General features: G+C 55.3%; 8 protein-coding genes and 1 long non-coding RNA gene across 31 annotated transcripts in view; 3 read left to right on the forward strand and 6 right to left on the reverse strand.

Annotated features, from left to right (window-relative positions):
- Window positions 1-12,380, reverse strand: part of RNF157 (ring finger protein 157) — a 22,374-nt gene extending 9,994 nt beyond the window's left edge. For 4 of the 5 annotated variants that reach the window (XM_068913576.1, XM_068913580.1, XM_068913579.1 and 1 more), the window contains exons 1-13: window positions 12,216-12,380; window positions 6,659-6,777; window positions 5,268-5,356; window positions 4,449-4,595; window positions 3,905-4,022; window positions 3,406-3,472; window positions 3,065-3,108; window positions 2,519-2,566; window positions 2,090-2,161; window positions 1,619-1,778; window positions 1,228-1,340; window positions 607-845; window positions 370-478 (exon numbers count right to left, since the gene is read on the reverse strand). In XM_068913576.1, the coding sequence (XP_068769677.1) occupies window positions 370-478; window positions 607-845; window positions 1,228-1,340; window positions 1,619-1,778; window positions 2,090-2,161; window positions 2,519-2,566; window positions 3,065-3,108; window positions 3,406-3,472; window positions 3,905-4,022; window positions 4,449-4,595; window positions 5,268-5,356; window positions 6,659-6,777; window positions 12,216-12,303 (1,413 nt within the window). In that variant the 5' untranslated portion in view covers window positions 12,304-12,380. The remainder of the gene's footprint in view (window positions 1-369; window positions 479-606; window positions 846-1,227; window positions 1,341-1,618; window positions 1,779-2,089; window positions 2,162-2,518; window positions 2,567-3,064; window positions 3,109-3,405; window positions 3,473-3,904; window positions 4,023-4,448; window positions 4,596-5,267; window positions 5,357-6,658; window positions 6,778-12,215) is intronic. The other variant, XM_068913577.1, reaches the window with a different exon arrangement.
- A 5,818-nt stretch (window positions 12,381-18,198) lies between these two features.
- UBALD2 (UBA like domain containing 2) lies at window positions 18,199-26,283 on the forward strand. Its single transcript, XM_068913792.1, has 3 exons — window positions 18,199-18,356; window positions 19,154-19,216; window positions 24,992-26,283. Exons 1-3 carry the CDS (start codon window positions 18,237-18,239, stop codon window positions 25,310-25,312), a joined length of 504 nt encoding a protein of 167 aa, XP_068769893.1. The 5' UTR covers window positions 18,199-18,236; the 3' UTR covers window positions 25,313-26,283.
- Window positions 26,284-28,763: 2,480 nt separating this feature from the next.
- Window positions 28,764-49,810, reverse strand: QRICH2 (glutamine rich 2). Of its 2 annotated transcripts, XM_068913287.1 has the most exons (21): window positions 48,896-49,810; window positions 47,994-48,385; window positions 46,987-47,493; window positions 44,344-44,448; window positions 43,602-43,673; window positions 40,638-42,561; window positions 40,068-40,162; window positions 39,556-39,656; window positions 39,173-39,287; window positions 38,764-39,015; window positions 37,533-37,655; window positions 37,353-37,427; window positions 36,761-36,925; window positions 35,928-36,049; window positions 33,006-33,071; window positions 32,239-32,340; window positions 31,488-31,691; window positions 31,269-31,407; window positions 30,109-30,196; window positions 29,724-29,840; window positions 28,764-29,638 (listed from the first exon to the last, which is right to left on the reverse strand). In XM_068913287.1, exons 3-21 carry the CDS (start codon window positions 47,437-47,439, stop codon window positions 29,451-29,453), a joined length of 4,506 nt encoding a protein of 1,501 aa, XP_068769388.1. In that variant the 5' UTR covers window positions 47,440-47,493; window positions 47,994-48,385; window positions 48,896-49,810; the 3' UTR covers window positions 28,764-29,450. The 2 variants fall into 2 exon arrangements, with proteins under 2 accessions (XP_068769388.1, XP_068769387.1); XM_068913286.1 differs by lacking the exon at window positions 47,994-48,385 and having other exon boundaries at window positions 28,764-29,840.
- A 2,340-nt stretch (window positions 49,811-52,150) lies between these two features.
- On the reverse strand, window positions 52,151-84,726 carry PRPSAP1 (phosphoribosyl pyrophosphate synthetase associated protein 1). 4 transcript variants are annotated; one of them, XM_068913289.1, is made up of 11 exons: window positions 84,561-84,726; window positions 83,333-83,444; window positions 72,246-72,298; window positions 70,219-70,285; window positions 64,987-65,159; window positions 64,443-64,558; window positions 63,279-63,334; window positions 62,591-62,736; window positions 56,938-57,008; window positions 56,120-56,266; window positions 52,151-55,437 (listed from the first exon to the last, which is right to left on the reverse strand). In XM_068913289.1, exons 2-11 carry the CDS (start codon window positions 83,413-83,415, stop codon window positions 55,279-55,281), a joined length of 1,071 nt encoding a protein of 356 aa, XP_068769390.1. In that variant the 5' UTR covers window positions 83,416-83,444; window positions 84,561-84,726; the 3' UTR covers window positions 52,151-55,278. The 4 variants fall into 4 exon arrangements, with proteins under 4 accessions (XP_068769390.1, XP_068769389.1, XP_068769391.1 ...); XM_068913288.1 differs by having other exon boundaries at window positions 84,545-84,715; XM_068913290.1 differs by having other exon boundaries at window positions 84,537-84,696.
- Window positions 84,727-85,290: 564 nt separating this feature from the next.
- LOC104139974 (uncharacterized) lies at window positions 85,291-95,401 on the reverse strand. 6 transcript variants are annotated; one of them, XR_011135510.1, is made up of 5 exons: window positions 95,145-95,387; window positions 94,478-94,826; window positions 91,527-93,004; window positions 89,959-91,064; window positions 85,291-88,002 (listed from the first exon to the last, which is right to left on the reverse strand). It is a non-coding gene; the product is annotated as an uncharacterized lncRNA (long non-coding RNA). The 6 variants fall into 6 exon arrangements; XR_011135513.1 differs by having other exon boundaries at window positions 87,804-88,002; window positions 90,334-91,064; window positions 95,145-95,380; XR_011135515.1 differs by lacking the exon at window positions 85,291-88,002 and having other exon boundaries at window positions 90,306-91,064; window positions 94,478-94,655; window positions 94,746-94,826; window positions 95,145-95,388.
- A 235-nt stretch (window positions 95,402-95,636) lies between these two features.
- On the forward strand, window positions 95,637-102,601 carry SPHK1 (sphingosine kinase 1). 2 transcript variants are annotated; one of them, XM_068913831.1, is made up of 5 exons: window positions 95,637-96,048; window positions 99,986-100,135; window positions 100,359-100,453; window positions 100,619-100,734; window positions 101,251-102,601. In XM_068913831.1, exons 1-5 carry the CDS (start codon window positions 95,637-95,639, stop codon window positions 102,035-102,037), a joined length of 1,560 nt encoding a protein of 519 aa, XP_068769932.1. In that variant the 3' UTR covers window positions 102,038-102,601. The 2 variants fall into 2 exon arrangements, with proteins under 2 accessions (XP_068769932.1, XP_068769933.1); XM_068913832.1 differs by lacking the exon at window positions 95,637-96,048 and adding an exon at window positions 96,600-96,875.
- Window positions 102,602-104,444: 1,843 nt separating this feature from the next.
- Window positions 104,445-174,909, reverse strand: UBE2O (ubiquitin conjugating enzyme E2 O). Of its 2 annotated transcripts, none has more exons than XM_068913398.1 (18): window positions 174,535-174,909; window positions 137,509-137,568; window positions 131,362-131,472; window positions 130,347-130,444; window positions 128,707-128,770; window positions 126,723-126,866; window positions 125,967-126,076; window positions 124,763-124,913; window positions 123,429-123,931; window positions 120,498-120,652; window positions 118,866-118,978; window positions 117,592-117,717; window positions 116,182-116,271; window positions 113,101-113,758; window positions 111,907-112,043; window positions 111,147-111,350; window positions 110,293-110,350; window positions 104,445-108,657 (listed from the first exon to the last, which is right to left on the reverse strand). In XM_068913398.1, the coding sequence occupies exons 1-18, from the start codon at window positions 174,907-174,909 to the stop codon at window positions 107,894-107,896; spliced, it is 3,921 nt and encodes a 1,306-aa protein (XP_068769499.1). In that variant the 3' UTR covers window positions 104,445-107,893. The 2 variants fall into 2 exon arrangements, with proteins under 2 accessions (XP_068769499.1, XP_068769500.1); XM_068913399.1 differs by lacking the exon at window positions 174,535-174,909 and adding an exon at window positions 143,247-144,147.
- A 6,757-nt stretch (window positions 174,910-181,666) lies between these two features.
- AANAT (aralkylamine N-acetyltransferase) lies at window positions 181,667-189,033 on the forward strand. Its single transcript, XM_068913542.1, has 6 exons — window positions 181,667-182,122; window positions 183,022-183,109; window positions 183,247-183,317; window positions 186,226-186,517; window positions 187,250-187,404; window positions 188,565-189,033. The coding sequence occupies exons 4-6, from the start codon at window positions 186,361-186,363 to the stop codon at window positions 188,868-188,870; spliced, it is 618 nt and encodes a 205-aa protein (XP_068769643.1). The 5' UTR covers window positions 181,667-182,122; window positions 183,022-183,109; window positions 183,247-183,317; window positions 186,226-186,360; the 3' UTR covers window positions 188,871-189,033.
- Window positions 189,034-189,586: 553 nt separating this feature from the next.
- On the reverse strand, window positions 189,587-216,670 carry RHBDF2 (rhomboid 5 homolog 2). 8 transcript variants are annotated; one of them, XM_068913536.1, is made up of 19 exons: window positions 216,613-216,662; window positions 201,966-202,125; window positions 200,751-200,900; window positions 200,262-200,389; window positions 199,407-199,599; window positions 199,114-199,326; window positions 198,362-198,490; window positions 197,508-197,641; window positions 197,028-197,240; window positions 196,602-196,713; window positions 196,206-196,280; window positions 195,538-195,699; window positions 195,241-195,341; window positions 194,616-194,679; window positions 194,328-194,422; window positions 193,990-194,065; window positions 193,372-193,472; window positions 192,921-193,074; window positions 189,587-192,107 (listed from the first exon to the last, which is right to left on the reverse strand). In XM_068913536.1, exons 3-19 carry the CDS (start codon window positions 200,874-200,876, stop codon window positions 191,688-191,690), a joined length of 2,496 nt encoding a protein of 831 aa, XP_068769637.1. In that variant the 5' UTR covers window positions 200,877-200,900; window positions 201,966-202,125; window positions 216,613-216,662; the 3' UTR covers window positions 189,587-191,687. The 8 variants fall into 8 exon arrangements, with proteins under 8 accessions (XP_068769637.1, XP_068769638.1, XP_068769634.1 ...); XM_068913537.1 differs by lacking the exon at window positions 201,966-202,125 and adding an exon at window positions 204,594-204,727 and having other exon boundaries at window positions 216,613-216,636; XM_068913533.1 differs by lacking the exon at window positions 201,966-202,125 and having other exon boundaries at window positions 216,613-216,670.
- Between the last annotated feature and the right edge of the window lie 2,261 nt (window positions 216,671-218,931).

Raw genomic sequence — 218,931 nt, forward strand, 5'->3', positions numbered from 1 at the left:
TGGAAGAAGAGCCCACGTGTCGGAGAGGGAAGACCGTTGCGAGGAGGAGGGGATGGGGTATATTAGTAGGGATGGAGGAAGGCAGAGACCTTGGGGCTGCACCCACCAGACACGTGGCCGTGGGGGCTCCGTGTCCGTCTCCCCTTCCCCATCCACACTCAGGTGAGGATGCCCAGGAGGGGAAAATCCAGCTAAATCCACAGGGAGACCGCAGGGCTGAGAAAAACCTTCCCAAACCAGCACCCCAACTCGACTCATCACCAGCTCATTTTGGAGGAGGAACTCCCTCTCCAGCAGCGCAACGAGGGCTTTTCACTGCCTAACAGCCTGGCCCAGGGAGAGCTGGGGCAGGAGCCAGCGGGCGCTCACCTCCTCGTGCCGAGCTGGCGATTTCCTCGGGACAACCCTGATCTCCGACTCGCTGCAGGACTTCTCATCATCCTCTTCGGCCAGGATGGAGGAGGTCTGGGAGATGGACCTAGCCGGGAGGCAAAGCACAGGGCTTTGCCAGATGCCACCAGGCACCAGTGACCCCCCAGGACACCTGGGAGCAGCCTGCACCTTCCTGACCTCCCCAACCCTGGGGATGCCGGCACTGGTACTCACTTGGACAGGCTCTTCTTCAGCTTGAGCCCCTGGCTGCCACAGTCGGAGAGGCGCTCGAGGGGCGAGAGGGCCCGCAGGGGAGGCAGGTGGCTCTCGCTGCCGTAGGAGGGCAGCGTCCCCGCGCCGTGGCCGTCCCCCAGGACGCGGAGCGGCAGGGCGGCTGGCGAGGGCGTCAGCGGCCCGTTGAGGGCCTCCAGCAAGGACACCACCTCGTAGCCCGGGGGGATGTTCTCCGAGGACTGGCGAGAGCAGGAGATGGGGGTGAGCGTCCCCCCCACGCCGCTTCGCTGCCACCCCTGCCCTGCTCCCAGCAGCACCAGCACGTGCCCTTGAAAAACACCCCCGGGAAAAGCCAAAACCAGAGGGTAGACAACCTCCCTGCACACACGAGAGCCCCAAGCCAGGTCTTCCATGGTCTTTGCTGGCCACAGCCTCGCCAAATTCCCACTTTCTCTCTGCCCAGGGCGCATTTTTCCTTTTTTTGCTATATTGAACTTGTGTAACATCCGCCACGTGGCTGCCAGTGGGGTGGAAGGTGGCCCCAGGTCCTGCGCAAGCCCTGAAGCCACCTGCAGCCAGGTCACCTGGGGTGGGGCGGGACAAGCTCCGCGCGGCACTGACCGAGTGCTCCTCCGAGTCGGAGGTCTGCGAGGCAATGATGGGGTTGAAGCTGGTGGGAGACAGGGGGCCCAGTTTTTTCCTCATGGCTCGGATCTGAAGCAAGGCTCGGAAAGCTGCAAGGCAGGGAGCAACGAAGGAAGGCAGGAGTGAAAACCCTGACTCGTGCATCCAAATGCAGATTTAAACACCCCCAAAAACGCCACCTGATTTCTTAGGACAGTCGCTCCCCGCCCCGTACGCCGGCCTCGTGCATCACTGCACCTGGGGTTGGAGGATTAGGCTCTTCCCAAAGTGGGATGCTGCGCCGTACCGATCCCAAATCCCGACCGAGGGGGATGTCAGCCCCCCCAGACAGCAGCCGTCCCCCCGCCGCAGCGCCCCCGGGCCTTACGCAGTCGGCAGATGGGGCAGTTGTTGGCCTGGTACCGCAGGGTGTCCGCGCACGTGTTGCAGAGGCAGAGGTGGCGGCAGGGCAGGATAAGGGTGTCGCGGACGTCCGAGAGGCAGACGACGCACTCGGCGCTGTTGTCGCTCACCTCGTCCTCGGCGACCTGCCCGGTGCGGCGGGGAGAGACGAGGATGGGCTCAGCGCAGAGGCTCGCCGTGCTGTGACGCGGTCGGTCCCCTCGGGGTCCCCAGCCCCCGGGGGCACGAGGGACGGACAGCCCTGAAATACCATCCCTGGTGCCCTGAGACTTTTCTGCAGGGTGCTGTTTGCGTTCCTGGTTTTTGCTCTCTGCCGAAGCGCAGCCCTGGGATGTTGTCCCTCCCCTGGCAGAGGCCAGGGGACGGCGGACATCCCGCACAGGGATGCGCCACCACCCCTGCCCAAAAGCCCAGTGCTGCAGGAAGCAGCCGGTACCTTGGAGTCCTGCGTGTTGTATTTGTTCTCTATGCCGTAGATCTCCTGGAGGAGGTAGCTCACGCCGTCCACCTGAAAGCACCAGCAGGGAGAGGTGAGCGGCGGGGAAACGGCCCCCGAGCTGCTGTGCACAGCTTGCTCAGCATCACCGGCCCGGACGGGGGGACGCCGAGGGAGAGGCAGGAGCGAAGCAGGTAGCTGCCTCCAGGGAGGCTGCGGGGGCTCGATGCGGAGTGAGCGACGGGCACCTGCGGCTCCAGCGGCCCTAAAGCCCCTCTGCACCTTCCCCTGCGGGAACGCACCAGGCGGTAGCCGTCGCCTGCCCTTGCACCTTCTTCCCTTGCCACCCCGGAGCCAGGGCCGGCCCTGCCGCCCCCCGCGAGGAGCGGGCCGGTGCGCGCTCGCCCGGGGCCGGCAGGACGCACTCACCACTTGTTTTTGCTTGAGGGGCTTCACGCAGAAGGTGCCGTCGGCGTGCTGGAGGGAGGAAAGCACACAAGTGAGTGCCCGCCGCCGGGGCTGGCCCGGCTCCCGGGGCGTTGGGGGCTGAGCATCCCGATCTGGGGTCTGCACGGAGCCAGGGCAACCCTGGGGACCACCACGCTGTGCGCTGGCACCAGCCCGTCCTGTAGCAATTGCAACCCCCATCTTGCCATCCAAGCGATCAACCAGCCGATTCCCCAGCGATGCCCAGCTTTTCCCAGCGCCCCGTCGCCCAGGGAGGGGCTGGGATGTCGCCCTGCCAGAGCGTGTGCAGGGAATCTCTTGCTTGGTTGAACACTTCTTAGACCAGCAAAAAAAAGTGTTCAGACCAAAAGCCTCGAAACTGGGTGCCTAAAAATCAAGGACTTTGGGGATATTCCCAAAAGGCAGCAGAGCGTCAGGAACTGCCCAAAACGGCCCAAGCCAAGTAGTGCCTTCCTGAGCCTGGAAGGGAAACCAGCAGCACCGGGGACACCCTGGGCCAGCGCTTACCTTCTCGAAGGTCGCCAGCAGCACGTGACAGTGGCCAATATGCTCTGCAAGACACGAAGAGGTAGGCAGGGCTCAGAGGAAGGGCAGTTATGGTGCCCTGGGGGCTGGATCCTGGCCCCGCACGGGCAGCGAGCTGCACTGGGGCTGGGGGGAAGCAGTCCCTGCTCGGCACCCGAGCAGAAGCAGCAGGTCCTGCCCCAGCATCTGCCAGCTCAGGGCCCTACGGCAGGCTGGCGCGAGGGCAGGTGCCTGCAGGAGCGTGAAGCCAGGCAAGGCAGTGCCGGAAAAGGCCAGCCCAGCAAGGAAGAGAGACCTCCCGTCTTTCCCAGCATTATCCTTACCATCTCCTTCATCCACCACAGCATGCACCACCATGGGATACACCTCCCGGTCCAGGTCAAAGCCCAGCTAGAGAGAGACAGAAGGAAGCGGTCGTTTGGAAGAAGCAACAAAAGAGGACTTACCCCACGTTCAAAACCAGCTAGCTGTCATCTGCCGAGCTGCTGGGCCTAACCCCAGAAGCACTGCCGGGCTGCTGGACACGCCAGGCAGAGCACGTCCCCGTGGGGCTGTCCCGTGGCGAGGAGCTTCCGCTACCCACCTCCGAGCTTGCAGCCGGCCGGGTTGCCCACCGGCTCCACCTTTTAGGAGCATTTCCACCACCGTTTCGAACCTCTGACAGGTTCTTTCCACCTCATCCCATGCTGAGGGACAGGGCTCTCATACTGGGTCACCACCACCGATGAACTCCGACACCTTCTCCGGGCTGGCGGCAGAGCCCGTGCCCGCGACGGGGAGGGCTCGTGCACGGGGACCCCGCGCCGGCGCGGCCGGGCGTACCTCCTCCTCCGCCCACTCCGAGGGGTCCACGGTGTGCGAGGGCAGGCAGAACTGCTGGCACACCCCCCGCTTGTAGTGCACCGTCTCCGACTGCAGGCTGTTGTCCTTGGGGATGTAGCTGCCCGTCGGAGAGAAGAGAAGGTTAGCGGCTCCCGGACCACCTCTCCGCTGTTTCGGACCTGCTCTCCGTCTCCAGCTCGCGGAGACGCCGGGAAGAGGGGAGCAACCTGAGTCGCTTCCCTTCCGGCTGCCTTTCGGGGGCGACCGAGGCGAGAGGCCCTATGAAGGACTGAATCAGTCCACGGCTCTCCCGAGGCACCCGACGCGGGACCGAAGGGCACAAGGGCAACCTTGCCCCAACCTGACGGCGAAAGGGATGGGGGGAATGATTTCACCTGACCCCAGCTCCGACGCGGGGATGGGAACGGGAAAGAGGCAGCTTCCGACGCGGAGGGACCGCGGCCGCCCTTCAGCGACAGACACAGCCCAAAGCGTGGGAGATGCCCCCCGCCAGCGGCATCGCGCGCGGGCCGGGGGTCCTCACCTCGCCACCCCGTTCTGGAACTCCTCGCTCGCCTGGTAGTAGATGGTTACGGCCACGCGGGCATCCGTGTCGAAGGTGAACTCCACGTTGTAGCGCACCTTCGCCTTGCTGACCTCTTCCCCCGGGGTCTTCACCTCCTCCGAACACCTGGGGAGCAGCGAGGGTCGGCGGGGAGCAGCTCTCGGGGCCGCCGCGCCGCGGGGAGCCCCACGCACCCGCGTCAAGGCCCGGTGCCACCGGAGCGGCCTGTCCGCGGAGTGCTGCGGTCCCCGGCGAGGAGCGGCCCGGGCGAGACACGAGCTCTGACCCGCGCCCCTCCGCAGACACCCCGAGGCCAGCGCCATCATTGCTCTCGCAGCAAGTAAAAGCCAACAGCCACCGCCGTGCTGGTGGAAAGACGTTTTACAAAACGCCTCCCAGCACCCCTGGGGCTCGCCGCCGCCACGGACCCCCGTCCAGCAGGGGAAACCGAGGCACGCCACGAGGGACTGGCTCGCTCAAGGTCAAGCCTGCAGCGCGGCGGGCAGGTTTCAGCCGCAATCCCTCATCCGCCCTCTAATAAAGCCCTTGGAAAGGGCTGAGGGAGGACGAAAAAGTAAATCACTTCAAAGGCAGCGTTAAGCTCCATTTAATCCTGCCGGCCGGGAGAGCGTGACGGAGAGCGTGCAGGAACGGCTGCCTTTGTCCGCCGGCAGGTCCCAGCCCGCGCGGGAAACGCTCCCGCGCCGCGGCAGGGAAAGGACCGCGCACGGGAGGAGACGGCGTGGAAGGAGCGACCCCGGCGGCACCCGGCCCTCCCCGCTGGGGCGCCGGACTTACCTAACGAGGCGCAGGGTGTCTTTGCGGATGTTGATTAAGCTCCTGAGGGTCTTCACGGGCTCCTGAGGAGGTGGAGCAGCGTAAGGGAACTAGGACGAGAGAGGGAGAGAGGCCGCTGAAGAGGGCGGCCGGCGCCTGGAACAGCCTGACAAAAGGCTGCAGGAGCCGGGCACGTCCCCGCTCCGAGGGCAGGCCGCTCCGGAGCGGAGGAAAGGGGGGCACCAAACGCCGCCGCTCGCGGCCGGCCGCTCACGCCGGGTGTTTCCAGGCTGCGGGAGAGGCGGCGGACGAGGCCGGGCAGGGAGAGGGCTGAAGCCTCCACCGGCCCCCGGGCCGTTCCCCCGCAGGCGGGCAGGCAGCGCGGCCGGCAGCGCCCACGCCAGGGGAAGGACGGCGGTTTCGTTCCCAGGTGACCGCGTCCCGGCGCCTGCTGCTCCTTGGCGCAGCGGCCCGAGGACGCGTGCCAGCCCTGGCCGGCGGGAGGGCACGCACGGGGCGCCTCTCTCCCCTTTCTGCACCTTCCCGACGCGCCCCAGGGAGGGCAAAGAGCCGAGAGCTGGGGGCTGCAGGCGGCCTGCCGTGCCCAGACCCAGCACCCCCGGCACAGCTGAGCACCGCCAAACTCAGCACACCGTTGGTGGAAGGCAACCTGGTCTCTCACCAGGCAAAAAGGTGCCCGGGACGAGGCAGCCGCTGGCAGTAAGACAACAGCACAGAGATGCTGCTGTACAAGCCAGAGGAGAAAAGACCCTGTTTGCTCCTATCAGGGCTGCATACCCCCTCCCGAGACCCCCCTCGACGGGCCTTTGCCGAAATTCGGGGCAGCCATCGTCCGCAGGAAGGTGGCGGCAATCGGGCCGGGCAAAATGAGGAACTTCCGCAGGCAAATGTCTTCTCGCAGCAACCGTTTTGCCACCACCGTTGTCACCAACTGTCACTGCTGGGCTCTTTCACACCCACGTGCGGACTGTTTTCATTTGGTTTTGTGCCCTTTTTCTTTTTCTTTTTTTTTTTTTAATGACATTTTTTGCAAGCCAGATTTGCACATCGAAAAGGGGCTATTTAGAGAACTTTTTCCATCCGCCCAATTTAAATGAAGCCGAGAAACAATAGAAAAAAAAACCAAAAAACAAAAAACCCCCCCAACCCCGCTCATTGCAGCCGTCCAGCCGGCCGCCCAGACCCCATGCGGGTCACAGCTCGGCAGCCGCGCCGGAGCCCGTGGGGCCGGCAGGGCGAGGGGGACGGGCGGACCCCCTCTCCTCACCATCCCCTCGGCCAGCCGACGTATTAGACATCAGAGAATCCACTCCCCCCGCCTGCCCCCCAGTTTAGGGGGAGCAGCCCTCGCTGCAGGCCGCGCTCAGCCCCGTCCCCGCGCCGGTCCCTACCACGACGGGCCGGTTGCCCAGGAAGTTGAGGTCGCTGTTCTCGCCAAAGAGGTACCCCTCGGGGTGCGTCGAGTCGAACTTCTCGCCTCCCATGATGAAGTGGTTGGCAAAATAGCTCCCTAGAAGCGAACACAGCGAGCTCCCGTGAGCGGAGGGAGGCTGGGGAGAGCGGAGGAGGGAGCAGAGGGCAGGAGCCGGCGGCTAGTCCAAAAACAAGCGGCACGAAGCCACGGCGGGCAACTCCTTGCCAGCACGGACCGCTGCGGGGACGGGGACGTCAGGCAGCCGGGGCGGCCCGGGACGGCCCTCCTGGCCCTGCGCCAGCGCCGAGGTCGCCCTGACCTCGGACCGTCACCGCGCTTGGCAGGGTGGCCAAACCCCGGCCGGCGAGCGGGAAGGCAGCGGGCTCCAGGGAGCCGGGCAAAGCACAACTGAACTAAGTTCTGTCCGTTCTCAGCCCGGTTCAGGATGGAGCCCAGAGCTGCCACCTCCTACCGAAGGGAGAGGTGTTCTGACCGCCCAGCCAGGAGGTGACTCTTTCCCGCTCCTTCTCCGCGAGATCCGGCCTTGGGGAAACACACCTCCACACGCGATCCAGACGGGGCGCGCGCGTTGGGACTTTTCCTTACAGGTGAGGAAAGGAAGGGAAAGGGGGAGGCCAAACCGGATCGGGGCAGCAGGGAGGGTAAACTGAGGCACGAGAGGTCGGGAAAGGCAAAGGGTGAGGGCGGGACGCTGCCCTGGGCTCGGCAGGCCGCGAGGACCGGGGATGCGCCCGGCAAAGCCCCAAAGCTCGCTCGTGCTGCCGGGGGGGCCGCGAAGCGAGGCTGCTCTCGGAGGCGAGAGCGGCCGGCACCGGTTCCCGTACAACGCCGCAAAACGCCGCTGGGGGCGGGTGGGGGGAACAAAAAAACAAAAAAATCTGCAAACCAGCAACGCTGGGGGCTGCAGCCCGAAGGAGCTCGCGCCGCTGAGCGGCCCCGAGCGGCGCCCGTTCCCCTTGGGACCGTCCGCCCCGAAGGCGGAGAGCGAGGGCGGCCACCTTCGCCGGCCCGTCCGCACCAGCCCGTGTTGCGGCTGCCTGTCCGGACCGAAGCCCGAGGCTGCAGGCGGCTCCCGGCGGAGGCAACGGCCGCCTGGGGCTGAATCGGGGTCTTTATCACTGCGCTTCAAAACCGAAACGAGCCCAAAGCCCAGAGATGAGCTAGAGGCAGGAGGAGGAGGAGGAGGATCCCGGTGGCGGGCGCGAGCGGCGCTGGGCGCCTTAACCCGGAGCCGCCACGCGCGGCCCTTCCCCGGCACGGACGCTGGGCACCGTTTCGGAAAACTCGACTGTCAATTATTGATGCCTGCTGCTTTCCGGTACCCATTTTCCACGTACATAATTTATAGGCAGCTCCCCGGGGAAGGAGGCAGCCACAGGAAAAAGGCCGACAGCGAACTGCTTTCAGAGCTGCCCCGAGCGGCCCGGCCGCGGCCCCGGCAAGCCGGGGGGTCCACAGCTCTGCCTGGGACGGACCTGGGGCGAGGGGAGGAGATCGGAAAAGCAAGCGGTATAATCCTTGAAGGAAACCTTCCCAGGCCCCGGGGAAAAGGGGAGCGCAGGCTCGCCGCGATGGCCCCAGCCCGCCGCAAGGGCTCCGGCGCCTGCTGGCTGCGCTCAGGACCCCTCCGCGGAGCAGCATCGCGGCCGGGGCGATGCAGGCACCCCTGGGTGCTGCCGGCTCCCGGGCACCGGGTCTGGGAGATGCCGCCCGGGGAAAGCCGGCTCCCGGCGATGCGCCGGCTGCCCCCAGCGCTCTCCCCTCGTCCCTGCCCTGCGAGGGCGAAACCCCCGCCGCACGGAGCCCACCGGCAACGCTACGCACGTCGCACGGGCTGAGCGCCGCAGGCGGCAGCAGGTATCAAGGAGGCAGGAGGCGATTTTGGAGAGGAAGGGAACGGGCTGCGCCTGCCCAGCGCATCCGGCTCCGCAGCGCTGGCTTCGGAGGGCGCGAGCCGAGTGGCGAGGGCACCGCGGCCGGGGGGCGAGGGGAAAACCCCTCTCCGGCCACGGGCTTCCTCTTCCAGGCTCACTGTAATCCCTGAACCAACCCCCGGCCCGGAGGACTGCAAGCCTGTCAAGGACGGTTAAATCACCAAGGCAAAGCCAGGCCTTAATGAGACCTGAAACTTCAGAGGCCCGAAAAGCGTGCGGGAAACGCTGCGAACGAGGCCAACGGAGCCCTCCTGCGCCAAAGAAGGAGCAGACCCGACCCCGCCTGGCGCCTCCTGCCCGCCGACGCGAGCAAAGGACGAGGTCGGGGGCGGCCGGGGTCTCCGGCGAGGACACCCGCTTCGGTCCGGCGCGCCGCCGGCCTCGCCACCCGCCAGCCTCCAAGCCATCGCTCGCCTCCGGCTCCGAGGCGTCAGAGCCCGGACGAGGCTTTCGGGGCCGACGGCGGTCGCAGCCTCCCTCTTCAGAGCCGCTGCTTTGCGGCCCGTGTGCCAGCTTGCGCCTGAATCGCTCCCAGCTCCTCACAGCCTGCGAGGGGAGCCCGTGGCTTGGTGCACGCGCAAGCAGCGCTTGCCCCGAGCCGGTGGCCCCGGCGCTGGGACACCCGGCGGCAGCAGGGCCTGCGACGGGCAGAGCCCCCCACCGGTCCTCCCCTGCCCGTCCCCCCTCTGCCGGGCCGCTCAGGCTGCCCAAATCGCTCCTCCTAAAGGGAGGCCACTGGCACGTTTAAAAGGCGACGGGGCGCTCCTCCGGCCCGAGGCTTCGGCCCTTCCGCTGCCGAGCGGCCCAAAGCCGCCCAGCAAGCCAGCGCGCTGCGGCTTATTTAATTTAGTGCTATAAAGCAGGCGGAAGCGGGGAGGTGGGAGCTGGTGACAGCAAAGCCCTGCACGTCATCTCCCCAAGACCCGTCTTTTCTATTGCAAGACGCAGCCAGACGCGAAGCCAAACCCCGGGCGAGGAGCTGCTGCGTCAGCCCTCGCCCGCCCGTGCCGCGGTGCCGGAGGGACCGCGCTTGTACGGCGGCAAAGGGGGCCTGGGCGGGAGATGCCACCGGCAGGCTGTGTCCCTGGGGGGTGACGGGGACAGAACGTGTCGTCCCCCCCCCACGCTCAAGGTCCGCCTGGTTAACCCCTTCTGCTCCTGCTCCCAGGCCGCCCGGGTGCTCGCCCCCCTCGTGCGCCCCGAGGGGTCCCCGCGGGCAGGAGAAGCATCGCCATTGCCCAAGTCTCAGCTCAACTGCCCAGCGCATCCTCCCCCCTCCTGCCTCTCGGCTGCTGGCAGCACCGAAAGCAAATCCTCTATAAGATTAAAAGCAGAAGAGCCATAATCTCTCGTGGTCACCGGTTTGCACTCGTTTCAGGACAGATGGCCGCGTGGCTCCTAAGGCAAGGGGCTCCCTGCAGCGCCCTGGGACCTGCTGCCCTCTCCCCAAGGCTGCAGCACCAAGGAGCCCGGGAACCCAGACAGCGGCCGGACCGACCTCCCCCAGCTCTGCCCAGACCCCTCACCCAGGACGAGCCCGGCTGAACACACCCCAAAGCCTCACTTTCTCCCCTGAAAGCTGGAGTTAACCAACAGGCTGGTGTCCTCCACCAGCTGAGATGAATTTGGAAGCGCTCCGCTGAGCAAACTCACTATCCCAAACAATTCATCTGAAGGTGATGGAGTAGGTCAGAGCTTGGCAGCCTCTGCCTCTTGGTGCTTGGATATTTCAAGAAAGTCCAAAAAAACCCGTACACCCTCTCCCCACCTTCCACCCGGGAGCAGGGTGAGCCTTTCCAGGGGGATTTCCACCTCTGCCTGCCTGCGCAGTGGGTGGCAGAAGTGCAGCCTCTCTGCTTCACGGGCAGGAAAGGTTGGGGAGACTCGAGTCCCGGACTCACCTCCCGGGTGCAGACGTCCCCAGGGCACGTGCCCACTGCAAGGGAACCCGGGCTCCTGCCTACGAGCCAATTCCCCGTCTCCATTACAGCCGCGCTAGCCTTTCCTGGGCAAGGCCAGCATTTCTGCAGGCTCTGGAGACAAAAACGTCTAATGCATGCAAACCTGCCCACCAAAGCACCCGGGCGCCGAGCCGGCAAATCTCGGCTCCAGCAAAGACCAAAGCCCGCAGATGGGTTCGGCCAGGTTCGCCGGGCATCAAGGTGACAAAGGCCTTGAAGCCCCCTAAGACCAGGAGCAGCCACGTCAGAGCCGCGAAGGGCTGCGGGAGTGGAGCGACGTGGCCAGGCCCTGCGGGCGGACGGGCAGCCGAGCAGAGCTGCGGCCGGAGGGGGCGCGCGGTGGCGGCTGCTCCGCGTGACCTACCGTCCCCGCCGGGCATCCCCGGAGCTCGAGCGCCAGCACGGCCCTCGCCCCGGCGCTCGCCGTTTCGGCGAGCCCCGCGACCCCCCGGCCCCGCTTGGAGGGAAGTGGACAGACCCCACTGCCGAGGCAGATGTTTTGGCAGACGTTTTGGCAGACCAGCTCCAGCTGTGCTTCCCAATTTCAGAGGGAGCAAGAAAAAAAGCACCTAGCACATCTTTTCAGGACAAGAGTACAGTTTGTGTTTGCAGTAATTCTTCCTAAGGAGATCTTTATTCATAATTAGCAAGTAATTTGTCACAGCACTAACGAGCCCAGTGTTTACCTTATCCTATTAACTACCAAAATAGTTACCTATTAATATTATTCAACGCCGCAAGGATCCTGTGGCGCTCCCTGTGCATACACAGCGTGCTCTCAGGCATCATCCACAGATATTAATGTTTTTGCAGCTCTGAAGCACTATCCACCCAAGGATCCCAACGCAATTACCTCTCCCCAGTGCGACCCCCTCGGATACCCGATCGACCTGGCCCTTTGCAGGGAAAACCGAGGCACAGAGGGGAGGGAGCGATTTTCCAAGGTCATGCACAAGGTTTGAAACAGGGCCGGATCCGGAGCTGGAAAGACATCGCTGCCGCCTCTCAAGGCAGAGCTGTGTCAGCGACGGGAGCTGGGTCAGGGGAAATCTCCCCATCAAGCAGAGGTGCTGCTGCAGCAGCCCTGGGGAGGACGGATCGATCCCCTCTGCTCATCTCCCTCATCCTCCTGGGGCTTTAAACCAGAGCTTTCCCAAACATCAAGCACCCCAGCGCCTAGCCGGGAAGAGAGTGCCAGCCTTGAGCGAGGCGCAGCTCGGCGAGGCACCGCGCTCTGCAGAAAACATAGTTACGGATAATAACATAATTAAAGTCGCAAACAACCCGGCTAAGTTGAGGAGCCGGGGGCTCGCAGCGCAGCGGCAAAGGGGTCCCAGGAGGGCGAGCGCTGCCTGCACCCGGGGGGACGCAGCCGGGCTGGGCGGGCGGGGGGCGCCCAGGGCCGGACCCGCGCTTCGAGCGTCCCTCGCCGCCGCTCTCCGCGGCCCAGGGCTCGCTTTGGGCAGCGGACGCGCCCGACCCCCCGCGCAGGGCACGGACCCCCCGACCCCAGGCCGAGCCGGGCCGGGGGGGGCCGAGCGGGCCCAGCTGCGGCCCCCCAACGGGAGCCCCGCCGCCGCCGCATCCCGGGGCCGCCCGGCCCGCCGCCGCCGCGTACCGGATTTCGGGGGGTATCTGTAGACGGAATTCGCGGGGATATCCACTTCCTCCACGCCTGCGTTTTGCCGGCTGGTCAGCGCCCCCATGGCCGGGCTGGGCTCAGCGGGCGGGCTGCGGCGGGGCGCCCTCCCGGCCGGCACCGGCACCGGCACCGGGGCTGGCGGCGGCGGCCCCCGCCCGCAGCATCCTCCGCTCTGCGCCGCGCCGGGCGCCGCCTCCGCGCTAGCGCCGGGGCTGCGCCAATGCGGGGCCGGGGCCGGGGCCGGGGCCGGGCCGGGCCGGGGCCGCCCCCTCCCTCCCCGCCCCGCCCCGCCCCGCCCGCCGCGGCCCGGGAGCGCGGGGCTGCCGCCGGACCGGGGGCCGAGGGCGAGGCGCTGCCCTGTCCCCACCAGCAGCCTCCTGCCCCCAGCACCACCCACCTGCCCCCCCGTGTCACCTGCCTGCCCCCCAGCATCACCCACCTGCCCCCCCGTGTCACCTGCCTGCCCCTAGAGCCACCCACCTGCCCCCCGTGTCACCTGCCTGCCCCTAGAGCCACCCACCTGCCCCCCGTGTCACCTGCCTGCCCCTAGAGCCACCCATCTGCCCCTCAATGTCACCTGCCTGCCCCCCAGCATCACCCACCTGCCCCCCTGTGTCACCTGCCTGCCCCTAGAGCCACCCATCTGCTCCCCAATGTCACCTGCCTGCCCCCAGCACCACCCACCTGCCCCCCCGTGTCACCTACCTGCCCCCCAGCATCACCCACCTGCCCCCCTGTGTCACCTGCCTGCCCCTAGAGCCACCCATCTGCTCCCCAATGTCACCTGCCTGCCCCCAGCACCACCCACCTGCCCCCCCGTGTCACCTACCTGCCCCCCAGCATCACCCACCTGCCCCCTATGTTACCTGCCTGCCCTCAGCATCACCCACCTGCCCCCAGTGTCACCTGCCTGCCCCCATGTCACCTGCCTGCCCCCATGTCACCCGCCCGCCCCCAGCTTCCACCCACCTATCTGCCCAATGCCACCCACCTGCCCCCTCACCTACCTGCCCCTAGCGCCACCTATCTACCCCCCCAATGTCACCTACCTGCCCCGATACCGCTTACCAGTGCCCCTGCCGTCACCTACCTGCCCCTTGGCCACCTACCCATCCTGATAACACCCACCTGCCCCCACGGTCACCCACCTGCCCTGGTACCATCCGCCTGCCCCTGACTGGGACCTTCTCTGCCCCAGGACCGCTCTGGGGGGCTCTGAGCGAGGCCTGAGCCCCCCCTCCCCAGCGTGGCCCCCGGCAGGCGAAAGGGCCGCGGGCCAGCCGAGCCCCAGGGAGGCCCAGAGCACCCTCAGGGCAAGTCTCCATCCCGTCTCTCCTCCGTGGGACGTTTGCCAGGCTCTGGCTCCGGAGGCGGGGGAGCCTCCAGGATGAGACGCACCGGGGACGTCCGGGGCTGCTGATCCGCTCCAGGGCGCCCCAGCGCCCCCGGCATCCTCCACGCGGTTTCCCCAGGTCGCATCTCCCCCGATCCCCAGCATTAGACCACCAGGAAGCATTGGGCACCTTTGAAATGTCTCCTTGTAGGTGAAGGCGAGGGATGGACACTTCCACCGCTCACTTAAAAACACTGGCGATTAATTAATCCTGCAGTGCAAGTTAGTGGAGCGTCACATGATTTTGATTTGAGTTGATAAGACGGAGGCTATAAATACCAAAGCAGGGATGTGCAGAGAGGCAGATTAGCTGCCCAGATGTCCCCGGCTGCGTGCTGGCAATGAGCAAAGGCCATCGCCCGGGCCCTTTCCCTTCGTGCCCTCCTGCAGAGCTCCAGGGCGTCACAACCATCTCCAGTCTGCTCCATTTTTTAATAGCGCCAGCCCCCCTGGGAAAAGCCAGCTAAAAAAAACCCCGTCGCCGCAGGCCCTGGAGGCTGGCTGAGGCCGTGCTCGGGCACGGCGGCTGCCGGCAGCTCTGCAGCGCGGAGGTCTCCACGGCTCTTTCCAGCAGCTTGCCGCCGTTGCGCGGATGATCGTGGCCCCGGAGCAGCAGCGGCTCACAAACTCAGCACTGCCCCGAATCGGTGCCATTGGGGAGAGGAGCCGGGGCCGACTGTCTGCAACGGTGCCCGCCGGGAGCACACAGCCGGCCCGAGACACCGGGGCCGAACCACTCGCTTCCCCAGGACACTTTTCGGGGGGTCTATGTTGCAGATGGACAATTCATGGATCTCAGCAGCTCTTGGAGGTGGCAGCTCACCTGGGCTGTCGGCGTTCTGCAAATCCGAGTGCCCACGGGGTGTCACAGCCAGAGGTGCGGCAAGCAGCGCTTCGGGGGAAGCTGCTGCTCTGGGTTGAGGGACTTTGGCTGCAGATAAAGCCAGATGCAGCCGGTGGTCCCGATGGGGAGGCAGCTGGGAGCAGAGCCCCGGAGCCTGGCGCTTTGCCATCCCCTCCCTGCTGCAGCAGCCCCCAACTAGGAGAACGTGCTGGCGAAGACGGCAGCTTGGTCCAGACTTTCCCAAGACTCGGGAAAGAGAGTCAGGTCTTGGCTCAGCTTGCAGCAGAACCGAGCAGCTGCCTGGACCCAGACCCTGCCGAGCCTTGGCATGGTCAGAGACCCCCTCCCTGCCGCCCCGCGCCGTCCCCTTCCCGTGCTCGCAGCAGTCCGCGACGGGAGCCAGCACATTTCATTAGCAGCAAGGCACAGACTGCAGGATTTTAGTGCCGATAATAATTCAGAGTTATACCCGTGCAGAACCATAAACCAGCAGTCATTATACACAGAGCTGCTGTGTGCATGCACGGCTTGTGGGTTTTTTTTTTTTTCCAACGGTGTATTACTGCAGCAGAGTGTTTTATAGGACAGTGCCGCAGTGGAGCGAGGGAGCGTGCAGAAGAGCCGGTTGACAATGCAGCTCGCGGAGGAGCTGTGCTGGGGTCATTTCCCTTTCAGTCGCAGCTCGCTATTTCAATACCGGCCCTCGTCAGGGAGAAAACCCACGGGGAACACACCGCGAGACCCGGCACGGCAAACCTGGCGGGGCTCAGTAGCGCGGAAAGGGGGGAATCGAAACGCCGGGGCCTTCATCAGATGGGGAAGGGACCCTGCCCCTGCCTGAGCACCGAAACGCTGGGGTTGGGCAGGAGATTTTGGGAGGGATGGGGACAGGCAAGAAGCGCCTGCAGTGACGAAAGGCCCCTCTCGGTGGCTGGGGGCTGAGGCCGGGGGCAGCTGCGGATGAGGATTTACCTCTTTTCAGCCCTCGATCCCGTAACGCTTCCTCGAGGAAGGCAAGTCCCGTTCCCCATGTGCAGAGAGGGAAACTGAGGCACAGGAGCCCCAGCTGGCTCATCCCTCCCACATCCTTTTTGCCTTCTCTCTCCCCAAAAGCTGCCCCAGCCCTCCCCACGCAGCTTTACCGAGACCCCCTCAGCCCAGCCAGGCAGCGGCAGCCGGGAGGGGACGGGCCCTCAGCTGCCCCTGCCAGGGGCTGCCCTCCGAGGCCGCTCTTCCCAAACTGCCTTACGGCCTTCCCCTTCCAGCCCTCCTCTGGCAGAGTCCCTGGGAGAGCTGTGACTCAGGCAGGGAACGGACTCAGCTCAAAAATATCCCGAGGGGAGGGGGGAAAAAAAAAATCTCTGTTTAAGCCAGATCAGCATCCCCTGCCTGGTCCACGGAGCGACTGCTCGGCGGCAGGACGGGAGCGAGCCGGGGCGAGGGGTTTTCCCAGGCCGGGAAAGCGCAGCCCAAAGGGGCAGGGAAATCCCAAGCCCTGGGAGCGGCCTGGGCCCCGGCCCTAGCCGGAGCGCGGCGGGGAAAGGCGCCCGCGCGAGGCACGCGTTTTACAGCCGCTGGGCGCGCGCCTCCGGCGTGACAAGGCCAGCCGAGCCGAGGGCGAGAGTCGACCCTGCCCTTTCCCAAGGAGCCTCGACTGGACCCACCCGGAAGGGGATTTTTCACCAGCTCGTTTGCACCGTGGGAAAAGAAAGAGAGCAGGAAGCAGTTTTTCACTCTAAACGCAGCCTAGACACAACGTTTCACTTGGAACCAACCAGCGTACTGGCTGCTCCTGCAACAAATTTCACCGCTGATGTGTTTTACCACGTCCTTGGATGCTGCTCGCCTGCTTAAGACGCACTGGCTTGTGAATAAGAGGCATAAGCAGCGTTTCGATGAGATCTGCAGGCGCACGCTACCCAGAGGCCAGTTAAATGCAAATTCAGCTAGAAACCACATCGTATACAACAGCGCATTTTCCTTCGGCAAGCGGGAGGTCCGGAGCAGCCCCCGGAGCGCTCGGCCGGGACCCGCCGTGCTCTCCATCGCCTCGCCGCAGCTGCCTCCTTCGGAGAGGCGGCTCCGAAACTGGCCTCTCCCTGTTCACAGCGTCGGGAGCGACTGAGGCTTTCGCTGAGGCTGTCGGAGCCGAGCTTCTTCCTAAAGCACCGGCGGGAGCTTCTGCACGAGCGAACCGCGCCACGGAGCAAAGGGACCAAGGCCAAGGCCGCGCGCGAGCTCGACGCTGCGCTCCCGGCCAAGTCTCTCCCTCGAGAGCCGGGGCGCCAAGGAGGTAACCGGCCCCCGAGGTTACTTCCAAACACCGCTATCCATCCACCCATTGATTTCCTCGTCCTCGGCTCCCTCGTCGTCGCCGTCGCTCCCGGACCTCCAAAGGCTCTTTTCGGCTCAGTCTATTTTTAGGCCATCCATTTGCAAAATCCCTCGTTTATTCATTTGGGGTTTTAATGCCACTTTCCTCTTGTTAATTAAATGCTTCCGAGTGAGGGTTGCACCAAATAACGGTAAATCCTGTTAAGCAGCTCTCGCGGGGTGAGCAAACGTGGCAGCGGGGAACGGCACGAGGGAAGAGAGCTCTGCTTCGGGGCTCTAAGCAGTCAGTAAAAACAGTGACTCATAAGTATTTTAAACATTATATTTAAAAAAAATAATAAACATATCCGTTCTGACCGAGTCCTTTAAACCCCTCCGGTCTTTCCGAGGCCTTCCTCTGAGACGGGGAAGATTCTGGTAACTTCAGGCTGCTTCTCCCCTCCTGGATGCGGCGGTGCGATCGCACGGCCGGGAGCCGGCACCGCTCACAGCGGGCAGGGGGGAAACTGAGGCAGGACAAGGCCGAGCAGCCGCCTGGGGCCTCCCGGCCCGCTCAGCTTCACAGCCCGGGGGGTGGCGGCAGCGGGGAGCCCCCCCGGGCGGCGACCGGGCAAGGGGCTGAGGCGGCACGGCCAGCGCAGGCCCCCCCCGCACCGCCCCGGCAGCCAGGGGTGCCTGGCCCCCTCCACGGGGAGGGCTGCCAACCGCCCCGTGCCGGCCGCAAAGGGGGCCAAAAGGAAAGGCTGGAGGAGCCCAAACCCCAGGAATCCCACCCAAAAGGCTCCCCGGGGCCAGGCGGGTCGGGGGGGAGGGACGGCAGCCGCCACCGCCCCCCTCCCCCCCCCAGCCCGCGCCTCTCAATGAAGCTCCTCAATGAACGTGACGTCACAAACGCCGTCTTTTCTCTTTTGAGACAAGTAGCAAAACAGCAGGCGCCAGCAGCCAATCCGCGAGCGGGACGGCCCTTCCGCCGGGCTGCGACCCCCACCGCACGGCGCCCCGCCCCTCGCAGGGCGGCCGGCCAATGGCGGCGCCCCCTCCAGCCAAAACACAGGCGGCGGCCAATGGGGAAGGGGCGGCGGCGGCGGCGGTGTCAGCAGCAGCGGGGGGGGGAGGGGGAGGGGGAGGTGGCGGGGCGCGGGCGGAACAGCCGGGGCAGCTGGAAGATTCGAACCGACGGGCCGGGGCGCGCGGGGCGCGCGGCGGCGGCCAATCAGGGCGCGCGGGGCGCGGGGGCCGGCCCCGCGGCCCCGCCCCCCCGGCCCCGCCCCCGGCCCGCGGGACCGTCGGCGGCGCGGCGCGGCGCGGGGCGCTCCGGGGCCACCCACGGCGGGGCCGCGCCGAGCGGCAGCGTGCGCCGGGCCCCCCCCCCCCCCCCCCGCCGCCGCCGCGCTGCCCCCCCGCCGCCACCACCCCCCCCCCCGCCATGTCGGTGAACATGGAGGAGCTGCGGCACCAGGTCATGATCAACCAGTTCGTGCTGGCGGCCGGCTGCGCCGCCGACCAGGCCAAGCAGCTCCTGCAGGCGGCCCACTGGCAGTTCGAGGTGCGTGGGCGAAGGGAGCGGGGGGGCACCCACGGGGGACCGGCGCCCGCGGGGAGCCCCCTCCCTACCCCCCCCACCGCTCCTCCCGTGGTGCGGCGGGGCTGGACGGGGGGAGGGGAAGGGAGGAGGCGCGGCCCGGCCCGCGGACACGCGTGGGCGCCCCACGGACCGGCGCTGGGGCCCGCCGGGGCGCTGCCCGCCGCGGGGGGTGAGGATCGGTGCGCGGCGTGGGTGCTCTACCCCCCCCCACCCCCGCACCACCACCTCGAACCTGGAAGAGAGGCAGAACCGGCTCAGAAATCTCCGGTGGCTATTTATACCCGGGCTGTAACCGGAGCTGCCGGCCCGGGAGCACAAAACACGGGGGGAGCCGCCTCGAGGCCCTGCACCCCCCCGGGGAGGGGCCAGGAGCTGCCCGGGGTGGGGGGGGCTGGGGCAGGTTTGGGGGCACAACCCCCGCCATGCGTGGGGGGACCGCAGCCTGCCCCGCCGGGGGCTTCACCCCCTTTCCCCCGGTACGTGCGTGGCAGCCCCCGGCCCCGGGGGCCAAAACCAGCCCCTGCGGCCGAAAGACCCCTTCGCGCTCTGCCTTGGAGGCACCGGCCCGGGTTTGGGGGAAGAAAGCGGCGTTTTGGGGCCGGCGGCGGGGGGGCCCCGCATTGTTTGCTCGCGCTCGCGGGAGGAAAACACGGCGGCGTTTCCCCCCGCCGCCCGCCCGGCTGCCGGCCCCTCCGTGTTTTTCTTCCGCCTTTGTCTCCTCGCTGGGTTTAACTAGTTGCTCATTGTTATTTTTGCAGACTGCTTTGAGTGCGTTTTTTCAAGAAACCAACATTCCCAACAGCCACCACCACCATCAGATGGTAAGTGAGACAAACTTCAGGCGCCGCCGTCCCTCGCTTTTCCGCCGGCCGGACCCGAATTTCCACGGGGGCCCTTCCGAGCGGCGCCCCTTTATTCCTCGCTCCCTCCAGCAAACCCAAGCCCGAGGCGGAAAACGCGTTTTAAAACCCTGGTCCTCTCCGAAGCGGCGGCTAAGAGCCCCGCGATCCCCCCCGCGCCGGCCCCGGCGCCGCCTCCCCGAGCCCCCCGGGGCCGGGCCGGGCTGACGGGGGCGGCGGGCGCCCCCGGGGCCGCGGCGGGCGCCGAGCTGTCAGCTCCTCTGACAGCCATATTGCTCTGCAACCGGAGAAATACACAGCCGGCAAATGTAAACACGAGCTAAAATGTCTGCCAGGAAATAGTTTGTCTCCACGAGCATCTCGCTGGAAGTTGGGCGCGAGGGGCCGGGGGGCCGCGGCGGCGCCGAGCCCGGCTTCGCCCAGCGCCGCTTGACCTTGGCTGAGGGCAAGTCCCTTTGGCAAAACAGAGGAAGTTTTCTCCTCTGGGTGGGTTGTTTGTTTGTTTTCTTTCTTCCCTGTTGAGGAAACTAAACCCTTCCGCGCGTGGGGGTAAAGAGCAGATCTAGGCTAAGCCGATTTTTCCTTTTCTTACGCCTGCCGTCGGGAAATCTGCCGCTGGCCCGAAATCTCTAGCAGCGAGGGGGGCGTCTCTCGCAGAAACCTAGTTTTGCCGGGCTGGTTCCTGCTTTGCCAGCTTTACCCTGCTCCGAACCTTTTTATTTATTTATTTTCCTGATGCAAAATTTCTCCCGTGTTGCAACAAGGCTTATTGCATAGGGAGGTTATCTGTGTGCTCCGGCAAAATGCACCAGTTCCCCTGGTACTGGCCATGGTGAAGAACAGGTCTCAGCTCCCCAAAAACGTGGTCAGCGCTAGGCAGGGAGCAGCTGCGGAGGAGCCCGAGGTCCTGCACGCTGGCAGCGGGGCCAGAAGTTTGGAGCTAGCCCAGCCTCCCCAACCCAACATCGCCGTGTTTGGGGAGGGGTGGGTGGGAGGGAGGGGGAAGAAGCCTGGCTGCAATACAATGGCTCTCTGAGAGGAACTAGATTTTTATCTCTTCACTGTAGGATAAATCTGCTCCTAGAGCTTTTATTTGTAAATTAGCTGGAAAATTCCCACGAGCAGGCTTTAGGGTGGCTAGAGGACAGGCTTTCAGAGTTTGCAGTTGTCAAGCCCTGTTCGAACTAGCGCTTCGGAAACCTTGTGAGATGTTAATCTCCTCCCCCCCCCCCCCCCCCCACAAAAAAAATTTCCCAGTTGGAGAGGGGCAAGGGGACGAGCCAGGAGCTGCAGGCCTGACTGAGGGCTGGAAGCGTTCAGAAAAGGCTCGGCGGGGTGATTCCTTCCCAGTTTGAATCGGTTAGCGCTTGGTTGCTACAGGAAGTTTGATGCAAAACAGGCCGTGATGAAACACATTGATTCTTGGTATTTGCACTCCTCGTGAACAGTGAATCGAGATCCACCTCTGGCCTGTTTCGTTTCCTTTAAATAAAAGGCGACCGCAACGTTAGCCCTGAATCATTCCGATTCAGCCCCGAAACGCTCACATCCGAAGCATTTTTGACTCCCGTTTCTCAAAGAGGAGAAACGGCCGGGCAGAGCTGGCTCCGTCGCTCGGGAAGGAGGCTCCTGCCCTGGGTGGAAGCCGAGTTTCGGTGAGGGGATCGCCGGCGAGGGGCGCGCTCCTTCGGCAGCGGCGCCCCGTCCTGCCCGCTCCTCGCCGCTGCCTCCTGCTCCGGCTCCGACCCGCCTCGTGCCGGCTTTCTGGGCCTGAAAGCTCAAACTTTTCTCCCCCCCCCCGCCCCGGCTCCCGCCCCGGTTTATTTTCATTACGGCCAGATAGGCGCTAATCAGGGAGTTTGCAGAACAAGCTGTGCTCCGCGTGGTGACAGGCGGCGTTTAACCGTCTTCTCCCAGGCGCTCGTCTGATTCCCCTGTTGCATTTTTGGCATTTTTGCTGCTGTTTCCCCCCCCCATCCCCGAAGCGTCTTGGTCTCACTCCAGCTTAAAACGCCCGGAGCAGCGCTGTCCGTGGCAGGGACGGAGGTTAAGAAGAGGGGCTTTACAACCTTAGTTTCCATTTCTTTTTAAAGCCGGAGAGAAGAAAGCTCTGAGTAAACCGGTGACACGTTGCGCCCCTGAGAAGCGCCTTCGCCCCCGCGCCGCCTCTCAGGCCTCGCGCGCCCGCAGAGCTGCTGCCCCGCGCGCAGCAGACGCTCCCTGCGGCGGGCGACGTTTCGTGCGTGTCGGTAATCTTAGAAAGATCCTCACCGAAGCCGTTGGGCTGGGACAGACCCTTTTGACACGCAATTGCGAGCGGCTCCTTAAAAAAAGAAAAAAAAAAAAAAAAAAAGGGGAAAACGTGCCGGAGGAAGAAGGCCGTAGTTAGACAGCAACTTTATTTTTTTGTAAATTAATCCTGCAAACAGCACCCCAGAAACTGAGCGGCGTGTCCCCTCCGGCAGTGTCTGACCTCAGTCCAGGACTGGTATTTGAGTTGTGTGTGTGTTTGTTTATTTATTTATTTTTTTGAACGCAGTTGCTTGAAGTCAGAGCCTTTTTGGAACAAGTATCTCTTCAGATACTGCCAAAAGCCCAGGCTATTTTAAATAAAAGCTGGCTTCCCGCGAGTTCGAGGTGAGCTCTGAAATTAGGTCTCCAAAAATCTGGGGTGGGGGAGAGGGAGAACCGTCCCCGGCTGCCCGCTGCGGCGGCCCTCGGCGGAGCTGCGCGGCTGCGGCGCCGGGTTAGCGGCAGAGCCCCCGCCGCCCCGGCCCGCCACTTATCTCCTCCGCTTGTTTGTTTTTTAATTGCTTGGCTTGAAAAAACAAACTTCGACGCAGGCTGGCATCTGCCCTGGGGGCGAAGGTTCAGCTCTAGACGTGCCCGAGCTGCCCGCGCCGCGGCCCGGCCCCGGCGGCATCGAGGACGCGCGGGGCCGGGCGTTTTTCCGGGTGCTCCAACCCCACGTACCCAGCGGCTCACCGCCGTCCTGCTCCAGGCAGGCGCGGGCGGGCTGAGGAAGGGACGCGTCCCGAGCAAAAGGGATGGACCAGGTTGTTGGGGACGTTTGGGGACAGGAGCTGCTTTTTCTGTGCTCGCAGACGGAGTGCTGTTAGGGCTGGGAACGTCGGGTGTAGCTCCACCAAAAATCAGTTTGGCATCGACCCGCTTCCCCGTTGCCGTAAGGAGTCGCTACGGATGTATAGCGGAGCGGGAGATCCGTCTGGCACGGCGGGGCCGCGTCCCCTTGAAGGTCAAACGCGCTCGGCCCGGCTGCACGGCGCTGCCAGGGGCGGAGGTTTCTCCGGCGGGCTGGGAGAGGCCGCGGGGACATCTCACGTGATGCCCCAGGTCGCCGATCGCTCTCCCCGCTCCCGGAGCGGCTCTGCTGCCCTCGCCTTAGCGCGATGCTCCGCGCGCCCTGCCGCGTTGTCCGGCTCCGTTCTGCCAACCAGGCGCTCGCCGGCAGGACAGCGCGCGCGCGCAAAACACGGCGGGGTTGGCACCCTGCGCCCTGAGATTTAGGGGAGAGCCTGCCCAAACCGGGTTTGGCTGCACGTTTTAGGAACAGAAAACACCTGCTTCCCAGCAGCCTTGCTGGAGTTTTATCTAAACCTCAACGTTTACCAGAAACAGCCTGGGAAAAGGATAAAAAGCTTTTAAGAACAAAGGTGCATCCTGAAACACGAATGCAGGCACTTGCTGCGTAGGAAGTGCTCTAGGCCCGCGTTTCGCCTGCTGCCAGGCCCGGCTCTCTCAACGGATGGGCTAAAACCCCCCGGGAAGGAGGAGATGCAGGAGCTCTTCCTTCTCAGAAGTGTTTTCCTAATCTCGAGTTGCTAAAAAGGCATCTTAAACCTGGAAGCCGCTTCCAAAATCCCTTAGCATGGCGACTCGAGCGCGACCATCTCCTGCTGCCGCGGCTCACGCGTTAGCTGCTCCCCTGGGTCGTTTTGGGCTGTTACAGCTGTCCGGCGGGGGCGAGCGGCCTGGCTGAAGGAGGGGGACGGGGACGCGCACCGCCGGACCCGCCGCACCGGGGTCGGCGGCGGGACGAGCTGGCAGGGAACCGAGCCGCTCTCGCCCCCGCCGCGCTGTTAAGGCAGGTTGTGGCCGTTTGGCCTCACCCCAGCACGCTTTTACTTGCGGGAAGTGACGCAAGAGAGCGCTGGGATCCGCGACGGGTTGAGGCGCTTCTGTCCCTCGCCCCCAGCCCCCTCCCCAAAACGGCTGCCGCAAGGGATGCTCGCGCCTGAGCGGGGCCTTGCGTCCGGCCGGAGCTCCCTTTGCACCGGGCGGGCTCCCGGGGCGCCGGAGCCCTCCGCTGCTCGCCCCGGCTTAGCTCGAGGTGCGGGCAGGGGCGGCGCGGCGCGGACGGGCCCCTCCGCTGCCCGTTTTGCGGGAAGCGGCGAGGCAGCTCTTCCTGCAGGTGGTTCCTCCCCTAGGCCAACGGCAGCTATCTGTGACCCCGGCGCGGGCGGGCGGGCGCAGCCGCGCGGGGGGCTCTCGCGGCACGAAGGCCGAGCCGCGGCGCGCGTGCACGCGCGGCCCCCTCCGCCAGCGCGCTCCCGCCTGCGCCGGGGCAAGGAGGCGGCAGCCAGCCCGGCTGCGCGGGGCGGGGGGGGGGGGTTATTCCTCCCCCTCCCTTCTCCTTTCGGCTGCATCGCTTTTGCAGGAGGAACCGAGCACCCGCTTTGCCGAATCGGGGCCGCGCCGGCGCCTCCCCGGAGGGCCCAGCCCGGATTTTCCTCCGCCCGGCGAGTAGGCGGCGAGCTGCATGGTGGAAAGGGCCAGCTCTGCCAGCGGCCGGGCCGGGCTGAGCCGCGGGGGGAGGCCGGGCGGCGAGGAGGGAGGTGGAGACGCCGTGCTAAATTTAGCCGGGCGCGCAGAAGCCGCCGGCCTTACCAGGAACCGCACGGGGCGGCCGCTCCCCTTGGGCCCCGCGGAAGTCCCGGCGCTGTTTTCTTCTTGCTGCCTTTCCTAATCGGAGGCAAATCGGCCTCCTGGGTGCAGGGCAGGCGCCGGCACAAGGGCACCGGCCCGGCTCGCGGGGCTCGGTGCCGCAGCCGGGACCCCCGGCCGAGGAGCGGGGCCTCCCCGGCCCGAGCGCAGCGGATCCGGCCTGGGTCCCTTGCAAAGAAGGGAACCGAGCGGCCGGGCCGTTTTGGTCGGCCCGCGAGCCGCGGGGCCGAGCGCGGTAGACGCCGGCTGCGCGGAGCGGAGCAGAGCGGCGAGGGTGCTGGCAAGGGCCGCCTGCAGCGAGCCCAGGGCCCCTTTCCCCCAAGCCTGGTTGCGTTTTGGATACCCAATTTCCATGCTGGAGCTGGGCGGGGGGGGGTCGAGAGCGGCTGTGGCATCGCCGCTGCCCCGCCGTGCCCGGCGGCCGCTCGGAGCCACGCAGCGACGGCGCCCGAACCCCCTGCCGGCGCTGCCGCGGCTCGACGACGGGCACGGCGCGAGCCCCGCGCCGGAGGCGACCCCCCCGCTCAGCCCCTCTTCGTTGCCGAGCCGGGGCCAGGGTGGAGCCCTGGGAATTTCAGGACAAAATCATCTACGGAGGTGCTGGCCGCCCTCCCGGCTCCGTGCGTGCCCCGGGGCCGGTGCCGCCCGGTCCGCGGCGCGCCGGGGGCTGCATCCCCCTACCCGTCCCGACCGTCGCGATGGGAGCGGGTGACGGCGAGGTCTCCGCGCTCCTCGCCCGCCCCGACGCGCGCCCTCTCCTCTCCCTCGCAGATGTGCACCCCCAGCAACACCCCGGCCACTCCGCCCAACTTCCCGGACGCGCTCGCCATGTTCTCCAAGCTGCGGACCTCCGAAAACCTCCAGAGCAGCAACAGCCCCATCACCTCCATGGCCTGCTCGCCGCCGGGCAGCTTCAGCCCCTTCTGGGCCTCGTCGCCCCCCAGCCACCAGCCCGCCTGGCTGCCGCCCTCGTCGCCCACGGCCCACGGCCTCCACCACCACCTGCACCACCCGGCGCCCGCCTGGCCCCCGGGGCCGCAGCCCGCCGCCCCCCCGCAGAAAGCCGTGGCCACAATGGACGGGCAGAGATAAGACTCGGCCGCCGGCGGGGGGTGGTGGGGGGATGAGGGTTTTTTTTGTGGCGGGGGGGAGCGGGGGGTGCAGAGAAAAGGTTTGGGAGATCAGGCCAGGGCGTTCGGAGCAGGGGGTTCCTGAGAAACGCACTGGAATCGTTTTTCTAGGTTTTATTCTTATTTTTCTGGGGGTGGGAGGGGAGGTCGCTGGCCCACAACAGCCTCCTTGCGAGAGTCGCTAACTGGTCTTTTCTCCTTTTTTTTTTTTGTTTTTTTTTAATATATAACTATAATATATAAATATATCTAATGTATATAAATCCGGAGAGAATGAGCAGCGGCCGGGTTGCTGACGGGCTGGGAGGCGGCGCTGCTCCGCCACGTGCGGAGGGGCCGAGCGCCCCGCGGGAGAGGGGGCACCGCGCGGTCCCCCCCGCACGGCTCCAGCGCGCCGCGTCCCAGCGCCCCACGGTCGCCGGGATGCAAGACAGGGCGGGGGGGGGGAAACGGGAAAGAAAGAAAACCCACCCAAATCAGTGGCTTCTCAGCACCCCCAGCTGCAACGGTGCTGCGCCAGCCGCGACCCCTTCCCGCGCCCCGGCAGCTCTGGATTTTCCCAGGCGCTAGTTGCCGTGACTAAAACCAAGCGACCCTCCTTCGGCTTCCGAAATTCATCCCGGCTCGTCGCACAGACACCCCCGGCGGCCCGGATCCCGCTCGCCACGTCCTCCCCGCTGCCCGGCCGTGCCCTGCAGATGCTGTTTGGGAAGCTGAGCTGGGGGCTGTGATTTAACAAGGTGACCCCCCCCCCCCAACCGTCCCTGCGGTCCCCTTCCCGGAGGGGGGGGGGAGGGAAAGGGGGAGCCAGGGGGGTTTTTTTAGTTTTCAAATCAATCTTGCTTAAAAAAAACAAAACAAAAACACAACAAAAACAGATTGAAGGTTTTTTATTAATTTAAAAATAATAAAAAAAAAAAATCACTTTTTTAACAGCAGCAGTCCCTGCCTTTTCTCTTTCCTGGGAGGACAGCTCGCCGTGGGGGAAGCGGCTCGGCGCAGGGCTTCAGGGGAGGGAGACCTTCGCTCTCCCCGGGCCCGCGGGGAGGACGGCGGCGCCGACGGACCCCTCGCGCGGGGGCTGCCCCGGCCCGGCCCCAGCTGAGGGCGACGGGCGGCCCGGCCCGAGGGGGGACCCGCCGCGGCCCCCGCGGGGACGGCAGCGGCCGCCAGCCCCCCTGCTGCCTGCCGGGGAAGAGGTGCTTCCCTTCCCCGCTGTCCCCTCATCCCCAAGCCGTCCCCGTCCGCCTGCCCCGTGTCCCTACCCGGCTTGAAATGAAGACGCCAGCCGAGAACAGCTGTCCAGCGTCGCGCCGGGTCCCTTTGCAAAGGGGTCGAGGAAAACCCCCGGGGGGCACGCGGAGCCGGGACCTGCCCGGCCGGCCCCGCTCGACCTCCCCTCCCGGCTGCTCTCCCTCCCACTTCGTAAAACCTGCCGGCCTCGCACCCTGCCGAACTCGCCTCTCCCAGGCCGGGCAGGCACGTTCCTATTTATTTCCAGCAGCTCCAAGACGCACGTTTGCCAGAGACGGGAAGGGGCTTTTTGCAGGGCTCCGCGCAGGCAGGGCGGGCGCAGGGGTACGGGCCCACCGGGTTTCCCACCCGAAGCGACCCCAGACGGCACCGCGGGCAGCCCCAGCCTCGTCCTTCATTTGCCATCAGCGAAAGAAAAGCCACAAACCCACCCGTGGAAACGCGCGGGCAGTGCCGGGCTGTGATTGCAGCGAGGCGTCCGCCCCCCCCGCGGCGGGAGCGGCCTCGTCCTGCTCCGCACCTTGCGCGGCCAAAGCGCCTGATTTAGTCCTCAAATACTGGAATTAAATGAAAACACGGCCCCCCTCTGGTCCCATGCACCTGCTGCCCGGCTCACGCAGCACCCAGCCCCGGTGCGACAAGCAATCGGGGTAAAAACCCCCCCAAAACGGGAAGGCGGCGCCGCTGGAGGCACCACCGAGGAAGGAGGCGCCAGCCCGGCGCACGCAGCCCCGGCCCCAGGCGCAGCGCGTCCCCGAGACGGGGGGGGGGGTGGAGGGGGGGGGGAATCCCCAGGTTGGGGCTACTCACCCGCTGCCGAGGGAGCTGCCACGGGGGCCGCCGCGGGCGCTCGCCCTTGTAGGGCGCAGCCCAGCCGGGCCCGACCTGGCCCAAACCGCCCGCAGCTGGGGAAAGCAGGCGGCGAGAGAGGCCGGGGGCTGGCGGGGGGGGGCCGAAAGCAGCCGGCCCCGCGGCCGGGACGGGCGCAGCGGGCAGGGGACGGGCGCTGGCGCCGCGGGGGGCTTTGGGGACTGCCGTCGGGGTGGAGAGGCTGAGCATCCCCCCCCCCCCGGAGGCTCCCCGGACGCCTGGGCTCCCGGAGGGCGGCGCGTCCTTCCTCGCAGCCGCTGCGCTTGCCCTCGTGGTTGCTCGCCCCCAGAGGGGTCACTGGCCTCGTCCCCCCTGTGCCCAGCCGCTGTCCCCAGCCTCCGCCTGGGGACCTGCCACCGCCTTTAATCCCTGTCCTTGGGTCCCCCCCGAGCGGGGCTTTGCTGGGATTAAGCCGTTTCCCAGCCCGGCACGGAGCGGGAGCAAGGGGCGCAGGGCACCGGATGGCCACCGGACCCCCCCCCGCCCCCCCGAGTTTGCTCGCGCAGAGTAAAAGGACAGCGGGGAAACGGGGTCGGTACCCGGCTAGGGGAACGCGTGGCCGTTGCCACCTTGCCGTAGCCCCCCCCCACGCCGCGCTGCGTTTCGGAGAAAGGGGAAGCGGCACGGGGCCGCCCGCGGGGCGCCGGGGGAGCCCCGTGCCGGGGTACGGCCCCCCGCCTCCCCCGGGGCCCGAGTGCTGCTCCCACCGCTGCTGCCAGGCCCTGCGGTCGCCCTCCAGGCACCTAACCACTAATGACACGACACGCGCTAGGTCTCAGCGCGCGGCGCGGCTCCTTCAGCTCCAGCAGGGCACTGCGGCTGGGCAGAAGGGGCCGGGGGGAAGAGCCCCGCCGAGCAAGCAGGAGACTGGAGCAGCGACGGGACGGAGGGAAGCGGGTTCCCCTTCCCGGGAGCGCAGCAGCGCGGAGCCCGGCGGGAGAAGGGCTTCCGGCTCTTTCTTCTGGAGCCAGGAAACCGTGTCGCAACAGGGCCCGGCAGCGACGGTGCATGAGCTCCCCTGAGCCGGGATGCCACCACGCAGCAGTGAGCGCAGCGCCTTCCCTTTTCCGTCGGCGGCGGCGCAGGAGGGGCGCAAGGGCAGCGGAAGGGGGTTCTGCCGCTTGCAGATGGGAACATCCGCTTGGCGGCCCTCGTCCTTCGGGCTGCGCCCTGGCAAAGCAGCGGGCTGGGGCGGCCGCTGGGGGGGGGGGGGGGTGCACTTTTGCCAAGTCGAGCTGGCCCAAAAGCGAACCGCCGGGGCGCTGGCGCCCGGCACCGCCTTCGCGGGTTGCTCCCGCCGGGGCTGAGCGACCCGGCTCGCCCGGCAGGGACAGGCGGCGCCCGCGGGGCCGGGGGGCCGCGGGGGCACGTCCGCGCCCCAGGCGCCCGGGTCGGACCGGGGCCGTTTCGGGGAGAGCCCCGCTGTACGCCGGGCTGCCTTGGCGCTCCGGTTCCCCTGCCCCCAAGGACAACAAAACACTCCCCAAGTCTTTCCGAACAAACAGATCAAGGGCAGGTCGGCCCCGACCGAAGCAGCTGCGGTTCCCGGCGGCAATAAATCAGGCCCCATAAAACGCCGTTTAGGTAAAGAAACCGGCAGCTTCTGACGTGGCCAGCGATGAATAAGAGGTCGCGGTTCCTGCTGCCGAAAGCTGGGGAAAGGTGGAGGGCGGAGGCCGGCGCTGCTCCCGGCCGGCTCCTCCGCCAGGGCTGCGGGGCGGGGGGACCCCGGGTGTTTCGGGGGGGGTGGTGCCCAGCGCCCCGGGGCAGCGAGGCGGGGACGCGTGATGAGCTCGGCTGGGTCTCTGCAAAGTGCTGCCAAGCCGCTCACGGATCCCCGGTGCTGGGTGTGGGGGGGGGGGGCAAGACCCCCCCCCTCCTGCCCATGCCCGGGGGAGGGATGCTGTGAAGGAGACGGCAGGACCCAGCTCACGCTCCGCTCCCAGCCGCGCCGGCCCGCGGCTTCCCGGTGCCCTTTATTGCTCGGCTTCGGGGCCGGCTGCTCGCCCGCTCGGCGCCTCGGCGGGGATTTCGGCCGGCGGCCCGCCGTCCCTCTCTCCTGCAGGGGCGTCCCTCGCCTCCTCCTGCGGCTGGGGGGTGCCGGGCGCGTGGCGGGGGGGACCGCGCGACGACGCTGGCCTGCACTCGGCTGACCTGGCGGTGCCTGGGGCGAGAGCGGAGAGGTGACCGCGCTGGCGGGACGCCCGGGGCCCGCTCCAGCCCGTCCCGTCGGCCCCGGGCGGCCGTACCCGGGGGGCTGCGCGGCGACGAGGCGCTCTGGGGCCGAGAGGGCAAGGGGCCGGCGTCCGGGGCGGCCCAGGGCCTGCGGGACGAGGCGCCGGAGAGCTTGGTCTTCTTCGGCGAGCCTGGGAGGGGAGAGGCGGGTGAGACGGGGCCGGGAGGGAGGGTTTCCCCGCTCGGGGCAGGGGAAGGGGGTCACCGAGCGCCGCGGCCGTGCAAAAGCACCGGGCAGCATCTCCCGCAGGCGGGTGCGCACGTCTTCCCTGCCCTGAAGCGCCTCCGGGCAGCACACGGAGACGCGGGAAGGGTTACCCGTCCCGGCGAGCCCCGGGGGGCTGCGGGCGCGCTGCCCGCCCCGCCGGATCCCTCCCCAAAACCTGCCCCCGGCCTCACCGTCCTTCCCAGCGATGGCAGGCAGCCGCGTGGCCCTCCGGCCCTTGTAGATGTGGCCGTCCTGGCCCAAGAGCTCCATCTCGTCGTGCTGGCAAGGGAGACGCAGAGCGGCGCCAGCTCCGGCTGCGCCAACCCGGCTCAAAGCGCCCGGCTGGCTTCTCAGGGCGCCGAGGAGCCGAGAGCGGCGGCGCCGGCGCGAGCGGGGCTTCCCCCGCGCCCTCCCTCAAACGGGCCCGTTTCGGCCGGGGCCGCCGAGCGCTGCCGGCCGCGACGCGGGCCGGCGGGAGGGCGCGGGGCAGGCAGGGTCCCCCCCCCCCCCCGGCCTGGTTGGTGGGACAGGTCGGAGGAGGCTCATTTTAGGACACCCCATCTCAGGGCTTTCCCTCTGCACGTCCCCGGGGTGACCCAGCGGAGGAGACGCGGCCAAGCTGCACGGTCCCCTGGGCAGCGGGAAGCCAAAAATAGCCTCCAGCTCATGCAGGCGGACAGCAGCGCCGTGCCGTTTCGGCAGATCTGGCAGCGGCTCCGGCCCGAGGAGCGAGGAAGCCGGGCTTCGCCGTGCCGCGGTTACTGATCCAGGCGGAGCTGCTGTCGAGAAATGCTCCCTCTGCTCCCAGGCCTCGGAAAGGCGACAGAAACTCCTGGGACCCCCTAACAAGTCGTAATCTCTGCAGTGCTAATGACCCGGCCTGTGCAACGAGCGGGGCGCAGGAATCGGAGCGGCAGAGCAGGTGCTGCCTTAGGGAAAGCGCCCGGCTGGTCGTGCACCGAGAGCTGGGATGCGGCTCCCCGCCGGCCCTTCCCCGGCTCAGCACCGCACGCCCAGCCGGGCTCCTCGGCATCCCGTCCGAGAGGGCATGGGCTGCTTTCGTGTGGATGTTTGGCTGAGACCAGACTCAACTCATCACACGTTTGTGGCTTTGGCGCCCTGGCTGGGCCTTGAACAGGGAGCATCCACCTGGCCCCAAAAGCGGCGCGGACTCAGCACAGCTGAGCCCGACGTAGACCAGCTTTCAAGGATGGAGGCGAAATAACTGGTGTTTCGGGTACTCTGCAAGAGCTGGATCCGTCGCAGAGTCTCTCCCCCAGCACGACGCCGCCTCCTCGCGCAGCGGGAACGCACCGACCCCCCGCCCCGGCCCCCGGTCGCCGGTCCCTACCTTCATCAGCGTGAGCACGGCGCTGGGCTCGAGCTGGCCCGGGACGCAGCGCGCGAGGCGCTGGAGCGGGTGGGTGAGGGTGTGCCGGCCCCCGCAGTGCCGTGGCACGGTCAGGTACCCGCACTCGGCCGCCCGCTCCCTGTGGGACGGGGCACGGGGGGCTCAGCGGGCAGGGAAGGGGCCGCGGGGGTTACGTCCCTCTCGCGGCTCCCTTCCTACCGTCGGTGCGCGGGGCCGAGGCACGGCAGCTGCAGGAGGTCCCTGATCATTTGGCTGCTGGCTCTCGTGCTGCCGCCGTAGTGGAGCTGCACTTTCTCGATGTCCCTGGCCATCTGGTCGTGGGCGCAGCGCAGGCTCTGCGCGCCCCGGTCCAGCAGCAGAGCGTCCAGCGGCGAGTGAGGCCCGGCCGGGCCCGAGCGCAGGCTGCGGGAAAGGAGAAGCCGTGACAGCGTGACCGGGGGGGTGATGGGGACACAGCTGTGGGGGAGGCGCAGCGGGACCCCGAAGAGCAGGGGGCACGAGGCCGGGGGAGCGGAGCTGTCTCTGCTGCCTGGGGTAGCGCCCAGCTTCTTAATTTGGGGGACTTGTTTCACAAGAGGCACGGCCCAGGCTGGGGCAGCTGTATGACGCCAGCCTGAGGCCGGACACAACTCATCACACATGGCTTCGGCACCCTTGAGCCGGAGAAGTGGGCCAGACGGCGTGCAGCAGAGCACGTGGGAGTGGGGCTGTAACAGCACCCTGGTCCCGATGTCCCCGCTGGGGACGACCCGGGCAGTGGCCCACAGGGGTTAGCGCAGGGGCGGGAGAGCTCGCTGCCCCTGTGAATCTCGGCCAGAAAACACCGCAGTCCAAGGAGAGGGGCTGCCCTGCACCCAGGCTGGCAGCACCCAGGGGACAGGGATGGGGACGGGGACGGGTCCCTTTTCCCCATGTCCCCCCCCCCCCAACCCGGTGCCCCTGCCCCTACCTGCGGCCGTGCTGCCGTATCTGCTCCAGCTCGAAGACGGTGTGGGGCCGCACCGAGTGGCGCGAGGGTAACGCCGGCATGGATGGGATGGCCAGGATGTGCCTGCGGAGGGCAGGAGCGGAGTGGCCGGGCCGCCGGAGGAATGACCCACCCTGGGGCTCGGCACCGGCACCGAGACAGCCGGGCCCCCTCCTCGGAGCCGCCCCATGGCTCGGGGCTGCCGCTGGGTTCATTCCCGTGGTTTGAGCCGCGCTGGGCTCGTGCCGTTGGCGAACGCAGAGCAGAAAAGGGGCTTAACGCGATGTGGGCTCTGTCCCACGCTCCCTCCTTCGTGCACACAGAGGCCCCGGCTGGAAAGGACCCAGTTTCCAGGCCACAGCAAGACCCGTCCACCCGGGCTCTCCCACCCAGCGTGGGCACCGCTGGCTGCTGCCTCCCCGGTGGAAGTCACTGGTGACCGCTCTGGCCTCCAAGGAGCTGAGCGAGCCCTGTGCCTGGCACGGAAGGGGGTGGCTGGAAGCTCGCAGGCTTGCAACCTGCCTCGTAGCACCTCCCCGTCCGTCCTGCCGTCCAGCGACGCTCCTGTCTGTGCAGCCTCCCCAGCCTGGCCCAGGCGCCTTATGCCAGCAAGTCCAGCAAGGCCAAGCAGGAGGGACATAGCAGGAGATGCCCTAACCCACGTGCCCCGTACCCATCTATGCCCATCTCACACGTAAAAGACCTCTACCCATCAGTCGCCAGGTCCTTGTGCTCGCAAGGGTACTTACGGGCCAGGCACCAGCATGTTGAGGGACCTGTCGCAGGACACGCAGTGGAAGTGAGCCAGCAGCTGCCTGTGGAGGAAAAAACAGCTCAGTGAGCTCCTGGCAAGCGAGATAAAGTCCAGCCAGCATGGAGACAGCATAGAAAGAGGTTCAGAGGCAGGAGCAAAGTGCTGGACGCCTGTTTCTAGAGAGTTATGGCCTTTGCTAGGGTAACCGTTGTTGGGTTTTGAGCCTGGCTTCCCATGGAAACACAGCCCACAGGTCTCTCCCTCCCTTCGTCCCCTGGCCCAGCCAGCTGAGTTCAGCCCCATTTGACTGAGGGGAGATGTCTGTAAGGCATCGAGGTGCTACGAGCTTCACCAATCAAGGCGGCTGGATGGGGGAGAGACCTCCTGGGGTCACAGCTGGGAAAAGCTCAACCTTGTATTAGGCACAGGAGAATCCACAGGGTGAGGAGAACACCCTTAAAAACCCCACCACCATGGGAAATAGCTCCTGCTGGCACCCGCAGTACCCCATCCCTCTGAACCCGGCAGGTGTTGGGCCTGCCGTGGACAAAAGGAGCAATTTGCTGCATCTCTTGCTGGGCCCAGTTGTGCTGCCGCGGGTCCCTTGCCTGGGAGCAAACGCTGGGGCGGACGGATCCCCGACTGCAGTAAAAGCACAGCTCCGGCGTGGGATTTACACCGCACGGACGATTCCCTTTCCCTCTTACAGCATCTTGCGTTTGAGGCTGGCACTGCCGGGGCAGGAGGGGCTCCCACGGTGCGCAGCATCCCCCAGCCCGCACAGCACCCCAGCCCCGGCCCCGGCGGCTCGTGGCCGCCGAGCGGCCAGCCCCGGCTCCTCCTGCCTATTCTGAGCCCGGGGCAGGTGACACTTCCCTCGCAGCCCCGTCCCTATTAATCCCCCCATGCAACATTTGCATGCGGGTGCCTGGGAACCTGGCTCTGCTCCTGCTCCTAACGTGCCTGGGAACAGGGCCAGGGTTAACGTGGCGCAGGCTGCGATACTCCTTGCCTGGAGGACAGCAGGGGACAAGTGTGTCCCCTGTGCCCAGAGGCTTGGAACAGCTTTTGCCACCTCAAGCACTGATGAAATTTGAGGGGGGAAGGGGTGCAAAAACAGCTGGCATCTCCACTGAAAGCCAAGGAGGAGCGGAGCCGGGCTGGCGGGGAGCGAGTGAGCGGCGCCTCTCCCGCTGCCCCCAGCATTTCAAGACACGGATGCTGCTGCCGTTTGGTTGCTGCTGCCGCAGGAGACATGCCTGCTCTTGGGGCTGTTTGCTTAAATTCCTGCCCTGTCTTCTCGAGGAGGCTCGGCGGCCGCCGGCGAGCCAGCGCGCATGCACGCGCCCGTGCGTGGGCTGGGAAGAGGGTGCTCGGGGCGGTCGGATGCTATCTGCGCCTTGCCTAACCCCTGCACCCCGCCAGGCTGCTGGGCTGGATCCAGCAAGCAGGGCTCGGCAGGACCGGCCGGTTCGTGTCTCTGCGCCGTCCGTGCGTGGACATGCCCCACGGCCTCCACTTCCCACCTCGCACTGGGGGAACGGCGCGGTGTTGCTGGCAGAGGCAAATCCCAACTGAACCCCCCGCGCGTTGCCTTGAGCTGCAGAGCTCTTGTCCTCAGGTCTCAAAGCACCCGCCAGCGCCAGCACGTCTCTTGAAGTGACTTGGGTTGCAACTGACGGGGTAAACTGAGGCAGCAAGGAGGTTTAAGGGCTGCTTTACTGCAGCATGCAACAAAACTGGGCAAGAAAGGCACAGATCTCGAGTCCATCTTCCCCGCTGTGGTTGCACCACGCCGCCTCTCTCTTGCTCTCAAGCAGCAGCAAAGCCCCGGCCTCTCTCAGTCCGATGCCGCAGCGTCCGGGATCTCTCCCCTCCCAAGCGGACTTCCTGCCGCTCAGGGTTTCATTCCTACACTTTTACGATGAGTTTTCCCACGGCTGCCCTGGGGGCTCGGCCACCTGCTCTCCTCTGCGCCTTCAGCAGCGCTGCGAACCGCGGCCGCCTCTGCATGCCCGTGCTGGGAGCGCGGCCGCGGCGGGGAGCCCCCGGCAGAGGCACGGCGCGCAACACACACGTGTTCACACCTGCTCTCCGCACCGGGCCTCACACTGATTCCTACACCCCAGCGGCATTAATTACACCCCTGCACATTTCCAGGAGGGCACGTCAAAACCGAGCTCTGTACCTCCTGTATTGCATCCCCACCGGGGGGAACGAGCCGCTTCCCCCCACAACCCTTGCCTAAGAAAGCCGTTGCATCAATACCACAATTTTGGGAGAGGACTGCCCTGCAGGGTGCCGGAGGTACTCCTCGCCTCAACGTGCCTGGTGCCGGGCAGCAAAATAGTCCCCTTTTTAACGTCCTTGCTTCAACAGCAGCCACACCAATGCACACCACCTCCGCAGGAGGTAGTAATGCCTCTGCTGCAACACTGTAATAGCTGCAGGCTTTTCCCTTAAAACCGAGGGCGTGAGCATTATCCTAAAACAGCTAGGAACCTGTTGCTCACTACTGGTTTGAGAAGATGAGCTGGAGCGGTGAAGGCCCAGCCATTACATCAGCATCATTATTGCATGACAAAGTTACACTCGTTAAATTGGTTCAGCTTCAGGGTGGAACGAACCCCTGGGGACACGGTCCAAGGCAGGGACGAAACGCACGTAGGCGTAAGTGAGCTTGCTTTAATCTAGCGAGTTCAAGGCTGAGGAGCAGTGAGCCCGCAGGGTTTCAGCCTGCCCAGGATCCTGCCCCGGCAGCTCAGCCCCTGCCCACGCCGAGCTGGGTCTGGGGGCAGCTGTGCCTCCGACCGCGGCGTGGCCACTGCAGGAGCTGACGGCGAGCGCTGGAGGGAACGGGGCTCCCCTTGCCCTCACTGCTGCAAGTATCCCCCAGCCCTGCTCCCAGTGAACGTACTTCCTAATTCCAGCCGCGTCATCAGCCTCCATCCGCGGTGCCTTCTCCTGGAGCTGCTTCAGGAGGCTTTTCCAGCGCTCCTCCAGCCGCTGGCGGAACGGCGTCAGCTCCAGGCGGTCCAGCTGCGGACAGGACAGGCCCTCAGTGACCCATGTCGCTGGCTACACCACCGCGGCCCCCGAGGCTTTGGAGGGACCAGGAAGGGAGCCACAACCATGTGCTTGCCGCAGTCCCCTGGTGGGTACTCTGTTCTGGTGGCAGAGGCTGCAAGACCCTGGAGGACCTCATTTCATGCGGCTGGGATTAGCTGATGAACTGAGATATCCCCCCGGGCTTGCTTGGTGTTGACCCTACCGACACAGTTGGGTGCAACCAATGTGGTGGAAGCAGGGACCTGTGTGAGTGGCACACCAGGATGTCCCCTGGGCAATTTGCAGTGGGGTCTGCAGGGGACAAAACACAACCAAGCGAGCAGCGTAGCCTGCTGGTGCTCTTCCCACCATGGGAAGCCCTTCTCCTACCCCCTCCCTCACTGACGAGGTTAACAGCTTTTTGGGGCAGAGCAGACAACTCCAAAAAGCTGTCAGGAAGGGAGGGCATGTATCAGGAAAAAGCCTTCCGGATCAGCACAGTGCAAATCCAAAAGCAAAGGGATGCGGGAGAGGAGGAGGAAAGGCAGTCCCTCTGCCTAGGAGGGGCAGGAAAACGTCATGCATGTCATGCTTGAAGCATCAGCACTTCTGGCAGAAGCAGCATCCAGCCCCGGTACAAACCTGGCAGAGGTTTTTCCTCCACGAGAGCTGGCAGGAGGCTGCTGCTAAGATATACTTTACCTTGGAGTCCATCTCTTCAATGAGCTTTTGTTGGATTTGGTGCCAGTCCTGCTCCTGACCCGTGATCCTGTCCAGCATGTCCTGAATCATTTTATTCAGGTGCTCCATGGTTGCATCGAACTGGATGCGACTGACTTTGCCAGCCAGGGCAGCTTTATCTGCTTTCTAGCAAAGAGGAAAGAAAGGAGAGTGATGGACTGAGGTAAAAAGGGAAAGGCAGAATTGCAGCGTCTGGCAGAGAATGGCGTGTCCTGGCCTTTCTCTCCTCGGCCTTTTCCTGGCAGGGCTGGCCCTGCCCTAGGGCACTGCGAAGTGCTGCGGATGAGTGAGTCTGAACGCGCTACGGGCACACAGCCCGTCTCACCGCTCGCCCTCTGCAGGCTTAGTGCCACCGCTGCCTGCCCAAGGGATGCGCGGGGAGGTGGAGCGACTTAGCCAGGAACCTGCAGCAGGTCCGGAAATCCTCTCTCCTCTGCCTCCTCCCCACGTACCTGCCACACTGCTTCTGTCATCAAGCACCCAAAGGGTAACGTGCATTTGTCATGGTGCCTATGACCACCTTGGCTGATGCTGGGTTGCTTTGACATCTTACCACGTTGATTTCTGTCACCAGATCCTCCTTGTCTGCTTTCTCCTTTTCCAACTTCTCCAGGGATTGGAACAGAGCCTTTAAACACACAAGACACCCAAAGATAAAGCTCAGCCATAGCATTAGAGGGCCTAGGGTCTGCCTGAAAGACGCTTCTGTCTGGAGGGGGCTGAAACCACCCACCTCAATATCCTTCTGCTTCTGGCGATGGTCATCCACAAGATCGCCCGTGACGGAGTTGAGCTTCTCGCAGTCTTCTTGCACCTGCAGGATGGTGGCCTGGATGTGCTTCAGAAGTTCCTCGTCCTGTTTTGTGGAGGAAGACAACAACATAACGTTGTGCAACAGGTCGCTCACTGCCCATTGTGCCAGGCAGCACAGCGCGGGGAAGAAGGTCAGATCCCTGCAGATCACCCAATACCTAGTACAGGCACCAGCTGCCCCACGGTCTCCAACCTGAGTACCGCTGGGTCAGGTGCTACCCTGCCTGCCTGGAGTGGGGGACACAGATCACGCTGAGGCACAGAGTGAGCTGCCAGTGCCACCTCCATGGCAAAGACCACGGCAGCCTGAATGGAAGCGTTGTTCCCCCATCCCCTGCAGCGTCCCCTGCCACTCAAGCACAAACAACTCTGGAAAATGTCTCCTGAGAAACCAGCTCAAGTGAGGACTTTTGTCTCTGGGTCACAAAGTGGGGATCCAAGGCACTGAAATCTGTAAGCTACTGTGGAGGAAAAGGACGCCGGCATCCAGCCTGGCGCAGGCAGCATCCAAACTAGCCTGAGACTGGGATGCCCAGCACAGCACTGGCGTGTCCTCGCAGCGCGCTGGGTGGCACCACAGCAGCCTGACACTCCCTGAGGAGCAGTTTTCCTCACCTCGATCATGGGCTGTTCTTTAGGACCTGTCAGAGCAGGCCAGAGCCTGCTCATCCTTTGCGCCAAAGGATGGATACTGATACTGTCCCTCTAAACATCTGCATGGAGAGTTGTCACGAGCTGCTCGGATCTACCACCACACAGGGCGACATCCTTACACCTCAGATGGGTATAACCACCCCTAACTAGAGCCCCTTTCAGTGCCATCGAAACTCTGTGTCTTGCTCTCCTCCTGCCCCGAGAAGCCATCTTCAACTCTAGCCAAGCAGCCCGCTGGGTTAGAGACAACCCTGCTGCGGGCAGAGGGAGGACCAGACCCACATTTCTCAGCCCATGACCATGAGCTATTGGTGATACCAGGACAACATTTGCCCTAAGGCTTTTGTTCCTTCGATGCTGTTGGCTTTGACAAACACCCAGATGTGAAGCGGTTTGGGGAGCAGTGTGGGGCTCCCCTGTGGTAAAGCAAAAAGAGCTCAGCACTGACCGGCAGCCCCTTCCAAGCCCTCCACTACTCCATGCTGGCGTCTCCCTACCTGGCTCCTCGCTGGCAGCTGCCTCACCGCCTTGATCTCTGCCTGCCGCGCCACAAAGGAGTTAACCAAGTGCTGGAGCTGCTCGTAGCGCTGGAAGAGCTGCTTGACCTGCTCGCTGACGTCCAGGCTGCAGGCCGGACACGTGGCCTGCGCCTCTGCTTGCCTCAGCTCCGGGCTCGCTGGCATGCTCATTGACAGCAAGGCTGAAGATGAAGCCATCATGTTCTCCATGACAGACCTCAGCTTGTCCAGCTGGAGCAAAGGCAGAGGGAATTGGGTTTGAGATGGGACAGCGGAGGCCAACGAGCCCGGAGATGGAGCAGCCCAGCAGGTCAAAGCCAGGATGTGGGAGGACACTGAGACAACCCTGATGGGAATGTAGCCCCCTGCATCCCTCTGGTCCCCCAACCTGCTCCTGCAGGTGGTCAGCCACGTCGGTCACCGACTGCTCCAGTTTGGCTTTGGCCCCGTCCTGCTTCTCTCTCAGCTCCTTCAGCTCCTTCTCTATCTCCTGCACCATGGACCTGCCCAGCGACACAGGGGAGTGATGGGCAGGGTCACGTCAGAGAGGGGTGCACCGATACCCACCCTGAGCCCAGCGCAACTCAGCCCCACCAGCCCGGCCACAACCTGTGCCTCTGGCACCCCTGAGCACCCAGAGGCAGCCAGCACCCAGCCAGCAGCCGCCTGGGGGACCAGCTCACTCGCACCCCCTTGTGCCCAGGGCTCCCTTCCAGCCCTGAGGGCAAGTCCCCAGAGCAGGGTATAGGAAACCTTCTGGCTTTCTTTTACCTGAGGTAACCTAACTGCAGGTTTATCTGGTTGGTGCTTTCCGCTTTCTGGTCAGCTCCTGCCACCGCCATCCTTTCGATGACGTTCTGCAGCTGTTTGATCTGGGAACGATGTCAGGGTGCAGAGCCAGGGTACCGGCCCTGTGCTGTTCCCCATGATGGTGGCATGGCCATCTCCTCCCTGCCCACCCCCCCCCCCCCCAAGGCCTAAAGCAGCCCTGGCAGCAATGGACATCTGCTTGGCCCTCTTTGGGCCTGACTGCCACCTTCTCCTGTGTGTGGCTCTGCCAGACTGGGGTCCCTTCTGTGCCCAGCTCTAAGGGCCATGGGGCAAAAGGACCACTGCCAGCCCCACAGAAACCACCTGGAGCGGTTTCCACCCCACGGAAACCTCCACTCTCTGCCCAGCTCCCCCACCACAGCCAGGCCTTTCACCCATGCTTGGCGTCCCTGCTCGGGGGAGCGCTTGCAGCCGAGCAGACGGGGTTGGCAGTGGCATCCCTGTCCCCTCACCTTCGCCTTTTCCCCTTGCAGGTCATTGGCCACGGTCTGCAGGGAGGCCACCTGGTCCAGGAGGTCACCTAGGATGCTGGGGCTGCTCTTCTGGTCTAAAAAGAAGTAGCCCAAGGGAAGGCACCACTGGCGAGTGGGTTTCACTTGGACTCAGCCTCTGGGTGCGACTAACCCCTGACTGCACGACACATTCAGGCTTTCCCAAGCCGCCGGGGGAGACATTCCCCTGCCAGCTCCTCACTTTGTCCCATCCATCCCAGCAAGTCCAGACGTTTGCAAAGCTGGGGGATTGCTTTGAGGGGAGGAGTTGGAGGTGCCACGTGCTGGAGCAATCCCAATGAGAGCAAAGGCCCAGCGGTGGGACCAGCGCCCTGGGCAGAGCCCGGGAGATGGGCACCCGCCACCCACTGCTGGCAGAGTGCTGCCCTGAGCCTCCGCGGCTGCGAAGAGCCCTGCTCCTCCTCAGGATCACAGCCGAATGGGATGCCCCAGCACCAGGGCACAGGCCCCCTGTCACATCCGACCTGCCCTGGGTGCCCCTCACTGCCTGGCCCCAGGAGGGCTCCCTACCTGCTTCCAGAAAGAGCGGACGCAGCTTCTCGAGCTCGGCTCGGTCACACTTGGTCAGCTCCAGCTGGGCCACCTGCTCCTTCAAGGCTGCGTACAGGCTGCTGAGCTGCCCGACCTGATGGAGAGCCTCACCCAGCTCTGCATGGTGGCTGGAGGCGCTAGGTGAGCCCGAAGACTCCCAGGGCATGGCTGGTGTGGTCCTCTCTTGCAAAGAGGATGTGGGCCTGGTGTCTGTGCCAGAGGGGATCTCAGGCTGGTGGGCTGTTGCAGTGGAGTCTGCTGTCAAGGGGCCACGCTGGACTGCAGGGGAGCCTGCTGGGGCACCCTGTCTGCTGGACAAAGCCTCACGGCCACCCTCAAGGCTTGGAGCATCGGTCCGTGCCCCTGGAGCACTGAGTCTGGCTTCAGGGGGGGCCATCTGAGTGTCAGAAAGGCTGGGTCTGCTGCCAAGGGGTCTTGGCTGAACCCTTGCACCTCCTGCTTGGACCCCTGGAGGTGCAGGCTGTGTCCCTGTGACGGTGGCCCCAGTGCCAGGGGACCCTGGCTGTGTCCCTGAGACTGTGGCCCCAGTGCCCAGGGACCCTGGCTGTGCCCCTGCAGTGGTGGTGGCCCCAGTGCCAGGGGACCCTGGCTGTGCCCCCGTGATGGTGGTCCCAGTACCAGGAGATCCTGGCTGTGTCCCCGTGACGGTGGTCCCAGCACCAGGGGACCCTGGCTGTGTCCCTGAGACTGTGGCCCCAGTGCCCAGGGACCCTGGCTGTGCCCCCGTGACGGTGGTCCCAGTACCAGGAGATCCTGGCTGTGCCCCTGCAGTGATGGTGGTCCCAGTGCCAGGGGACCCTGGCTGTGCCCCCGTGACGGTGGTCCCAGTACCAGGAGATCCTGGCTGTGCCCCTGCAGTGGTGGTGGTCCCAGTGCCAGGGGACCCTGGCTGTGCCCCCGTGATGGTGGTCCCAGTGCCAGGGGACCCTGGCTGTGCCCCTGCAGTGGTGGTGGCCCCAGTGCCAGGGGACCCTGGCTGTGCCCCCGTGACGGTGGTCCCAGTGCCAGGGGACCCTGGCTGTGCCCCTGCAGTGGTGGTGGCCCCAGTGCCAGGGGACCCTGGCTGTGCCCCCGTGATGGTGGTCCCAGTGCCAGGGGACCCTGGCTGTGCCCCTGCAGTGGTGGTGGTCCCAGTGCCAGGGGACCCTGGCTGTGCCCCCGTGATGGTGGTCCCAGTGCCAGGGGACCCTGGCTGTGCCCCTGCAGTGGTGGTGGCCCCAGTGCCAGGGGACCCTGGCTGTGCCCCTGCAGTGGTGGTGGTCCCAGTGCCAGGGGACCCTGGCTGTGCCCCTGCAGTGGTGGTGGCCCCAGTGCCAGGGGACCCTGGCTGTGCCCCTGTGACGGTGGTCCCAGTGCCAGGGGACCCTGGCTGTGCCCCCGTGACGGTGGTCCCAGCACCAGGGGACCCTGGCTGTGTCCCTGAGACTGTGGCCCCAGTGCCAGGGGACCGTGGCTGTGCCCCCGTGACGGTGGTCCCAGTGCCAGGGGACCCTGGCTGTGCCCCTGCAGTGGTGGTGGCCCCAGTGCCAGGGGACCCTGGCTGTGCCCCCGTGACGGTGGTCCCAGTACCAGGAGATCCTGGCTGTGCCCCCGTGATGGTGGCCCCAGGGCCAGGGGACCCTGGCTGTGCCCCTGCAGTGATGGCCCCAGTGCCCAAGGACCCTGGCTGTGCCCCCAGGCTGCTGGCACTGGTGTCAGAAGCCCTTGTCCTAGCCACAGGAGGCCCTGTCCGGGTGGCTGGCGCTCCTGGCATCCCTGCTCGTGTCCCCAGGGAGTCAGGCTGTGTCCCCAGAGTCCCCTCTCTGGGGCTGGGCTGGATCCCCGAGGCCTCAGCAGCTGCACTGGGGGGCTTGCCAGGGAAGGACCGGCCCGTTTTGGCCTCCTGAAAACAAAAGGAAAAGGGAAGCAAGGTTATGGGCAACCCCCACCTCCAGCTCGGCCGGGCCCTGCCAGTAGTGCCCCTAGCCCCAGCCCAAAACCACCTCTCAAGGAGCCAAACTCAGCAGTGTGCAAGTATTTCACGAGAGCCCAAGGCCCAGAGTCATTTCAGGAGGTGATCTGGGGGAATCAGAAAAAACCCTAGTGAATCCATCTTAAATAATGTCAGACTACTTTTTCTCTAGCGATGGGCTCGGTTGTCCAGGTCTGCTGGACCAGACCCATCTCCCTGCCCACGGGAGCAGCAGCCCAAGCGGGATTTGACAAACACCGAGTTCCTTGTGGTGCCAAATGCCTGATCTGCCCCTGCATCGCTCTCGACGGGAGGGTGGTGAGCGAGTGTCCTGCCCGGTGCCGAGCAAGGACACGAGCATTACATGGTCACCCCCAGGGGTTTCTGCTGCTTACTTGCCCATGAGTGGGCTGTCACAGGTTGTCCATGCAGCTAGGCCTTCAGGGAGATAACAGTGCCCTCTGCTCTAAATGTGGCCTTTTCTGAGCAGAAAACACACTGAAACTGTAAATTAGGAACAGAAGAGCTGCCCTGCACCCACCTGTGCCTGCATCCCATCTCTGACTGCGATGTGCAGGGAAGAGCAGGGCAAGTGCCTACCAAAGCCTCCACCAAAACCCTCCAAAGATGCATATATCACAGCCCCAGATGGATTTGTCTCCTGCGAATGTGTCCAGGTGCTTTTTGGCGCATGTAAACATTTAGTACATGCACCAGCCTGTGGCGAGGAGCTCCACTACCATGTGGTGGACGCAAACCACCTCCAGCTGCTGCTCTATACCTCCCAATAAAGTTGCTCAGCTCCATTCAGGATCATGCCCTGACACAGGTGAGCTGGGGTGTAGCTCTCTCAGAGGAGCCGGGGAGGGGAGAAGTGGAAGAGGGGAAGCTACAGGCACCAGCGAAGCTCCGGTTTGCAAAGCTGTTGCACGGGGACGTGTGCCACTGCGCAGCCGCGCTCACTGACGTACCATGTCCCTGTCCGGCCTTGCCTGGTCGCGGAGGAGGCCCGGTGGCTGGCTGGCAGCATCCCGGGGTGTCACCTGGACAGGGGCAAGGAGAGAGAGGCCTGTCAGGACGTGTGAGCGGAGGGAGGTGGATTTCAAGGGGGCACCTGCAAATTAACTTAGGCACAAAACAGAGAGACACTGTATAGCAACGTGCCTGGGGGAACGGGGCGGTGTTACACTGAGGAGATCCTTATCTCCCCTCCTTCCCAGCATCCACATGTTGTTTTAATTAAAAAAATACATTAGCGTCGCTTTGGTCAATACATGCAGGAAGGGCTCTGTGAACGGGACACGGTAACCCCCAGCAGCGGTCCCGTCTCTGCCCTCCGACAGTGCCAGGTCCCACGGGGTAAGTCAGCACTGGCGGACGGAGGGACGCGGGCTCCAGCCCTGGGCCAGGCGGGCTGCGCTCTGCCCTGGGCCTGGCAGGGGTGTCCTGGATGAGCTTGCGCTGACACCAGCTTGAGTCCCCACTTGGCAGCACGTGGGGCGGCTTCTCCCCCCAGCCACGTCCTCCAATGCTGGCAGGGAGAGGAGATGCTGGCTCCCACCACGACGCCCTCGCACAGGGGGACACCCCTTCCCCTTCCCGAAATGCTCCCGTGGGGCTGGGCTGAGCGCAGCGGTGGCGGAGCTACGTGAAGAGGCACAGCGATGAAGAAGCCGGCTCAGCCCCATCCCATGGGCTCCGGCGCAGGCTCACCAAGCCAAGCAGCTCCTTGATCCTTTGGATGTCCTCCTCCATGTGGAGCTGGATTGCCTTCACCCTGCTCATCTCGGTGAGGAGGTCCTGGAAGAGAGCCATGGCCTGGAAGGGAGAGGAGGTGCTGTGAGCCCAGCGAGGCCGCTCGGGAGGCAGCCAGGCTGAGTGAGGATGGCGATGGCTCTGCTCTCTCCTGATACCGGCCCCTTTACTCCCTCCTTCCGTTTGCAGAGAGCAAGGAGGTAACAGGGGGATCCGACCGGCCGTGCCAAGAGGCAGACCTGGCTAGGCTGGCCGACCCTGTATAGGGGGATTTACCCCACCGTCGAGAGCTGAGGACAGGGAGAAGGGAGAGCAGCTCCCCAGTGACCCCAGAACCCTCCCTGGGGGAACCAGGCACCAGCAGGGACCATTGCACAAGCCACGTCAGCAGGGACAAATCCAGACCTGCCTGCCTCTTGCCTGCCTGTGCCAGGCTTAACACAAGGCTGCTGAAGCTAATCCAAAGGGCAGAGAGACGCTGCCTCCCCCTCAAACGCAACCTGCCAGGGGACGACTGACTACCAGCAACCGCATCTACCGAAGCAAGAAGATCAAGCACAGACATGCTCCAAGGCCAGGTGAGTGCAGGAGCTGCCTGCTCCATGCCAGGGTCTCCCTAAGGTCCCACCACCCTTCTCCCTTTGAGGGCAACCTCCACACAGATGTGGCACTGGCATTTTCCTCCAGACACGCCAGCCCGTGGCTTGTTGGCTTGCATGGGTCTTGCTCTGCCCTCATTGCTGAAGGGTCAGGGCCACCACTGCCACCCCAGAGCCTTTCCTGAGGACTGGCTCTCTTCCTCTGTCAGATCCCCATCCTGTGGCCACTGGCTCACTCAATGGCACCTTCTACCTCCCGTGGCAGCATTCGAAGTCATGCTTAAATGGAGGAGATCATCTTCCTACTGTACCACCAGCAGCAGGGGTGAGTGAGCATGCTCTGGCTGGAGAAATGGCACTCATGGCCTCACTTGTCACCTCCTAACACTCGTGTCATGTCCTACACAGCCCAACGAGGAAAGGGTTTGGCTACGAGCCTCTTGGGAAGGGAGGATACTACCAGCTCCGGGCTAAATACAGCACCGGATACCAACTTGGTGGGGGAACGGTGTGGTGATGGCACTGGAAAACCACCACAGAGGGCAACCTTGGGGGAAAGTCCACCTTGGACATCAGAGGTGACCGTCCAGCAACACATGGGGATTTGCTATTGGAGATGGGGACCATCAAGTGCTCACTGAGCCTCTCAATAACCCCCAAAGTAGACAAGGTACATTGCCTGCAGGTCATGGGGGAAATGGAGGGAAGGAGATTGTAGCCAGACTGAATCTTCAGAGGCGCTGAGAAACCCGTCCGTGGGAGTGAACGGGACCTACCCGCACTTGGCGCTTTTAAGAAGAACCGGATCAGACCCGTTAGGACTCTCTAAAGATAACACAGGAAGGACATGGTGCAACTGGAAGCAGCATTTCATTCCCATCTCTTCCTCCCTGAAACTCCAACCCATTCCCTCAGTAAAGCCCAACGCAACTCACAACACAGGGCCAGCTTGGATTTCACCGCTGCCACAAAGATCACAGAGATTATTTACCAAGGAGCATAATAGCTCCAAGGTCAAGGCAGGCTCGACCATCGCTAGGCAGAAGAGGAGGGATGAACACAAGAGCTCTTTATCAAAACCATGACAGACATCGAGCAGGGATGAGTCCTTCTCTGGCCCCCACTCTAATTCAGTAGCAGCAATCAAGGTCTTCCTTTACTGCTGCCAGGGAAATAATTGGCATAGAGAAGCTTTTATAACATTCCTGCAGCCAGGCAGAGACGTAACCAGAACCACATAACAGGCTTTTCTGTTGCTGTCTGTACTTTTCCCCTGGGTCATGCCTGGAAAATGAGTTAACTCACAACCCCAAGGTAAACCTCAGCACGTGAGATGTGTTGAGAGGCGACGAACAGGGGTCCTGGTGTTCAAAACAGTATTTCCCCTTCTCGTTGTTCAATTTAGTAACCTAAAATTGCTCACTATCAAAATGCCCCATTTCCCTCCAGCTACATGTGCTGACTTAATCTCCTAGAGGCTTTTGCTTAAGACTTGGAAAAAATGTTAGAGGGCTCTCGAGTTTTGCGAAATAACACGGGCTATTATTGATTTTCTGGGCAATCGAGTGGCAATCTCCCCCGGCCTCCCCAACACAGCCGAGTACAACTCATCGACATGGAACAGATCTTCAGGAAAAACCTGGTCTGTCTGTGTTATTGCCCAGCACTTCCGACATGAGCATCCCAAACCTTCGGTCAAATGAGGACGCCGAGTTCAGCGCTACACGGTGGGAGAGCCGGAGGGGGGAGGTGGCTCACCCCAAGCCTTGGAGATAAGTCAGCAACAGAGCTGTTGCTCTGGTGAGGTCTGGATTAGGCGAGGTTTTAAGGACAGTTAAACTGCAGCGTAGACCGCAGAGAAAGGAGAAGTGTCTTGTTGGGGGCAGATAAAGCATGAACTGGGGAGGATCGAGTGCCCTCACCCTGGTGCTTCCTGGACAGCCTTGCTGCCCAGGTCGCCTTAGCAGGGGTTTCTGGAGCTCTGTTTTGAGCAAGCTTTTACCTTGGAGACGCCGCTTTCATTAGCTTCAATCTTTTTCTTCATCTGCATCATCTGCCACATGTCGGCCACCACAGAGGTGGTCTGCGAGCTGCTCTTGGTCCTCTCCAGCAGGTCCATCCCGGAAGGCAACGTCTCCAGGGTGGCCATCTGCTTCTCCAGTTCCTGGAGCTGCTGGCCCATGCCCTGCAGCTGGACCTCCACCCCGTTCACTTTCTTCTCCAAGGTGGCGCAGAGCGCCTTCTCCCTCTCCAAGAGCTGGGCCCTCTGCAGCGGAGGCGCGGGCGCTGGGGGCGGTTCCAGGCTCTCCTCCCGCACCTCCGTCTTGACGTCCTGCAGGTTGAGGTGCTGCAGGATGGCGTGCAGCAGGCTGTGGAGGGCGTTGAAGTTGACGGCTCCGACCTCGGGCGTCCCGATGGCAAGGTCCGCCAGCTCGTACAGGCTGATCGGCGCCATGGCAGCCTCCCGCCTCCAGCGGCACCTTCTTCTATCGAAAATGCAGAGCGCGACCTTTGGGGAGGGGGGGAAATAAAGCGCTTCAGCTCGGAGCGGGTCAGGATGGACCGAAGGGCTTGCAGCCTTCCTCCTCCTCCTCCTCCTCCTCCTTGCTGCTAATCCGAGGGAAATTGGTTAAACTGTCCAAAATGATGGGGGTACCCCCTGGGAGGACAAAGCTTCCCGACTGCGCGTCTCCGTCCCACCTCCCCCGGCCGGCACGGTCCGGGCCCCCCCGGGCCCCCAACCCGCCCCCCGGGGCCCCCCCCGGCCCCGCACCCCGCACCAGCGACCCCGCAGCACGCCCCGCCCCGCGCTCTGAGCCCGCCCCCTCCCTCTCCCCATTGGCCGCCCCGGCCGCTCCCCGCCGCCCCATTGGCCGCGGCCGCTGCCCACGTGCCGTTGTTTACACGCCTGCCTCGCGGTGATACAATGTAGCGTTCCCGGTTGCTACGCGAGGACCCCCCCCCCCCTTTCCCGGCAAATACCGTAATTATCCGCACACGGACAAATACCGTAATTATCCGTATACGGATAGATATCGGAATTTTAATATTTTCCTTCTCCCTCCTCCGTGAAGACGGCCCCTTGCCCCTTTCCCAGCCCAGGCTCCGTCCCCCAGCAGGCAGGCTGAGAGAAGTCAGCACGAACACAAAGCTGCAAAGACAAAAGCTCCCTTCCCCTGGACGTGGCACTGCAGGGAACGTCCCCAGCTTCCCTTAAATCAGGGCACCATCCTGCCTGGCAGACGGGATCCAGTGCATCACAATTCCCCATCTCCTCTTCCAACTTATTTTTGACTCAGGGCAGCTCGTGGCTGATACAAATCCAAGCTGGTTCAGGAGTCGGAAAGAGGAGAGCGCACTCGGCGAGCTGTCTTCCTGGGGGGGGGGGGGGGATGCTTTTCCTAGGAGAGGTTTTGCCTAGTCTCAGACCCCTGCAGGCTCCCTCAAATGCCCAAACGCACGATTTTCAATAAGGCTTATTTCAACTTCCTTGTTTGCCTGCAGGCCTTCAGCCGCGCCGCGCCACGCAGCCTCGGCCGAAGCGAGCCCCCGGGGCGGAGGCGGCGAGCGGGACGGGCGCTTCGGCCGCTCCCTTTACCCAGGCACCAGGAGCAGCTGGCAGCGGCCCCGCCACCGGGTGCGTCCCCCGCCACCCCCCCGCTCGCTCCCCTGCCACCCCCCCGCTCGCTCCCCTGCCGGCCGGCAGCTTCTGGCAGGGCCTCGGTCTGCCGTCGTCCCGCGGCGCCTTCAGGCCAGGGTCTGAGCGCTGCTGGGCCGCGGCGCCCCGGCCCTCGCGGACCCGGCGAGCATCGCACTGCGCTTTTCGCAGCCCAGCCCGAGCGCGGCCAGGCGCCGCAGAGCAGCTCCCCCCTGTCCCCAGGGTGACCGCGGCCTCGCATGGCGGAAACCACCTGAGGAAAAACGCCTTCAGCCTGTTCCGGTCCCGTTAGTCAGTTCAACGTGGGACCATGAGTCACCCCGGCGGTTGCTGGAGGGCAGCGGGGCCCGGCTCCCGGCGGGGTGGAAGGGGGAGGTCTCAGCAACGTCTACCCAGCGGCCGCCGTGGCCAAGCCGGGCCGCGCAGTGGCACAGGCGTCGCCCGAAGGCAGGAGAGGCAGGTCCACCTTCCCCGCTGCTCTGAGGATACAAGGGGTCAGGTTCAAGGACCAACCGAGATGCGCAGAAGCAGTCGGCACCCCGAGCACGGAAACACCTGCAAACCCGCGCGCTTGGGCCCTGCAGCGCAAGCGGGAACCGCTTTTTAGCCTTCAAAACTGGCCAAGGGCTTTTCACCTTTCAGAGAGGAGCTGTGACCCTCAGGCCAGGGCCTGCCAGGGTTTGAAACCAAGCGGCAAAGAGTCGAGAAATTGCATCCTTTTCAGCTGATCCCAAGTTGTGCTCAGCAGAGCGGGTGAAGCCTGGTGTCCTGGGGTCTTGAGCTTCGGGGCTGAATGCCGCGGGCTGGCAGGAGCGGGGCAGCGTGGCCCGCGCGCCTCTGCAGCTCACCCGCTTTCCCTTGCTTGGTGACTAGCCAGTGGGAGCAAGCGAGAAAACTGATCACCCTCCTCTGCCTCATCTCCTCCACGCACGACCTGCCAAGGACACTTAGGGAACTGACCTTCTTCGGTCCTTCCTGGAGAAACGTCTGGACTCAGACATCTCAAGCCAGGCCTGAGCAGTGGCGAGAAGCGCAGGAGCGGGTAGGTATCATGCCATCCTAAACCTCGCAGCAGCTTTGCACAGGCCAAATCCAGACCCCTGAGTTAGGCATCTTCTCTCCTCTCCTCCACTTCTGCTGGGTCAAATATTTCGTCTGTGTTGCAGAGCTTGTGGCGATCTCTAATCTCACAGTGAACAAATGGTGCCAGGCACTGACTAAACATTGGAATGACTCATCAGCATCAAGGGAGAGGATCCTCACTGCAGCTGCACATTAGACGACTTTTCCTATTTCTCCTAAAAGATGAAACAAATTACCCAAAGATGGCACAGGAGGACTTCAGCATTCAAGAACAGAAGCAGAATCTCCCAAATCCTAGCAGATAGCTTTCAAGCACTATTGCATTTTGTTTCTTCCTACCTGCTTTACAAGCAGCAAAATCCTCTGGGCCCCGGACCACAACACACCTCCTTCGAACACCTTCCTCGGCCAACAAATCTGAATTGCTGCTCGGGGCGCCTTCTCCAACAAAGCTGTCACGGCGGAGACAGAAACCAATCGCCTGCAAACGCTTCCATCTCTGTATAACCACTTTTAAAGCTCCTGCTAGAAGGACTGTGCACGGGGGCACAACCTGGGCAAGCCAGCCCTGGCAGGCCCCTCTTCTCCCTGCTGCCAGCGCTGGCTCCTGCTGCCACCTCGTGTCAGACAAGCACCCAGCCCGCACTCATTCCTAAAGCAGCCTGCCAGCATCCTCTGCTCCTTGCCTCTGTTGCACACCCAAAGTCGTGAACCCTGAGGCAGCGTCATTCTGCAGAGAGGCTCCCTGCAAAGCCATTCACCTCCCCAACCCTAGGGACCTGCTGTCCCACCAGCGTCCCCACTCGTAGGCTGTTACTTGTCCCAACTGGATCCCAACTCGGGCAGCATCACCCCAGCACATCGTCTGAGCAAGAAGGGCAGAGGGGAGCTCACAGGCTCTGCTCCAGCAAACCCACTTCTCTTCCTGCCCAGTAACGTCCCTCGGAGGTACGGTGACAAGAGCAATGGCCAAGCAACAAACCCACCTGCACAGGCTCCTGCTCCGGGCTCCTCCACAGCCACCCTCGCCCCCCGCAAAGCCTCTTTTATGGGGGAAGCGACGACAGGGAGATTCTTCTGCTCCCCGTTTGCTTAGTCACAGACCTGGAAGCCCAAAGTCAATCATTAGGAGAAGGCACTTGCCAAGTGCCTTGAACAAGAGAAAGCAGTGATTCTTCCCCCCTTCCCGCACCTTTAAAACCAAATAGGCTTAACATACACTGAAAGGTGCCTTAATAAATCTCAGAGCAGGCTGACGCATCACAGCCCCCAGGCAGAGGCTCTCTGCAGACACCCCAGGGTCTCACAACCAGGTAAGGTTCATTACCAACCCCTGGTCAGACCCTGAATGGTTTTTTCCTGCACAAATTGATGGAAGTCACTCAAAGCCACCTTCTTCCCCTTCCTGAACATTGCACAGTCAGACAAAGCTGGAGGTGCATGGACTGACTGATCAAACACGAGAGTGAAGCTCAAGCTGGTGCAGGAAGCCCATTGGCACCGCTCACCACTTGGAGGAACAAGGGGGAGAACCAGTCCCCAGGGTAACTAACTTCTTTAAATAACGACGTACAAACAGGAAGGTTACCTTCCAAGAGCATAGCCCCCGCTCCCTAATGCGTTAGCTGGATTTCAGCCCTGAGAGGATGAGGATAGCCAAGACTGCGACATGCTGCAGAGGAGACAAGTCCAGATCCCCTGACACTTGCTCACACTGGGGCATTGTGGAAAGTTTAGGAGTAGCTCCTTGTTGGGTAATTTGGTGTTCCTGTCACAGGACTGCAGCCACACCAAACTTCAATGGTATTTCAGTGTCACCACTTCCAAAAGCGTTATGGCAGTTTTCAAACTTCTTGCACTTAGAAGCTAGAGGCCCCAAAAGCACGCAAACTCACCCAAATAGCAGGGCTACGCACGTACGTGTTGTTGCAATAAATGAGACGCGTTCAACTGAGAATTCAGAGTTTATTTGCATCCACGCTTGGAGTTTCTCTGCAGGTTTCTAACACACATTCACAAGCATTCCTGTCGCTTTCCCCAGAGAAAATGGTTAAACAGCATATTCTAGGTCAAACAGGTTTTATGAAGGCGAGGTGCTCATACCAACCATACGACTGTCCTCACACACTGCACTGGACAGAAAAAGGCATGAACTTATGCACGGAAGATGTGCCAGGGCTTCCCTGCATTCTTTTCCACTTTAATACTTAAAATGTAATCGGTAACTAAAGTAGCTTAATGCAGCCCATGCTTAGAGAGATTCAACTTGAAAGACTCAGCTCCCTTACAGGGCGATCTGCCTCTGCAAAGAAGAACTAAGCCATCTGCAGAAAGAAGATAGCTGTAAGTCACACAGCGTGGTCCAATCTGGGACTTTCCATGAGGAGACGAGTCCTAGAGAGGAAGCACTTTTTTTTGGGGGGGCGGGGAGGGGGGAAGTATCAAAAGGATGACAAGGTTTCCCCTCTCCCCCAGCTTTAAAGGTGACAACGGTGGAAGGCTGTTGCTAACTGCATCGGTACACAGATTTCTTGGTAACTCAATCTCCCTCTGCAGCAAAAAGCCACATAAGCAGAGAAAAAGAAATGCAGATAAACACATGCTTCCAGATAATCCTTGGAAGTAAAATATTCAAACACTGGGAAGACCTTTGAACCTGAGTGATCCATCAAACAAGTATTTACAAAAATAATCAACGAGAACTTCTTTTCCCTTATAAACCACAAAGTCAGACCATCACACAGTTATTTAGAGCGTTAACATCTCTCTCCTGCAGCGAGGCACTCAAAGACAATTTGCAAGGAAGGATGAGGGTGGACAGGCAGAAAACAGAATAGACCAACTTGCTCCTTTAAAAGATAGAAGGTGTCGGTTTTCAGGCATTAAAAACAAAGCATATAGATCTGTTGTGTGTGTGGATTTTTTTTTTTCCCCAAAGCAGAGAGGACCGAATTCAAAGAGGGAGTAGAGAGATTAAGAGATGGGAACAACATGCACTGAGACAAGAAGCTAACCCTCTTACGAGGGATCCTAAGCCTTTCCTCTGATAACGGGCAAAACTGCCAGTTCAAAAGGTTTAAGTCTACGTACAGGGACCACTCAAGCTTTCTAGAAAGCAAACAGGACCGGCAGGAAAAGGCGTAAGACCTCCTAAGATGGCAGAGGGCTAGATCACTTCAGAAAGAGCACATCAGCACACTGTTACAGCAACAGCAAGGGCTAGATTTCAGGGCAGAAGGAAAAATGAGAGACTAGGTTCAATGCTGACAAAGTGGCAATCTAGACCCGAGTCAGGTTAAATCAGGCAGGTGCTAGGTCCTTCTAACTAATGTACACCTGTCCCAATCCACCAGCTCCCTAGCTTTCGGGATCCAGTGAGTACAGGTTATCAGTTTTCCTAAAAAGCAGTTAAGGATTTTCGAGACATAAACATCTGGCTTCAGTACTGCCAATTGCTTTTGGCTTACAACCAGGACGGGGTTTGAAGTGAGATCAGACGATAACTCAGCTAGGAGCTCCTGAGCATAGCTCAGGGGACACCTGAACAACCCTGTGCCCACTGGTGCTGCGGTTCAACAGTTACCAGCAAAATACAATCCCGTAAAAGCAAGTGTGAACACAGCAACAACATTCAAAAAGCCCTGATGTAGCTCCTGGCAGGTCTGACGAAGCAGTTTGAAGGGGACAGAAGAGCAATGCTTTTTGTATTTTTAACACTGGATCCCAGTATGAACAGCATGGTCCAGTCCTGGCTCAGAACAAGGTGGCACATAGGCATTTTTGCAAGGACTTCACATGCTTCGGTCAAGCTGTTCAATAATGCTTAAAAATACAGTAACACGTTACCACCCCAGGCCTAGGAGCCACATTGTGATCACAGAGCACAGCTGTGACTTGTTTGTGGTACTTTGAAAATGCAGTAAAACTATCAATAGCCAAAAGAGCAGTTCTAGCCCATGTGTATTGCTCATGGGATTTAGCTTAAAGGTTTAATTAGTGCTGGATACCAGAGAAGACCCAACCGCTCTCAGGTTTGGGCTTTCATGCACCCTCACTGGCTAAGAGACAGGACATTAGTTTTGCAAGACAAACTCCCCTGCTGCCAAGGAACATTTGTTTGCCTAGTGTTCAAGGCTCTTCTCGCTCTCACAGCATCGCTACTTGCCCCTGGGCACTGTTTGGATTTTAGATGCTGGAGTGGGAGAGAAGGATGTAGGCAGAAGTCGAAGGAAGACTGAAACCAAACAAACGCCTGCTAGAGAGAGCCATCCATCAGCACTGTTCTCTCCAGCAATTGCCTCTGGCAGGATTTGTTCCTTATACCAGCAGGCTGGAAAATATGATAGGATTTTACTGCCTCATCAGGGGCGAAGATCACAGTTCGGGAATTTATCCTTATATCTTCCTGGAGACAACAAAGCCTGCCTCAATTCACAAGCACTTTCTGCTGCTTTCTCAAGTGTCCCCTCCAGCCAAGATTAGTGTCACTTGAGAAAAGAGCAAGCAGTGAGTCCTGCTTCCCTGCAGAAGGAGGCCACAAGCTGCCAAGCGAGCCTACTTACAGCAACAGCCCCATGGTACAGACACAGCAGCTGCTCAGAGGGCAAAGGTTTCACAGGAAGCACCAAAAATGAAAAATCCTATGCTTTTTATTGCAGGTTCAGTGTGAGTTTTGGAAAGCACAGTCGTGTTAGAGGCAGATATTGTTCCAACTTCCCTTCCTCACGAGAGACTGCCACAATTTATCAACTCCAGAAAGTGTGCCTAGCTTCGCAGTGCAGACAAGCGTTCAAGTGAGGACCTAGATCCTCATGTGACTTGCCATTGAAGCACGATAATGATCCAAGGCTCACAAAATGAAAAGGCCAGCACATTAACTAGAATCTCTTGCCCTGCTGAGAGCTACATAAGAACTTGTTGCCGACCCCTAGAAACGAGGATACGACCAGCCCTTTGAACGGGTTGCCCTGAGCTGCCCTTTCTGGATGTTCCGCTAACCTGGTTTTGATGAAAGCACTTGCTATGCCGTATAAGGGATTCGAGGCCTCTAAATTGGCAAGGGTCTGAGCCGCTGATTAGCTCTGCCAGCAGCAAGCAGTCTAGCTTAGCTGCCTAAATGAAGCATTCCCTTCTGGGCTCTCTCAGGCAAGTCATAGACAGAAACAGAAACCCAAATGCTGTTTCCTCCCGCTGTTCACATACAGTGATGAACATTCCCCACTCCTCTCTTATAAGCTGACAGTTATTTTCCTTTGCGTTTTTTTGTTTGTTTTTTAGAGGGCAAGAGAAAATACTACAAAAAAAATTAAAGGAACTTAAAAATTCAAAGCTTCCTCATGTCTTTATCCTCCCCATTGCCAGTGGCCTCTTCTGTTCACCTATAAAGTGCTGGTCAGGTTGTTTTCTTTCTGTTGGATCTAATGGCTCAAGTCCCTGAAACACTTCACTCTCCCTACAAGGATAAACAATTGTGTTATGTCTATTATTTATGGTATTGCCTTTTCATGCATATTTCCTTCTCTCATGGAAGCCAGGACAGGGGCAGCGTCAGAACTAGTCATCAACAGTGATGTTGCGAAAGAGATAGGCCATGGACTCCCCGTTGTGGATTCGTCGGATGGCTTCAGAGAGGATCAAACTGATATCCACAGTCTTTATCTTGGGGCACTGCAGCTTCTGTACCTCATGAGGAACTGTGTTGGTTACCACCACCTACAGATTGCCAGAAAGAAAAGAGCATTAGTTGTGTTTCGTCCTCATTTAATAGCTGCCCAAGATTAATTCCACAGACGATGTGTATCTGGTGTTTTGCAGTTCAGGGCGAGGGTGAGAAATCCTTTTGTGTTAGAAGAAAGATTAAACACAAAGGGTCTCCCCAGTGGCTTTAAATCCGTTCAAAGGACTGACAGAACCAACACCCTACAAGAGCTACCTCCACATGGGCTGACGGGTCCGTTTAGGTCACAGGATCCGACATGTTTGTTAGTAAAGTTTGTTACTAAGGACGAGGTTTGGAATCTAATTCTAATAAGGTACCAAACAGTCCATCATCAGATGGGGGAGAGAGACAGGTAGAAGACCTGTATTGTGAGAAAGCAGTCACATGCACTCAGCTGTGGCAAGGGAAGCATCCAGGCAGGGATGACTAATATCTGTGTGCATCAGGGAGAAAACGTACAGAGGAGCAGATCCAATCTGAACAAGTATTAATCACACCCTGGTTTTATGAAGAACCAGCTAACTGAAAGCGGTGGATGAAACCAGTCATTTCACAGAGATGAGCTACGAGTAGAGCAGGGGGGAAACCTCAGTTTCCAGCCAGAACAGCTCATGCCTTAAACCAAGCCAGCCATCAGAGCCAGCCCTTCCTCCTCTCTCCAAAAAGCAGACGCACCTCATCGATGGAGGATTCCTCTATTAGGCGGGGGGCATCTGCAGACAGGAGCCCATGAGTAGCCATCACAAATATCTTATAGGCTCCTCGCTCTTTCAGGATCTCTGCAGCAGCTACAAAGCTCTCCACATCATCGATGATGTCATCCTGAGAAGAGACAGGAATAGCATCAGAACTAGCAATACACCATGCCTGCAGGGCAGGAGTGCATCTGCGAGGGATTGTGGTTGTGGCCATGCAGGCAACAGGAAAAAGAAAAAAAAAAAAAAAAAAGGACCTGGCTACCTCAGGTGCTGTTGAGATGCAAGAAACAGTGGCATGCACAAGCTAAGTCTGCGAATGCCTTTTCACTTATTTACAGACCTTTCTCTAGCGCACAACACAAAGATATTGTCTCTTGGAAGCTACTTAGTCCCAGCACATACACACACACAAACGGAGCTTATCTTCAGCAAGGCACTTCTTTGGTGATAATAGCTGCACGTCGACCACTTACACTGCAGCATGCCAGAGTATAAGAACCTCAGCAAAATTTTTACACTCAGGGTATTTCTCTGCATGTCCTGGATTTGCTGAATATTTGTAGATTCAAGGGGGCAAGGAGATTTTGGGATTTACAGGGACAAAGCGTGAAGAGTTTTCAACAGGAAGTTGAAATATTCCGCCAGAGTCACCAGCAAAAGTGGCGAAAACAGAGACAACAATCATGTTCCCACCCCACCCCAGCAGTCCTAACTACCCTTTGGAATAAAGCAATTACAAGGAAAGATGCTCGGAGAAAGCCCCCCCCCACCCACTCCTCTCCGTCACACTCATACCACAATGATGGCAATTCTTCCTCCAACGTCTCCAACCACAGTTATTGGAGGTTTCTCCTTGGCCATCATCACTAAAGCAAAAAAGAAAAAGCAGGTCAGTTAGCCTTCACTCAAACCGGGACAACTCCACTGTACAAGAGGCCAGCCCTTTCCTAACTGAGCCTTCTACTGATGCACAGACAAAGATGCGTGCACTGCACTATCCTGACATGCACCCAAGTGGGTAAATGCTGTCTTAACCATCATTTTCCTTCTTAAATGAGCAGCACTGCAGCTTTAAAATGTAGCTCTCTGTTTCTCCAGTACTGACCCCAGAGGCAGCAAGCAGACCCAACACCTAGGAGCCCCCTATGCAAGAGGTGCTACAACGCAGCACCTAATCTAAGTGAAACGTCAGTGGCTCTTTCCCTTTGTCGTTGGGCTCCAAAACTGGACTTGAAACAAGGGGTGTCCCATCGTTGGGAACAATAAATAGGCTTCTCTCTGCAACACCTCTCAAAGGGCTTGTGCTTTACAAGATGCAGTTTTTTCCACTGCACCTGAGTGCTGGCCTCACTAAATCACGTGAATGATTTGAGACTCGGACTACAGCTTGCTCGCTTTCTCTCATATCAGGAAACGCACAAGGATCTTTCAGAGCACGTAAGACCCTTACTAGTGTCTGCGCAGACAACTAACACTTCAGGGAGATTGCAGAAGCAAAGTTTGCTGGGATATTTTGAAGTGCATTAGTGCAAAGGAGCAAGAAAAAATCCACTTTAAACTCAGTGCTACAAGCTCAACACGACTAGCAATTAGAGGCAGAAGTACACGGCAATGAACTGTGCTAGCTGACACACAGTAAAGAGATCTACTGGGAATTCCACTCCCAACTGTATTTTTGCACTGACGTGGGTCATGCAAAAACTACATGTGTAACAAGCTTCATTTATACTATGGGAAAACAGCAGCGGTATGGAAAAAATGGAGACCAATGAGGATGTACTGAGAGTGTTCGGATGTGATGGCGTTCAGACCCCTGCCAAACAGCAGTCAGTCTGTGATACCGGACAGGGGATGGCTGTCAATAAGCCAAGCCTCTCACTTGCCAGAGCGTGCTAGCTCATAAAGTGAACACGGTACAAAATCTCCCAGCAAGGAAAAGATAGAGTGGTGGGTATATGCATTTCATCAGGTGATAATCTGGGCTGCACTTACCACTGAACTGAAGGGAAACAGCTAACATTTTGTAATGCTTGCCGGGTACACCTGCATCCCCCGACTTTTACGGTGTCTACAGAGAGTGTAGCAAAGTGTCCCACTGCAGCACTTTGCACCTCTCCTCCTCCTAAGTTCAGGGCCTGCCAGGATTCTGGACACAAACGCTTCCCAAACGCTGAGGAATTCTGGATGTGCAGGGTAGTAAGATTTTTCTCCCTATAATACTCGAGCAGCATGAAATTACATGCCATTGCCCAGCAAAAAGCATGTCTGAACGTTGATTTCAGCCCTCCTGGGTCACCAGAGTCCGGCATGAAACTCCCCATCCTGCACAGCAGGCTGGTCCAGTACTACTCCTGCAACTCATCGGTGGCTGGGAATGCCTATAGTCCAAGCACAGCTGGGTAAGTGAGTCACACTGAGGGATACGATGAGCGCGATTACAAGGACCACAGCTCCAAGGATTCATGTACAGTGCTGTTCTTCATATCCAAGGCATGCCCCACACACTGCTTTTCCTTAAGCCTACCAACATTTTATTAAAGGCATTCAATAGTTCTGTTTGGAACAAAATTAAGTTCCAGAGTGCTAGATTTTGTGGTTAAAACTACAGCAATAGTGTACAGATCTTAAGGAGTAGAAATTCAACGCTATTTTACTGACAAACACATGAATTTTCACTGCATGGATATCCTTATATTCCATAAAGGACAGAGACACATTCCTTACTATGCTCAAAGGCTAACACACCAGCTACCACCATTAGCAGTGCTTTGCATCTTTTCTCTGCTTTTAAACGCTGTATTTCAAGGTTCCTTTATATTTAAAGTATGGTAGGCAACACTTCGACCTACCCGGATCCTAAAGAGATGTTCTCCCTTTTTCGTGTTCAATTTTCTCTGTAAAGAAAAGAAAAAAAAACTGCAAGCCAAAAATCTACCCAAAACCACATCAAAACGCAAGAGAACTTTGATCACTCCAATGTGATGAAAGCTTATGCAAGCGTTACTGAGGCCGGCTTCTCTTCCTTCAGAATCTTTGGTCATATTGATATGTGCAAGTCAGAACAGCTAGCAGAAGGTGGCTTGAAAAATGACTCAAAATAATAAAACAGCATTTTCCTCCCAGACACACACCCTCTATTTACATGTAGGCAAGAGGGCAACAAAAATAAGCCACAGCTGAATTTCTGCCTGGCATAACCCCTTGGATTATGAAAGAGCTTAGGTCAAAAGAGTTGCCTGTTTTTCGGAGAGTCAGAAAATATGCTCATGGTATTTGCAGCTTAAAACACAAAAGAATAACCATCATTTTCACAAAACAAGAACATCACAGAACACTGTGGAGAAAAAAAATAAGCTTATCAGCAAAACACCCTAAACTGTGCTTTCACTCTGGTGCAAGTGATGCACACCAGGTATCGTGCATTAAAGGTTAGAAGACCACTGGCATGAAGAAACAGCATTCCCAAGTGCTTTACTTGTTGCTTTAATTAAGTGGTCAAAATGGGTTAAGGAATGCTTAAATAACTTAAGGGCTGACAGTTACCACTGTGTGCATTAAAATTAAAGTCACCAAGTAAAATAACGCTGCATTTACAACAGAGCCTATGAGCAACAAAACACTCAAGGACTAACTTTTATGCAAAGAGATAGCTCAAGAAGGACAGATAATGCCTGTAAGCCCCGGCCTAAACACAGAAAAAGAGATGAGGGCAGGGAAGTAGAAACAGACCTAAGGTCATTTCCAGTTTTCAGCTCCCTTCCTTTATGGCAGTTTGCTGTGCCCGGGTTTAAAGGGGACCATTACCTATCTGTATAAAGTACTGAATGTTAAAGCTACCAAAATGATTTAGCAGATGGTGCTCCAGGAAAAGGAGGCACGCAAAGGGTCCACACACGTTTGTTAAGGCACAGCCCAAAGCCAGCTGCAAGCTTGGAGACACAAAACAGCATACAATGAAAGAAAATAGCCTTGGAGCGAATCCTGTCTCAAAGGCTCCGATTTCTGATTGTTGAGTGATGTGAAGTGTTGCTGCCTTTTCAGCACAGCACTTTAAGAGGAGCAATCAGAAGCACCTTTGGCATTTTTCTGTGCCACTAAATCAGAGCATCATATAGACCACGTTACCAGGACAATAAGCAAGCCAATACACTGCATAACACTCATTAGTTAAAGGCACATGATCCTTGCTAGAATAGTGAGAAAAGGTGCATGCCAGCACACAGGGGCCCTGCCAACACACTAGGAAGCCCCTGAAGAATTGCATAAACCAGAAGAAGTCATTGCTGCAGGGCTCCGGTTCTGCTCCCAGGCATGTCTTTCGCCTCCCTTCTGACTGTAACCCTACCACTGGGGACCCCAAAACTGCTGCTTCTTAGACAGGGAGGATGCTCCAAACCAATCCGTACAAAGCCCAGAAGTAAGGAAGCGCACAGCTTGGGGTTAGCAGCGTGTGCTCCGCTCTTCACAAACAACGACGTGGTGGCTTTGCCGGATCCTGCGTTACTCTGTCATCAAACCTTATAAAATGGAGACTGCTGGCGATGGCGCACAGGCAGAAAGAGCTGATCAAGGGTTTCGTTTGAAGTGCCACTGGGGGTAGGAAACGTCTCTACTTGTCAAATGATTGAATCAGAGAGAAAGGGAGGAATAACAGAAAGGACAAGCGCAGGCATTCACAACACTGCCATCCTTAAGCCTAGTGGCATTTTTACCTCTGTCTGATGGAGAGCACATCCGCGACAGTCTGCAATACAACCACAATTCTCTAGATGTTTACAGACTGCTTTTAAATAGGTATTGCTCTGGTATTCTGTAGCTCCAGTAACAGCCCAGCACCCATGCAAAACAAGCTACCTATTAAGGTTAGAAAACTGGAGAGAGAAGCAAGTTTCTACAGAGAATTTTTGGACAATCTCACCCCATAATCCACCCCACATCTCCTCCCTGATAGACAGCCACCAAGCAACAGTTTGATTGTTTTACATTTGAGTCTTAAGTATGCAAAAATGCAAGGTCAAATGTTGAGCTTCTGCAGGAGATAAAGAAAGAAAGTGATGATACACAGCAAATTAGTTTGTGTCTGGGTAGCTGAGGACTGAAAACATTTTTCCACCAAAATCCTAACTAAATCAGAAAGGGCAGACTCCGCTATGAGCTTCCATTTACGGGGCTCTCCAGCAGCACAAGCTCCCCCAACTGAGCTTCCTTGAAGTGACATGCCTGGAAATAAAGCCACAGTCATGTCAATGCCCTGATACCAGATAAGTCTCAGCTAATGATACTTTGGAGGACAAGATTCTCTTCAGACTGAAGTGACAAGGAAAGGACAAGAATAACCTGGTAAATTCCTGTTTTGTTGGAAGTACATAAAGAAAACCCCTTGTGAGAAGGAGGGTAATAACAGTAAGCCCCCAACTCGTTGCCAAACTCCACCCGCCCCCCAAGGCCCAAGATAAATTTGACCAGCCGTGAAAGCACTGTTTAAACGATTTAATTATAGTGAGCAATAACTTGGGTAATGTAAAATGACTGCAGTCTTACTTGCCTTCCCCATAACTTGCCCACAAGCTGGTTGGATGTTCTCTCTGAACTTCGAAATACAAGAGAAGCTGTTTCTAGGTAGCCCTAGCCACAGCCAGTATAATTAAATTTAGCTGCATGATGGATAGCTCCTTATCATGTGCAGCAGCATGCTACATTTCCCACAGTCAGGTCTCAGCCATGCTCACTGCACCCATAATCCACTTTTGTCCTACCACCATTTACCTAGAAAGCTAAAGATTTCCCAAGGGGGAGGGTGGATTTTGACTGTACTGTTGCTGTTTGACTGCTGCTGTTGCAAGAACACAAGCGATTCTAAGAGGGTGGCGTTTCCCAGAATACAGGTTTCCTCCATTTTAATTTGCTCCGTGCTCCCCCATCAGCAGTTTATCTACTGATGGCAAGAGTACAAAAGTGCAACAGCGCCCTCAGAGACCCTATTCACGCTAGCCACACAAACCTTTCAAATACCCACAATGACTGCGGCACGAGGGGAAAACAAGGGCCAGCTCTGCCCTCCAAGCTGGGGACAGCATCCTGACTCAGTGGTTGTTCCCTTGCTAGTTAACACTTCTACATTTCCTTGCCGTTTCATTAGCTCAATGAGTTTTAGTACTGAGCACTTTAAAAGCACTGCCTCTAGCAGCGGTTTGTCAGAGTCCTACACTGTTGAGCAGGCACAGCAAGGGGAACAACACTGATGCTCCATGTTGCCAAAAGGAGTTAAATAAAAATCACTCTTCATACCTTCCCCTACAACTCACTAACATTGGCTTTGCCCAAGGGAAAAACTGCACCGGTCCAACTGCTATCAGGTTGCTTATACATCTGTATAGCTAAACCAATGGCAAATTCACATCAAACTTCTCCTGATAGCCCAAAGATAAGCAGAGAAACTTAATCTTACATGGCAACTCCAGACCAGGATGCACAGTTGCGTTTTTGACCATCGGGGGGGAGTGACGACCATCATCCATGTCCTGTTCTGTACACTGAGCCTCTCCGTGTATCACTGCTAGTCCCAGCCGCAATCTCTCAGCGTAAGACTGAGCCCTGCAGGACAACCACAGCATGTCAGGAAGATGTTGGGCAAAAGCAACTTTACAGTCTGGTGGAGCAGTCCTCTCAAATCCAGCAGGGTAATCAAAAACTGCCCCTCTGTGGCTGTACAGGGGTTTCTCCCTGCGTAAGAAGTTCACCAAAAAGGGCTTTTATTCCTCTCTATATCCCAAAGCTCACTCTACCTCTCGGCTCCATCGCAGAGGTCTCCTGGTGTTCCTCTCTATGCTAAATGGTTTCTAATATGGTCAGGTACTACTGGAACTCAGGCAACAAGCCTGACCCTAACAGTCAGGTGAATCACCCTACTCTGCAGCAGCAGGGAACTGCAGTTTACTCCCACAGGGTTGGGACTGCAAAATTCAGCCACCCACCTGCAGGACTAGGGATGCCATTCCACTTTACAGCCACAAACGACTTATGGACCTGATTCCTGATCCATCTGGGACCCCCTCCGCATTTTTGCTGGCATACACACCACCAACCCAGACCTTTCCCAAGTTATACTTAACCAGCTGGTAAAGGAATCTATTTACCTTTTAGCTGCATCAGGAGATTTGGCTACAATAACTGCATTCCTGTAATCTGGAATCTAGATTCAATAAAAAAGTTACTTAAGTAATGAGCTTCTTGCTAGTCAGTAAGTGACACATGGCTGAAGAACTGCATCCCCATTTCCCCTTCCCCCCCACCCAACTCTTAATTCTATGGTAAGAAATTGGCAGACAATAGCACTCCTGTGCTGAACCAGCATTTATAGATTCTGCCTCAAATGCCAATACAAATAAGCTTAATACTGACAATACTGCCTATGACGTAATCGTTTCAGAGGTCCTGCTTTGCACACGATTACAGTTCTGTGCCTCCTTTCACTACTGGCATCCACATGCTATGGCCCAGCGTACAATGCTAAATGTAGCTGTTTCTGAGATACAGGGCACTGGACATACTGTAGGAAAGGAAGGGAAAGGTTTAGCGAATCACCCTGAAAGCCAAAGACTCCTAGTATCAACCCTGACTCTTATGGCGATGCTGAGCCCCCAGGGCCCACACAGAGCAGGCATTAGCCTTACGCTCAAGAAGCTCAAAGGTGAGAAAATTCACTGTATTTCATCTGCCCTATGTGGACAGGCCACAGTTAGTGCTACCAGTATGGGAAGGTACTAGTCCAGAGCCAGGGCATATTCCTCAGGATATAAATCATAATCATTTGGACTTGGAAAACACAACCTCCATTCCCCCAACCCTTCTGTGCTCCACATTCCTAAGTGCAGCCCAGGACAAAGTCTCTGCCCATTATTCAGATCAGTCAGACATCCACCACACAACACGGAGTGAAGGGAGACAGTTTAACAGGATTTAAAAGGTGATTAGAGGTAGAAGCATAAATAGCATCTCAAATGGCACTAACACTACAGAGAACAATGAATTTCAATTGAGGGCTCGAGCTCATCTTCTGCTTATGAGCAAGAATTCAACTTCTACCCAAGCACACCATCTTACAATCTGATTTAATATAACATATTCCCACTTCCTTGAGAAATATACACAGATGCTCTGGAAGAAACAATTCACGGACTGAACAATTGATCTAGCCTCGCAGTGCAATTTTTGTTTAAGCGCAGGTCCAACACCACTATCGTATTAAGTCAGGTACACGTTAGGACAAGCCAATATATACAGAACTAGAGTAACCTCACTTCTTCCTGTATATATTGAAGCAGGAAAGGGGAGGCTCTCAGGTTGTCTACTGGAAAGCTGAAGAAGCCTTGGATTTCCTTTTGATGAAGGTCCATTGTGATAATGTGCGTTAAACCTAAGCAAAAAAAGATACCAATTCATTAAGGAGCCCACCACGTGGCTGGATTTCCTTGAACGTCTCAATTTTCCAGATTATTTTATCTATTAGCCAGACTACTACATCATGCATTAGCCACAAGCATAGAGAGGTAGACTAAAAAGAATTAAAGACATTAGAAAAAACAGGCATGCAATAGGAGTCGCACACTAGACTGACAGCATGTTTCAACGTGACACTTCCAGGCCACTACATCAGGTAAGAGTTACAAAGAAATAAAAACTAGGTGAAGAAAATCAGTTCCCTCAAAGTGGCTCAGGTGCTTGGCAGTAAGTCCCCACATCTAACAGGAGAAGAACCAAAGGACAGACACCTTCTGGGATGCAAGGCAGCTGGATGCCTTGTGGAAACCAAGCTTGCCGTCCTGCTCCCTGTATGACGCTTACCTGCCTTGGCTAGCATCGAAGCCAGCAGTTTGCAGACAATAGAGCCCCTCTTCCTCATTTTGCTCTGTTTGCTGTAGGGGAAGTAAGGGATGACCCCAATGATGTTCCTGGCACAGGAAGTCTTCAGTGCATAAGCCATTATCAGCAGCTCCATTACAGCAGTATTCACATCTCTACAAGATTCAAAAACCATTCCAAATATTAGTAAAGAGTTTTTCAATATGACGCCTATACTCATTCACCATATATATACACCATTCACCATATATATATTCCATATATACCATTCTCACCAAACTTCCAGGCCAAAGAACACATACATTAGCATAAGCTACTGCAAAACCTGGATTGTAACCCTACAGCTCCTTCTGCTATGCCACAACACATTACAATCAACTATTATTTGCACAGGACGTGACCCCAGCACTCAAGAGCTGTGGATCAAAATTTGATTTTGTATTCTAGCATGAGGATTACGATGATTTCCCCCCTTAACCACAAAAAAGGCATTTTTTGTTATGTCGGAACAAATATCACTTCTTACAGTATATTTTAAAATAAAACAATCTTTTAATGAAGAAGCGTCACACATACAACCAACATGACTTCATCCACGTTAGATTTACTGGGATATTTCTAACAACTCAAGGCAAATTTTCCTGGTTTAAGAAGTACTGTATTCTGGAGCTGTAAAGTATAGGCACATCATTTTGGTGGAGTTCAGCATTTTCATGCTACCTACCTTATCCAGAGATGGAAGGAACAACAGCACACTAAACTCCAAACAACTTTTACTTGGAAGGGAGGGTGAAGGGGAGGGGAAAAAAAGCAACATAGGAGGAAACACATATACAGATCACAGCAAGGAATACGTGTAAACCAACTGAAGATGGAGTTTATTACAGTATGATGACTGGTATGCCTCACTAGAAATGTATTAATCTGCATTTGTATTCATTTTGGGAAGGGAAGAGAGGCCAAACTTTTAGTTTCTTAAAACCAACATCAAAGGGAGGCCTGAATTCCACACGTAATCTGTGCTATCAACAAACTGACTCAAGGCCATTTTGAACCTTAAGAGCACGCACTCCAGAGAGGACAGAAGAATGTGCAACACTCCCAGAACGACGACGTCTTTGCTTGGGTTATTTCAGCAAAGACCATCTCAAACAACACATCAGTTCCCCAGACTGGTACACAGGTGGGGATATTATGCCGAGGATGGCTCAGCGGCACAGTCACAAGGTGACAGGGCAGAACAGGCCATCTTTCCACGTGGCAGCAGAGAACAACACACCGAGCAGCTTGAAGCTCTGCAGAGCTTTTTGGAAGTTACTCAGGCATCACCCTGGGACCCGTTTTCCTCCTGACCACCTGGCCTGGCTTCCCTGAGAACGCAGAGATAGAGTTTCCCAAGCCTTTTTGTACAATACATGACAAGCTCCGACCATTGCCATTTCTCCATCGCTCCCCCTTCCTTTGGGAATTAACCTCCATTTGTGTCTCTTCATTTGTGAATGCTCCGAGCCTCTTTATTCGCCGGCTGGCTCCATCGGCCCTCGTGCACAATGCCGTTCGTACACAAGAAAGCTTTGTTTGTTCTGAAGCACCCAGCCAAGAATTACATAAAACATATAACCCCCCGCCACGTAGGACAACAAGCTAACAAAGACCCATTTCTTCCCTTTGGTGTTTTAGCCGTGCCAGTGTGGCTGGGAGAAAAGAAAAAGATGCTAGTAGTGGTATTGTATGAAAACAAAGCAGCCAATTTTGAGCCCATTTAAAGGTCATCCTAGAAGTTCAATGTTTAATGTCATCGCTTCTCAAATTACTTAAAACAAAAATTCACAGGTAAAACAGATACAGAATATGACTGCTCCTGGAAGAAGGGGTTACCACTGATTTCAAAAGATACCGACAGGCTTGATGCTGCTGTGGGATTCTGGGAGCCCCATCCCCACGCACCACAGCAATGGAGAGGCTACACGAGGAGGAGTCATCCCTCTCACAATATTCAAACAGGACGCCACACCGGACGCAGGAAAACTCCTGAAAACCAGCTGGCACAGACACTAAATAGAGCCTGCCCCTGCAGCAGCACCCACGACGCTCACCAGGGCTGCACAAGGGCAGGTCGGCTGGAGTTGGGCAGATCTGGACCCTCCTGGATGCTTTGCATGGGGCCAGCTGGCATGCTGATCTGATCCTCAGGCCTCTGCAAGGGGCACTGACCCAAATCCAGGGCCAGGCTCAGAGTGGGGACTAATTGGGGAAAATAATGTCTGCGGCAGAACCCCAGCCATGGCACCTCCTAAGATGAATACCCAGGACAGCAGCTCTGTCTCCTTACTGCTCTCTCCTCCTCCTTTCTTGCAGCAGTGCTCACAAGCTGCTTCTGGAAGGCCTGAGTCAAAAGTGCACATGGGCACTGTCAGCTCATTACCACGGCCTTTAGAGCCAGCTCAGCTATCCTCCATCCCCCATTTACCATCCTTCTCCAGCAGGCTGAAGCCCTCCCTCGCTGCTCCCCACCTTTGCCTAATTCATCCCTGCACAACTGTATCCTCATGGCTGAGCAACTGGCTCAGTGAAGCCACCAATCCACTGCGCAACAACTACCAACAGGTCTAGCACCAAAAGTCTTTTAACTTCTAGTGTCGCACTAAACCATCAACTCCTCCATTTTTCTACTTTACAGAATAGTCCAATAACTGCGTTAATACCAAGCTGTGTGTTTAACACATGCAGGAACATTAAAATGGTTGTGGTCAGCCTGATCCTGCATCCTGTGCTTTTGACAGTGACCAAAAAGCTGCCTAGCAAAGAGCACAGAGTGAGGATACAGCAACGCCTCTCCCAAACACTCTCCCAGCTTCCTGCAGTTTGCCGCTCAGGGACCTCTTGAGACAGCAATGCTCTTTTTGTACTTAACACTCCTTGATCTATTCCCCCCGCCAAGAATTTGCCTAAGGCTTTTTGATCCTCCATAAACTCTTAGCAAAGTTAGTGCCCTGCAGCAAGGAGTTCCTGAGGTCAAAGATGCATGGGAAGATGTACCTCCTTTTGCTTCTTTTGGACCTGACACCTGCTAGTTTTGTTTAGCATATCGCTGTTCTCACAGACCATTACCTCTACGACTGCTTCTCCCAAAGACACTCATGATTCTGAAGACCTCTAGCATACCATCCCCTAGCCTCTCTTTCCCAGTTTAAACAGCACAAAACTACTCAGTTTTTCCTCATACAAATGCTATTCTATACAGCAGCAGTGCAGGATGATACCTGTCACTGTAACTGTTTCAGTTTTGCTATGTACCCTTTGGACTTCAAGCTTGTAGCATGTATTCAGGTCTTTCTGCTTCCTCCCTGTGCATTTAAGATGCAGACTGTGGATCTGCACTGCAGCGTAACAAGGTTGTTTTATTCTCTATTCCTTTCCTAATAAGTCCTAATATTCTACTGGCTTTTTGAACTGCTACTGAGTGCAGAAATCGTATTTTCAGAGGACCCTGGCTTGACAAACAAATAATCCAAAACAGTTCCTCTTTTTACTCTCCTGCAAGGTCCCTGAAACCCAATGCAAAAAAATGGAGATGTCCTTGAACCTGTCTTCTCTAAGCAATGCAGCAAGGCGCAGCTGCAGCTGAAGAATAAAAGATTACTTGCCTACACAACAGTAGCTGCTCATCTGGAGGGCTCAAACCCTTAAACATTTTTGCTAAAGGATTGCCTGCAACATTTGGTTCAGTTTGTGGAAAACCAAGGAGATCAAGAAGTCGAGAGCAGAGGAGGTTTTCCCCTTCCAAAACTATCGCCGGTCCCTAATATTCCAAGTTACTGCTCTTTGAAATATCTTATCTGTTACATGTAACCAGGAAGTTACGAGTTATTTCAGAGAACTCTCACAAGGGACAACAGGATGGCACCATTCACCTGAAACACAATCCTGCAATACAGGGTTTTCACCTGGCAGAGATTTACTAGCTTCCTGTGGGAAGCGACACTTGAAGCCTCTCCCCGGAGAGAGATGAGTTCTAGGAAAATGTCTCAGCTTTCAAGAGGAACTCTAGAAGTGAGCAAGCTGATCTTGAAGCCTTATTGATTTCCTTATCAACAGGCCAAGCATTACAAAGAGCAACTGAACTTACAATTCTCATTGGGCTGTATTTCTCGGGCAAGCCAAGAAAATTTCTGTCTCCAGTATATTTTTCTACCTGCTCGGGCTCTGATGCATATTAACTAGTTTTTGTGACCTCCACAATTTGAGTAGAATTTGCTAACTTGGAAAAGGCTGTCAGGGCATAAATATCTTTGTTTAGCTAACTGAACAAACTGCACCCCATCACTCCCTCATCTTTGAAAACCAAATCTCCCCTACTTGCAGTTTGAAAACCAAATCTCCCCTACTTGCAGTTGGTGATTTTGCAGTACTATTTGTATATAGGCTTCCCCTGCACTTCCCACTGACTTGCACGGACCACTTGGCCAGAACTCAAGAAAAAAAAAAAATGTCTTCATGCTCCGAACTCAGCTCTCCAATTCTAACACAATCCCTCTAAGCTGGCCCTCAGCCAGCGATAAGCAAAGCTCCCAGGGGCTGGCAGGTGGGCCAGCCCTCTGGTTACTTGCAGCACTTCTTTTCTGCCTTACTCCAGGGCTAAAACAGCTGAAACCAAAAACAAACAGGCCCACATAAGAAAAGGCACAACATTATTAAGAATTATAAGAGTATGGGAAGGAAGCTAAGGGCTTCCTCATGACTTCAGTTTCACATTGCTACAATCAAGGGGAGAGTAATCCAACCTGCAATGAAAGCAACAGCTGCTGGTTGCTGCTGGCTCTACTGCTCGATAATTGGAAAGCAGAGAAATTACACGTCCTGAGATGGAAGTGCCAGTCAAAAATCACCAAGCAACTGAACCTGCAAGGACATCAACACACAGACCAGGGACATTTCACTTAAAGCCATTGGTCATACTTGTGCTTGTCTGCGGTGACACGCTTGAGCTATTTGATGGGTAGCTTCTCAGCTTGCTGTGGTGCAAAGCAACCTTCTGGGAATTTTAACAACTGAACACTACGCCATATCTTAAGAGTAAGTCAAAGCAACGACAACTATGGAGAGAGACACACTATCATGGTGGCTAACAGGGAACAAACCTATCAGAACAACCTGCTGAACCAGAAATTCAAAGCATACCATAACTGTAAAATTAAGCCACGGGTCACTTACCTGGGGATCGTCTGTATAATGAAGATATCTTGCCCCCGGACAGATTCCTTTATTTCAACTCTTGTTTCTGAAGGGTAGAAAACAATTAGTTTTATTCCCAAATGTCAGATTTAAATTGATAACGCACCATATTTTAACAACAACTTTGCCCACCAGTCAGGGAAGAACGCAAGACTTGTCCTTCACCCTATGTGTACACCCATCCACTACGCATCAAACGAGACAAACAGATTTTCTAGAAGGCGGGCCCTGTGAAGCAAGGAGCTGGCATTACGTATCAGTGAGTGAGTTGTATTTACAATGCAGAATGGGGCTGAATAGCTGTTGTCTTACATGCAGAAGACAATTACTTCACTTTCAGTAAGGGTAAATCCACGCCAAGATCTTTTTCATTTCTCTGTGCTGGGTGCTGAAAGCTGTTGATACCACATTCATTAGTGAACAATGAACCACTGGAAGCAGAACAGCCTCTAGTACCTACTGAGAAGGGAAGCTGGCTCCTTTGTACCTTACCATGCAGTCAGCTCCATACACGTCCAATAGCCCAACACAGTATCAGCAGTACAGAGTTCAAAGAGAGAACTCCTCCACTTTGCTACCACGGTCAAGATATTTCATCACTGACATGGCTGGAAATCTAAGTCTCCAATGAACATGCCTCACACTGCCTCTTACTCAAACCTAAAAGCCAGGAGCAGCTCTGCAATGCCAAGGTTTCCCGGGCTGCCTTTCTAGCCGCTCATTTCCCATGCCGTCATATACGATGGGCAGGGATAAGTGGAAGGAGAAAAAGATCTACTAGGCTACAGAATTCAATGTCTAATTGTCTAGGCATTCACAATAACCTCAAGGGACTCTGCTGAAAGGAGACTGATTTGCTGTGCAGTGATGAAGAATGACTTCAGACCTCGAAGCAAGTGACCTGATTTAAAACTAACCCCAAAGGGCACAAAGCTAGCACGAATGCAGCAGCCAGTCCAGTCATAACCATAAGCTCCCACGGCAGCATACACAGAGCATGGCCCACTGTGACTTTAATAGCAACAGCATTATCAAAATCCCTCACGATGAACCCAGCACTGTAATGAGACCCCCCCCCCCATAGCCCATACATGCCCAGCAAGAGGAACAGAAAAGCCACGTGCACGACCCAGAGTCTTGCTGCTGATATACAAAACACTCAATATCTCAAGGTTGAAGTACTTATAGATTGTCTACTCGTCTTGCATCGAGGAGGCGAGGCCAACTCAGTGCTCTTGTCTGATCAGCAAGGCGCATTTGGTGGCAACAGGATCTCAGCGGAAGAATAACCAGTCCAGCATGTCCCTCTCCATTATCAAAAGGTTCCTGTTTCTATCACTTACTCTAACCTGTACCAGTTGTCTCTGCTTCTCATCTCTTTTGCAAATATGGTAATAGAGATCTTGAAATGGTAGATGACATTTAGCCACTGGACTCTGTTAGCCAATAACCTTGCGTTTTACATCTGAAAACAGGCACTTGCTACTTTTAAAGAGATGAAATGAACCTCCAAGAGGCACTCTCTCCAGTACATCCTTGAATTTGCACTCTTTAAAACAATAGCATTGTTAGGGAAACCGTAAAACTGCCTGTGGTGAGGGGACGTCTGGGAGAAGGGGATGATTTCCAGTTTGCAGGGCAAACATTTATAAAGCAGGCTGTTAGTTTTAAACCTAGAAGATCTTTCGCTAAGCACAACAGCATGTAAGACTTCGTAGCAGCTACTATTCGAGGTAGGAGTCTTTGTTTTAGATGAGAGTCAGCTGAGAGGCACGCAAACAAGATAACAGGGGAAAAGGAGGAACACATTTAATTGGTTTGTCCAAGGTCAGATGCAAAAGTCCAGCACTGCCAGAAGCAGCAGCAACATCACAGCTGAAGGCATAAAAATCCGTCTTGGTTTCTGTTAGCTCGTAACACATACTAGACAGGTTTGGCCAATGGAGCTACCCAGTATTTATAAAATTACCTCAGACAGGCCTGCAAGTAGTAAAGATTCATCTTACCTCCATTGGTTTCCTGGTATACCACAGATTTTCCCAACTCAGCACCAAGACGCCTGGAGAAAACAAAAGAAGTTGAAAATTGAAGTGAGCAGTTCACAATCCAAAGTAGAGACTGGACCAATTCTTATAGACTGGCAAAATACAAGCACTGCCTAACGGAGAGCTGAGTGCAGTAAACTGAGCTGCTGAGCTACAAGTCTCCTCCTTTCACAATAACCCTTTTCTCTCCAAGGTCCTTTGGGACACTTCAGCTGGACTGAGAGCAGTTTGCTTGCGTGCCCTCTGGCCAGTCACTACGCTCACGCTTTCTGCTCGACTACCTGGTCACACGCAACAGGTAACTCTCGCGTCCTGCCTGCTTTTTCATCTCTAAGAGGCATTAACCTGTGCTCATCCCCTGTAACCTACCACCAGTCCCACGAATCAGGATGAACCCTGCAAAGCTTGGAGGAATAAGTTATCCCAAAGGCTCTTCTCCCTATCTGGCTGAGACCAGCAAAGGAAACCACATTTTATTAGAAAGGCAGCACAGTCAAGCATAGCAAGCCTGATTTTCTTCGGAAAAGAGGCTTAAAACATTCCAGTTATAATGGGCAAACAAAAACTGTTCGGAAGTCAAAGGCATTTGAGTACAACTCCTAATACCTAATTTCCAAGCTTTCCCAAACAAGCAAGTAGCTTACACGAATCATCAAGCATCCCTTCACAAACGCTGCCATCGTTCCCTTGCTACACTATTTGTTGATGTTACGGTTACACAGTGTGGCAGGCTGCTGAAGCGCTCCTAGGGCACGCTGTTCTGCGGCAGATTAATGACATACTAAAAATAGTCAGTTCTTTTATGATTTATCACAGGCCACATCTCTGGAGTTATGGCAAAGGACATCTTTTCTGGCCAAGATTATGCTCTAAGCAGCAACAGGACCGGAATTGAGCGGATACCTTTCAGCGCAAGCTGCGCACGCACGCCCTGTGACGGAGCCAGCGTGCCCGATCCAACTTGGGCAATGCTTTGCTGCAGTCCAAGTCAAGGCTATGCAATTGCACCCGAGGCAGATCTGTTGTACCGTGGAACTAAACATTAACGATCTACTAAGACCTGATTAACGGCAACTGAGTCACGTGTTTACTCCCCTCTCCCCTTTTTTAAATCCTTCTCCTAAGATAGCTGATTTAAGAGTTTAACTTTGAATTTTCTGATTTTTCATGTTACTCCTTCCTCTTCTCAAATGTCAACCAAGGACATTCATCACAAAGACTGCAGCCCTTCTCCCCCCCCCCCTTTTTTTTTTTTTTAAGTTCTTCATTATGTAATAAAGATTAATTTTGAAAAGCATTTTAAAAGGCTCCACAAGGCAGATCGCTTCCACAGGTGACATTTCTGTATCTAACTGTTCTGACAAGTAACCCGTTACTAAATATTTAGAGGCAAGTGTGCTTTAACCAGAAGCCTCAGTTGAGAGACATTGCATGGATGAGACATAGGTGATAAGCGCGTTGCTGCAACTCAGCTGCCCAGAGCACAAGGCAAGTCCCTTCCTGGCTTCTGGGGTCTTTTCAGTGAACATGCCTACACACTGAATTATTCTACATGTCAATTATGGCAGTCATTTCTTGTCTGCACATATACTGTATTTACTTGGACACATGCAGAACTGTTGCGAATCAGGACTAACCCTAAATAAGGCCTATTTTGGCAAGAAGAGAATTACCCTTGTGTTTGTATCACACGCCTGCTCAGAATCATCTTTGGAAAGACCAGCGATCTTAAACCTAGAGGACACGTCACAGCTGACATCATCCCAAATTACCTTATCCTTACACTGCTGAAAGAGCTGCATTCCGCCTGCCTCCAGTCCAAACGTACCTGCCAGAGCTCTACAGAAAACAGACATGAATTTGAGGCCCCTTCATAAGCAATAATAAAACCTTCTGGCCAGACATATTCATAGATGCAACACAAACATGTAACTGTTTTAAAGTCAACTTTACCCTCAAAATCTCCTGGTTTAAAACTTCATAGGGCAGGAACAGTAGTGGCATGTATACTTAGCTTGACGTCCTTATGCTTTCTGAAAGTATACTGACACTGCTAGGTCAGAAACAGCCCCTGGGCATTTTCAAAGGGGACCAGAGACTAAGGCACAGCTCCTCTACTCTTCTGCAAAGAGCAGCTTTGATTTTGAGCTGTCCCTGCACCAGGCACTCTCGGGAGTCCTCCTTGTTGTGCCCTTTGAAGGAGAACATCAAGCAACAAAAGTTGCTGCACTGTAGCAACTGTAGACAGATACACAACACCAATATCTGCTCGGGTTTTGCCACCCCCCACACTCAGCATCCCAGGGAGACAGCTACTGCAGTATATATATGCTCAGAGTACCTTACAGGCAGGTCTGACAGACTCATCCCATTTGGCAAGTGGGGAAGCTGAGGCAAAAACAGGTTAAACACCCCACCCTGGTATTCTTGCAAGGTACCTCCCTGCAGGGGGACCGGGAGGGGCGTTGAGATCTGAGCTGCAGGCCTGGGCCCCAGCCCATCGACCTGTTTTCTCATCATCAGGGCAAAAAGATGAAACACAGGTCCTTTTCCTAACTCCTTCCGCAAGAGACGCGGAAGTCTGTGGCAGGCTTTCCCCACAGCCTGCCTCTTTCAGCAGTCAGTATCTCTCCACCTCCTTAGCCACAAACTCAGCCTCACACCTAAACTGTCACAAAGATTTGCTTTTTCAGGAGCAATGAACAGGTCAACGAGCAAGATGGCTCAACACTGGCATGCTGCTGGTCAGACACTAACTCCTGGACTTGGCTATCTAGAAGTTGGCCTGCAAAGCGTGCCTAGAATAACCGTGACAATGAATACTTGAATGCAACGATATATTTGCTTAACTGCTAAAAAGCACTTTATTGGCCCACACGCATTCTCTCAGCACTACCCCGATCGTGTACCTCAGCACGTGGCAAGCACATTGCGCCACAACTAGAGCTACTCCAGCTACTCTCCAGAGCTTGTGAGTAAACTTCTGAACCAAGAATCACGTGTGTGTTGCTGTCTGCATGCTCAGCTTGTGCCAGCCGAACTGCAGGCCCCTTGTTTTCACCAGGCTTCCTCAGCACTAACCAGCGTTACTTTGCTTGGCAGGTATCTGTTGCAATAGCTGTGTTTCCCTGCTAGCTGTCAGGCATCGTTCTGCTGAACAGTTCAACTGTCACTTAGATAAGGTTGTCACCTATGAACAAGCCACAGCGGCTGTAGAGGGACTTGCGGATGGGCAGGCTATGCTACGGCTTGCACGGAGCAGTAATCAGCCTGGCTCGGCCACTAACTGCAGCATCACCCAGATACTGTGCAGTCCAGCGTGCCACCCAAACTCTTAGTTCAGCATCTCTCACCAGTCCCGCTAAATTAGAACAGGTAACTGCAACACAAAGGCATCCTTAGTACCACCATTTCAAAAAGGAGCAGGCCGCTGGTCAAGCAAAACCAAGCTCCATGAACCCCAGGGACCAACTCACAGGCTGCATCATAGCAAAGGTGAGTTCTTCAGATGAGACCTGCAAAGTCCTCACTTCATCCCATGGCTCAGTGGGATCACACTGTCTTTCTCATGACAGAGCCAGGCACTCAGACTCACTGATGTTTGGCCTAATTCCTGCCAAGGCATCCAACTCAAAAAGCTTGAGAATTTCATGCACAAAAAACGAAAAAGCGGGGAAGAAACGGTTAATGACTCAAACTTGTTCTTCCACGACTGCATGGCAACTCTTGCGAACTCACTTTGGAGGAACACGCATTCTGGCTTCACCGCAGGCAACATGCCCCGACTTCACCATTTGAAAAAAAAAACTCCCCGTGAACGAGAGCGTACAGCTGCCCTTAGCCAGTCCTGGATCTCATGGCAGGACAGTGGCTATGGCAGGAGGGAAAGCTTCAAAACCAGTCCAGCTGGACACATCTCAGCAAAACGCCCCTTGGAAGGTGGCACATTCAATGCTAAGTGGTGGAAGACAAACACAGCGGAGGTTTGAGATGCCTTGTGAGGACGTGACTGACAAGGTCCCAGCTATGCACAAGAAGAAACAGGAGCCCGATACGCTGCTGTCAGACAGCGCAGCAGCAACACGGTTTCTGTGCTACTGAAACAAGAAGCTGGAAAGGCAAGTTCGCTCCCTGACGGAAAGAGGGACACTAAACAGCTCAGCTTGTGGAACCTGGATACAGATAACAGCAGTAGAGATGCTAAGAAGCTGACAACTTAAAGAAATGAGTGGAGAACAGATTGCTCCGGTCAGGCAATAAATCCCAGGTCTGCACCGACTGTTGACTGCAAGTAAACAAGAGAGGCCGCAACGGGAAAGATATGAGATAAAAATTCCCATGTATGTCATACACCAATCCTGCCAGCAACGCTTTACAATCTTCCAAGCTGCAGGCAGGGCAGATAGAGCAACAGGCAGTTTCACCAAAGCGCTCTAAATCAGGTTAGGTATGTTTACCCAAGGAGCACACTCTCCACCAAATCCATTTCTGAAGGCTTTGTATAAGCCAAGACTTCAGCCTTTGCGGGATTCTGATAAAATCTTGATTTAGTCACGGCTATTAAAGAAGGGGGACTGTTTGTGCAACTCCTGTTCTAAAGTCCCGAATTCCACAGCACTTGTGTCAAAAAGAAGATTTGCATAGAAGTCAAGGGTAGAGCACAGCCTTAGCCATGAAACGGACTCTGAGCAACCATTTGTAACCAAGTACAGAGATAAATTCCTGCTTCCCATTGCCTCTCCCTTGCTTCCCTCCATCCCCAGCTCTTTTCTCTCTAAATTCTCCCCCTGCAAAAGCTCCCAGTTGCTCATCGCTTTAGGCATAGAGGAATTAAATTGATAGCAAGAACTATGTTTGCATTTGGCTTCAAAACTAAGAGCATAACAATATGAGAATCAGAATTACTGGATCAAATTGTCTGCAGACATGGGCAGATCTACACTAGAAATGGAAGAAAAAAAAAAAAAAAAGGCTGCTAGTACAGGCAATTCAGAGCATGAACCCCAGTAGAGAGATATAGCTCGTTCTGGCAAAAAGAATACTTTAGTTACTACAGCTAAATCACGTCTCCAAGCAAAATAAGCTTCATTGACAAAAGTCCTATTATGTGGTACAGTATTTGCTACAGCGGGGCTTCTGCCGATCTTGAAACATTTAAGACAGGAGAACGGTCAGGCTGATTGTACAGTACTTGCAAAATCTCACTTGTTGACCAACCCCATGGGGACATCAGAGCACAAGTTCACATCTGGAAGCTCCTCTCTCCAAGCAAAGGAGACAGAAACTCAGTTTGGGGGTGGTTTTGTTTTTGTTTTTAAAGGCAACAGTCTCCAGAACCGGGACCTGTTCCAAAAGCTATGCACATACTGTCCCATCAGGCCCAGTGCAGAGGGCTGGGTGCAGCAGGGAGTGTGGGTGCTATTACTCTGCACGGCTCCCAGCTTTAAAAGAGTTGTTAATGCCAACTCAGCACCTGGTTTCACTGTGTAACTGCTCGCCGCTGCCGAAAGGAAAAGTCCTGCTCCCCACTCTCCTCTGCCAGCCATCCTTGCATGAGTTTTGTCACTGACCAGCTAATAACACATAAGAGAGAAATTCTGCATATGGCTTTACAAGACTACTCCGAGAGCAACGACCAGTGAAAATTTATATTGATTTGCAGTATCCCACCCTGTAAGCATTGCCCGGGAAAGATGATCTAAGTTGCTGCAGTTTTAACACGTGCCAGGAGCACAGCTTAATAGAAGATCTATCTTAAATTCACTGCCTAAACGCAAACAGCCCAGAAGTCATCTATAGTTTAATGAGCGAGGAAGAAAAGACTGCAGTATTTTAGGAAATGCAGCTAAGTTATATTAAGACCTTACTTCAAAATGTTCCTCCGAAGACTATCAAAAATTCACTATACTAGGCTCCTGAGACAAAGGACAGTCAGTTAAAAGAGATTTTACGTTTAGCTGAATCAAAATTCAAGAGGCAAATCTAACTTGCAGTATTTCACACCATTAAAGCATGTTCCAATACCACGGGGAAGCGGTGTGTCTCTCAGCCTGTGCTGCATTGCCCTCTCCTACTCTCTGACCTTAAAAACATTCGTAAAATTATCTCTGAATGAAACTTACAGCCAGATCACAGCGCACACGTTCAATACGAACAGAGAATGCTGTATCCAGATGAAGCCCTCAGCTATGATATGATTCTGTTCTGGCATTAACCCCTTCATTACAAACACTTGCACCAGTCTCGGCTTTGCAAACAGCCTAGTCCCCCCACACCTACGGACTTGCTGGATCACTGCGGACTCTAGACGGTGCTGGAGCTAACGCAACAGGATCTGCTCTGTGCTTGGCCTCGGCCGGCAGAGGGCAAAGAAAGCTACAGCCTGAGTCTGCGTTGCTTTCCTCACACTCAAGTAAGCCTTTAAATAAAGGCCGCAGCCAGCATTGTGGCAACTCTACAGCGTACTTCCTAATCGCCCAATTCAGGAACAGATCCGGAAAGGAAAAGGAAACAGAAGGCTTTCGGCATACAAGGCAATCCGGTCAGATATCGTTATAATCATTTCAGACCCACTAAAATTTTAGCTTCACTCCTTCTCCCCGACACGACTGGATACTTGAAGAATGGTCCTTGCTTCTCATCTGTGACTTCCCTCCAGAGCCATTTAGCACTTGCATCACTTGTTCCAGTCATTACAAAAGCTATGCAGCCAAATCCCTGGCAAGCACTGCACAGATTTTCCTCTACTCTTACCAGTCTGCTGCTCATGAAGGAACTTACCCTAAATCTGACAATGGCCAGCATAAAACCTATCACGCAAAACAAATTTGCTCAGTCACATTAGCTGCTCCATCTAAGCTGCACAGAGAAACTCGCAGCATATTTCAAAGTCCAACTGCTCCACGTTCTCCAGTGCCTCTCCTCCAGCATTGTGCTCCTTCTGTACCCTTCTCCAACTCTACTATTTTGTAGTTGGTTGCTCATTTCCTTCTGCCAAAAAACTTGAGGCAGTTTCACCCTGTAAAATCTGTTAGCTTCTTGCCACAGCGCTTCATGTTCTGTGATGGAAATCAGTTGTTGCTATCTCCTGTCCTTCCAGGACAGCTAGCGCTCCTTTCCGAAGGCAGAACAGGATGTGCAGACAGGAGAGAACAGTAAGACCAGGTTACTCTCTTGTGCTCCGTTGCTTGCCGAGATGACCTAACAAGGACGGCTGACATTGCTTTTCCTGCATCCCATCAGAAATGCTCCTTCCTTCAGCTAGAGAAAGTTGCTATGAGTCCTCCTAAAATACTATCTCCTCCAAAAGCGGAACTCACCTTCAGCTCAGACACAGAAAGCACTGCCTCAGTTTTACAGCATTGTTTACAGGGCTCTATATGATCAAAGATCAGAATAGGAAATCTCCATCTTTTCCTTATTACTCCACATTGCTTAGGCTCACAGCATTCCTTTCATCTTAAGATCACCACCATTTTCCATGCTGCAAATCAAAAGAACGTTTAGAACACTCACATCCACGCTTTGCAATGAGTTCAGGGTAACGTCACGTTCCAGATAACGCAGACCTGCAGGAGCACTGGGGAGGCATGAGCACGCTTCAATCAACAAACCCCTCCAACCCAGAACACAAGCAGAGAGCGGAATGTAACATTTGTACCCTCTGTGTCAAACACTGCGTTCAGAGGGAGGAGATCTAAACGCATCTGTCCAACTCGGGAGATTAGAAAGCCTTGCTAGACTTCCTTCCTCCCCCCACCAGCACACAGGGCCCATTAGGGATCACCTCTGGTCACAGAAATTATCTTTCTCCCTTGCAAAAGCAGCTTGTAACCAGGTGCCAAGTGTCCTAATTACAGTGGAGGTTTTCTTTCCATCTGGGAAAGACTTATTAAAAAAAAAAAAATCCCACTCAATTTACAAGTGAACATAGGGTTTTATTTATTTTTCAATGTTCCTGAATCTAAGCATCTTTATTATTTAGGAGTTTCAACATATTTGGTTCTCATAAATGAGAACTATCTCCTCTCCCTGGCAGAAGCTAACATAAACAAAAGCTCTGAAAATTTAAAATAAAAGTTGGATCGACCATTTAGTCACTCATCCTATAACCAGAGAAGTATGCATAATAGGAAACTGTAAGGATCGGAAGTGGGCCAGAATGCCGTGTTCAGAGGCTGAATCAAAAGCAAATCTGGAAGTTCTGCATTAAATGAAGCAAGGAGATTGACATAAAGCAGACATCTGAAAGCTGTTCAGATTGCTCCTCCCCAGCGTCGAGATTTATCTTTTTCTTTTTCTTTTTTTTTTTTTAAATAAACAGGAGGACTCAAGTACTGATTTTAACTCAAAAAAGGGGATCTTCAGAGCATTCCCAAATGGATTATTTCTGGGGTATTTCTGGGGTTCGCTTACCTTTCTTATAATGGTTGCAGCACACAGACTCTGCACTTTCCCCACTCTGTCCCGGACCCCTTTGCACCACTGCCACTAAAATAAGCCACCTTCAACCCTTGACTTCCTGTTAATATAGCACTTCAGCAGGACAGCCAGCTCCACTAGCCTCATACCTACAGGCAAACAGTAACAGAGCCTGGACGGAGGCAGCGTCTCAAAGGGCCCTACTCCTAATATTGCGTGTTGTTTTAAAGTTCTTTTACTGCTTACGCTAAAGGTCATAAAAAAACTTTAAAAAAAACGCACAATATTAGACGACAGACTCACCCTTGTAAAACTGCTCCACCTCTATTTTAAGGTGTAACTGACCTCCCCAGCAAAGTACATGCTGGGATGTGACACAGTGGGATAGCCAGCAGTCACGCATCTTTTGCCTGAAAAAACAAGGGATGTATTACAGACGTGTTGTAACAGCCCCTGAGCTCTGAGGGGAAGTCACTACAAAACCATAACACAAGAAGCCTTTGGGACTTTTTCACTTCGGAGAAATCTGTATTATCAATAGTTCCAGATCTTGCACCCCGCTCCCACAGAACCCCATCTGCATATAACGCTCTACAACTTCCCATTTCAAAGTGGTCACTATTCCCATTTTACAGACGGGGAAGCTATGCGCGTTTAAGTTTTACTTTAAGTAGTAGGTATGAATTACATTACTGTGCTAAGAGCACTACTCAAGCACCCAACTTCCCTACAGATGTTACAGCCAAGGCAAAAAGACTAAATCGCCTCTTTTAAAAGTTTATTTTGCGAAGGACAGCCAGGACGTCACTCTCACAGTTCTGCTGTCATTTCTCCTCAGAGCATCACTGGAAACCCCAGACCAGCTTATAGCCCTTTATCACGTTTGGGGATACCTGTGCTCCCCTATGCAGGAAAAAAATTACAAACATTTTTAAAACCTCACATCTATCACCACTCCATGGAGAAAAGCGAACATAAACAGAGCATGTTACATAGCCCAGCTGCGTGCCACAACCTCTGGAAGCCTGCTCCATGTCTCTCCTCACTACGTCTTTAAAAGACGGTCAATTATTTTTTTAAGACAAAGGGCAGAGAATAAAGAATGGCTGTTTACTCTTCCAGTCCTGAGAACTTGGAACTTGTCCCCTCATTCCCAGGAGGGTTCTGCTATATTCCATGTTGACGCAACAGGACAAGCCTTAGGGAAAGCACACCCCATCTGTTGCAGTAGAACTTTTTTTTTTCTTTTAAGTAGAGTTTATTTTCAGAGTTGCACCAGTGAAGGCGAAGTGATATGGAATTGACTAAATAGAGCAAAAAACTCCACAAAGTAGCCCTTTCCACTCTCAAATACAAAGACTTCCCTCCCCACCTCTCATCCAAAGGAGGCTCAGCTCATCACTGTTATCCTGCATCTGTCCCATCAACACCAGTGATCCCAGACAAACAGCACAGTCAGCTTCAGGGAGATTATCTGTGCGAAGGCGTGAACGCACTGTTTATTAAGCTAGTCAGATGAATATCAAAACATTCTTGCAGTTTAAGAATGCAGTACACCTATTTTTGGTTCCCGTTTGTTTCCAATTTAAACGTTCCCTTGGCGACGAGACTGGGTGGACAGCTGCCTCTAGGCGGTACCAAGGATGCTACTAGCCATGGCAGACAACCAGGCTCCGAGGACCCCTGATTTTGGGAGCAGCTTCCTAGGCACTGTAGCCGAGAGGAAGCAGAAAGGAAACCCAAAGCCAGCCTCAGGATGACAGCTTCCCTGGCTCAACAGTAAACAGATGCCTGTTTCTTTAAAAAGCCCCTTCAGCTGTGAGCGCCCACTTGCTGTTTGCCCTGATTTGAACTAAACTAATGCAAAACAAAGGATCAAGGGGGAGGAAAAACCCATCATTGCTCTGTGCACTAAAAAACGGGAGCCACGTTTTGGAGCCAACTGTTACATACCTCATTCAACAGGACCTAACGTGTCCATCCCTGCCGAGTCAAGGTCACATTCTGCCCAAATTGATGAGCTGACAAAAGGGGGACGCTTTTGTTCCTAAATTAAACTGTCTTTTGTTAGCATAGGCTGCCCACCTGTTCTACCACACCTAAACAAAGATTAGGTAATCCACTTTTGCACCCAGGTTTGAACGTGCAACGCTCCCCATGCTCCAAGCAATGAGGCTGTCAGACAAACAAAGTTACAAATACTTTGCCACAAAAAGCAGCAGAGAAAGTTTTGAGCATCTCCCAAACCAAGTAAACGCTCTCTGAATGTTTAGACAAGTTTCACCTTCCAAGCGGCAACAGCCTTCAGCGGCAATCCAGCCTTTCCAGCACAGAAATTGGTGTAAAAGACACAAGACAAGAGAAAACAGCTGGTTCATTTTTATCACTAAATCCTAAGGAGCTAGCAGGAGAGGTCAGCCGGCACCGAGTAGCAGAAAGACAGAGCTGCTAAATGCTCCCAGTTTAAAACCTCCACAGCAAAGGCGTTTGCAGCAGTTACATCCGTCGGATGCCTTTGGCGCGGGGACACGGGAGGAGGTTAAAATCCTTGTGAGCCACTTTGAAACCAGCGTCCCTACAAAGAGGGGTACTCACGGAAAAAGAAACTTGGGAGAGGAGGAACTTACTCCGTGATCCTCTTTGCCAGTTCGGTGCAGGCCGCCGTGGAGTTTGCCGAGAAGACCCGGTAGCCACTTCTGGCTGCGTTCATTGCCGAGGAATCATGCAAACCCCTCGGAGCTCGAAAGTGAGAAAAAACAGATTTATAAGGCAACAACAGCTTCCGTGGCATCCTTTTCTTCCTCTCCACCACTATCACCGCCCCTTAAGGGGTGGGAAGGAGGAGGAGGAGGAGGAGGGTAACCCTTCTGCTACCTAGGATCTTTCTGCTTTACTCTTATAGCAAAGCACAAAAGAAGGGGACAGGGCTGGGGGCGGAGGGGGGGATATGCCTATTAAAAAGCCGCAGCCCGCTCGGCGGGACGCCCGGCTGCTCCACAAGCGGTTCAGAAAGGGACGAGCCAGGCCTGGGCGAGCCCCCTCTCCGCTCCCAGGCGCTCTGCTGCCTTCGCGCCGGGGCTTGGCGGTGGCGGGCCGGGCTGGGCCGGGCGCAGGCCGCGGGCGCCGAGGGGGCGCGGGAGAGGCCCGCCAGGCCGAGAAGCCGCTCGCGGGCAGGAGGCTGGAGGCGGAGGCCGAAGCGGGCGCAGCTCGGCAGCGGGACGGGGCAGGGAGGGGGCACGACGGCAGGAAAGGAGTTTACACACGAGGGAGAGAAAGGGGGGGGAAGAGAGCGGGCAAGTGAGGAGACGCCTCCCCCCAGCACACTCAGGGGCCCTCACAGCAGGGGGGGTGAGGGTAGAAAGAGGGGATTTGGGCAGGGGCAGGTGGGAAAGGGGGGGAATTTGGGCTGGGGGGGGGGTTAGCAGGAGGGGGGCGGCCTGAGGGGAGCCCTTGGGGCTAGGGGATCCCTGCGGAGCCGGGAGGAGCCCCCTGAGAGGGGGGTCTCTGTTGGGGGGGGGTCCCTGTGCGTGTGGGAGGGCTCCTGTGTGCCTGTGGGGTCCCTGCGGGGCACCGGGGGTCGTGGCGGGCCGGGGCTGCGGGGGCGGCGCGGGCTCTGCCGCTGCCCTCCCCCCTCAAGAGCGAGGCGAGTTCCGCCACGCAGCGCCGCCCACAGAGACGCGCGGCTAGAGCGCTGCTCCCCTCGGCCGCCATTTTCTCCGCGGGGAAAGACCGCCCCCCAGCGCCCGCAGCCATCTTAAGTGAGGGCACGAGCCCACCGCCCCCCCCCACACACACTTAACGGCGGGAGGGGAGTGAAGAGTGGGATAGTACCTATTTACCGAATAGCGCCGGTACCTGCAGTGAGGGCATAAGAACGGGGCAAACTCCCCCTCCTTCGGAGCAGCCTCTGCGTCCGCAGGGCAGGGTGCAACGGGCCGCCACCGGCTCCCCCTCTGCCGGGCGGTGCGAGGCGCTTCCTTAGCTCAGTGGCGACGGCTTCACTTCCAGAGCCCAAGATGGCTGCCGCAGGGGCGGCCCAACGGAAGCGCCGTAGCGGGCGCTCTGGTAGCGCTCTATGGCAGGCAGGGGGCGCGGCCCGCCGGCGGCGGCCGTTGGCGCTGGGGGCGGCCGGGCGCCATGGCCGCGCTGCCGAGGGGACGGGCCGGGGGTGGCGGAGGGGCCTGTCCGCCGCGGCCGAGGGGCGGGAGGGGTTCCCCTGCGGGTTGGGGGAAGCACTTGAAGGCTCCCAGATGAAAAAGCACCTGCCGGCACGGTGGCATCAGCGCAAGCAGCCAGGGCCATGCCCAGCGCTGCGGGCCAGCCTGAAGGCCTCCAGCCAGGGCCCGCCCTCGCCCTGCGGTAGCCCCGGTTGTTTTGTCGTGGAGTAATTCAGGCTGGAAGAGCTCTCGAGGGGTCACCCAGCCCACGGCACCACCTTACGCTGGCTGCCCCTGAGGGCAGACGGAGTGCAGGCTGGCCCCCACGGCTGGCCGCAGGGGTTGGGGGCGAGGAGAGTCTGGTCACCTCCTGCGGCAGCGGGAGAGCTGCTGGAGAGCGCCAGGCTGGGCTTCGGGAGAGATGGCCCTCCTTTGGCTTGCTCTGGGGCAGAGCAGGGTGAGTCCTGGAGACGTTTGGAGAGGCTAGTACTGTTGCACACGGTACCTGCCTGGAGTCTCCCCGGGGAGCTCACTGCCATTTCAGCTCTTGGTGGCTCTCAGGGAAGAAGTGGGGTTAAGAATAGGTGGGATGAGTTTAAAGGACTTGGAGAGGGAGAGCAGGGAGGGGACAGCTTCTGCTGACGAGCGCCTGGGGGTCATGCACTGTCCCAGCATCCCAGGCCACCAGGGGCAGGGGCACAGGTGCAGCAGACACCCCAGCCGTGGTGCAGATGGGAGGCTGTAGATGGTGCCACGTGTGTGGCCAGGCTGCCAAAGGGTACTCCATGCAACCACAGGCTTTGTTTTCCTTTAGGCTTGCTCGCTCACTCTCCTCAGCACCAATATCCCAGGGAAAGACGTCACTTAGCATCTTTTACAAAAGCAACCAAGCAGAACAGCCTCGATCGTTGGCTTTCCTCTCTTAATCCTAGCACATCTCTCTTGTGTCTGCATGTCACCATCAATCCCCGTCTTGCTTTTGGATCTCAGAGAGGCTGCCAGAGAGATACGAGCCCTTGCTGAGCCAGACCCAGTTTCTGTATCCATCCTCAGGTGAATATGCAAAATCAAGTCCTTCCAGATCCTCTGGGCTGACTTGGAGACAAAGTCTCTCTTAAGGAACAAGCACCAAATGACTTATCTAACCAGAAAATAAATTTTCTGCCCCAAACCCCATCTCACACATTTTTTTTGGCCTAGAAAGGTCAGCACTAAGTGCACTTTATATTGGGGAAGGCAAACAGTATTAATTCCTTCATCAGGATCGCCCCGCATCATTTTCTTTGCCCTGCAGGGAGAGGTTTCCCTGACAGTTTTCTAAGAAAGCCATTATGTAAGGGCACTGCAAGATGAAGCGTATCAGCTGCTGGCCTATTTTCTTCTGGCTATCATGCCAAGAATTGCAGCACAGCCCTGAAACAAGGGGAGAAGAGGAGGGAGATCACAGTGGGTTTTCTCCAGCGCTCCTTGGAGGATGTACGTCTCTTATTCAGTAGCATCCTTCTCCGCTTCCAGCTGCTGGAACGCTCTGGTATGTGCCAGCCGCCCGGTGTTCGGATGCACAGCAGCACTGTTAGGGCAGTTGTCTCTGTGAGGATACCTCCTTTTAGAAACTTGTGACGTTTAGCTAGGAGCTGCAGTGTCTCCAGGCTCCTTCCGTTCAAGTAGGGCACGTGTTGGTGTTCATTACGTTTCTCTCCAAGCCTCATTAAGACGCCACATCTTTAATGCAGAGGAGATACAAATGCACCATTGCCCCCTCCATACGTTGCCATTGCACCTCCCAAGCACGAGGTGGAAAGTTTTGTCTCCCTTCGCCATATCTGGTGGGTTTTTTTGTGTCACTGCAGCATCTGAGCCATCCCCACCTCTTCTTTGAGGATCACTCAAGGCCAGCCAAGCAGTTATTCTGCTGGCATTCAAGTCACGAGAGTACCCGAGTACTTGGGTGTACTCTCACAGCAGGATGAGGCCCCCTGTGCTCAGCATGGATCACTCATCACAGCCATCAGCCCTGTCCTGACAGGCTGCCAAGCTCAGCAGAACAGGCAGCAGGAAGGAAATCACATGCCAGCACTCAAACTAGGTCAAGATTTATGCCACTGCCTTTCCTGGTACCTGTGCCTGCGGGGTTAAGGTGAGCCACTACATGGCTATCATCTCCTCTCTTTGCTGCAGAGGCACATCCAGGGTTATTCTTCCAGCTAGAGAGACCAAAGGGATTTGACCAAGAGCACCCAGGGAGTCAGTGGCAGAGCTGGGAACCAAGATCTCCTCTTTTTTTTCTCCAAAGGCTAAATCCCCTACAGTGCTGAGAAGATCCCCAGCTCACTTGTGACCACAGTGATCTGGACACACAGGGAGGGCGGAGGGGCAGAGCAGGAAGACATCCCCAGTCGCTTCCATGGATGTACTGATGCTTTGGACATTGTTCAGTTCACTGGAGGAGCGGACACTTAGATCAAATCCGAGGTTAAGTGCTTTGACCAAGCAGAAGGAGGCATCAGCAACTGCACAGCGAAGCTCCTGACTCGACATCCCTGCCGGCAGTTCCAGACATCTCTCCTACGCTGCAGGCAGCAGGTTTGCTGTTGGCCATAGGCTGCACAAGCCAAGTGTGATCCTTCCTGGGCCACCTGGTGCCTCTTAGAGTCCCCTCTGTCCCATGCAGGTCCTTCATCTGCACTATGTCCCCACAAGGGTTATTCTAGCCTTGCCTCAAGGAGAACCCAACTCCTATGACCCCTCTTGTTTCCAGATCTCAGTGTAAGACAAGGCAAGAGCTAACAGGATCAGCTGCCTGGATGCAGTCCATGCCTCAAAGATGACAGCTTTTGAAATCGCTCACTCCAGCGTAGCCAGACGTGCTGCGCTAATCCGACCTCCAGGCTAGCGGTAACCCTGCAGCCTGAGATGGATCGGCAGCACTATTCACCAGGCCACCAAAATCCCCCATCTCTGGCATCCCCCGGCTCCTGCGCTACCTGGCCTTGGGCCTGCCTGTCCCTCGACGTCGTGCAGCGATGCACATTTAGCAGCAGCCGTGCAGGAACCTGCTGCCCTGCAAGTGACAGTCAGCTGACAGCAGTCACAGGATCCACGTTGCAGCAATTCAGTTGCCATAAGTTGCTGGCTTCAGCCTTCAAAAGGAAGCAAATGTTAAAAAAAAAAAAAAAAAGGAGAGGTGAGGGACAGACTATTTTTGTGGTTTAGGAAGTTGGCTGCCTCCCAAGGTCCCTCCTGCACCCAGCAGGGAAACAGCAGCTCCCAGGGGAGTGAGGACACCCCAGGGGAGGGTGACAGCAAGGGAAAGCTCCTACAGGGACACCCTAGAGAGGGCAGCAGCAGGGACAAACCCCAACACAGCACCTGGGCAGGGGAGGGCAAGGGGTACGTGCCCCAAGGGCAGGGAGCGAGACCCCAACGCAGCAGGGTCCCAGCAAGGGTTAGGCCTGAAGGCAGGGACACCTGCAGGCCACAGCACCACCACGGGGTGCTCAGCACCTCTCCAGCCTCGCAGACCCCCTGGGACAGGGGCTTTCCTCCACAGCTCACCGCAACTCCTCACGCCCACCTCCTGCACCCAGCCCACCCTTCTGCCCTCCTCTATTAAGACCCTTCCCTCCTTGCTTGCCCTGCAGTTCAGGGGTGCTGGGGCAGGGCTGGTTAACCCCTTCCCACCTGGAGCCAGCTGTGCACCTTCCCCCACGGCCCGCTGGGGCCCGCGGGAGCCTTGCTCAGCACCAGGCCGGCTCTTCGCTCGGCAGCTCAGCCAGCCCAGCCTGGGACGGGTGCTGTGGGAGCCGAGCGGGCACGGGCAGAGCTGTAGACTGACTCGCTCCTTCCAGGCCGTTTTTAGCAGGGCCCCATGCAGTGACCTGCTGCAGCGCCTGTTCAGCTGCCTCCGGCGGCAGGCCGGGCTGCCCGCGCTGTTTCCCCTGGTGCGGTGCTGTGATTTGCAGCTGTAATGCGAGGGCTGGCAGATGGCCGGGCCGGGGTGGAAGGGCAGTGGAGGGGGTGGGATGTGCAGACACCCGTGCTGTGCTGACCCCTCTTTTATGGCCAGCTGCTCTGAAGGGGACGGACCCTGCCCAGGTTGTCACCTCCCTTGGGTTTCACAGCTGCTGGGGCTGAGCTGTGACGAGTTTGTGGGTTCCGTTGTGGGGGAAGCCACCAGCATAACAGCCCCAAGGTGGCACCCCTCTGTGCGGCTCAGAGGGACCACAAATGGCTTGATAACGTGCCCTGCCATAAACTGCCTCTGCTCTTGTGTTTCTTTCCTAAGATTTCTCTCCGGTGCTGGCACCTTCACCCCTGCTGGGGAGAGGCCCAACAGGCCAGCAGGGTCACTCCCGAACGGAGGCACCGGGACACCCCGTCCCTGGCTTTGCTACTGGTTTTTAGGCCAAACGAGGGCTGCACGATGGAGGGCTGCGTGATGGAGGAAAGCCCCTGGCTCCCTGGGGAGACGGAGCCTGCCTCAGCGTCCCGGGAAAGGCGAAGCTCCCCGCTGGGCTCCGCCGGCGCCCCGGCTCCCGCGCGGCACCGCCGGGGAAAGGTGGGGACCTTCTGCACCCCAGCGGCCCCCGGGGCGCCTGGCCGGCCTCCGAGGTGCAGCGGGCAGAGATCGCGGCTGTTATCAGCGCCGCAACCTTTCTCCTGGAAAGGGGAGCGATTGCGCTGTAGCTGCTTGGCAGGCTGAAGGTTACACCTGGTTTTACAGCCGGGCAAAAGGAGAAGAAAGAAGCAATTGTGTTTACTTACGGGGTAATGAATATACATGCTCCTAGCACATAGGAAGGCATGAAACCTCCCCCACAGCGCGGCGCGGAGAGCACAGCTCCGCAGCCCTTCATTATTTCATTATCAGCCAGGCGGGATTAGGAGGGTGGGTCGGGGAACAGCCCTGGCTTTAAGCAGGTTTAGCTCCTTTGAAAAGGCTTATCTGGGCTTAGTCTCACTCGCTGCCCAGGGATGCGGAGTTATTTGCTGAGCAGAGGGGTTCAAGTTGCATGGGGGTGGCAGGGGAGAGGAGGTTATACATTTTTATAACACGGGGCAGAGCCCAGAAGCGAAAATCCGGGAGGTTTCTTTACCAGGAAACAGCCTTATTTAATCTCAACGAGCTGGGAAGGCAGTTCTGCAACTCTGCCAAATCCTGCGTCACTCGTCCACGTTACTCCCCGGAGAAAGCCCAGGCTGGGGGCCGCGGTCCTGCTCCGTGCATACCGGGGTGCGTTCGCACGACGGACAAGGAGCCGGGCTTTCGGCACTGCCCTTCGCAGGCAGGCGAGGGGCAGGACAGACGTCCCAGCTGCTTTCTGCAGGGCCAGGCACAGTTTTGCCCTTTCTGCTTTACAAGTTTTTCCCCCTGGCGTCGGGGTGGGGGTGGCTGCAGTATGCGAGTCCCAGCCCAGCAAAGAAAGAGAAGAGCCGTGAGAACTACAGCAGCAAATCCCTCTTTATCTTACCCGGGCCAGAAACCGCGTGCTGTGGTGGGACGCTGTGTCCCTTGTAGGTAGTTTTGCCCCAGAGACGCTGCCCGCAGACGCCAAGCGTTACAGCTGAGGCCCCGTTGGCCCTGGGAACACTCCTCCAGCCCAGCCGGCAAGAGCACGGCCAGGTGGTTCTTATTGCAGGACTCTGACTCAGCTCCCAAATATGCGTATGTCCATGCCATTGCAGGAAACCGCTACGGGGAAGTGGAGAGAACCCTGCAACAGCCTGAAATTTGGCTTCCCCGGAGAAAACAGTGAGATCAAACAGCAGCACGTTGGCCCCGCTCGCTCTGACGCCGGGGTTAGTCATCGGGGTGACTTTTAGGCTGAGCGAGCGGAGCATGCGGTTCCTCGAGACGCAGCAGCTTCTCGCTGGGTGTTCGGCAGCATTTTTCTGATGGAGAACTGACCTCAGAAACATTTCTGAGTAAATCATCAACTGGGAAGAATGAGCTCAGCTTGCTGGAGTTGCCAAGAGTTTTGTGGTCCTGGCATGCATCGTCGAGGCCGGGGAAGGCTGCGCCGGCGACGGGTCGGGTCCGGGTCGGGGTCCTCTGTGGTGGCAGAGTCCTGCTGTGTTTTAGGAGCTGCCGTAATCCCCGGCTCCTCAGAGACGGAGAAACCTCTTGGGTCAAGCCCTAGCCCCATGTGAAGCCAGGATCAGCTTGCTGCCCACGGGTCGCTTGGGTGTGTAGATGCCGTTGCTGTAAAGAGGCAGAGACTGGAGATTAAGTGACTTGCCAGGGCCCTGCAGCAGATTGGGGCAGACCCAAACCCAGCAGCCCCCTGTCCGGGCTTTTGTGCCTTAGGTGGGAAGTGATGCCCTTTGCTCTCCCCCAGGAGACCCCTCCGCCACGGCCGTCCCCTGGCTGCCCCGTGCTGCTGCCCTGCGTCACACCAGCGTCTCGCTGGGGAGCCGCGCTGGGGGCTGCTCCCGCGTCAGCCCCGCAGCTGGGGGCCCGAGCGGGGCCCAACAGCAGCCGCGGGGCCGGGTCTGCCCCGCAAAGGGTTCGTCTCTGCATCGGCCGCTCCTGAAGGCGCTGGCTGGAAAGTTCCCATTGCTGCGGTTGGCGCCTGTCCCCCTGCCAAGCCCTGCAGCCCTCCCCAGCCCCAGTGCAGTGCAGCACAGAGCAGCGCTATTTCTGGCTCCACCTTGAGACGCGTACCTTGAGCAAGGAGAGCGAGGCTGGGAGACACTGATCCGGGGCGAACGCGCCCCCTCCTTCCCCCGGCCCCGGCTGGCTCGTGGCAGACGCGGCAGAGCAGTGAGCGCGCAGGCATCGGGCCGAGCGAAATGCTGCAGTTCAGCATGCAGCAGAGCCGTGTGCGCTGCGCGGCTCCCGCGGAGCGGCACGGCCCGGCTCCCCGGCGCTGCTGTGCAAGCGGCGGCAGCCTGAAAGCCGGATCTCCCCCGGCGCAGCCTCTCAGGCCCGGCTGGAGCCAGGATTCATCAGTGGGGAGAGCCCGCAGGGTCACGGCAGGCTCGCTGGCTGTGCAGAGCCCCCGGGGAAGCCAGGCCCCCCTCTGCTTTCTTCCGGCAGAGAGCGGCGGGCGAGACCCTGCGCATAACCCCGAGCCCAGGACACGCTCCCTCGGGGAGGTCCAGCTCACTCTAGCAGCTGGATCCGGGGGCAGGAAGGAGAGGAGGGGGCATTTAATTGCCCCCGTATTTAACCCTTGGCTTCTTGCATGACTCAGTGCGAGTGGTGTCTGCTGATGCTGCCTCAGTTTCCGCACACAGAGAGCATCTTTTGTCTTCTCCAGAGAGCCTGCAGCCTGGAGGTCACGGCACCAGGTCCAAGAGCAGAGCGGTGGGTGTACGAGCCTTCTCCCAAGCAAGGTGGAGAGAAGGAGCCTCGCTTCCCTCTGCCTCCATCCGCATCACGGCCACATCCAGTCCCCTAGGCCATCATGGCCTGGCAAAGGGTGCTCAGCAGTGGGGATAAAACCGCTCTCCTCGAGCCCACCTTGGCCTGGGCCCCGGCCCCGGCTGTGCTCTCACCCAGTCGTCGCACTGCTCGTGGGACGGAGCAGGCGCTGGGAGATGAGTCCTGGGTGAGGACCGGCGCCCCTTCCCGAGGATGCTGGCCAGCATCCTTCCCACTGCGGGTCGCTAGGAGAAAACTCGTTAAATACTCAGCTGTGAGAGAAGCAATCCCACTTCTGCATTAAACATTGTATCTCAGCGCTAACCAGAAGCATCCATGCAGGACCGGGTTCAACCAACCTGGTGGCCACAGAGTGCGAAGGGGCAAAGTGCTGGCCAGGAGCTCCACTGCTCCACAGGCTTCCTCAAAGATCCTCGGATCCAACACGGAGTGGAGCATCAGAGGCTTTGCAGGAGCAAAGGGAGCTGACGGCGGGCCCTGGGCTGGTCACGGTGCAAAGCAGGCACCCGCCATGGGCGGCACGGCATCGGGACGGGTGACGCAACTGGCAGAGACCATCCAGGCTTTTGACTTCTATCTACGGCATTGCTGCCAGGCCAGGCAGGGCAAAGGGGATCCCTGCAGCACGGGGACATGGACGGATGTAGCAGCATCGAGGACGGAGACCAAAACAGCTTACCCCGTCACTCTGTGGCACCTGCCACAAAGCAGTTTGACAGCTGAAATCATTTCCTGTCCGCGCGTCTCGTGCCTTCCTGAGCGGAAATAGAGAGCTGGTGAGTCACTTTGAAGGGGCAGGTCAGTGGATGCGCGCTCCCAAGCCTGCAGCTATTTCCACCCACAGACACCTTGCTGAGGACCCCGGGGCTGTTTGCAAACGCTGGAACGTGGCACGGCAGCGCTGGCCCTTCATTAGCAGCCGGCCGGGGAAGTGGCATACCCAAGTCTCACCAAAAATCAGTGGGGAAACCAGAACTGGTCCGCACTGCCGACTGCGGGTGCTTGGCTTCTCAGCAGAAAGCAACAGCCAGCAAGTTACTCCGGGTGGGTTTTCCCCCCTCTCCATCTTTGACCATCCCTTTGAAGCAGCAGCGCCCAGGGAAGTCTTTTTTGGACGTGTACTGCTCCAAACTGTGACACCATTTTTAGCCTGGTTATCCTAGGAAAAGACGACTTTCACCCTGGCATTGTCTATCCAGCTGGTAGTCACGTTCCCTCCCGGAAATTTCTGGCCAGTTTCCCTTGGTTTACGAAGAGACAGAGGGCTTAAAGTAATTAAGCTCCTCTAAGTGTGAAAACTGATGTCTTCCCTGGGGCGTAAGCTCAAGGTTATCGCCAGCTGGCCCATTGGCACACGTTGTACAAAACCAGCACAACAAGCGTTGCAACGAAGAGTCATTTGAGGGAGCTGAGGGGGGGAGGAAGGCTCTGCTGAGGCGAAGGGAGGGACTGGGGCACAGGCCTTGCAATAGGGGTGCTGGAGAGGCTCTAGGAGTAATGCAAGGTGGCGATTTAAGGATGCTGGCATCACATCTATAGGAAAGCCAACTTCCTTCGGCCATTCGTGGGTCCTCCGCAGCAGGCCTGGCCCAGGAGACCTTTAACCCTCCAGCTTTAACAAGGAAACCGCTCCTGAGCCTTGCTTGCTGCCGGGCAGCCCGGTGGGACACCCCATGGAGGCCCACGGACTGGTACGGGGGAGCAGGAGCAGGTCCCATGGAGTCGCCCATGCTCTGTGGGGACCTTCTGCAGGCTGGGGCTGCAGCGGGGCTATGGGGCTGAGCGCGCCGTGCCAAAACATCTCCCTGCCCGCTTTGCCATGTCTGTGAGCCCACAGTGCTTGCCCAATATGAACATAAAACTCTCGGGACGAGAGCGGGACCAGCCAGAGCGAATGGAGAGGAGTTATGCTCAGGGGGATTTGGTTGGCAAAAAGATCATCCCTGGGCTGGGCCAGAGCCCTTGGAGACCAGCAGCCCCTCGGGAGTGTAACGTCAGTCCTGGTGCAGTTAAAAACCGGTGTCAGCGACGAGCGCCTGGGCACGGGCAGCCGTAGAGTGGCGCCGCCGTCAGCAGCTACGGCCCCGCAGCATTTCCAGCCTCACTGGTGACCTCCTGCTGTCCAGCGTGCTGTGCCCAGCGCTGGGCCCACAACGACGCCCATCCTCTCCTCCGGGCTCACTCCATGCCCCCGGTAACCTCGAACCCTCTCCGACCCTCACGGATACCTGATGAAGAGCCACCAAAGATGGGATGGATGTGGACCCCTCTCCTAGAAATCTCCCCTGCCGGCGGTACGAGTGGGGTGAGCTCTGCTGCATGATGTGGGTGCCATCCAGGACACACCAAGGTCAGCTGTGGGGCAGGGGGCAGCATCTCCCCTCTCCTCCGGGGCTAATGACAGGCCTGGATGAGGGAGATGCATTGGGAAGGGCCGGTGCTTGTCCCCTGCCCGGGGCAGGCTGCAGCACAGCCGCACGCTCCCTGTTGCTCGACCTTCCCCGCTGCCCGTGGTCTTCCTCAGCCCTTGCTCCGTCTTGATTTCTCCAGGCAACCGCTCCACTCCCCTCGCCCTGTCTGGGTTGGAGAGATGGAGAAATGGGGCTAAATGCTGTTCAGCCTCACGTGGGGGCTCGAGGGACTCTAGCAGGCCGAGTGCCTCCTGCCAGTACGCATCTCTGCGTTACTGGACGCGACGCACAAGAGCTGGGCCGGGCACGGCTGCGCGGCGCTTTGCTGCTGGCTTCCCAGCGTGAGCGAGAGTTTCGGTGCCGTGCCAGCCCCAGGACCGCAGCCAGCACCTCAGCCAGCGTGAAGCCGCCCGGCCAGCGCGCCCGGGCAGCCCGGCCAGGCGAAACCGGGGCACCCCAGGCAAGCCCGGGCTATTTCTCTGACCTCCTCAGGCATTTGCAGCGCCTCCGGGTGCAGCAGGGCAGGTTCCCGTGTCTCCCGGGCACCAGCGCCGGCCCCTTGCCCGCGTCCCGCTCGCGGTGCCGGCCGCCTTTCCCGGCGGGGCCTGCAGCGCGGCCGGAGCGGGCAGCCCGCCGGCCCCGCTTCCTGCGCGGCCCTCGCCGTCGGGGCCCCCGGCCGCGCGCGGCCGCCGCCTGGGGAAACTGAGGCAGGCGGGAGCCGCCTCCCCGCACCGCTCTCGCCGCTGCCAAAGGGGCTGAAGGCGGGCGCCGAGGGAGCGGGCCGGCAGGGGAGGGGAGGGGAGAGGACAGGAGGGGAGGGGAGGTTAAATTTTTATGAATGGGGCAGCCCCGCCTGTCATTGCCGGGCGGCGCGGCGGGTGTCAGCAGCGAGCAGCGGCGCAGCGCGGCGGCGCTCCCCGGCGCGTCCCGTGCCCGGTGCCCGGTGCCCGGTGCCGGTCCGCCGCCGCCGCCGCTCATGTCCGTCCGGCGCCGCGGGGCCCCCGGCCCCGAGCCCGGTGCCGGCGCCGAGCCGGTGCTGCTGCGCGGCGCCTTCACGGCGGGGCCGGGGCCCGGCGGGGCCGCCTGCTCCCTGGCGCTGACGCCGCGGGAGCTGCAGGTGCGCGGCCCCGGCGGCCCCGACGCCGCGCTCCGCCTGGCCGACTGCGTGGGCTGCGCCGCCGCGCCCGCCGCCGCCGCCGCCGCCGCCTTCTGCCTCGTCTGCTACCCCTTCGGCGGCGGCCGCTGGCGCTCGCCGCCCGCCCGCCACCGCCTCGAGAGGACCTTCCGCGTCGCCCTGGCCCCCGACGCCGAGGGCAACCTCCGCATCGCCCAGACGTGGAGCGAGAAGATCCGCGAGCTCGCCGCGCCCCCCGTGCCCCGGCGGGACGGTGAGTGCCGGGCTCGGCCCCTTCCCCGCGCCCCGACCCCGTGGCCCCGTTCCGCCGCCCCGGGCGCTCTCCGCACCCGGGGGCAGAAGTCGCTCCCCGGCGGCAGCCGCCTCGCCTGGCGGCCCGGGGGCTCGGCCGGAGCTCGAGGGGGCTGACCGGCCCCCCCCCCCCGGCTCTCGCGGCGCCGGGGCGGCTGCGAGCGGGGCCGCCGGCGCGGCGCGATGAGCTGGCGGAGAGGCATTTTCGGGGCCGAGCCTGCCCGCCCCGCCTGCCCGTCCCAGCCCCGGCTGCGAGCTGCCCGCCCCGCTTCCCGTGCGCGCACGGCGGGTGCGGAGCGCGCTGGGCACCGGCCGGCTCCTGCACCCCCGGCCCCCACCGGCGGCCCCGGTGCTGCCCCTGCACCCTCGGGCGCCGTCTGCATGTGCGAACAGCCGCAGCCCGCCGCCGTGCCCCAGCAGCCCGTCCGGGTCCGGGTCCTGCGTGGTGGGACAGCTCGACCTGCAGCCGGCCGAAGGCTGCAGGGGGCCCGGGAAGGGGAGAGGGTCTCTGCCTCGGCGCCGTGCCCCGCTGCGCTGCGCGTCCAGGCTCTGGGAGCCTGGCGGGCCGTGGGGGCCCGCGTCCAGGGGACGGGGTGCTCCGGCTTGGGGACGCTGGGAGTGGCGCTGGCAGGTCCCTGATGGCACCCCAACAGACACGCCAGCCTGGCCCGGGGTGCCGAGGACAGGCAGGACCTGGCCTACCCCCAAACCCCAGCAGACCCCTCTGCGGGGCTGCACGGGGGCCATTCAGGCCCCCAAGCAACGGACTGAAGTGGCAGGAGGAGGAAGGTGAGCGATTTGCACCCCCAGAGGGTCCCCGTGGCTGCCCCGAGCCTGGGGAGGGGATGGGGCACGTCTGCCCTGAGCCTGCGCACGGTTTTTTCCCCTCCTTGCCCTTAAATCAAAGCGGCAGCAGGGCCGTGGTCACGCCAGCCCACTGGGGGCCCTTTGCATGGTTCCCTGCTCCCCTTCAAACCCTTCAGCTTAATAAGTAGCAAAGCTTTGAAAAACAGCATGAACAGCAAAAAAAAAAAAAAAAAAAAAAAAAAAAAGGGTTCCTTGCTGACGCAAGGAGGACGGGGAGCCGGGCACCGTCCCCAGCCAGCACCCGGCGAGCAGGGACTGCCCCGGGCCTGGGGGACGACCGGGAGCCCCCGGGGCCGAGCGGGGGGACGGGACGGGACGGGACGGCCGCAGCTTCGCCCCGCGGGCCGGGCTGTCCGTGCCCTGGCGCAGCCCGCGTGCTGCCTGCCGGAGGGGATCCCGTCCGGCAGGCCGAGCGCGCGGGCGAAGCTGGCGGTGCGGACGCGGTGCCCCGGCCTCCGCAGCGAGGGCAGGGCAGGCCGGCGTATGTTCGAGCATCTGAGCGCAGATTCAATTATATGCACTACTTCGTTTATTTAGCTGTCCAGTCACACTGATCAGACTTGGAAATTAAGAGGCATGCGGTTAGGGGGATCCTGTCAGATCACATTTAGCCCAGCTCTTGCTGCTTGGATTTTAAAATGCAGCTTTTTTACATGACCTGCAGCTACAAAACAACTTTCTTCTACTCTTAGTTTATTTAAAAAAAAAAAAAAAAAGCAAAAATGAGTGAGAGCGAAACCAGTTCCCCAGCTCTGTCTGCAGCACGAGCTCTGCAGCGGCACGGCCCCCAGCGCCTCAACATCCTCGCCCTTTTGCCAGGCGGAGCGATGGCGATCGGGCCCGAGGAGCTCGTTGCCCGACCGGGGCCGCCGGGGAGCCCCAGGAAGGAGGACGGCCGAAGGCCGCGAGGATTTTGCAGTTATTTCGTAGATGAGGGCCAGCAGGATTTGCAAACCTCCTCCCCCGGGTCGGAACAGAGATAAAAGCGCCTCCAGCCGCACCCTGCGCTCACATCCGCCGTCATGTGCCGGCGCGGTCGCCTATCTCGGGGCGCGCACCCCCGTCCGTGCGCGGGGCAGATAAGGCCGGGCCGGCGCGTGCGGGTCCGTGCGAAGCCGTCCTGCCCCGCTCTCGCCCGCGGCGTCCCGGGACGGGCCGCGGGGTCGGAGCCGGAGGCTGGGCACCAAACTGCGGGCCCTCGCCTGTGTTAGCTAAAGCATCCTCAGGAGTAAAACGTCTGCGGCGCCCTGCAGCGGGGGGAGGCGGTTCCCCCTTTACTTCTCTTTAAGGGAAAAAAAATCCCCGAGCTGTTAATAACCGCAAACCCTGCGGGCAGGGGGGGAGCTGTGCAACAGGGAAGCGAACCTCGTCCCACCCTGCAGCTGGCCGGGCGAGGAGCAAACCTCCCCGGGGCCCTGATGCAGCAATCGGCCCGCGGCCGCGGCAGGAAGCCGCCCGCAGCGCTCCGGCAGGCTGCTGCAAGCCGTGGTGGCGGGGGAGCCTGCGCCCACGCCGCGTCCTGGCATCCAGGGAAAGGGCTGCAGCAGGGCCCGGCCGGCGGCTCCGGGACCCTCGCGGCTGCTGGCCGGAAACGCTGTGCCGGGGCTCCGGCTGCGCTTACCCGGCTTTGCTGAAGGGCCCCAGCTCTTAACCGCAGCCCTGGCCGGGAGCTTCGCTTCGGCACGCGCGCGGCTGCCGCAGGGAGGGCAGCGGGCACGGCCTGGGGCGCAGCGAGCATGCGGGGACTCAGCGGGTCTGCACACGGAGGGCTGCGCGCGCCCCTCCGGGGAGACACAGCGGGATTTGTGCCTCACAGGCTCGCCGAGCCCCCTTCCTCCTGCCGACTGTGGTTGCGAGCCGAGCTCAGATCGTCCTTCCGGGAGGCGTCTGACCCTCGCCACGGGGATGCCGGGGGCCGGCAAGGCCAAGGGACGCGCCGAAACCTCTCCCGCCCCACAGCCGGGCTCGGCGGGGGCTCCGAGCCGGGGCTGGAGTCGGAGCGCCCCGCCAAGCCCCGAGCGGGACCCCCTTCCCCAGCCGAGCAGCGGGTCCTGGGCGCCAGCCGGGCCGCAGCGACGGGGCAGCAGCTCCGCGGGGCTGCTTAGGAACGCTGTGGGTTAAAAAAGCCGTATTTAGGCTCCTTAAGGGTTTCCCTGCAGCCCCTTGGGCTCTCCCTCTGCATCCTCCAGGGTGGGACGCCTCCTCCATCGCCCACCGGGGATTTGAGACCGATGGCGGCTCCTGGCAGCTGCGGTCGCCCGGAGGGGAGGGATTTCGTGCTCACCGGGGCCAGCTGGGGCCAGAGATAAGGAGCAGCGCGGGGCGCAGGGCGGCTGGCCGCGGGGCGAGCGGAGCAGGGAGCCGGAGCCCGGGAGCGGGTCCCGAGCAGCAGGCGCCGCGGGGCGACGACGGCGCGTGAGGGCTCACCGGCTCCGGCGGGCAGAAACTCGACCCGCTGGCACCGAGGTCGGGGATGCTCCAGGCACGGCCGCCACCGCGGGGCCGCCTGGCCGGGAAGCCCCTGGCGAGGCCGGGGCCAGGGCCGGCGCGGCGCCAGCCCGGACATCTCTGCCGCGGGGGTTTTAGCTGGAAAAAACGGCTGCTTGTGTGTTTAAACTCGACGCAGCTGCAAGGACCCAAGCGCGTAGACGGGAGAGGAGCAGCTGGCGGTCGGCCGCCCCCCCGCGCTGCATTCCCGCTCCCTGCTTATAAACCCGGTTTTTCCCTGCCGCTCCGGCGTGCAAAGCCCGGACGGCTCCTGGGGGGTCCCGGCCGTACCGGGAAACGCTCTTTGCTTCGGTGACTCAGAGCTCACAACGGAGCAGATTTTTTTTTTTTTTGGGGGGGGGGCCGTCCCCGGAGGCAGAACCCGAGCTGAGTCACGCCAAGCCCGAGCGCCGCGTGGCAGCGCGCGGCGAGGGCGTCTGGGCACCTTGAGGAAGAGGGGGGTATCGAACCTGCGCGTTGCTCGCTTGCCCGGCCCGCCGGCGAGCCCCGCTGAGCGGAGCGCTCTCGTCTCGCCCCCGCGCCAGGCCTCAGCTACGGGCTCCTGCCCCGGCCCTGCCGCGCGCTGGTGCTGCTGAACCCGCGGAGCGGCCCCGGCCTCGCGCTCAAGGACTTCCAGGCCCTGGTGCAGCCCATGCTGGCCGAGGCCGACGTCGCGCCCACCGTCTTCGTCACCGGTGAGTGCCGAGAGCGGCTCCCGCCGGCCGCGCAGGGCTCCCTCCCTTCCTCCCCGGCGCCGGCCGGCCGGCACCCTCCCCGCTGCGGGGCCGGGCCGGGGCGAGCGCGGCGGGTGCCGAGCCCGGGGACCGGCCGGCGGCGCGGTGCTGCCTGGTGGCCGGGGCCGGCTGCCGCTGCGCCCGTCTGCTCTTCCCGGGGACCCACCAGGAACCTCCGCCCTAGAGAGACCCCACCACGCTCACGAGAAGGTGCGGGATGAGGACCTGGCGCAGTGGGACGCCTTGGTGGTCATGGCTGGAGACGGCCTCCTGCACGAGGTGAGTTGGGGAGGCGGACGGCCTCGCCGCCGCGCGCTGCTCCCCGCTCGGGCGCTTTGGGACGAGGAGACGGGCAGGGAAAGGCCTCGGGGCAGCCGCGGTCCTGGCCGGGGGACGCCGCCGGCACGCCGGGGCGCCCGCCAGCTCCCTCCCTCCGTCCCGCAGGTGGTGAACGGGCTCATGGAGCGGCGGGACTGGGAGGCCGCCGTGACGAAGCCGCTGTGCATCCTGCCGGGGGGCTCCGGCAACGCCCTGGCCGCCTCCATCAACCACTACGCGGGGTGAGCCCGGCGCGCGCGGGGGCTGCGCTCGCACCGCGGGAGACGCAGCGAGGCCGGGGGCTGCCCACGCTCCTCCCCAGCTGCTCCCTGCGATCCAGCTCCCCCCTTTCTCCTCTCTAGGCTCCGGATCTGGCCCGTTTTTACCCCAAAATGGCCAGAGGCCGAGCCGAGCGGCCCAGGGCGCAGCTGGTCCTGGGGTTGGTGACCCACGCCTGCCCCGGTTTAGCAGCCCCCAAACCGGTTCCCTCTTTCGAGGGCTGGTTTATCCCTCCCTCCCGCTGCAGAAGCTCCCGCCGCGGCAGGCAGCGGCCCCCGGGGGAGGCTGCGCCCAGCTGGGACGCGCCCCAACCGCAGCACCCCCGGGGGCTGCACGCGGGTGCTGAGCAAAGCGCGGCAACCCCAGTGCCCCGCTCGCTGCCCCGGGGCCGCAGGAGAGACCCCCCCCCCCCGGCGGCTGTCGCGGGGGCTGGGGAGGGGGGGGTCCCGGCCCCAACTCACCCTCTGCGTCCTTCGCAGCAACGAGCGCGCCGTCAAGCGGGAGCTGCTCACCAACTGCACCTTCATCCTCTGCAAGGGGCTGCACACGCAGATGGACCTCGTCTCGCTGAGCACGGCCTCCGGCAAGCGCCTCTTCTCCTTCCTCAGCTTCGGCTGGGGCTTCATCGCCGACGTGGACATCGCCAGCGAGAAGTACCGCAAGCTGGGCAACGCCCGCTTCACCGTGGGCACCATCCAGCGCCTGGCCCGGCTCCAGGTGTACCACGGCCGCCTCTCCTACCTGCCCGCGGACGCTGCCCCCGGCCGGCATGACCCGCCGGCGCCCGTCCCCAACGGCCACGCGGGCTGCCTCCTGCCGCCGGCCGAGACGGAGGGGCCGGGCGCCCGGGGCGAGGGGGCTCTGCCCGAGGACTCGCTCCTGGTGCCGCTGCACCAGCCGGTGCCCGCGCACTGGACCGTGGTCCCCGAGGAGGACTTCGTCTCCGTCTACGCCATCTACCAGTCCCACCTGGGCTCCGACCTGCTCATGGCGCCGGCGGCCCGGCTCCACGACGGCCTCATCCACCTCTTCTTCCTGAAGGCCGGCGTCACCCGCGTGATGCTGCTCAAGCTCTTCCTGGCCATGGAGAAGGGGACCCACTTGGACTTGGACTGTCCCCACCTGCGCTACGTGCCCGTGCGGGCTTTCCGCCTGGAGCCGCGGGCCAGCGCGGGGGTCATGACGGTGGACGGCGAGGCGCTGGCCTGCGAGCCCGTGCAGGGCCAGATCCACGGCCGCCTCTGCCGCGTCGTCTGCGGCTCCTGAGCGCCGCGGCGGGCCGGGCGCGCTCCCCACGTGCAGCGCTGAGCCGCGGGCACGGCCCGCCGTGAGGGCGCCACAGCCTTCTTCCCACTCAGGAACACCTTCCTCCTCCTCCTCCTCCCGTAGCAATAGCCCTCGGGGCCGTGGCCAGCCGCAGCCCCTCGCCAGGCACTTTGCCCCTCTCTGCACTTTACGGAGCCCGATAGCTTTACCGCCGCGGGGCAGGCGCCGCGACCGGGCCGGCCCTGCCCCCAGAACGGGCCGCAAGCCCCATCAGGTACTCGGTGCCGGCACGCCGGCCGGCCCGTTTTTAATCGCGGTCAGCGGTACGACGTCCTGCGGCCCGGCCGGCCGGCCGCGCCGCCCCCCCAGCGCCGACGCACACGGCGGCCCCGCCGGGTCCCCCCGCCGCGGAGCCCGGCCGCTCGCCAGGGATGCTCAGGACCAACATCTATCCCAGGAAATCAACTGTTTTTTAAACAAGAGAACGTTTCTACCCGCCGCTTCCCGTAGAAGCAGAGTTTATTCTGGTGAGACAGCCAATAAAGATCTAGCATTTGCAAAAAACGCCCCCGGGTTTTAAATCCAGCCTCAACCCTCTCTCCACGGAAAGGGCTCCCGCGCAGCCGTCAGGACGGATTTAGCTCAGCGCCGCGGCCCTTCCCTGCCCGCACGAGCGCCTCTCCGCACCCCTTCCCGCTCCGAGCGGCGTTTCCCACCGGGGCCAGACTGCCAGCGAGGCGCCGCTGGCGCATCCCTCCAGCCGGCGAAGGGCGCCGCGACCTTGCCCGCCCCTGGGGCCAGCTGGAGCCCTGCAGCAGGTGGCTGCTGCAGGGGTTACTCAGCCTTTTTGGTATAAAATTGCAGTAATTAAACCTCATTTGCAGCGCTCGAGTACAAAGTGGAAGGGTAAACAGCAGTCGCTGTTTGCATTTATTCATCTGCGAACTATGCAATTAGGATGGAAAGCCGGGGAAGAAGGGCCCGTTTGTTCTCCCCCGAGCCCTGCTGGCAGGGAGACAAGTTGGCGTTTTCAGGCCAGCGAGGCAGGCAGCAGACAGGAACCGCGGCCCAAAATAAAGTTATTTCCCCAAGGCCATTGAGTCAGGTGTAAAAATGGACTCAGCGATGCTTTGCTAAGCTCTTTAAGCATGCCTAACATCGGGGAAGAGCCCAGAGCAGGGGACGCGCTCAGACCTTTCAGGCTGCCCGGGGAGCCAAGCGGCTCTGGGGCGCAGTGGCCAGAAGGCTCTCCGAAGTCTCCTCCACGCTCCTCTCCGGGGACAGCTGTCCCGTCCAAGGCAGGAGCTTGTCTGGGGTCTCTTTTCCTTGATTTCCCAGACTTTGCTGCACAAATATCTTTCTTTACCTGATTGCCTCCAAAAAACCTGCCCGGCCCCGAGCTCCTCAGCATGTTGCCCAGGCAGCTGAGGGCTCTTCCAGAGGAGCCACCCCACCACTGTCCTGGTGGTTTGCCAGGCTGCGGCTCCTCCCGCGCAGCCTCTCGCTCCTGCTACCCGAAGGAAGGAGCAGCACCGCCACACAACCCCCATGAGGCAGCGGCTCAGCGGTTTTAGAGCAGGCCCCCAGCAAAGCCGCAAGTCTCAAGCCATTAACGTCGCTGCACGTGCTCCTTGGCTTACGCCGGCCGAGCCACCCCCGGCAGGCGGAGGGAGGGCAGGGAAGGCCTGCCGCGGCCACGGGCTCACGCTGCAGCGAGTTTAATGCGCCACGAGCCCACGCGGGATGTGCCGGTGCTGCTGCCTTGGAGCCCCAGGGGACGGACACGCACCGGGTTGCGGCTACCTCTGCAGGCGCGGGGTAGCTCAGTGAGCCCCCACTTACCTCTGCGTCGCAGTAAGGGCTGGAAACGGCGCGGGCACCAAGCTCGCCTGCTGCTGGGCTTCCCGCAGCTGGAGAAGGCTTTGCTGCACCCGGGGTCTGGCCCATCTGCCAGGCGTGCTGCGATGCACGGTGAGCCGCTGGCCACCGAGCAGGCGGTGCATTTGCCGTGGGCAAAGGGCTGACTCCAGTCGCCGCACGCCGCAGACTCGAGCAAAGCTTCCGTGCAAAAAGGGAACAGCTCCTCCAGGGCCAGCAAACCCTGCTAAGCTGTACTAGGAGAGCGCTCAGCTCCAGCCACGTTGTCCCACTGGATAGCAGGCCGCGCAGCTGACCTGGGTAAAAAGCCTAACTGCGACGTCCCATCAATAAGGGTAGTTTGGGTCTACTTCTCGCGGCATACAGGGGAAAGCGGCAGCTCCTTGCAGCCACATCCACCCGGCTCCCTGGTGCTCCCTGCCCCGTCCAGCCCAGAGCTGGTGCAGCCGCGCACGCTGGAGGCAAGGCAATTGCCAAACAAGGCAGGAAGGGGGAGGGGGGGGAGAAAAAAAGAGACAACAATCAGAACTACTCACAGAGGCAAAATTTAATGGCAAGTCATCTTCCCTCCTTTATTACACCTTGGTTAGCCAAACAAAAAAAAATTCTGCAGGTAAAAAAAGTTTTAATGGTCACACAGCACTTTATACATATATCGTAAGCAACCAAGCATCCACATCTGCACGTGAACAACACACCTCTAAGCATGGCCTCAATAGTCAGGTCTTTTTTTTTTTTTTTCCTCATTTAAATACTGTACAGAATCAAGGCTACAAACTGATTTTGTAATGCTTCTTCCCCAACCCCAGCACTTAAAACAGTTACAGGCTGTTCTTATTTATACATCACACAGTCGTGTAGCCAGTTTTAAGGCTAACAATACGCATCATGCTTTGGCTTTTTTTTTTTGTGTGTTTTTAAACTTTTTTTTTTTAAGGTTTTAGCCTTTTAAATTTTGTTACCCTTAAATATTACATACATACACAAAAAATTACATAGCTGCAGTGTGCTCACCACCAACCTCATCACCCAGGAGCTTCACATTATCAAAAGCTTAGAAAACTTGTAAACCTCTGTGCACGCTTCGGTTTGGGACTGCCGGCTACGGAGAGCGAGCGATGCTACGGTAGTGGCAGCCAGGGAACAGCACGTCCCCTTCCAGAAGGTCAATAAACACCTCCTCAGTAGGAAGCCCCAGGAACCTGTGCAAAAGCTCTTGGTTGCTATCAGAGGAAACAAAGAGACTTTTTGGGTGAAGGGGAGGAACTGGCAGGCAGAGCCGGGCCCCTGCCCTCCTCCCCGGCGGGTTGGCAGCCTGACCTTCCCCGCTGCCTTGCGGCCCGTGCCGAGCCCTTGCCCACCGCTTGCTTTCCTGTGAGATGAGAACTGCAGAGAGTAATGGGTGGGGAAAGCAGGAAACAGCACCACCTCTGTCTCCCCACCCCAGCCATGCAATGGCCCTAACAGGTTTTCTCCCCCTGCTGCTGTCTCCGAGAGCAGCCCGTGCCGTCTCCCTCCCTGCTTGGAGGGGGAGGAAGGACAGCAGCAGCCTGTCGCGAGGAATGCGGCAGACAGAGGAGTTCAGCATCTATAGGTCATCTACTGTAATTATGTCCGGTGAATAAGAGGTTTACTCATTTGTGGAACAAGCCTCTCTGCTGCTTCAGGGCAAGGGAAGGGGAAGGCAGTCAGTAACAGCCGCACACCCCCCACCCCATCACTCCTTTTTATTTTGGAGTCCCCCTTCTCGCTCACAAAGTGATTCATTCATTGAGCATCAGCGACAGCCAGGGAGCAGCCATGAGTTACACGTACAATCCACGCTGCCCCGCCTGTGGCTCAAAGCATCTCTCCGTGCCCCGGCTCAGGGCTTGCCGCGCTGCCCAGACCGCCTGCTTGCTGGACACAGAGGGCTCTCGGGGCTGGAGCAGGGCCTGAGCTGCTGTGCAGCTGATCCGCCCGCAAGCCAATGCTTCAAGAGCTCTGCGGGCCCAGTCTTCATTCACAGCCAAGTCCTGCTTCCTCCAGAGCACTGGGAGCAGGGTGAACCCTGTGAAATCCTGGCAGGGGATGGTCATGCACAAAGGGCTTGTGTGCAGGCAGGCTAGCTCTAGAGCATCGTAAGGGCAGCTAAAAACACCAGATGCAGAGAGCTGGGTGGGTTGGGGGGCGGGGGAGAGGATTTAGGCCAGTAGGTTCAGATCCTGGCCCTTCAAGTAGCAGAAGACACTTTGTAAACATAGTGGGATTAGACTGCTGCTGTTCTCAGTTTCAAAATAAGGAAACCTGGGTGGAGGGAGAGGAACACAGTCATGGCTGAGCTACAGAGGAGTTTTTTCTCCACCCTTACTTCCAGCAGAGCTGAACGATCGGCCTGATTCTTCTCCAGCAAAGCCTGGCATCACCAGCTCCCTGTGCCAGCTGGAAGGACCAACTGACTCTCCCTGTGACACAGACTGTGCTCCACATGGGTGCTGAGTGGGTGCTTCTCCAGTGCCTAAACACTGGGAAAATGCAGCAGTGCTGGAGCGTGATCTTCCAGCTCCAGAAGTGAAAGTACGCGCGTGCACACACACAGAAAAAGGTGTCCTGACTAGGAGACTCTGGCTCTGATAAGTCACTGCTTCAAAGTGCTCAAGGTCACCAGCTCAGACAGCTTTCTTGCTGCTGAAACATGGGCTGATCTTGCCAGCCATTTCCTATAGTGGCATTGCAGCACTGCAGTCAAGATTAAGGATGTTATGCGCTGTATCTGCGATGCTACCTGCCACAGGGGTTTCAGGCCTTCATAGGAAATGGCTGGCAAGGGAAGGAACTGATAACAGTCCACACCAGTGTCTGATGTGCTCCAGTTACTGGCCAAGTAACAGCACAGAAACGGTCACAAACTGCTGCTGCTACAACAGGACCTAGTCACAACACAACGGATCCTTTCCCTTCAGCGACCCTGGCTCAGACAGCTCCAAAATACCCATCTGCAGCCAAACGATGGAGAAGCAGCAGCCATACCACATTCACTATCCAGACTAGCTGCTAGATCTACAACACATGCAAGATCACTCTTCACCTCCTGCCCAGGTGAGGCTGAGATCCAGGGGTACCCGTAGTGCTGTGTGACAGCCAGGATGGCTGGGAACGAAAGATTCAGATACCTAAGCAAATACCAAGGGCAGAACCCTGAATCCCAAGTATTTCTAGAAGACAGGCATGCATGGTAGGGAAAGGGAAATTTGCCTTACTCTGGAGAATAAGAAGTGGGGATGCCTAGAATTGCTTCCAGAAGACAGACCAGAAGACACAGAACTAGATGGAAACCCCGCAGCACTACCAAGGCTGAACAAATACTAGCACAGAGCTCTGGCTCTGCACGTCAAGTCCTGATCAAAGAACCTTGTAGCTATCAGTGAACAACTAAGACTACAGCAACTCTGTATGGTGGAGACAACTTCAATGCAAACACAATCCAATGTCTAAGTACATATAAGCTGGGGTAGGCTTCATAAAACCCATGGCAATGCAGAGAAAAATGAAATATTGGGAGGGCATTGCCCTTCATCTCCAGATACTACACCAATCACTTCTCCTGGCTTGAACCCCAACAGAACAAGTTGTTGGCTGTAGCGCTGGGTGGGAAGAGTCTTTGTGTGGAAGGTGCCCCAAGATGAAAGTGCAGAGGGAATGTGGCTGCAAGACTGCTTCTGTGCAGGTCTCAAATCTTACCATTGCAGGATCAAACTCGCAAGAGGAGCATGTACAAGGGACAGTGGAGAAGGAAGAAGGGCTGGGGGCAAAGAGTTATTCATGCTTAGATAACCTTTCCTTTGAGGAGCAAATCAGGCCTACCAACTTCTTTGGAACAAACCAAGCTGAGGAAGAAAAGCTGGAAGGAGAAGCCAGTTTACTGGTAACAGCGTTTGCCAATTTCCTTTCTGCTGCTTTCCCTTCTCCCCTGCACCTGCCTGTCCCTAACCTGATGGTTTATTTGTCCTCTGCCCACTCTGGGATATTGGCCCCTGCTAAGGCAGCCCGGTACTGCTGCAAGACACCACGGATGCTTTTAATGAACCCCTTGGACAAAGGGAAGAGGGGGAACCCAATATCAGGGTAACCACTCTTCTCCGGAAGGAAACTCCTGTAGCTCTTCCTCCTTTTCTTTGGTTTCACACTAGGCTGCAAGGCAGAGTCCTGGGCAGCCTTCCCCTCGTCCGTTCGGTCTCTGGCCAGGTCTACCTCCCTGGCTTGGCCTGTGCTCTCCGAGTCTGAGTACTGGTGGAGATCACCGGCGCTGGGCGTCGAGGTTGTGAACTCTGACTCATCCAGCTCCTCCTTCCCATCGAGTGCTGAGTCGGAAAACTCTGCTGCTGCCCCCTGCTCCGAAGAGCTGCCGTATTCCCCCAGTAACTCCGCATTGTCTCCTGGGCTCTCAGACAGGGTGCCGCAAGCAGAAAGGAGGGAGGTGGAATCTGCCCCGTTGGCCTGTTCGTGGCTCCGCTCTACCAGCTCGTTTGTCTCCAGCCAGGACTCAATGCGGGACACCAGGCGCCAACCGTTGCAGCGAAAATGCTCGCGGATTTCATGCTCAAAGACTTCCACTGGTCTGCGCAGCAGCTGCATCATCGACTGCACCACCCGGATCAGGGTCATCTCATTGTAGCAGCGGCTGTTCTCATAGCCCTCCTGAAGGCCACGGTCACTGTCAAACCCTGCCTCGTTGTAATAGGGCTCATTCACTAGGATAAGACCTGCCAGAAAAAAGGGAGAGCAACAGGTTAAAGGAGGAACTTTGCTGTGAATCATCATTCACAGTAGAAACTGCTGGGCCTTGATTTTTGCTAACATGTTTGAGGTTCAAGGGTCATGCCACTGTCTCTGAGAGCACAGACAAGGCACTGCAGGAGATCATGTTGCAGGGAAGCTGCACTTTGACTTCAAGCGGTTAGAGGCCAAGCTAGACAAACGGGAATCTTCTGCAAGATGCACTGGACTGATATCACATGGGGAGCACTTGTCTGAATGGGTCTGTGGCCTTCTGCTAGGGGCTGGATTCTCCTAGACCCTGCCAGGGGCACCAGCATGCAAGATCCTTGGCTGGCAAGCACAGGCTTCCACCAGCATGATGCAGAGGGCACACAACAGAGCACAGGAAGTCAAGAGGAAGGGAAGGAGAAAGATTTTGTAGCTCACTCTCCTCAAAACAACCATCAAAAAAGTTACAAGCAAGATATAACTAAACACACCCAAGGCTTTTTCCTCCTCCTTAAATACGACCCTTCTCCTCTTAATCAGAAGGCCAAACCTAGGTCACTGGTTTGGATCTGGTCCTACTGCTTTTACCAGCATAGGCCCCTCAGACAAAGCAGTAGCAAGATACAGTGAATTTGGTGACAAGTCACCCACTTCCTCCTGCCTGTTTCTGGCTTCACGTAATTACATGTATGTAGCAACAGCACCAGTGCTGCCAGGCTGCTGGCAGCCTGCCACAAACTGCATTAGAGCTAGCAGAAAGGAGATCATGAGTCTCAAGAGTCCAGGCAGCAGGAGGGGGAGAGAATAATTTGTCACCAGCACCAAGGTGCTCCAGTAAAGCACTCAGCATTTCACCTTCTAAATTTGGATCCTCAGCTTCATAAATGAGAAAAGGCATTTCTCATGGTGTTGTCTCTCAAAAGGAGGATACAGGTAGGCTGTGAGACTTCAGCAGACCAGGAGTGGCCTGCTGATTCAAGGCAGGAGCCCTTGGTCTGTGTCAAGGGTTTCCCAAGTCACATTCCTGGACTGTCTGGATAGAAAGGTGGCCTTGGGGAGAATACTTCATTTTGCCTGCCTGCTGTCAAACCAGACTGTGGCAGGGCAAAACTCCTCAGGCAGGAAGCCCTGGAGCAGGTCTAGACACACCTCTGATTATTCAGCTTCAGAAGCAGTGTAAACACCAGCATCATGGGCAAAAATACACCCAGTGTAGGATGAGTGGGTGACTCCGGATAAAAACAGCTTCAAAGGAAGCCCGGTTTAGCAGCAACTTCAACTCTCTAACTTTGGTAACTGGCTGAGGGCATAGTGGTTCACCTTTGTCAGCTCAGAATAACAAGCAAAACAGCTCTGTGGTTAGCAGCGAGAAGGTAAAGCATTGTGTCAGAGACCTGGGATGCAGCCAAGAATCAGGGCATGAGAAAAGCTTCCACTTGCTTGGACTGCTGACTTGGAGAGAGATGGAGAGGATGCTGCTTTGTCCAGCAAGGTGAGAGCACAGCTGGCACCACCTTGTGCACAGGGGGTTACAGACCCCAATTGCCCCCACCCCCACCCCACGCACTTCGGCCTGTATCCCCTCTTTCCCCTGGCTCTTCCTGTCCTGCCGGCTCTGCAGGAGCATTTACCTTGGATGGAGATGAGTACTTGAAGGAGGCTGGATTTACTAGTCCACCTTTCTGTCCCCTGAAACACATATACAAATGAGTCACAAAGGGCTGAAGCAGCACCCGTTTGCTGTGTGTTAAGTGCTGGATGAAGGCAGGTCCTAATCTCTAGGCTCAGCAGACACAGATGGGAGTTTCAGGTCTCTCTCTGCATACCCCTATCACTAAGGTCTTGCAGTACACAGAAGGAACAAGGGACCGACTCCACAAGCACGTGACACGCTCGTGTCCCTATTGTATCAACCCAACTCTCCGACACCTTCTGCTAGTCCAGCCCTGCGCTCACCGTATGCCACTTGTGCCTGCAACGCTGTAAGCCTATAGCGTCAGACACTAGTTCCAGTCCCGTCTCCCCCCTTGCCCCGAGCTACCCCAATCTGTCCATCCAAGACGCACACTATTTCACCAGCTCTGCTTATTCCTGTCTCCAGCGGGGCTTTAGATGAGGCCTGCAGTGTGGCACAAAGTCTGGGTGACGGGGACCTAAACCATGAGAGAACATCCCATATTTGTGCTGGCATCTCTGCTCCCTCTCAGCTCTGCCAGCCATTACACAGTCTGGCTGGTTGACTACAGGCAGCTTCATCAAGATAGGACAGGCAACGGCCAAACACAATTCCAGAGGAAGCCTAAATATGCTAGTTATCTACTTCAGATATCTGAAACAGAGCCCAAAGCCTAAGCCCCCCTCCCAGTTCAAGCACAATCTGAGAGCAGAAGTCACCTAGGACTTTTGGCCTGGTAGGAAGTGGCTTGTTCTGAAAGCTGGCCTGGCACAGCAACAGTTTCCTGCAGAGGAACAAAGCCAGCATTACCTTGCCTATCCATGTCCCCAGGAGGCTGACGCACACTTTGCCATTGTCATACAGGTTGGGATTCAGTCTCCCACTACACTGGGAGAGGTAGCGGAAGAGAGGTGGGACAGCAGGGTAGATGTTGGGGAGCTGGATATCGAAGAGAAAGAGGCCATCTTCATAGGGTGTGCGCGTGGGCCCTTTTATAAGTGCTGAGAAGAGATCCTGCAGAGAGAAGCAACATAAACTACTAGGCACTATGAATGCCCTCTTACCATGGCAGGGTTGAATTTGCAGAGAAAGGGCAGGAGGGGCTACAATTAACAACTCTCACCGGGGACCTGCAGGGGCCAGCTCAAACACCACATCTATGGGCATTTTCCCCTTAGAAGGAGCTACGTTTCTGCCACAGCCCCAGGGCGGACCCAGCCTCTGGGTCTGAAGCAGGGCTTCAGAGGATGGCCAACCCCCACCACTCTACCCACTGTTTACACCATACTCTGCTGGCTGCCCACTTGCCTTTCCTGCTCCAGCAAGACATGAAGCCCAGGGGGCTAAACACCTGTAACAGGCTCCTTGCCATGAGGAGCTCTGTGTTTGCCACCCCGATTTGGGGAACGTGAGAGCAGCCCTTTATGATAACTAGAGCCTTATTTAACAGGCTGCACGTGTTCCTGCAACTCCAGTGCAAGGGATTAAGGCTAAGCAAGGAATTCTACTGAAAGCCACCAGTCTGCAGAGCCCAGCACCAACACACAAGCATTTGAGTGCAAACACTTGCCATTCGGTCCTCAAAGGTTTTGACCATGATGCCATCAGGTAGGGAGGTGGCCAGGAGAGCCATCTCTTTCCGCACGGTGCTAAAGAACTTCTTCGCTTCTGGGGGCTGGAACTCCATTTTCTTGAAGGCATGGGTATCTGTGGGGCAAGGAACAGAAAGGGATTGAAGCCTGCCTCTGGAAACTGCCACAGGCTTTCCGAATGCAATTTTTTTCCCCCCACACATTATTAAACGCATCACTGGGAAGAGAAGAGTTGGGGAGTACCAGCAAGAGAAGCTTCAGAAGTATCTCGTTGAAGACTGACTCTTGTACCAACAGGAAACCCCACAACTCCTCAAGCTGTCCCAGCTCCTGTGTCATCCCAGACCAATTAAACTTGCTCCAGTGCTAAGCCGGGAGACAGTCTAGAGACTGCTTGATTTTTCCCACACTGTACAGCAGCCACAACTTGCATCTTCTGTTCTCATGGCTCCACACGATATTGTCCCTGTGCCCCACAAAGCACCTTGTCCCACACCTGCGACAATGATGCATCACACAGTGATGACCCTTTCTCTGCAAAACCGGAATGCAGCTCCCATTTCTATTTATACACACCTGCAGGTTCAGAACAGTTTGGTCACCTTTCCCTGAAGTTTGGCCTAGATGGCTGGCTTGCAAGCACCTTGGGCTCTTGCAAGGTGCCAGCGTTCCACACAAACAGACACGCTTTTTTATTTTTGGCTGATTAACATTGGCACAAGTGGACAAGGACACTCGCTCACAAAGGACACCCAGCCCAAGAACACCAGCTGTTCTGCTTCTCAACCAACCCATCCCTGCAGAAAAGCCTGGACAAACACTGTAGCTTTAAAGAAAATATCTGCAATGGAAAACAACTTATCTCAGAAGCCCATCAAAGCTCTTTCCAAAGTACACAAAAGGGAAATCTGGTTCTGTAGCTTGAGAAATAGCGGTAGTGTTTAGAGATGCCTCCTAAAAGCCAGGTTTAGGTCCCAGAACAAACTGTGCCACAGAGAAGCTGTCTTGAATTTCTCCTCCCCAGTTAATAAACTGGGAGAAAGACTGGAAAGACCACCAGACGTCCAGTCCAAAAGGCCTAGAAGCAAAGGTTTTGTAGAAGGAGAAACGCTGCAAGATAGCCACGAAGAAGAGCGTCTACCAGACTGGCCTGACCTGACACAGACACTCACCTGGAGCATACTCCAGCACAGAGAAGACCTCTCCCTTGGCACTGGTGAAGGTGACTCCAGGCTTGCCCCCGCTCTGCTGACAGAGCACTGGTGTCTCACTGGGCCACTCTGACCTCACCGGTGTCTGTGCCTCTGCTTTTTCTTCCTTCTTCTCTGTCTCCACCATGGCTTCCATCTTTTCCTCCTCTGCAATAGCCACGTTATCCAAGGTCTTCTTCAGATTTTCCTGCAGCTTTTTAATGTCATCCAAGAACTTCTTCTCCCGAGTGGGTTTTTCCAGCTCCACAGTTGGGGAGGTGGGAGAGCCAGTCAGCAGCTGCTCCACAGTCATATTTTTCAGGCTTTCCAAGATCTTGATGGCCTCTTTTAGCTCCCGGAAGCTCTTGGGGGCTCCGTCCTTACCAGCTTTCTCTGCAGCAAGATCTGCAACTGCCATAGCCACAGCTCCCTGGACTTGTTCCTCTACCTTTTTCACCTCTTCTGCTGCCGGCTCCTCCGGCTCCAAATCCTCAATTCTTGGGTGGTCATCTTCCATGAGGCCATTGTCTGTCTCCCAGCTGTCGCTTTCATCCTCCCACTCAGAGGATGCCCCACTGGTGCTGCCATCGACAGAATCATAGTCCGACTCCTCAATCTCTGATTCAATGTTGTATAAGTGCTAAAGGAGACCAAAGGTAGAAAAGACACCAATGTATTTATGACTTAAGTACAGATTTTTAGTTGTTTGTAAATGAGGACAAGTCAGTTCTCCCCATGAAAAGGGGACTACCAGCTGGAATTTGTTGGGCTGTTTCAATCCCCATCTATCCCGAGTGGATTGTGTTTGATCCAAATAATGCAATCATGAATGACTTGCGCAGATTGTAAATCAGCATAGCCCCATCCTCCACCTTTCAAAGTAGGGCACTGTGGCAAAACTAGGGCAGTTCTAGGTGGGCCACAGCACTCCCAGGACTGGAATCCAGCCGACCAACGACAACATGCACGCACCATCAGCTACACAGATGTCCGAGGACTTCTGAATGCGGAGCTCGTTTAGAAGATGTTACATGTGTGTTGAGTTAGTATTTCTAGTCTTGCTTCTGTGCCAGCAACTGCATTGGCGCAGAACCCTGATTTGGCTGCACTGATGCTCTGTGCTTACAGAGACAATGCTGGACCTGGGAAAACATTCATACATCAGCTCTCTTCTCGCGCGGCCCAGAGTAATTGCCAGAGCTCTGCTACACTCCTTTAGCTGTTGTACGTCACTGTTGCCTAAAACACAGCTGGGACAATGAAGCCCAACTCAACTGCTAAACACACTCTTTGGTAAAATGTTCTCTTTCTTTTCACTTCCTGAAAGTTGAACCTGCCCACCTTCCATCTAGTCCCATCTCTTCTAATCATGCTCTGCACATGGCTACATCTCTCCCGAGGTCCCCTTGTAGAGGCACACAAACACACTCATTACAACTACAAGCTCCATCACACAAGCAAGGAAGCAAGAACAACTTTGCAAGGCTGCGTTAGGAAACTTACAAGATGGAGCATTTTATCCACAGGCTTCTGATGCTTGAATGACAGCCCAAGAATCCTCTTAATCTTGCCAGATATGATATTGGCCCCAGAGGCTAAAGCACACAGACACTCAGTCCTCTTGTCAGAGCCTTGAACTGAACCAGCACTGTTCAGCCAGTCCTGTGCTACCCAGAGACAGGCAGCCAACAGGGGTTAGCTGGGTTCAACACAAGTGACTGCAGGCAGGAAAAGCCATCAAAACTCACTGCCCTCAAAGCTAATCCAAATCTGAACTGGAAAGTTAATTAGCCAGTTATGCCATCTTTATTTTTAGAGCTGAGAAAAAGCACTCGGACAGCTCGTCTCTGGGCACGTGGACAAGCATTGATAAGTCATGGTTTTACCAACTGATAATTCATGCTCCTGACATTTCCCCAACTCCCATAATTACGCAGACAAGCAGAATCGAAAGGACTGGCGTGACACAGCAGGAGCTGCTGCAGAGCCCCAGCGCCGCAGCGTGAGAACAGCCCTTTGTGGCGCGCACATCAGACCTCTGATTGTGCCCGTGATCCAAGCACATGTGACAACAGGGGGAAGGGAGACAGCAGCCTGCTTTGTAACACCCTAGCCCATTGCCATAGTGCAGGCATTGACTATTCTACTGTAATTAATGCAGAGCTGCTTGGTTTAGAAAGAAATTTTGATCAAATACTTCCACGCACAAATGCATTTCTGTAGCAGAGGCAATAGTGTTCTCTGCCACACTGATGGAGACGGGACCCTAGAGAAGGTTTTCTTTTGTCTTTGGGCTGTCTGCCTTAATTTGAGGCAACAAGGAGAAGAGACATAGGATTAAAGCGTATGTGGAGCAGTGAAGAACATTCAAAGACAGTACAACAAAAACCCCGAAAACAGAATAACGCAGAAGGCAAAGGAATGGGGCTAAGTGGATTAGCAGTGTGATTCTACCTACATTTTAAAGCTTATATTCAACTCCTTTCACTCCCCACGTTGGGAAGAGATTACTGTCTGAACCCTAGGTTACCTAAGGTCACATTTTGTGTCTCTAGCCCAGCTTTCAGGGGAGCTTCTTTAGCCTTGTAAAACACTACATTGTCATTTCACAAGTGAGACTGAACAATCTGCTGTTTTTCAGTGGTGATTTAGTTGAGCAATGCAGCGAGCTTGGGCTCAAGTCAGGATCGAGGATCACTGAACTTTGCAAACCCCTCTGCAAAGCAGCAGGCTCTAGAGGCCAGGAACAGGGTTGTGGTTAGAGCTGCGTGCATGCAGTGCAGTGAGCAAAGGGAATAACACTCTGGCCATACCTTCCTGGCAGCACAGAATTTTTTTTAAACTCATGAGCAGCAAAGACCAATTAGTTCCTCAGTCCTCCTGACAAAAGCAAGGATTTTAACATGCCAACAGAAGTGGGAAGTTACCCATCACAAAGAAAGGGAGGTGTAAATAGAGCAAGACTCTCTTACCCAGCGAATCTCTGCATCCAGGATTTAAAACCAAGACTTGTCACTCAGTGACGAGTTACAGGGATACCATGAGCTAGAAACAGGACCTCACCTGAGGCAGAATGATGGTCTTGGAGTTATCGGCCCACACCACTTCCACTTTACTGCTGACATCCACACGAGCCACCTGTCCAACTGAGGGCTGTAGAAACAAGAACAAATTGTCAGTTCCCTTTCTTTCCCAGGCGCTTGCAGAGCTGGAAGGTTTTGAGAAACAGATCTTCCCCAGGTTGGAGGCCTGTAAACCTGGATCCTCATTAACAATGTTCTCATGCTTGCAATTTGGCCAGAGAGCCAACTGCAGCAGAAGCAACAGGAGTCCTGAGATCCCATGGGAGAGGAGAAGAATCCTACGCGTACGGTTTTGTTGCTAATCTGAGCTAACAAAGGTAGACCACGGTTTTATCCCCACTGAATCACTGCCATGGAAACAAGGAAAATTTACTCCCCACCTCCTCTAAGAGGAGAGGGCTGGGAAGGGCCAGACTGACAGCAAACCCTGACTTCTGCTCAGCACCAGAACCATTCAAGGGCTGCGGCTTCACTGGAAGGCAACACCACGGGGGGGGGGGGGGGGGGGGGCGGCTCTGCCAGAAAGGGGAAAGGAGACCTTCCTCTGAATCGGGCTGCCCTCTAGTGGGATGCCAGGAATGGGGCCTTGGCGCTTGGCCAGCCAGCAGAAAGGGCTCTCGCAGCAACTTTTCCCAGCAGAGAGTAAGCGCAGACGTGAACAAACATGTCACAGTTGGCACAGGGCACGCACAGTTAGTAGTGTCTTCCAGTGTAGGAAGGTTATTTGGGTCAGCTGAGCAAGCACAGATATGTTTCACACTGCTGAAACTAGAACCACAACAAGAGCCATTCTAAACTTTTTAACCCTTTTCTAGGGCAACCATCTCAAAAGCTGAAGGTCTTGCAGGCACACTAAGGAAGCCTGTTTCCTAGCAGAGAGCGTATTCTCTCAAAAATGAATTGCTCCCTCTTCCTCCCCAGAAGATCAATCAAGTCAACAATTCAAATCAAACGCATACATGGCAAGTCTGATGAAAACCAGAAGCCCAGGCTTCAGTTGTTAAGCGAAACAGGTTTCTCTAGCTCCAGACAAGTCAACCTTTACTCTTGGCTCAGGAATGCATAGGATAGCCTCATGTTAGAATTAAATCCTGCTTAGGACTTCAGAGTAAATTAAAAATATCATTTTTGATTCTTGTCTCAATTTTGTTTTTGCTCTCTTACAGCCCCAGTCATCATAGTCAAAGGACTTCCAGGTTGCATCTTCACTAGACTTGGAGATTTTCTATGCTAGTCAGGAGAGCAGGGCACACTACAACACAAAATTAGCAAGCTAGGGAGTTCAGGATGTCCGTGGGGGGCCCAAAGCCATACATCTCCCATCGACTCTTTCATGTGTCCCAACACCAATACCTGGTGACATGGTCACATAAGCAGGCCCAGCACTCACCTCATCTTCCTTAGCTGTGGCTCCCTCTGAGTTGCCAATGCGAATCACAATGTCAGTAGTGCGGAAGCGGAAGTCTGGATGATCAGCAATATCATACACGCTCACATCCTCCTCCTCCCCGATCAGCTACATTGGAGACAGAAGGCAAACATGTCAGCCCCAGGAAGCTGCACTGATTTTCAAAGTCTGCCCTCAACACTTAAAGTGCTTTTTGTGTTACGTTTTGCCAATTTCCAGTTGGTCCAACAGCCTGCAACATGGAGCTACTAAAGTCCCTTCTTTCCATATCATTCTATAGCAAACACCTGCTGCTGTGCAGTAGTGCCAGGCATTAGGCAGGTCAAACAAGGAATAATAACGAAAGGGAAAAAGACTGTCCTGTCTCTTGTCCATTCACCCTTACTTTTTTTTCAGGTTTTATGCTGCTAAGATGACAATACAGAGAACAGCATTTTATACCCTTCTGATTTCTCAAAGACAGTTCAGTAGGGCTAAAGGATAGCATTTACTTCGGAAACAATTCAAGGTAACAGGAAGCTTGATAAAAAGCTTGTCTTTTGATAGGAAACATCTTCCATTTGATTTCTCTTGGAGGAGAAGCACTAGGAGGTCACAAATATTAAAAATGGGCAGTAAAGAGGAACATAACCCCAGGCCAGACTGATCTTCTGTTTCTAGGTGCAAGGGACCCTGCTCAGTTAAGACAATCTGATCTCCCATCCCAAGGCAGAGGGCAGAGCACCAGATTTGAGAGGAACTGGGACAGCACATCTCCAACTAGTCCATCAGGAGTCTGCAAAATACAGTGCTCCAAGGGTATTAGGGGAGGAAGTGACCTATAACTAAGACTGACTGCAGGCAATACTGCCTTGCAGAGACAAGCAGGACAACTGCAAGTCACAGATTCCCTTTCTGCCAACTAGCAGAGACATGGAAGGAACAAATTCTTACAGTGCACTCGGTGGGGGGGGGGCGGGGGGGGGAACCCAACAGTTTGTGACTGCTCCAGTAAAAACCTTCATGAGTACCAGAGCCTACTGTTGATAACGTGATGCACACTCTCCACTTACACTGGTCTTCAGGGTCTTGAGGCCTCTATAAATATGAGGCGACACCACCTCTAGCAAGCCTCCTAGGCCCAAAGAACATTACTGTTCCCTTCCTCAAGGAAAGGCAGCTGAAATTCCCAGGTTTATCTGTGTGAAGTCTGTGCAGTTCTGCAGCTGCTTCTCCTAGCTGGTCCCAGAATATGAGGCACTGCCTACTGCACTTACCTCCACATCATCTCCAGCGGGTTTCAACTTGAACCACTTCACCATGCAAGTACGGCCAATGTGGTCACCAGACTGCACTACTCCATACACACCAGGGTCCTGGGAACTCTGAGCTTTTGGTCACAATGGTAGGAAAGAAAACAGACAGTTCAAGTGGAGGAGCACAAACTTCACACAGCAACTGAGGCTGCCAGCTCCTAAGCGCTGGTCTGAAACCCTCTGCTTGTGAATGCCACGAGTAAGAACAGTTCTTCCTACAAAGGAGAATTTTGACTTTTCCCCGAGTCAAAACCGTGCTCGGCTAAGACGTCACATAATTAAATGGGGACATGGAGTGATGACAAAACAAGCTGACTGGACAGGGTGAATACGTTCACCTCAGGACCACTTGTAAGCTTCACCATCAAAGGAAGGTGGGCTGTCACCTTGATGCTCGCTCTCTAAACCAGCTCCACAGTGACTCAGACTGCATCAGAGTTTGTGGGCAGGACGGCCACGTGCTCCTTGGGAGCGGTACTGGCTGCCAAGTTCCTCCTCTAGGACTGTGCCTCCCACAACAACTATGTTCCACTGGAAAAACGCACTGGACAAACACAGAAGGCAGACAGGATGCAGGTGTACGCCTGCATATACATGCATAGGGGATCCACTAACACCAAAGCTGGGTGTGGACCACCCCTCCGTTTCTGCACTTTTATCCAGCACAACAGTATCCAGTCAGCTTTCCGACTCATCCGGCTGACAAGATCCACCTCCTGGCATCCTTAGCAGAGGGACACGAGGAATTGCAGGTATCACAGACTCTGCTTGGAGGGTATGGTTGACAGACGAGTAGAAGAAAACAGGTTTTTGAGGCCAAACTAGAACTGCAGTGACAGATAACTTTAGCTTCCATAAACCATGTCCAAACCTGCAACACCAGTAAAGACTACTAGTCTCATTAGAAACGGTCACACTAAACAGCAGGTGCTATTTTTATTGTCAAATCAGCTTTCCATCTTCCCAGCCTCTGGCTCTAGTACGTAGTGCTCCCCACGCTGAGGGTCTAGACCTGTTACAAGACGAGGAGCCGAGAATCAGATGGCGTGCCATCAATATTCCCTATCTCAAAACTCTAAATCTACTCATTTTCCTGGGACTACTACCGCGACCCTCACTAGCATTTCCAGTTGGTTTGGTGAAGAAAAGGGATGCAAGGAGGTGCTGCTTTTTGATCCCCAACCGCTCCAAGAAAAACAGAGGGTCAGGCTGGGCAAGCCATACAGAGAAAACAACACTTTTCCACCCATTCTAGGGCAGGAGCTCAGCTGTTTGCACTTCCAAGGACAAGGCATGCTGCCTCTAGTTACAGAAAAGCTGAGAATCCTAGTTTTGTTCCTCAGCATTTATTCTCGTCATGTTTTGCTCGTTATAATTCTATCTTGGCATTTAAATAAAGGCTCTTCGCTGACATCCATGTAAAGGCACCTGAATCACTGTCCCTTGTTAGGCTCTTGTACCTACCTCAAGTGAGGACTATTAACAGCTACTGTAAAAGGAGCTGCAAAGTATATCACAGATCCATACTGAAGAATACATTGCATTTAAGCAGTGTTTGTTCCCTGAGGAGAGAATGTTTTTCACACGCAATACCTCTTTTGTCCACCACAAAATCCCCAGGGCAGAACTCATTGTTGTCCAGATGATGTACTGGAATCAGCTCGTTGGAGCGAATGTTTGTCTCCACAGTGCCATCCTGCCACATTACGTCAGCCGAAGTCATTGTAGTCACCACTTCAACAGCAACCCTGGGAACACAAAGGCAACAAGTTACCAGAGGAAAAACGCACAAGTGCGACCAGAACACGATGCTGCCAGCACCAGGAGCTGAGATAGACCTCAACATTTCACAGCAACACACAGGTAAGTCATCAGGCTGGGGAACAGGAAAACCCCATGTCATCTCAGTGGAAAAAGCTATACAGCAAGCTCCGTTCTGACAAGTTCTCAATCACCACAGAAGTAACGCGGCTGCCAAGGCGTGCTGCAGGAGGATTTGCTTTCCAGGGAGTCGGTGCTGTGCTCATTCCATTCCCAGTGAAGCAAACGAAAATGACTACTAGCACCCACTTTCTACGCCTGATGGACAGACAAGACAGTAGCTTCAAGGCTCTTTGAATGTTTTCCACTAAAGCACCTTCCAGCCTGGCAGTTCCGAGGAGTATTTGAAGCCAGGAGTACGGGACTGGAAAGGAAAAGTAAAGCAGCATCTTCTATCTCAGCCCTTCCAGAAAGGAAAAGGGGCAACACAGTGGATGTGGGTAAAGTAAAAGGATATTCTGTTTAAAAGGGGAAAGTCTCCTTCCCAGCTGTTCATACACACACAGGTATCTCTCTGGGACTCAACGATGAATCTTAAGCGCACAACAATGGACCACATGCTGGTACTTCACCATGGAGCTTGACAGTTGTTCAAAGAGACAAGTTGCTTGGGGGCCAGGTGGAACAGAGCTGCAGGCTAGCCAGACAGGTTGTTCAAACGAACCCTTAACCTTTTCCATGTCTCCTACAGCACAGCACATACTCAATCCCATGCTGACTTCAAACATTGACTTATTTTGCTAGCTAGGCCTTCCAGACAAAATACAAATGCCACATTTATGCCAGTTTTAAGTTAGATAAAGATACAATAGAGGGCCGGGGAAAACAGTTATATTTGCCTTTTTTTAATAAAAATATTTTCCTATTGATATTTGTAAGTAAAACTGATGTAAAGTTTTTATTAGTGCCAGCACTTAACAGAAGAACTTATCAGAAAGTGAGGTTTGCAACAGGTCATGGTGGGCAACATGTCAAGAGATGGATTCCTTGGTGGGAAATGCTCAGCTGAGGATGGGAGAGCGGGAAGGCAGGCTACCCAAGAAAGTGATGTGGCCCTGTCTGTGGAACAGTTTATGCTGCTTCACAAACAAAATCACAACTTAGCATTAATAAACATATCCTCATTAAAAAATAACCAGAGGTCCACATGCTGCCCAGAGAGCTGCAGCCAGTCACTAAATGAAACTAAAGCCACATGCTGAGCTGACCCCCTGCAGCTAGAGATGCCCATGAGCTGACACATCAGATCCGGTGACTAACTAGCAAGTCCATCCACTCTGCACTTCTCAGCAGTGTTTGTCAGCACACCTACTGATGGTCTCACCAGCTTCACCTGAATATTCAAACAGTGAAGGCCCCTCATACTGGGCTGTGACCAGCTGCCACATATGCCCTTTAAAGTGTCAGCTGGTTTTCATATTCTGTTTCCAAAAAGCCTGAATTTTTTTTACACCCTGTGACACAGTCATCTCTAAAGACTCTCAAGGGCTGAACTTTCATTCCTTGCATCTGAGCAGCTCAGTGCAACACAGGAACGGTGGTCTCTTCCCCCCCGCCTATTTGGTGCGGAAAGCTACAAGATCTATTAGCTAGGCGCTCCTTAGCGAAACCTTTAGTAAAGTACAGGCACTCATCAGCAGGACAGTGGGAAATGAAAGCGAACCAAGAATTAACACGCTTGTATACTGCTCTGCTGAGGTTTGCGACCTTCAAACCCAACTTGTCCAAAACCCACAAGGACTAAGGAAACAGCTCTCCTGGTATATAGCCAAAGCTGAAATAATCAAACACATAGTGAAGGAAATTCATGGCATTCTCAAATCACCAGACCTCCTCAAATTCTGACAACATCACTTCTCTGGGAGAATTCTCAGATGTTATTTGCTTTAGTGGTTTCTGAGGCTGGATCTATACACAACTAAGTAGTCCAAGGAAGCCAGCAAAACAGGCTAGCCAGCTGTCAGGTGTCCGTGCTTCCCCTGTAAACAGTTCAAACATCCCTAAACTTGGAAACAGGTGTAAGCTGCTGAGATCCAGTTATCTCCAGAATATTCCCTGTTCTATCCAGGGCAGATACATGCAATGCTCTGCACGCCAAGCTACTGAAATGATTTCCTCCAAAGCTCTCAAGGAGCGTATTTTGTTCATTAAACAAACAGAAACCCTACCAAGTCGTCTAGTGCTGGCAGAAGTTGCCAAAATACCTCTACAGAGCTGGGTAAGGATAGAGCACAGACCACTGCAGTACAAACCCCTGCCAGCACAGACCTCCATGATGATCTGGAGACAGGCCTCAGAGTAAACTGTCCACTCACACTATCACAGTCTATTCTGAGCTTCTTTGCAGAGGCTGCCAACAAGGTAGGCCAATTAGTGTCATGCGTAAGCTATACGATCTTTATTCACCTGTCTCATTCTGTGTACACAGAGCCTAGCGCAACACAAATATTCTGTTGACACCCTGAGGCACAGCTGGGATAGAATAGCAGTGTCACATCATGTGGTCCCAGTTGCATCAGAAGCTGGACTGAGACCAAGCTCATTTCACACAGGCCACTGCATAGTCATCACAAGATAATCACTGCTGCTTGCTACCAGGCAGCGTCCTAACAGTGCCCAACACCACTGTCTGCCCAAGCTGGGGAGGTGGTTTACAATAGGGAGGTTTTGGCAAGTACACGTGGGTTTGGAAATCCAGCTCACCTGTCTCCTGGCTTAAACTCTCGTGAAATCTTGGTCTTCTTCTTCTTGTGCTTCCGCTTCAAATTTTTGATGGAAAGAGGAATGCTCTTCTTGCGCCCCGTGCCACTGCCACTCTGAGATGAGGCAGTGGAGCTAGCAGAAGAGGTGACAGAGCTAGTGTCATCTGTGTCATCAGCTGCCTCGTCATCAGCATCTTGCTCCATGGACTGAAGTCGGTAGTCGGATGACCCCTCATCTTTCAGCAGGAAGGGGGGCTGCTGTTGTCGCACTGCTGCTCCCCCCTTCTCCTTCCCTGTTTCTTCAGGTTGCTCCTCCTTTTTCTCCCCCGCGCTTGGTGCATTGTTGGAAGAGTCCTCCAGCTCACACTTTGATCCGGGCTTAAGTTCCTCTGATTTTTGGTCAGCAGCTGCAGCAGACTCTTTGTCAGGGGCTTCGCTGGTACCCTGAGACTCTGGGGAGCATGACATGATCTTCACTATCTGCTTCTTCAGCAGCCTCCTCACCTATGGAAAGCAGACCTGGGTCAGGTAATAGGCCCCCACGCTCGGCAAACAGGCAGCCTGACAAGGAGAATGGCTAGCTTTGTACAAGGGGTGTGTGGCTCCCCATGGGCCTCTGCATACTTCACCCACACCAGAGTATTCTGCAAATAAGCAAGCGAGTCATGCTGGTAATGGTGGCACTTTACAGCCATCTCACCACTACTCTGCCCAGGAGCAAATACCAGCCAGCTCTTGAGCACTGCTGTACCAGTCCAAGAAAACTGAGTTTTGCTCTTTAAGGCTATTTTAAGCATGCTCTGAACTTTTTGTTATGGAAGGTCACAAGAAGCTTCCCAGGTTAATCTATATAACAGATAGAGCTATGCCGGGAGGTCACCATCCACACTGCTAACTCCTGCTATTCCAGGAACACGGCTGCTCTACAGCCAGTACGCAGAAACCACAGCATGACTCATTTGGCCTAGGAAGTGAAGACTCTTGTCTCACTGTAGCAAGGACTTAACTGAAGTTCAACTCCATGAGGAATATGAGGTCACACTAATGAAAGTGACATGCGTCCAATGGCCCCGTCAGAGCAGAGCTTCAGCCCTGCAAGGCAACACCTCTATGTTCAAGGGTCCTGTGGTATTAGCTGCATGCTTCACCCAGTGCAGTGAGAGCGCTGCACAAGGTGACTCGGTTGCTGACAACAAGAAGCCATTACTCTTTACCACCACCACTTCAGGAGTCACATTTCATGACCACATAACTGCCAGGTAGATCTCCGCTTTAAAAACCACAGCAACCAGAAATGCTTAGACAAGTCATACCTCCCTCTACCCCTCAACATACCTTTTTGGCAACTGATCCTTCACCCAGGACACAGTTCCTCTCTGGGCATTCACAGGTGATTTTTGCAGGTTCTACTTTGTCAGGGAACACATAGAGGCACCTTTCCCCAAGCTGTCTTTGGGCATGGTCAAAGCACCCCAGCCGCTTTACCCTAGTAGAATGGGAGGACAGCTGTAAGTACAGTACAAAAGCAATAACAGAACTTGGCAGCGACCAGGGCCCTAAGGCTGGCATGCCCATCAACCCGCCTGGATGTGATCCTGGGCAATATGCTCTAGGTGACCCTGCTTGAGCAGGGAGGTTGGACTAGATGATCTCCAGAGGTCCCTTCCAACCTAAACGATTCTGTGATTCTGTGCCCTTACCCCGACTGCGCTGCTTCTGTGGTGGCAAAAAACTAACATGACACACCAAATTTTTCCATGAAGACAGTCCTAAAGGAGGGGCAGGAAAGCTCACCAGGGACTGGGTGGGAATACAAAGGGTTTGGGTGGGACACTAGTCACTATTCTCCCTCTAGTCCCCCCTCCCAGAGGGGGCTGCCAAGAAGCATTTGAAGTTGGCATTGTTCTTTGCTGTCATCTGAGCGCTCCTCTCCTCCAGCTTCCTTAGGAGCTCCAGACAGGACTATGCTGCATTGTGCTTTTGCTCATCTCACTCCTCACTTCCTGAATTTTGTCCAACTCATATTTGCAGCAGCAGCCTGCAGAGGGCACCAGATGTTCCCTCAGTACCAGCCTGGGTCCGGAGCAGGACACCTTGGTTACCTCTTGAACACACACAGAAGACACAGCCTCCTCCAGTGAGGAGGAAGTGAGCTGTCTCCAGACACCACTTTCCTTCATGCACTTGTCAGTTGGAGAGCACTTGGAGAGGATGGTGGAACAACAGCCCTTGTAATGGTAACTCAGGTGCCTGTTAAGCTACTTTGGAAGCTACTCCTTCACCCTTTCGGGGCTCTGGAATATACAGGCACACAGCTAGCAGAAAAATCACTGGAGGCAGCAGCTTTGCACCTAATCAGCTGGTAGGCATGTCACCCATAGTCTGTGCATGTCACCCATAGTCTGTGCATGTCACCCATAGTCTGTGCATGTCACCCATAGTCTGTGCATGTCACCCATAGTCTGTGCATGTCACCCATAGTCTGTGCATGCCCTGGAAGCCAGGACTGAAGAAAAGAGTTTTTTTTAAACCATCTCACCTGGACAGGTTCTCCTGGCTGATTACTGAGGGGGGAGGACTCACACTGTCAGTACCTCCAGGACAAAAACTTTTAGTGATCCAAGTAACCTTTAGTTCTACCACCTGTACCTAAAACATAAAGGGAGAGAAAGCAGTTAAATTTTTCAGCAGCTTTCTTTGACCAGTGTCTAGGATCTAGAAGTTTAAACACAGGAAAGGAGGAAAATCACTTTTGCCTTTTAAGATGGCAAAGTGCAGTTTCACCACTGCAATGCTCCTGTAGCATGGCACTGGGCAACACTGAGAGCTTCCACAGGTGCTACTTCAAGAAAGATGACACTGGCCCAGGAAGGAAGCTACAGTATACACACACGAGCAGCCCAATGTCGCAGAGAAATACGCTAAAGGACTTGGAGCCGCTCCCTCTTTTAGTCAAGAGTCAGCAACATTTTTCCCTTTTTGGATAGCATGCAACATTAAGTTTCAGTAGAAGTAGCGCTTCTGCTACCCTAATGATCAGCAGTACAATACTCTAAGTGTATCAGTGTATCTGCATCTTCTCATACTGCGCCAGCAGGGACCCTTGGGAGGAAAAGCCAAGCCACGCTCCTGAGTCCCGTCAGTCCACAATGAGGAATTTATCACATCAGAAGAACAGAGCCACAGTGCATTTGCTCTTGGAAGGTTACCATGGCAAGCTGACTCGGCTCCAAAACGCCAGCTAGGGAACCACTCTGTGCAGAAAGCGACTGTGCATCAGCTTGTCGATCCTTACCTCTTCCACCACCACTCTGAACTTGCTTTTTGTGCTCAGAACAGGCTTCACACCCGAGAGCCACTGCACACTGGAAAAGACTTTAGAAGGCCCGATGAGGACTTGTCCAGGATAAAAGCCATATGAATCATCAAAGAAAAGACCCTGTGGGGGAGAGGGAGAAGAAAAAGCAGTGTAAAGGGCTTTTGCCCTTAAGATTTGGGATTCCAGCATCTCTCTTTCCCCATTCGTGATCAGTAAGATTAACTGTCAATGAGAAGTCTTGTCTGCAAGTTGCTCTTCTCTTAAGGCTCATTCCTCTCCTGAACTCAACCTAACAGTTTCTATGGCAACCTACTCTGTCTCACAGTCATACAAAATTATGACTCAGTGGGGGAGAAGCAAAGGTACCCCCCAGAAACAGAAGAGAGATTTCACACAAATGTTCTCAGTAACAAGGTACTCGGAGCAGGCTGAGTCCTGGGAAAGGACACCCAATTTCTTTCTCCTGCTCTATTTCAAGCACCTACAGCTCTCAGAAAGCCAGAGAATCCCTGCCTTCCTTTCTCCTCTTGCCAAATTAAGTTTGTAGGTATTATTCCTGTCTTCGATAAGGTTAGTTAATATGACATCCCTTTGAAAATTAAAACAGGACCGTAAACAGAACAGTTACTCTCCTAGAATTCTTCTCCACTATTTAGAGTGGCTTGACAAGTCAAAGATTTAGAAGGTGGGGGTGGACAGAGCAGCTTACGGTAGATAAAATACTGAGTACAAAAGTGTAAGTCTTGTAATTTGTCAGAAAGGATAACAGTAGTGTGACGAGATCTAGATCAGGTAAGCATCTACCACATACCCAACAATTCTAAGCAAAGGATCAAGAATAACAAAGGAGACAACTCGCATTTAAAACCAAAGTGCAAGTCTCTAGATGACTAGACATGCCTTAAAAGTGGCCTGACTCAAAAAAGGTGCATCTCAAAATTGGGTACCCAAAAGCTGGATGCTGCAACAACATGGATTTAGGATGGGGAAAACATGCTGCAAAACTCTCAATAGCAGAGACTAAAATACTAGAGAACATCTAGCAACAGACCACACCTTTTCTGTATAGAACAGGAAAAAAACCTCAAAAAACAAAAACCCACAGCAGCACATCATATTAAACTGATATTCCATTTACTCCTCAAGAGATAGGCACCAAATTTTAGTGGAAATGCAGTTTGAGATCAAAAGAACATTTGCTATGAAGGTTGGGAAGGATGATGACCGACTATATGGTTAATTTAAGAATTATATGCCATCCTCTCAGCCAACTCCCACTAAAGCTGCTAAGAACAATACCCAGTGAGGCCCTGCTGATGCCATTTGGAAGAATAAGCAAGCTGTGGTCAGCTTTTGAAGGCGAGAAAGTTTACATTCCATCATTACACAGGGAACTCCTTGGTCTTGGGCCAAAGGCTAGCAAAACTTGCCCTACCACATGATTTGGTAAATAACAGAAAGGAGGCAGGTCTCCATTCAGAGAATGCAATCGACCGGAATAGCAAGAGACTGTCTATTTTACATTATCTAGAAATCTGTTTCTAGCAGAACACCTTTTAAATAAAAGGCCCTTTTCCAGAAGGGGAGCCCTTTTGAAAGTGTTAAATGAAATAAGAGCCTTTTCAAGCATGTACAGATGTACTGAGCAGGCAGTAAACTATCTTGACACCAGCCATCTGATCTGACTACATGTTATGCAACTTGTTTGCAAAGGAAGCAGCTGGATATACTAACTGTAACACCTCCTGAAAACCCGCTCATTACTAACATTACCTTTAAGCTACATCCCGTTACACTACCAGATCTTCTCTCAAAAGTAAAAGTGTTTTTCAGCTACAATGTATCATTTAATTTTTAGGACTAATAGATGGCCATAGTTTTGTCTTCCCCTTCCCTCCTGCACAAAAAGCCCACAAGATAAAGTTGATCAAAAAGACTCTCAGGAGAACCAGAAGCTCACCGAGTCGCTGACATGAGGGCAAACATCATATAGCTTGGATCCATCTTCTGTGCTCATAGAACACCTGGAAAACAGACAGGAGACATGGACACATTTCCAGAGCCATCCGCCCCTAGAGCAAACAGCACCAGAATAACTGCCACTGCCTGAGCACGCCTCTACATATGCCCAGCAGTATATTGCTGGATCTTTATAGATCAGAGTACAACATAACCGGTTATAGACACAAGCTATATCAATACTGGCTCTGTTAAAAGGTGCCATTCAGCATGGAAAAAGAAAAAAAAAAAATCTAATACGTAAGGCATTAAGCAGCATTTGTCTGCTGCAAAGGTCCCATTTGTGACTCATACCAACACTGTAACCTAAAGGCAATTTAGGTGTAATTGCTTCAGCAATAGCTTCATTTCCAGAGTGAGTTCTGGTGGGATTTCAAATGATTTATTGGGAAGATTTTGATCAATAAAAAATGATTTATTTGAAACAGTAACCTCATTTTACATAGCTACGCATGAGATGGTAAAAGAAACCAAGCAAGGTTTTAAATTGCACCAGTAACTGCAGGCAATACAGAGAAGCGTAGCCATTTTTTTACTTCCAATTTAACATATGCTGAAGTGTCTTCCACAGCCCAAGATAACCAAAAGCTAAAACAATCAAAACCATAGGTGCATCCACCAAACATTTCTTATAGCTCTGACATTACTCAGTTCTCTTAGAATCTTAGAAAGAGGCTCAGAGCTGGCTGCAGGGTTTTTTTCTTTTTTTTTTTTTTTTTTTTGAATCAATGTCAACACTCAATTAATTTACAAGACAGATGGGTTATTCCCCAGCTGTCAGGCCTATAAGCTTCTTGGCCCTCCATTGGCTCCTTCCTTCCCTTGCATCAATAATAAAGTTTGTTGGACAAGATAGACCTCAGTAACAGAGTGAACTTACTGAGTTCAGAGAGTTTTAGTTTTCCAAGCAACTGTCTGACATGCACAAGGATCAGAATTCAGATCCTTCTCTTGGCTTTGCAGGACTACAAAATAAATTAACCAGATTTTTAAAAAATATCTCTGCTTAAATCTCTCTAGGGGTATGACTTAGGATTAGGTCTTCACTGAAAAAGATATTCCTAATACAGTTACAAACAACAGTGAAGATAAAACAATGCTGGTCTTAACAGCTCAAGTTTAACCTTGAGTTGCTTTCTGGTCTCCAAAAAACTGCTAGCCTGCTGAGTTTCCATGCTTCCACAGCTGTTTTAAGGTAAGAATCCTCCCTCCCTGTATCTCAGTGAAGGTGCTCTCCCCTACTGAGAAAACGTCTGGAGTAGATGTGATTCATCTTAAACAGTCACTTTTACAGAGCAGAAGTATTTTTAAAATCAAAGTACCTTAGTTCTGGAGAACCGATCTGCTGGTATTAAAAAAACATAAACAGTCACCTTTCAGACACTTTTTTCAGAAAGCGACCAATGAACCTTGATGGTTTCAGAGAAAGACACCCCTTCTTACTCTACAACTGAAAATAACGCAAGCAGATGACTTGCCAGCATGTGAATGAGAAGCCAAGCCTGTTTCTAGCTGTCCTAAACCAGGATGACAAAACCCAAGAGAAAGGGGGGCAAGCTTCAACAGAAAGGAGAGAAGTACCTGGCTCCATTGGAAAGCTTGAGGATGACTTGGTTCTTCAAATCATAGACCTTGCCCAGCCAGCAGTCATAGGCTATGTAATCACCATACATGAATGGCTATGAACAAAATAGGAAACAAGTGTTATAAACAGCAACTCTTATCCTTTCTGTCAAGTCAGTCCTCACTCAACGCAGCCTGAATAGCAGTCTCAAAAGGATTTAGGACTGAAACCATAGACCTTGCTGCAAGCTGGAATTAAGGTACATGGAAGAGTGTTTGTTTTGCAGTAAGAACATAGCCTGGATTCTCCAGGCAAACAGCTCTGGCTTTCCAAATTTCTCCTCGGATCTTAAAAATTGCTGAGTCAAGTGGCTTATTCTGTTCAAAAGGTACTCTGCAAAGTAGAGGCATGCTTGCACATGCCTTCAGACAACATTGATTAAAAAAAAAAAAAAGAAATCACTGAGCCTGGGTACAGGCTATTTCTGGAGAAAGGCCTGTAGCATTCCTGTTCTCTCCCAGCATGTTTTCTTGGAGGAAAAAATGAAAATCCTATCCTACTTTATATCTGGAAGTCACCCCCACCCACTCAAGAGGGAGAACTAGATGCGTCTCAGATTGCTCCAGCTGGATAGAAAGATGCTTGACTCTTATCTACATTTTTATAACCTGTTGATACCTTAACAGTATTGCAGCTCAAAACTATTGTACTGTTCATACAGGGCTGTGACAGTCAGGTCAACCAGCTAATCTCAACACAGAAGCTTTCTCACAAGATTTAATGCCAACCTAGCCTCCAAGTCTAATTGGTCTCAACAGTGTGATCAGAAACATGGAACAGATCAGGAGAAGCTCGGATGTTGCTTATTTCTCTTCCAGGGAGGATATTTTTGCCAAGTTTAGAATAAAACCACGTTCTAGATGCACTCTGCACAATACACACGCTTCCCTTGTGCATTGTATTTAGAATACAGCAGCATCCCTCCAAATAACCAGGCTCTAGTTCTCATGCATATTTTGGCTCCGTTCTCACCCAGATATGTTGCAGGTCTTTGCTGTTGACAGGGTAGAGGATACAGTTGGTTCCTACCAGCTTCACAGCACACTCTATGTTGACATCAATTACAGTCCCACACTGGCTGTCCTGGAAACAAAAAGGAGAACAAGGGTTTATCACCTAGGGAAGGTTCTACATACACAAATACATGTTCTGGGTACAGAGGGGAGGTACAGAGACAAGTCTCAAGAGTAACTCCCCCCCCCCCCCAAAATCATTCAGAAGTCTTATACAAGCAGAAGACATTCCAAAACGTTTCTAATTTCCTTGCACTGAAGGAGCACATCACATAACACAGCTCAAAGACTAAGATCACTGTTAAAGACCCAGAACATTTTCTTCCCAGCTAACCTTACTGCAATGGTGGTTGATACAGCAGCCCAGAGACTCCTGCATCTGTTCAAATAAGATGATGCTATATCAGGTGATTAGCATTTGCTTCCTTTAAAATTCCTGGCCCCTTGACCTGTTCAACAGAGCAAATCTCTGCAGCTCCATAGAACTGTCTTGCAGGTACTGCCATGAATTGGCCAGGGCAGGGACAGATCATCGACTCCAGAACACAAGAGAAATTCATAAAAGCTACCTAGGCCTTTTCATTTAAAACTTGATTCTGCAGGACATTATACATGGTCTTCCCTTGCTGCCAGGCTAAGAAAAAAAATCTGGCACCTTTCATCAGATTTCAAGGTTTCAAGTCAGATAATTTACAATTGGTCCAATTAAAAGACGGTTGTCATTATCTCCCTCACTTGTTAGCAAAGTTATCTTTTTTGTCCCCAAGAAAATAACGCATGCTGTCAAGAGCCTTCTGGGGCTGCTTTGGCAGGGAGCACACAATACACACATTGCCTATGCATATGGCAGAGGCCTGCAAGGAAGGGCTGCTAACCCAAACACTGTCAAATGTGGCAGCTGCCCTGGCCTCCTCGCAGCTGGGAGGATCGATACTTCTGTTTATTAAAGATCACAGTCCATTAGAAAAGCTGACTGAGGGACAGCACAGCAAATGCCCTAGTATCAGCAGCTTCTGAAGCTGCCCTTATCTCAAAACATCAAGGTCTCTGCCCAGCAGAACTCAGGCATGCGTACTCAGAGGGCCAACATACAGTGAGCAGTGGATTTGTTTGTTCAGTCCACTTATAAATACGCTGCTTTTTCAACCACGTTAAATATTTATCAAGCCTTTCACTCAGAGCCCTGGGCAGGCCTTTAGGGAGTTTATGAGTTTGCAGGTGCTCAGCTCATCCTGTCTGATCTTGGAGACAGGTAGTTATAGCAAAGACGTCCTGCAGAGACACACGCAGTCCAGCACAATTCCTGGACAGATTGCTCAGCACATTTGTCCAGCTTGCCTTCCATTTGCCTGCTGCAAGTCCCCTTCCGAGCACTGCACAGAAACCCCATGTTCCCCAGCCCCCGTGGCTCCTGAGGAGCAAATACAACACAGAGAAGCTCACGTGCACAGTCCCTGCAGGCGGGGGAGAGAGAGCAGGGCTGCCCAGCATGCCAGTACCTTCGTGTCCTTGAGCATTATCCATGCATAGCTGTGCCAGCGTTACCCAGCAACACAGCCAAGAGGGCTAAGAGCTGGGCTGACAGAGCCCAAGGCCATAGGGGTTATTCCCTCCAGCTGCTTCACAGATGACTGCCAGTGCTTTCTGCAAAGGCTGGGAACCAAAGGGAGTCTTTCCCAGATATAGCTGCTGCCTGCCACAATGCAGCTAAGCCTAGCTTAGCTAGTAGCCAAGCAGGGACTTCCATAAGAGAGCTGCAACAGAGCTGTAGTATCAACTCCCAGCTTTGGAGACCCCTGAAAACGGTTTGTTAGGACTATGTCTGTCTCCAGCCAGCTGCTGCTACCATAGCTCAAGCCCTGCTCAGAAGTTGCACCTGCTGAACTGAAACCCCCAAGCTTCTGAAGGCCAAAGCTCAGTCATTTACCCTGTTCTTCCTCCAGATGAAGTTAGATTAAACATAACCAATCCATCTCTTGCCCACACTTTTCAGTTTCGGCCCTGTGTTTTAAATTGTTCAGCAGTCAGAGACCAAACCCCCCCCCCCCCCCAAGAAACAAATCCCTTGCCCTGCACTGAGCATTTCAGAATTTATTCTTCCTTTATCAGCAGCCAGCGTGACAGCAGTTCCGGGACAATGCCTTCCAATACCTGTGGTTTCGGTGGATCTTCTGGTCTCCGGGTCTACCACCCCCTTTTACCAATGGTAAAGGTGAAAGTAATATCACCAGAACTGGGATGACTGGTGTATACTAATACAATCCTAATCTCATCGACAGTTTCCCTTGATGTGCCAAAACTACCCCAACTCAGTCATAAGCAGCTCGGAGAACTCTCCAGTGATCACTCTATCAGATAGAGGCACTTTTCCACGAACAGACCAGTTTCCCAAGACATCACATCACATTAAAAATTGCTGAAGAAGCCCCTGTAGAGTACAGAAGGATGCCTTGCACCACCCCGCAAGCCTGTCGGCATACTGCGAGCCCAGACTCCCTGGCTGCTCATCCCCAGCGATCTCACAGCCCATAGGACTATGGAGATAGCTTGGCGAGGACAGCTAAATGCACAGTCTACTTTGCGAGAGTCCCAAGAGGCACCAGAGTTAGCAGCAGAACAGCCTAGCCAAGTCTGTTGAAAAAGCTGTATTGTCATCAAGAGGTTACGGAAATTGGTGGTAAAGATCACGTTGTACAGTTTCTCCTTCCACTGCAGCATCCCACTGTAAACAGGAATTCCACTAAGGATGGACTAAGGAGGGTCCCCTGTGCTCCTAACCTACCAAAGCCTTCCCTGGGTACAGACTCCCTGCAGACCGAGTCTGAAGAAAGCCACTGCTGCTCTGGGATTCGAGATCTCTCACCCTGCTAAAGTCAGTTTAAGTTACCATGGGAAGCCTGGTGCTTTGTAAAAGCCCTGTCACCATCAACACAGAAGAGACTAAACCAGAACCATGTCAGAACCCCAGTGTCTGGTACCCACAGATCCCACTTCATCCAACTGGCTCTTATCTAGTCACAGAGAAGAGCGCTGCTTTTAGTTCAGCTTGCACCTCCTTCCACTTACTCAAAACCTTGAGAGAGAACAGAGTGCTGTATGTGATTGTTAGGCACAGAAAGTGGAGACCAATGTTGCACACAGCCTTAGAAGGCTGCAAGGCTGCTGAATCACAGCTCTTCCCTCACCTGCCACTAAACCTTTGGTTATTGTGAGGTTATTTTACTGTCATATGAAACAGCCTGAGACAGGGAAGGCAGATTTGCAGGCTGAGGCGTTCTGCTGAATCATACCACAAGATTATAGCAAGGCTCAGCAATGCAGTCCCAATCAAGCCGACTTGTCTGTTGTGTTCCAGTCCGGGTCCACAGCCAGAGCACTGCTCTCCCCCAGCCAGCTCAGAGAGAATTGTCCTATGCGACTTAACGAGATGCTCCAAAAAAGGAAAGAGCAGCACCAAATGAAACAAGCTGACATTTCACAGTTCAGTTATAAAAGTCAGTTCTCAATCCCACCAGCAACACTAGAAAACTAGGGAGGTGACTCATCTTGGTGTGGACTGCATGCTCATTAGAAGGGCTAACGAATTCAAGTCCCGTTCACACCAAAATTGCTAGTGCAAAATTGTCTAGTGCTCCCTAGATATTCTTCCTGCTTCTGGTATGGAGAGGACTCCATACCAGAGCTCAGCTATGGACTCAATTTCTTTCCCATCACAGACGATGCTTTAAGGCAGGCCAGTAAACTCCAGTCTGAGAACAGCAACTCAGCAAGTGTAGGCTTCAACCCTGCCTCTTCTACCTCCTGCCCTTCTATTCCCCCCCCCCCCAATGCTCCTTTTTCTATAAGGGGATCTTCATGCCACCCTCTTATTCCTTTATTTAAAAGGGACAACACTGCCCAGTATCCTTTGAAGCAGCAGAAGGCAGGCGCCTGACAGATTACAGACCTGCTTCTAACCTGCTCTGCAAACTAGCACACCACCTGCAAAAATGACGTCTGCTACCTCCACCATTTCTCATCTAACTGGAACAGACTTCTGGGCCCAAAAGCATTCAGAAAAAAAGATTTCGATTCATAGGTTGCCCATTGAAGCACTAGCCCTCCTTCCCCCCACACAACAGTAGATGAGAAGCACACAAACTTGAGTCAGTTCTCTTCTCTTGAGAAACAGAGGATTTCAAGTCCTTCCCTCTCAAGGTTAAAAACAGCCCTAAGAGAGTGTGGTGAATACAGAATAAGTTCCACATTGTGCATTTGCCAGGCCAACTGGTACAGGGCAACCGTCCCACATTCTGAATCTGGCACACAGTCACTCCCAGATTTTATATTTCAAATGCTTTTGTAATTTTTGGTCTACATCTAGTTGAGTAAGTTTTCTTTTGGACAGAAGGGGTTTAGTGCCTTTTTTACCACTGACATTTAAGATATACTTGAGGGTAAGGTGAACTATAAGTAATGTTCATGTTTCCTGTATTTTTGAACAGAGAAGAGAGACGAAACTGAGCTTCAAGTCCCCCATTCCATCATTAAAAAATTATCGGCCACTAGTACAATGGTTAAGCAAATGTCAGTGCTTAAACATGCAAATGGACAATAAATGAGCGTGCAAAACAGCTGCTGGAACACATTATGGTGTCTCCTGAAATACATGCAGTAAGCCAGAGAAGACAATTTCTGCTCAGACAAGTATGGAAATTGAAAACAAAAGCAGCACATCCATATTTGCCAAGAGGAGAATAACTCAAAATCATCTTAAGCTTTCAGGACAATAAAAAAAAGCATCGGTGAATAAACAATTAAGAGGCAGGACTCATCAGAAAGCATCCCTCCAAGCAAGGAGGATATGCTAGTATCCAGCTGTGCCAGGTACAACTGTGTGAACAGCTGATATTTCACTTTGCTAGCAGCAATTTGTTTTGGATTGAAACACATTCATAAAGCTACAGTTTTAGTAAAAAGCGTTGACTCAAAATTTCCATTTCAAATGCAAGAATTAAGTTTCTTAAGGAAATGCTTTGTTTCAGCATTTTTTTGAATTACCCTTTAAGTATTTCTCCCTTTCCTTTTGTTTGGAAGATTCTTCCATGCAAAAGGATAGGTTGACTTTTTTTTTTTTTTAAAAGCACAAGTGATTTTATTTGAAAAACCACCCAGGTTGGAGAATGGCCTTCCCCATCCCTGCACCAGGCTGCACACCATGTGGTGCAACCGCATCAGTTAGTGGCCAGCTGCCTACTTCATCACCACCTCAGTAGCTACAGTGCTGGAAGCCAGTCAAGAGAAGATACAAGTGTACACATGGCAGGCCATATGGCTCAGGGTTATAGGTTAGGTGTTAGCAACAGCAAGAAATTGCCAACCTAGCTAAACTCCTAAAGAGAGCACGTCTCATTTGATGATCGATACCAAACGATGCTCTCAGTATTCCCTTCACTAAAGTCAAATCCACACATCTCCAATAAGCTCATATGCTGTACAATTAGAACGGAATGACTAAAACTTAAAATACTAACCAGGGAGAGTAATGGGAACAATTATAGGCTGCTGGTTAAGACTCAGCTTGCTTTAGGCTGACCTAGCTGTGTCAGATGCTTCAGCGCATCTTGCGTCAGTAGTGTTGGGATTTGCCGCATCTCTTCTGGGAAGAGTTGGACAAGACTCTGCTTACTGCAGGTTTTGAGAGGTCTCCCTGAAAATACTTCTTCCAAATAACACTGCCCACAGCACACCAAAAGGCACATGGTGACAGAGTCAAGTGACCTGCCTTCACACCAGCCTCTCTCAGGGCAGAGGGAGCAGGTTCCCTACAGCGTGGACTGGCTTGGCTTAAAACTTCAAGGATGATAGGATGGGCAAGCTCGTCTCATTACCTGACATTATCAGGTTCGCTTGCTCAGGAGACCTTCATGTCTTGCAGACATGTACCAGCAGCAAGGCAGCCTTATCAGCATTTCATTTTCAAAGGATGCAGCTAGATCTATTAAAAATGCTAAAAATAGAATGTGCTCAAAACATTACTGTTCAACTCCATTCCAGGCAATTTGGCAGGTCCTAGAAATCCATACAGCGGTATCATAATCAAAAAGAGAAAAAGAAAAGCACTTACACTGGAGCTCATGTGTCTGACCACATCTCGAGGGACTACAGAGCGATCTTCAAGCTTCAGCTAGAGGAAAAGAAAGAGAGAGACTAGATTTAGTGACCTCAGATGACACTTAGTTAGAAATAACAACATGAAAAATAGAAATGCACAGTATTTCACCCCTCAGGGCTGAAGAGATTTTCAGCAGAGGATGCTGAAGTACTTCCTCACACAGAGTTAACCCTCTTGGCACATTTGCAAAATCCAATTTACAGATCTGAAACACAGTAATTAAACAACCTATTCACGATTGTGCTATAAGCCAGGAGACGTATCAGAAAGGATGCAGACGTTCTGACTTGTTCATCAATTTTTGTCATTAAGTCTCCCTTTTCCTCCCTCTGTACCACATATCACTGCCCACCCACACCCAGCCTAGGTACTGGAGAAGATAAAAGGCACAGAGCGCATCACACCACTGCGCTATATTTTAGCCTGCATGTTTTCTGCAGGAGATACTCCAGTGATCCATGGAGATCCTGTTTGGCCTGGAAGATTTTAAGCAAGATACTGCACAGTATGAGAAGTCTTAGCCAGCCAGGGAGCTGGCTTTGGTGCCAAATTCATTGCAGAAAGTACTTGCCTTAAAGAAAGCAAGGAAAGGAATCCTTAGCTGTAAATCAGAAATAGCAGGGTCCTCACCAGTCACACAGACACTGAGAGGCTGATTATGGCTCTTGCCGCACTCAGTAGCCCCCAGGTACACGCAGGTAGCACAGGTCATCAATAAGAGCATGGCTAAAGTCACAGCACTGCTCCTACTCCAGCTTCTGCAAGAGTGCTTGCTGGCAAAGAGCTAGCACTGGTAACAAAAGGTACAGCTGAGCCATCACTACATACTCTCCACCAGTTCACGCAGAGCTGCGGGGGCACTAGGACTTGTGGAGAGGTACTGCTGCACGCATCTCCAGTGATTACTGGCCAGTTAACCAGGTGACATCCTTCCAGAAGTAGTCTATCATCAAGCTGTTTCAGTGATTTGAAGATCACTTGCAGACTACTTTATTAAGTGTTATCAATAGGCTCAAAACTACAGAATGCAGTTCACATCTAATACATCACCAACATGCTGCACAAGGGATAATGTTCCAAGCATACTAAGAGGGAGGCCGCAACACTGAACTCTAGTTTCAGGCTTGCTCAGCCTTACAGTAACTCTGCTAAAGATTTCCCCTTCTGCTGCACAGGGACAAGTCGGATCTACATTTCAGTGGTCAAGCATGTATTTGCATTGGTACAACCCTGGGCCTGCAAACACACTAACTGCATACCATACATTTCAGGAAGCACCATGTGAGCTGAGTATCAGCGACAGAGTCTCTTTCACATCTTACTTCCAAAATGACACTGTACTGCAGTATCCATCAGTTTTCCTCGCTGATCCCAAGCCCAAGATTGACTGTGCTTTGTCAGCATTTCATACTAACCCACGCCCTGGCTTATAGCCTGCATTTCTAAATCAATCATAAATCTATAATCCAAGGACAGGGTCCGGAATCAAACCAAAATACCCGAGTATTTGTCTACTCGACTGTGTTTCGGTAAGAGGAAGAGAGACAGCCAGCGAGGCTTTTAAAGCATAACTTTTGGAGTCAGAACTCCACCAGAGTGGGAAACCTAAAGCCTCCTTCAGCCCACTTCCAGATTGCCAAAGTGTTTTTAATCGCCTCCCACATCCCACACAGGTACAGAGATCAATTTTTAATCAAGCTTTCTAAAATTATTTGTTAAAATAAGCACTACATGCAATAGCCTCTAACATCCAAAAACAAGCAGTAACATCCACGTTCCAGTAAGTACTCAGGTAGCATTTTGGATACTTTAACTAAAGAGTTCTCTTCCTCCAAAACTCAAAGTGTATAATGCTGCTTTCATTTCAACATGCATCAGAGCGATTTAATCTCTGACACTTGGTGTTTAAATTGATGCATTATGTTTCAACATATCACTAAGCCATACCGCTTTGTTCTGTATGCAACATAGTATCTGAGGAACCCAAACTGACAAGACTACCTTACACTACCTAGCAGTGGCAATATTTGAGTATTATTCAATCCTAGCAAATCACAAAAGCAGTAGATGAGTAGTCTTCCCAGCCACTCACACCTGAAGAATATAATCACACACAAATTCTCCCAAAAGCAAGGCATAAGACTTTGTCTGCAGGGGAACTGCATTCAATCTATTTTCATATCTCTAGATTTTTAAAGGCAGCACAACTATTTTCAGCTTCATGTGCCAGACCCACCTGCCTTGGTTGCTAGGATAAGCAAGCCAAGTAGTAGGCAGAATATCAGCACCAACAATAAATACTTAGCAGGTCTGTCATCACACAAAAGATAGTCAAAACCCAGAAGAAGCCTAACCAGAGAAAAACCAGAATGCCTGCTTCTGAATACGTGACAGCTGAGTCATTCTTCCTCTCCTATAGTATACCTAGGGCAATGCGATCATCAGCCGAAGGTTAGCCCCCTCACTCAGCGGTGAGGGAACTCAACAGTGGAAAAGCACTTTTCAAGTAGGTATGTATAGCTCAGTTGCTATATTTATCTCTATGAAAATCAATATTAACATGACTAGAGTTTTATGTTCTAGAGTCACATGCCTCGATATAGCCCCAAGAATCAGAAATATGAGTTCTCTAGGGAGGTTCTTAGCTACTCCCGTACACCTACATGCCAGCTGTACTCAACACCCTTTCAAATACCTCAAGTAAAGGGCAGGTTTTGTGTTGCTCGGTCTTCCAAAAATTCATGTTTATCCATACCCAATAATGCAAACCAGAGACACTCATCACTGTATACACATCTTACCCAGGCAAGAAGGGATGACCAAACACACATCAACAGTCAGGCACATTGGTTAATGCACCAACTATGAAAAGGAGCAGACAAAGAGGCAGAATAGTTCTGGCACCTCCGTTTCTTCCCTCTGCTATTCAGATGCTTTGTCTTGGGGTTAAGCACTGAATCAATATCTGAGCTCCACAGCAGATCTACTAGTCAAAAGGTATCAGCTTCAACTCAAAGAACACCTGCAATATTTTACTAGGTCTGACCATGCTTTCATACCACACACAGAGAGTACAAATAATTTTGATTTTTGCTTAGGGAAAAAGCACCAACATGATCACGTTCCCCTTTCTCAGCTGAGTCACCTCACCTCAAATTAGAAATAAAGTCACCCCCACAACTTTCATCTGAAATTGGGTAGACTAGGAGAAAGGATCATCATTGCAGCTCAGCTGATGAGCATCAACTCATTAAGCCTTGGTAGCTTGATTGCTTCCAATCATTTGTCTAATTTCTTCTAGCAAACAGACTTGTGATCTCCTGAAGCTTTTTTTTTTTTTTTTTTTTTAAAAAACTGCAGAGGTTGGGAGGTACACCTGCAGCAGTAAACTGGATCCTTAGCAAACAATTCAGTAGCTAGGCGTAGGCACCCTTGGGTAGAGGTGGGTTAAACACCCCTTGTAACTCTTCGGATTTAACCCCTCAGCTCCATAAAGCTAAAGGGGCTTGTGTAGCCAATTTTCCTCTAAGAGTCACCTTCTGATAACAGATCAAAAAACAAAGCAATTTATTTTGATGACTCAGAACAGCCACCACTGCCAAAAACTGTTGCAGGTAAGTAGCAACCAGTTCTGAAGCCATTTCTGACAAGCAACAGGAGTTGCTGAAATTGCTATATGAACAACTAGCTCTGACTGTTGCATATGAAAACAAAAACAGGATTGAGAGTACTCAGCAGTGGCATAAATCCCTGGTCACTATCTGCATACTTAAAAGCAAGGCTTAAATCCACAAATTAGCAGCTCAGGTTTGCTTTCAACATCACCACTACCCAAGAGCGGACAAAAGCACCTCTATGCAGGCTCCAGCTACCAGCTGCCCCTACGCAAACATCATGTTCTACCCAACAAAGGGGAAAAGCACACATACATGCTTACTCCCAGCACGCCATCTCCTCCCCAATTCCCACACAGTCTCTGCTCTGCATGGGACAGGAGTCTTGGTATTTTAGGAGTAACACAAGGAGAAGGCATTTCTGCCTGCAGAGAGTAATTAATATTTTGTTTTGCTACTGCCATGGTTCACTACAAGTCAGCAATCTTGTCACGCGAGACAGTTACAAAAAACCTGTCCTTTGCTCAGAACAAACCAAGAACACAAGCTGGGGAACAAGCTGAAACGCAGAAGTGCACAGCAGTGTTAAAGACTGAACGCATCCTAGGTGAAGTCATTGTTCAGTTTCAAAAGCGCCAGCATGCGGCTCACAACGCATTCTGTGCTGGCTCCCTAATCAGCTTGCAGAAGAGCTGACGACTCAGTGGATCTTGCAGATTCAACCTACGTTAGAGAATTCTGCAGTGCAGAATTTGGGCACCAGGAAGGACACAAGTTCCTTTGTCACTATTTGTCATTCCCAAGGCAAAACTCCAAATTACAGTTCCATGATCTTTAATTCTGTAACATTGGGAGGTACAGGTTTCATCTGGATCAGCCATGGCCATACAACTGTTTTTCTGCTCAATTTCCCTGTGATACACTGACTACGGAAGATGACACTCGATCCAGCATAAAGCTGGCCAATACCACGTTAAACTGTTAAAGTTCACACTCGGTCAGCACCGTCTCACACAGCTGTAATATTTGACCTATGAAGAGCAAAACATGCTCTAGGGTGCTAGCGTGATCCCACGGCCTCAGTCTTCAACATAACCATTACAGTGAAGAAACACCAGTTTCTGTTCCAGCCACTTTCCACTTATCCTCTAAAACAAGAGCTCTAGGAGTAAGCTCATGAGGATGGAGGAGAAGAGGCAGCCAAGAGAAACCCTCCTTCAGTAACTGCTTATGAAAAAGGGAATAAGAGGCACCATGAAAGCAGAGAAAAGCACAACTGCTGGAGATGAAATGCTATACATTCACCTTAACTGCTCTACCCCGAATGGGATGTTTATCTAGCCAACAACCAATGGAGAGTCAGAAGGAAGCTACCTGAACCAAATAGCAGAAGTAATTTCAATAAGAAAGCGGGACTTGACTAGCAATAGTCACGAGCAAGAGACCAGGGAAGCCAGGCTTTGACCTGCAGAGACCTGACACCATTATTCTTTCTCAGCTATTTCTCCATCTCACATGTCCCAGCACTTTCCTCACACAACTTGTGTAACTGGTCTCATTTAAGCCACTGTTTCCAGGCTCTTCTCCTAAGTTAAAATAACAAGCAAAATTTTTTTTTTTTTTTTTTTTTTAAATAAAGCCTGTCTCACACTAGGGATGGTGGCACATTCTGTCAGTAGGACTACGAGAAAGAAAGTATGAGGGGAAAAATAATGCCTTTGAGATTATTTTCTGTGGTCTCCTTTTCTAGTTGAGCTGAGGTATTATATATGGGAGACACGTCACCGTTCTTTTCAGTCCCCTTCCCTTACATGCCAAGAGACAACGTCCTGACACAGAAAGATGAACTAGATATCCGACATCCTTCCAAGTTTAACGGTTATGATTTTAGTCTTACATATACCTAGGTTTTTAAATTATACTGGAGAGAGCTCTTGGCAAGTCAACTGACTGAATCCGTTCCGGAGTTAAAAATTAATGACCCTCCCTGGGACATCCTTCCAGATGACCAATTCCAACTGTGAGGGCCCAGCAATCCCCACATTAATGTTTGTATTTTGAAGTATTAGCACCTACTTGTTAGCTTGGAAGTTGCCATGGAAACTTGTAGTACCAATGCTCAGAGAAGACGAAAAATTCAGGTTTGTAGCAAACCTTTGGGAAAGCAGTCTACTGCAGCAGGCAACAAGCTACGGTAGAGGTCTCCAAACACCAAAACGCATTCAAAAGATGATATTCCATAGTGCTGTGAAAAGATAAACCTTGTTTCATTCAACTGATAGACAGGCTCCTCATAGGTCTTTCAAACGATCCAATCTCTCAGCACTGGTAAGTCTACGTGAAGTAGAACATGGGGTACCACATCTCCAGGTCTGGTTTCTGAACTTGAAAGGAATCAGGGCCTTTCTTCCTCTGAAGGCAAGGTCTGGTGAGCTGTGACTCAACCAAGGGCCAGGCAGCTCTGGTTCATGACTGGGACCACCACAGGCCCCTTGTTGGGGTTACAGCAAGAAACCTTCTTGCTATATGAAGCAGCTTCTGGACTGCCACCAGTCCTAGTCCTGACCATTAAGAGAAAACAGAAATAGTGCTTGTTCATGCTGTACCTAGCTGTAAACGGGAGCAGTTCAACAGCTACTTCACCACACGGATAGCTGAGCTGTCCATGAAGGTGGGAAAAGAGAGCACACCACTGGGAGCAGGCTTGGTAGCAGCTGTGCCAAGGTAACACATCGTCCTTCAAGTCACTACCCCAATTTTTGGGGAACTACAAGGGCTTATTACACACCCAAATTCACTTCGGCTAAAACAGTAGCCTAACAATCATCTCAACACAAGCTGTTTTTCTTTAAATCCAAATGAGGTGTCTAAAATAGCAAGTCAGCTGTCCAAATATAGCATGCCTGCACAGAGTTAGATGACAAAGGTTCAGAGTTTCAGAGGTTCAGAAGATCTGAAGCCAAAATATTTTTAAGACAATTTCAGTATCAACATGTTACTGGTGGCATCACATACTATTCTTAGGGAAATATGTTCTACATACAAAGTTCACGTCCCTTGAGAGACGCTTTTGTTACATTGATCATACTGCACTGCACATGAGCTATTTGTAATAAAAAAAGAGGAGAGGAAGGAGAAAAAAAGCAAGAATGGAGAGTCCTGTGAAAGTTAGGACGTAGTCTATTCTGTGAAGGTTAAGCATGTCACTTGACTTCTAACAGCTGGAGGCTCCCAGCCAGCCAGGACATATGGGGAGGGAGGGAGGGAAGAAAAAGAATGGGGCAGAAGACAGACTACTAGAAATTCAGACTCCCAAGAACTGAAATCCCACAACCCAGAAGATCTGAGCTAGAAAAGATCGAGCACTATAAAAATAACCCTGAGGGAAGAGGCTGCATAACAGTAAGAAAATATCTTTTCCCACTGGCAAAGTGGTTCTGCCCATGGTAACTCCTGGCTATTCCTACATGACAAGCAAAGGTAGGCTGTGGCTCTTCCAAAATGCTTTCAGGAAAAAAAAAAGTTCAAAATCTATTCCAGGTATAGGCTGTTGTGAGGACCTCAGCATTACTTACAAAGAACTGTGTGCTTTTGGGACAGGCTCTAGATTTCTGCCTGATCAAGAAGTAGATATCGGAGTGGCCTATGGCTCCCAGCACCCTACTATGGGATTGAAAACAGTCTGCCACCACTCTGTCACAGAAGTAACACCTTTAGGTAAGTTACTGTGCTTCAGGTTTTTAATCATTTTGCATTTTGACACCATCATTCTGCATTTTCACAATATCATGATATCACCAGTAATCTTAAAGCACTCAACTATAAAATTAGAAAATATTTGGAGACACCTAGCAATCACACCAAGAGGTTTAAAAAAAAACAAACACTACACACACGTCCAACATGACCCGTATTAAACAAATTCCCAAAGCCTTGAGTGCACCATTTCAAGAACACACAACTCTCCATTTGGATTGGTAAAAGTAGGAGGACTGAAAAGGATTTTTGTTTTCTAGATTCAGCTTGAAAGAGTCCAAATGCTAGTTTAGGAGGCTGTTTTGGGCAGTGCAAAATACCATTCTGTAAAGGTCAGGTTGATGATTAACTTCTGCTGCAGGAAGAATGGAACAGGGGTAGAGCTAACACTCCTCAAAACCGAAATAAATGCCTTAAAGAACTTCAGAAGCTGATACCAGCACAGCTTTACAGCACTCACAGCACTACCTGCAAGCAGCTGACTGATAACATATTACAGCTCTTCATGAAACTAGCAGATTAAACCTGTCAATCATCTGACATTCAATATATGCACAACTAGCAGTACAAACTAGAATTTGTCAATAAGCCCACCTCAAGTAGTGCCAGTTACTAGCAAAGTGCTTGGGGTTTAATTTTACTGTTTAGCTATAACATGCACTCAGACAGCAGGCAAAAGGCATGACCCGAAGTAGGATTTCCCATTTTAGCTCACTGCCATCCCATTGCTAGTAGGGATGAACACAACCGCTTCCCACCCCAGGGAGCCATACGCTGCTCTGAAATAACTTGCCTAATCATCAGATGAATGTCTGCAACAGTTTTAGAGCCCCTGTCCTAAAGGGACAGGGATTTTTATCAAATTACACACCCATTATTTATTGGATTGCTAGGGACAGGCAGCATCTGCTGTCTTCCAAAGAGTCATTTATGAAACAGTCGGCGGGTGACTGCATGGAAGGCCGCAGAGGAGGGAATCCTTTGCTACACCCACAGGGGATCAGGCAGTCTGAAAAATGAGAATCGAATCGTTGGCTCTGCGTCACTCTTCCCTTCCAACACTGCTAGGGGAGCAGGAAGGTTTGTTTCACTGACATTTTCAAAATCCAGCTGTGCCATTAGTCCTTATAATCTCCTAACATAGTGTGCCTCTCAGGGGACCTACAATTCTCATAAGAAAAAACTGACAGCTCTTTAATTTGTCTTTATGAGATATTACGGAGACGCACAGAAAACTGAAGTTGTGTCTTTCAGTCCAGTTCCTTCCAGCTTTAAAGCGAACCTCTCCTGAGTCTCGCCTATTAACGCATCTACCTGCAATGGACTTGTAACTACTTTTGTCCCCCTCTACCTTTCTAATCACCCTACCTGTGTTTTTTCTATTATTTTCAGACAGTAAACTTCCCAGCAGGGAAGAGTCTCTTGTAGGTCTCTGTAGGTATGGAACTCCTCCGTAACTGTAGCTCTGGTCCTTCATTTGCAGTGATATGCTGCAGTGTCTTCCCCCACCTCCCAATAAACAGCTTTGAGCCTTCTGGCAGCAAGTTACCCAAGAGCTCTATCACTTTTCCAAGAAGTGGAATATGGCTAAGAACAATCTGAACAAATCACTTGATGCAACAGAGTTCACAGTTTTACCCTCATGCCATGGGTAAACGCTGTGCTTCGGAGCAGAGGAATCTGGCTTTAACATAAATCTTTTGCTCAGCAAGAGTAAATCTTTCACTTAGACCTCCCTTGTCCAAGGCTGTCAAACATTATTTATTATACTGGTAACAAATCACTTCTGCAGCTCTGAAAATTTACATGGCATTTTAGAAAATAGCACAAGATAAATTCCCTCACCTGATAAAACCCACCAATCTAAGAAGGAAGACAAAGCACAGTTCAGTAATTCAGGGGAAGGAAGACAAGATGGGAAGGTTACTGGGTTTTTATTAAAGTGAAAGAAGTTGGCCTGGGAGAATTTCCCAGCAGAGGGAGCAGTATACTGGAAGAAGGACTTGAGAGAACAGGAGGTGCATGGTGGGTAGGCAGCAGAGATAGGTATTTGAAAGGAGAGCCTATGCAAGCTTCACAAACCTACTCTTCGCCCCATTTTGCTTGGAAGATGAAACACAATTAAAGATGACAATAGCAACTCTCAGCTTTTTAAACAGCCTTAGCCTCATCCTTCTATCCTCTGTGTGTAATAGTTGAACATCACTGCTCATCACAAAAGGGATAGAGCAACAGGGAACCTACTCTTGTGTGAGGCTGCGTTAAATGCCTGAAGGAATAGAGCAGCAAAAACAACCTGACACCTAAAGTGCCAGCTCTGGCCTAAAGAGGAGGTCCTATAAAAACCTATTGATTTTTCTAGACTCAGACAAGAACGATCTTCAGTGCAATTGGGGAAAAAAAAAATACAGAAATACGTTTGACTTTGTCCAATCTTGCCATCAAGCACTGCTGAATTATTTGTTCAAATAGTCTTACAACTCATATACTCACTCACACCAACCAGCAACTAGGTCATTCCATCTGGGAAAGCATAGCAATACCTGCATGTGCGCAAAAAGCTTTACAAAGCCTTAGAATAGAGCTGAAAAATAATTCAGAAAGATCATAACAACATTCAGCATAAAGACATGGAAGGCTGGAGCTCAGAAACACAAGGGCTAGAAAAACAAAACAAAAGGAAAGGTCTTGTAAGAGAAGGCTTACTGAGTGGGGTCACTTACAGTCCTACGGGGACTCTTTCAAAGATGTCCCCAAATACAGGACTTAATCTAAGAATAGGAGTTTTCTCATTAACAGCAGTTTATGAGAAAAGAGATCCCCCTTCTCAGAGTTTATACTTCTACTTTATACACCCAGTCTTCTTGGGTATATCAGCTCTGGGAAAAATCAGCTGCCTGCTGACAAGACAAGCCTAAAGAATCTCCTCTCCAGGTGCAAAGCGCCAGCAGCACAAGGCATTACAGACAGCACCAGTTTTCTTACAGTAAGATGGCTGAATAAAAGCAATGACTAGTACCTCTGCCTAAGAATTTGAGAAAAGCTTGATAAAGACTTTTGAGCTAGCACCAGATGGCACTGTTACCTGAAAAAAATCCACATGAGAATCCCGTTAAAGACACAGAAGAAACTGGTTGGAAGCATCGAGCAGAAACGCTGACAACATTTTGCTGCACATCAGCTAACACTTCTCACAGGCTGTCTCAACGCTGACTCAGTAAAGCCGCATGTGAAACACGGGTCAGAGCTAGCAATCCCCAACAAGAGAAGAGTGGGAGGCAGCACAGCAACCGCAGGAGCACAGCGCCTATTCTGGAACTCAGACCACCTTGTTAAGGGATGCCCAGCTCAAACAGGACCTGGAGGGATGGCTGTGGAAACCCCGGTAATACCTAACCATCCAGGGTGAAAGCAATGATTGTGATGGTGTTTTTGGCAGTATCTAACAAGGCCTAAGTGGGTCTGAAGAACAAGATACATTTGATTACTAGGACAAACTCCCCTAAGGAAACACTCATTTGGACGGTTTCTAACACGAGCTAGTGTGAGAAGGACAGAGCGGGCCATCTCAGCCACCAGCCTTGACTCCTGGTATTCCCTGCTATTTTAGCTTGCTGATTAAGCAGTACTCCTCCTCATGTGTGAAAAGATCTGCCTACTAGCTCTTTCATCCCTCCAACTGTGGGCCTAGAACTGATGTCTCTCTAGACATCAGTTATGCAATAGGCTTTCCACCTTGTTGCTGGATGGCACTGGGGTTGACATTTGGACAGCAGAGCTGTAGGAATTAGTCACCTGCCACGCTGGGTGGCGTGCGAGGCACACTGCCAGGCCTGGGGCCTCTCTAACCTCCATCTTCCTTCCAGGAGGATAAAAAGATGCTATCAGGAAAACTGTGTGACTTGATGACTAACAGATTTGCTGGTGAGGTACAACGCGTCCGAGTGTACTGGTACTTCTTTATGTCTTTGGGATAGGACTAAGGAGTGTATCCATGTAAAAATATTCCTTAAGCATTGGACCTTTCCCACACTTCTCATTTCAAACCACACTTGCTATTTTGTCTAGTCTTCCCCCCCCCCCCCCCGCCCAAGGGGGGAACGGGGGACTTTTTTGCTGAGCCACAGCTTGGCTTTGCAGGGTTGGTGGTAACTCTGCACATGGAAACGAGGCGCAACTTCACCCCTCTCCATCAGGTCAGCAATGTGCAGGAGGACTCATTATTAGCTCGCAGCAAGAATCCACCTTGCAAAACTGCCAGGGAACAAGAAGAGGGAGACATATCAACAGAAAATCACCGTGTCTGCTTTCCAGCTGGTTAGCTCATATGCTGCTGCTGTGAATACAAACCAGCCATTTAAATCAGCTTCTAATTGTTCACAATTACTCAGAGACAGCATAACCTGCAAGCAGCTTTAGGAGAGGCAAGAAAAATGATTTTAAGATGCCTTAATAAGATTTATACATTCATGCTTTGCAAGCCTCAAAGAGCTTGCAACCTCCAGCAATGCTGTTTCGCTAACAGAACCTGCTGTCAGATATGTGCGCTGCATGTATTAGAGGGAGATCAAATAAATCTGTTTGGAAGAAAACCCATGGATGTTTCCTTTACTTCAGGTTTCTACTCTTTCTCACTAGACTGGATTTTTGGACTGGACTGGTCCAAAAATTAAACCAGCAATATTTTGGTCTACCCCAATCTTTCATAGTCTCTGTACACACAGGCAGTTTAAGCAATGCTATTTATAAAACTGCTTAAAATTCTGGACACAGCCAGAGCTCTTTGATAGGATGTCAGCCACGCGACACCCAAACGTAGGAGGTTGACACAGGATGGCTAGTGTAATACAGCCCATGGTTCTTTCCCTTTCTTTCACCCAGAGCCTCCACTAACACCCTCACAAGAGTCCCTTCCCCCAAACACAGACATTAATGTTTCACAATTGCAGCAATTTTCTCTCCTAGGAGAGAGGAAGAATATTACAGTCTATTATCTTTAAATGCACAACAAGCAAGTTTTGGTTCACACATAAGACCCACTATGAGTCCAGGCTGCAGGTCAAATCACCTTAGGGGACTGAATCCAGATATATCTTAATAATGAACTTCCCTCTCATTCAGTGGTGTTTGGATCCAGAGGTACAGCACTGCTATAAAGCCAAAGTGTTCATCTAGATCTTAGGAAGACTAGCAGATATAATAAACTTAAGCAGGATTATTTCATCAAGTACAGAATCTCCTAGAGAAGACAAAGCATCTCTGGAAAGCAATGTATAAATAGCTCCAGCTGAGAGCACAACATATGCTGCGTCATGCTACGCTCTCAAGTCAGTACCGGGCAGCGAGTGAACGGCGCTGACCAGTTCCTCTCGTGGCTTCTCCGAGTTTCATGTCTGCTCTGAAATGAGAGCATCTCTCTGGAGAAATATTCTTGGTTGATCTCACATGCAGAACACACTCCCAAAACACACTGTAATGCCTTACTGCTCTGCTACGTATGAGGAATGCTGCAAGGACAGATGAGCTGTTTGAAGCCTAAGGAAAAAGGGCAGAGCGTTTAATTCAATGAAGTGGATAAGGACCAAAGTAAATTTGCCAGTTTAGCATAAAAATATAAGACACTCAGGCTGGAGGTTGGGGGGGGGGGGGGGATTTTCCACTGCTAATGATTAAGAGTGGTCTGGGGAATCTGTGAAACTTTGCTCACAGGGGAAATTGGTATCACTACCTCCTACAGCAAGGACAGAAGTCTGGGGTCCTCTCCCCAGTTCCTCCTATCATAGCAAAGGCAAACCCTGCTTTAGCAGGTACAGTGGCTAATGCTAGCAGCAAGACAGCTCCGATGTTCTGCAAAAGCTTTCTGTTAAATAACATGCCTTTTGAAGTTGTCAGATATTGCTTAATAAGTAAGTAAATAAAAGCCTTTGTGTTTAAGACCAGGTCAAGCAAACTCTGGAATCTTAGAGACAGAAGCTATCCAAAAAGCCAGTGAGAGGATGGGTACCCAGTGCATGCATTTATTTCTGATAAGCAGCGCAGCCACTCCCCTAGCTCACACTGCAGACAAGAGCGTGTGAATGCTACTGGGACAATGCAGCACAATTGCATCATTGCCCAAAAAACCTCAGCTGCATTTTCTTTCCATTGAAAGAGTTTCAATTATTCCCCCCTTCTCATACATAGATGCTGCACTTGCCATTACAAAAAACAAGGAACAACCCATATTGAATCTATAGGCCAGGCTATAGAGTCAGGAGCTCAGTCATTTAACAACTGAGTTTCTGCAGCCCCTGCACTATCGCATGCCTTTTTATTCAAGAGGTGAATTCACCACTTGGGGACTGGCTGGTGGAAAAATTAAAACATCCTTCAGCCAGAGCTGTTTTAATTCATTGCCTCCTTCCTATGCAGGCTGTTTGTGCATCCTGTAACACAAAAGCAAACCACCTTACATTCTCTTCAATAACTCTGATAAAATCTCACAAGGACTGGTGACAGCAGTGATGCACTAGGGAGAGAAGCGTAGAAGCCTTTCAGACCGTGACTTAATTCTCCTACAAGATACCGTCTTATCCCCTTTGCACCAGTAAGTCTAGTGGGACTGACTTTTCCTCCCCTCTTAGCCAGAGCTCAAAGCTTTCAAGTTCATATTTAAAGCCCAGCGATATAACCATATGACGTGCCTGTATCAGTTTGCCTTCAGGTGTTTTCTATGCTGACTAAGCCGTTTATCACAAGGATTGCTGGCACAGGTCTGGAAAGCAAGACAACACAGCATTTTAGCCAGCAGAACCACCAGCAGCCACATGGAAACATCTCTCCTTCCCCGTGTTACTTTGGTGGGTATCCTTTCAGCTATTCAGCAGCATATTTGATACAACACTAATTTGAGATTATAGCTCAAGGAATCTTCCCCCCCCCATTCCCTTCCCTGGCAACTGAGCAACCGAAAAGCATTGATGTATACAGCTCACAAAAGTCAGTCACTGAGCCACCTGTGTAAGTGCACATTTAGAGCAATGGACATAGAAACCAGAAAAGCAGTAAGTCAGAGGTCCTCTGATTTTGTGCAAAGTGCACACAGTTCCCATTCTAAACCTGCTGAAGCTAATTTTTTAAGTATCTCACTGTACAGACAATTTAAGGGCAAAATCCTTCATACTTGCATCAATCCCTGCCACCCTGTCCTCTGGACACAGTATACAGGCAACAGCTAACTTCACGCAGGAGTATAACTTTGTTGTAAAAATCTAGCAGGCCTCAACTCCATACAGGCTCTACTACACAATGTAACTCAAAAGCTGTACAGCATCACAAATCACAGGAAAAAAACATTTCCCGAGATGCTCAAATCCAATTTTCAAGAACGGCAGAGGCATTTAGGATCCTAAACATCAGAAGAGTCCCTGGGCTCCCCAAGAAACTGTGAAGTCTTCAATTTTTAACAAGAGATATGTAAAAGAGGAGGAGGAATGAGGTCTCTGAGAAACTTAGAACTACCCCCTCACGAGAAGCATTTGTAAAAGGTCCTCTCTCACAGGCAAGCAAGGGAAAATTGACTGTTAAGGAACTCGCTGTGAGGTTGACCGTTTTCCTATAAACGTCAAAGACTAAAGTCTCAGAATTTTCCTAAACAAGTTTTAACAAGGAAGACTCCCCCCACTCTTTCTCTCAAGGCCCATAGCTGCTGCATACCTAACCTTTGTCTATAGATCAGCAGTTTTTTTAAAGAGTCTTCTCTAAATCTGTAAGCCTTCGGCAGGAACACAGGAACCTGTCTCCGTTTCCCTTCCTGGGCTAACGTGACAAACGTCAGAACTTTCAGCGTGGTAACATCACCTATAAGATGTTATAATGCAGATCTAGTCAGAAAAGATGCTAAAATTGCATTGAGGGATGTCATGTTTGACTTAACAGCTCTGTCAAATATCATGCATTTAAGTGCATTGTTCCCCTCCCCTCCTTCCTCCCTTACTTCACACCCGTAAATTCAACCTAAAGTGAGTTAAACTGAGGTCTTTCATCTTAAGCATCTTCACTGCCTCAGTGGCTCCTCAGCTGTAACTTGACTGGAGGTAAGTAGTTCTGCTGAGGATGCCCTTAGAGGAATAAGGGCTCATTCCAGACAGCACGAGCAAAAAGCAGTAAAAGCCTGTTTGCCTGAAGTCAGCAGATCTGCCTCCAAATAAAAGCCGATCTAGTCAGTGAGAGGAGTTCTTTAAAAAACATTCACCTCTCAGAGCAGAATGGCACTGGATTCCTAGCACAGCTGTGATACTTAGCCTTGTGCTGTACCTGTGCTAACAGCCTCTTGGGAATATCTTAACCAGGAAAGCAAACACTAGAGACAAATGATGCAGCTAATCAATTACAAAGCCACTGATCCCTGTCCCTACAGCACCATGAATCCAAATGTATGTTTTGTACATCTGGACATCTTTGCATCCACACACTGAAGAATAAAAGCAGTCTAGAGAACAACTAATCAATAGCCACCGTCTGCAAAATACATTTTACCTTCTTAAACCAAGTCAGTTATCCTTGACAGGGAGCCCCATATTTCTTGGGACTGTAATTCATTTGATGTCTACTTTCGACAACGACTTTTTTTTATGAGGATATATTATGTACATACACAGTAGGAAAGTGAGCATTCTGCTTTAATACTAGACTCTTTGTTATGTGCCATGCACATACCATGCTCTTCGCTTTAATGACTTCAGTTATAATAGAGGGATTTCAGCCCATCGCAACCCCAGTGAAACATTGAGCCATAAGTGCAGTTAGAGTAGGCTTGCAAACACGATAAAAAAAATTTACAGGATGATTTAGAAAGCTCTGCTCCCCTGACAGCTGGAGAAGGGCTCTGTCTGCTCCTCTTCACGCTTTCTGCTTGCAGCAGGATGGAGGTTAACTGAACTCTGGCTCTTACGAGCACTGCAAGAACACCATGGTGAGGATTGCCTTAGAAGACCTTGAAAGACGGACAAAGCTGTGCAGCCCCCGACTGTGGAAGGTAGCGACCAGATAGCCGATTTCAGAGTCACTGAAAAGCCACATGTCATGAACCAAAACTACATTAGCACAAGTGTAAACAGAACTGCTCCAAGGTGCTGAGTCCCAGCTATGTCCGGAAAAGGTTGTGTGTGCTGATAAGCTTTAGGCTGCATTATATGGGCTGTCACTCCTAACCGGACATAAAAACTAGGTTCTCCCTCACAATCGCCCCTCCTCATTAACTCCCATTGTATACTCAGCAGATTTGTCAGGTTCTGAATTTGATGTGTAACTTATAGCAGCAACTCACACCAAGTCAGACCAACCACTACTAGGATACTTTTATGCTTACAGTAGTGATTTTTACTTGAAAAGATTCCCCAGCTTTGCAAGCTATGCATATGGAAAAGCACTGTTTCACCAGCCACTGAAATGCAGCCATCACCAGCGTGGAACATGGTGGCTAGGAAGCGGGTGCATTGCTAAATAGTGGATAATAGGAAGACAAGCACATAGCACCCTCTCCGCTTGAAGGAATATATTCTGCATGTAAAACTCAAGAAGCTGTCAAGATTAAGAAGTACATTGAACATCCAGAAAAGGCAGTAAAAAATACTTTGTCACCACAAACATGACATGACATACTTTGTTTTCTTATTACAAACTAAAATACCCCAAAGCACCCGATGCAGCAGAATCCTGTAGTTAAAGGTCCTCAATTGTGAGCATCTGCATAATATTACTGTCTATAACTACCAGCCTTAGACTTGCTGCCAACAGGCATTCATCATCTTTGTCAAGATTTTTTTCTGATACACCTCCTTTCCGATACCCCCAGTTGCGTGTCAGCAATTTCCTGTGTGTTGCAACAAGCACCTCCACAACAGCTTCATTCAGGACACGCAAAGCATTCCCTTCTCCACGCAGAACGAGCTTCCATCTCACTTTATTCATCTGTCCAGATTCATTTCTCATTACCCTGAAGCTACATGCCTGGTTTAGACAGCCATATATGCAACATTAAGTTTATCCTATCAGGTACTTAATGGTGCCTCACACCTCACTGCTTTCCTTCTTTACCCTTGCCTTTGGCACTGAAGGCCGAGAATACATATTTGGACTGAGAAAAAACAGCAGACAGGAAAACGCACTAGTCAGGATGCCAGACCTATAGCCTTAAGAATCACGTGTCATGACTTTTAGTAGGGCCGAAGCTGCTACTTAATTAGGTTTGCTTAATAAGGCATATTAAATAGCATATATGTAAGAACAGGTTATCCATTAGTGCGAGGACCTCACTGGACTATCTAGGCAAAACGCTACCATTACAATGAAGTCTTTTTGCTTTATATATTTAATTATGACCTACATTCCCTGGCTCAAAGGAAGCCCATCTCCAGAGGGAACATGTCCATTTAGTCAGCTTCAATATTTTTCCAGGGTTCTGCAAGGACGCATGGAGTAGCCTCATGTCTGCGCAGACAACTATACCTTAACAGAAGCTCCAGGAGAAAGGAGCACAGTAGCTATCAAGTTCATATAAGGGCAGGCAGTAGCTGCGGCTTAACCTGACCCGCACCCTTCGTTCCAGAGACCATTTGGATCAACTAGTACCAAAGTCTTCACATGCCCCAATGAGCCTGACCAGCTGCTTTGCTGCGTAGGGGGTTGTCTCCTGGCCTAACTGCAACCAAGATCAAGTTTGAGAAGACGACAAAACCAGGAGAAGCCTTTGAAGGACTCAGTAACTTTAATTCTTGTCTCCACAGGAAATGAGTCCATGAGCTCCTAGAAAAGTGAACGTACATGCAGACTTACCAGCTGCATTGAAATACAAGTAAAGAGCAGCAATTCCTACATGAGGATCATAACTTACCTTGTTTCTCCCACATTGGCACCAGTCATTTCATACTGCTTTCAAGATAGAGCCTCCTGACCTCTGCTAAGGCAGAGCCAGCAAACCCCTTCTCCCCCACCCCACCCCACAGAATAAAACCATAGCAAGCTCAAGAGAGAAGGAATTTGAGCAAAGGTGTTTGTGCCTAGGGGGACAGTCCCACTTTCTCAGGCCTCCATCCTGAGTTTCTCACCACAGCTCATAGCTTCTTTCAGGCACATGATGCCACCTTGGACACAGCCTGCCCGTAAGGCATTAGGCTACGGGCGATAGCTCGTTCCCTAAATGTGTCAATGCTACGCTACAAACTGAGAAGAGTTAGAAAGAGCAGCTACAGAAGAATAGCACACATTACACTGTCATGACCTCTGGGGGGGGGGGGAGGGGGGAAGAAAGCTAATTTGATCTATGCCTTTTCCCCCCCCATCAGAAAGCATTTCAGGTTTAGGCTTTTTTCAATCCTGTATCAATTTCTGAGATTAAAACAAACAGACAGATTTTACAAGCTAAACCACATCATTTTTTCTGCCTTCTCCATCATCACCAGCAATAAAAATCCCAGACATTTCAGAATGCCGTGAGTTTTGTTGATGCATGAAGCAGAACAGAATACGCCCAACACTGCAAAGCCTGGGCTCAACAGTACTGACAGCAGTAAAAATAACTGCTGTTTCAGTAAACCAAGCAGTTAAGATCAGGAGGTACACAGAGAACGTGCATACAGTAAGGTGCCACAAAACAACAAGGATTATGTTGCACAGAAATAGACCTGAGATTTAAACAGACATGAGATCACCAAGGGCGCACAACAAAGCCACAAATGAAAAATCCCATGATTTTTCTTTTTGCTCACGTCATCCCAAACAGATCTCTCCCAATGAGAGATCAGGTTTAAAGTTCCCTCCGACTGGAACAAGCAAGCATGCCCATCTCTTTTCTTACAGTATAAAGTCCTTTCCTTCAGAAGTGCAACTCCTTTACTGAAACACAAGGCTGTGGGACATTAGTGAAAAGGCCTTGCCTCTTCCTTTGCCTGCATCAAGTCTGGAATCAGAAAAGCAGATATGGCAGCACTGGGTGCCTGGAAACCAAACTGCCTCCAGACTCAAGCTATCTACTGCAGGACAGACCAAAGCCTGAGCCTCACACAGGGACAGGACCTACCAGCTGAGGTACAACAGCAGGTTGGGGCAGCCAGGCTAAACCTAGGTCCAGCCATACCACCTAGCTACACTGGTTCACCAGCTTGGGTCTCCATCAAAACATGCCTGTGGGAGACAAGTCTCCCTCAGTTATGTGAACAGACTTAGTTCTGAAGTTAGTCGTCTTCATTTTCTTGCTCCAAAACAGTTGAGGGCCACTGATCCGTCAAGTAGGCTAAACAGAGGCACCAGTCAGGCACCCACACCATTTTGGTGGTAAATGGCCATATTTTGCAAGCCCTTTGAGCCATTTTCTGGGGATGCTAACCAAAACATTCTCTCGTGCCTGCTGGGGCACCGAGACAAGCAACTGCTCACCAGGAATCACGCTGAGAACGGCATTAGGAATTTGACTCTGATTCAAATTCAAGCTGAGCAGCAAGCACTGGCAAGCTGCTGTCACCCTGAACATGCTGTCAGGGAGGGAGAAACTCCCACCCCCAACCATTCCTACCCCCAAAAGGTCTCAAACAGGCAGGTCTCAAACCAAACCAAGTAAAAGACAGCAAGACCAAACCCAAGTCTAAAACCAGCTAAACTATTTCTCTCAAATCAGAGCTCAAGCAAAAATTGATGTCCCTAGCAGGGACCTGCTCAAGATGGGAATTAATAGCACCCACTGTTAACTGCAGTATAATTGATCCAGCCTCTCTTATGCCACAACTCACCAGCATGCACAGCATAAACCCTGCCACCCGGCTTCCCTTAAACTGGTCCTAGCAGGGAGCAGGCTGTATTTGCAGTCCTGTTCTCATAGCAGAAAACACCATGGTGCCACACCAGCAGCACCTGTAAACACATCCACTGACACTCTCAGCCTGAGCTATCACCAGAAAGCCCAGGGGTCTACAGAAAGGCACATGGGTGTTCTTCCATTTCTGAGCTGTCTGTGTACGAGCACAAAGCAGTATGATGAAGGGGCTACCATCTTCTTCCTACCATCTTCTACTCCCTTGCTACACCACTGGCGCCACTCAAGGTCCTAGTGCAGTTCAGCGTTATATTTTCTCTCAAGATTTTCTATCCTGTGTGCGAGACTCAGGGAAATTAAGATACCAAACTGAGCTGTATTCAAACATGTACTAGAACGTGATGGGCCTTGGCAAAGCTAGGGATGAAAAGGTGAAGTCTGCTCGTCTTCCTGCCTCTCCTCCCAGAGCCCTTTGCAGAACTACTGTTTCCTTTGCAATTTTAAGTGTTGCTTTCAAGTCTCAGCCAGGCAAACATAACCTGGGATTACAAGCCCATTAACTACTTCTCTCTCCTATAGTTGATTGAATTCCAGTTCAGACCAGAACAAGCGGATTTTCCAAAGGCTTCAGCCCATGACAGACTGCCTTTCTGTCTTTAAAGAACAGAAATAGCCCATCTCACTGAAAATCCATACAGAAAAGTTTGTGGAGCAATGCCTCCACTGGTATATGACATCCTCAAGGACAGCTGAATATACTAACTGTAAATTGATCTAATTTCTTTACTTCTGTCACTGATCCTACCTTAGAACAAGATAGGGTTACTTTTACATTTCAGAATTACTTAAAAGTATCAAGAGTCCAGAGTGGAATGCTTAGATCCATTCAAAAGCAAACTCTAACCCCAGATTTCACAAAAACTTAACCTAACATTTACATTTAATCTGAGATGCAACAAGGGTCTTCCCCATTTCTCCAGCTGATCAGTGGTTAACACACACTGCTTATGGCAGATGCTGGGGAGGAAATACAACAGTCATCGTTGAAACCATCCCCTGCCCGCAAGGGTTGCGCTGACTGATGGATTTTATTTAAGTACTGCAAGAATTAACAAATCATGAATTGAATAGCAGGCTTCCATTTTCCAGTTCTATCAGAAACCTGCATCGTCCACCTGGGAGTGGCAAACACCACGGTCCTGAGTGAGATGACAGTTAGGAAGCTTCCAAGTCTTATGGGTCTGATTTCTTTACCAATGAGAAGGGAGCCTCCAAGTATACTCTTACCACTTCTACGTCTTCCATGCAAAAATTTACATGTTGTTTCAGCCCCAGAGTCAGTTCTTTCCAGGTTTCGGTTCAGTCAACAAGCTATACTGAGAAGTTAAGAGGAAAAAAGGAATTACTAAAAATCTTCCATAAAAGGGAGCAAGTGCTGTGGTATGTGCTCATCCATTAGTGCTCGAGTCTTCTGCAGTAGCCATGTTCCAGAATCTTTTCATGATTACGTTGTCACTATATGCGTGCAGATGTCAACACTAGGCCTCCTCGACAGTCACAAGCAGGACAATGTAAAGATCATTTCTGAGCATTTTAAAGAAATTCCACAGGCTTAGGATATTAGAGATTTTTACCAGTACCTTCTTAGCTTGCTTAATAAAGCCATGTCATTTACAATAACGATAACGGAAAAAAGACACTCTCCAGTCAAGCTCTCCACCCAGCTACCTGAAGCTCCAAAGCACTTCAGTATTAAAGCATTTAAGTGTCGTGCACCTTTTGAACAGGAGCAACCCAAAGTCAAAAGCTGGCTTAAATGCCAATCATCTAAGGGTCCCAGATCGATTTCATTTAGCAAAGATGATATTGATATGGTAGCTTTGAATAAGATGCTAATCGATCTAAAGGAGCTTCTCTCATCTCAAGAGTTAGTGAGGACTGCTAGAGTTCATTATTTCAGAAAGTGATCAGGGTGAAGCTAAATGCATTTTACAGTTGAATCCTACTTTTCTTCAACCATATTCACCAATCACAGGCTTCTCCATAAAGTGCAAGAAACACTCCAGAGTTGAAAGGATCAAGACAAACTGCAATTTTCCTTCTGCAAAATTAGAAGCCTCATCCCACAACAATATTGCAGAGCAGGCACATGACGGCTAAACATTTCAATGAGAAAGCCTCCATAGTTTACTCTTTCAGAGTACAATTATAAAAAGAGATTGTGAAGAATACTCGAGTACTGCACCGAAAAGCATATTGCTGGATGTTACGAACAGTCTGGGCACTCAAACAACGCTGCTTTTCATAATCGCTAAACCCCTTGCAATGTACTCAAAAGAAGAGAACCAAAACAGTTTAAAATTTCCTGAAAACAAGTCACTTATGGTGGGGGAGCAGAACAGGAATTAAAAAAAGTCAAGACATACCTATCAGTGCAGCATTTTAACAATAACTTTGGAGGGAATGGAGCACTGAGTTGATTCAAGGAAGCGTTAGTTTCAACACTTCAAAAAGAAAGTCTGATAAACAGCTATCTTACCATAACGATATCCCTCAGCAGAGAAACGCACAGCTTTTGATGCATCAGACAAAGTGCAAGACAATGCCTCGCTCTGCTAAGAGACAGACATTCAACACACGGCTCAAATTTCACCCAAGTGACACTTCAATAGCACCTGCCCCCAGTTAAAATACCTATTTATAGCAAGACAGAAGGGCAATTTCACCCATCAGTAGAGGCCTGGGTTAAAATCACAGAGTGCATATTGTCATTTATGATCAAAAGCTCTTCCTCCTCCTGGTCTCTAATGGAGATTGGCCACCTTGCTAAAGCACTGTCTAGCTGAACATGACAGGTACCTTCTTTTCCAGTGAGCCTATGATGAAATCAAAGGCAGTGCTGAGAGGAGGCTAAGCCAGAAGTAGCAGCACCAGCTGTGCACACAACACTGGCTAGCCTTGTGATGTTCCTGCTGGGGCCTCACTTTCACCTGGGGAAGTAATAAACATCCTTTGCTTTACTCTTCTTCAGAATGCAGACAATCCAAACCACTTCAAATATCCTAAAGCAATTTAGTGAAAAAGATGCCTTTTTAGCAAACATACTAGTGTCACTCATTAGTAGAAAACCCTTAAAAAAAAAAACACAGCCTCACCATCACTCCTTTCTTCAGATGCAACACTGAGGCTAGCAGGTCATACCTCATCAATTAAGCATTTCAAGAACATTTGGGGATTTTTTTTCTGATGAAACGGGAAAAAATGAGAGGGCAAACAAACACCCTGCCACCTGGGGAGAAAAAGCATCGGATCAGACAGGTCTGCCAGTGTCCACAACAGGGTAGCAAGCACTGTCTCAACAGCAGTGAACATGCTATCATCCTGAATATCTTAACTGCTAGAGGAAAACAGCAAAGAGGAGGGTTGTGAGGATAAATGGGCAGGGGAAGTGGCCTTTGAGGTGCCAGAGGTGTGGGGAGAAGAGTTAGTCTAATCATGAGGCACATGAGGCACTTAAAGGCCTCTGAAGCTGCAGAATGGCATAAAAGCTGCTTAGGGAGGGAAGGTAGAGGGGAAAAGCTAATGGACAAAACAGAGCTATGAAAAAAGACCTTCTACCACAAAAAGCTTTGTTGCTAGTAGCAGTTAACACACCCGATATTCTAATGCCACAGTAGGAACCAGCTGAACTAAGACTCAAGCTAGCAAATATTCAAGAATTGTAATTTGAAGTATTTTCTGTCACGCTCAATAGTACATGTAGGTAGACAATGATGCTATGAATGTCATTGTGTCTACTCCTTCATCTTTTGTTTCAAGTCTTTCATTTAAGCACTGCCAGCACTACAGATCAGAGGCAGGCAATCTGAACTGAATTGTAGCTGAACTAAATTAGCAGCATTAACAAGAACAAACGGGAGTTTCACAAAGATTTCTTAGGCTGCTTTCCAAAACAAGTGGAACGGACTCTTCAGTTCCTGGGGTACTACAGTTTGCTGTCATCATCACATTGACATGATTCGTTCAGCACCAAGGAGATTTAGATATGAGCTGTGCAAGAGACTTGAAAGACTGTTCATAAATGCTTCTACAAAAGCATTTGTTCTACAAAATGCTTCTACAAAAGGGTTTGCTAGACCAATGGTATCAAGCAGTTTTAAAGATCCAAGTTCAGAAAAATAAGAGCTCTCCACACTGAGTTTGTTACCTCCCTCTACACACATACCCTTAGCAGCTCCAGGGAGCAACGCTTCTTTAGAGAGGCGGGTACAACAGCAGGGAGAGAGAGGAATCAGCCATACAAACATCACCTTTTAAAAGCCAACCTTTTCAATCGCTAGATGATTTCTCATCACAGCTCCCCTGACAGCAAACACTTATTAATGCCATATTAGAAGAGATTAAGATAAACTCAAATTAAGTTATCACAACAGAAAGACAAGGTTCATTTCACAGTCACTATGGGCAGTAAAGGATATACAACAAAAACTAGCAGGAGCAGAGGGGGTGATGAGATCAGTTTATTCCACCAACTGTGGCCAAGAAGGGCAAACAGTCTGCCAAGCCAAACAGCTACAGCTCATCAGCTGCTCTACACAGGCACTAGGGAAAACTGGCTGGTGCTTTGCAGCAAGTATGCCAGTTCTCAGATAAGAGTATTTTTCTCCGTCAAACTGCCTCGCTTGCATGGTTGCATGTGCACTAATTGAAGAAAACTGCTGTAACCTGAAGAGAAAGTAACATCATGGGGCAAAAACAGAAGAAGCCAAAGTACCATTGTGGAAGAGACAAAATTAGGTCTAAATACACATTGTGGTTTTCCACCTGAATGCCAATTAAATAGTAGAATACACAGAATTAACGCAACACTGACACTAATGCCACACTCACTAGGCTAACATAAGACATAACTAACAATTGTTTTAATCATTGTGCAAGAGCAAGTAGATTGGAAATGGTGGCCAATATCTATGAACAATATTGCGGCACTAAATCATGTTACTGAGATCAGAAAAAATATATAGCCACAGCATGATTAAGAAGCCAGGATCCTAGCTTGGATTTTTTCCAAAACTCCAAATATCAGCACTGGAGGGGGGAAAAAACCTCACTCAATTAAAATATGCATTACAGTGACCACATCAATTAGCATATTTGTGATATTTCCTATAAATTATTAATCCTTCTCTAAGATGACCAACAAAACAAGAAATCTGAGAGCTGATCACATAATACTACTGTGAAATACAGATAGAGTGCTCGATATGGAAGGTGTTAAGTTTTAAACTAGCACTTGGGCTCACGTAAAAGCAGCCTCAGGAAACAACCATTAATTCCATTCAATGAGGTACTCGAGGCTGATCAAGGTTAACCAGAGACAATTCCGATCAAGAAAGCACTGCTCCAACTGGAGCAGGTGCAGAGAAGGGCTGCAAGATTTTCAGGGAAAGAGCCTATCTTGCAAGGAAGTTAGTGATATATAGTCTGAGGTGAAAAGGGAGAAAATGGTTGTGCTTCACCACATAAGAGCACTTTTATAAAGACAAGAAGCTAGTTAGCAGCCAGGTTTGGGTTTTTTTTTTTTTTTTAAAAAAAATCCCCCAAAAACAAGAGATGGATGCCTGTGCATTTATGCTGGAAATTACAAAGTTTCCTCATCAAGACTGGAACAGTTTTCTAATCCAAGAAATCAAAGCAAACAGCTAACTGATTTTATGACAGACCTTCACGGATACACAAACAGACTGTTGCAGCCCTTGATAGCAGGGGACTGACTCAGGAGGTACCTTCCAGTACTGTACTGCCAAACAATGTTAACTGCCTCAAGAGCTCTAGGTTTTGAACTCCAGGAGATCTAGTCTGTCCTCACTTGCACTTTGCTTTCATCCCCCTCCACACACCAAGGAGTAGCCCAAGCATACTCTGCTAGTGTAGCACTACCCGCCTGCATGACGCTAGGCAGATGTGCAAGCCCAGCTCCTTCAACTTGCTATGAATGTATGTCACAGTAGAGACATCTGTCTGTGGAGTACTCATTAGTAACCACAGGGAGGGGCTCTTTTTGGCACATGTTTTATTATAGTCCAGTCACCCTGTACTTAGCACTTTGCTTTATCATTACAGGGCAGATTTAGTTTGTGAACCAAATGAGACATTTCATTGTCATGTATCAGCACAATCCGCAACATCACACAAAACTAAACAGAGGAAGTTTCTAGCCTGAGAGTCAAAAGGGTAAATAAGCTAACTCAGCTATGCAGGTCAGGAGATGTTCTGGGTGAAAAGGTAGTTAATGAACCAATAATTCACTCCAAATGTTATTGCATAATTTTGCCATGTATAGCAAGACCTCAAAATATTGAGAGCTGGCACGTTAGGATAGTAAAAGTATCAACTAATGCATCATGGAGGAACGACAGGATTTTTTTTTTTTCATCTAAGTACCCATGCAATTCATATTTCCTGTGCAACGTCACCTTTGCAGCTGTGTAACTCCTTAAGGTGCTCTCTTCTCCTCTTATATATATTTCAGAGGCATAGTCTAGGAAGCAACTTGCTTTACCATGTGAAGTTTGTTCCAGCTCAGAAATCTTCCACAGCCAGGATAATTCAGATCTATATTCATCAACCACATGCTACATTAAATACACTTCAAGGAAGAAACATTATACACCACCCCAGCGTATTAGGAATAACCTTCCAGGTTCTTCAGAGCACACCCAAAATGCTGGCTAGCTTGCCTCTTACAGGCAGCAAATGAATCATCCACATCTGCAGGCTTTAAAAAACAAAACCAAAAGTCTTCCAGTAAGGACAGACAGATTTTTTTGCCCCTCCCCTTTTCTGCTATAAACTGAAGTCTACAGACAATTCACTACGATGAGATTATGCTTCAGCATGGGAAGCCAGATAACCTTTTACCGTCTGGACCCCGCAGTTTCCTGTGGCACAAGGACATAGAGGAGATCCCTGGTAAATATTACGTGCATTAAGCATGAAACAATATATATGAAGAGTTAGTTAAATATGTACTACTCACAGCCAGTCACATAGCTACTTAGTAACTATAAATTTAGAAAACGCGACTATTTTGTCCCAAGACTAACACCGTTTCAAGGAACTGGACTCAGATGCTGAACAGCAGCATCAATACTTTGTGCAATGGTCATGAGAATTACTCCTTTGGATTAGATGTGTAACCCACCTTCAAAGGAAGAAGCTTTCACCTTCAAAAGTGGTTAAAAAAGCAAAACCAAAGGACAACACCCTGTAGGGCCTTGCTGGAAGTCAGATCAATTCTGAATAAAAACATTTCAAGTGAGACTTCAGGTACACTCACCTCAAATACCAAAAAGCAAAGTTCTGCGGGGAGCAGTACAGCTGCTCCATCTGCCACTAGAGATGGACAGAAACAGTAGGAAGCAATTGAGAAGGGCAACATAGTCCAACACTGCTAGTTACTGCAATGTCCAACTCTTCTCTCAAGCAGCAGGTAAGGAAGAAGTAGCCATTTTAGTGCAATCGCAGAGCAAAGCTGAATGAAGAAAAATACTGAGATCCTTTGAGGATCAGAGCACTACTCAAATTCTGATTGTGTTCGTGTGTAACTGTAGCCAACAATTTTACTGAGGACTAAGAACTAGGACCTGTTATTTAATCTGAACATCTTGAGCCAAGAGAGCCGAAATAGCCATTTGATTCTAGAAATACCATTAAGAACCCTCAAAGTTAACGGCTTACATCTAAGTTATACCTCACTGACTACATCTCTAATTCAGCCTTACAAAACTGCCACAGCTTACTAGATTTATAGTTGAACTAACTTTTAAAAATGCTAGGTTACTCACTCATTTAATTACTCATGTGAGGAAATACATCAAATCTGAATCCCTCAATAGCAAGAGATACAATATGCGGTCTAGTTTCCAAGCATGACATTTCACACATTTGCAGCACAACGAGTATTTTATGGTTTGAGGTGAAAATAACTTGTCTAGACAGAAGTCTCTAGTTATATCTACGTTGAGGAATGTCAGAAGTTTCTCCACCATCCAGGCAGTTCATGATCTCCAGCCCTGCTCAGAAAAGGTCAAGCAGAGAAGATACTGAGCACACCACTCAGCGAACTACATCAGGACTCAATAGTACTAGTGCAGGCTGACTGACCTAGAGTCACCCATACATTTTTTTTTTTTAAAAAACACCTTTCCAATCCACATGGCCACAGAGGCTCTGCAACATCCTGAAAAGTCCTGAAACAACATCTGCAAGTCCTGAAAACACTTTGAAGAGGAAAAGTGCTACTCGCTTGCTAAGTATCCTTTATCAGCAAAGAAACAGAACTATTTCTTAAAACAAGAGTGATTCACACACAAAATTCTATCTTTTTTTATTCTCAAAGGAATTATATCCTTTCAAAAGCAGGTAAAAAATAAATCAGTTGTGATGGAACGAATTCCAGCTCTCCCAGTATTAGTGTATTTCACCTCAAGCAGAAGGCTCATCTCCCATTGAGGGATGAAAACACTACCCAGGCATTTTAACAGGTACGATGCACAAGAAAGCCCCAGCTTTGGGCTAAGAAACATAGTTAAAAGCCTTAAGCACCTCATATTTTCAGCTGGTGATTAAATAGCCTTATTCACTTGTCAGTCTCCAACCTCTTCCTCACACGCAAAAAAAAGCCAATAGCTTTTCAAGCAGCTGTAGGAACGTACCACCTAGGCTGTTTGGTGTGTGTGAACACAGAACCACACGGTACTACCATTGTAACGTTATGGTATGAAATGAATGCTGCTTAATGGAGCAAGAGCATAGCTACCTAGTTTCTCTTCAACTCAAGGGCCTGTAACTAGAAGCTGTGAAGTGATACCATTACAAATGCAAGCTGGGCAGAGTTTCCCTGATTCAAGTTTACTGCTGTGAATTAACTTTTTTCCCAGGCCTGGAAGCTGCAGTAAGATAACGAGTGCTTCAGGCCCCTCCTAGTCAGTTTTCTTGTAAATCCTTACCCTCACCTCCTACCAACAACCCTCACGCTGTCCAATTATTTTGGAGGAAGCTACAGCACCAGCTGTTGAGAAAAAAAAGAGGTCATTACTTTAAAGACAATGCAAAAAACAAGCAACAAACTCTTTTTTGCAATTATAAAAAAGCCTAACTTTCCAGTGCATCCCACATATTGCCAGAGCAGGGAGGTGGTTGTTCAGGACTCTTGAAAAACTGGACAACTACTAAGATGTAGCTTTGTGCATCCCACTTTCAAAACCTTGGCTAAGTGCTGGAATAGATACATGATAAACATAGTTTGAATCTTGGCATTCATCTATCCCCTTATATGCCCATACAATCTTCTATCCCAGGCCAGAAGCTGACAGAGAAAGCATCTGCAAAAAGTTTCCAGGGTCCTATCAAGATAGTGCTCTAGACACCATTTCTATACATTTTTAACTATCAATTTGCTACAATTTAGACAAGCAGGTCAGTAGACCCGTGGCGCATGGTCTGAGCTCACAAGGTACGTGCACCAATGCTGTTTAGCTTAAACATCTTCCACATAAGCTGAGCTAAACTGCACTGCAACCCCTGCTGTGGGCTTCTGTGGTACAACACACCTGAACAATGGAGAAGGCCGAATGAAGCCTTGAGGGGAGACCATTTCTAAAACAGAACCAAAAAAAGGCCACACCACAAACACCCACAAGCCTAGTGTTCAGAGGCATAGACTTTTTAGTCTTAAAATCTGACCACTCTCATCCCATGTTTTTAGCCTGGACTTTACAGAACGGAAGAATTCCAATTGCAGATGTTCACTGGTTCTCTCTCACAGCCAAGTTACTTGAAAACCTACAAAATTAAGGGCATAAGACAGAAATGTAACATCACCCATCCCTTCCCCTTACCTCTCCTGCACAAGTACATACACAAAGTATAGCCCAAGTCCAAATCTCCAAAGGCTGGAACAGAACACTGAAGTTCTCCGTACCCTTTTTTGTAGCATACACACACAGCCAAATGCATGAGGTAAGAATAAAGCCAAAATGCAGAGTTAGAAATACTTTCTATCCACAAATGAAGCCAAGCCCACAATGAACCTAATCTACGTGAAACTGGGCTACACAGCGCAACCTGGGATGTGTGCATTCCGGATTACATCTTGAGGCAGACCAAAGGCTTTTCGGTCACCCTGAACACCCCAATCCTAACAATCTCAGCACACGAACAAGCTTTCATCTACATCTTGCCTTGATGCAGTCCCATATATCCTTGCCAGATGCTGACCAAGGTAACCACGTTCTGCCTACCAGAGAATTACACTCACCCTTCACAGTCTCATTTAAGACAGGCGTTACCTTTCTCTTGAAGCGTTACTGCTAACCAGGTAACCCGTCACACAAGACTGACCATAGAGTCCTCCTTCATATAATTCATTCATCACAGATTGAAAAGAGCAGTAAAACTAAAAGGACACCTGTCAACTTGAAACTCACACACATCTGAAAATGCACAGCTGCTACAGTTATAGGTGATCCCTGTTCTCTCTTCTGCCAAAATCATGCATTTTCATAGTATTTGATGTTTCTAATGATACTTTATAACCAGTATCCCTCTACTTCACCCTTCACAGAAATACTTAACGTTCAAAAAATAAAAAGGTTTTTTCCATATTTGTTGAAGGTAAATCCTCCACCATTCAAAGGATCTTGCTAGTAAGAGCAATGACTTTTTGCTGAAGTTTGCCAACTTTGCAAATTAGCAAAGGTTAGCAGAGTGTTTAGTTTCAGACACAAACACGCACGCATCTATTTAGCGGCATAACAGCCCATGGCAAATAGAAAATAAAATCCATTACCACGGAGTCTCCCTATTGATTTTTTTGTTTCAGAATGTAAAATTTGTATTTACCTACCTTGCCACAGTTCTAAAGACCACAAAAGAAGAAAATATCAACTATGCAAGGTAGAACTAGAACTGAGTTACATATCAAATGCTCCAAAGGACAAAAAAAAAAAAAAAAACCAAGCCATCATCTCACATCTTTCAGTTCCAGGAACCTTAGGAGTGACAACCTAAAAAGCAAGCGCAAAAATTTCAGATGAAAGTATCAGTTTCTAAACTGACAATGAGCCTTTTGGGTTAAAAAAATAAAAGTACATGGTGGGAGGTAACAGTAGAGTGGAAACAATGAGGCAAGTTTTTCCTAACTAGCATTTAGGAAGGTATCATCACCTTCTGAGCCTTTGAAACCCCGCAAGTAATTAAACAGTCAAACAGTCAAATGAGAGGAGGCTTTTAGCTTCGCAACTGCCAATTATTTCCCAGCACCAACACAGATGCTGAACATTAAAAATAGTGTCTTTCCTCTGAAGAGGGGAGAATAACTGAGGTCACCTGGCATAAGTAAGCAAGACCTAGCCCCCCAAAAGCATCTGTTACAGATTCTGCCTTTTAAGTTCAATAAAGAGTCTTTCGCCAAAAAAAAAAGTAACTACCAAATTGCTTAAAGCCACTTGTCTGGGGAAGTCTGTATCTGAGCTGGGTAAACACAAGCAAAGGAGAAGTCTTTATGAGAAAGTTACAGCAAAATGCCTCATTCGTATAAGTATTTCAAAGCCCGTCACAGACTTGGATTCATTCCTCCTAAAGCTTTTAGTGCACATTAGTTAACTGTTTACTACTCCAAAGAGCGTTACCAATTTTAACTATTCGCTAGCTATACCGACACACTGAAAGCGAGAGAACCTTGGAAGAGATGCTCCATCACACAGCAACTGCTTGCTTGGTGAGAGATTCTATCCATTTTAAACACGACATTCCTGACTATATTTTGAATAATTATAGTTAATTACCTAGCTCAAGCGTCCACTAGTGCTCTTGAATGATCAATTCAGTCTGTACTATACACTCAAAATAACTCTCTATACAATAATACTGTATACTACTTAGCACTCAGGAGACTTCCATACTGCATGTTGCACAGGATGCCATTTTTGCAATAAAAACACTAGCGATGATCCCCAAGCCTATAATGCAAGAGTCAAACAAATCAAAGTCCTTAGCCTGCAAAACAAAAAGGGGAATCAAGTTAAGGGAAAGTAGCCTTGCAGTGACTAGCCAAAGGATTGAATGGTTACCCTTTAAAGTGATTCTGTCTTGCGTAGAACTGCAAAAATTCCAGTAAGCCTTTTCTCTCCTCCTGTCCTTAACAGCTATGAAAGTCAAATGGTTTCAAAAAAAACCCCTGAGAGACTAACTGAAATGTCAGAAGCAAGAAGAGGGTTAGATATAGCTTCCTCACGCAATAAAAAAAAAAACAGTATTAATAGTTTACGGGCATTGAATTTGCGTGTTTCACTACAGTTCTGAACTGTGATCAGCATGTACTCATGGCTCCTGAAAAGGACTCATACTTGTGCAAGCTAGAACCATCCATCTTTACCTGCTGGAATTTAAGCACTCAACGCCACTGCATTTCTAGGCAGAGAACACATTGGTGCAGTTTGAAGATGAAAGATTTTTGTAAGGCTTTCAGTGTTTCCATCCCTTAGTCACAAAGAGGTACCACATTCTGTAGCTGCGATTAACATCTGTACAGCCCACATTAGTGTCCTAACTAGAGGAGAAAAACTTTTAAAAAAATAAAAAGAAGAAGAAAAAAACCTAACAGAGATAACCAGCACTTCACAGTATCAGACCACCTGTATCAGTTACAGTTCCTAGTTGGGATCCCAGAGGTGAGGGTTGACAGTGGCTGCAAAGGGACACAGAAGGGAAAATGCCAATCATCACTGAAAAGGAAGTATTTCCTTCTACCATAATATAAGCACAGAAAAAAAATCACAACTTAGAAGTTTAGGTCAAAATATTAATGATAGAGCTCAGAAGAAAAAATACAATATACACAAGAGTCTTGAAATTATGTGGAAATAATGTCTTCAGAAAGTTACATCCATGACTCAATACTTGAGGTTAAGAAATTATAGCAATGAACAGTGGGAAGGAACAGAAGGGTTGTGTGGGATGAAGCAGAGTTGAATTCATAGAGAGACTTGGAGAGATAACATCAGACAATTTCCAGCTAATAAACTGATCAGCTACTGAATTATGTCTGAAGTGCCCTGATAGTTTGAATCTGTTTCCAGGGCAAACCTGAATGGAGTAGAGAGCCATCCAAACCAAGCTGTATTCTGAACTGCGCAAAAACAAAGCAAAAGATTGCTAAAAACGTCCAGCATGTTTGGGCCTTGACTCTTACAGCAATCCTGCGTCCCTACTTGTTCCCTACATGTAAATCAATCAACTCCACTCCTGATACAGAACAGCATTACACCAAGATACTAGCATAAGTATTTCACTCCCAGAGGCATACAAAAGAGCACAAGACGGGGAATTCAGCAGTCTGGCCTGTTGCAGGCCTTTAGATAAGGTGCTGAAATATAACACCTGCACTTTTGTTTTCCTCATACGCAGAACAAGCATATCTGCCTTACACAGGCTTTGTGAGCATTCAAGTTGGTCGAGAACTCTGAGGCTTTCTGATGAGCCAGAGAGAGGAAGACTAGCAGCATTTCAAGGCACTCTCTAAGCCTTACTCATATTTAACACGGTCAAGCATATTTTTTAATTTCCCAAAGGCAGCACAAGTATGCAGTAAGAGTATTAACTTACAGCTGAGAAATTTGGAAATTAAATCTCAGTTGGGTCTCAAATATTACTGCTACTTTGTTAGAAAAGCATCACAAGTTCACACCAATTATCAATATTCTCACAACTTTTGAGTGAAAATTACATCTAGCATACAAACAGTAATATGAAAACAAGAGAGATGGCTTTAACCAGAGGGACTGCTCTTCCGATTCGGTTGCCTGACAGGATGGGAGTTAGACAGGACATAGATGGCAAACGTATTTGGATAGGAAAGGCTTCTCCCAGAACTGCTTGGGTTTTGCATTATTTAGCAACAATGACTTTCCAGTGTTTTGAAAAAGGAAAGCAGTCATGGACAGCAGGAAAGGAGCACACAGAGCCAGAGGATAAGAAATCCTGGCTCTTTTCATTCACATCATTCTCATGATAGTGCTAATGACTATCAACATGGGAATCAAAGGCAGGAATGTGCTCGGATAAACTACTTATTCAGTTGGAAGAGTTCGTGGGCCTTTGTACCAAACGCTTGTCCTATTTCAAGAGAAAGTTTCTATTACTTATTAACATCAGTAATTGTGTGCTGGGGTTTAAGCGGCAGTTTGCCTACCATTTCCAACAGGAAAGAACAAAGGTAAGCATAGAACATCTAGGAAAAACAGTAAAAAGGATTAGCCTATATAGTACCTGGCAGGGAAAAAAAAAAGTTTTAACCCACAAAGTTCAAGCAAAACACAAGAAATCTCTAGGGTTATAATCCAGTTTTTCTGGTTATAAACAACTGCATTTAACCTTTGCACTGGAAGCTGAAGGTACTCTTTCACTGTCCTCAAAATTTGCAACAACTTTGTTTCTCCCCTTCCTCAGTTACAACACATGCTCTTACCAATAAACCTGCCAGGGTTCATAGATCTTTAAGCGCTTGACAAAGAAGGATCCACATGAGAGAGACAGGCACACAAGCGTTTCACATGGGAAAGAAAAATTACCGTACAGAACAGGTATACAATTGTGCAAGATGAGGCTAGCAAGAGCCCTGACCCCAGGGCTACCTTTATCCTCTGACCATTACAGAATTAAGATCGCAGGGAAATGAAAGGTACCTTCAAAGAAACGGAATAGGTACTCTCTTGAATCCAGGGGCTGACTGTGACCAAGACAGTGAGGTTAACATAATAAAGACATCAAATAGAATTCCACAGCTAAAGATGCTGGAGAGTTAGAGGCCTGGCCAAAATAATTATGGTTGGCAACAACATTCTAAAAATTAACAAACTTTAGGCCCAGGACAACCACGTGGTCCTTATGGTTCGTACCCCTCCCAGCTCGGACAACAACAAGCATGTCAGCTTACCTGGCTGGTTCACCCATTAGTATAACGTGAAAGGGCTGGGTTAGAGGAAAGCTAAAAAACCCAGCTATAACCATGAAATGAGAAGTTCTGCAGCGCCTTTCCAGTGGCGTCAGATTTGTTTTTAGTAACCCTAAACTGCAGCGCAGATTGTACACAATGCCTATCCATTTTGTCAGCGGGCAGCTTTTTAAATGGAAAAAAATCAATATGACGGGAGTACACCTAAATTCCTTAGGCACTTAGGGAACTTTTCCCCAGGGGCTATTACCTGAATGGTAAAGCTGCCTACATCAGAGGGATATGACTTTGAAAAGGAAAGAAAGAGGACCATTTATTTACATAATTGCCTTTAACTTCTGATCCTCTGCAGTCTAGCTTTTTCTAATGTTGCGCAGGGTACAGTTAGCAAGTGACTAAAGTCAGAGCTAACACTTCCGAATTTGGGAATCCAGTAACAACTCCTAAGTCCATGTTTAATCACTCAAGTTGAAGTGGCCTCATTTAGAGGCTGAAAACACTCAACTTTGGACATATGTTGATGTAACAGCACACAAAGATTTTATTTGAAGGCTACAGTGATTGAATTGCGGCTCTAGGGAAAGAAGGTTTTTCTTAATGTAGAAATACGTAATGTGGAAATATATTTTCTTGATACCTTGCTTTCATTTTTCTCATCTCCTTACTGGTCACATGCCTAGTGACACTATCACCTAAATTTAGCTCATTCTGGTAGCGTGGGCAATCCTACCAATTTCGGTAGGAGCACAGCACACCTTTCTCTCCGTTTCCTCCTTTCAAAAATCAAGCAGAATGCTAAACAGCAGAGCAGATGGCATACCAGGAGACTCCTGCTTTTAGTTGCCACCCCAGAACAGCGCTCTGACTCGCTCTACTGCAAGGACAGCGCAGGCCTTCTGTTTTGTTCAGTGCAACGCCCATCCCTCGCAGGCCCCTTTGTGTTATATTACAGTGCCCCCTCTCTCTCTTTTGTCTCCTCTGTACTGCCAGTCACTCTGTGCAAAATCTGGCACCAGAATAACTTTGGGAAGTGGCAACGTTCTAACCCAGGCCTAAGAAGTGCCCTGAACCCTGTGGCTCTCTGGATGTAATTAAAAGGTCACAGATTTACCTAGGCCTCATCAAGAGAGGTAAACGTTCATGTAAACAAGGGCAAATCCAAACCACGGTTGCCCACCACTGGGATTTCAGCTAGTCACGATTACTCCGTTTAGCTGTTGGCTCCCCTACAACAGGCTACCATGATGCTGTCCACCGAAGAGACACTGGAGCACATTCCCAGCAAGTAAGAGAGGGTCGGAGAGCTTGCCTCTACTAGGAACTAGCTCAAATCCCCGACTGCACTTCCTCTAGTGCCATTAAAATCCAGTGCCTGGGAGAAACGGCTACGTTTCGACACCGGTGAAGCGCAGGAGCAGCGTTCACTCCAGGCAGGAGGCGAGGAGGATTCACTCCAGCATGACGAAAGACGGGAAACAGATTTCAGCCTCTGGAGGACACAGTCCACCTCCGGCGCTCAGACGCAGCACGCAGCCAGCGGCGGCACTTCTGGCAGGCGAGAGCGGAGGGATAACCACGAGAAGGAGCCGCAGGCCGGCTCCGCGGCCGGGCAGAGCCGCGCAGGCCCCTGCCCCACGAGGCCTCCGGCGCGGGCCGCGTGGGACGGACAAGGCCCCGCGACCGCGCGCCGAACCGGCGAGAACCGGCGGGGAGGCCGCAAAGGCGGCGGGGGGGGGGGGGGGGGACAGGGCGCGCCGCCGCCGCCGCCCGCCCGAGCAGGGGCCGGGGCCGGGGCGAGCCGTTACCTTGGTCTCCTTGACGTGCTGCTTGATGCCCTCCGGGTACCACTGCACCCGCACGTAGCCCCGCCGCAGCGGGCTGGCGCGGCCTTCCTCGGCGCCGCCGGCCCCGGGGCCGCCCGACTCGGAGCCGCCCGAGCTGGCGGCGCCGCCGCCGGTGCCGCGGCCGCCCTCCTCCTCCTCCGAGTCGGAGTCCTCGCCGTGGATGAGGCGCACCAGGCCGAACCGCACCGAGCCGCGGTAGCGGCCCGACACCAGGTCGTGCGAGAAGAGGAGGCGCTGCGAGCCGCCCGGCGGGGCCGGCGCGGGCAGGGGCAGCGCGGCGGGAGCCGGGGCCGGGGCGGCGGGGGCCGGGGCCGCCTCAGCGGGCTGGTCCGCCATGGCGCCGGGCAGAGCGGGGAGAGCGCGCGGCCGCCGGCGCAGGCTGGGGGAGGGGAGGGGAGGGCGGGGGGCGGGGCGGGCGGCGCGCGGGCCCCGCGCATGTAACGGCCCGGGGGCGGGGCCCGACCGCGTCGCCCCGCCCACCGCCAGGCCCCGCCCACCGCGGCGCCGGGCCTGCGCGGGGGGGGGAGAGGGAGGGCTGAGGGGAGGGGCCTGAGGGGAGGGAGGGCTGAGGGGAGAGGGGTGGAGGGAGGAGTGGGCTGAGGGGAGGGAGGGCTGAGGGGAGAGGGGTGGAGGAAGGAGGGGTCTGAGGGGAGGGAGGGCTGAGAGGAGAGGGATGGAGGGAGGAGGGGGCTGAGGGGAGGGAGGGCTGAGGGGAGAGGGATGGAGGGAGGGGAGGGCTGAGGAGAAGGGCCTGAGGGGAAGGAGGGGTGAGAGGGAGGGATGGAGGGAGGAGAGGGCTGAGGAGAGGGGCCTGAGGGGAAGGAGGGGTGAGAGGGAGGGATGGAGGGAGGAGAGGGCTGAGGAGAGGGGCCTGAGGGGAGGGAGGGATGGAGGGAGGAGAGGGCTGAGGAGAGGGGCCTGAGGGGAGGGAGGGGTGAGAGGGAGGGATGGAGGGAGGAGAGGGCTGAGGAGAGGGGCCTGAGGGGAGGGAGGGGTGAGGGGAGAGGGATGGAGGGAGGAGTGGGCTGAGGGGAGAGGGGTGGAGGAAGGAGGGGAGGAAGGAGAGGACTGCGGAGAGAGGGCTGAGAGGAGGAAGGAAGGAGGGCAGAGGAGAGCCAGGGATGAGGAAAGGGAGAGAGGGAGGAGGGAAGAGAGAGGGATTGAGGGAAGAGGGATGGGGAGGGCCCGAGGATGGAGGCAGGAGAAGGGGTGAGGGAGAGAGGGGAGGAGGAGCCGGGGCGGGGGAGGAAGCCCAGGGGGCAGAGAGGAGGACTCCGGGGAGACGGCTGAAGGCACCAAGGGGGAGCAGCCTCCCGCCGCGGCGCCCCCCGGGGCGGCAGCGACCCTGCGCAGCCGGGCCCGTCTCCTCCTCCCGGCCCGAAGCCCCCGTGCTCCGCCGGCTCCCGCCGCCACCACGGCCTCCCGGCGGGGTTGTTCCCAGGGAATTAGGGGCTGCGGCCGAGTCACAGCGGGAACCGCCCCGCGTTTCGGTAGCCCCCGCGCCCGGGGCCGCGCGACACCCCCAGGACGCCACCTCAGGGTCCGAGTGATATGAATCCCACCCGCCATCTCCTCCCTTCCAGCCTAGACTGGTGCTACCAGTCCGGGAGAGCTTCTGGATCTAGCGCGGCCAAGGGAGCGTGGGGGCGCACGAGGCACGGGCCAGCCTCCTGCCAGGTCCCGCACCAGCAGCCACCATCGAGGTCTGGCCACCTTCCGCGTGAGGGGAAAAAATAAAAAAATTAAAAAATATATGACAGGCATTTGAAGGCAAACTCGGAGACGGGGCGGGAAGAGGCAGGAGCCCGGCCTGGCTGGGCTGCTCGGGGCGCTGCCCCTTGTCATGCGCTCCTCCGGGTGCTGAGGTGCTCTCCAGCTGGCAGGAAAGCACGGCTTGGCTTTTTATGACTCCTAGAAATCCTCGTTACGGTGTGCGAAGGAGCCCAATGTTTGGCTTCGTTGACTCTTGTGGATATTTTCCCTTTTATCGGCAGGGATTTTTGAAATAAAAATAATTTCTTGAGAGGGCCTCGCTACCCGGGCAGGGGAAGGGCGAAGCGCATCCCAAATAGCCTTATTTGCCTGTCCTTTACTCAAAGATATCTTGTCACTTCACTCCATAGATCTCCCCGTCTGTGCAGCGCTGGCTGGAATATCAGGAAAATGCTTGAAATCCTCAGCCTGACTCATTTTATTACCAAAAGAAAACAAGAGCAGCATAGCAGTAATCTCCTCCTTTCACTCCCACAAACCCGAGCCCAGGGCTGGCCTGGCTCTATCCACCAGCTGGCTGTAGTTTCTCCTTCCAGGGTTTCTTCTTTCAGGAAAGGGACCGGAAACACAGCTTTTATTTTTAAAGCAGTTCCTGGATTTTTCCATTGGGTTTCTAGTCCTTCTCTGCCAGGAAACAGCACCCACTAGCTGTGCGAATCCGGAGCCTGGCTGTGCACGGAGCCCTCGCTGCAGCGGGCATCTCCCACGAGGGAGAGGTACTAGGAGCAGGATCACGTTTCCGCTCTGCCCAGCTCCTGAGATGTCCTCCTGCAGCGGTGGGTGCAGGGCACGCTTTCGGGCCGCCTTTGGGATGCTCTCATTGATGGCAGAGGGCAAACTATTCCTGACCTGTCTCCAGAGCAGGGAGCTGCAAGCGTTGCAACAGCTCGCAGTGTCTTCCTCCCTCTGGGTCCTAGGTCAGCATGACCCCCACATCAGGATTTAACAGCCTGCATCATTTTAAACAGAGGGGTGTTTTGCTGGTGTAGTTCCCTAGGGGAGCATTTCTCGGCCTTGACCCCAAGGATAAGGAATAGAACAGAGCTAAAAGAGAATGTTGTCCAGGTGGAAAAATATGGAGAAAGACAGTTTAAATATCTGTTCGACGTAACGTGGTTATACAGCTGTCGATATGGGCAGGATGGGCTTGTGGGAATGCAGATCCCCATCCACAAGCAAGAGAGGGCAGGGACCACTGTGAGGTGAACGAGACGAGGGGTGTAAAATCAGTGCTCAGCACTGTCAAACGCGCCTGTGCCGCCAGCACCATTTCACCCTCCTGTGTCACTCAGTCACAGCTGCGCTGGGGAAGGGTGTGCGGCACATCTCCCAAGGCCTGTATAGACAGCCCTGGCACACCCCCACGCTAGGTGCTGTGGGCCTGGTGCCAGCCTCCCTCCCTGGGAAGTCAGGGACAATTGTGGCCTTTCTCTGTGGGAACAGGATCAGGCCCTTTGGAGGGGTACAAGATGCCCTCTTCTTCCATTTGAATTGGCGTTATGTCCTTCTCATCATTCCACGAAAGGCCTAAAGCACAATGTGTATCCAGCGTGGTGATGTTTCTTATCATCTCCTTAATGTACACAGTAACAGCTGCTTATAAAATATAGATATAGTTAATGGGCGTAAACTTGTGTGTAGATGGAAACTGTCCCTCTTCAGAGCAATTACACGCTGCAGAGCAGCAGCGGGATTTCAGGTAGCCACAAATAGCCATACAAGCAATCACCTTATACAACCAGCCAGGCTCACAGCGTGGGGGGTTTAATGGGGCCAAGGCAGGGCTAGCTGGCTGCTAACAGGAGTCGAGCTGGGTGTGTTTTTGCACTCTGAGCTCAAACAGGGCTCTGATGTGCTCTTGTTCGGAAGTGGCACTGAAGAAAGGCTCGTCTTTTCCTTGGGAGCCAGCAGCCCCTGGCCTGGGCTGCTAACACCACTGAGATGCTTCAGGCGTGACAGTCCTTGGCTAGTGAGCATCTCCCCGTCAAGAAGCTAGGCAGTACTAGCTCTCTGGGGCTGGATCCCACATCTCCGCTGAGGGACCCCAGCAAGTCAGACCACTCTGCAAAATACTAAGGCAACACCAAGAAGCATCCTGCAGTTTTGTGTGTGTGATTTTTTTTTGGAGAACCAACTCGACTCAGCAGGTGGTCTGAACACCCAGCACTTGCGCAAGTGACACATGTCAAGCAGACTCCTCCTTTACGGACAGTTGCTGGTGTTGGACTATTTTAGGAATTGCTGTCACTTACTCTCTTTGCAGCACAGTATCTTCCTTGCGAATAAACTGCCTGGGTAACATCCCTGGCTTACCTGCTTCCACACAGAGAGGTTTGTGAAAAGCAAGCCCTGCCCTTCCTCCTCAGGACCTGGCTGGTGCTGGGTGCAGTGAGATGCATCTCTCACGGGGCATCTTTGCGAGGGCTTTGCGGGCCGAAGGGCTGCCTGGCACCCAGGGGTACCTTCAGGGTGCCCGGGGGTGCCAGGGCTGCAGCAAGGCGCCCGGTCACCTCAGCTGAGGAAAGGCTCTGGTGCCATCTCGTGGGCTGCAGCTCCTCTGCTGCAGGGCTGCAAAGGGGCCCGAGGGAGCAGGCCTGCTGGCTGCCGTGCGTTTTGGGAGAAAGAGGACGACACAGATCTTTATGCATACAAGGAGAACAGGCGTTTACCTGTACATTGCAACCCCTTCGTCCGCAGACAGGGTCTTGTCCGCTGGTTTGGGACGTACAGTGGAACTCCTCACCTAAAAGGCAGGGAGTGTGCTCTCAGCACAGATCTTGACTGTGCAGAAGGAAAACTCCTGCTTGGCCAGTCCTTTCAGATATCTTTAGCTTCTTTTGCTGCTTTCTCAGAGGCACACATGTTTCTATACAGCCCATATCCCATGCTTGAAAGAGCTGGGGTGCAGAATACCAGGACAACCCACCCTCTCCATCCTGTTGCCATTGCCCATTTAGTTTCAAGTTAAGTTTAAAGCTCATTTTTCCCATTGAAATATGTGGTCCCACCTTCATTGTCTTCAGAAGAGCAAGACCAGGCTGATGGACGCTCCTTGCTACAGGAACTCCATTGTGCCCAGCCAAGGGTGAGGACAATTTGTCCATGCCCAGCCTGATCAGCTGGGTTGGGCATGGGGATGTGCTCAACGAGAAGGAGGAAAGGAACCTTCTCCTCCGGCTGTGGATCGGGACCAGGCTGGCTGGCAACCCTAGAGCATCTGGCTGCATAGAGGAGTCCTCAGTGTCCAGGCGAGCCTGGAAAGGTACCAAGGCTGAGTGGCAGGAGACACCTTTGCCCTGTGAGAGGGGCCTCAGGAGGATAGGGGCAGAAGCACCCAGTGCCCCGTGACCGGTTTGCACAAGATTACCTGGCCCTTCCCTCCTTGCTTGTGCTGCCCTGGTCAAACATCTCCATCCCTCCCCACCACTTACAACAAACGGCCTCAGAGTGGCTTTATCTTGCTTATATGTGACTTCATGCAAGCAGGGACTCAAGCTGGCAGTCTTCCTCCGTTCCCACCTCTTGTCCTCTTTGCTAAGCCCAAGACATCGCAAATCCCCTGACCGGGCTGGTCCAGGCCTAGCCTTGCTCTGGGATTTGGGGTCTGGCCTCTCTGCAGATGCACCCAGGCCCCTCAGATCTCCAAGGGTCACCCTAGCTCCCACCAGTGCTGTGCCGGGGCTGGAGACAGGAGCCAGGGCAGGAGAGCTCCTGCAGAGGCAAAAAAAAGTAGGGTCACCCAGCAAACTGTTACCAAACTGCCACGTCCCAAAGTCACAACTGGATCTAAAGGCGAGAGGGGCCACCTTGCTCTCCCTCCTGGGGAGCCTGCGCAGCCCGGGCTGAACCCTGTCCTCCTTTGTTATGGGGATTGTGTCGTGAGCGTAGGTGACCTAGTTATAAACTACTGCAAGCCAGCAGAGAGAAGGAAATTAGGCTAATCACCGCCAAGTGTCTGCGCTCCAGGGAGGGGATAAAAGAGGTCCCGACTGGTTCCCGTCTCCCTGCCTCTTGGGGCTGGGCACCGCTTTTGCCTGAGCCTCTGTTGCTGTGTACTCGAGCAGACGTGGGTGAAACTGTGCCCCTTTCTGCCTGCGTACCTCCCTCGCAGGCCCGCCGAGGGGATTAACAGCAGGATCTACCAACCCAGCAAGGACTCCCGTTGATCTAGTGCAGGTCTAAGCCAGAGCTCAAAGCCTGCTTCCCCAGCAGTCACTGGGACCCCAAATGACCTGTGAAGTAGCAACCCCCTCCTCAGCTTTTTATGACCGTCTCTGGTGGGAATCAGCCCTGTACCCTCAGAAAAGAGGCATGAGCTGCTCTGATGGGACAAAAGGGGCTCGCCAGAGGAAATCTGTATACACGTGCATTTGCAGATTAACGTTTCAGAGCACAGAGCAGAGCCGGCCCTTGCCAGGGGCCAGAGGAGCCCTGCGTTGCTGTTTTGATGTGGCAGCCTGCAGGCTCCTGAGGAGCGATGAATACCCTGCTTCATCAAGCAGGCCAGAGGCATTCTGGCTTTGCAGCACGTGCTAGAGATTTTGCACCGCTCTTGACAACAAAAGAGGGGACCCCTGAGGGGTAAAAGCAGCAGGTAACCAGCCTGGCAAGTGCTGTGAATATTAAGTCGAAAGAGCCACATCCTGCTGCGAAGTTGGCAGCACGCGAGCGCCTGCTGCTGCCGTAATGCATGCTGCTCTCTGGGGCAGTGCTGGTGAAAAAGCTAAGCCAAGTGAGGATAAAATAAGAGCCTGTGGCTGACCTTGCAGTGATGCAAAATTGCAGAGCTTGGCTACCAGGCAGGTTACACCATTTGCGGAGACCAGGAGAAAAGCGTGGTCCTCTTTGGATACGTCAGGTCCCTTTGGCTAAGCCAGCGTTCGGGAGGTGAGCAGGGTGTCGAAAGAGGCTGAGTAATTCTGCAAGTTTGGGAGAGGAACGCCGGTGCCACATGGGAGGACGCTGATGTCACCTGTGTCCCTTTTGATGGCGTGACCCTGTCCCTGGAGGGCAAGAAACTGGGCAGGCGGCTGCTGCTGCAAAAAGCTGCTTAATGCCCCAGAGCACCAGGATAAGACGGCACCGTGGCGGTGACGGAGGCAGAGCGCGGCGCAGATGAGAACGGCTGAAAAGCTCCCGCGGCGGTGTCGCTTCCTTCCTAAGCCCTGGCAGAGGGGGAAAACGTAATGATTCATCTGCCTCCCACGCGTCACCCCGACTGCAAATCCTACCCGGAGATAATTGCCATCTTCCTGAACGGGCACCCAAATGGACATAACAGCCTGGCAGAGTGACAGAGTGACAGCTCGGGGCTCTTTGAAGAGGCCGAGAGAGCTGCTAAATATGTAAATCTCAGCACGCTGCTGTGGCTCTCATTTAATGGAGTTTTTGACCCTCTGCAGCTGCGTAGGAGGAAGGAGCGAGGGACCGAGCCGGACGCACCCGTAGTGGCACCAAAACCAGCCTCCCTGCTTGAGTGCTCCAGCCAGGGGCCAACCTCTGCCCGCCGAGGTTCAGTTTTAATGGTTGAGGAGTTGCTTTGAAACACCTTTTCTAAAGAGCAGCAGCCTGCTGGGTTGTCTTTCTGCTCAGATGCAATGAAAAAGACTTAGAAGGAGAGGAAAGGAAGGATTTAGCCCCAGGTCCCTCCTCCTGTGTCTGGAAACTAAAGCAAGTCTTGAGCTCGCCTGGAAACGTCTCAGGTGCAGGCAGCAGCCGGCGCTGCCTGGCCACGCCGTGTTTCTTTCAGGGCTGCATCTGCTTCATGATGAAAATGGTGATGCCGACGGTTTTTAATTATTATTTTTGTTGATCTCACCAGTAATTTCCTTTCTAGGAGCTCATGCCTGGGATAATCCCCCTTTTATTACACTTGTCCTGGCAGGGACAAACATCGCTGGCTTTGCCTATCCAGTTTCTTATGTAATAATTCCCAGCGACTGCAGGCTGCCCAGGGGAGAAGTGCTTGGTCTTTGGAGCAAGCTCCTTGGAGGAGAAACTTTAGAGCTGGCCCTGATCCTGCAAGAAGCTGACTCCTGAGATACTGCCCTCCATCCATGTGCGAGGGACGCTCGCATCTGGCCCCGGGTGTCTGTGATTTCACAGCATGTTGCAGCCAAATGTTGCGGCTCGGCAGCCACAGGCAACACGGCCAACGGCCTTTTTGTTCTCACCACAAACCTCTCAGCACATCGCGGTCTGGTTTCTATTTACCAGGTCTGATTCTGGCCGTTTCCAGCCTAATTCTTAACCCCGGGGGAGCTGCATGGATTTCACCAGGACAGGATCAGACCCGGGCTCTCTGTGATAGACGCCCTGGCTGCACTTTTTCCTTTGCGAGGGCTATTCCGTGGCCCCTCGCCCCGCTGGAAGGGAGTGATTTATAGCCGAACCTGGAGAGCGAACACCACATTTATTAAGCACACATGCTCAGGTGCAGACTCTGTCTATCACCCAAATGGAGGCACATTTTTTGGAAGCACAGAAAGTGCATCCATGCTCAGCAGAGTTGCATTTAGCTTAGGACGGGCTCCTGTTGCTTTCACAGAGGTCTCGCTCGGGCCTGGTGCGTTGCTCTTTTTCCTAGCTAAGTCGTCCGCTCTCCCTCCTGGCGGCTGCCGCTTGCACCAAGGACTCAGCCTGGAGCAATCAGCTAAATGCTTTATCCCTCTGCAGGCAGTCACGCCAGGGAAGAAAAGCCTGATGGGATCCTTTTGCTGGCCTGTCACCTTAAAGCCTCTCACCTCTCCCTGTCTTTCATCGGGTTCGTAAACTCCTTAGAATTTCATCACGTGCTCCATAAAAAACAAATATATAAGCAAGAGCTCCTTAAGTTGCGGCAGACAAGAGCAGGAGGCAAGTCAAAATTCACTGCAGGCTGTTTTCTGCTTCCTTCGCCAGCTGCGAGACGGCACGACCAGACCAGCCTGGGCAGAGGAGCGGCTCTGGGTCCCCATCCCACGCCACCTCCGGTAAGCACCAGCATTTCCGTGGCATCCCAGTGGGACTAGCGGTCTCGGGGACAGCTCGTGGCCCAGAGGCCACTGTAATTTGCCAGCTCCAGGATGCGGGGAATTGCCCCCGTGGGGAGGGAGTTTGGTAAATTGACCTCAGCTCGCCTGCAAAGTGACTTTGGTGGAGACAAGAGGGTGACTCTCATCACAACCTGTGTCCCATCCCCACCTTTTAGATATATGCAATTAAAATCCAGATCTGAAGGGTCCTCACAATGAAGCCCTCTATGTTCAGGGTGAGGAGAGTTGGGTCTCTATTGCAAAGAACATTTGAATCCAAAATGGGGTGAATAAATCCGTACTGCTTCCAACCCATTTTTAGAAATTCAAGCCCCCAGTGCAGGCAGACGTTTGTAACAGACTAAAAAGATGCCTTTAGGTGGCTGTTGCAGACTTGCCTGTTCATTTACCCCGAGCATCTCTAGGGACCGTGCACATGCTTAGATCTCTCTCATGTGCAAACTGGGGGGGTATCAGTGATTGGAACAACACAGGCGAGACTGTGTTGGGGCATGAAAGGTGACCGTCTCCGGAGCCAAGGAGAGAGGGTTTTCCTCCTAATTCTGGTTCTGACTTACTCTGTGACTTGGGACAAGCTTCCCTCACCTCTGCAGGTCAGATGTGTCCCACGGGCAAATGCGTTCACGACGCTGGCTGCTGCTGCAGGGTCCCAGGTCCTACCAGCGAAGAGCTGCCAAGGGGCAGCTGCTCTGCAGTTGCCTCTGCCTTGCACAGCCTGTTCAGTTTTTCTCTGCACACGCGTTTCCCCATACATAGAAGCCCTTTGCATCTGCAGAGGCCTGAAAGCTAAGCACAAAGAGCATCTCCAAAAAACGGACACAGATACATCACCCCTACAGCCATATGACCTGGGTTGCTGGGGGGTTGCTGCCAGAAAGAAAAAAATCAAGGAAAACAAACTAAAGAGCAGCCTTTTCCCCACATCACTGACTTCTGCTCTCGACTGTTGCTGGCTGGGATCTCAAGAAATTGCTAAAACACTTGGAGAAATCTGCTGCCCCTTCTAACGGGAACTGAGCACCCACTCGCACACAAGGGCTTGAAAAACCCCAGCTTCACAGCTGAACGGCTCCATCAGGGACTTGCCAGCAGTGCCAGTTCTTTACAGCCGTTACGTGATCTGCGCTAAAGAACAGCTCTTCAATAGCGGACGACTGTTTAACAGGGGCTAACAGCGAACAAACATCCCCCTCCGTAATTCCCACGGCTGCCGAGAAGTCGGCCCAGTCTCGCCGTGGTCCCACCATCGCTCTCCTGTTGCCTAATCCTGCTTCTGCAAATCGCCCCGCTAAGCCCCAGAGAGGGGCTGCTCCGGGCGCCCGCAGCGAGCCCTCCGCGCCGGCTCCAGCAGCGCCCTGGGAACCAGGAACAGGTGCTCAGCACCGCCCAGGATCAAACCACCCTTGGGTTTTCTCGGTTTCCAGAGACGGCCTTCTTGCCTGCTCCGGGGTTTATTTGAGCAGATGAGCCCCTAATCCAATTAGCAGGATGAGGAGTTGCAGAAGATTTGATAATAAGCTCTACAAATGCTACAAAAAGCGCAGGCGCCGTCCCCTCCCCTCTCGTCTGCCCACTGCTCTACATCCCTCTTACACGTTTCATGGGCGCATGAAACACCCGCTTCCAGGGTCCAGTTCAGTTCGTCCAGCACGTCCCCCTTGATGACCGGCGCTGCCGTTTGGGGTGCTCAGTATTTCCCCTGCCAAAGAAAAGCCCCCTTCCTGACGGGCCTGACGGCTTGGATGACGCAGCCGCTGCTCAGTCAGCAGTTTGTCGACAACGGGGCGCAGCGCTGGCCCGCCTGGACCAGAGGGGCCTTTCACGCGCCCAGCCCTCAGCGCTTGCGCGTGGACAATCCCCGCGTCCTGCACCCTGCCTGCGCTGGTCACGCTGCCGTTTCTGCGAATCCTGGTAGCTGCGGGCAAGCCTCTGATTAGCAGGGGAAGCCGGCACCTCTCAAACAATAATCCAAAATGCCCTGGCCTCACGCTCGCTTTGCCACCAATTGCTTGAGTATTCAGCGGCCCCTGGTCAGCTCTTGGGGACCGTTCCCGCTACTGCCGCCTGCGGACCAAGCGCGCTGAGCAAGGAGTTATTCAGCCGGTTCGCAGTTCTCTCTGGGTTTATTCATTTGGTTTGATCGCTTATGAAACGAGAGGCCCAGAGGCAGGCTCTGCTCCGAGTCCGGGCTGTTCAGCGGGAGGCATGCGGCCGGCGGCGCAGCGCGGGCGCTGTCGGAGGCGGTGGGGCAGCTCCGGGGCGCGCGAGGACCGCGGCGGGTCTCCGGGCACGGCCCCGGGGAATCCCTCTGCGCCGAGGGCTGCCCCGCGCTGTCCCCCGCCGGCAGCCTCGCGGCTCTGCCGCAGCCACCGGGGCTAAAGCCCAGCGGCGGGTTTCACCCGGCTCAGCTACGTTTTCCAGCGTGGACCCACCTAAGAGCCTAACGGGGGCTAAGCTGCGCCGCTTGCCTGCCGAGCGAGCCGGCAAAAGGAGCAAATCTCCAGCAGCTCAGGCTGCTGCCGGGAGGAGGCTCTGGCTCTCCGACGGCCCGGTGCACGTGTGTCGGAGCAGCGCTAACCTCTCGCTCGCACGCCCGGCCCTCTCCCGCCGGGGGTCCTGGGGGGCTTTCGCCTGGAGCTGCTGTTTGTGCCTGCCCGCCGGGGCCGCGGCTGGTCCCCGGGGCTCCCTCCTGCTCTGCCTGGCACGGGCTGGCTGGGAGACGGGGCGAGGGCTGGCGAGTCGCACCGGGCTCCCCAGGCAGCCCCGGGCGAGGGGGCCCCGGTGGGCGGGCGCTGCCTCTACCTACATATAGATGTAGCGCTCTAATCCTGTGCGCGATCAACAGGTATTTTCGGCAGCCGGCTAAGAGCACCGGAGCAGATTTACCGAAGGCAGCGGCGCCGCGACACCGCTGGGGCCCGGAGCTGACCGAGGCCGCCCAAAATAAGCGGAGCTGCGAAAAGCCGGGGAGCGGAGGAACATGTCGGCGCTGGGCGCGCTGCCGTTCCTGAAACCCGTCCACTCGCGGTCGCCCCGAAACTCGCCCGGGCGCCAGCGACGCCACACGCTGCCCGCCAGCGAGTTTCGCTGCCTCAGCCCCGAGGATGCCGTCAGCGTGTTTGAGATCGAGAGAGAAGGTAAGGGGCGGCCCGGCCCCCGCGGGGATCTCCGTCCCGGTGGCTTTGCCTGGAGAACCGCCGGCGCTTCCCGCGTCCCGCTCGCGGAGACTTTCCCCTCCGCCGCTGCCGGGCCCACCGCGGCCCTAAAACTTCCTGGAGGGAGGGAGTCAGCGGCAGTGATTTGTGGTCCCGTGTTCCTGGAGGGAGGGAGTCAGCGGCAGTGATTTGTGGCCGCCCGGCGTGGGACAGGCCGTGGAGGGCTCCCCAGCAAGGTGGGGGATACTGCAGCTAAAGAGCAGGAGAAACACGGCCCCGAGCGGGACCCTCCACGCCGACGGTCCGCGGACCTGCCGCCCTGCTGCCGGCTATCGCCCCTGCTCCCCCCGCAGCCGCGACGGGTGCGAACGCCGCTGCGGACGCCCCGCGCTGCTCCTCTCCCGCCGCAGGGGAGGTTTCCTTTCCGCAAGCACCGGTTTAGCCTTGGCCGTAGCCCTGCAGCCATCAGGGCCGGAGGGGACAGCCTGGGGGTGACCCGGCCCCTCCGACGCGCGCTGCGGCGCCCGCAGCGGTGCTCCCTGCAGCCACCCAGCTCCTTTCGTGCTCACGCGGAGCAGCCACCCGGCGGCCGTGCGCCCTCTCCCCCATCACCTCCAGCCTTCCCCCTGCGCCAGCGGGCTGTCCGGCCCCCCCCCGGCCAGCGCGCACAGGCTCACGTCCCGTGGCCTCCTCGCTCACCGCTGTCCCCTCCAGCCTTCATCTCCGTCTCCGGAGACTGCCCGCTCCACCTGGACGAGATCCGCCACTTTCTGGAGCTGTGCCCCGAGCTGTCTCTCGGCTGGTTTGAGGAAGGGCGGCTGGTGGCCTTCATCATCGGCTCCCTCTGGGACCAGGACAGGCTCAGCCAGGTGAGAGCCGGCCGCTGCTGCTCCCTCGCCCGCGCCGGGGGTTGGGGGGGGCCGAGGACGGGCACCCAGGCTGCCTAGCGGGGGCAAAGTTACTCGCCCGAAAAGCCACCCGTTTCCTCGGAGCCCAGCGCCGGGGCGTCCCCGTGCCAGGCTCAGCAGCCCGAGTCCCTTCCGGTTGCCTGAGGAGGTGCCGTGCCCGGGGTGCTGGCCTCGGCCCGAGCCCCTCGTTCAGGTCCTGCCCCAGCCCCGCTGCCCGGAGGGGCTTTGCCCAAGCTGTTCAGCCTTTCCGTGCCCTCGTTCCCTGGCTTTGCGGGGCTCCTGGAGCTGCTTTCCCCAGCGAGGTGAAGGGCAGGGCGCAGCGAAGAGGCAGCTCCCCCTCGCACGGGGCTCGCCTGGCCCCGCGGCGTCCCATGCAGCCGCCCAGCTCCGGGGCGAGGCTCAGCCGAAGGCCGTTGCCCGCCGAGACCCGGCCGAGCCGCCCGGCCGCGCGCTGGCTCCTGCCTCGGCGCTGCTCAGCTCCAGAGCGCCTCACAAGCTCATCGCCTTCTCCGGGCGATTTGGAGCTTGTTCAATACTGGAGAGAGATTCCTCGTAAGGCTAATTGTTACCGGCCCGCTCTTGCGGAAATGAACTTTCTCATTACTTGTTTTCATACTGACGCCGTTACTAAAATGTGCCCCCCCCCCCCCACCAAAAGCATTCATTTTAACATTGAAAAGCCTCCAGCAATTAAAGGGGGAGACCAAAGGGGATGGCACCGAAATCCCCGTCTGTCCGGGGGAGGGCGCGCGCCCCGCGTTGCCGAAGGGAGCCTTCGGGGCTGGCACCTTTAATGAAATCATTTGCAAGCAGATGGGCCAAATCGGCCGGGGAACGAAATTCAGGCCTTTGCTGCTGCCCGGCTCAGATTTCCATTACTCAGAGGCGGCAGTTTATCGCCGGGGTGCCGGGAGCCGCGGCGAAATCTCCGGCAGGCCTCTCGGCTCCGAGAAGCAGCACGAAAAGGCTGCAAGGAAGCAGAGGAAACCGCTGCCTTGCAGCGCCGGGGTCTTCTGCCAAGCCCCAGGCCGTCCCGCCCGCGAGCCGGCGAGGGGTACTGCGCGGGCTCAGCTCCCCCCGCCGCCGCCAGCCTCGCTCACGCGCGCTCCCCTCCCTCGCAGGCGGCGCTGACGCTGCACCGGCCCCGGGGCACGGCGGTGCACATCCACGTGCTGGCCGTGCACCGCACCTTCCGCCAGCAGGGCAAGGGCTCCATCCTCCTGTGGCGCTACCTGCGGCACCTGCGCTGCCTGCCCTTCGTGCGGCGGGCCGTGCTCATGTGCGAAGACTTCCTCGTGCCCTTCTACGCCAAGTGCGGCTTCAAGGCGCTGGGGCCCTGCGAGGTCACGGTGGGCGCGCTGGCCTTCACCGAGATGCAGCACGCCGTGCGGGGTCACGCCTTCATGCGCCGAAACAGCGGCTGCTGAGCCGCCGCCGCCTCCCTCCGCGTCCCCCCCCGCTCCCCGCGCTCGGCCGCTTCTCCTCCGGCGCTGGCCGGGAGAGGAGCGAAGCGCTTCGGCTCGGCCCCTTCCCCGGCGGCAGAGCTGGTCCCCGGGAACGGCCCCCCCGGGACGGCTGCAGAGGGGGCCCTTTCCGTCCCGCCGCCCTACGCGGCTCTGCCCTCCCCTCGGCCCAGCTGGAGCTGCTCCCTGCTGAGGCGCCTGCCTTTCACCGGGGGGGGGGGAGCCCTGTCCCCCCTCACCACCTCCAGGCCTGCAGACCAAAACGTCCGAGCCCGTCCCCGCCGGACGCAGCAAGCCCCAGGAGCCCGCCGGCCCTCTTCCGCCGTGGCCGCGAGCACCGCTGGGGAGGGACGGGCGCTACCTCGCGAGACGCTCCCCTCCAGCCCCCGGCCACCCCGAAGCGCCCGTTAAAGAGGCGCCCAGCACGGGCCGCAGACAAACGTCCTTCCCGGGGAAAGCCCTCCGCCAACGCCTTGGCCCGGCTCTGTCGGGAGGCAGCAAATAAAGAGGTGGCGGCCGCGTTTAAGAGTGGACTCGGGGTTTCTCCGCGGCTCTGAACGCGACATCGCTGCGACAGCCGGGACAGAGCTCCCCCGCATCGCGCCTTCGGGCAGCCCCCCGGCCGCAGCGCTCGCCCCCTCCCCGCGCCCGCCAACGCACCACAGGCCTCGTGCATCTCCTTAAATACAGGTAGAAATTTATTAAGGAAAAACTGCAGCTTTTAAAAAAAAAAAACAGTATCAAAAAAGAGACAAATGAGGTGAAGTGTCTGTCTTTGGCTGGAGCAGCACCAGAGGGACGGGGCGAGGGGGGAAAGCAGCCCGCGGCGGACGCCGGCGCCGTGGCCCAGCCGGGCTCCGGCTGCTCCTCGGCCAGCCCGCGGAGCCCCACCGCCAAGGACGGCGGAGCGGGGACGGGGACCGAGCTCACAGCCCTTAAACGCTGATCCCAGCCCCGCTGGGACCTGCCGGCTGGGTGACGCACACCTTCCCCCCTCTAACCGCACCGAGACCCGCCAGCGATGGAGCGGCGCATGCCAGGGCAGAGACGGCCCCGCACCAAGGCGGGCCCAGACCAGCCCAGAGGAGTCACCCGGACTCCAGGAACGCCCCGTCTTCATGTCAAGGCTTGTCCAAGGAGGGAGGAGGAGACGTTTTGGGAGCATCAGGAGGGAAACGAGAGCCTAGGGTTCAGCCCGGCCTCCTGAACGCCCACTGGTAGGTGCTCCTTGGTCCGTCCAGGATCATTTGACACAGGAAGGGGTTACCCAGGTCTCTGCCCCACTCTTTGAGGAGAGGAAAGAGGTAATACTCGAGGCAGCAGTGAAAGGTGGGAAGGCCCAAGGCTTCCCGAGGGGTCTGAGGGCAGGCGGCATTCAGCCCGATCCTGCCTCTCCCTTGGGCTTCAGGAGCCCAGCGAAACCATCAGCACTTCTTTCCCCACAACCACCTCCCCGCACCGTGCTGCGCGGCCGGCACGCGCTGCTTCTCCGCTTTAAAAAAGGGAACTCCACCGAAATAAGGGAAAAAGAAGCCCCTCCACCCCCCCATTTCCTGCCTCTGTGTCCAGTGAAGAGCCCGTTTCAAAAAGAAGCTTCCTTTGGAGGCCTCGTGGGAACATTGCGGGGAAAGGGAGACTGAAAAAATACCATCAAACCTCAGCTCTGAGCATCCCGGAGCTGCAGGAGAGGCTCCGGGGAGCCCAAAGGCAGGGACGCCGTCGGGGATCCTCACTGCAGCCCTCGACGTCCCAGCTCTCTTGCAGGACACCTAGTGCGGACGTGGCAGGACGTGCCAGCCCGCTGTCAGGCTGCCGGGGACCCAGGACCCCTGCGACAGCTCGGGAAAGAGCCGGGGTGAGCCAAAGCCCAGCTGCAACGCGGCTACTGGTGCAAGGGCCCCGCGTGGGGTCCCGGGCGCGCCTGGGTCCGAGGCACCCCGCCAACCTCAGGGCCAGCAACATCACCGAGAGCCGTGTATTTTAAAAAAAAAAAAAAAAAAAAAAAAGCGCCCCTGTAAAAAGGGGGTTGTGTTCACAGTATGAGCGGCGGCACCCGCGGCACCGAGGCAGGATGTGCCGCCGCCGTGGGGAGCTGCCGCCGGGCGGAGCCTGGGGCGAGGGGCAGGGAGGCGGCGGAGACGGGGCCGGAAGCGAGAGCTGGGCAGCTCGGCAGCTTCGGCGTCGAGGCACTCCAGTGCTTTCAAGGCAAGCGTGAAACGCCTCTCGCCCCGGGTCTGGCTGCAGGAGGTCGGCCGGCGCTCGGCGGCTGCTCCGGCCGGGAGCCCAGCCCGGCTGCGGCACCGCCACGGCGAGGTGGACACCCTGGGGCCTCACAGCTCGTGTCTCGCTTGGACCCTTCCCCAACCAGGCAGCAGCTGGGCTCCTGGCTCGGGCTCCAAACCTGGCACTTATGGCTTTTCAGTGGTACGGGGCAGCCGTCCGGCCCTCGCCGCCCCGAAGGAGTGCAAACCAGGTTGGCTCCAGCCCCGCTCCTCCCATGTCCCCAGCATTTAGGGGACACGGGGGAGCCCAGAAGCGCAGCCCTGCTGACCCCGGGGACGAGGCCGTGTCCAAGGCGAGCCCCATCCCAGAGCGCCCACCTTGCTGTCGGACCGGAGGCTGTGCGGAGCGGCGCAACGCCCTGCTTCTAAACCGCAGCCCGCTCCGCCACCGCCTCCTCCGAGCTGGCTAAAAACCCACCCTGTGCCTGATCAGCCCGCTTTGAAAAGGAACGGCGCTCCCTCTCCGCGCACCGTCACGGCCTCGTCCCCTCTGCCAGGGTCAGTGCAAGACCTGGTCCAGCTCGTACTTCTCGCAGAACTTGCTGGTGAAGGGCAGGCAGGTGAGATACTCTATCCAGCGCCAGTTCACGGGGTAGACGTACAGCCAGATCACCAGCGAGGCAAAGAGTCCCACAAAGACCAGCAGCGACACGATGATCATGGCCCGCTTGCGGTACTTGTCCACGGTGCCAAAGGTGATGTAGGGCAGGAAGGCGAAGGAGAGCAGGAGGCCGCTGAGGAAGCCAAAGAGGTGGGCGATGTTGTCGATCCACGGCAGGAGCCCGCAGATGAAGAGGAAGAGGACGATCCCAAAGAGGTTGAGGAAGGCTTTCCAAGGCTTCTCCAGGACTTGCCAGCTCTGGAAGAGCTCGACGAAGAGGCAGGCCAGCAAGCCGAACTGGGAGCCGGCTGGACCCACCTGCAGAGCCGGGGCAGGCGGGGAGAGGGGAGTTAGGGCAGGAAGGGCTGCGGTGCCTGCGGCACCTCGGGCATGTCCCCACGCCTCCGGGGACCATCCCTTCCCGTTGCAAAACACGTTCAGCTCTTGCGACCCTCCGAGCCCCAGGAGACGGGCGATGCTCAGCAGCGCTGTGCGCAGAGGAGCACCCACTCGCTGCTTCTGCAGAGCCAGCGCTTCGGGAGACTGGGCAGCGAGGCGGCATCGCCCCCGTCCCGTGCCGCGGCCCCCCTCGCCCCGTCCCCGCGCACCCCCGGGCGGATTAGGGCACTCTGCGTGATCTCATTTAAAGCCCGGCAGGACTTTGCAGCCAGCAGATTAGCCATCTGCTTCTCCGAGGCTCCTGCACGCACACCGACACGTGGCGGCGACACGTGACCCGTGTGGCATGTGCGGACCCCGCACGTGGGCCAGACACCTCACCCCTGTGTGGGGAGCAGAGCAAAGGGGGCACCGGCCTCCCGCCACCCCAGGCAAAACCTGCGGAGGGACGAGACCTCTGCGCTACACGCGGCAGCCCTCTCCCCAAACCCCTGCCTAGCCAGGACGGAGGAGGGCAGCCCCGGGCTGTTGAATTAAAAACAACCTTTTGACCATCTTGGGGAATACCCTGGGCTCCTGACCATATTTCATGCCCCGAAACATCTTGCCATAAGCAGGTTTGCTCAGTGTCCAACACAACAAGGCTCCATAGCTGGCCTGGGTAGGAGAGCTAAGAGGGTTCGGGACTTCCCAGGGCCAGTCCGCAGGGCAGCGAGCGCGCTCAGCCCTCACCTCTGCTCTGTACGGCAGGAAGATGGCGCTGGCCAGATTGCCCGTGATGCCGCTGAGGATGAAAATGAGGGAGATGCGGTGCCAGCCCGCCAGCTTCTCCAGGTCCCTCAGCACTGTCATCTGGAAGGTCACCGACACCAGGCAGTGGATGACCCTGGGGGAAGATACCCCGGGTCAGATCCCCCGGCCCTGCCAGACCCCCTTCCCAGTGCTCCTACCCACTGCTCCAGGGTGCAAAACCAGTTCTTGTAAGATACCCTCTATGGGTAGCACATTTGCAGGGTATCGCTGTAGCTTGGGGGTGTTTCTCCCCTCTTCTCTTCCAGTCCATAAAGGATCACGGTTTAAGAGATGACAGACAGCCCACCGGACACCAAGGCTTCACCATTGCCCTCAGGCTGGGGTGCTGGGTTGTCCAGGGGAGAGCTGGGAGCACGAAGCCGCTGCTCACCCCGCGTGCAGGAACAGGGACAGCCAGAGGCGGTAGAACTGGTCGGGGACCTCCGGGTTCAGGAAGGGCAGGAGGCCACAGACTTCATCCAGGCAGTGCACCTGCAAAGGCAGACACGGGTTCGGGGGCTACAGGAGCTCAGCCCAGACCTCAGAGCCGCCGGGGAGCAGAGGACGGGTTACGCCGATGCCTGGTCGGCTCTGCCACGCGTTGGGTCAGAGAGGGGATCCAGCGTGGTCCGGGGCACCTGCATTGCCCGGTGCTCGGTCCATGTCTGGGATGGGAACAATCAAGCGTCCTCAAGCAGCCACCAGAAGGTGATTTTCCTGCCTGAGACGTGCTTGATACCACAGCAGGTCCTGCTTTTTGCTGGGCAGCGGTGCTGCCTGGGCTAGGCTGGCTCAAGCAGGGGGGCATGCAGCGGCAGCAGGCGTCTGGCCGTGAGCCGGGAAAGCTCTGGGCTTTGGATTGCCCCTGCTGGCGTCAACCCCAGCGTCCGCCCCCGGCAGGATCCGAGGCTGGGCAGCCCTCTGGCGCCAGCACAGCCGCGTGACACAAGCCCCAAGACCCCCCGAATCGCAGGCTGGGCTCCCCGCGACGCCCCGCAGCCCCGCTCACCTGCGAGCAGAGAGTCGCCTCCTCGTGGAAGTAGCCGTGCATGAACTCGCAGTACTCCCGCGTCGTGATCTCGCAGCTGTCAGGGGACGGGCAGGCAGCGGGCTCACCCGGGGCACGGCTCTGCGCTCCCGCCAGCGTCCCCTCCCGCGCAGCCACCCCGCTCGCCCGGAGCGGCCGGGAGAGGGTCCCTGCCGCCACAGCCCTTCCCATCCACCTCCCCCAGCACGCCTCGTCCCGGGCTCTCTGATCCCCCTCTCCCCCTGCGCAACTCAGGACACAGAGAGGGGGGAGCCGGCTCGGCCTGCCCTGGGTTCGGTCCCCACGTCGTCGTGGCTCACCTGCCCTTGGTGCCGATGCAGCAAGGCCTGCCCTTGATCTGGCAGTCCATGTGCGCAAAGCCCGTGTGGTTGGTTTGGGTCTCATAGGTACAAATCTGCAAGCAGAAGGGAGAGGAGCTGTGGTGAGGGAGGGGGTCGAGGCTGCTCCCCGCAGCCCCTGTGCCCGGCTCCTCACTCATTGCCCGCCAGGCCACCTTCCTGCCACCACCAAGGCTGCCAAGGTGCCACCACGTGGAGACCTCGCAGCGCGCCCCGCAAAGAGGGTCTGCAGCCGCTGCGGGCTCTTACCGGCCATCTGGTGATGTCGTCTGGCCACACGTGGGGTGGGTTTGATGCTGGCTCCTCGCATGTCCTGGGAGGATGAGAGGGATGTGGGGTATCAGTAACTATTTCCCCCAACATATCCTTCCCCTCCAACCTAACCGCCCTCCGGGGCCCAGACAGCTCTAGGGACCTGCTAGCTTCCCCCTGCAAGCTTCCTTTGCTTTGGGAAGATTTCTGTGCTTTTAACTCCTAGAGCACCCTACAGCAACATGCTCTGCAGGTTAATGTCACTGTAGCCGAAACATCTGCCAGGTAATTTCACCTCCTTGCAACATCACATACTCCTGCTCATCTCACCTGAAGATCAGGGCAGACAGGATGGTTCAACCACAAGACAAGCAAGGCTCCTGGGCTTTCTGGCTTGCTCGTTGCTGCTTGTGCTTAGGGCAGACCTTGCCTCAGTTTCCCTGCCTATTCCCTCTTCCTCATCCCTCTCCCCTGGTGTGTACAGGGTACTCAGATAGCCAGCCCCTCAGGCAGATGAATTCAAGGCATCTGAGCTGGAAACTCAGCCTTAAGTGGCACGTCCCACACGTGCTCTGCATACAACCAGGTGACCGTGCCATCTCCTCCCAGACCTCACTCGTACCTGGGGTCCTGATGGCACACGGCCCCTGACGTCCGCTTCTTGCCAGAGCCCATTGTCGGTGCGTTGGCGCCCGGCCACTTGATGAACGTTGCCAGCGTCTCCTGCAGGGACGGGGAGACGCAGGTTGCAAGCAGCAAACGTGCTGCTCTAACCCCTGCGTGCATCACACACTGGGGCTGCAGCTGCCTGGGGTTGCACTGGGCAGAGATGGTTTCTCCTTGCCCTCTGGAAAGCTCAAACGTTTCTCCAGTCCTCCATGCCCGCAGGGGAGGAGGCGGCGCAGCCCACCGCACGCACCGAGCAGTCCTGCGGCAGCGTCTGGATGCAGCCCGAGTTGTCATTCTGGACGCAGCAGCCGGAGTTGCGCTCCCGGTCCCTCTCGCGCTGAATGAGCCGCTCCACCTGTCGGTCCTTCCGGATGCAGGGGGAAAACTTGGCCCCCAGGTGGATCAGGTCGATCTGGGAAGGCGGCACAGGTCCAGGGGATGCTCTCCAGGCACGGAGGAGGTCTGTTGCCCACCCTCATTCCCTGGCACATCTCCCTTCCCAACAGCTGCCCCCAGAGCTGACCTCCAGGAGAGGTCAGTGCTGAGAGACTCCCCATGCATGATAGCCCCATATCTGAGTTACCCCCACGGAGGGGAACACAGCCAGGAAGGGGACAGGGTCTCTCCTGACCATCCCACCGTGATGTCGTGGCTCTGGGAAGTGCTGCTGAGCCCCCAGCCTGGCCTGGGACCAGGCAGCCAGTGCCCAGAGGGACTGGGGTGCCAAAGTCCCGGGGGGAGCAGGTTGGGAAGAGGGTGACTGCAGAGTAACTGGGGTCAGAGCTCTGCTCTGGGAAGAGGAGAGAAAGAAGCACCCCAAGGAGGCCTCGGTGACCCTCCACCCTCGTCTCAGGGAAGGGAAAGTGGTGGCCGGCTGGAGGACACAGCCTCGGGACTGCAGCCTGGCAAACCCCTTACCGAGCTGGGCCCAATCCAGAAGTTTTCCTGCTGGATGTACTTGACGCTTTCGTAGACACCTTTGTTCCTCAGCACCTGCCGAGCAAAGCCAGAGTTGCACAGCCGGCTTCCATGGAGTGGGGTCGGAGACGCGGGGCACACGGCAGGAACAAGCTCAGCTCGGGACATGAGCCTCCAGCACAGCCTCCCCTCGGCTCGCCGGGGTCTGAGCAGCCCCCGGTGTCCCCAGGAAGCCGATTTCTGGGCAGCACCCCAACGGGATGATGCCTCCTTTGGGGTGTTTAACACACCCCGCCGGGTGCCAGGCTTGCTTTGCTCAGAGCTGGCTGGCTGCCACCAGGGAGCCAGACATGTCACCAGGAGGGGCCGGCCCCGGTCGGGAGCTCTTAAACTTACTAACTGTGTCGTCACATGCTGGGTGAAGCCGATGGGGGCAATGCCATATGTGCCTATGACCAGCAAGGTGATGAGGATGTGGACAAAGGTGATCCAGTAGGTGAAATACGGCCTGCAGAGGAAAGAGGCTGGGGTCACGGACCAAGGCCGGAGCAGCTCAAGGATGGCGGCAGGCAGGGAGAAGGAGGTCAGGCACAGAGATGCTGCAGTCACCCAGGCAGAGTGGGAAACGCAGCCACCAACTGCGGCAATGCGCATCCAACCCCAGCAGGGAAGCAGCCCGGGGCCCCCAAACCCTGATCTCCAAGCATCAAAGTGGAGACACAGCTGTCTGACCCATGGGAGAGCCCCGAGGAATGGGGCTGGCTCTTGGGCTGGTCACCCCCAGCCCACGCACGCCGTCCCCGTCCTGCTGGTCCTGCTCACCGGTGGCTGTCCGTGTTCTCCAGCTGGGACTGCACTATGCTGCTCAGGCTCCGGCGGTATGTCCTGTTCAGCCACTTCCCCACCACCCCCAGCCCGTAGTAGCGCTTCTTGCGGTCGAAGGCAAAGTGTTTCACTTTGGAAGCGATGCGCCTGCCTCTCCTGGGAGCGGGGCCAGGGCCGGCGGAGGCTGGGGTGAGCTGGGCACCCTCCCTTCTGCAGGGAGAAGAGATACCCATTGAATCTGCCAAAAGGAGCCAGCCAAGAGCCCACCGTGTGCAACTCCACAGCCTCATCCCAGGGCTGGGGCAGCCCAGAGGATACCCTGAGATAAGGGCTAGGGGTATTCTCTTGGGTTCATCCTAATAGGAGTGCGCTAGAAGATACAGAAGTGCCCCATGGCAGGGAGAGATGGTGACGCTGAGAGACAGGGGGATCTCTTCAGACAGCGGAGACAGTACGCGACCAAGAGATGGTACTCACGGAGTGAGCTGCTCCACCTCCGGGGACACCCTGACATCCTCCCCCACCAGGTGCATGCGCAAATACGTGGCCGATAGAGGCGGCGACTCAAAGACGTCATCTGGCATGGAGTACGTCTCGTCGTGCATGTCCATCTGAAAGGAGCACAGAAACTCCTGGGTGATGGCTGAGAAACCTCCTTCTGACTAAGGAAGGCCACGATGTCAGCCAGTCCCAACCTGGCAACGGAGGCTGGTGAGAGCATAACCCCCACTTACATCCCACTAAGTCCTTGTTGCAGGGTCTGAAACGCACCCACGACCACAGCTTTGCTTCCTCTGTCCCCGAGGAGCATCACCGAGATCGGGGCTGTGCAGTGCACAGCAAACACTGGTCCTCGCTACTGCCAGGGCAGGGCTGGGAGCTGACACAGGGGTCCCTTTGCACATACCCAGCCCTGAACGCAGCTAAAACCCTTCTTGCTGCCATCTCGGGTAAGTGATTGACCATTCTGTGCTGAGCCATGCAGGTGTGAGCACCATGTCCCCCAGCTCCGGTGGGCTCCAAGCATTTGTTACATGGACCATCTTGGACCATCTCCGAGGAGACAGAAATGCTCCAGATCAGAGAACCACTTTCTCCTAGAGACTGCCCTCAGAGCAGAGAGGAGACGGGACCATGGGATGACCAAGCTCCCCACTGATGGTCTACACACCATCGTCTCCCTGAAAGCCCTGCTCCGCCCTCAGCCTTCTCGCAGACCTGCACGGGCTCAGCGCAGAGGAGCTCCCCCACAGCCTGACCCCACCAGCCGGGCTGGCTCCAGGCATGGGGCCCCTTCCCCGCTCCGACGGCCAGCAGGGAACTGCGCTTGCCTTACTGAAGAAGGACGAGTCCAGGGTATCGGCAGCGTCCACCATGTCCTCGTCCAGGAAGCTGGGGTACACAAAGCTCCTCTTGTTGCTCCTCCGCTTCTGAGCCAGCGGCTCCAGCACAGAGCGTCCCTTTTGCAGAGGAAGCAAATAAGGATAAGAAACAAGAAGCCCCCAGTTTCGCCAGCGCTGAGGGTTTCTCAAAGCCTTGGAGCATTCCTCCCCAAAGCCGAGGCCGTGGCAGCAAGCATTAAATACCAACCAGCCATCCTATCCCCTGGCGCGAGGGCGCTCAGCCAGCGGGAGCGGCAGGCAGACACCGCCTTCAACTCCTGAGAGCCAGCAGCGTTGGATCACGACCACGTTAGTCAGCACGCAAGTGAACTTGGGATCCCCTTTCCAGTCCCTGGCCTACAAACCTGTCTGCAAGGCTTGCCCAGGACTCCCCAGGGGCTAGAAAGCCTCCAGAGAAATTTCTCCTGCAGCAAAAGCTCACCGGACCTGTCTACAGTGAAACCCCAAAGCTGGTTTTTCTAGGGATGCCGTGCAAAATAGTTGTACTTTGGTGGTCATGTTTCCACCAAAACTTCTCCTTTTAAGCTGAGCTTAAAAACCTTCCCCCCTCAAATCTGCACCAGAGGGAGAGAGTGATCTTTGTGCAAAGCAAAAAGCCAAGAAACAAAGAGGAGGGGGGAGGGACAGAGCTGAAAACAAACCAAGAAAGGAAGAAGAAAATCCCACTCCCCACGACTCACACGGAGAAGCGCTGCGGCCGCCTTGTAGCTCATGTGCGCGACGGACTCCCTCTTCCGGCGGGGCAGGCGGCTGTAGCCGGAGCGGATGCTGTTGAAGGAGGCTAAGGAGGCGACGCCGGGGGTCAGCGGGGGCAGGACGTGGTGGGGTGTGTGGGGGCGATCGGTCTCATCGGGATGGCGGAAGGGACGGCCCCTGGCCAGTGGATCTACGATCTGGGAGAAGGCAGAGACCTCTTGGTGCTTGAAGAGAAAAGCTCCAGACCAGGACCCCGATCCTACGCCACGAGCTCTACCTTGGGCATCTTGGCTGGCTTTGGCGACTCGGTGCCCTGGAAGGAGGGCACCTCCTGGCTGGGGAGCTCCATGTCGCGGTAGGCAGCCTTGAGCTTGCCGTATCTCATGCTGCAGTGCTGCAAGCTCTTGCGCTGCCAGTGCTGCCGCTTTCCTTCCCAGTCGCTGCTGACGCCAAACCATTGCGCCGTGCCCCTGCGCAAGGGAAGGGGACAGATACGCGCATTGCCCAGCTGATCTCCCTGCCAGGTTAGCACTTGACCCACGTCCCAAGCCCGGCACCGCAACCCCAGCCGGGCTCTGTGTGCTTGCGTCCTGCTCTCAAGCAGGTGATCTGAGTTTGGGTGTCTCAGCTTAGCCCAGAGCAGGGCACAATTTTGACTTGACTATGGGTCTCTGGAGGGACAAACGGTGTTGTAGAGGGGTCGATGGTGCTCAGGTCTCACTGGAGAGCTAACACCACTGAGACTTGCACGGTGCATAGATAGTTTATCAGCTCTGTGCTGCAGCAAGAGAACAGCTCAAGGCGTTTGTGAAGGTCCTACACAAACAGCAGTGGGAAATTTTCTTGATCTATAAAACAACCATTTGAGTCACTACTAAACAATTCTTCTGCTGTGGGATGATTCCTAGGCAGACAACAGCGAGTCAAAACAAAGCCACGCTCAACCCTCCAAGGCTTTTCCTTTCAAGCCCTGACTCTCCCCATCCTCACCCCGACGCCTCTGGCTGGCACCCGCAGCCATAACACCCAGCCTGGAGCTTGGGGATCCCTCCAGCCACCCCACCACCGCCAGAGCCTGCCATGCCCTCGTGCCAGCCCGGGCCGGCAGTGCCCAGCCCTCCCGAGCCCTCACTTGCGGATGCTCTGGGACAGGGAGGTCTGTCGGCGGAAGCCGGGACGTTTTTCCGAGGAGCTGTCATATCTCTTTGACCTGGGCTCCTGCAGGCTCTTGCTCTTTCGGTAGATGGGGACCTTCGAGGGCTGGAAGACAGGACACGTAACTGGGGAGTCTGTGTTGCTGCTGCTCTCTAGGAGCTCCCAAGCCCAGCACGGGATGGAAGGAAACAGGAATTTCTGCAGCGAGAAAGGATCAGCTTCCCCACAGAAGAAACCAGACCCTTTCCCCCACTTTGCCAGCATGACTGTGCTGAGCCCAGCCTGGGTTCAACCACTGCTACATCCAAGAGAGCATCACGGCCCATAGCTGGACATCCATGTCACAGGAGACGGGCTGGCACTGCTCACCCCGTGCCCTGGAGGAAGCTCCAGAGAGGCTCCCAGAACCACCACAAACAGACGGGTCCCGGCAAACCGGTGCTGGCTGCCGGAGACCCCCGCTTACCTCCTTGCGGCTGCCGTCCTCCTCTGCCTCCCGGGGGGGGATGACGATGGAGAGGTTGGGGGGCTTCTTGCTCTGCAGGCGGCTGCTGCTGGAGCGGCTGCCCCCGTTCCTATCGCCGGACGACATCTCGGGCAGGCGGCGTTGGGCAGGCTGCGAGGGAGGGAGGGGGACGAGGAGTCAGCGCGCAGGCGAGAGGGGAAGGCCGGCTGATGGCTGTAACGCCTGTTTCACGGCCTCGCCGCATCCCCTCCCTCCTCATCTTCTGCAGGGTAAGCGGATCCCTGCCGGAAGACATCGGCAGAAGCATTAACCGTTAATGGGGCTTTGTGCAGGGGAGACCCCAGGAGGCAGGGAAATGCTTTAAGCACTTCCTCTGTCGCTGGGAAAGATGCGCAGATTTCTCTTCTCTAATTGCTCCCTGGGGGGGACCACGGCCGCCACCAGTTTGCACCAAGTTTGGCAGCATTTTAATTCTCGGCTCCCTTCTCTTCCCAGGCACAAGTCCCGGATGCCTCATCCAAATATCTCGGGAGCCAGCACATGCTTTTTGTGCGCTGGCAAGAGATGGAGCAACATGCAGGCCAAGAGGAGAGGCAATCCGGGTTTGAGTTCAGGGCCGCTCGCGTGCCCTCGCACTCGCAGAATCGAAGGTTTCCTCCCTGAAGGCTCCGGGCCCATGGCAAACCCCAAGCAAGGCAGGTAGCTCCAAGCAGGGTTAAAGCTACCCAGGTCCTACAAGATGCAAGCTCGCACACGGAAAGAGGCTATGCCTCAGGAGGAGACGGGGAGAGCTCCCTTACTCAGCCATTTAAGATCACACGATCAATCAGACAGCCGTATCTCGCTCGCTTTCAGCATCAGCAGCCCCAAGGAATAGGAGGCTTGTTTTTCAAACCCAGCCCATGGCTCATGCCCCACAGAGAGTCCCCAGGCAGGTGCCACCAGCAAGACTCTCCGGGGAGCTGCGTGGCTGGGGCGATGCTGCCCGGAGCACTGCAGCGATGGGAGCTTCACCCTGACGGTGCCTCCAGAAGCGTGGGCTGGAAAGAGGCCCAGATCCACGCAGGATCATCACAGTCCCAAAGGCACCTGGCCAAGATGATGGCCTGTTCTCACATAGCCCAGGCACTGCGTCCCTGACACCCATGCCACCTCCCCAGATTTGGACAGGCGTGGAGGGGGCGCAAAGGAAACGTGGGCTCCTGATACAGGTACCTCATCTCTGAAGGTTCAGATCCATCTCTAACTCCCTTGGGGACGCAGTTTCTCCCAGCCATCTCCATGCCGGACGCACCTTGGGGTGGGGTTTGGTCATCCCCTCCACCCCAGCTCCCCTCCTGGGACTATCCGGCTAAGGGGCTCAAGGCGCACCGACCTAAAAGGTTATCCCAGAATCACTTTGGCTGCCCGGGGACGGCAGGTTAAGCAGCCTAAGTGTGTCTACAGGCACCGGGCTCAGTAATCCTGCCTGATGCGCGCTCACCCGCAGGGATGGCTGACGAGAGCCCCAAGGTCAAGGGGCTCTGGGGGATTTCGGTGCCGACGCTCACCCTGCCGTGTTTAGAGCCAGCCAGGCTGGGGGGGTGGTGGCGGCGAGCAGATTTGGCGCGGCTGAGATGCCGGGCACGCTACGGGAGGGCAGATTAGCAGCCAAAGCTGCAGAAGCAGGTCAGCTGGACTCCCTTTCCGTGTCACTGCCGCGGCTGAAGCGGGGCACGGCGCGTCACACAGGTGATGCCTTTCACCAGGCCAAGAAAAAAAGCCAAACAGGCAGATTTCGGGCAGGCAAGCTCAGATAAGGAAGTAGGGTTAGGAGCAGAGCGAGGCATGGTAGGAAAGACAGGGTGAGAGCTCCTCGATGCCCCCGCGGGGGCCGTATCCTGCCTTTGGGCTCGCAGAGAGGCGCCAAGCAGGGAGGTCCCAGCCGGCCGGGTCCAAGTTCAGCAGACGGGTCCAGGGCAGCATCCTACCGCCGGGCCGCAGCCCTGGAAGCCCCTTTGGCGCCCGAGAGCTTTGCCCCACCTCAGGGATGGGAAGATGTTTCCATGCTAACGCTGGCAGCCCCAGGCCTCTGCTTCCCCTTTACCGCAAGGGCCCTCAGCTCCTGCTGCCTTGGAGGTACCTCCCAGCGCCGGCGTCCGGAGGAGAAGCTTCGAGGTGGGCGCACCGTCGGCCGTCGCTCGCTTCCCAGTCCATCGCCAGCATGAGCGGACGATGCCACAAACCCAGAAACTCTCTCTCTCGGCCACAGCTCCCGTCGGGGCACTCCGAGTGTCCCGCTGTCCCAGACCCCCGGCACGATGCCTCGGCTCCGACAGGCATACTGCCAGCCCCACTCATGAGCATCCCTTGGCCTCCCACCAACGCTGCAGGGGTCCCAGATGGGTGCCGCGGCATGGCCACAGGGATGGTGCTGTCTGCTGTGCTCTGCCCTCACCCCAGGGCCAGCAGCAGAGGGAAAACACGAGCAGCCATCTCTGCCGGCACCCCTGCGTGGGAGGGAGTGAAGGCCTGGACACCCCGGCAGAGCCCCCTCGGGGGAGCAGGGGTCCCGCTGGGACTCCTCTGCTGCCACCCACCACCACCGAGCCTAAGCTCAGGGGACCGAGCGGTGCCACCGGCTGCAAAATCCTGGCTTTACCCACTCGGCCCGGCATCTCCAACAACCCGCCTCCTCCCCGGGCGCCAGCACGAGCAAAGTCTGCCTTTAGGAGCGTGGTGTCACCCGTCGGACGGGCTCAGGCAGGCGCTAGATGGCAGCCGCAGCCCTCCGCCGGCTCCCTGCCTGGTGCTCCAGCCTGCCTGTCCACAGGTTTTGCTCCCCGGGCTCCTGGGAGGAAAAGGGAGAGGAGTTCGGGGTCTGGCTAGGGGCAGTCACAGGGTGAGGATGGGGTTAGACGCTGAACCAGCTAAAAATCAAAGGAGAGGCTACGGAAGGGCCAGGCTTAGCGGTCCAACCCAGGACCCACAACCCACAGCCAAGCCCCTGCTGTCTCACCCAGGTCTCCAAAGGCAAGGCGCCTGCTATCTGCGCTTCCCTCTCGGCAAAAGAAAAAAAGGGGGCTGGCGTTTCCCCACCCAGCGAGAAGGTGCCGGGTGGCATCGCGAGGATGCAGGCAGCGAGGGGCTCCCCTCCGCCAGCCAAACCCAGCTCGACACCGTCCCAAGGAGAGGCAAGGCGGCTGCCGTAGCCTCCTGGAGCCGCCGGTGCCAAGGCCGCCCAGCACGCCCACGGCGGGGTCACGTCAGCAGCCGAGCACACGGCGCACCAAAACGAGCCGTTTAAGCCCAAACAAGCCCTGGGAGCAGAGCTCTCCGGGGAGCCTCTGGATCCAAGGACGCACCGTTCCCCTGCGAAGGGAGATAACCACAGGCAACAAGAGGGTTTCGCCTCCAGCACAACCCCTCCGAGGAGCCCACGGACGCCAACGCTTTCTATTTGCCCTTTTCCTAATCTCTAGCGCTTTTTATAACCCTCCCTTTCCCCGCAAAAGCACGCGTGCAGCGGCGGGGCGGAACGTAAGACACAGCTTGACCGCTGGCTTGACGAAGACGTTGCCATCAACAAGCGCTAACGGCTCCGGCCGGCTCCCGTTCCAAAATCAACGGGAACGGCAGAGGCCCCAGCTCTCGCCCTAGAGCACGGCGTTGCCCCAGGCGCCGGGGGCAGCTCGGCTGCTCCTTCCTCCCTCGCTACCGGCCGCTGGCACCCAGGCTCAGCGCCCAAGGAAGGAGCAATCCCGACACCCCTCCGTTAGGGTGCCCGGTGGCCGCAGCGACCGCGGCCGGCCCCGCCGCCTCTGCCCCGGGCTCGGCCAGCGCCCGTCCGACCGGCCTCCCTACCTCATAAGAGCGGCGGGGATCGCAGGCGGCCCGTCTCGACGGCGAAGGCTGGTGGCGGCCTTCCTCTTCCTTCTCCTCCGCCCTTCACGCGAGGGAGCCCCGGAGCACGGCCGAACTCCCCCTGCTCCGCCTGGCTGGGGGGAGACGCCACGATGCAAACCACGCACGGAAAAGCGGGTCAGGGCTGCAGGGACCTACCGCAGCCGGGGAGGAAGAGACGCTGGCTTTGGCTGCGGCGTTTCCCAAGGGCAGGAAGAGCTTCCCGAGCTTTCGGGGACGGCGGCTGCCCGCAGCGGGCTGGGACCACAGCCAGGCACCGGGGAGGGCGGCAGGATGAAGGCAGGATTAAGTAAACCGGGAGGGCAGTGGATTTCCTCCTGGGTGGAGGGCCTCAGCGCCCCGCCGCATCCGCCCCGGGGCAGAGCTGCGAGGCCGCTCGGGGCCCAGCTCCAGCGCCGCTGCCGGCCCGGCCTCGACAACGGACGCGTCCCTCACCGCTCTCGCGGCCGGGAGGAGAGCCGACCCCCCTGCTCGGGGCTGGGTCCGACGCCGGGATCCGCCGGCGCGGCCTCCCCCTTCCCGACCGCCCCGCTTCGGCTCTGCCGCGCCGGGGAGCGCTCGCCGAGAGGCGGAGAAGAGCGGGACGGGGACGCAAGCGCCTCGCCGAGCTACTGAACCGCTGCTGGCTCGGCAGGACGCCAGCCGGGCGGTCCGACCCCGCAAGCGAAACTTTCCATCCCTCTGCTGAGCCGGAGCCGCCGCTCGTTCTCCTCTGCGGGGCCGACAACCACCAGCTGCAGGCGGCCGCGACTCCCCCCCCCCCCGGCCCCAGCCCAGAAACCCAGGCCCGAACGGCTCTCAGCAGATCCCCAAGCCCTCGGCAAGGCCCCTAACGCCCCGCTGGCCGCCGGCTGCCCCCTGCGCCGCGGCAGGACGGAGGCGCTCGGCCCGGCGCCAGCCCGCGTCGCTGCGGGGGCACGCGGCCGGCGTTGGCCGCGCCGCCCGGCCCCGGGGCTCGCGGGCGCCGGGAAAGGGAAGTGAGAGGCGGCGCGCTGAGCTGGCGCCCGGGGAAGCGGCTGCGCAGCCGCCCCGCCGCGGGGACGACGGGGGACCCGGCCCCCACAAGCACGTCCTCCGCTCCGTACGAGCTGTGCTTCGAGCTGGAAGGCGGCGGGGGGTCCCGGAGCCATCGTAGCAGTGACTACGCTGGAAAAGGTCTCCGCGGAGAGAGAGAAAACGCACCGGGGAAGCCGCTACGAGCCGAGGGCCGTGGAGTAGCGGCGAGGATTTAAGCCGGTGCGGTCGATAGGAGCGAGGGGCGCAGCCCCCGCGCTCGGACCCGAGCGGGGCAGCTGACGGCGCCGAGGCGTTTTCCTTCGAGCAGGCGCCAGGCAGGGAGCGCAGCGCGCGCGCGCCCGCCGCTGACCCGCGACCGAGGCCGGCCCCGGGCAGGAAGCGATGGAACAAGCGATGCGGCTCGCGCAGCACGTCACCGCGGGACACGCCAGGATGCTCCGAGCAACAAACCGTGCAGCTGGCGGGGCCGCGTGTCGACCTGCAGAGCAGAGCAGAGCAAGGCACGGGGCAAACCCTCGCACGGGATGGCCGAGAAGCCCCTGCAGCGCAGCCCAGGTCACCCGTCCTACGGCGTGCGCGCTACGGCTGCGGAGAGGCATCCGGGAGCCGGCCAGCTCCAGGCGGAAGGGGATCGCTCCCCTGAAGCCCGTCGGCGCAGCGGGAGACGTCCGCGGGCGAGACGACGTTCCTGGCGCGGGAACAACGCCGCTGACGGCCCCGCGGGGGCTTAGACACCCCGGAGCCACGAAACACCCCCGGAGCCGTCACCGACGCGAGCGCGGAAAGGGTTGGTTTTCCATTAGGCAAAGACTGCCGCTCGCGCTGGCTAACGGCAACGCTCATAAATGATTAACGAGCATGTTAAAGACATCTATCAGCGCCAGGAGCCTCGTTAAAAGGCACTCTCGGGCTATCCTGAGCCCTGCACGCAAAAGATGCCCGACCCGCTCGGCTCGGTTCGAGTAACTGATTAACCACGGATCGGACCGAGCGGCTCCTCCTACAGGTCTGCCCCCGGGAAAGGGCGCCCGAGCCGCCGAAAAGCCGAGCGTTTCCCAGGCTCAAGTTTCAGATCTGACAAAAGCAGCCCAAGACAAACAGCTCCTGAGATGAGGAGATATTATTAAAAAAAAAAAAAACAAACAAACTTGTTGAGGGGAAAAAAAAAAAAAAGTTAAATACTCTTCATTTTTCCGTCCTCTCTCTCCTTGCGAAGCCCAAGCCCGGTTCCTCATTCCCCCGCAGACCCAGCTCGAAGGGAGCCTGGGGGAGCCGAGACACGCTCTGGCCACGCGTCTGCAGCCTCCCTGCGTCCAGCCTCTATTTATTTTTTGTGGTTTGAGTATTTTGGCTTTTCTTAAGGACGAAACACACTTTAAGGCACCGCTGCAGAAGCCAGCTCGTCCGAGCGACCTCGAGCAAGCTAGCGATTTTGAGAGCCATTACTTGTCCATCGCGCTTCGGCTTTACCACAATTTCAGATCACCCGTGCTAGCGCCTCGAGGCCGCTCGGGAAAGCATCCCCGAAGCCTGGGGCAGGCGCAGCAGCGCTAAGTCCATAAAACGGCTTTTATGATAGGCGTTAAGCTCAAGGAAGGTAATAGGCCAAGAGCAGCTGCTAAAAATGAAGCCTCGCGGGAGCAGTTTGAGCCCACTGGGTCCAAGGACCCGTGCCGGAGACCCGCGGACTTGGACGGCGTCCCAGGCTATCCGGCTCCGCAGAAATCCTGCCCCGCGACCGCCCTCCGGCCGCGAGCCGGCTGGCCCCCGCGCTGCAGAGGAAAGCGCTGCCAGGGAGCGGGGTAAAGCCGCTCCGTTTTCCGCTGGGGCCGCGAGCCGGGGAGCCCGCGCGAGGAGGTCGGTGCACCAGCCCAAAGCCTTCTCGGTCAACCACCGAGGCCCGAGGGGGAGACGGGAGCAAGGCGGCCGTCGGGGAGAGCGCGGCCAGCGCCGACGCTGGGGAGAAACGGCTAAAACACCCTCGTCAACCCGGAGAGCATGAGCATAGCAAGACACGTATCTCGCAGCAGCTAACAGACAGGGAGCAATTTTTGCCCTAGAGCCTTCCTGCGCCCACGGGGATTCGTGCGCCCGCGAGCCCAGCCGTGCAACCGCCGCGCGGTGCCGTTTCACAGCCCGGCGCTCTCCTCCACTCCCAGCACCAGGACCGCTTCCCCCCTCCCAAGCCACAGAGGGGACAACTCGACCGACAGGCTGCCCAGCCGCGAGCCGCTCGCCGGGCAAAGGCTCAGCCGCAGCTCAGTCCCCGCTGCCATCGCCCGACCCGCAGCGGGGTGGGAAAGCGGCTCCCTCCCGAGGCGGACAGACGGACGGACAGACACGCTGCCCCAGCAAAGCCGGCGACCGGCGGAGGCGCAGCTCGGCTAGTAAACGATAACGCAACACTCACCAAGTTTCACCCTGGGTCGGAGCATCGAGAGAGGACGGGTTTGTCCGGGGAGGGATTTTAAGCCGCTCGAGCGGCACCCTCGCCTCCTGCGGGAGTTTGTCGAAGGGGGCAGCCACGCGCCAGGCTCCGAAGCCTCGCGGACGCGCACGCTCGCTCCCTCTCTCCGGGGAGTTTTAATCCGCCTTTTTCCGCACGGCTGCTCCTGCCTGAGGGGCAACGCACCAGGCCAGCGGCCCGCACCGGCCCAACTCGGGCTGCCTCCTGCGGTCGATACGATAGCCAGAAAAAAACCCTACTTACCCCGAGAAAGAGCAGTAGGGCCCAACAGGTTCCCAGGGTTTCCAGCCAGCCGAGACGCTCACCTTGCCAGATCTCTTCCGGGAATTAGGAAATTCGCCCCATTCCCCCCCCCCCCCTTTTTTTTTTCCCTGTAAGGCAAGCAGGGCATTAGGCAACCGTAGGGCGGTTTGTTCATCCCGGGTGAGTTTCGAGCGCTCAGCACACCCTGGAAGGAAGTAAAAATTACCGAGCTGAGATAGAGAGAGCAAAGCCAAGGGGGCTGCGCTGGGCGCCGCTGATAAAGCTGCCGCAGGTCCAACCCTGCCCCTGCGGCTGCCGGAGCTCGCGGCCGTCTGTCCTCGGCGGCGGGGACAGGAAGCGAGGGCAGGGACCGGCGGGCGGCTGCTCGCGCCGTTGCACAACGCAGCCTCGCGCTGGGCTCGTCCCAGCCTCCTTGTGACCGCGCCACCCCGGTTCCTCATCACAAGGGCTCAGTTCTCAAGGATCATGCTCTATTTTTGGGAGGAAGGATGGGGAAGGAGCGGTCCTCAGCATGCCAAAAGCAGGGTGGGGCGAGATGACACCTCCCGGCTCTCCGGTAAACATGACTTGATGTGTCCCAGGCTTCAGTGGCAACGCAGTGAAGCAGGACACGTCCCCACAGTGGGTCTTTCCCACCTGCAAGGACCATAGCCTTGGTCTCTGGAGATGATGCCACCACCAGCAGGTCCTCGTCCTCCCCAAATTGCCACCCTTGCTACGGGAGAGGAGAAAACGACCAGCAAAACCCAGCATGAACGCAGCCCCACCTTCTTGCCCAAAGGACCCCTCTTCCCACGGGATGAGGGCCCACACACAAATAAACCCTGCTGGACCATGAACCATCACCCCCTGGTCCCTGCTGCCCCCCACCAGCGGCCACGTTGTGGGACAGGGACACTCCTCCCCACGCCGCTGCTCGGGGACTCGACAGAGCCCTGCGCCTCTCCACGAGCCTCTCCGGCTTGAGGGCAGCGAAGGGAAAGACCTTGCCTGGAGACGTCCCAGGAGGGGACGGCTGGATCCCAAACAGCCCCGGGCCGAGGGGCCAAAGGAGGCAGCGCTCCGGAGCTGCTCCCAGAGCAGGCAGAGACTCCCTTAGGGCACGCAGCTCCTCCGCGGGACCTGGAGGGTCGCATCGAGGGCCGTAGCCGCGATGGTCTGCGCGGAGCCCCGCTCCCGGCTCCCCCCGGCCACGGCCGTTTCGCCAGGGACGGGACGCGGGCGGCAGCGCGACAGGTCAGCATCTCTCCGGACGCGGGGCCGACGCGCAGGTGGTTTCTGCCTTCTGCTTCCAGCAGAGACGTCAGACGCGGCGGCACCTTGGCGGCGGGGCCGGTCTTCTGCCCCGGAAATGCTCTCAAAGCCCAGGTTTCTCTGGCAGCGATGTCCCCTGCCCTCGCCGACTTGCCCCCACCCAGGGCTGCTCGAGTCCTTGCTTGTGGCCCCCCTTGGCAGCCTCGGCGCCTGCAGCGCGTCCACGCCACCGCGCGCAGCCTGAGCGCGCCCAGCGCCGGCGCAGCAGCCGACCGACGCGCTGCAAAGTGCAAACCAGCCGCCCGCGGGCTGCAGCGAAGCCGCCGCGCTTTACAGGTTGCCGGCGCCGCGACTCAGCCTGGCGGGTGCTGAGTGCAGGGCAGCCCGGCGAGGGGGCGGCGGCGGCGGGAGCCTTTGAGTCACCGTCGCGGTTTCAGCGAGAACAAAGGGCCAAAGTCTCCCGCCGGCAGCAACGAGAGCAAACAAGCCTCCCCCGGTGAAAGCCCGGGAGAGCAGGGCGGCTGCGCGGGAGGGATTTGCCTTGCTGCCAGGGGCCCCGCCGGCGAGGCCGCGGCACATCTCCCGCCGAGCGCACGGCCGGCCCCGCGCGCGCACCGCAGCCGGGCAGCGCATCCCCGTCCCGCGCGAGCCGGACGAGCCCCGCAGCCTCCGGGAGAGGGGCTGCCGCCCCGGGCAGGGTGCAGGGCAAGGGGACAGCCAGCCGCCGGGCCACCCTCTGCACCCAGCGGCATCTCAGGTAGGATTACAGCGCTATTTAAAAGCGGGAGAAGCTCTTTCTTGCACGCATTTCCCAAGCTCCTGGGGTTTATTTAACCCAACTGCGTAATTACACTGCTCTCGGATAAAACCCAGCGCTACTCTGATTCCTGCTCAGCTTGGCTTCAACAAGGAGCCCCTCGTAGCTGTGCACGATCACGATGGCCCAAGTCCTCCAGCGCAGGCTGCAGCAAAACCCAAGCTGATTTTGCCTGTGGACAGGGCTGAGAAGGGCCAGCTCGTTACTTGTCAGAGGCAGCGGGGAGGGAGCCGGCAGGAGGACACCCGACTTTCCCGGCGGCATCCTCAGAAACAGGCAGCAAACGCCTCGGCAGACGGGCGAGAGAGGCTCGGCGCGGGGCCGGCCGCGGCGGCAGGCAGCGCCGCGCGCGGGCCCAGCCCGTCCCAGGCAAGCGATGAACCGCAGGCCCTCGGCACAGCGGAGCGGTAAAAGCGGCCCGAAGAGGCGCACTAGAGAAGCCACCTCGGTAAAACCTCCCTGCGCCAGCTCAGCCGCTGCCGAGCCTGCGCAAAGCGGCCGTTTGTGCCAGCGGCCCCGCGTGCGAAGGCGCAAGGCGGAGGGAGACGCTTCGCTGCCCTCCGGCTCGGCCCCGCCACGGGGGTCACGTCCATTGTTTTAAGGGAAGAGCCAGAAAAATCACAGGCTTGGCTCCGGCCGGGCTGAGCATCCGGAGGGGCGAGCAGAGGCGGCGAGCGCAGCCGAAGGGTCCCGCCGGCTGCCGAGGGCGCCCGGCGCGCCAGCGAGCCGCTCGGCAGCCGCCGTCGCCCCTTTCGCTGCGGCGGGGAGCGCTCCTGCCGGCGGCCCTGGGTGCAGAAGGGTGACCCGTCCGGAGGCTCAGGACGGACACCGACGGCTGCGTCCGACTCCCCCCGCCGGCAGGCCGCGCGGCAGAGGACCGCACGCCGGCCCCGGGCGCCGCGGGGAACCGCACGGACGCACAGCTGCTCTCGGGCTGCTAACGCTCGCCTGCAGAAGGTGAGAACCAGCTGGTTTCACAGGAGACTGAAACACCTCGGAGCCGTTTGCGGCCGTTCCCAGGTGGGGAAACCGAGGCACGGCAACCACACCGACTCCTCGCTCGCGTACACGGCGAGTCTCGGAGCAAAGCGCAGCGTGAGCGAGGCCCGGCCGAGCCGGCAAGCGGGATGCTCGGCTCGGCTGCCCCGCGGGCGTCGCGGCTCGCGCACCAGGGGACGGAGAGCGGGGAGCTCGGCCCCCTCCTGCGGGGCCCAGCGCCGCGCGGCAGCGCGCTGCAGCCAGCCCCCGGGCTGCTCTCGCAAACAGCGTGGGAAAAGTCAGCGCTCGGCCGCCCGCGGCCGCCCCCGCGCCAGGCGCCCCGCGAGCGAGCCCGCCGCGCCGGCAGTTTTGCCGAGCCCGCGGCCGAGAGGCGCCGGCGGGAGGTGCCACCGGGCCGGCGCTCGCCCCGGCCTCCTTCCCGCGGGCGCAGGGGAAGCGCAGCTTACACATCCGCGGCAACCCCACTTCCGTGCCGGCAGACGGCCTGCCAGCCGGAGGGTTTGCACAACCCGGAGGCCAACGGGCCCTGGCAGGAGGCAGCCGGGACGCGCGGGCGCCGTGGTCCGCGTGCCCCCGGCCGGCGCGGGGGCCTCTCACCGGCACGGCACCGGGACGCCCTCCTGCCGCCCGGGCTCCCCCCATCGCCGCGTGAAAGCGGACAGCTCGCTGCGCAAAGCCATCAGGTTTCCCTTCCCCAAAGCAAGCCAATAACATCGCTATCGAAAGTCGACTTAAAGCAGGAAGGAAGCGCTCTGCGTTTCCTTGCCCGGGGCGCTAAGGGGGTCTTGCATCCAGGCGACCCTTGCGCTCGCCGCCTCCACGCGGATTCGGGTGTCTGCAGCTCTGGGGCGGGCGGCACGCCGCCGGCGGGGACGGGCAGCACCCCAGCCCTGCGCCCCAGCCCGCGCTGTCCTGGCGGGCGCCATCCCAAACCGCTCCTCCCCGGCGCGAGCCGCATCAGCGATCCCCCCCCCCCAGGACCGAGCTAAGCCAACAACAACAAAATAAAAGCTAATAAAACATCCGGCTTCGGTCCGAAATCAGCCTCCCGCCCCGGCGGGCAGAGCGTTTCGGCAGCCTCCCCTTTCTCTGCAGGAGGGGAGCAAGGCGAGCAGAGCCGGCGGCGGCGGAAGGGACCGGCACGGGGCCGCCAGCCCCGCTTCCCGCCCGGCCCAGCAGAGAGGTGTCCGGTCGCAGGTGACTCTCCGGTGTCCGAGAGCGCGGGCCACCCTTCTTCCCCCGGTTTTCCCCACGCACCGTACGAGTCTCTCCCAGCTCCTGAGGAAGCGCCAGGCTGTTTCTCCCCGGGGAAGGAGAGGGGCCCGGTGGGGCTGTTCTCCTCCCCGGGCAGTTTCTAAGAACTTTATCTACAGCCCACAACTGCCCTAGATTCAAGTTATCGGAAGAGAAAGGGGAAGGCCCTTCGCACAAAGGCCACAAACGCTTGGTTTCTGCGCAGCAGGCCAACCAGACCGCAGGCTGCCCCCCGCTCCCGCGACACGGAGCGTTGCTCTGACCGGGACGCAGGGGAACCCCTTCCCGCTCCGGCTGGCCGGAGACGAGAGCAGCAGGAAGGAAGAGGCTGAAGAGCTGCTAACGCAAAAGCCTCGAGCAGAAAGCCCAGCCGAGATGGCCACCACGCTCCGCCCCAGCGCAGAGGTTTCAGCAGGAGGCCGCGGCGGCTCCCAGCGCAGCGACGCGCCAGCCCAGGCCCGTCCCGCAGCCCTGGCCAGGCTCCCATCTGCCCCGCACCGAGGACTCACCCGCGCGGAGCGCGAGGAAACGCAGGGGCCCCGCGCGGCGGAGGAGCGGAGCCAGGGCAGAAGGAAGGTCTCGGGGCCAGAGGATGCCACAGGGCAGCTGGAGCTTCCCCAAGTCCGAGTCAATCACGGCTCTCCAATCCCCCCACCCCAAACGCCTCATTAAGAGAGCAACAAGCAGTCAACTGCCTTAAAAAAAAAAAAAAGAAGAAAAAGAAAAAAAGCAACGATTAAGTGAGAAAATGGGTAAGAAAGCCAAGGTTTTCTTTCATGCTTGCAATAAAAAGCACAGCTTTCAACACTCACTCAAAGGCTGGGGAAATGGCCATAACCTAAAGTGCTGTAAACACTCCCAGAAGACCATAACTCCTGGATCCGCCTAATTAAAAGGGACTGCTCCCACCTCCGTCAGGGCCGTGGAGCCATCATGCTACCAGACGCCTCCTGGCCTGCCAGGACAGCAGGGACCAGCGGTCATTAGATAAAAAGCTTTTCAATAAGGGAAGCGTTTCCGAGCCCATCGCTTGCAGGCTCCTATAGATTTATCAGGAGTAATAACGTTTCAGCCTCCAACGATTCACTCCTGTTCCATGCAGAAGCCCTCTGAGCGCAAAGCCGACGCTCCCTCCCTCGGCGGCTGGGGTTCAGGTCCCTGTTGTGCTCCTAGGGGCTGCCAAAAAAAAAAAAAAAAACCCACCGCGGGCTCCCCGTCCGGCTCGGGACCGGGCTGCGGGGGACGTCCCTGCTGCCACGCCGTTGCCAAAGGGGCACCGGTGGCTGAGGACCCAGCCCGAGGCCAGACCCTGATTAAGAAGAGGTTTAAACAGTGCAATAAATAAATAAGTAAATAAATAAAATCAGGCAGCCCCAGAGGCGTTTTGCAGGATGAAAAGGAGCAGTTTGGAGAGATAAAGGAATAAACCGTTTCCACCTGTGGAGGAGATTACAGGATGAGTGCTCGCCCGGCTGGCTGGGAGGGACGCGCCGGGAGGAGGACGGAGGAGGACGCAGAGCCAGCGCAGGCTCCGGGCGACGCGATCGGGCGCAGCGAGGCCGGCGCGTGGGAGCCCACCGCCCGCCCGCTAGGTCCTCGCGGAGCTCGGGGTGCCGGCCTTCGGCTCCCAAAACCCCGGCCCGAACAAACCCAGAGCCAGGCAAACGTCCCAATATCCTCCACCTTCTTCCCGCTTTCTTTAGCCATATGTGTCGTTTTTGACCCCAAACTCATCCCGGTTGTTTTCTGATTGAGCCAAACTACCCACGGGAAGGAACAAAGATATATTTTGGAGGTTCTTTCAAGCTCGCTTTAAGCATTAAGTGTAAGTGATATCAAAGACAAAAAAACTGATTCCAGGAGAAAGCCAAGCGCTTGCCTTGCAGTTTCACCCCGAATTTCCCACCTCCTCCACCTGACCCCGGGGAGCATTCTTCCCCGAAGAGAGGAGACGGAGCCAGCCCTCTCGCACGCCAGCCGCCGAGCCGCTCCACCGACGCGCGCCGGCGTCCACCGGCCGAGCGCGCTCTGCCCAGGCTGCTTTTTCGGGGCGTAGAAAACGCACGAAGCGCTCACACGTGTTTCAGAGCGCCGCACGGGGCTCGGTTCCCATCTCACTGCGTTTGCGGTAGCTGCGTCGGTGTCAAACTCCGGCGGTGCATCATCCTTTCTCCCCGCTGGGCGCCCAGCATCCCCGGCTGCAGTTCCCGCTGCTCGTGCGGCAGCGGTGCCGAAACACGTCCCCCGAGCGCCGAGCCCAGCGGGGCTCCCTGCACCGCCGGTAAAACTTCCGGAAACAAAAAGGCAGAAGGCAGCGGCCGCGCGTACGAGGGGCGATACGCGCTCCCTACTCCGTTCATCGCGAAGGGGCAAACAACAGGCGCAGCAGCCAGAGAGCCAAGAAAGCCGCTTGGGGAAGGCAGCCGAGGCACCAGCGCGCCTGCTCGGGAAGCAGCTTTAGGACTTCAGCTCTCAGAGCAACCCGTGCCGGCGGGACGGCAGGCACAGGATGCTCCGACTTCTCCGGAGCGGGGCTGCCTTTGAGCCCCCCGGGCTTGTTTCGGAGGTAGGGATGGTTATTTCTCACTCGGGAACCGTGCGGGAGCCAGCAGAGGCTCCTTCGGAGGGCAGAAAGGGGAGAGCTGTACCGTCGGGTGCTCCTTCCTGGCTCGGGAGAGCCGGGGGCAGGCGGCAGCCGGGAGCGCCGGCGGATCCTCCCGCCGTCCTCGCGGCCGGGCCGTGAGCTCACTCTGGAAATCCCCGGGAGCGACCGTCCCGGGCTCGGGTCACACGGGGAGGCCGGCGAACATCCTCGGCTGGCGGTGGGAAGGACGACGCCACGCTGGGGAAGCGGCAGGCACTTCCTCCTGCCGCGGGGACCCGACGGCTGCCGTCAGCACCCTGTCGCTGGCGAAGCCCAAGCGCCCGGAGCTCTGCCGCAGCCCGGCCCGGCGAGCCGAGGTGAGACCTGCGACATCCCCAAGGATGCGACGGGGTCCTCAGCCCCCCCACGGCAACTAAGACCCGGCGGCGGAGGACTCCGGAGGGACTACCTGCGGCGGCACGTCGAGCGGCAGCCAGGCAGGGCAGGGTTGGTTTAAAGCCCGGCCTCACCCACCTGCCCCAAACCTGCCAGACGGCTAAGGGCCAAAGCACCAAACCGACCTGCCGAAACCTCCACGCCCAGCCTGCCTCGGCTCCCGCGCCCTCACCCGCACCTCCTCGCCGACCCTTCGCTCCCACCACGGCTTTATCCGCTCGCAAAGGGCCGGCCGCGGCCGCTTCCAGGCGGTGCTTTTGAGGAGAACAAAGCCGCCCCGAGCACCGGCGGGCAGCGCCGCCGCCGGCGGATGCCCCAGAGCAGCCCCGAGGGGCAGGAAGCGCCGCCAAGCGCCGGCCGGAGCAAGGGCACCGGGGCGGCCGCCGCCGGGGCAGGGAAAAACCCACGGAACAAAGGCAAAAGCGGCTGCTGGCCTGGTTCACCAGCCCGGCAGCCCGAGAAAGGGGGCGAGGGCTTCTCTCGCCCCGGCGGCCCGGGCTCCCCCTGCCCGGCCCGGGGCCGCCCCAGCGCGGACACGGACGCGGGCCCCAGCCGGGGCCGAGCGCCCCGCGAGGAAGAGGAGGGAGCGGCGGGCAGCGAGCAAGGCCGCCCCGGCGGCACCGCGGCCGGCCCCGCAGGAGCCGGGCGGGCAGCGCCGGCAGGAGCCCGGGGGCCCGCAGCGGGACCGTCCCCCCCACCCCCTTACAACCGGGAAGGGGCCGGGCGGGGAGGCGGGGGGTCAGCGCCCAGCCCCGGGGAAGGGGAGCGGGGCGGAGGGGGCGGGCGGCCGCAAAGCGGCACCGACGGAGGCGCGATCTCCCCCCGCCCCGGCCCCGGCCCCGCTCACCTCGGCGCGGCCGCAGCGCGCCCCGCTCCCGCCGGCACCCGCCGCCGCCTGGGCCCGGGCGGGGCCAACGCCGGGAAGGGGCCGTCCTGGGGGGCGGGGCCGTCCTGGGGGGCGGGGCCGTCCGGGGGGCGGGGCCGTCCGGGGGGCGGAGCTCGCGGCTCCCCCCCGCGATGTGCCCCGGGGGCGCTGGGGAGGGTCCTAGCCCTCCCCCCCGGGTGCCTCTGGCCTGCCCTGGGGCCTGACCCCCCCCCCCGGGGTCCGCCACAGCCCCCTGCCCCCGCCGCTGCACGGGGCGCCGGGGAAGGGGCGTGCGGGGCCCTGCCAGCAGCGGGCACTGCCAGGTCCAGACACGGGTGAGACTAGGGCTGACGCTGTGAGGATCTGGCGCTAATAGGACTGGGCACTAATAGGACCAGGCATTATTAGGACCAAGCGCTAATAGGACCAGGCACTGTTAGGACCAGGCACTATTAGGACTGAGCACTATTAGAACCGGGCACTATTAGAACCGGGCACTATTAGGACCAGGCACTATTAGGACTGGGCACTATTAGGACTGGATACTAAGAGGATCAGGCACTATGATGACTGGGCACCATTAGGACTGGGTACTATTAGGACTGGACACTAATAGGACTGGACACTAATAGGACCAGGCACTAATAGGACCATGCACTTAGGACCAGGCACCATAAGGATCAGGCACCATTAGGACCAAGCGCTAATAGAACTGGGCACTATTAGGACCTGGAACTATTAGGACTGGCCACTAATGGGACCAGGCACTATTAGGACTGGGTGCTAATAGGACCAGGCACTAATAGGACTGGGCACTATTAGGACCAAGCACTATGAGGACCAGGCACTGCCAGGGCTGCTCCCCAAATCCGTAGGGCTGGCAGGATGGAGAGACGGATTTGCACCTGCTGCTGGCACCGGGTTTTCAGCCCCGGGAGCCCAAGCAGCTCTGGGAGCCGCGTGCTGCGTGACGGCCCTCGGGGCGAACACCTAGCGCAGCGCGGGCTGCGAGCAGGTGCCCAAGCGGCCCCAGCTCCGAGGCTGCCTGACGCCTCCCCCCGCCGCCGCGACCCCATCGGCGCTGCCCACCCTCCTCGCCGGCCCGCCGAGCCCTCCCGGCCCCGGGGGTGCGTGGCGGGAGCCCTGGGGTGCCGGGGAGCGCTCGGGACCGGGCACGTCCCCGCGGCTGGGCCGGGTTCGGGTGACGCACCTGCAGGCTGGGGGCGTGCGGGGCCACCGCCGAGGGTTGCAGAGCCGGTCCTGGTGTGACTCGTCCCGAAACCCGCAGAGCTGAACCCATTGGGGAAATGCCTCCATTTATACGGCCCTCGATACCGAGGCCCTAAAATCTCAAATTTTAGGTTCGTGCATCGCTAACGATGAGACTGAGCGCTGGCAGGATTTGAGGGGGCTGAGTGGAGACCTCTACAGATTGGTTTTATTATGACTATTGCTATGACCTTAATTCGGGGAAACATATCCTATTTTCCGCCATCGGGCATGTAGCTGCTTCACAAGTCGCTGCTGGTGTCAGACCGGGCTGGACCGCCCTTCCCGCCAGCGCGCGGCCCCCCGGGCCGGTCGGGACCCAGACGTAACTTTGCATCACTGTTAAAAACTGGCCTTTCCCCTTACGTTTCTGTTACCCACGCAAGGACACCTTAACAAGCGGGGCGCTCCGCGAGCACTGGCACTAAAGCTGCCCCTGGGTCTGGCAGTCCAGTTCCAGCCTGGATTCGCCAGTGTCTACTAAGCGGTTGAGTTCACACGTACGGTTGCACCACGCATGAAGGAGATCTTGCTCTTTTTCCGGGAGTTTTTTTTCCTGAATTGTGTCATGGTCAGGATCTCTGAGACCTTGTTGTCTCTGTCAAACGTGGCTGGGATCGCGTGACGGTGCTCGGGGCGTTTGCAAAGACCTGCCGGCCGGCCCTGCACCCGGCACAGCGTCCCTGCGCAGCGCCTTGTCCTCAAGAAACCAGGCTGGAAGTCAGCTCCCTCCTAATCCTTTGTCAAAGCAGGGCTTTCTCCCTGCTTTCCCCCGCAGGGCACATGCCAGCGGAGCCCAGGAAAGCGGCGGTGCCGGCCCGCCGCGGCTCCGTCTCCCTCCCCGGCTGCTCCGTGCACGGCCTTACACCATCAGCCAGCAAATTTGCACTTGGTTCCTGATAGGAAAAGGGGTGGCCAAAGCTTTCCGTTCCTCCCAGCTCCTTTGAAGTTGTGTTTCCGAGTGGGTGGAGGCAGGGAGAGCCCGGCCGGCGCTGAGCCCCGGAGTCCTGACGCCGGTTGCGCCGCTCGGGT

Source organism: Struthio camelus, chromosome 19, assembly GCF_040807025.1.
Source record: "Struthio camelus isolate bStrCam1 chromosome 19, bStrCam1.hap1, whole genome shotgun sequence".
NCBI classification, from domain to species: Eukaryota; Metazoa; Chordata; class Aves; order Struthioniformes; family Struthionidae; genus Struthio; species Struthio camelus.

Excerpts from the sequence above, each read along its gene's own strand:
- PRPSAP1 (XM_009668439.2), bottom strand. The coding sequence starts at position 83,496 with ATGCCACGGAAGCTGTTGTTGCCTTATAAATCTGTTTTTTCTCACTTT. Across the intron at positions 57,009-62,590 it reads TCCTGGTCTGGAGTTGCCAT|TGATGATGGCCAAGGAGAAA; the intron begins GTAAGATTAAGT and ends TTTTTGCTTTAG. Across the intron at positions 56,267-56,937 it reads GAAGAATTGCCATCATTGTG|GATGACATCATCGATGATGT; the intron begins GTATGAGTGTGA and ends GTCTCTTCTCAG.
- RHBDF2 (XM_068913533.1), bottom strand. The coding sequence starts at position 200,876 with ATGTCGTCCGGCGATAGGAACGGGGGCAGCCGCTCCAGCAGCAGCCGC. Across the intron at positions 198,491-199,113 it reads CGGCCGCAGCGCTTCTCCGT|GGACGCTCTGTGCTGGAGCC; the intron begins GTGAGTCGTGGG and ends CCTCTGCAAAAG. Across the intron at positions 196,714-197,027 it reads GAGAACACGGACAGCCACCG|GCCGTATTTCACCTACTGGA; the intron begins GTGAGCAGGACC and ends TTTCCTCTGCAG.
- AANAT (XM_068913542.1), top strand. The coding sequence starts at position 186,361 with ATGTCGGCGCTGGGCGCGCTGCCGTTCCTGAAACCCGTCCACTCGCGG. Across the intron at positions 186,518-187,249 it reads GTTTGAGATCGAGAGAGAAG|CCTTCATCTCCGTCTCCGGA; the intron begins GTAAGGGGCGGC and ends TGTCCCCTCCAG. Across the intron at positions 187,405-188,564 it reads ACCAGGACAGGCTCAGCCAG|GCGGCGCTGACGCTGCACCG; the intron begins GTGAGAGCCGGC and ends CCTCCCTCGCAG.
- UBALD2 (XM_068913792.1), top strand. The coding sequence starts at position 18,237 with ATGTCGGTGAACATGGAGGAGCTGCGGCACCAGGTCATGATCAACCAG. Across the intron at positions 18,357-19,153 it reads CGGCCCACTGGCAGTTCGAG|ACTGCTTTGAGTGCGTTTTT; the intron begins GTGCGTGGGCGA and ends TTATTTTTGCAG. Across the intron at positions 19,217-24,991 it reads GCCACCACCACCATCAGATG|ATGTGCACCCCCAGCAACAC; the intron begins GTAAGTGAGACA and ends TCTCCCTCGCAG.
- UBE2O (XM_068913398.1), bottom strand. The coding sequence starts at position 174,909 with ATGGCGGACCAGCCCGCTGAGGCGGCCCCGGCCCCCGCCGCCCCGGCC. Across the intron at positions 111,351-111,906 it reads AAACCTTTGAGGACCGAATG|GATCTCTTCTCAGCACTTAT; the intron begins GCAAGTGTTTGC and ends TTCTCTCTGCAG. Across the intron at positions 110,351-111,146 it reads TGGGGACATGGATAGGCAAG|GGGACAGAAAGGTGGACTAG; the intron begins GTAATGCTGGCT and ends TATGTGTTTCAG.
- SPHK1 (XM_068913831.1), top strand. The coding sequence starts at position 95,637 with ATGTCCGTCCGGCGCCGCGGGGCCCCCGGCCCCGAGCCCGGTGCCGGC. Across the intron at positions 100,454-100,618 it reads GAGACGGCCTCCTGCACGAG|GTGGTGAACGGGCTCATGGA; the intron begins GTGAGTTGGGGA and ends TCCGTCCCGCAG. Across the intron at positions 100,735-101,250 it reads TCCATCAACCACTACGCGGG|CAACGAGCGCGCCGTCAAGC; the intron begins GTGAGCCCGGCG and ends CGTCCTTCGCAG.
- QRICH2 (XM_068913286.1), bottom strand. The coding sequence starts at position 47,439 with ATGGCGCCGATCAGCCTGTACGAGCTGGCGGACCTTGCCATCGGGACG. Across the intron at positions 40,163-40,637 it reads TCCGCTCTTTCTGGAAGCAG|ACCAGAAGAGCAGCCCCAGC; the intron begins GTAGGGAGCCCT and ends ACTTCTTTTTAG. Across the intron at positions 30,197-31,268 it reads CCGTGCTCACGCTGATGAAG|CACGACGAGATGGAGCTCTT; the intron begins GTAGGGACCGGC and ends CTCCCTTGCCAG.